At 56.2% G+C, this 278,237-nt stretch overlaps 7 protein-coding genes and 1 long non-coding RNA gene across 8 annotated transcripts; 5 read left to right on the forward strand and 3 right to left on the reverse strand.

Moving 5' to 3' along the window:
* The first annotated feature begins 42,134 nt into the window (after window positions 1-42,134).
* Window positions 42,135-95,105, forward strand: PLPP1 (phospholipid phosphatase 1). The gene is made up of 6 exons (XM_090276112.1): window positions 42,135-42,442; window positions 66,710-66,864; window positions 87,216-87,496; window positions 91,366-91,423; window positions 94,219-94,395; window positions 94,751-95,105. The coding sequence occupies exons 1-6, from the start codon at window positions 42,385-42,387 to the stop codon at window positions 94,880-94,882; spliced, it is 861 nt and encodes a 286-aa protein (XP_090132238.1). The 5' UTR covers window positions 42,135-42,384; the 3' UTR covers window positions 94,883-95,105.
* A 23-nt stretch (window positions 95,106-95,128) lies between these two features.
* On the reverse strand, window positions 95,129-141,687 carry MTREX (Mtr4 exosome RNA helicase). Its single transcript, XM_090276111.1, has 27 exons — window positions 141,339-141,687; window positions 138,875-139,012; window positions 137,505-137,571; window positions 134,521-134,583; window positions 133,636-133,748; window positions 129,752-129,926; window positions 129,529-129,619; window positions 127,949-128,073; window positions 126,870-126,968; window positions 126,364-126,466; window positions 123,901-124,032; window positions 122,639-122,718; window positions 120,919-121,029; window positions 118,552-118,653; window positions 117,991-118,116; window positions 116,873-117,023; window positions 110,492-110,664; window positions 109,873-109,941; window positions 107,538-107,666; window positions 107,118-107,228; window positions 105,921-106,109; window positions 104,974-105,137; window positions 101,544-101,649; window positions 100,048-100,104; window positions 98,776-98,938; window positions 96,355-96,459; window positions 95,129-95,319 (listed from the first exon to the last, which is right to left on the reverse strand). Exons 1-27 carry the CDS (start codon window positions 141,464-141,466, stop codon window positions 95,267-95,269), a joined length of 3,123 nt encoding a protein of 1,040 aa, XP_090132237.1. The 5' UTR covers window positions 141,467-141,687; the 3' UTR covers window positions 95,129-95,266.
* Window positions 141,688-141,808: 121 nt separating this feature from the next.
* On the forward strand, window positions 141,809-175,781 carry DHX29 (DExH-box helicase 29). Its single transcript, XM_090278844.1, has 26 exons — window positions 141,809-142,103; window positions 146,208-146,281; window positions 147,819-147,932; window positions 148,744-148,873; window positions 149,587-149,732; window positions 151,038-151,166; window positions 153,316-153,442; window positions 154,122-154,280; window positions 155,828-155,993; window positions 156,250-156,373; window positions 157,345-157,962; window positions 159,132-159,275; window positions 161,867-162,043; window positions 162,507-162,647; window positions 163,625-163,769; window positions 163,887-164,004; window positions 164,977-165,061; window positions 166,190-166,278; window positions 167,304-167,432; window positions 167,609-167,684; window positions 168,308-168,532; window positions 171,156-171,292; window positions 171,707-171,800; window positions 173,348-173,650; window positions 174,625-174,756; window positions 175,662-175,781. The coding sequence occupies exons 1-26, from the start codon at window positions 141,929-141,931 to the stop codon at window positions 175,779-175,781; spliced, it is 4,077 nt and encodes a 1,358-aa protein (XP_090134970.1). The 5' UTR covers window positions 141,809-141,928.
* Window positions 175,782-177,303: 1,522 nt separating this feature from the next.
* Window positions 177,304-178,404, forward strand: LOC150008105 (uncharacterized). Its single transcript, XR_016511100.1, has 2 exons — window positions 177,304-177,698; window positions 178,137-178,404. It is a non-coding gene; the product is annotated as an uncharacterized LOC150008105 (long non-coding RNA).
* An 8,645-nt stretch (window positions 178,405-187,049) lies between these two features.
* On the forward strand, window positions 187,050-189,126 carry CCNO (cyclin O). The gene is made up of 3 exons (XM_090278853.1): window positions 187,050-187,450; window positions 187,949-188,134; window positions 188,466-189,126. Exons 1-3 carry the CDS (start codon window positions 187,094-187,096, stop codon window positions 188,949-188,951), a joined length of 1,029 nt encoding a protein of 342 aa, XP_090134979.1. The 5' UTR covers window positions 187,050-187,093; the 3' UTR covers window positions 188,952-189,126.
* A 3,331-nt stretch (window positions 189,127-192,457) lies between these two features.
* On the forward strand, window positions 192,458-198,288 carry MCIDAS (multiciliate differentiation and DNA synthesis associated cell cycle protein). Its single transcript, XM_090278854.1, has 7 exons — window positions 192,458-192,574; window positions 192,663-192,756; window positions 192,904-192,992; window positions 195,978-196,053; window positions 196,548-196,771; window positions 197,308-197,418; window positions 197,635-198,288. Exons 1-7 carry the CDS (start codon window positions 192,458-192,460, stop codon window positions 198,073-198,075), a joined length of 1,152 nt encoding a protein of 383 aa, XP_090134980.1. The 3' UTR covers window positions 198,076-198,288.
* Window positions 198,289-238,010: 39,722 nt separating this feature from the next.
* Window positions 238,011-242,693, reverse strand: GPX8 (glutathione peroxidase 8 (putative)). Its single transcript, XM_090276113.1, has 3 exons — window positions 242,271-242,693; window positions 241,495-241,756; window positions 238,011-238,590 (listed from the first exon to the last, which is right to left on the reverse strand). Exons 1-3 carry the CDS (start codon window positions 242,472-242,474, stop codon window positions 238,427-238,429), a joined length of 630 nt encoding a protein of 209 aa, XP_090132239.1. The 5' UTR covers window positions 242,475-242,693; the 3' UTR covers window positions 238,011-238,426.
* A 19,604-nt stretch (window positions 242,694-262,297) lies between these two features.
* GZMA (granzyme A) lies at window positions 262,298-268,156 on the reverse strand. Its single transcript, XM_090278845.1, has 5 exons — window positions 268,034-268,156; window positions 265,518-265,662; window positions 264,152-264,284; window positions 263,692-263,961; window positions 262,298-262,467 (listed from the first exon to the last, which is right to left on the reverse strand). The coding sequence occupies exons 1-5, from the start codon at window positions 268,113-268,115 to the stop codon at window positions 262,306-262,308; spliced, it is 792 nt and encodes a 263-aa protein (XP_090134971.1). The 5' UTR covers window positions 268,116-268,156; the 3' UTR covers window positions 262,298-262,305.
* Window positions 268,157-278,237: the final 10,081 nt, after the last annotated feature.

The following is a 278,237-nucleotide window of genomic DNA, read 5'->3' on the forward strand; positions in this document are numbered from 1 at the left end:
TCCCGTGCCGCTTCTGTGTGACTCTGAATGTGTTGTCACCGCGCCCCCAGATACTCAAACAAGGACCCTCACACCCCGCGCGCACTGATTCCATCCACGTGACAAAACTCTTCAAAACGATTCTGGTCACCGGCTGGGGAGCCCCCCCGCCGCTCCCCCCCCCCCCCCGAGAATGAAGCTGAATACTACAGACGAACATCCAAGGCCCTTCTGTGACCATCTTAAGGCCTTTCCGACCCCAACCACGTCCCCAAAGCTCCTTGCAGGTCCCTGGCACCCCGCTCTCCCACCTCCTCTGCGGCGGCGCACCCCCCGCGGGGCCCGGGGCGCCCGATTTCCTCTGCGCACGGCACGCGCTTCTGCCTTCGCTGACGCTGCTTGAAAGCCCCCCAGACGCTGCGGGGGCCCCGGCTCCTCCGCCTCCGCGCCGCGTGGTGGCGTGGATCGCGTGGTGCTGTCAGTACTGGCTGCACGTGTGTCCCCGCGGGCGGGGGGCTCCGTCCCGCACCCGCTGCGCCCTGCACCCCGCACCGGCAGGGCGCTTGCCACGACCCTCATGGGAGGGGCGCACGGGAGCCCCGTCCTTGCCCTCCCGCCCCCATAGCCCAGGGAGGGAGACAGGCCATGTCCCTACAGGCTTAGTCCCACCGAAACAAATTCTTCAATGGCAGTGAGCACAGGGGCCATAGTGATTGGTGGTGACGCAGTCAGGGGTTGCGTCCCAGCGCGGGGGCCGTTTGAGTTAGACTTTTTCTGACAAGTTGAGAAACAAGAATAGAAACCTGAGTCCCTTGCTAGATTTAGGTGCTCGTTCCATAGAGAAGTGGGTGGGGGACTCCCCAGGTACTCCCTGAGCGCCCAGCTGCCCCGGCTTCCCTTTCCTCTTGTCGCCAGAATCACGGAGGGCACACTTCCTGGTTGCGGGGCTGGGTTGGCGTCTAATCCGGCAAGACTTTGCTAACCTGACCAGACGTATGTTCAGGTGACAAGAGAAAGCATGCCGGGTGAGGCCCGGGAGAGCGGGCTTCTGATCCCGGCTCGGCCAGAGGCTCACTGGGTCGACCGGCTGGGTGACAGGCGACCCTACCTGATCCTCAGTCTCTTCTTTTGCAGGATAGCGGGGGTCGTAGAGCTGCCGCCGTGACCAGCCCCTAGGGTTTAGAACGTGGGCAGGAGCCCTCGATGAAGCGGGAACACACCGTCCAAACGCTCGGGCTTAGGATTGTATCGTGACATCCCTGGAAACGCTGTGTGGGACGGGCTACGCCCCCTCCGGCGAGGGGACTTGCCGTCCACGAAGAGAAGAGCTGGGACAAGAAACCTCGTCTCCTTGTGCAGCCAGACCGGCGAGTTCCAGACCGCGTGAGCGGGGAGGCACCCGGGAACCAGAGACGCGAAGCACCGCCCTGTTAACTACCTCCCACGAGTTAGGGCTCCTTGGTCCAACTTCCGGGCAAATCCGTGAGTGTGTCACAGGCAGAGCCAGAGGGGTGCAGAGCCCCCCGCCCAGTGCCCGCCCCTGTGCTTCCGCGTGTCGGCTGCGGTGGGAGTTCGCACGGCCCCGAAAACAGACCGGGAGTCAGGGGCAGAGAGAGGTTTTAAAATGTTGTGACTGGGGCCTGGCCAGGCCCCCGTCTGCGGGCAGGTCCCCTCTTCCCTGAGAGCTCAGTCTTTCTCGGGAGGCCCTCGCATGAGTGGGTGAGGCCCCCCCACATCGTGGAGAGTGATCTTCATCCCTCAAAGCCTAGTAACATACGTGTTAATCTCCTCTAAAGAAACGCCTTCACAGCAACGGCCAGACAACACGGGAGAGCAAGGCCGCGCCCAGGGACACACAGGGAGCCGCCGCGCTCACCAGCTGAGAGCCGGGGGCAGGCGGGAAGGGTGCCCCTCCCTTCAGGTCCGCTTCCCAGGGCTTTCCTGAGGCTGTGGAGGTCCAAGGCGGGTGCTGGACGTGCCCTCTCAGGGAGCAGCATGCCTGGTGGCAGAAGATGGCACCGGACGATGAGGCCTCACGGGCACAGTGCGCCTGTCCAGCTGCGGCGCGACCTGGAGGGAGGCGTGTGACTGGGTCAGAGCAAACGGCGCCCTCACGGGGCGGTGGGAGTCCCTGGCCACTGCGCCAGCACCTCCCGGCCTCGAGCTGACCTCGAAAGGTAGCATCAGGTCAAGGTTAGGTGACAGCTCTCTCCTGGGGCGCTCGGAGCCTCTCTGATTACCGTGAGATTGTTCTCTTTCTTTCCCCCATTTGCCGGTCCCGTTGAGGTTTCCTCTCATTGTTTATTGTGCAAAGGCCAAGTCTAAACCACCTCACACGGCCCTGCCTGTCTGAGTCCTGACGGGAAGTCTCGGGGAAGGTGTGTTTTGTTGTTTTCCTTGGTCCTTTTTAAAATAGCTGCTCTGCTTCCTTTGTTCCCGAGGGCTTTCTGCCAGAGCGCGGGAGCGTGATGAATGCTTCGTCCTTAATCAGGTTTAGCCCGCTGCGGAAATCGTTTCGGTTTATCAAGTTTACTCAGGGCAGCGGTCTGAGAACACGCAGCTAAGGTGGGGCGAGGCCGCCACCCTGATGCTTGCTGGCTGCCTGTCCCTGACGCCTGCTCAGGCTTCCATGGGCAGGCAGGGGACACTCGTGAACACAGCGAGTAACACACAGACCTGGCAGGAAAAGCTGCAAACAAAATACACGACATGGGGTGAATGTTTCTCTCCACGCTGCCTGGGTAAAAGCTCTCTCACGTTTGAGAACCATGGAGGGACTCACGTGGAAAAAAGCAGAGATTTGATTACATAACCCTGTTAAAGGCCATTGTTCCAAAAAGTCATAAACCAAATCGTGGACCCTCAGACCAGGCAGACACTGGTCCGCACTTGTCGTAGCGACAGGGAAGCCAGCAGCGGAAAGTCTAAGACTCCAGCTCAGAAATGGGAAAGCGGCATGAAAACGGGCGCGTCACCAAAGAGGAAGTACGAACAGCCAGAAAACGACAAAGAAAGGCCATTTTCTCACAACTTGCATTGACAAAAAGAGGAAACGGTTCTCGCTCTTGGCGCGGACGGGGACACAGGGACGGAGCCCACCCCTCGCCTCGGCTCCCACAGCAAAGCCGCGTGGGCGACGGACGCTCCGAGCCAGGCAGGAGGCGGCTCCCGGGCCTGCGTCGCCGCTGCTGGGATGGCCGTGCGAGCAGACCCCACGATGCCCTGCAGGGATGGGGGGGTGGGAGAGCAAAGAATGGGGACGCGAGCAGGTGAGGGTTAAGGGGTCGTCCTGTGACAAGTGGACGGAGGTCACGTGCCTCTTGCTGACTTGAGGTGTGGGCTCCGCACCGGTCCACCGGCATTCCCCTGTGACGGAAGGAACAGACGCCTAAGAGGTTAGTTGGTTCATGTCATCGATAGCATGTTTTATTGGTATCGTTTTTCCAAAGGTCCGGAGACAACGATGGCATGCCTGTCGGCTTTGTCATGGGAAGTCACGGGTGTGACTGAGATGTCTTCCTTCCAGACCCCCTCCCAGGGCAGTGTCCCCGAGTAAGTGTTAACACGGGGTGCACCCTTGACAGCGCAGGCCCCCGAGCTGCGGAAAACCACGAATCCTGACCTTCCAGAACCTCTGTGTTGCTTTGTTTGTTGCGTGCTAGTCACAGGCCTCAGCAGGAGACTCTGCAGGAGCAGAATGCCCTGTCAAGGTCAGTCTGGCTGGGCCCTGGCCAGGTGCTCAGTCGGTTAGAGTGTTGTTCCCAGACGCCAAGGGTGTAGGTTCGATCCCTGGTCAGGGCACCTACAAGACTCAGACAATGAACGCATGAATAAGTGGAACAACACATCAATGCTTCTCTCTCTCTCTCTTAAATCAATAAATAATTTTTTTAAAAAGATCAGTCTGGCTTCAAATCATTAAAAAAAAAAATCAGTCTGGCTTCAGAGCCTTCTTCCGTTCCCTGCATGGAGGACAGATGTTTTTGTTGACTCAGGGCCGTCGGCTGCAGCTGCTGAGGCCACGGGCCCCGCCACCCTCTGCGCAGACGCGGAGCGACGTGGCCGCCAGCAGGGCCGGCTCAGAGACAGAGGCAAAAGCTGGCTCGGCCGGTGCAGAATTCAGCCCGATTTCCAAGTGCGAGCGGTTCCGTTGCCATCCCGTGAAGGACAAACTAGCCAGCAGATTTGGAAATTTCCTTTCAAATGTCTTGAAATTTTCCTTTGGCATTTCCAGCCCAGCGGACAAAGTAGCTCCAGGCGCGAACACACTCCAGAGGCCGCTCTGGCGGCCGGAGAGCCGAGGCCGTGGCCTCTGCTGGGCCCAGGGCTTCGCGACGCAGCGGTGACCTGTCAGGCTCGGTGTCCTGGTTTGCCCCCGGGGTGGCCATGCCGCCCGTGCCTGCAGGAGGCTCTCCTGAGACTCTCCTGGTTTTCACCACGACCCTGGCAGACAAGTCCAGGATCCGCACCTGCGTCCCATGTTGGGGGGCGGGGAGGCCGACCACGTCCCTGGTCATACACGGAGGACCTTGGGGCTCTTCAGGGCTGTGGGAGTCTCGTCACTACAGAAGCGAAACGTCTGCTTCCTTGGGTGGTCTTCCCCGTTTGCTTAAAATGAAACGCTTCCCATTTCATCAGGTCCTAGGAGACTGTTTTGTGACCCATCTAAACGTGGAGGCCCCTCTGACTACGACCAGTGTTCCCGGGAAGCCCTGGCCGTGGATCAGGGCACACGGCCCTCTCTGGCCAAACCGATCGCAGGTGGCAGAGTTCACCAACGTCGTAACGGGAATGTGGAGAGCCACTCAAAGATCTGCTGGGTCAGGAGTGCTTTGTCTCTGAAAGCCACGCGCTCTGGTTTTCTCAGAAAAGCTGTTCGAAATTATTTACCTTAAAAGCCTCCTCCCTGACTTACTGCTAGGCCCCAAGATATTTTGATCACCAGAGAAAAAGTGGATTTAACCTTGAGAAAGGTCTCGCTGGAGGTGCTGCGGTCCCCTGGGAAAGCAGGCTGGGGCCCTCTGGGGACAGACCCCTCCTTCTCCCTTTCAGGGCCCTGGTGACTCATTGTCCCTCCTCCCTCCTGTAGCTGAGGGCAAAGTCTGAGTCAGGATTTCCTACCCAGAGGTCAGGGGTGGCAGGTGTCTTCAGTGCCCCCCACACATCATCTGGCACTTCCTGTTACAAAAGCAGGGGACATGTGTGACTGCCTGAAGACTTGCTCCGGCTGCAGGAGCTCACGTGGCTTGTGCACAGGGCAGGTGGCAGCCGTGGGGCACGCCCGGGCCTCAGGGGCAGGACCCGGCTAGCAGAGGGGGTGATGCTGAAACAGCCACAGCTGGTCCTCGCGGTGCCCCAGGGGGACCCACAGGCTCCCGAAGGCTTCCCCTCTGTGGGCTGCCTTCTCTTCTGCGTGCAAATGCATCCTCCTTTCAAGGACCTGTGTGATTAGGACCTGGCCCCGTGACCTCACTTTGGTCTGTGGCCCTGTGGAGACCCAGCTCCAATCTGGCCCCGCTCTGGGATCCTGGGTGTCAGCCCCTCAAGAAAGAAAACTTGGCTTCAGGGTCTCATCTTTGGAGGAGAACGTTGGCTGCCGGGGCTCTTTCAGCCCCGGCTCTCCAAGACTCGCTCCGGCCTTGTGCCTCTGCCAAGCCTGGCCCCCTATCCACAGGACTATAAATACCAGAACTTTCCAGACCCAGGCCTGCCAGCACCCCGGAGGGGAGTGAGAGTTGGAGAGCCGCAAGGTGTTTGTCTCCAACCTTTGCCCGTTTGCAGAAGCTCTGCAATCAGACCCACAGCCCGGGCCGGCGAGCTGAGGGCCAATGTCCAAGGCAAATAAGCAAACGCGGTGACCTCTGTCCTTCCGCAGATCCCAGGGTGTCTGCGCTCCAGCACGAGATGCCAGCGCAGCTCCAGGAGAGCCGCAGGGTTTTGTCCTCCCTGCCAGTTCCTTAGCAGCCGACGGTCTCGGGCTCCGGGCCAGCCGGCTGACATCAGTGCCCCGCACAGGACACTGGAGCTGGGTCTGCGCGGCCGGCTGGGCCAGGGGGCTCGGCTGTACTGCCTGGCCGGCCAGAAACGAGGGAGGGAGGGAAGGAGGAGGGAGAGGGAGAGGGAGGCAGGAGGAGAGAGAGAGAGAAAAGGAAGGGAGGGAGGGAAGAAGGGAAGGGAAGGGGAAGGGGAAGGGAAAAGGCCCTGGCTGGTGCGGCTCAGTGGATTGAGCGCCAGCCTGCAGACCGAAAGGTCACCAGTTCGATTCCTGGTCAGGGCACAGGCCTGGGTTGTGGGACAGGTCCCCAGCTGGGGACACGTGGGAGGCAACCACACACTGATGTTTCTCTCACTCCCTTCCTTTCTCTCTATAAATAAATAAAATCTTTTAAGAAAGAAGGAAAGAAAGGAAAGGAAAAGAGAAAAGAAAGCTGGTGAAGTTTACAGACACAGAGGCCCCCCAGCTTCCTCAGGGGCTCAGGACGCAGGAGGAGGGTGCGGACGCGGGGACGGCGCACATTAGAGCCTGACCAGCATCGCCTCCCGTGGGTGCTTAGGAAGATCGCGTCGCTGAACCTGCAAACGAGACCCGCTGGCGTTGGAAACCGAAGCTCAGAGCTGTGCACAGAAGGAAGCCGGCGGGAGGGGGCCGGGCCGCAGGCGGTGACAGGACGGCCAAGGCCGCTGCCCTTCTTTGTCACTCACTTCTAAACGGGGCTGGGGATCCGATCACACTCTTCTCGCCTTAACGGCTTTTCTCCCCAGTCACCTGATGCCCCCCCGCACCCCCCCGGGGGCTCCTATCTGGTAAGAGATCTCCCAGAGCCACTGTCAGCAGCCAGCAGGTCCTAGGTCAGGGACGAGCTCTCCCCGGCAGGTCTCCAGTGCTGCTGCGGGCCTCCCTCCCAGCCTCCCAGCGTTCGAGAGGGAGCCGTGGACGCCCCTTCAGGGCTTCGGACAAGCCTGGGTGCTCAGTGTCCACGTGGGACCTTCTGTCTGTGCCACGTACGGCAGAGCGGGGAGGAGCGGGAAGCAGCCCACGGCCCGGCTCCCGGCTGCCCGGCGGCGGAACACGAGCCTGGCGGGCGGCACGTTCCTGGCCCCGCAGCGGCTGAATGAAGGGCCTCCACGGCCTACGGCAGGGACAGTGGGGGGCGCGTTGTCCAGCAAAACCGGAGTTCGGGGCGTTGGGGACGAATTGGGGTCCTTCGATGCCTTGCTGTTGTTCGCCCGTGTGCCCTGAGGTCTACCCTCAGACACGGACTCTGGGACCCCCCCCCCAATTAAATGCGACCCTGGGGGCTCTGACCGCAGGGGTGGTGCCGAGAGGGGGACAGAAGCCTGAGAGGGGGACAGCCGGAAAGTTTGTTCCGGACCTTCCTCATCCGGCAGGAGGTGGGATTTTGACTGGACACTTGGAACCGTTTCTACGGGAGGTTAAGCCGGTGGGGACACTGGAAGCCTTGGGGTGCTGCCCACGTCGAAGCTTCAAGAATGAAATCGCAGATGTTCCCAGAAACCGTCCTCTGAAAGAGATTCGGAATTGCCCCCCAAGGAACAGCTTAAGGGGGACGGTCTCCCTGACGGGGCACCTGACGTGCAGGCGTGTGCGCTGCGTTCCCGCCAGGTCAGCCGGGGCACACGGCTCAGTCCGAGGACCGGGAGGGGCCTCCCCCTGGGGTCTGCTGACCGGTGAGAAGACAGAGTGGGCAAGGGAAAGAGCCGTCTGCGGAAGGACCTGCAGCTTGTCAGTGAGTAAAGGCAGAGAGCCCTCTGCAAAATGCACGGGGAGTAAAGAAGCCCTGGCCGTCGCTCAGTGTGGGCTGGAGCATCGTCCTGGGCACCGAAGGTCATGAGTTCGATTCCCGGTCATGCCCACGCCTGGGTTGCGGGCTCCGACCCTGGCTGGGGTGCGTACAGGGGGCAACCGACCGATGTTTCTCTCTCTCTCTTTCTTCCTCTCTCTAAAGTCAATAAATATATCCTTGGATGAGGTTTTTGTTTTAGTTAAAAAGAAATGTATACATACATAAATAAAATAAACCGTACTCTTGGATACTAAACATGGCCCTGCCTCTTTGGAAATCGTATCTGTTCATTCCTTTGCCAGCAAAGACTGGGTGTCCGCATGGAGGTGCAAGAATAATCGGGAGGAAAGCTTCCTGCCCCGGAGACTCCACCCAGGGGGGCTCTGGATTGGGGTTTCGGCTCTGACTTCGACTGTGAACTCACGGTGCCCACACTGCCCTTCCAAGAGGAACTTGGCTTCCTGGCTAATGCAGAGCGTGGACACCTGCCAGGCCCCTGCCGTCAACCAGACGTCCAGTCCCAGCCTCTGGTCCTTCCTGTCTCCATGCGAAGCCCGGCCCAGCAGTGCCTCTGCCTGGAGTTTCCGCTCGAGTTCAGACGCTCAGGCCCCGTACCCACGTCACACAGCAGCACCTCTGGGCCGCGGCGCCTCCACGTGCTGCTTCTGCAGGTCCTGCCCTTCGGCTTCCTGCGGGGTCCATCCTGCGCCCGGCCACCTCCGGACCAGGACAGAACTGTAAGCGCCCTCGTGTCTGAGAGCTGACCTGTGACCAATGGAAGTGGGAGTCATGGCGGGACGCTGAGCTGTTCCCCGTCGGACCGAGTCCAGCCTGAGCTGTCAGAGCGGCGCCTGAGCCCAGCAGCCCGCCAGCCCCGGAGCCGGGGTCCGCCCAGCACCAGCTCCTCACCTCGGTCGCTGCGTGTCCTCTGGCGGGGCCCCGAGGGGATGCTGGGCAGCCAGGGGCAGAGAGAGGCAGGCGGGCGCTGGGCACACCTCTGCCTGCGGAGGGCTGCGGCCAACGCGCGTCGCCCGCTCCAGAGCGTGAGGAGGAAGTCAGACGCACACATGGAGGCACCCTACGAAGCACCAGTCCCGGACCTGCTAAAACCACCGACGTTTTGAAAGCAAGCGAGCTGTTCTAGATGGAAGGCAACTGAAGAGACGTGACACCTGGGTGCAACGCAGGACCCCGAATGGGAAAAGTACAGCCGTCGAGGACATTCTAGGGGCAGGCACGGCACTGGGAGTGCGTGTGTCCGTGTGTGTAGGGAGAGGAGGGACAAACGTGGCGAGATGCTGCCCGTGCGTACAGCGACGTGAAGGACGTGGGCTCCCCATTGCCCTGCCTTCTCTGCTTTGCTGTAGGGACAGACGTTCAGGGCGTCACGCTGAGAACCCCAGGGGGCCCAGCGGGTTAGCAGGCGGCCGGTCGAGGGAGAGAAGGCACAGGCACCGGCCGGAGCCTGGAGCGGGGGCCGTCCCAGGCGCCTCCGGGCCTGTCCTCGCCCGTGAAAATGCAGGAACCAGGCAGACCCCGCGGGGTCCAACCGCAGCCCCTCTCTCCGCTCCCTTTGTTTCAGCAGCAAACCCCTGCGTTCAGCTATAAACCCCAGACAAGAACCAGTGCACAGAGGGGAGCAGGGTTTTGCCTGCCGGGCTGTTTGGGGGGCTGTGGAACCACGGCCCGTCCCCAGTCACCCCAGGCTGAAACCATCACTTTGATCCGTCCGCTCCCGGCCCCCGCGGAGGGGACCCACATCTTCTCTGGGCTTGACGTCCCAGCCCCCCTCAAATGCACCTGCCCCCGCCACCCGCGCTGCTTTCAGGGGGTGACACATGCGCAGAACTCTATCTGCCAAGATCTGTTGTATCCATTTCTTAGACGCCTGGAAAGTGTCTGTTGATGGACAGTAAGTCTGACGCTCGGCTCACGAGGTCTTCAGAAAGGAGCGTCGGCCCGGACACGATGCACTCCGTCCTCCCCGAGAGCGGGGGGGTGGGGGGGGGGACCGCAACGTCTGACGTCACGAGGCTGAGGGGACAGTGCCCCTCGCGTCACTCCCGCCCTCCCTGTGTGTGTGCGGGGGGTGGGGGTGGGGGTCCCCCAGGTCCTACTGCACTGGCTCCTGTTGACACAATATCTTGGAAGTGACTGAACTTTCTTCATTTCTTGACTGTTCTACAACTGTATCCGCTGCTTACTTCTCCTGACACTGACCGATCCTGCGTTTTCATCTATAAGCTCAGACGTCACACGGGATAGGAAACCGTGGGAAAGGTCACCTCTGAAGCCACGGGAAGTTCCCCGATGTGAGAACATGGCAGCCGAGGTTGAGAAAGGCCACGGAACAGCCGTCCCGTCCGCTCCACGGCAGCAGGGCTCACGGGCGCCGGGCCTCCTGGAAGAACCAGGTGTGTCTGGTCATCAGCTTTGAACGTGTTTGGCTCCTTCCTCAGCCACGGCGCCGGATTTCCCTCATCAGAGGCGAGACTGCACTTCCTGAGCCTCCCCCGCCGGTCACCGCCCGCTCTCCTGTCCCAGGCAGGCGCCCAGTCCACTTGGCCACGCGCGCCTGTACGCCGTCCGCTCTTAACACACAGATGGCGACGGTCCGGGGGTCCCTGTTCTGACGCTCTCCTCTCGTCCCCATCGCGTCCCTCTGGGGGTCCCCAGAGAGTGCCTCACCTGGTTCACCCCAAAGTTCTGGACCACCATGAGCTGCCAGCACTGTCTCCTTCTGCCTGTCCCTCCTCAGTGACGTCACCTTCACCATCTCCGCAGCCACGTGAGGACGGCTCATGGCTGCCCGCAGTTCCCGCCCCACCTCCCACAGGCCCCGGCCACCGCCACGCCACCGCCACGCAGGGCCTTCCGTGTACAGTGTGGACACAGGCGTGCTGGCGCTGCTGGCGCTGGGAGTGTCTCCTTTGTGTGGCGCACGCGTGTTGATGAGACGGGGAGGCCTTGTCTCCAGCCCCCAGGAGTTTTTGATGAGAATGATTCAGTCCGTCCATCTGCTCCAACTGAAGTGGCCCCAGCCGGGTGGCTCACCAGCACAAATGTGTATGTCCCAGAGGGGGGAGGGGCTGCTGACCGGTCACCGTGTCCTCGCAGGGCAGAGGGGCCGGGGCCCTCTGCGGGCTGTTACAGTGTCACCGGCCGCACGCGCGCGGAGCCCTGCTTCGTGGCCCGACTGACCCCCCCCCCCAGAGGTTTCTCGCCCCTGCACATGGAGACTGGGGGTTTAGCACGTGACTTTGAGGAGGACACAGACGCTCCCACCAGACCCTGTGCACAGCCCTTCTGTTCGGGGCCTCGGTCCTGCTGCCTGGGAGCAGGACGAGGGTCCGGGGAGCGCTGTGCGTTCAGAACTGCGCCCCCCAGAAGCCATCCCAGGCGTCTCTGCCCCAGCCTCTCCTCCTGGCAGGCGCGCTCTCCTCCAAGTTCACCCCCCCCCCCCCCAGGCCTCCGTTTCTGGCAACCGGCTCGGCCAACAGGCCCAGGCAGGCCGCGCTCGGCCGGGCTCAGGGTTAAGCGAAGGCCAGGGGAGTGACTTCCAGGCTCAGCCTCTCCGCGGCCCTCTGCCCAGGGCGCACGCGCGCATCAGTCATCCCCGAGCCGGTGGCTTTCTTCCCTTCTCCTCGTCCGCACAAGCTCCGAGCTGGCCCATGGCGGATGGGCGGGGCCCCCGGTTGTTTGATTTGGGGCACAGCGTGGAGCGTTCCTGTCCTCCGTGTCACCCCCCCGTTTGCCTAAAGTAACTCGCTCAGAAGGGCGTTTGCCTGGATGCGGAGCCCTGGGAACCCTCGCGCACCGCGGGCGGGAACGCGGCCGCTCTGGACGTCAGGTGGGCAGGGGCGCGGGAGGTTACACAGAGGCTCGCACCGGCCCCGCAAGTCCCCTCCCGGCGTGTGCCCGCGAGGAAGACCGCACGCGCCCACGCACGCCTGGGCACCAGCGCTCACCGCCGCGGCCTCCATCACGGCCCCCGGCCGACGGCTGGTCCTCGCAGACGGCGGACCCTGCGCAGCCACGGGGAGGAATGGAGGCTGGCCCCGGCTGCAGTGTGCGTGAACCTTGCAAACATCATGTTAAGGGAAAGGAGCCGGGCCCAAAGGGCCGCAGGGTGTGTGGTTTCATGTGTTTGGAATGCTCAGAACGGGCCAGTCCGTGGAGGCGGAAAACAGATCAGGGACGGCCAGGGGCCGGGAGGGGGCGCGGGGGCGGGGCCGCTAATGGACACGGGGTTTCTTGCTGGGGTGACGAAAGTCTTCTGGAATTAAATACTGGTGATGTTTACACAGCCCTGCGAATATACTGAAAACCACTGAGTTTATACACTTTAAAAGGGCGAATGTCATGATATGGGAATTATTTCTCCATTTTTAAAAATGGATCTTTATTACATAGTAAGCATTCAGCCCCCCCCCACACACACACAAAAAAAAAAACCCTGCTTTTTTCTCATGAACTAAAGTCCAATCTTTATTCAGATTTCCTTTGTTTTGACTACCATCCTTTTTATGTCCAAAACTTAGTTTTTAAAGAAAAAATTAAATAGTTGCTCTACTGACCTGTGTTTATGACACACCGCAGCTTTCCTGCGGGATGCCACCTGCGGAGCGTCACAGAGACACCCGGTGGGACGCAGACCCATCGCGGCTGCCCACGCCCCCCCCCCGGGAGGTGCTGGCGGGTCCTCGGGGACGGAGAAGCGCTGTGCGGAGAGCAGCCCATGCGAGGGGCCACGTGGCAGGACAGCCACTCAGACCACGGGTCCAGGAAACCCTCTGGAGCTAGAGTCAGGGGCGCACAGGGCGAAGGGAGGCGTGTTCCAGAAAGAGGGACCCCGAGCCAGCGGAGGACACGCCCGTTCTGGGAATGGGAACAGCTCAGCGTGGCTCTGGGGAAGAGGCCCAGTCTCAACACTGGGTCTGAGCTGAGTGCAGACGGTTATGTTCAGGAATTCAGTGCTTTGGCCAGCGTTCCTGCCCATTCAAACTCCCCTCCGCGCGTCAGAATGTTTTCAGCGGCAAGCAACAGAGATCCTGACTCCCCGGGTGTCAAGATGAAGGACCCCTCTTGCTTCTTGTAGGAGGGAGACCAGCAGGAGGGGCCTCTGGGGCTGGGGGCTCAGGGCTCAGCAACGTCCCTCAGGACCGGCTCCCTTCGGCCCCGCTCTCTGCCAGCCACCATTGAGCTTCTTTCTAACGTCAGGTCCCCGAAGGCCACATGACCTGGGCTGCGCTTCCCTGTCCTCTGTGAAGGGGACACACTCACGCCTCTTTCCTGAGAGCTCCAGCGAGCCTCACCGGGCATCGTATTGGCACAAATGCCCACACAGATCAGAGGCAGTGACCATGCGAGGCCTGGATCACTCTGCCATCAAGGGACAGTGTGCTGGGGAGTCAACTCTGGGGACCCACACGCATTCCGGTGCCTGCGGCTGGCACCACCCTCCGCAGCGCCTGCCTCGAGGTCTGTCGTTCACTTGTGTCTCCAAAAATACACCCAAGTCCCACTTCAGTGTGTGACAAGCCATGTGGTGGTATTACCACAGGTTCCGGGAGAACTTGACACACTTCCCCAAAATCACCTGTCACGTCTGTCTGCTCCTCAGACCCCCCACCCCTCACCACAGCCACCACACCGCTGTCTGCCTCTCCAACCACCTTCCCCCCCAGACTGCTCACAGGCTGCTACCTCTTCTTCCAGGCCCTTTGCTAAGTCACACCAAGGAAGACACCCCAGGTCCCCCGGGGACGGCGGCTCGCCCTGCCAGGCACGCAGACCTGGCTGCTAGTGCGGCGGGTTCACACGAGGCCCGGGTTCTGGTCACTCCAAACGCCTTGAGCTCGACAGGCTTGAGAATCAGGATGGAAAGTTGTGGACGGCCTCACGGGAACCGTCCTGCCTGGTGCTGAAGGAACTCAGGAAGTCCTGTGGCTTTCGTGAACAAACAGAATGACTCAGAGCTGTTCAAGGGTCTCACGACTTGCAAACTGGAAGCACCACTAGGCGACACCCCGCGTGTCCCCAAGGTGAAGGGGGCCCTGGACGTTCTGTGGTGAGAAGCACATTCTTGAGAAGAGCCGGCTCTGCATTCTTAGCCCCCGGAGCCGTCCAGGAATGCAGATTGTCCGATACCCAGCGGTCATCCCGAGGGGGACCTGACGGCTTGCCGTCTGTCCCGGCGTAAACACTCGACACGCTGACGCGCATGCAGGTGCTGACACAGCCTGAAAGTTCAAAAGGGTAAGTTCCCAGGTGAGTGAGAACAAGAAAGAATTGCTTCCCTGTGCCTCGGCCCCCTGCGGGTTAATGATTTAGCAGCTTGACCACAGCGACTCCATTTTGTTTCTCCATCTGTTTCCTCAGTGTGGGAAAAAGTGACCACAAACCATGTCCAAAGACAAACAAAAAATTGGGAAAGATTTGTAAAATACACAACCATCTCCTTAATGTACACAATTACTTTTACAAATCACTAAGAAAAAGATAAACATCCCAAGGTGAAAGATATGAGCTGTCAATGTACGAGAGGGAGAACAGGAGAGAGAGAACACTTAATTTATTTTAATTGTTGCCTATTAGATTGCCAAGATTTAGAAGAGTACTAACCCCAGTGTTGCAAGAATGTGAAGCAATCAGCAGTGTCAGTGGTCATGCCAACTGTCCCCACTCTCCTGAAAGCCACGCTGGCGTTTGTATCAATGTTTATAATAGATCTGCTTTTGATCAAGTAATTAACACTTCTAGCCCTGGCTGGTGCGGCTCAGTGGACTGAGCACCGGCCTGCAAACCAAGGGGTCGTCGGTTCGATTCCCAGTCAGGGCACAGGCCTGGGTTGCAGGCCAGGTCCCCAGTTTGGGGCACATGAGAGGCAACCACAGATCAATGTTTCTCTCCCTCTCTTTCTCCTTTCCCCTCTCTCTTAAAAAATAAAAATAAATAAAATCTTAAAAAGAAAACACTTCTAGGAGTTTATTCTGAGGAACTATTTAGGCACGGGCACAAAAATGTATGAACAAGGTATTCTTCATAACCCTTTTCTGTGATAGCAAAGGTGAACAACTTTCCTGTCTGACGGTAGAGGATCATTGGAATGAATGATAGTAAATTTGTGTTTACAAAGACTTGCTCACCTACCAGCGCATCTCCAGAATCTAGCTCAGTCACTGGTCCATCTATGCATATTTATTGAATAAATAAACAAAGAAATATAATCAACACTCTAGAGCCATTATCAATGATGACGCATATTTGTATTTACTGAATTGGAAAGCTATCTGTCATCTGCTGGTAAAGGAAAAAGCCTGTCCCACTACTGCATGGCTAGAATAATCTCATTATTGTACAGAAAGCATGGGTGGCTATACCCACAGAAAAAAGTACGGAAGGAGATATCCCAAAACATAAGTTGTGTTTATTCCTAAATGGTGAGATTATGAGTGCCTTTTTTTTTCATTCTTATTTGTACCTTTAGATGTCTGGCGTTTTCACGATGAGCATACGACTTTTATGTCAGAAAAAGAGAACAGCTGTGTCCACTTAGAACAGCAGGTGCTCTCTCTGTGAGGAGGCACGTCCTGAGACGCATGGACAGAGGAAGCAGAAAGTTCTGGGTGGTTTTGCGGGTTTCGCTGGGACAACTTGAGAATGACAAAGTCCTGGTAGAAGCTGGCCACCAGGAAAACTCAACAGCTTGTCAAATTTTTTTCGCAGAAAATACAAAAAGAAAAGTCACAGGGAGTCCTTCCGCAGCAGGGCTGGGTGGGCAGGAGGGCGGGCAGCGTGGCCTCAGGCCTGGCCCAGGGCGTCCTCTCCCGGCCCAAATGCCATGCAGGCCCTGCGGTGTCCTCCCCGGCCACAGCGTCCCCACGGGACCTGGAGACCACTTTCAGACCGGGCTCCATGGAGCTGGGAGCCAGGAGCGGGGCCAGTCCCCTGAGTCTGCAGAGCCGTCTCCCCCAAGTGGGACCTCCACAGGGTCGCTGTGGTGGGCGTGTGCCCTGCCCAAGCCCAAGAGGTGGCCAAGGGGCACTTCTCTGGGGGGGTAGGGGGGCATCAGGGTTGTCCACACATGTGTGTGCAAGAGCCCCAGCAACGGGGCCTGGTCGTTCGGGGCGAGGGGCACCAGGGCCAGAGCAGAGGCTGCTTTGCCCACAGTCACCTGCCACACGTGACGCCCGCCTTCCTGGTCATCGTGAGGCAAGTCTGTGACGGCAGGCCTGCCAAGGAAGCCCCTTACGCCGCGCCGGCTCGATTCATAACTGGCTACTGAGACACGTGGCACTTCGTTTGCATTCTTGGCTGGGTTCCCCGAGCGTTAGGGGCAGAGGCCTGGAGGCAGAGAACAGAATGTGCAGACCCCTCTGTCCTCTGGGGGCCACCGGATGTCATCAAGCAGCTCTGCAGACGCGCGGGCCCGGCGCTCCCCGGCTCCGTGGGGGCCGTGGCCCAGATCTGCCTGGGGGACATCCGCGGCTCCCAGGGTCACCGTGCGCCTGGGCCCAGTGTGGAGGGCAGCGGGTTGGTGACAACAGGCCAGGACGAGACTTGGCAGCAGTCCTGTGAGCCGAGCCGCGGGGCCGGCCCCTGCTGAGCGGGGGCCAGAGTGTTTTCAGGCGCATGGGGCCTCCCGTCATGGGTACCCCTGGGGCTTCCTGGGGAAGAGGGGCCTCTGGCCATGTAGCTTTCCAGAAAAGCAAGGTCCCTGGGAGCCCTGGCTTGGGACTGTGCTTGCGTACGAGGCACAGAAAGAAGGCAAAGGACAATTCATAGAAAAGAAAGTGCAATTACATTTTAAACAGATGAAATATTGTGATGCCCCAAAACTATTGTAATAAACTTCAAGGACACTTTTCACATGTTCATTATATTTTTTCCCTCTTTTTTGTGTCCTTTTTTTTCTTTTCTTTTTATTCTTTTACATGCACATGTCCAAGCCCCAGTGGTCAGACAGCACGCAGCACCGGCTTGGATGTCAGACGGGTGGCAGCCTCAGCCTTTCGGGGGACCTGTGAGGTTGTACATCCTCTTTGAAGTTACGTCTTGGCACCAACAACAACAAAATTCATCCAAAAGCAAAATGCATCTGATCTCTGACACCGCTATTTGACTTCCAAAGACTCACCACATAGATGCACACGCCTCCTTGGCTCTGTGAACAGAAGCATTTGCATGTCGCCTGCTTTGTGCGTCGGTAGGAGACGGAAGCAACCTGAGAGGTCAGCAGGAGGGCCCTGGAAGTAGGATCCCCCGCCTTCCGTGGAGTGCCGAGTCACCGTTTACGAAATGCTGAGACGGCTTCGAGGCGCGCGGAGGGATAAACGCCGCAGAAGACAGCCCTGGCGCAGCGGGGCCACACACCAGACAGCGGGGCAGGGGGCGCAAAAGGAGGCGTAGTCGTTCCTAGGAAACGAACACAGGGAGCACATCGCGATGCAAGAATCCCCACTCCGCACCCTCGCAACAGCAAGCCTCCTCGTGCCCCGCCCGGCTGCCTCACTGCGCCTCTTCCTGACGTCGGCCGTGTGTCATGGTGGGGAGACCAGGCCCTTGTTCTCAGGAGAGACGGAAACACGGGTTTACAGGTGAAGGTGTGCACCAGTCCCTCAGAAAGGGCCCGCAAAGTAACAGTGACAATGACCACAATGGTACAGTTACACACACACACAATTACACATACACATACAATCTCACACACACACAACCACACACACAATTACACACACACAATCACACACATAGAATTACACACACTTACAATCACACACACACAATCATACACATACAATTACACACACAACCACACACACTTACAATCACACACACAATCACACACACAATTACACACAATCACACACGTACAATTACACACATGATCACACACATACAATTACACACACTTACAATTACACACACACAATCACACACAATTACAGACACATGCAATCACACATACATACAATTACACACACAATCACACACACATACAATCACACACACACATACAATTACACACACACACAGGATGCAACAAGGCCAGGTGTTCACTGCCGGGCCTACGTGGGAGGCCTACAGGCTCACTTTACTCTTCCTGTAACTTTCCCGAAGGTTTGACAATTTATTTTAATTTTTATTTTTTTATTGTTGTTCTATTACAGGTGTCCCCTTGCTCTCCCCTGCCCCCCACATACCCTCCCCCTCCCACGGTCAGTCCCCACCCCTTGTCCATGTCCATGGGTCGTGCACATTCATGCCCTGACTAGACCCTGCTCCCTCTCTCCCCCCTTCTCCCCCTCCCCCCCGGTCACCGTCAGCCTGCTCCTCGTTTCCATGCCTCTGGTTCTGTGTTGCTCGTTAGTTTATTTTGTTCATCGTATGGTATTTGTCTTTTGCCACCTGGCTTCTGTCACTAAGAGTTCTACACTTGGTGAATTTTTTAAAAGGAAGAAGCTGAAAGTGAAAAGAACAGAGGCGCAGTTCAGTTACTCCCCTTGGGGAAAACGGCACAGCTCCTGGGAGGAGGCAGGAGGGTGGCGGTGCCCAGGGGAGGGGGCAGGGAGGCTTGCTGCGTCGGGGACCTAAGGCTACTGTCGGGGGCAGGGGGAGACAAGGAGTGATTAATATTTTAAAAGTAGTTGCAGCTACTAACCAACAAGCAGGACCTCACTTCTGCCGAGCAAGGGCTAGAGAACGGCCGCCTCTCTGAGTCCGTCCAGGCCCGGCGCACATGGGTCAGAATCCTGAGCTTCGTGCTGGAAAGCGAGGGCAGAGGAGGGACGCCACTGCCCAGAGGCTGCGCGGCGACTCGCCACCCGGGCCTCCCGGGGACCTTTCCCACATTTATGAGGACTTAGTTGAGATCATACTTATATAACTTTGTGGTCTACCTCTTCCTTCTTCCTTCCTTTCTTCCTTTTTCCTTTTCCCTTTTGGCTGACTAGTGTGTCAAGTAGCTCGGAGCCTTAGAAACCCCTCTGAGACAAAACCTTCAACAGCCGCGTTTCTAACCCGGCCCCGCTGCGGGGCATCACGTCGTCTGCAGGGGCGTCATGATGATTGTAAGGAAGTCTGCAGCGAAGTCATTGCTTAGAACCCGTCCCCTGGCTTTCAGTTCTTTCCTGCAGCGCCGGTGCCAGGGGCGGAACTGCAGGCCGGGGCGGCCTCAGCGCCTGCGAGCTCCTGAGACGCGCCGTCCACGCGCTCTGTGAAGGCGGGGCAGCCGCTGTCCGCGGTGCCCGGGGCCCCGTGCGCCCGAGGTGGCAGAGCCCGGCTCACGGCGGATGGGACTCCGAATCAGGGGAGCTGTGCTCTGGGCCCCGCTCGGCCACACCCCAGTTGAGTGATCCTGAGAAACACAATTGAAAAAAGTGTGTTCAAAATACGCATGAAACTTCCATGGTTTGGAAACCACTTTCAGGTGTCCCCCAACCTCACAGCCCCCGCGTGAGAGACGAGGCTCCGAACGGGTGTGTGATCCCCCGGGTCACAGCTGGTGAGCGACGTGAGACACTCAACTCCTGGCTCCTGGTTCACAATAATTTCGGAACAAGAGTCATCCCCCTTCTTTTCACCTTATCGGGGCTGCTTCCGGGTGGTCCTCACGCTCCCCCGCCTGGCCTGTGGAAACCTGTGAGATGTGGGTGTGGACCCGCGGCTCGGGGAAGTGCCTGCCCGCGGCTCTCCATGCCCAACAGGCTCCCAGGTGAAGCGGGGCGGCGGGACCTCGCTCTGAACAGCCGGGCACGTGACTCCCACGTGAACTTTCGGCAGGAACATGCCAGGTACCGGCGTTTCCCCCTGCAACCAAACTGCATCACAGAGAGCCACTTACCCGATAGAACCCACCAGGCTCCGGAATGGAGAGCTCAGAGGAGCGAGAGCTGACCACAGCCCAGGTTCCGGAATTTTCTGCCTCCATGTCAACTAACAATCAACTAAAAAAAAGCTGGCCAATGTAATAGAAAAGCCATTGGACACCAAGGACGCAGGTCGTGGGGCCATGGCATCGGCCGGGGAGGCAAGAGTTACATTCGGAGGAGGTGAACTAAGCGCGCCAGGGTGCGTGACCGAGGCCTGGCCGGGCAGGACGTTCTGGGTGGGGAGCTCAGCGTTGGCAGCAGGGACTATCAGCAGGAGCCAAAAGTTTTAGGGACCTTTGGGAGGAAAGTACAGTTCTGTGGGAAGATGGGGTGGGAGTGCAGTCCCAGGCCAGGCTTTTGTAGCCTGGGGTGCTCGGCTGAACTCAGGGCCTTTCCTTGGTAAGGGGGGGGAATCCTCCATGGCACGTTTGCAGCACAGGAGTGACGTGAGGGTCGGGTGCCGGGAAGAGGGATTTTCAGAGGGACGTGGCCGGACCGTGAAAGGCCAAGCCCGTGGTTGGGGGACGGCCCTGGGGTGAGCGCAGACAGGCGCAGGTGAGAGAGACCCTGCGAGGAAGCAGTGGCGTGGGCTGCGGCGGCGAGGGAAGCGTGACGGGTGAGTGCGGTCTCAGCGCCAGGGATGGGCGGGTGATGCTGTTGCCCATTAGCAGACGCGGGGACACGAGGACAGGGGCCGCCTACTCAAACAACCGCCAGTGCGCCCTCGAGGTCCGAGCATGGCCCAGAGTGCCGGGGTCACAGCGGCAGAGAGAGAGCAGCTTGAGACAACCGTGCCTTCATTTTCTGATTATTAGTCAACACGTCGTCTTTTGGCTGTAAGGGCGGCTGCTGGGCTTCCTTGGTCTTCCGGGAGCGCTGGGTGGGCACAGACTGCCGCCTCCTTCCTGGCCGTCCTCACAGCCGCCGTCGGTAACCGTTTCTCAGGAGCAGAGAGGAACTTCTGGGCTTGCACCAGGGCCTCCCCGACCGGCCCCTGTGGGGCTCAGACTCGGGACCCTCAGCAGCGTGCGTTCCCGCGTGCGGCCCGCTGCCCGCACGTCCGGCTCTGCAGAGGCGCTGGTGCAGTGCTGACCGCGTCCTGACTCGGCGCGGCTCGCTAGGAACTGCCCTGCTGGAATCTGAAGCCCCTGACCACCGCGTTCAGCTCCCAAGCACGCAGCCTCGCTGCCTTCCGGAGGCCCGCGTGCCCCCGGCACAGCACAGGGCGTGCGGCAAAGGCAGACCTTGCATCCTGTTGGCAGCCGCGGCCCAGAGGAAGGAGCCCAGACGTGCGTGCCGTTCCCCCTCTGCTCATCAGTCCCCTCCATTGTCTCCTTCGGTGGTTTGACTTCGTGCCACAACTGTGAGGTCTCCGGGGAAGCTCTGAGATGTAATTCCCAGCTCCCTGGGCGCAGACGGATCTTCAGTTAGGATGAAAGCGACAGCAGAGACCTGTCGCAAAGAGGGCTGACCTCTGCTTAGGCCACGTCTTCATCAAACTCCAACCGAGAGGCTTCCACGTGCGACTGTTTTTCTTCTCACTTTTTAAAAAATTGATTTTAGAGAGAAAGAGGAAGGAGGAAAGAGGGGAGAGGGAGCGAAACTTTCATTTATCGCTCCGCTTACTGATGCCTCATTGGTTGAGTCTTGCATGTGCCCCGACTGGTGTCAAACCCACAGCCTTGGTGCGTCAGGACAGCACCCTAACCAGCTGAGCACCCGGCCAGGGCCTCCTCTCACTTCCTATCTGCAACAACTAAGAATCTGTAGAACACCCACTCTGCTCAGAGCACAATAATATGTGCCATTGTTTAAAGTTCAGAACAAGTTTCTAACTCAACGGATGGAATAAAAGGTTTGTTTTCTACCCCAGGGCCACAGCGGCCTTTATCTGAGCAGCTGCCTGTGTTTCAATGGCAGGACTGCGAGGCATCACGTGGCACGCTTAAGCACGAATTTGCAGTTTCCTACGAAACGAGATGGGACTCGATAGGAAGTCACCAAGACAAGGGTCTGTCCCTGTTCCCTGCTCCATTTTTGTGGTGGGAGGGATGCCCCAAACCTGCAGACGGGATGGTGCAGCTTCCACATGGGGCCGCGGGGGGAGGAAGGAGCTCTCAGGATGCTGTTTTGTTTGGCTGCAAAGCCTGCCCTGTGTTCTGATTGCTCTTTGCAATCACTTCTTGAGCCAGGAAGCCTGAGCAAGGCCAAGGCCTTAGCTGAGACGTGTTTTCAATCACCGGAAGCCCTGGAGGAGAGGTAGCTGAGTCAGAGCAGCTCACGAACTCAGCCCCCGAAAGCCCACGGAAGGAGAAGCTAACCATCTGCAGCAAACCAGCGAGGCTTCCGCTGTTACTCTGGCTGTGTGGCCAGGCCCGAACGTCTACTTTTTACAAGTTTCTTATCTGTGGAACTAGCTGAGTTCCTTCAAATGTTGCTTCATCTTGACATTCAGCATGATGGTTAAAACTTGGTTTATGGCTGTGTCCAAACGCAAGGTGAAGAGAAGAACTGAGGCAAAATGTCTGCATGACCCTGGCCACAGAGAACCAGGCCACTGGGAGCCTATCCGTGTTTCACTCTCGGGAATGGGACGTGTGTGCTTCAAGCTTTGCATTTGTGTTACGGGATGCTGTCCTGTAAAACATCCAATTCGTTACGTTTTATAGAGTCAGAATATTATCTGAAAGTAATACAGCCTTTCCCTGTGTCTGTCAGGTTAGACCCGTTGGCACCAAGGCCTCCGGCTGCTCATCTCTGTGGCCTGGCAGCACCGTGTGAAGTGGTCAGCGTGACACGAACGCATCTATCGGCAGTTCTCCTCGCCTGCCAGTGAACGAGAGGGCATCAGAGCGGGGCCTCTCAGCATCAGCGAGAAGCTGCGTTATTATTTGTAACTGAAATTATAATTGGGATAATCGTACACCCACGTGCCGCTGGGAGACCCAAGGCAGGGAGACCCCGCCCCGCTCGCTCAGCGCCCCAGCGGTGACTCGCTCTGAGGGTGCAGGACGCCCTCACAACCAGGCCACCGATGACCCCGCAGCTTACGTGTCCCTGTTTCCACCTCGTCACCCTCTGTGCAGACGTTCCCGTCACCGCAGGGCCCCTGGCTTCCCTTCCCACAACCACACCCACCCACCCACTCCCAGCCCCTGACCACGCTGTTTTCTGGCTTAGCCGCGAGCTCTCCGTGGAGACTGGAAAGCCAGCACGCACCGTGGTTAAGAGTGGCTGTGGGGTCCCGCTGCCTGGTGTGGAAACTGCGCCGGGCAATTTACACACCTGATCTTATTTAATGCTCATCAAAGCCCCTGGTCCCGCGGTCTCACGAGGACGCCGAGCCTCAGAGTAATGACATACAGCACAGGCTGCCCAGAGCGACCCCTGGGGGACACGTGACCCCAAACCCCTGCCTTCCCACAGGAACAAGCGGGCTAATGACAGTGTCCCAGCACCAGCGGGGGCGGGGTGCTGGCTACTGTCTCAGCCCCAAGCTGCCCCTCTTGTCACAGCTCTGGGACACACCCCTCAGCTCTGCTTTGCCGGCTCCCCCCTCAACAGGTCCTACCAAAGCCAGGCCCTGGGGGAGCGGGGCAGGTACTTCTCCTTCCCACCAGTGTCCTGTTCCTCTCGGGGTCACGTCGGGTCACCCTGGAAAGCCGCTCCTGTCCCAGCAGCGTCCCTCCCAGGAGCTGCAGGCAATGCCGGGCTGCCGGTTGTCAGTGTGCCCTGAGCAGCCTCACTGCATGTCCCAGGGGGCCACCCCTGCGCACAGCCCCTCAGACACCTGGCTCCCGGCCCTGGGGGTGGGGGGCCTCGGGGCCCCTGCGCTGTGTCCTGCAGCCACGGGCCCACACTGTAATAATTGGGCCTCACTGCTTGCTGCTCAGGCCCGGGGGCTGACCGTCACCCCCTGAAGTCACATCTCAGGGACAGGGGAGTGTCCTCCCGCTCTGGGGGCCAGTCCCTGTGTCCTTCTCTGCTGCGGTCCTCAGCGTGGCTTCCGACCCCTACAGGCCCCGCTGCGTCCCAGGAGCTAGCCCCGAATTTGGAAACTCACTCGCAAGGCTGACCAGAACTGTGGCAGCGCTGTTGACTCCAGCACATAGGACACGTTATACCGTGAAGGAAAAAACACCCAAAACCAAAACAAGGCCAAGAGCTGACTGTCAGCGTCCTCTGGCACGAAGAGGCCTCCCCGTGTATCATGTCACTCCCCAGGGACCTGCCTCGCCGGCCCGGTTTTCCTCCCTTGCTGATGCACGCTCCAGCTGCCCCAAGCCTTCCCGTTGCTGGGCGACACCCGTGGGGAGGACGCAGCCCAGCTCCTCTGTGCACCGTCGGACAGGCCCTCGCTGAAACAGCCCCCTCAAGCACCAGGCGGTTCACGGTCTGCAGATTCTGCTTCGACGGCAATAGCCGAGGCTGCTTCCCACACCAAAGACAGCCCCCCGGCCCCGAGGAAGCACAGCCCTTGTCAAGGTGATGACCTCTGCAGCCACAAGCGCATTTCCTGAGCCTCAGCTCACCTGCGAGCTGCTCCGAACAGCCCTGCTGGAGGCTAATGTTTTACCAAGAGCACCTGGGGAACATTCCAGGCAGCTGAGCCCCAGATTTGCTTAAAAATACGTATGTCTGACCTGGGCACCCATTTCTAGAGGAACGCTGAGTCACCCTGGGTGAGTCTGGCTGAAGGAAGGTTTTCAAGCCACACAGTCTCCCTTTTTCTATATATTTTTAATTTGGTGGCTTCTGTTAAGGCAGAGGAGTGAAATCAACCCTCCGCAACTGGGTCTCAGGCTTCTCTCCAAGAAACAGGATCCCCCACGGGTGCTGAGCCTGCGCAGAGCTTCCCGGGCAGGTAGCGCAGAGCCCCAGGCTGGGAGTCAGGGCGGGGGCCTGGCTTGAACGGCAAGGGTGTCCTTGGACTTGCTGCAAACCTCCTCCCGGCCCGTTCACTGTGGACTCCTGGGCTGAAGCCCATCTCTCCTCAGTCCCAAGTCATTCAGGACCTGGCTGGAACGGCCCGCTCCCCGTCCTCAGCCGGGGAGCCCTGGGTGGTGGCAGCTGGCACGCACACCCCCCTCCACGAATGCAGACATCCCGACATAAACAGGGCTTCTCCCCCATGTCCCCAGGATTTTAAAGGCTTTGGTGCTGTAAAACAATATTTAGTCAGCTTGTGACTGCTACACTCCTGCTTCTGTTTCAGCTTTTAAAAGAAGTAGAAGAAGGAAAAAAAAAGAGGAAATCATACTCATTTCTTCCTTCCCCAGCTCCGTGAAGTTCCAAGATGTAGGCAGAATCCCTTAGCTTGGTAGGAACGCCTGGCGGGGGCATTCCTCTGACCACTTTAGCTGACGACTGCATACCTCGGGTCTAACGCAGCCGCGCGCTGCTCCCTGGCTCAGAGCTGCCTCCCAAGGCGGGAGAGGTCGGTGCCAGCCCCAGGGCCGCCGGCACAGAAGGACGCCCGGCCCCCCGGAGGCGGCACCCCCCCCCCCGAGGGAAACGCAGCCCCCGAGACAGCAGCATGTCGTTCTCTCTTGACTGCTGAGCAGGTAACCCCCTTCTCGGGGGTGCTTGTTTATTTCCGTCACATCCACGGACATGCAGGGAACCCGACCCCGTGAAACGAGCCGGTAGTCAGTGGGACACTTCACAGTGACCCCCACGGGGTCATCCTTGCAGGGGGGGACACCCTCCCTTTAGGAAACGGAAAGCTGACCAGGCCTTTTCTATCTAGGAGACGCCTGCTCTTGGCTGCTTTCCTGCAGCAGCTTGTATTCGATTCCTTGTTTTATTTGGCAAAGAGCGAGAGGAAAACAAGGGTATTAATAATGATGATCGACATCTGAACTTCCCGGGAACAGCGTGTGCCCGTGCCCAAGGGCTGAGCAGAGTTTCTGAAAAGATTATTTACGTGTGTGCAGACGAGACTGAAACTGGCCACACACTTAAATCATTCCTTTTCCTGTGTGCCAGGAAAACACGTTTCTGCCTCTGTGGCATGTGAGGCGACTCTTCCTGCCGTCGTGAATTCTGGCGTGGCCCAGGTCTGAGGTCACGAGGCGGCTTTATCGCCGTTCGCGGCAGCTCCTGCCCCAGAGCCGGGGTGTGCTGGCTGCAGACCCGGCCGCAGGCGAGGGAGGCGACCTGAGGCCACGGATCTGGCTGTCTTTCTGGTTTTGTGGTCCATCCCACTTGTCGTGGCCTTGGCTGGTGACTTGCAATGTCCGGTCTGGCTGCCGTGTGCTGCTCCCTGTCCCTGTCCCTGTCGCTCCTTCCTCGACCAGAGCCGCGGTAGTGCCGGGAGGGCAGGGGTCCCGGGAGGAGCCTCCTGTGGGAGGTGCCGTGTATGGGCCGCGATCTCTGGAATTCAAACTCTGGAGCATCTCAAAGTTTATTAGAGCACAGATAATTTTTAAAAATCTGCTTCCATCAACTGGAAATAATTCGTGTAATCATGTTGGTGTACTTTCTTCCAGTCTTTTTCCCGTCAACGCGAGAAACATCCAAACATGTAAATGCTTTTATGAGTTTATTTGAGCCAAACCGATGACAATTTCCAGGAAGCAAAATCGCAAGGATTGAGAAAAGGCGCCAGAGGATGACAGTTTTGATACTTAGACATCGGAATCGAAGAGGAAGATGTCAGGGGTCCCATGAAATCCGCTGGCGGTGGATTAGGGGGGCGGGAGGAGGCGGACTGCAGGGAACCTGTGGGGCTGGAGACAAAGTTCAAGGACAGACACACGTCTTCTACGCAGGTGGATACAGGATGGTTACAGTTAACATGATAACGGGGGGTGGGGTGGTCTCTGCTCTGCTGAGGGGCTTGTGTTCTGAGGAGCAGGGTTGGGGAGAGAAACAAATTGCTTTGACATTTCAAAGGTATGCGTCTTAGAGGTGAAAAGACAACAGGCAGGCTCAGTTAAGGCGAAGGCTGACATTTTCTTTCTTTCTTTTTTTCTCAGGGAAAAATACCACCGGAGGACATGACTACCGCCTTGAACTGCTCTTTGTTAGAACGTTAATTTCAGACTCTCCTATGCGGCTACTTGCGGTCTCTGAGTGTGTGAGGCTGCCACGCAGGACCCCGGAGCTTGCCAGGTTGAGTATATGGCCGCTTTTCATCCACATTTCTATGCTAAAATTTTATTAATTTTGTTATAAAATGTGTGTATTATAATGTGTTATAAGTCGGCATGCTTTCTATAATCAATTCACATACAGAAATAAAGGATAAATTATTTCCTATGATCCCAACCCAGAATAATAATAGAGGTAATTATTGTGAAAAGTTTGATAATAGTACTTATTACATGTATAATACATCAATGCTATATTATTATGTAATAATACATAATCTAAATGTATAGTATCTAATATATATCTATTAAATGTTATCTATTATATATACTGACTTGGTATTTTTACCAAATGGCTTATACTACATATTCTGCTCTGTAATTTGCTTTTTTCCCCCCACATAACAATAAATCTAGACTTCCAAGTCCAGATATGTGTATCTACTCCATTTTAAAAATGACTGTATCGCATTCTGTTGCAGGAATGCACCTTCTTATTTTTCTAACTCCTCCTGATGAGACTGGCCGCCTCGAACGTTTGGCTGTTACAGGGAGTGCGGGGGACACCCTCATGTATTTAGCTTCACACACCTGCTCAGGAAGCGGAGTTGTTGAATCAAGGGGTACTGTGCATCTATTTTAAAACATGCTCCTAATTACATCCTCTATTAGCATGTCCTCCACGTGCACCAGAGATGCTATCAGTTCATGAAGTCACATGAACTGACATGTTAGTGGCTCATTTTAGTGGCTGCCCGGTGTCCCCTCAAGGGAAGCTGTGCTTCTAAGTCTTATGAATTCTGTCTTCTTCCTGAGACACTTACCCCTCACTGGTCTTCCCTGCGAGCACTGGTGGCTGCCTTTAGCCACATCCTGAGTGAGACTCAATGTGGCTACAAAATGTGTCTTGCTGGAGGCCAGAAAAAAAAAGTGATTAAAAAAATTGTGTTATGTCTATCAGGGTAGGAAAAAGTTACCATCCATAATTTTACTAAAGAAATAAGCCGATATTTTGAAGGTGAAATTTATTTTTTTTAAGATTTTATTTTCAGAGAGAGGATAAGAGAGAAGGAGAGGGAGAAGAGCATCCATGTGAGAGAGAAACGTCAGCTGGTTGCCTCTCACGCACCCCCAAGTAAGGACCTGGCCCGCAACCCAGGCCTGTACCCTGACTGGGAATCGAACCAGCGACCCTTCGGGTCACAGACCAGCACTCAATCCACTGAGCCACACCAGCCAGGGCTGAAAATTACTTTTTGACAGCAAATCCAAGCCACCTAAGATTTCAGTGAAATAACTCTTTTAAAAATAGTCATGTCAGAGCAAGAGGCGGTTTCTAGCTAAAATAGTAATTAATCAAGGAAACCACAGTGTTTCCTGATCACGGGGCGGCAGGCTGGGCCCTCTTCCCCTGGCTCAGACACGTGTTCACTGCTCCGGGCTGGCGAGCATCAGAGTTCCGTACAGCCGTCGCCCGTCAGGCTCACACTCAGAACGCGGCCGGCGAGCCTGTTACGGCTGCCAGACCTCCGAGCGGCCTCACATCCCGCCTCTGTCGAGGGCCTGCTTCTCAGAAACACCCAACACAGCAGACCCTGCAAGTCTGGACGTTTTTATTGGTGTGCCCTGTGGAAAGCATTGTCCAGAATGCAGGATTTTCAAAAACGAGAAACTTTTTTTTTCAAATAAAATTTTCTAGTGAAACTGAATATATAGAACATTTTAAAAAAATCTGCTCAGGTCCAAGCTAGCTCCCGCTTCAGAGGCCCCTCAGACCTCAATGGGGTCTGCAGTGAACAAGACATGGGACAAAATAACATACTGGTATGGGCAGGCACCCTGTGCAGACAGTGAACTCCGTCTGCCGTGGACACATGCTCCCAACGTACATAATTATGGCAAAGATAAAAAATGACCAGTCTCAAAATTAACCAAAATCATATCACAGAGAAAGTTCTCTGGTGTAATGCCCTACTTAATGCAATAAGAAGCAGAAAATAGTATATTCACAGTAGTAAATCTCATCAGACATGATATTTACTATAATCAGACATTATGCAGTTAATAAGAATGATACGTCGGCCTGCGAGCTAAGTGTCGCTGGTTCGATCTTCCAGTCAGGGCACATCAGAGAAGGAAAACTCTGACTCCAAAAAACCTCCGCTGCCTTGCGGCATACCTCTTCAGGGGAAAGGCTAAGGGAGTAAACCCCGACAGAAAATCCGGAGCCGGAGTCCCTAAGGCGGTTTGACGTTGTAGTCAACACCGGCAACTCCTGCGGCGCACCTGAAGCCAAGCTGTATTGACTCCGTCTTTCCCTTGGACCCTTCAGCTGCGAAGAGAGGGGGGGTCTGCTGCATGAGCAACAGCAGACCCTCCATATCACCCTGCCCAGGCTCTGTAGCTTCAGCTTCACTGGAGAGGACACTCCAGCGTCATCGCAAGATGTCGATTTAACACGGGAGGAGACAGATACCGTGTCACTCCCGAGTCGGACTGCACAGCCATTCTCGGCGGTGCAGATAGACTCTTAAGAAGCTACAGCATCGTCTCTCGAGACGGACGGCTGCCGCCGCCGCCGACTAGGAGTAATCCACCATTTAGATTTTGGTGGTGATGTAAATAGGCAATTCAATCTGTTTCTGTGTATTAAATATTGTGTGTTTGGAGCCTGGCCTCATTCGGCCGCTCAGCCCGGGAGGTTTCCCCCCGGCACGTGAAAGAGAACTTGGAGGGTCCAGAAATTCGAAACCAGAGAAGCCTCATCTTTAAACACTACTTAATAAAAATAACTCCAAAGGCCTCCTATATAATAGAATCATCTTGAGAGGCTAAGAAACAGTCTTAGGTATTTCTACTTCACCCCCCAAATTCTTTTCAATATTGGGGAGACCCTGGGAATCTGTGCTGTTCCGGATGATCCCCAGGTAGTCCCAGCACGCACCCAGGCGAGAAGCGGGCGGCAGGGAGCTTTCACTAGAGACAGCAGGGCGCCTGGCGGGCCGAGCGAGCTCGTCTGCGCGGAAACCCTCACACTGGGACGCGTCCGGCGTCCGGGAAGCACCGCCTCGGTCCTGTGCGCGTCCTCGGCACCCGGGCTCAGGCTGGCCCCGAGGCTCCCACAGAGGGACTGGGCGCGGGGACCGGGCGTTGGGAGCGACGGGCTCAGCTCCGGAGGGCGGCAGTGAGGAGGCTTCTCTGGCGGCAACGGTGTCTTCTTCAGAGTTCCGGCTTCTACCCGACAGGCTCACTGTGGGGTTGGTTTGCTGGTTTGATTGAGAGAGAGAGAGAGAGAGAGAGAGAGAGAGAGACACTGATCTGTTGTTCCACTTACTGATGCATCATTGGCTGCTTCTTGTGTGAGCCCCGAGCAGGGCTCAGACCCTCAGCCTGGCACACCGGGACGACACTAACCAACTGGACTGCCTGGCGGGGGCCACCGTGGTCCTTGCTTCCACTGGCTGACCCCAGCCCCCCGGGCTCTGACCACATCGCCTTCTCCCTCTGTCCCTCCAGCCCGGACCTGCAAGGTCCTTCCTGCTGGTGCTGATATCTGGGTTCTCAGCTCTCCATCACCACACCCCACACCCCCGAGTCCCTGCGTGACATGTTCTCTGCTGTAGATACTCAGAGCAGTTTCTATGTTCCTGGCTGGATCCTGGCTGACACTGGGCCCCCCAGAGGGAGTGCGTGGGCTCAGAAGCGGGCCTCCCATCACTCTTGGAGGCAGGTGAGCCCAGTGAGGTGGGAGGGCCCAGCCATGCATGGGGCCTTGGAGTGTGAGCCTCAGGACTCTTCAAAGGTGTGATGAGTGTGGTGCCCCCCCCCCCCGCCCCTGTGTCTGCGGGCTTCCAAAAAGGCTGCGGGGGTACATCTCTGGGAGCCATCGCCCTGGAGTGCCGGACACAGCAGCGGCTATAGAAAAATGTGTTGGGTGGATGTGCATGGTCTGCAAGGGAAGCTGATCATGTTTAGGAGGAAGACTTTGAAAGAGATCCTTTTCACGTCACCCACTGAATATTTCCAGCATGAAAAGGCGGCAAAAGGTTATTTTATTATTTTTAGAAGATTTTGCTTATTTATGTTTGAGAGAGAGGGGAAGGGAGGGGGAAAGAGAGGGGCAAAAACACTGATCAGTTGCCTCTCGCCTGCGCTCCAACTGGGGACAAAACCGCAACCCAGGCCTGTGCCCTGATCAGGAATCGAGGCGGCGACCTTTCACTTTGCAGGACAACGCCCAACCAAACGAGCTATGCCCGTCAGGACAATATCTTTATTCGTTAAAGCAGTGGATTCTCCCCTAGGTTTCCCAGAGAGGAGCACAGTTCCGCCAACATTCTGATCTTAGCCCTGCGGGACCAGGTTGGACTTCTGACCCACATATCGCGGTCGGACAATAATGTTCTGTTGCCTGAAGCCACTAGGCTGGTAGTGATTTGTTACAGCAGCAATAAAAATTAATATGCTTCTATTTTCCTGGCTATAGGACATGCAACTTCTTTAAAAAGAGAAAACTAAATTGCATCCGTTCTCCTGGCTGTTAGAAAAGCAAATCTTTTTGCGATCGCATGCCTTCAGCCCTGGTGGGCTGCCACCATCAGCAACGACAATGACCTGGGGACGCTGGAAGCTTGGCGAGACCCGGGGTTCGGAACTGTATTGACAGGACAGAGATGCAAGGAGCAGAGGGCGCAGCAGGTTTATCTGTGGTTCAACCTGTTCACTGAACGTGGGGACGAGTGCTGTCTCCGCAGCGGACGGGGGCCGGGACCGCTCTGATACTGTCTGCTCTTGGTGAAAGAGCAAAACTGATTTGTAAATGAGGAAATCATTCAAGGCAGCACAGGGTGAGCCAGTGAGTCCCAAACCCCGTCCCCGCACCTGAGAGCTGGTTGTACCCCGGACCGGAGCCCACAAAACCACCTCTCCCAGGCCCCCGACAGCAAGTGGACGCCATCGCCAAGCAGAGCGCTCAGTTGTCACGGACGGCCTGCAGAGTAATGACGCGCATGCGCCATCGGCAGGGACCCATTCTCTCCACGCTCATTCTCTGGTGATTTTTTTCCGATTGTTTTTGAGGTGTTACGTACATGGAGCTTCAAGACAAATCTCCTAAACCCTCCCTTCCAGGAGTCCTGGAACCACCACTGGAGTGAAGATTTGACACCTGAGCTTGACATGTCCTTGCTTCTCGATCCTTGCCACTTTCGGCTGAAACGGTCGGGCCGTGGCTCGTAAAGCTGCGTGGACACACACCTGTATCGGTTCCTGAGGGCTGCCCTAGCCAGTCAGCACCGACGCGGCGGCCTGAAACAGCAGAGGTGCGTTCTGTCACAGGAGTCTGATGACAGGGTCACTGGCCTGGAGTCAAGGTGTGGGCGGGGTGCCTGGCCTTCTCCTCCGACTGGGGTCAGCTCTCTGCAAGGACAGTTGTGACTGCGTTTCGGGTCTACCTGGATGACGCAGGTAGTCCTTCCCCTCATTTCTAGGTCCTTCATCGAATAGCGGACAGCTTCCTCTTTGGGAGCAGCATTTCGTTCCTAAGTAAGAATAGCCCAGAGAAGTTTTAACGAGGACCGCATTTAATGAGCCAGAGTTTCTCAGAGCGACACCAATAACCTGCGTGGTTAAAAAGCACACGAGGTGGCTGCCCTCGGCAGGGGAGCTCGGGGGATTGCTAGGGCAGCCTCTCCAGCGTTAGGGTGCCTGGCATTGAAGCCGGGAAAGCCGGTGCTGGTGCCGCCTGTCACCGACCAGACCCAATGAGCAGAGACAGGGATTGGGTCTTTTTGGGTGCTTTATTCAGATGGTCCGTGGTCTGAGGAGGCAGCAGGTTTGAACCCTAACAGACCGCCTTAAATTTCATCATAAACGGTACCTTTTTGTAAGTGTGAGACACGCTCACAATAAACACCAGGACACAGGATCCGAGCAGCAAAGCAGGGCCTTTATTCACGGGTCTGCAGAGCCGGGCGCACCACCAGCCAGGAGAATGTGCGCCCCAAGTAGACAAAGGAACCTGGTTTTATAGTAATGCGGTTAGCTCCCCCCACTTCACGTGATTAGGTCCCCCTCCCTCATGTGATGAGCTCCCCTTCTCCTCTCCTTCTCCCCCGTTTCTCCATTACTGGTTAATCCGGGTTCACAATCTAACACGATTAACTACTTAACTCGGGGTGTGATTAACTAGGGGTGATCTAGTTACAGGTCTATCTCCAACTTGTTTGCAAAGTTATCCAGCTCCATCTTCCCATTTCTCTGTGTTTGGTGACGACAATCTTCCTCCTTCTGACCCCAGAGATGTGTGTGAGGAGCTGCGAAATGACATTTCCTCGCCCTTTTCCGTGATGCATCTGTTAATTTTCTCCTACTGGGTTGAGATTCACTGGCTTCCTTCTTTATCTCTCACAGAAGGAGAAGAAAAGTGTAGGTAAGGGGTTTGGAATTCAGGGAGAAAGTGAGTCAGATAAGAGCTGCAGCGTTCTGTCCTCTGTGCCCTGGGGGGAGGTCCCTGTGCCCTGGGCGGTGGTCCCTGTGCCCTGGGGGGAGGTCCCTGTGCCCTGGGGGGAGGTCCCTGTGCCCTGGGGGGCGGTCCCTGTGCCCTGGGGGGAGGTCCCTGTGCCCTGGGCGGTGGTCTCTGGGCCCTGAGTGTTGCTCACCCAGGAGCACAGGGGCTCAGATACCGACCTGGTGGCCTGTAGCCCTCCCGGGGCACACCGGCGGCCTCCTTCTGGTCTCCCGGGGTCAGGGTGGGTCAGACCTCCGGGTCCTGAAACAGCAGCTTCTTACAGACGTCGGTCCCTAAGCTTAGTAGCTGTTCCCGGAAACTAAACTTTTCCAACATTTGAGTCCCCCCTCAGAATCACTGGGGGTCTCGTTGAAACACAGATTTGGATTCAGTCCGGGGGTCTCGGAGTCAGCCAGTGCGAGGAGCCCCGGGTGACGCAGATGTTGGGGGGGGGGGGCTGTTTGAGCAGCAAGGGCCGGAGCTCAGTACGGCGTCGCGGCCACCCTTCGGGACTCTGGGAGGAACTATCGATTTACTGTATTTCACAGCAAAATGTATGAACAGAGGATTTATCGTGCAGTTGTAAAGGGATCGGAAGGCCCCCGCTCACCATCCTCAGGCTGACGTTGACAGGACACAGGGCCGACTGGTTCTGACGAGGAACCGACAGTGATCTCTGGAATCATGTCCAGCATTTGTGTGCACCTACTGCGTGCCCTGGAACGTGCCGGGTGCCCCAGACCTGCCCGTGCGGGGTGCCCCAGACCTGCCCGTGCGGGGTGCCCCAGACCTGCCCGTGCCGGGTGCCCCAGACCTGCCCGTGCGGGGTGCCCCAGACCTGCCCGTGCCGGGTGCCCCAGACCTGCCCGTGCGGGGTGCCCCAGACCTGCCCGTGCCGGGTGCCCCAGACCTGCCCGTGCCGGGTGCCCCAGACCTGCCCGTGCGGGGTGCCCCAGACCTGCCCGTGCCGGGTGCCCCAGACCTGCCCGTGCGGGGTGCCCCAGACCTGCCCGTGCCGGGTGCCCCAGACCTGCCCGTGCGGGGTGCCCCAGACCTGCCCGTGCCGGGTGCCCCAGACCTGCCCGTGCGGGGTGCCCCAGACCTGCCCGTGCGGGGTGCCCCAGACCTGCCCGTGCCGGGTGCCCCAGACCTGCCCGTGCGGGGTGCCCCAGACCTGCCCGTGCGGGGTGCCCCAGACCTGCCCGTGCGGGGTGCCCCAGACCTGCCCGTGCCGGGTGCCCCAGACCTGCCCGTGCGGGGTGCCCCAGACCCACCTATCTAATTTACTCCCCACAACAAACCTGTGCGGTGGGTGCTGTTCTTATCATTTCCCATCTTCAAAATGAGGAAACCCGTGCACAGGAAGTTTTCAGTCACTTGCTCCAGGCACTCAGGGAGCTGGATTCCTGAACCCACGTGGTTAATTGCTATGCTCTGCTGCGCTCTGAATGTGTAGCAACCACTTGGGAGAAAGTGGTTCTATTTTATTAAATTTTGTCTGGAGTGGAAATGTGGGCTGACCCGACCTGCAGTTTGCAGATTCTGACGGGCATCAGACTCTCCTGAGGACAACACAAGGCCCCGCTTCCGTCCCCGGGGCCCCCCGGGGCCACCCGTCGGGGGGAGGCAGGCTCCCGTCCATGGCCGCGCCCTGGCTGCCTCTAACGGGCAGAGCTGGAGAGCCATCGCCTCAGAGTCTACAAAGGCAGGTTTTAAAAGTCCGAAGAAAAGTGACATGAAATTCGTAACGTGAGACACGGACAGGGAAGGCAGCTCTGATCTCAGTGAGGAAGAAGAGCAGGGAGCCCCCGAATCTGCAGTGCTTTGCTGTCCCATCAGGAGCGCCCGTCGTACAGTCACTGAGAAGGGGCAGACCCACTTTGTGAAGTCTTCGCGTTCTTGAAGACACAGAGAAGCCCTTATTACGCAGCGTCCTGAACGTGTAAGAGCAGCAGCAGGAAAATCAGCTCTGCTCCCCCCTCCACCCCAGGACAGGCTTAAATCTGGGGGCGGGAGCTGGGAAAAGGGTCGTGGGGGCGGGGGGTCCAGCTTGACTCTCCTGACTCTTGTTTGCTTTGCTTTTTCTCATTCATTTGTTGATTCAAGCAATTTTTAAAAAACTGCCGGTGAGGTCATTGTTCAAAGTACAACCCTAGGGCCCGGGACTGGAAGGCTGAGGGAGCCCCCTCCCTTTGCTTAAGGAGAGCAGCTGACCATTGTCAGCATGGCAGGGCGCAGGGGCGTTAGGAGAGGGACAAGCATGATGTGAGCAGAGTGTGAACTGGGGCTTGTGAACCAAAAAGGAATCAGAAGATGAGAGAAGGGAAATTTTTATTGATTTCTAAAATAGATGATTCTAATTAACGACTGGAACTGGATGGTAATCTTATGCAATATATTTTTTAAAGATTCCACTTATTTTTAGAGAGGGGAAGAGAAGGAGAGAGAGGGGGAGGGAAACATCCATGTGTGGTTGCCTCTTGCACATCCCCAAGTGGGGACCTGGCCCACAACCCAGGCCTGTGCCCTGACTGGGAATCGAACCAGCGACCCTTTGGTTTGCAGGTTGGTGCTCCATCCACTGAACCACGCCAGCCAGGGCCAACAGTTTTTTAAAGAAAAATACATGTGATGTCTTTAAGACTATAGCTATATTATAGGTAAGTAACTTCTGTATTATTGGAGAAATATACTTTTAAGAGATTGCTAAAGAAATAATTTGTGAGCACCCTAGAGAAAGGAAGTGGTGAGCGCCTGGCCAGGTGTGGATTTGCCAAGACCACGTCACGTCAGACCTGCCCCGCTTCTTCGGCAGATTAGGGAACCATGGCCGATATTGGGTTGAGTGGGCGGCAGGGAAGCAGATGTGGATTCTCAGAAATCTTTGAAGAAATACGTGTGGCCTGAGGGCGGAGATTTGCTAGGTAATCGCAGCGACACCTATACAGTATTTAATCAGCACCAGAAGCCTGCTAAGAAAATATTGTCCTCCTAAGAAGCAACATAAAACCCAGACCCTCCAAGTGTGACCCTGAAGGAGCGTCGTGGGGGAGAACATGTGGGTGGAGCGGGGCTGCCCATCCACACTCCCCAACTCTGATCATAGAGATCCACTTGCTTTTCACGGTTTTCACTAACTCCCGCCACGCAGGGGCATTTGTAGGCTAGGCTGAGTGTTAACAGCAGACTTTCCCCTCCGTCCCCTGCAGCAAAGCTGAAAAGGGGCCGGAAGCCATAAACGAGGTTTTAGGAAGACAGAGGACAATGAAATGGAAACACACATAGAAAAGGACTTGAAATAATCCAGTTTGCAAAGCAAGGTTTACGCATCTTGGGTTTAGAGTCCCCAAATTATGACTTCCTCTCCCTCCTGGAGCCCAGCACTGGTTTGAAAGGCCTGCCTTCCGCGAGTCACTGCTCATTGGCAGCCATTTTCTTTGCCTCCAGATAGACTCTTAATTGCAAAGCTATCTTCTAGAAGCTTCCATGAATCCTCAACGGGAGTTCCTTGTTCTGCGGCTTTTCCTCCTCAAGGGCTTCGGACGACACCCCGTGCGCCGCCTCCACGTTCGAACCTCCTTCAGTCTGCGAAGTCTCCTCTCCATCAGCGTCCTTTTTCCATCTGCCTTTGAGGACCAGACATTCCGTGACGTCAGCTCAAGTCAAAGGTCGTCTTAGAAGAGTATGACTTGCCCTGGCTGGTGCGGCTCAGTGGATTAAGCACCGGACTGTGAACCAAAGGGTCGTCGGTTTGATTCCTGGTCAGGGCACAGGCCTGGGTTGTGGGCCAGGACCCCAGCTGGGGGCTCGTGAGAGGCAACCACACACTGACGGTTCTCTGCTCTTTATCCCTCCCTTCCCCTCTTTCTAAAAATAAATAAATAAAATCTTAAAAAAAAAAAGAAAAAAGGAAGAGTATGACTTGTGATTTCTCAGGAATAGGAGTCAGAATACTCTTGAGTCTTGTATTGTAACTCCTGTGAACACGGGAGGTGTCAGCATGTTGTTTTTCTGACCCAGGAAGGAATCTGGCGGGAAGCTGGCTGTGGGCCGTGGCCGTGGGTCCATGTCACAAAGACCAGGGACCAGCCCTCCTGTCCTTTCCCTCAGGATCACAAGATGGCCGCTGTGGACGTAAGCGCCACGGCCACGTTCAAGGAGAGCAGGAAGGCGAGGCAGCAAAGCCCGTCCTTTCCTTGCTCAGGAAACCTGTCAGAAGACTTCTGCTTCCCCTGACAAGAATTCTGCCCCATGGCTGCTCATAGGGGAAGTGAAATCACAAGCCATCCAGTCTTGAGAGAAACGAATTCACAACGCAAAGCATCAGTGTCTAGAATATGTAAGGAACTTCTATAAAATAAGATAAGCAACCCAATAGAGATACAGGCAAAAGATGTGGATAGGCAGGGGACAGAAGAGGATACATTCCTGGTGAGCACATTTAGGAAAAGATGTCCACCCACCTGCGTGGGCTGCGAAGTTCAAACGAAGACAACACTGAGATACACAGTGTGCCCGCAAATTAGCGGGAATGAAGAAACCCCCAGAGAAGGGTTGGTAAATACGTGGCGTCTCACCCCCACGGCTGTGGGTGGGTGAGAGGGTATAACCCCCAGGAGCGCAGCCCGGGGTTATCTGGGGAGGCTGGGTTAGGGCACACGCCCGCTACTGTTTCCACACGGCAGACGGGCACACCTGATAGTCACAGCGGCACTTCTGTGACAGCAAACATGGGAGTAGCCCAGATCCGCACCGCCAGAAGCACGAGTAAAATGTGTTCGCGTGCCCGCCTTACGGCGAGGGCGGCAGCGGGAGTGTAAGGGATATAATTTTGAGTGAAACACTCAGCGGCGGGGGACTATATATGGCACAATGTTTTTAAAAGCTAAAAAACAATATATATTTTTGGAAATACATGCGCATGTAGTTATGTGCTTCTTCAAAAAGAAATAGGAAAGCAAGGAAAAGATAGGCACCAAGTTCCGGGTTGCGGTCCCCTGTCCTGAGTAGGGGCAGGAAGGGCCTAGGACACAGAGCCAGTGATAGAGTCAGCTGTGGACTCAGAGTTGCTCGTCTTATTATTGTGTCTCATAACTTCCTTATATGTCACATATGACATGTATTTATGTATCAAATATTACATAAAAGTTACATAAGGCAAGAACCAGATTGCTCCGGCAATGAGTATTGAAAGAATTACAACGTACCAGACCGTGAAATTTCACACGAGGCAACGTGACATCTGCCTTTGCTGTTGTTTTAGTTTGACAGGGCTCCCCGAGCGTAAGAGAAACGAGATTTGCTTCGGTCCAGGCGGGGAGAAAGGACATGAGAACGTCCAAGTACAATACTCTAAGGGGATGTGTTCTTGTTCCTCTGCAGACACTTTATGAAGCAGGTAGAAGCCCTTTTGGAACAGGAGGGAGGCGTGCCCGCCATCGGGGGTCAGCAGGGCGAGCAGAGGAGAGGGCGCAGAAGTGAGGATACAGGTGCGTTTGAAGAAAAAGTGAAAACCGGGGGATGCAGATCAGCCTCCTTCTCAAACCGCCTGGTAATGAAAGAAGAAAGTCAGTTTCAGGAAGAGCAGGTTTGTGTCTGCCGCCTTCAGGACTACTCTTCCCATCGCGCTCTGCTTTGTCCGACGCCCGCGTGGAGAGAACCCCGGCCCACCGATGGGCTGCTGGCACTCAGGAAGGCCTCTGAGGGCTCACATGCCGTCCAGGTGCACACGTGCCCGCCCCACAGGGCTGGTGCTGGCGTCACTAAGCCCCCGGGGTTTCCTTTTTACCACTCACACCATCATTCCGAGGTCTGCTAAGTCAGTCCCCGTTCCAGCGGTCCCATGAGGATCCACTCCTGACAAAGTACCAAAGCAAGCAACGCGCCCTCCGAAAACAACCGTGAGCTCCCGCCCCAAGCACAAAACGGCATTTCTTAGCCGATCTCTCTTCAGCTGAGGACTTCGTTGCTTATCCTTTGAACAGATCACAGATCCCGTTTTAAGTCACAGACTAGGACTTGATATGTTTAACGGACTTCGTTCTGTGGATGCCCTATGAAGGCGGTTCGGGGTAGCTCCTCTCAATACATCAAGTATTGATTTTCTTTACTCTCTTCTCACCGAAGGGAGTGCCTGTTGGTGGGGGGAAGACAGGAAAGAACAAGGTGTGCATCACCTTCCTCTACAAGGTCTCCAGAGCTCGCAGGTAGCACTCCTGCTGCTCCCTGTGTGGGAGCCGTACGCCATGCCGCTTTATCACGATACTCACTTCATTACGTGCCAGTCTTCCTGTGCCGGGGGCAGCCCCCCGGAGGGCGAGATCCTGCCTGCTCTCCAGCCTCTCCGCAGCTGTGCCGGGGTCTCATATATGCGGGGGGCTTGTAACTTTTGAATGAGTGAGGGAATCAACCACGAACATACACACATTAAACAATAAGTTTTTTTTTTTTTTAATGCTTACCTTTGGAAAAGCATTAAAAAACTAAATATTTATTTCAAAAGCTGTTTAAATAAAAACATTGCCGCAGACTATGTTTGGTCCACAGTCCCAATAAATGTTTTTTGGAGTGAAGAATAATTCATACTTAAGAGATCACAAGTGATATCAATTTTCTGTGGCCTTGCAATCTGGGGGCCTTTTAATCTGAGGGTAAGAGAAGCCACAGAACAAACTAAGGCAGGTACAAATTGTTGAAAGCTTTTAAAAGATAAAAATAAAAGGTAAAGTCCAAAATTCACATTCCTTTTAAAGAAAAACATGTTTCTTCAAATACATTTTTGGTTGAGGGGATCACGTGGTCCTCCTAGACTGCCTGAGGGTAACTTTATCTTTCCATTGACTTTATCTTCGGGGTATTTTGCAAGAGAAGTTTACAAGTAGTAAGTACAGCTTTCAGTGTGCATTTTACACGTCTGTACCGGGAGATATGAACAAGGAAGAAAGATACTGATCGTTAACACTGAAGAGATGGTTGAACCTTTTATAAAATACTCTCACATTATTCTTTTCTAGGCTTCACCAGTGCTGTTTTTTGTTTTTTGTTTTAAGATTTTATTTACTTGTTTTTAAAGAGAAGGAAAGGGAGAAAGAGAGAGACATCAATGCGTGGTTGCCTCTCGCACGCCCCCAACCTGACTTGGAATCGAACCAGCGACCCCGCGGTTCATAGGCCTGCACCCAGTCCAGGGAGCCACACCAGCCCAGGGCTGGGCGTCCCCGTTCTTGACTACGACGTAGGACGGGGATTACCAGCCTCCAGCTTTCGGGCAGGGGAGCTGAGCTGACGGACTCGGCGCGGGCGTCCTCCCGGACTCGGGGAGAAGCCCGCTTGCTGCCCGCTGTTGAAGGAGGGCAGGGGCCTCGTCCCCGGGGCGGGCACGGCTTCGCGCGAGGGTCAGCGGGCAGAAAACTACTGCCCCGCGCGTTACTCAGGGCAGGCCGTGGGCTTGTAGGCCAAAGCGGGGGTTGGGGGGGATGAGAAAACGGATCACATGTCAGCGGCAACGAGGCGCCACGGCGATGGTTTTGGAGCTTCCAGGCCCGGCGTGCAGGCCTGGGTGAGGGTTTTTGTCCCCGCCCACCTGTGGAGGAGAGGGTGGAGAACAGGACCAATAAGATGGCGTAGGTCCGGCCAGACAGCACACAGCATATAGCGCAAAGCGGAGTCACTCGTGGCCGCCAAGGTGGCTGCCAGTCAGCCACGACGCTTTGGTTCCGGAGGGAAACTGCCTAAGCCAGAGCAGACCCGGCTGGCAAGGGGACACACCTGAGATACCTGCCCACGTGGTCAGAGCAGCCGTGTCTGCAGAGCAGAACCTCCCACAGACGCGCTCCCGGGGAAATGCCCCACTTGCCAGCAGGGCTGCCAAGACATTTATCAACCCAGAGGGAGGAGCACCCCACTTCCCAGGTGTAGCTGAGGCAGGCTCCAGACCGCTGCTGGGACAGCCGAGCTCCACACCCCCCCGCGCCGCTCCACGCCACGCTGACCGCCCTTGGCATCGGCGCCGGAGGCTCTGCCCTGCTGGGCGGAGGAGCCCGTCTGCCCTGCTGCCCACGTGGCCCCGGAGACCCTTCCCTGCAAGACGCTGACGACTCTCTGCCCACCGCGCTGGCTCCCGGAGCGCAGACTGAGGCTCTGGGGCTCGGGTCCGTCATCCCCCACTGATTGCTGTGTGCGTGTGTGCGTGTGTGTGTGTGTGCGTGTGTGCGCGCGCGTGTGCGTGTGTGTGCGTGTGTGTGCGTGCGTGCGTGTGTGCGTGTGTGTGTGCGCGTGTGTGTGCGTGTGCGCGCGCGTGTGCGTGTGTGTGTGCGTGCGTGCGTGTGTGCGCGTGCGTGTGTGCGTGCGTGTGCGTGTGTGTGCGTGTGTGTGTGCGTGTGTGCGCGTGTGTGTGTGCGTGTGTGTGAGGCCGTTCTCTTAGGCCGGTAGACTGTGAGCAGGATACTCACGCACGTTGATGATGGACTTGGCATGACCCTGCACCGACACACGCCGAGTGCACAGCAGTTACCGCGTGTGACTCCTGTCTGCTCCTCGGGGCCCGGCTGCTGCCCCGCTGGCTGATGGGAAAGGCTGCATCGCAAACCTGCGCCGAGGGCAGCGCAGTCTGCAGTCCCCGCTCTGGGGTCTGGGCAGGCCGAGGTCTCCCCGCCAGGCGGCCCGCACCCCCAGAGGCCGGTGCGCCGGGGGCGGTGCCGCGCTCCGCCCCGCGCTGGGGACGCCCCCAGGCCCCGCCCCGCCGGGCACCGCCCGCTTCGGGGGCGGGCTCCGAGAGCGGGGCGGGGCGGCGGGCGCTGATTGGCGGAGCGCCCCCGAGTGGCGACCCGCGGCCCCGCCCCGCCGCGCCCGCTCTGCTGGGGAGGCCGCGCGCCGCCCCTCCTCAGCGGTCCGCATCCTTAAAGCTCGAGCGCGGGCGCCCCGCCTGTCGGAGAGGGCGCCGGGATCCGGGCGGGGAGCCGCGCAGCGGGCCGGCGGAGAGCGCGCGCGGAGAGTCGGCCCCGAGCGGGAGGCGGCGGCGCTGTGGGGGAGGGTCCGGCGCCATAGCTGCCGTCCGAGCGCCGCCCGTCCCGTTCGCCCTCGGCGGCTGCCCGGCCGGGACTCGTGCGTGAGTCGGCGCCGCCACCATGTTCGACCGGACGCGGCTGCCGTACGTGGCCCTGGATCTGCTGTGCGTGCTGCTGGGTACGTCCGCGCCGCCGCCGGGACCCCGCTTCGCGGCCGCGCCCCGCCCCCGGCCCCCCGCCCGCCGCCCCCCGCCCGCGCCCGCTGCCCCCGGCGTAGGGCGCCCCCCGTGCTGCGGCTTCAGGAGGGACCGGGGGCGGGGGGTCCCGCCGACAGGCGCCGCTGCCGCTTTATCTCCCTGCTGGGAAGCAGCTTAATTTTCCGTCTGTGAAAGGCCAGGGCGCCCCTAATTAGAAGGTGCTGCCAGGTTGTAAATTGTCGGGTGGCGCGGGGGTGCGGGTGCCAGGTTTCTGCCTCGAGGTCAGAGGAGGCTCGCCTTTGCTTTTTGGGGGGCGGGGAGCGCCCCAGACCTGCCGCCGCTTCTCTGCGCGCCCCTCGCAGCGCGGCTTTGCCGTCCTGTGACAGCGCCGGGCGTCCGCGCCGGGACAGGCGGTGCGCCTTCTGAAATGCGCAGTTTGGGGCCGGGAGCCCCGAGGGGACCCGCCGGAGGTCCGGGCAGCCCTGCCCGCCTGTAGGTGTCGCAGCCGTGGCTCTGGCGGCGTCTCAGCGGCGGCCGTGCGACCTGCGAGCGTCCCGGTCCCGGCCGGGTCTGCGGAGGCCGCGCGGCGGGGAGCCCGGGGTGCGCGCAGCAGCGCTCGGGGGTGCTCTGCCCCGGACCCGCGCCTGCCGGAGACGCGCACGGACACGCGTCCCTCCTGGCTGTCCAGCCTGTTGGTTCCGCAGGGACTGCCCGAAGCTGAGGCCGGGGAAGAGGGACGCAGTCTCGGGTCACCGTTCCTACAGGAGCGCACGCCACCAGTCGTCGTTTCAGACGTCGGGGCGCACTCGTCCCCCCGTTAGATCCCGAGGCGCTGACGCCCAGCAGGAAGCCTCCCTTTGCCCCTTAGCTTGTACCCGGCGCGGTGGCCCCTCGCTGTCACCTTCAGGGAGGGAGAGGGGATGGGGGCGACCCCGGTCTGTGGACGGTGCCCGCCATTGCCCGGACGATGCCGCCTCCCCGTTCCTAACTGTACGAGGCACACGTCGTGTTTTTTCTGAGCCGAGGCCGACGCTGTCACACGCAGACCCCCCGGCAGGCGTGCGTCTCCATTGCTTTTCAAACGAGTGCGCCTTGGAGGTTGCAGGCTCCTGGGCTCTGCGCTTGCAGCCGGGCGCGGGCGTCCGCGGGTCCGCTGGGAGCCCGGGGCGCGCTGTGCGTGGACCCGAGAGTCGCAGGAGTCACCAGAAAGCGCTGTCCCTCGGGGGTTAAAGGTCTTTCATGATTTTGGAAAAAGCTCGTTTGGGGGATCGAGGCATTGAGCATGTTTTAGGAAAAGAAACTGGATCTATTTGAAACACGATTCCTAGAGCTTTATTAAAAGTAACTCAGTGTTTGTCATGCTAAGACCCAAATTCCCTTTTTCTAAATATAAACGGAAGGACTGACCTATTTCAGTTTGGTTATCAGACGACTTCAGAACGAACAGCACCAGCTTCGTCACAACAGCAGTGAGGGGGACAGACGGATGGACGGACAGACGGCACCAGGGAGAGGAGGCCTTTTCGTGTGCAGTTTGGGAAGACAGTGTGTCCCTATAGCAAACTCGCCTTTCTAGTGCAGTCTAAGAGGCATTTTAAATTCATTTATTTACTTTTAAAGGTTTTATTTGTTTTTAGAGAGAGAGGGAGGGAGGGAGAGAGGGAGAGAGACATCAGTGTGTGGCTGCCTCTCGCACGCCCCCAGCTGGGGACCCGGCCTGCAAACCAGGCCTGGGCCCTGACTGGGGATCTACCTGGTGACGCCTCGGTCTGCAGCGCTCAGTCCACTGAGTCACACCAGCCAGAGCTGAAGTTACTTTTGCTCACCTTCCTGCAGCCGGCAGTCATGGTGGTGGGAACCTGGTGTTACCTTTCTCTTTTCTGAGCAGCCTGCACAGGTAGGGGGACTGCTCCAGCAGAAAGATGATTAAGCACTTCCTAAGTACAGGGTTCCGTGAAAATGGTTCATAATTATAACGTGAGCGTGTCCCAGGCTCTGGTAATAACCACCCCGACGTCATGCAGGGCACCCTCTTGAACAGGATGGTGCTGTGTGATCGCGTCATGGCTACTTTGTAATTGCGGGGACGGTGCCGTCTGCTGAGGTGACGTCCAGCGTGTCCCTTGGCACGCAGGCAGGCCTTTCTGCCCCCCTGTCGGTGTGTCGTCACTGCGGCACGTGGGCCCCTCTCCGATACACCCAGGCCGGGAGATCTGGCTCCTTCCCGGGGAAAGAGTTTCGAGGGGTGATGGGTACCCGCTTTCTCTCTGCCATGGAGTGCCGGCTTGCTGTCCTGCTCTGGCCCTTCTGATGACGCCTCGTGTGCACAAGGCCGTAAACGTCCGAGCAGAACCGGAAGGCTGCCTGCAGGGGAGGGCAGCAGGCTGGCGCCCAGCGGGGGAGAACTTCCTGGTGCCAGGTTGCCGAGGGTCATCCCAGATTCTATCCAGCATGGCTCTCGGCTGCCAGGAAGTGGACCTGGTCCACAGATGGGGGCCGTGCGCATCGGCTGAAGGCTCTGTGTCGGGTCTGGGTCGGCGGTGGGGACCCAGCAATGAGAAGGACAGGCCCTGCCCTGAAGGAGCGCAGGGTCTAAGGAGGGAGACGCAAACAAGAGGCGATAGCACAGGTGATCAGTGTGGTCCTGGAGGCTTGGAATGGGCGCCCTTTGAGGACAGAGAAGGGAGTTGTCTTCGGTGAGAGTCAGTGTAGATAAACGGGTCGTCTCTTTACGTTGGAGGTGCAGAACGAGTAGGTGGCCTGGAGTTCCCTCTGGGACCCTTTTGTCCCCTTCCGGGCAGGTGCCTGTGCCGGTGACGTCGCGGCGGCCGTCCCACGGTGGCTGGGGGCAGAGGTGGAGCTGGCGCACCCTGTGCGTGCCTGCGTCCTCCTAGGTGGCAGTCACTTAGCCTACCTCCCGGTGCACTCCGGCTCTTGCCTCTGCCCTGCCCTGTGCTCTGGGCAGCGGCCGCTGTGGCCCCTGTCAGCTGAGCTCTTGCTTTAGGGTTCCGGGTGGCTGTGGCCGGGGGGACCGGAGCGGGGGGCCTGGAAGAGCCAACAGTTCCCTGCTGCCGGTTTGTGTTGCCAGAGCTGCTGGGCATTGGGAGTTGGTCTCACCTTCTCTGCAGTGGCCTCTCTGCCCGCCAGCTACAGTCACAGACCTTTCTGGGTTCTGGGGACCCCCTCGCCCGCCCCTTTAGGCCCACAGGTGGTCATGGCTCCCCGATCTTGTCGGCCGGGGCCCCTTTCACCTCCCTCGCTACTCTCCTTAAATCCTGTCTGCACCCTTGAAGACGGTCCCTTCGCTAAATCCCCTTGAACAGCTGCTGGAGCGCGCTCCTCTTTACCTGGACGCCCCTGGTAACCCTCATGCGTGCCCTCAGCAGACCAAGCTGGCTTCCCTTTCTGCACTGGTGCCAGCTTCGCTGCCCCTAGCGGCAGGCGTAGACGGGAGCTCACAGCCCGCGCGTGGGCACAGGGGTGGGGGGGTGGGGAAGGGAGGGGTCCTGGTCTCCCAGCATGCCCCAGCGTGGCGTCACCGCTCTGGGGGATCGCAGCCATCGCAGCCAATAGTTAGAGCAAAAGCTTGGGCGGTGCGTCCACGGCGGTGGTGGAGCTGTGGCCTTGCCTTCCCCAGGGGTGGTCAGCACACGGCCAGTGTGCTCTGCCCCCCCCCCCGGTGTCCCCCCCCAGGAGTGGCCTCGTTCCTGACTCTCCACCTGGCCCCTTTCTCGGGGCAAGAAAACGAGTAGCCAGTGAGAGTCGCTGGCTGGCTGGCCTCTCGCGTTTGTTTGTGCCCTTGCTCTTAACAGGGACGGAGCCCCTCCTATCGAGCACACGCTTATTCACTGTCTCGTAGGTCTGGGCGCTGTGTGAGGCTCTGCAGGGAAAAGTAAGGAAGGCGGTTAAGGACAGATGGGCCCCGTTTGAGGGTGGCTCGATTTACGTTTATTTATTTATGTATTTTTGGCCTGACAACGGCGTGAAGGTGATACACATTCACTAGAAACTGCACTTCGAATGTCAACTTTGGATCCTTTCCCGGCCTAGCGACCGGCCTCACAGTGCTGTCCCGCGATGCTGGGGTGCAGCTTGCGACTGGTCGCGGGGTCTAGAGCGGGCGCCCCGCCACGTTCTGTGGCCCCTGCTCCTGGTGAAACTCAGACGACTGTCCGGCTCTAGGCTGACGTACATGTTGTGAGCACGTTTCAGGAAGGCACGGCTAGGCTGCGGTGGTCAGGAGGTCAGGTGTATTACATGCGTTTCCAACGTGCGGTGGGAGTGTGGGGCCTGATCCCCACGGCAAGCCGAGGCGTGTCGCTGAGCAGACAGGCAGAGAGGACACAGTGCTCACGGGAACGGCTGGGCCTCCTTCCTCCCGGCCACGGAGACGCGGCGGAGGCTCGGCGCGCACAGACCCCTGTCAAACCCGGTGCGCCCTGGGCCAGCCCGCAGTCCCGCCGCGGCTTCCTCCCTCGGCACTGGAGCAGGAGCGGGCCTGAGGCCACCGCTGCTCTTGGCTGCAGGCGACGGCCTCCAGTGGGTTTTACCTTACAGTTCCTGGCCGGGGACAGAGGTGGAAGCGTGCCGAGGACGTTTCCCCTCCGTGGGTTTTACGGAATGTAAATTCTTCCTATATATTCTCTTCGAATTCCATCCTCTGCAGACGCATGTACCTGCTGCGAATCTCTCTTCCTTCCTTCCTTGTTTAGCCATTTTGACCGAGCTCTACCAAAGCTTCCCGTGTTCCTCGGCTTGGGGACTCCCCCGGAGGCTTCGGGGTCAGGAATCCAAGTTCCCCTTGTTACTGTGCGCCCCACTAAGAAAGAAAGCAGTTAGCAGAAGGTCTCTCCGAGACCCTAAGTGAACCCGTTTACAAGGTTTCAGTTTTGTGGAGGGGAGTTTGGAATGTCAGTTGTCTGCTTCCCCCTAATTTCGGCGGCTTCGTTCAGCAGTGGGCAGAGATGCCCCGTCCTGGCCGCACGCTGGCCGGGGCTCCTGCAGGCCTGGTCTCCTCTGGCTCTTCTGTTCCAGACGGCGCTCGTCCCCCGATACTCCGAGCGGCGGGCCTCCTTCCCGCCGCCTCTTCTTCCTCTGGGGACCGCGTTTCCCGTTTTCACGCCTCCCCGCGCCTCTGCCCTTCCTCCTGCTTCCTTCCCTCCCACCCCCTTGCTGCCCAGGTTAGAGCCCGGGAGACTCAGAGCTGTTTTCCCCCGAAGCTAGTCTGACAGCGGAATGACTCGTTGTTTTTAAACTGAAACTTCTGTAAAACGTTAGGGAGACGGCGTAGTCTGGTGACGGACTTGGGTTCACTTTCTGGCTCCTCCATGTCCGCGCGACGTCCCCTCTGTGCCTCAGTTTCCTCAGTCGCATTGTGGTGTAAATACCTTCCTCACCGGTGGTCGTGAGGTGCGCGTGAGTCCGTGTGTTAGGGCGTGCTGACACGGGACGTGTGGCTGTCAGAGAAAGTTAATCCTCTGTAACCCTTCCAACTGTACCATTGTGATTATTTTAGTAGAAACACCATCAGCTAGCTCTGAACTGGGGACAAAAGCACTTAAGACCAGAAAGCTTTTCCCGTGGGCTGTCACGGCACACCCGCGGTGGTGGCGTGCGGTCACGTGTGAAGACCGCGCGTGTGGTCTCTGAGCCGCAGTGGCACGGCCCCGGGCGGGTCTCTGCTGGGTGTGCTCTGGCGCCCGTGCTGCGTGGATGGCCCGGGCCTCAGAGATGGTCACTCCCGTGTACGGAGCAGGCTCGGTAGGCCTCACGTTTTTGAGTAATTGTACATCCTCGTTTGTGTGAATTCTGTTTACTTTCTCTCTGCAGCTTAGCAGGCAGCAAAGGAGACAAAAACCGTTGTAACACCTCTCCATGCCCCCTCCTCTTCTCCTCTTACCCTTGTTCTCCAAATCAGGTGTTTACTTTGATGTGGGAGCCCAGGGCTAAGTCTTTAAAATGTTGTCTTTGCTTCCCCTTTCATTTATTTATTTATTGAACCCCATTCTGGGCTGAGGACAATGCCAGGAGCTGTAAATACCACTGGCGAGGATAGCAGGGTCTCTGCTAACACAGGAGGAGTTGCAGATGTCTGTGAGCGCCGCGGAAGAAGAAAAGGCTGGAAGAGAGGGGTGTGGGGCAGACACCTGAGGAAGGCTTCTCCGAGGAGGGGGTGGAAGGAGGAAGCTGAGTCAGCCCGGCGGGGGCACAGGGAGAGACAGGTGCACTTTGCCCCAGAGGAGAGGCAGGTGTGGCTGCAACGGTGTGTGTCCCCCTGGTGTTCCTTGTAGTGAATCTGGAACTCATGTCCTCGCGTGAGCGTGGAGAACAGTGACACGCTTGGCTAGTGCCCCCGGGCCCTGTGGGCTCGGTCCCCACCGCACCTGCTCAGGGCGGGGCGGGAAGCCCCAGGTGCGGAGTGGTCAGGGGCCGGGAAGGCCGTTTTTGAGGGTTGTAAGTTGGCCGGGGTTTGGGGCAGGTGGCAGTGAGTGGGGCGGGGGCGGCCGGGGGCCGAGGGCGTGGGCTGGCTGTGACCGCCGTGACTGAGTGTTCCGGGTGGCCTGGGTGCTGTGTGGGTCGCTCTCATTCTGGCTGATGGGACTGCTCACCGGCGCGTGGGCACGGGCCTGCTTACGGAGGCGGCCCTGTGAGTGTCAGAGCTCACACTCCTGGTCGCTGCCACGAGGTGGCCGGGGTCAGGTGGAACTGGAAGAGGCAACGCCCGTGTCCTGTTCAGTCATGTGCCCAGACAGCGCCGGCGTGGCAGGCATGCCTGCACAGCAGAGCTGACCTTTGTCCTCGCAGTTCCCGTGGGTCACGTGACTCCTTCCAGCAGGACAGGCGGGAGCCTCGTGGTTCAGTGTGCAGCTGTCACCGCTGGGAAATGTTTCCTGAGTCTCCAGGGCGTGGGCCCAGCAGATGACATACAGGAAGTGTGTAGCGGATGAGCTCTTGAGATAATTGGCAGCTGGTGAAGCCAGGTCCTGCCTGCCTCCTGGTCACTTAGGTCACCGGTGGGGGCACGGGGGGCTGCCCGGGCGCTGGAGCGGAGAGTGAGGAGGGAAGGAAGCCGCTGCTTCTCCAAGGCCTGGGGGAGCCTTTGGAGAATGGCTCGCGCCGCCTCCTGCTGGCAGCACGGAGCTCTGCGCGCGTGGGCCTCTTTTTCTGCCCTCACGCCGGGGGTCTTAAAATGGAGGGAAAGGAGACAGAACCCCAAGTGGCTTCTTGCTGCGGAAGGGACTCGTGAGCGTGAGGCCTGCGTGGCACGCTGGGTGCCTGACCCGCCGCAGCACGGAGGTCCCTGCGAGCCGGGACGCAGGTCTCGCCCGCAGCGCCCGGCATGGGGAGGCGGGCAGGTGTTCGGGCTGCTGCCCTGCGTGTCAGAGGAACTTCTCCAGGGGGCGTTGCGTTCACTTTCCAGCAGAGATCACGCACGCCTTTGGGACGTCCCTTTGGGCCAGTGCAGAGTTCTGGGAACAGCCCCCAGACAGTTCCCAGTGAGAACCCCAGGAGGGGCGCACGGCAGGAGGTCCGACGTTTGTCACCTGGGCAGTGTGCTGGGGCCGGCTGCCCTCCAGGCTGGGAGCTCCGTCTGCATCCGCTGCTCCTCACTGGGTGGCATTGGGCTGCGTCACCCCTGAGGATGGAGGTGGTCCTCGTAGTGTCCCCCGCACCCCCCATTGTGCTGGCCTGGGCGCTGTGGCCGCCCTCTGCGTTCTTTGGCTGAGAAACCAGGGTGGTGCCCTGACGCACGCTGTCGCCGAAGTTTGATTCGTGTGCTGGCTCCTTCCTTCTGGCACACGACTCAGTGTAGTTCTAGCTTCGGTTTAAACAGCAGGGAAAGTGGAACCTGGTGTGCGTTTCAGTTTTTAGTGCCCAGACCACTGTAAGGAGCACTTGGATCACGTCTCACCTACTTCTGTCTGGAAGCAAACACCTTGGTCAGCTCTTCTGATGCTCCCTGAGGGAGAGCAGGGTCCCCGGCGCCTGGGCAGGAGCGTTCGTGGTTGGCGAGAAGAGCGGGCGGGAACAGGGATGCACCCAGGTGTCTGTGAGGGGGCAGCGTGGCCCGATCCTTCTCAGCGCCCGGAATAGGCAGGCTCCCCTCCTGAACGGAAGCTGGACACGGGCGAGCGTGCTGTGCAGATCGAAGGAGTTCACGTAACCAGTTCTCACCATAACTTCTCTAACAAGAACGTGTCTCTTCTTCCTCCCGTGGGGTTTAGGAAATACAGTGTGAGGGGTCGTACCTATCTGCAGTGCTCTGGGATAGTCCTGACTTTAGGTAATAGTCTTCATGGACACCGTTTTGGTAAATATGTGACTCAATGTAATTAAACTATATACTTTTTGAAAAATACTTTATTTATTGTTAGAGAGCAGGGAAGGGAGGGAGAGAAACCTCAATCAGTTGCCTCTCACACGCCCTCAACCAGGGACCTGGCCCACAGCCCAGGCAGGTGCTCTGACTGGGAATTGAACTGGCAACCTTTTGGTTTGCAAGACAACACCCAGTCCACTGAGCCACACCAGTCAGGGCTAAAATACATACTTTTATAATATTTTTCCTTAAAAAACCTTTTAAAACACCCTTTTTCAATGACATCCTGATCTGACTCAGAAGACACACCTCGCCTAGATAGGCAGTGGAGCAGAAGCAAGTGAGGTTTGTTGTAGTTTACTTTTTCCGGCAGCACGGATAAGAGAAAGGAATTTTAAATGTGTTCCTTTCCAAATATTGTCTCTGTCTGGCCCAGTGGCCCAGTTGGAGACAAGCTCTCTTGAATCGTGATGCTATCGAAACTCGTTAGGCAGGTTATGGGGAGTCCTGGCTGTCTTCATTGATACCCGCGTTCTAGCCCATAACACGAGGGCGGCTCTGGGTGCTGCCCTTGAATGCAGTGTAATCACCGGCCAGATCTAGTAACAAACAAGTCAGTTGCCTTTTATGAAGATCGTTTTTTTGCCTGGACTTTCCCCCCTTGCTCAGGATTGAACGTGGTGATTGATTTTTCAGTGAGTGGAAATTTGCTTCCGTAACCGGGTCAGGGCTGAAGGTGTGAGTGCCCAGCAGTGAAAGGAGCCGGCTTGGAAGCCAGTCCCGGCCGCTCCTGCGTCGCCCGGGGACCGCGGGGCGGGGGCACACTGGCCGTTTCATTCACGCGTATGCAGGTCCCGGCGAGGAGGCCGTCTGTCTGCCTTGCCCACTCGCAGGACCGAGGGGTGAGCAAACCTCTCTCATTAAGGAGAGTCGGTTGCTGCAGACCCAGGACTGGCTTCGGCCTCCCTCAGCATGCGTCTGGCAGGTGGTCCCGGGTGGCGCTGGGAACAGTGGCCCTTGGTGTCGCCGTGTGGCGGTGGCGAGCAGTGTCTGTTACTGCGCAGGCACTGGGACGGGGCACCCTGAACCGCGAAGGCGTCCCCTCTACCCCGCGGCCGTGGAGACCCCGGCCGGCCAGGACTCCGGGCACCCGCGTTCGGACACCTTCACCGGAGTTGTCCAAAGAACCTGGACAGAACCGAGCCCTGGTCGGGAGCCCTGGTTTCTGTTTGTCCGGAATTTAAAGCTCACATTTAACAGCACGGAGCTACTCAGCAGCCGTGACTGAGATTTTAAACTCGGGTGAACCTCGGTCCCCAAAGGCCCTGGTGAGTTTCCTCGGATCAACGGGAACAGAGGGGAACGAGGAGGGAAGGTAAGAAGTGGGGGAGGCTCACGCTGGGTGGCCTGCCTTGGCGGTCCCAGGGGGGCTGGGAGGAAGGACAGGGGATGGCCCGGGACGCGCCCCGCCGGGCCCCGGGCGCTGCCCAGGGAGGGCCTAAGGGAGGCGCGACGGGGCTTCCTGTTGCCGGGGCCGAGGAGTTGAGCTGGTCGGTGAGGGCGGCCCTCCGCAGGGTTTGCTAGGAGGGAGCACAGGGGGCTGGGGAGCTCGGTGGCGGAGCCCTCAGTGCGTGCGCTCGGACTCGCCGTGGTTCAGCACGGGCGCTGGGTCGCAAGGGCAGGTTGTGGTGAAAGCACAGGAGGGGACGTCAGGCCTGTCGGGCGTGTCAGCTGGGAGGGTGGCCGAGAGGTCACCGTTCGCGTGGACAGGGCGAGCCCGGGATGCGTTTCAGGGGTTGTCTGGCTGTCGTCGGGGGAAGGCGTGCGGGCCGGGAGACGGACACTCACACCGCCCACGAGAAGGGCGGGACGGGTGCTTTGTGCCCGGACCTCCGGTTAGGGCGAGTCCCGAGGGTTCACAGCCTCCGGCTCTGTCCCTGGGGGGCTGGGTCCTCACGGGCACAGTCGCCTCGGCTGGGGCGTGCGGCCACTGCACAGCAGGCACGCGCTCCGTCCCCAGAGCTGGGTCGCTCATGTGTGGGTGCCAGGCGTGCCTCGGCCGGCTGAGAGGCGGGTCAGCGGAAGGGGACCGGGCTCAGGGGACCGGGCGTGGCCCGTGGGACCAGGAGGGCGGCTCTGGGCAGCTGTGTTCCAGGTGCCCTTGGCGGGTCCGAGAGGAAGTGTCCGTCTCTTCTGGGCAGATGGGCCTGGGGCCTGGAGGGGTCTGAGTTTGGGGTGATAACGTCGTGAGACTTGGTGACATTTGGTGACACCTCAGGAAGAAGTTGTAACGGGAGAAGGAAGATGGGATTAGGACGGAGCTGAGAGACTCCCCGGTGTCACGGGTTGGGTGGAGGAACTGAAGGTCACGGAGCCCGAGAGGGACACGGAAAACCAGGAGACGGTCTTTGGAAAGCCACTTGAAGAGAGGGACTCCCGGGACCGTGGTGACAATGTGTGCACTCCCCTGATGGAACCACTGGGGTGCGGTCTGCAAGTGCTCCCTGTCCCAGTGAGACAGAGGCCGCTGGCAGCCGCACCGTGAGGCCCTTCCCAGGTCGGAGGGGCTGGGAGTGGGGGAGGGGTGCAGAAGTGGCAGCCGTGGGTGCTGCTGGTCACTTTAAAAAGCCGGACTGAGCAGGGAGCGTGGAGTAGCTCAAGGGGAACGGCACCCCAGTAGTGACTGAATGAATAACTGCGCCCGGGGCCTCCTGGGAGCTCTGGCAGAGGCCGGCAGGGGGGTTCGGGGGTGGCGGTGCCCGGGGGAGGTCAGCTGGAGCGAACGGCCTGGGGCAGTGGGCGGCCACGCTTTCCGGCCACGTGCTGGGTGGGGGCAGGATGGCCTGGCCACAGGGGAGCGTCGCCCTTTTAAACCAGGGGTGTGGGAGCAGCTGCGCGCTGGGACGCAGCCCCTTGCCGAGCACGGGGCCACCTGATGCTGCTGTTTCCCGGGTCGCGCCTGCCAAGCGTGCGGGGCCCGGACGTGAGGTGGGGCCTGGGTCTCGGCGCACGGCTTTGCCGCAGGTTCTAGCGTCCGGTCACTCCGTGGTCACGTGGTCCTGCTAAGCTGCAGCTCTCCCCGTGCTCGGTGGGGTGCAGACGGCCCGCTTCACGGGAGTGCGGGGAGTAGGGGGCACCTGTGCAGACCGGGCGGCTGGAGTGCGCGGGTGCTCAGCGTGGGGGGCGGGGGGGTCTGCCTGCCTCTGCCCGGCTCTCCGGTGGCGTCTCCGCACGGTCTGCTGCCCTTAGCCTTCAGGGGTCACCTCGTGGGGACCCTTCCTTCTCCAGCGCACCTTCTGTGTAAAGTAACCTGAGTGACACACACATTTCTGGGAAAGCGTAGATGGTCTGCTCCTGCCACACCATAACCATTCGGAAAAGAAACGGACCCAACTTTTTTGGCTTGTGTGCCTTTAAAATAAAGTGTGTGTGTATTTTAGACAAAGCTTACTAATTTAGATATGCCACTTTGGTGACTTCCTGCCAGAGTTTTTATATTTTTCTTCAGAGACACACCTCAGTGTGACCTTATTTTAGGTGCTGGACGCTTGCCGCCTGGCATAATTTCAGACTAGACATGATGGGTCTACAGAAATACTTTCAGGGTCACACAGGATACTTTTTAGTGGGGTGGGGGCCTGGAAGCCTAAAAGCAGTTGAGGGCTCAGGTTTGGATGTTGTTTGGTTATTTAAGATGTTTTATTTGTAGTTTTGAGTCTTGAATTATTTATTGCCCGTGTGTATTTTCAGCACTGAGATAGCTGATTTTCTACCAGAACGGTGAAATCAAGTCAGCCGGGCTTCTGTGTGGCAAGTCCCGTGGCCAAGCGGTCTCCTTCCAGGGTTCAAAACCTGCCCCAGCCGCCCCCCGGCCTCTGAAGAGGCCCCTGTGTCCGTCCTTTTCCGGCAGATGACACGGGCCTGCCGGCTTCACTCGAGAATCGGGGTGTGCTCAGCACACACCTGCTCTTCTTCGGGGTGCGGGCCGGCCTGTGAGTGGGAGACGTTCTCTCCTGCCCAGCAGCTGGCAAGGGGGACTGCTGGTCAGGGACCCCCTGTGGGTGGGTTTCTGAGGCCGGAACTCTCGTTGCTGGTTCAGAGGCGACAAACCTCGCTGGCGCTCTCCCCGCAGGCAGGCGCTGTGTCTCACAAGGCCGAGGGGCGCTCGGGTGAAGCCCTGCAGGGCCCGCCTTCTTGAAAGACAGGACTGGGCACCTCTGGAGAAGCCGTCCTTCAAAGGGAAACCTCTCCCGCGACTCACCCCGCGTGCCAGGTTATTGACGAGCCTCTGAAGACAGGGGCCTGAGATGCGCACATCAGCGTTTGGTGACAGTGCTGTGCGTCTGTTGCTAGACTTTCCGCGGTAAAAGGTTCTGGTTTGCCCCGGCTGGCGGGGCTCAGTGGACTGAGGGCCAGCCTGCGAAGTCCCAGTCAGGGCCCAGGCCTGGGCTGCGGGCCGGGTCCCCCGTTGGGGGCGCGTGAGAGGCAACCACACATGGATGTTTCTCTCCCTCTTTCTCCCTCCCTCCCCCTCTCTCTGAAAATAAATACATAAAATCTAAAAAAAATAAAAATTACTTCTTTTTGCTAGAGGAGCGTCTCATATCTTGTTTCATGATATACTTAGTGATATATTTTACTGTTATGACTTGTGAGTTTAGCATCATGTACTTAAGTGTTGGATATGGAATCCTATCATCATCAATAAGATCTTGATTAGCTTTTCTCTTTAAAAATAAGTATTCACTGGTTTCCAAATTTTCTAAAATTAACATAATAAATTGGTAAACTCTAAAAAGCGCAGAAAATAAAATAAATGTCACTACTGACCTCTCCATCAGCCAGACATGACCCCTTGAAACACCCTGACTACATACCTTCCCAGTGCTTTTTTGTGTCTGTGAACTCATACTTTAAAGAAATAAAAAGGGATATTGCTGCAGAAACGCGTCAGCTTTACCACGGCCGTCTGCAGAACTCCTCTGGGTGTGGATGTGGTGCTTTGCTTGCACTTGGCACGATCCACTGTGTCTCCACGGTGCCACATTCGGTGGTGTGCGTTGGGCATCCTGGAATAAACTCTGCAGAGCCGTGCTGCGTCGCCCGTCCCGGGCCACCTCACCGCTGTCTGCTGCCTCCCCGGCCCCTTCTCGCCCTCCGGCCCTGCCTCTAACGAGGAGCCCGCCTCCTCGGACAGGCTCTCCCCGCATGGGCGCGGGCTGCCGGCCTCTGTTGCGCTCAGGGCCAGGTGGCACACAGACCCATTTCACTGCCAGTGAGAAGTCACTCCGGTGTGTGTTACCTGCAGTGACAGGTGTGTGTGCGTCCCGCCCACGGGGACTCGGAAAGGCAGCCGCCGCGGGGCAGGCAGTGGGCGGGGGAGATCCACCAGGAATGAGCATCTCTCCGTGTGCCAGGTGCCGCGTTAGCACGTGCCTGGGCTCTCAGTGCGCAGCAGCTCGGGGTCCCTCCCCTGTGTTTGTCCACGGTCACCGCGAGGGGACTGAGCTCAGGCAGTAAGTGACGTGCCCGGGGGCGCTCAGACCGGAGCTGGGAGGGTGTCCGCGTGCGCCCTTGGGTGTGTGGGGCTGCAGAGCCCCAGCTCCGTGCAGGGCGCCCGCTGCCGTCACCAAGCTGCAAGGGCTGGGACAGGTTAGCTGGGGGGCAGGCATGGGGGGCTCTGCAGCGGTGCAAGGGCATGGGGGGGGACGGTGAGAGGAGGCTGAGGCCCGCGCCGAAGTTTGTTTCAAATTTACACGCAGTAAAATCGCTCGCTCGGGGTACAGTCTGTGAGTTTGGACAATTTATGGGGTTTAGAGTCACGTAACTGCTGCACAATCAAGCTAGAGAGGGAACAAAAGAGCTCCTTCCTGCCGCTCTCAGGGGGCCAGCCCCCCCACCCTCGGGCAACTCCGTGCCACACAGCAGGGTCCCATGGGGGTGCCCCGGCACTCGGCACCGTCCATTTCCAGCCGTGTCCTGCGGGCCACGGTACACGTGTGCCGCCGCTGCCGCCGTCAGAGTGTGCCTGCGTCCCCCCAGCCCTCGTTCCCTGTGAGCAGAACTCATCTGGGCTGAGACGTGAGTGCAGCTACAGCTTCGAATACCAAAGAAGCCCAAAATAGACTCCTGATAAGTGCCGGGAGAGGAGACAGCAAACAAACCCGCTGTCTCTGCCCACACCCTGTGACGTCACCGTCCCCGGCCTCCTGCGTGTGGACACCCGTCCAGTGGAAAGTTGGCTGCCGATCGGGGCCTCTGGGCGCTTGAGGAAGGAAGGGCCGCCGCTGTCGCTGGGAGAGGGTGGCCGGACTCAGCGCGGGCCTGCTGGGGCGGGAGGCGGCAGGTGGCCGACCTCTGGCGTTTATTTTTGTTCGTGTGCAAATGGGCGGAAACCTCAGAGTTCCCAGTGCAAGAACCTGCCCTTAGAGTCACTCAGCGTCTTTCTAAAAGGTCTTTAAGTATGCACACGTTTATTTTAAGTGTCTTAGAGAACCAAGGGACTCCAAGGCTGAGGGCCGCATAGGTAATTATTGACAGAGAACCACAAAAAGTAAGAACCTTCTTTGGTCAGTGTCACGTCTAGGCAAGACTGGCATTATTCCCTTTTGTCCTGACTTAAACACAAGACAGAATCCCAGCAAGATAACTGAGGGCTTTTTATAGTAAAACCACGTCAGCCACAGAGACGTGGGGACGGCCAGCTGGGGGCCGGAACGCAGGTGGCTCTAGGGGCTAGGGTGCAGGGCGAGCCGTCCCTGGGGATCATTCTCACCTACAGAGCACCCCCCCTCGCCCGTTCCAAGACCCCCAGCGGATGTCGGAAACCATGGGTAGTACCGAAGCCTGTCTCTGCTGTATTTTTTCCTGGACGTACGTACCTTCCACTTAGTTTATAAATTGGGCAGCTAGGGCTAACAGCACAGACAGTGCGAGGGGACAGTTAGAACCGTGTGCTGTGGGAGAAGGGAGGTGGCCTCTGTCCCTCGGACCCCTGCTTCCCCAGGGAGGAGCGGAGGAGGGGAGGCATGAGGACCTGCAGTTCCCACGCGGTGTTTCTGGGCGGAGGTGGGCCACTGGGAACCGAAACCTTGGAACATGGAGCTGGGATGGGGGCGGGGGGACTACGGTACAGCTCGCTCCCTCCCACCGACCCCCCCTCCTGGCCCCAGGCCCCTCCCCTTTCCGTCTCTAACCTGCACAGACTCCTCGTCCCCAGCACAGCCTTCCCTAAGCCCTGTCCTGCTCAGAGCCAGGGGTGACATTTCACGTCCTGTTGAAACATGTTCCGATTATTTACCTGGAATCAAAACCCTTCATTTGGGAGTTTTGCTGCCCATTTGTATTCCTCTTAGTCCTCGTTTTCCTCCATCCTGCCTGCGTTGGGTCATTTAAAAGAAAAACTAATTGGCAACAGATCGAGCCCAGCTATCTCGTTCCCAGTTCCACTCCCGCAGCCGTTGGCTCGAGTGCTTTTTCTCCTCTAGGAGACCTGCAGGTACCCCCGTGCTCCTCGTTTTCTAGCAGGCGGTGCCGGTCCCACTCCTTGGGAAAGATGCGGAGTCACAGAAGTGCGTGTCTGAGTCTTGGAGGCACCACCACTATCGAGGCTGGTAGCCAGTCTGCGCCCGAGTCCCCCGCGCCCCCCAGCTCCCCGCCCCCTGGTGCCCCCCGGGGGAGCCCCGATCCCACGGCTGCCAGCTCCAGCAGCGCTGGCTGGCGTCACCCCGCGGGGCCGTGCTGGGGCAGCACAGCTGTTACTGTTCTGAATCTCACCCTTGTTGTGTGTGTGGCTTCAGTGAGGTTACTTGCCCCTCTGAGTCATCCTCCGCCTCGTGTTCAGAGTGGGGATAATAATACCTGTTCTACGGGTGGCTCCGTTCATTAAACATTTGGGGAGGGCCTGCCTGTCTGTCCTTCCTGCAGCGTGTCTGGTGCTGGGAGGACTAGGGGACAGCCGATGGCATGTTCAGTGTGGTGGCTTCTGGCGGGTTTCCTCACCTTCAACACGATGTGACCCGATTGACCGTCACGAAGTTACGGAAGGATTAAAAAGCCGTGACGCTGCCACTGGCAGGACGGACAGTGAGAGTGAGGTGGAAGGCACCTCCTGCGGGGCCGTTTCCCCTGCACCCTCTGCTCGTTCACGCCCTGCACCCCCTTCCCAGATTCATTCCTGCGTCCGTGGCTGTGTTGGCGATCGCTCCCGTCTCCAGGTTTATGGCTGTTGTCACTGCCTCTGCGCGATCTTCATAAAAGCCCGTGGCGTCAGCTGTCTGCTTCGTGACCCGCCAGGCCCTCGCCTGCAGCCTGACGCTCGAGAGCCGGGGGGCGTGTCCGGCCGCGTGTAGCCGCGGACCCGGGTCATGTGGCCGGGACCAGCGCTCAGGGAGCCGGCCGTCCTCCCTGGCAAACTCAGTGGTTGCGCTGAAGTCGGCGGGAGTCGCATGACTCTCTTCACCTGTGGACACCTGACGGTCCTTCCCAGAGGAGGGAAGACACCCTTTTTGTTCAGAAAGAACACGTAACTTCTGTCAGTTGGCAGGAGGGTTTTCTTGTGATTCGGGACAGAATTTGCAACACCTGTTTCCAAAGAAAGCAAGCAAAAGACTGCATTTCCCCCCGAATGTGTTTTGTTCACACTGAATTAGACGCCAAATGAAGAACATTCCCTAAGCTTGGAATAAACAGGACTTTCTAAAAACTGCTCAGGTAACACAAAGTAGTGGAGAGCCAAAAACATTTTTTATTTACTTTTAACCTTGGATGGCTAAAAGGAGAAAATGAAGGGTTTGCAGAAGTGAATTTCACAAAAGTGTCTATGGACCTACTTGTTAGACCCAAATACACACGGAGAAAAAACGCACCCACATGGCTCAGCTGGCAGATGCGAGGTTTTGGGAAGGAGACCGTTCGTACCTCGGCTTTACCCCTTACCTTCTTGGGGAGGCATCGGCGCCTGGAAGCAGCTCCCTCCCTGCTGGCTGTGCGCGTAGGTGCCGCTGAGGTTCACATTTCTCCTCGCTGGTCCGCAGCCAAGTACCGTTGGGCATGGATGGCGCTGCAGATCGGGGTGCGCCCTGCCTGGGTCCCACGGAGCAGCTCCCCGCCCTCCCCCTTCTCTGGAAGGGGGGGACCTGCTGGTTGTCTGCCTGCCGGCACTGAGGCTCAGAGAAGCAAGCGGCAGGGGAGAACGCCCTCCTCCTTTCTTGTTTGTGGGTGAAGGGCTGGAGCGTGGGGGGGCGGGCTCCTGCCCTGAGGGCGGCCGGGAGGCTGGGAGCACCCTCTGTACCACCCTGCTCTCCCCGCTGGGGAGTCCTGTCCCCTGCCCTCGGGCACACCCTTGCGCCCACTCAGGAGCTGTGTGCTCTTGGGTGAGTTACTTAGCGTCTCTGAGAAAACCAGCCCAGAGGTATAGTTAGTGCCTGCTCAGTTTTAATAATTTGCTGTCCTTGTGTTTTCCTTTGCTTTCTGGAGCCTTTAACAAGACCGATTAACCGTAGAACTCATTTGGTTTTACTGATCTGCGTTTTCCTTGTTTTCTTTTACATTCGTTTCTGGTCTGTATTTCTTTTACTTTCTTGAGCTTTTAAAAAATAAGTTATGGGGCGCGTATAAGGAGACCAAATGATAACGGGGAAATACAATAAAGAGGAAATAAAGCAGGTTATTGAATGGCTCATTAAGTTCTAATGTGTAACTTTAAAAACTTGTTAGGGAGAGACAGACAGAGAGGGACATCGATGAGCGGCTCCACTCACCGGGCGCTGGCTGGCTCTTCCCGGAGCCGTCCCCAGGGCTCGGCCCTGCGACCTTGGCCGCCAGGCCTGCGTCCTCAGCGCTGCTGCCTGGCCGGGCTCGCGTACGAGTGCGGGGCCTCGCCCTTCTGTGTGCAGTATTGTGGCTGTGTATTTGTCAGTTCTGATTTGTGTTTTCATGTTCATTCCAGGGTGTTTTATAACATGCAGTGTGGCTTTTTTAGACCTATGACGTAGTGGTTTTTAAGCTTTCAAAAGCAGACCTTTTGGAGGACTGTCTCTCCCTTCATAACGTTGTTGGAATTAGATGCTGAAGGGGCAAACGCCTGGCAGATAGTGGGTTTTCAACAAATGCATTCACTTCTTAAACTGCTTTTGAAAGGAGAACTTTTTCAGGTGAGTTGCGTGTGTAGCATAATTTCAGGAAACACAAAATCTTTTTCATGGTGAGTGATGAAAGTCTTTTCAGTTCAAACTTAATGATCTTGATCTTTTGTTTTATTATAAAATAGCCAAACATAGAAGTATATACAATAGAAAATGAGATTTCTACCCAGTTTTATATTCATGCCATCTCTGGAGGTAGCGACTTACAAGTCGGTTATGTATTTTTCTAGGCTTTCTAAGGTCTGTTTAGACATAAACACACATTTTATTTCACACAAGTGAAGCCCTGCTGAACATAGTTTTCACAGATGACTGCACGCTCGGCAGTGTAGGAACATATTTCTCTGTGTGTGTTGCTTATTCCAGCACTCATACTGTTGGTTAGGTTTTAAGTTGCCCCAGATTTCTGGTGGGAAATCTGACGTGTGGATGCACGTGTTCTGCACGGGGCACACGCGTGCTGGGGACAGCCGCCTGGGCTGGGCTGGGCTGGGCGCCCACCGCTCTTCTCGATGCCCCTGAGGAGGCCGCGGGGGGCGGGGGGGTTGGCTCTTCCGCAGCACTACAGACTCAGCAGCTGCAGTCAGCGGGGTCCGCGTCTGCTCACCCCATGGGAGACCTTTCCTGGGCACGTGTGGGCCTCGTGGTTCTGGTTTATAGACGGCTACACGCCTGGCAGGGTTGCTCTTTGCGGTCCTGCGGGCCGGGCTGCCCGGGTTACTTTCGGGGCTTCCAGTAGGAGCGGGCCTTTCTTCCTGGTGAGGGGAAGCACGCGGGGGTGCGTGCCCTCTGCTGAGCATGCCGGCGTGACGGGCACCACAACCCTGCGCGGCAGGGGGCTGTTCCACGCCGGGGCCCTGTGTGTGGGCTGCGTGTTGTCCCGCGTGTGCTTCCCGGGACGGTGTCAGATGGGGTTGTTTCTGGTGGTTCCAGGGACGAGGCGAGGGACAGAGGGGCCTGGGCTGCTCACTGGGTGCCCAGGCCTCGTTTGAAGTCTTACTGCGTCTTACTCCGCATCCCCGTGTTCAGGAATCGGTCCGGCTGCCCTGCGGGGAAGCGGGGGCCTCTGTGGGGGGCGGGGGGCAGGAGGGCGGGGAGGACGGAGTCCGAGAAGCGCGGTGTCTGAAGCCTTGCTCAGGGGTGACGCTGGCCTGCACCGAGGGGGTGTCAGTTACGCGTTTGTGTCCGCGGTTAACTGTGTTGGCTCTTGGTGGTCTCCGCGGGAAACGAGGGTTAGAATACAGACTCGGAAGCGCTTCCCTAGCACGTTCTTGGACTTGGGATCGTTAACTAGTTTTTTTTTCCTTGTCTTTTCTTGGCTTGTTTTAACTTGAGTCTTTTGGAGAGAAGAGTCACTTAAAACTTTTCAGGACCTAAATTTGGGGTTACGCACGGTTGTCCCTGATGTGCCTCCGAGGCTTCTGCTCAGCTATCTCTTCACTGGGTCATCGGCTCACCCAGCAGCTGTTCCTGTGCCGAGACCGAGACCCTGCTGCTGCTTCCTCAGCCCGGCCCGGTCGCTCAGCACGTCTGTTTGCCGCAGGCCACCTGCCCTCGTCACTGTGCGCCCGCCCTCGTGTCCTATGGGCTGTGTGAGCCTTTCAGGTCTGGGGGCAGCAGCCTCAGGACGATGCTCTGTCTCTGGACTCTGCCCACACGTCCCATACCTTGTGAGTCGTCCTTGACTGGGCTGTTCTTAAGTCACGGTTGGAGGGTGCTGTTCCCTGCGGGGTCCATCCGCTGTGGGGTCCTGTCTGCTCTGGGGTCCTGTCTGCTATGGGGTCCTGTCTGCTATGGGGTCCGTCTGCTGCGGGGTCCTGTCTGCTGTGGGGTCCATCCGCTGTGGGGTCCTGTCTGCTGCGGGGTCCTGTCTGCTATGGGGTCCGTCCGCTGCGGGGTCCTGTCTGCTGCGGGGTCCTGTCTGCTGCGGGGTCCGTCCGCTGCGAGGTCCGTCCGCTGCGGGGTCCTGTCTGCTGCGGGGTCCGTCCGCTGCGGGGTCCTGTCTGCTGCGGGTCCGTCCGCTGTGGGGTCCTGTCTGCTGCGGGGTCCGTCCGCTGTGGGGTCCTGTCTGCTGCGGGGTCCTGTCTGCTATGGGGTCCGTCTGCTGCGGGGTCCGTCCGCTGTGGGGTCCGTCTGCTGCGGGGTCCTGTCTGCTATGGGGTCCTGTCTGCTGCGGGGTCCGTCCGCTGCGGGGTCCTGTCTGCTATGGGGTCTGTCTGCTGCGGGGTCCGTCTGCTGCGGGGTCCGTCTGCTGTGGGGTCCGTCTGCTGCGGGGTCCGTCCGCTGCGGGGTCTGTCTGTTGCGGGGTCCTGTCTGCTATGGGGTCCGTCTGCTGTGGGGTCCGTCTGCTGTGGGGTCCGTCTGCTGCGGGGTCCTGTCTGCTATGGGGTCCGTCCGCTGTGGGGTCCTGTCTGCTGTGGGGTCCGTCCGCTGTGGGGTCCGTCTGCTGCGGGGTCCGTCCGCTGCGGGGTCCGTCCGCTGCGGGGTCCGTCTGCTGCGGGGTCCAGGCCCTTCGGCTGTGCTGCCCCCCGATGGCACTCAGCACCCGCGCTCACTAACCTTTCTGGTGAGGTCTTTCTCACCTTCCCCCTTTCAGCCTTTTCCCCTTACCCGGCCGTGTGGCTGCCGTGTGACGGGGCCGGGAACAGCGGCATGGAGGAGAGCAGGTTTTCCTCGCGGTGAAGCTTGCTGCAGCCCGAGGCACCTGCGCCGAGAGCTTCCGAGAAAACAGAGGGAGGCAGCGTAGTCACGTCAGTAACGATCTAGATCTTTGCCTCGCTTTTCAGAAAGTAAACTGAGCACTTGTCTTTCTTTACTTTGCTTCTACGTATTAGAAGTTCCCGTTGGTTTATTTCAGTCTGTCTTCGAAACGCACTGAGATGTACCCCATCAGTCTTCTGCAGCGGCAGGTCTTCAAGCGCGTGTGCCCTGTGCGTGACGTGGGGAGACGTCACGGCCACTTGCCTGGAGGGGACTGTGGGGAGCGGGCACATCCAGGCGCGCGGGTCTCGCTCCTCGGGGTCTCGGGCCGCGCCGGCCGCTGACAGGTGCGTTCAGTAAGGCTGCGGTGCCGTTAGCAAGACTGAGCTTTTTAACAGGTGTTTCTTTTAAGAAAATTTTTAATTAGGAGAAGTATGTTCTAAAATTAGGAGGGTCCAGAATGGTTTCTCTCTCCTGTGTGTACGAAGGAAAGAGCGCGCCTGCCCTCTGAAAGCGCTTGTTTGGGGAAGAGTCTTCTGTGCTGTGAACTCGGACACAGAACTCCTTGTCGTCACTAGAAACAGCACCGGAAGGCATCTCTGTGGCGCGGAGAGGATATTCCTTTACTTTCTGAGTGGGGGTGTGCGTTTGCTCTGGGGCGGGTAGGCTTGTGTGTGTGTCTGTCTGTCCGTCCATCGCAGTCTGCTGGGGCTGCCGGAATGACGTACCACAGACCAGGTGGCTCACTCAGCAGATCCGCTGCCCCCAGGGCTGGGGGCTGACGTCCTGCCGTGGGGACGGGGTGCGTGGGGTCGGGGTGCCGTGGGGTCGGAGTGCGTGGGGTCGGGGTGCGTGGGGTCGGGGTGCGTGGGGTCGGGGTGCGTGGGGACGGGGTGCCGTGGGGTCGGGGTGCGTGGGGACGGGGTGCTGTGGGGTCGGGGTGCGTGGGGTCGGGGTGCGTGGGGACGGGGTGCCGTGGGGTCGGGGTGCGTGGGGACGGGGTGCCGTGTGGGCCGATGAGGTGGGAGCGCATTGGACTTGAAGGGGACATGAGAGGACGAGTAACCCCCTAGACGGCTGGCCAGACAGAAAGGTGGGCAGCCGTGGGCTTACGTGTTCGTGTGGAGGAAGACGCAGCAGTCAGTGAATAGTAACATGGAGTGAACAAGCGCTCAGAGCTGTGCGCCTCCTTCTGCCCCCCGCCCCCCCCGGGCGTTCGGGCACCCGCGGTTCTGAAAACATGCGTGTTCAGGCGGCAGCAGGCGGGCCCGTGTGATGGGGCCACAAGGGCTGCCGGGGAGGAGGGAAGAGGAGCCTGAGCTGCAGGGGCGCCCGGTCACCCCCAGGCCGTATCCGCAGCACCTCCGCTCCACGGCACGCTGCCGCCGCCGGGGCCAGGGGGACCGTCCCCCCCGCCCGCAGTCCCCCCCAACCCCCGCCCGTTCCTGAGCCCCGTGCCGGGACCAGCCCTGGGGCCGAGTCAGTTCTGCGGTCAGGACCCCTTTCCCACACCCTCGTCTGCGGGCTCTCGGGGCTGTGTTCCCTGCCCCCCTTTCCGCTTTAAACAACATCAGTTTCCAAGCCCCTTATTTTACCTGTTGCTGACACTGAGCCAAAGAGGACAGTGTGCTGTGTTTCCTACGGGATACGCTGCTTTTCGGCCAGTGTTTTAAAACATAATTCTTTTTGCTGAACACAAAACTCTCAAGCCCACGCCCCCCTAAAGACACGGCGGCAGGTAAGAGTGACGTGTGGCGAAGGCCTGCGCCGTAGGCTTGGAGTTGCCATGAGAACGGGGCGGTGCTCTGGACTGAACGCGCTCTCCGGAGGGACAGCGCCCCCATCCTGTGTCCTCCTCCCAGCCCTGCCCCGCGGCCTGAGCCCGTCACCTGCCTTCACGGGCGGCCACGGACACGCTGACTTGGGAGCCAGCCTGCGCGAGAGCCGGGGCCGCCGGCCTGGGCGTCTCCTGATGGCCTGTGTGCGGGCCGTGGCAGGGCCTGCCTCCCAGGGCGCTGGGGGGCTGGTCCGCGGCGTGGCCCATGCCTGACACGCGTGTGCACGCGGTGCATGCTGGCTGGCTGCTGTGCGAGGTCCCGCTCCCGGAGGAGCCCAGCTCCCGCCCTTGTGCTCGTGTCCCCATGCCCCGCTGACCCCCCCCCCCCCGCCCCCCTCTGCGCGCTCCCCTGCAGCCCCTGCCGTCCGGGGCTCCTGAAAATCCGCTCGGTTGTGGGGTTGCCCCGCCCCCCAAAACCATAGCTCGGCACTTTTTAAACAGTTTCCTGAGGGTACTTCGTACTCCCCACTCATAACTGAGGCTCCTGACCTTAGCAGGTGTACACTCACTCGTCTGTAGCGGATGCTGAGAGGCTGCTTGAAGGTTACAGCCGGAAAGCGTGGTAGATTTCAGCATGTTCAGAAGCTACTAACCAAAATTATTTAATTTCTCTTTGGTCTTTCATTTTATTTGGGTGAAAAATTTCAAACGAAAATTATTTCTATTTAACTTTTTAATTTTGGAGGTTTGCCAGGACTGATAAAAATCATTTTTAATTTGTCTTTGGAATATAAAGGGCTTCTTTCTGTTTTTATTATCAAATATTCTTATGGTTTCTGTTGTTTTGTAATCCTATTAATTTAAATTTTAATGTGAAACAGAATTTTATCTTTCCCTTCCTTAACTATATTTGGCTATGTTAAGATTATTAAGTGTACTTACTGAGTTTTTCCTTTTTTCCTTAAATACATTTAAGATAGTAAGCAATTCAATTAAAAAGGAATTAGGTACAAAATGTGAAACGCAAAACCGCGCTGCGCTGCCTCCTCACTTTGAGTTTTCCGTGGGCCAGTTTTGCTCTCTCCCCGGGGCTCTTGTACCGACTGTCTGGAACTCAGAGGTCAGCGCAAGGAAGAGGACTCGCCCCTGGGAGAGGCGGGGCCTCGCTCGGTGCCGGGAGGGAGGATTGGATCCTTCCCAGAAAAGGAAGGGAGCTGTTTAGGAGTCGCGCCCCATTCAGTAACCTTGACCTCCTGCTGAAGCGCTTGAATGTAACCCTCTGTATCTTTTCTCCCTTCCCCAACAGCTTCCATGCCAATGGCTGTTCTAAATTTGGGCCAAATCTATCCATTTCAGAGAGGCTTTTTCTGTACCGACAACAGCATCCGGTACCCGTACCATGACAGTACCGTCACCTCCACTGTCCTCACCACAGTGGGGCTTGGTTTACCCATTTTCTCTGTAAGTAAACACGTGCGTAGGCCGCGCTGGGTTTGCGGTGCTGGAGGTTGGATGGTGCATGGACTTGGGGCGGGTGCGCTCTGGGCGCGGCCCCGGTGTTGATGTGCCGCGGGGTCGCTGCTTCACCGGGCAGCTTCTCCGGTCGGGGTGCTGCCAGAACCCCCGGGCACAGCAGCAGAGGCAGGGACCCCTTGCTGGAGAATGGAGGGTTCACTAAGTCACTGGGACCAGCTCCGTTCAGCGGACAAGGGAAGAAGACACTTGCTCAAGCCCCGTGAGCTACGTGATGCTTGGTAAATAATATGATAAAGCTAAGACGGTGCCCGTTTATCCTGTTATTGAGTGGAAACTGAGGCCTCATAAGGGAGACAGATTTTATTCATCAAATTTGAGAAGACAGCTCGGCAGAGAGGCTGTGAGCACACGCAGAAGAAACCCTCAGGCACATCAACACCGTCCCCAGTGTGCGGGGTCCCGCGGCTCTCGCCGTCCCCGACAGCGGGAGGGCTGCTTTCCCGGGCAAGTGCCACCGGTGGGTGAGGATACGGTGCCCACTGCCTTGGCCCGCGGCCCTGGTTTCCAGCCCAGCCCGTGTCCCCTTCTGTGACCTGGAAACAGGACAGGAGGAGCTGTGGAAGAGCCACGCCCTTGAGGTCCCGGGGGCCCACCCGTCCCGTCCCAGCGGCCCTCCCCGGACAGGGGCGTAGCGTTTCGTCTCAGCACACTCGGCAGCTGTGTGTCCACAGGAGGGCAGGCTGGCCTTTCTTCCCCTGCTTTGCCCCAAATTGACTGAGAATAATAACCTAGTTCTTTGGATTTCCAGTTCATATCTTAGTTCACTTTGTATAGCAGATTTTTTAATGATCTTTACCACCATATCCTGAAGGTAAAGGGGACTTGGATTTTCTTAGGTTCCAAGATATAAATGTTTTCTTATGTAGTATATGCATTCTCATTTGATTATAACCACTTTTATAGGAGTAAAAATGGAGAAAAATCTGAGATTTAATTTAAGAAGATATTAACCTTTTTGCTAAGAGGTGAGTGACACCGGAACTGGCACCCTGTGTGTCAGCCGCCACTTGTGAAACCGCGTGGGAAGCCACCGGCGCCGCCGCTCCCCTGGTGGGAGACCCGCTCTGTGCTGGCGGGCGGGGTGGGGCCCTTGTGTGGGCAGCCGCTGCCCGATGCAGTTGTGAGGATCAGAAAGTGACTTTCAGTTATTGGATTTGGTATATCTTTTTCTAAAAAATGGCAAATTAAAAAATAATGCATATTAAGAATATCTGTTATAAAGGAAAGAGGAAGGAGAAGTCTCCCTGAGTTCTACAGCTGGAAGCAACTGTTCTTTTGATGTTATTTCCTTTGGTTGGACAGCCTTTGTATCATTATGGGTACACTGCAAATTTAGTTTTATGCCTCGTTTTTTACTTATTTTTATAACAAGTACTTGTGAGTTATTATAAATATGAAACCGTGTAAATTAAGAAGAATAGACTCATGGTCGAGGTAACCCTGTGCTCGCCTCCGCCCACAACCACGTCAGGGTCACGGCTAAACCACAGAACCACTGCCTCTCAGGACCCCGGCAACGGAGCGGAATGGAAGTCCTGCCTCTGCAGAATTACAGAGGAAGGCACCTCATTGCCAGCGGGAGGGGCAGAGATGAAACAGGCCGGCGGGTAAAAGTCAGGAGGGACTGCTTGGCCCCCCGAGGAGCAAGCGGTCCCGGCCCCGCACCACGTCCGACAGCCCAGGGGGCCGGGGCCGGGAAGAGAAGTCCCATGACTTCTGGCCGTAAAACCAGTGGGGCCTGACCCCGAGGAAGACAGAAGCTTTTGAGTCCCAGGCGGTTCCCTTTGAAGGGCCCGCACGTGGACTTACTCAGACTCATGCCCTCTGGGCGCCCCCCAGCGTGGGGCGGGGCACCTGCGTGAGAGCTGGGGGGCAGCTTCCTCCCAGGCAGAAGTGCTGGCAGAGGCCACTGTTTTCTGAGCAACCCCCGGCCCCCCATCCCCCGCAGAGCTGGCAGGTGGGCACCGTATTTGAAATGCCATCAATCTACTCATACTGTTTGTCCCATCCTGGCGGTCTTGGGCCCACCCAAGCTGGTTCCAGTGGCGCTCCCATATGAATGGCTTGTCTTGGCTCCTGCCCAGAGTTTCCTGAAATCTCTCAAACAAGCAGCATCTGGCCTCAATGAGCCCCAGGCCTCTCGCTAAGCGGCCCCGGCCTGGCACCAGCAGCAGCCAGCCCTGGGTCACAGCTTGACTCCACCTGGGCACCTCCAAGCCCGGCACCAGCAGCAGCCAGCTGCAGATGGCTTTGTAGCTCATGCCGGGCCGTCCCGGGTAAAACGCGGGTGGGGGCTGACCTTGGCCCGGCTCTCCCAGGAGGCCCCAGAGCCAGTGCACCTGGTAGACAGCTTCAGACCAAGTCTAGGCACCACCCAGCCACCTCCACGAGCGACACAATCAAGGGGCAGACTCAGCGGGCACCAGGGCCCAGCTGAAGTAAGTCCCGCTCTGTGGGGTGGGTCCACGCACAGCTGACCCTCCATGGTGGTCCGAGGTCAGTGGTCAGTGGTCACAGCCAGTCCTTGCAGCTGCCTGGCCTGGGTAAGTCCCTCCTGTTGATGTGCCCACAGCAGTCGAGGCTCAACTACAACAGGAGGGTGCACTCAGCCCACACAAGGGGTGGGGGGCACCTTGAGTGCCCAGCTTGGGTGACAGGAGAGGCTGTGCCAGTGGGCCCTACAGGACACCTGCTATATTAGACCACACTGCCAAGACACAGAGTCAGAGCAGCTCTACCTAATACACAGACCAACACAGGGAGGCTGCCGTAATTAAAGAATAGAATAAAACTCCAGAAAAAGAACTAAACAAAATGGAGACAAGCAACCTATGAGATGCTGAGTTCAAATCTCCGGTTATAGGGGTGCTCGGGGAACTTAGTGAGGGTCTCAATAGCATAAAAAAGAACCAGTCAGAAATGAAGGAATACACTCATTGAAATAAAGAATAATTTACAGGAATCAACAGTAGAGTGGATAAAGCTGAGAGTCAAATCAGCAATTACGAATATAAGGAAGCAAAAAAACCCCATCCAATCAGAACAGCAAAAAGAAAATAGAATCCAAAGATGAGAATACTGTAAGGAGACTCTGGGACAACTTTAAGTGCACCAACATTCACATCAGAGGGGGTGCTGGAAATAGAAGAGAAAGAACAAGAAATTGAAAACCTATTTGAAAAAATAATAACAGAAAACTTCCCTAACTTGGTGAAGGAAATAGACATACAAGTCCAGGAAACACAGAGAGTCACAAAGAAGGTGGACCCAAAGAGGACCACACAAGACACCTCATAATTAAAATGCCAAAGGGTAAAGACAAAGAGAGAATCTTAAAAGCTGCAAGAGAAAAGCAGAGAGTTACCTACAAAGGGGTGCCTATAAGACTCTCCGCTGATTTCTCAAAAGGAACTACAGGCCAAAGGGACTGGCAAGAAATATTCAACGTCATGAAAAGCAAGGACCTACAACCAAGACTACTCTACCCAGCAAAGCTATCATTTAGGACGGAAGGGCAGATGAAGTGCTTCCCAGACAAGGAAAAGCTAAAAGAGTTCATCACCACCAAACCAGTATTATAGGAAATGTTCAAGGGTCTTTAAGAAAAAGAAAAAAAACAGGAACAGTAAAATGGCAATGAATACATATCTATCAACAACTGAATCTAAACAAGAAAATAAACAATCGAGCCGAACCGAAGCAGAATCATAGATGCAGAGCATGTTTTGATGGCTGCCAGGTGGGAGGGGGTCGGGGGATGCGTTACAAAGACGAAGGGATTAAGAGTACAAATTGGTTGTCACAGAACAGTCCCGGGATGCAAAGCTCAGCCCAGGGAACACAGTCAGCAACGGTCTAGTGACCATGGCCGGTGGCAGGTGGGGCTGAGGTTTGTCGGGATGATGCTTATTAAGTTATGCACTGTCCAATTACTGGAATGTGCACCTGAAACTAATAAAACAATACATGTCAACTGAAACTCAAAGTAAAAAATGATAAAAAACAAAAACAAAAAAATACAGCTAAATTTTAAAAAAGTAGTGGAAAAAAGACTTGGTGTGACTCCTGGCGTTCTTATTCCCATGTGGTTGCTATTGGACAGAGATGATCTGCAAGGATTTTTTTTAAAGATTTTATTTATTTTTTTAGAGAGGAGGGAAGGAGGGAGAAAGAGGAGAGAAACATCGATGTGAGAGAGGAGCATCAGTGTGTGGCTGCCTCCCACGCCCCGACCTGGGGACCCCGCCGGCAGCCCAGGCCTGGGCCCCGACCGGGAACCGAACCGCTGACCTTTCCGATCACAGGCTGGCACTCAGCCCGCTGAGCCCCGTCAGCCAGGGTGGCAAAGGCTTTTTTTAATGAAAATTTGCTGTATTAAAAGAAGTCATAGCATTTGGCCAGTTTCTGGGGCTTAAATGTGCTCCTGGCTTGTGGACTAATGTGAAGGATTCTTGCAGACTTTTAGGGTAGATTTGTTTGTTTGTTTTAATAGTTTATACATAACATCTGCTATCGAAGACCATTCTCTGTAAAGTGACTTATGTTTGATGTAACTTCACACACAACCTTTGTAATTTATGATGAGGGAAGAGAATTTGAGTGATAGAATATTTTAAAGCAGTGAATTAATTTTTACAACTTGAGGTCCGTGATTTTTTATTTTAAGGCTTCTTTACTATTTCTTCATCAGCTAATCAAAGAAGATGCAACATTTGGAAAGCTATAGACTTTCATGTTCTTTGGCTTAACGTGTCTTTGTGGATTTTAAGGGTCCGCTTTTTACTTCCCACTAGATCTTTTCCCTCCTCCTCTGGCTTTCCATAGGGTTACCTCTTCCTTCTAGCTCCTTCCGCATTTACATTTGTAAGTTTCACATTTCTGAAGAAAGATAAAAGCTTGAATTTGTATGCAAACTTTTAGAGTAAAGAAAGTTAAATGTCAAATCCCTATATTGCAGCGAATAAGTTTATTTTTTCTAGAGTTTAAAATACATGCAGTTTGGGAATAGAAAACTTTCTGGGTTTAACAGGCTGCTTCCCAGCGACTGTGAGCAGCTGCTTTCTCAGGCCGATGACTCTGTAGCGCTGCCTGTCAGCAAAATGCGTGGCCTCGCCCCGGCTGTGTGGCTGGTGGTTGGGTGTCGGCCTAAAAACCGAAAGGTTACAAGCTTGATTCCCGGTCAGGGCACAGGCCTGGGTTTCGGGTTCGGTCCCCAGTCGGGGTCCATGCAAGAGGCAGCTGTGTTCCTCTCCCACATGGATGTTTCCCTCTGTTTCTCCCTCCCTTCTCCTCTCTCTGGAATCAGTAAAAATGGTTTTTTAAATGTTTAGCTTAAAATAATACAGTGTAGCCCGTATACATGTATATATATAGTGCATGTATGTATGTGCTATACATATATACATATATGTAACTATGTATAAGAAATATCTATATATTTATTTCGGTGACTGACTTACAAACCGCCCGAGGAGGCTCGGTGGGGTTGGCGCCAGGGCCGACTGGGAGCGCGTGTTCACCCATCTGTAGAAACACTTCTGTAAATAGCAAGAAACAGAGGAATGCCCCAGCGCACCGTGGGCAAAGGACATGAACAGAAAGGTGTCAGTGGAAGGAGAAAAATTGTCCAAAATGTTTTAAAAGATTTAATGTTCTCAGGAGCTCCGACAAGTCCCCGCTGCAGCAGCTCTGTGCGGGCCGGCTGTGGCCTGCGCGAGGGGAGGCACCTTCCCAGCGGGGCCAGCGCAGAAAACAAGGTCCCCCCTGCAGAGCTGCCGGCGCGGCGTCAGCATCGGAAGGAACGGACCGCGGGGCCTGGAGGGCATGCCTCAGGCAGCTTGTCCTATGGACGTAATCATTTCATGCAGCGATTACATACAAGAATGTTCATTACAGAATTATTTTTTAGAGCAGAAAAGTTAGAAGTAAATTACTTCGGCTGTTGGGGTCTGTTTATGATTCACCCCACTGATGAAATATCAGGATACTCATTTTATAATTTTTGCTAGTATCTCGTGGCCCGAAAAGACCTGTGTAATATACAAGTGGGGTGGGAGAGCGAGGAGGAGTAAACTGTTCTCCGAATTGTGGGCTTTTTAGTAAGGAGATTATTTTCACTTTGTTTCCTACATTTCCCCCTCTGTTGGATACATACAGTTTTTCAAAGAAGGAAGTCTGTTTTAAATTTAAAAACCCACTGGAAACTATTCTGTTCTTACTTTGATAAGTAAAAGAGTATCTGTCTTAACTGAATACCCGCTTCCACACGGCTCTTGTTCCAGAAGCTGCCTGTCCCACGTGTGGGCTTAGTTCCGTCCGTCTCCAAGAATGTGCCCAAAGAAAAGATTCAGATGATGATCTTTTAAAAATGCCCAATAAATCAAAATAAAAAGCTCACTCCTTTCTCTGGGGCTCAGCCAACCATGTGCCGGCCTGGCTCACTCAGGAGCGCGTGGCTGTCTGTGGCCTTGAGGGGCCCCCGATGCTGACCCATGCGGCTCCAGTCCTGGGGCTCACGGGGGTGGTGTCACGGTCCGCAGGCCCAAGGCCACGGTGCACAGGGACGCTGCCCTCACTGCACTGTCAGCTGCACGTCTGAGGCCCCCAGGCCGCCCACACACTCCCCATCTGGTTAGAAATCCGGGGGAGTCCCATGGCCCTTCCCCACAAGCCTGCCCTCACGTCAGAGGCCAGCCGCAGGTTGGGGGCTTCCTGCGAAGACTGGCTGCACAGGCCTGGCAAGGTCAAGGTCAAAGCCCACCCGAGAAGAGGACTCAAAGGAGCGTCACGAAAATCAGGCAGAGAAGGGCTTTGTCCCTGTTTATTTCGTGAATGACGAACCCCGTCCTACGCGCGTATTGTGTACTAAATACCAGCTCGCGAGAGAGGGAGTCTGTGCAGACATCATAGTGTGCGGGAAGCCTTCACCCTCAGTTCATTCAAAAACGTGTGTTCCTTGGATCCTGTTACGTGGAAGCAGAAGTGAAGAAAGACAAGCGCTAAGTTTACTTTTTGGAAAGCGAAGCAAAGATCTGGATCGTTACCGACGTGACTGTGCTGCCTCCCTCTGCTGTTCACAGTGCCTGTCTGTCAAACGCCCCTCACTCTGGGACGTGCGTGGCTCCAGTGCGTTTCCTTGGTGGCACCGTTGCAGCACTGCCGCTTCCGCGTGTCACCCCAGTGGCACCAGGTGACGAGCTCCGCCAGGGCCGGGACAGCGTCTGCTCGCTGTTCTGTCCTGAGCACCAACTGCAGAGCTGAGGACGTAACAGGCGCTTAATAAATACGGGGACACTTCATGAAAAACCACCAAATGGGAAATGGAGCAAACATCTGATGGAGGGTTTGTACTCAGAATAACAGAGAACTCTTGAAACTCAGTAATAAGACGACGACCCAGCAAAAAGTGGGGAAGAGATCTGGACAGACATACCCCTCGCCAGAGAAGACATGCAGGTGGCAGGTGAGCATGTGGAAAGGTGCCCAGTGTCCTGCTTTAGGGAACTGTAAGTCGCGACGGTCACCACTCAGCTGTTAGAGTGGCTAAAGCCCAAATCACCGGCAACACCAAGTGCTGGCAAGGACACGGGGCAGCAGCAGGCCTCAGTCGTGCTGGTGGGAATGCAGGGTGGTGCAGCCTCGTTGGAAGGCAGCCTGGACGTCTGTCAAAAGTAACCACAGTCTTGGCATGTGTCCTAGCCATCGTGCTCAGAGGGGGCGAAAACCGACTCCCCCAGGACACGCAGCACGCGGATGTCCCCAGCAGCTTTATTCTCAACGGCCAGAACTTGCCAGCAACCGAGGAGCCGTGGCCCACCGGACAGGGGGTGCCGTTCAGCACTTAAAGGGGCTGAGCGCCAGCTGTGGAAGACCTGGAGGAACTCGAAACACGTCTTGCTAAGTGAAAGAAACCAGTCTGAAAAGGCGCCATACTGTGTGATTCCAGCTCTGTGATGTCCTGGAAAAGGCAAAACCACGGGGACAGTGACCGGCCAGTGGTTGCCAGGCTCCGTGGGAGGGCCCGGAGGGACAGGGGTTGATTGCAGGGGCTTAGCGGGCAGTGGAGCCAGTCGCTGTGATACTGTGACAACAGGTGCAGGGTCTCAGGTGGGTCAACACCCAGACTGGACAGGGCAGAGGCCAGACCCTCCCGTGAGCCGCAGGGTGGAGTGAGTAACATGTCGCGGTTGGTTCTTGGGTGAAAACCATGCACCGCGCTCACGAAACGTGTGTGCCGCGGGGCGGTGAGGGTGGCGGCGGGACAGACGGAGTTCATCTTTCACTCTGGCCCAGTTTTTTTATAAACCTAAACCTGCTTTAAAAAGATGAAGTGTGTTAATTTTTAAGAATTTAAAAAGAAAACTTTGGCTCCTAAATAACATCAGTTGAGATTGCTACAGATGATCCTCAGAGTTACTGACTGTTTATACATTCATTGCTAGAAATTAGGTTACCTGATAGGATATAAAAAGTTTCAAAGCTGCGATTCCTGTATTTTATTTATTCGTGTACTCATTTTATAGGAGTATTTGTTTTTACTTGAGAATATTGGTTCTTACCAAAGGAAAGGAATACAACATTGGTTGATAATTTAATAACTAGAACAGACTTCTGTAAGACAGTCTAGCATAATCGTCGTCGTCGTCGTCGTCGGCAGCCGTCCGTCTCGAGAGACGATGGTGTAGCTTCTTAAGAGTCTATCTGCACCGCCGAGAATGGCTGTGCAGTCCGACTCGGGAGTGACACGGTATCTGTCTCCTCCTGTGTTGAATCGACATCTTGCGATGGCGCTGGAGTGTCCTCTCCAGTGAAGCTGAAGCTACAGAGCCTGGGCAGGGTGATATGGAGGGTCTGCTGCTGCCCATGCAGCAGACCCCCCCTCTCTTCGCAGCTGAAGGGTCCAAGGGAAAGACGGAGTCAATACAGCTTGGCTTCAGGTGCGCCGCAGGAGTTGCCGGTGTTGACTACAACGTCAAACCGCCTTAGGGACTCCGGCTCCGGATTTTCTGTCGGGGTTTACTCCCTTAGCCTTTCCCCTGAAGAGGTATGCCGCAAGGCAGCGGAGGTTTTTTGGAGTCAGAGTTTTCCTTCTCTGATGTGCCCTGACTGGAAGATCGAACCAGCGACACTTAGCTCGCAGGCCGACGCTCAATCCACTGAGCCAAACCAGCCAGGAAAGTACACACACTAATCACATACTAAATGCACCCCGGACAGTACATAGGCACTATATGTGCACTGCGTAGACACTGTATGTGTTCTTCGTGCTAGAGACGGAATGGGTCCCCTCCAAATTCGTACGTTGAACCCACTCCCCATGTGATGGTATCAGGAGGTGGGTGGGGCCTTGGGGAGACCATTAGGTCACAAGGAAGGAGATCGCCGCGTCTAGCATAATAGTACTTAAAAATTCAGTGTCAGCTTTCAGTTTTTATGATGGAAAACAGCAAACAAGGTTGTGGCACTGAACAGCTCTATAATTAAGAAAATAACGTGTGGGTTATATGTAGGGACCATTACTGTTTAAAGCTTTATTATGCAATAGACCTTTAATACGCTGAAAATTTTTGGCTTTCTGAAAAATAAAAGGTTGAACTTAGAAGCATCTTTTAAGAGTGAAGATTTTCTCTAAATACAAGCTTCATAGTCCATTGTCTCCCCAAATTCTTGGAGCCAGAAGCTTTGGGTTTCTGAAAGGCTGCGTGATTTCTTTCTCTGCCTGTGTGAGGCCCTCAGGAGAGGCTGGGGCAGCCTCTCATGAGGACGATGTCAGTATTTCCACAGGCAGACAGGGCTGATCAGGGGGCGCGGGGGGAGCAGAGGTTGGTGGCCTCTTCACTTGCTCAGGGTCAGTTTTGCCATCGGTGAGATCAGGTTGGATTTTGGCACCAAAGGCTGTGAAAGAACTAGGGTTTTGAAGGCTTTGGGTCTTTGGAGAAGGGGGTGTGGGCGTTTGAGTGAAAGCTGGTTCAAAATTGTCTAACTTCTTACTCACGCTGGTGGTGCCTGGCACAGACGCTTGGAAACCCCAGGCCTGGTTCTGTGGGGGAGCATGACCCGGACGGCAGGGCTGGCACGGCGGCCAGAGTCCGCGTGCCCGGCGGCTCCGGGGCTCCGGTGCTACCGCGCCCGCCGCTGTGACGTGAGCGCAGGGCTGCGTCCTGGGAAGATGCCGCTCGGGCCCCTGCTGCCCTGCAGTGGCGAGGGCCTGAGGGCGCCCGTCTGGCTTCCTGGAGAAGCACTGGACGCTCCCTCGGAGCCAGAGTCCTGCGGGCTCCATCTTTAACCAAGGGTGCTGGGAAGTTCTCTCCCGTGCCTGTCAGCCACGAAGCTTCCGTAACGAGACTGACAACGAGGTCGGCCTTAGCAACGGCAGGTCACGTCCTGCTTCATGACAAACCCGGTTCCCTGTCGCTGTGGGAAGGAAGCCCTCTGGGGCTTCCCGTCTGTTCTCAGACACGAGCGTCCTGTTGCCGCCAGGCTGCCTGTCCGCCCGCCTGGGGGTGGCAGCCTGACTCCCTCCGCTCCCTGGGCTGGGAGGGCGGAGGGCGGGGAGACCCGCCGTCTGGGGACCCCGTCCTGTTTGGGAGTTAAAGCCAGCAGAGGTCTGATCAGTTAGCCTCTGTGTCTTCGGGGACATCCCCCGCTCAGCCTCAGCGGCGGGCCACCGGGGCCCGGTGTGGGGCCGGCTGTTCCGTGAGCCCAGCAAGAAAATCCCGGGCGAGGAGAGGGACGCGGGAGGGACGGGCAGCCAGGCGGCCTGCCGGGACCCACCGGGCCCATGGTGCCTCCTGACAAAGCCTCGTGCCATTGCAGAGGGGGCCTGGCCCCCGCGTGCCGGCGGGTCACAGCTGCGCACTCGCCGGCCCTTTCTGAAACGCAGACGCGCTTCTCGGGACGGGAAGGGCACAGTCCGCCTTGTCACCCCCACCCCCATAACCCTCAGAAACCCCGCGCTGCCGCTCAGGCGGCTGTGGTCCCGCGACCCAGCCCGCAGGCCCCGCTCCCGCCGGCCCCACTCCCGCCAAGGCCCTGCCGGGGTCCCGGGTCCCGCGCCCCCTTCCTGGCACGCCTGACGGCGCTGCCTCTGCTCACGCAGCATTTTGCTGCTTCTCTTTGAGTGCGTCCTCTAGTGGGTGGGCGTCGTCTGCACGTGCGGCAGAGGGCAGGCCGTGGGGGAGGCTGAGACCTCGGTTGTGTCCTTGACGGCCGGCCCAGTCGCCGCCTGTCAGTCGTTTGTTACTTTTTTTGTCGAGTGTGGATGCGTCACCGCTGATCCGTCCGTCTGGGGGCGTCTTGGCTCCTTCCCGCATTTACGGCTGCAAGTGGGGCTCACGGCAGGTGTGGCCGGGTTTGGTGGGTGTGAGGGTGCGTCTGTCTGGGGTGCGTGACCTTGTGGGGGGCTCAGGGTGCATGTGCTCCCCGAAGCGGTGCAAGGGGCTGTAGCTCTGAGCCCCCCCGGCTCTGCCGCCCGCGGTTCGCCCTTCTCCTGGGCGCAGCGACGTCTCCCCGGGGCGGCCCCTGCGTCCTCCTCGGGGAAGCGACGCTCGCGTCCTTTGCTCACTTTCTAATTGTTTTCACTGTGGAGTCCAGAAAGCCCTTCGTATATTCTGGATCCATAGTCTTTTGTTGGGTGTGTGATTTGCAGGTATGTTTTTTCTAGTCTGGAGCTTGTCTTTTCATTCTCTTAAAAGTATCTTTTGAGAGCATTAAGGTTTTAATTTTGATGAACCAAGTTTGTGGTTTTTTTAATAGATGGGAAAAAGTTTTTGCTCAGAGAAGTTAAGGCATTAGCCCCAGGCCTTACACCTGCTAAGTAAGGAGGCTGGGCTGCAGCCAGGTGTGATCTAGTAGGTTTTTCTTTAATGGATTGTGCTTTTGGTGTTGTATCTAAGAGCCTTTTTCTTTTCTCCTAACCCTGTTACAAAGACGCTTTTAAGTTTTCTTCTGAAAGCTTTATAGCTTGTTGTGTTACACTTACCTGTATGGTCCGTTTTGTGTTGTTTTGTATAAGGTGTGAGGTTCAGGTTGAAGCTGCTTTTTGTGTGTGTGTGTGTGTGAGTGTGTTTGTGTCTCTGTGTGTTTGTGTCTCTGTATATGTGTGTGTGTGTGTCTGTGTGTGTTTGTGTGTGTGTGTCTGTCTCTGTGTTTGTCTCTGTGTGTGTGTCTGTGTGTGTTTGTGCCTGTGTGTCTGTGTTTGCTCTGTGTGTTTGTGTGTGTGTGTCTGTGTGTCTGTGTGTGTCTCTGTGTCTGTATGAGTGTGTGTCTGTGTGTCTGTGTGTGAGTGTGTGTGTCTGTGTCTGTGTGTGTGTCTGTGTATGTGTTTGTGTGTCTGTGTGTCTGTGTGTCTGTGTGTGAGTGTGTGTCTCTGTGTCTGTGTGTGTCTGTGTGTCTGTGTGTGTGTCTGTGTATGTCTCTGTGTCTGTGTGTGTGTCTGTGAGTGTGTGTATGAGTGTGTGTGCAGTGGCCGCCCCGTTGCCCAGCACCATTTGCTGAAACGCTGTCCTTCCCCCACCGCCGGGGCCTGCGCCTTCCCTTCCTCCGGTGTCGCCGTCCTCGTTACCGCAGCTGAGTACTGGGCGGTGAAATACATACTGAGTAGTGCAAACTCGAGCAAAGTACAAATAAACTACAGCTACATTTTCCTCAAAATCCAGGGACGGTGATCCCTCCAAACTTATTCCTTTTCCAAACTGAGCGGCCCAGCTGCCGTGCGTTCCACGTGCCTGTGAGAGCCGGTACATCTGCAGACGGCCTGGCTAGGGTTCTGAAGGACCGCGTTCCGCGTGGGTCAGTCTGCAGGGAGCGGCCCTCGGTGCCTTGTCCAGCCCCCCGTCCGTCTGTCCTGGGGTCTTGGGTTTCTCTCATCAGGGTTTTATAGTTGTCAGCCTGTATATCCTGTACATGTCCTGTGACTATAGTCCAGGTTCTCACTGGCAGCTTTTGACAACTTGTCCTTTCAAAACTGACTCTCTCCTTGGAACTTTCTCCGTGGGTAAGCAGACAAAGGCAGAGAAGGTCCACCAGGGACACACCTCCCCGGCCCTCTCACCAAGGGCCGCAGTCGGAGGCACAAAGAGCAACAGACCCCTTCTTGGCACGTCGCCTGTAGCTGGATTCTGTCCAGTTCCAGTCTCCATCTGCCTGCGCCCCTTCTCCGTCCCTGGGGCGGGTGCCCGACCGCTCAGCACCCGGGTCAGGGCGCCCGACGTCCGCATCGGAGCTGCTCAGTGCCCCGCGGCTGCCGTGCCCTCGGGGGCGGCCGGCCACGCCCTCCTGGGCCTCCGAGGGCTTCACAGCCGCATCCTGGAACTCTGTTCTGCGACAGACGGCGCGGACGAGCCATCGGTGCCGCCCCTCCGTGGGCCGCGCCCCAGTGTGTGGGGGCGGAGGTGGGGCTCCCACTGTCGGGAGAGGCCCTTTCACACGGGAAGTTTAACCACGACCCTCAGCCTCGCTGGACACGTGTCACCGGTCTGTCCAACGAGGAGGACACTTGTGAGCGTTTACGTCAGGTACCAGGGAGCGGAGTTCCTGTGCAAGAGTGAGTTACAGATGTTGTGTGGGCATGTTCTCCGCGTGGCGGGCGGCGTCTGGTGAGGACGGAGACGTGGCCCGTGGGCCCGTCTGTGGGAGCTCGCTCTCCGCTGGGAAGACGCGCGGGCAGGAGGCCGTGGTGTCTGCGGGGGGTGGGGGCTGGGTCCGCAGAGCACCCGACTCCTGAGGGCTAACGCGCCCACCTGCGGGCGGACGGGGACGCGGAGCGCGGGGTGGGCATGGGGGGGTGTTTCTTGGCAAGTTCGGTGCATGACCCAGTTACTCCCCTCCTGGGTGTCTGCGCATCCGCAAGGAAAACACGTTCGCAGACACTTGTACAGGATGCTGTGGTGCCACTAGTCACAACAGACAAGAACTGGTGATCACGTGACCCAGGCATGCGCACAGACGTACAGCAGGGCATGTTCAGCAGTCCGCAGGGGCCCCGTGCATGAAATGACACGGACGGCCGCAGAAACGTCACGCTGCGTGATAGAGCCACTTACGGAGCACCTCGTACCGTGTGACTCTCAGGCTCCTGGGGGTCTCAGGGGGCCAAAAATAGCAGAAAGCTGCGTTCTGGCTGTGCACCTCTGTCCGCTCACCGGGACGGCGGGATCAGGTGCTGCAACATGGACGACCTCAGTGAGGGTGTGTTTAAAAAAGGAGGATGAAAATGAACTTGGTCAGCTGAGCAGTAAGAGAAACGCCGTGGGCACAGGTGGTCACTGACAGATGAGAAGCGGGACGTGCAGGTCTGAGTGACGCGTGGCCCTGACGGCTCTGTGGCATTAATGGGGACTGGACGTGGTCATTGAGACCAGGGCTGGCGCAGGGAAGATGTGAACGCGAAGGCCGCTGGCTCAGCCGTCACGGTGCTCCTGCCGGGACAGCCTTCCGCACGGGAGTGCACCTGGAGGCCAGCCTGGTAGAGGCTTTCTCCTCAGCTGAGCCTCTTGCGCAGAACAGCAGCCATCGGTCAGGACCTGCCGTGCCGCCCACGTGCGGGCTCGGGTGCGGAGGAGCACTGATCCTCAAGGCTCCCATCCTGGCGACAGTCAGACATCCCCGCAGGTGTGCGTGCAGCCCCACGCCTGGCGGGGAAGCCTGGCTGGCGGGAGCAGCGCTGTGTTTGGGGTCTGTGCTGGGCTCCCTCGTCCGTCCTTCCTTTGCAAGCCTGGGTTTACGTTCAGACCCCTTTCCCAGCAGCGGTGACCTTGCTGTGGACACTCCAGCAACCGGTGGGGGCAGCCCAGGGTGAGGCAGTGACCGTGGTCTGTCCGACGTGCTGGGGAACAGGAGAGAGAATGGGCAGCGACGAAGGGCCCTTTCCTTTGGGACGTGGAGTCTGGGAGCAGGGGGTGTGAACGCGGAGCTGAAGCCTCCAAGAGCGTGGGCAGGGTGCTTCCTCCTGAGGCCCGTGTGGCGTGCGGGGCAGAAACACAGGGGACTCGCTGTCGGGGAGACGGTCAGCAGAGGGCCCGCACTGCCGCCGCCTGCAGACAGACCCTCAGCTGCCCGCAGCCCCTGACGCCCGTCGCGCGCTTGCCTTTCCCGCCCGCGTGCGTGCTTATCTTCGTGGCCAATGCGTTTTCAAACACAGCCTCTGTGATCATTACTGCCATTAATTCATTTTGATATTTCCTTTTTAATCATATTTTCATTTGTTCCTTTTGCTAGCTGGATTGCCTTTTGCTATTCTTACTTCAAGGCACACCCCCTTCCAGCGAGGATTGTTCTGTAATGATGAATCCATCAAGTACCCTTACAAAGAAGACACCATCCCTTACGCCTTGTTAGGTGGAATAATCATTCCGTTCAGTGTCATCGTTGTAAGTCCCATCCGCTTTTTTCAGATTTCTCACTTTGGTCAGTGGGCTTAATCTTTGTGTTAACCTGTTAATGGCTGAGTGGGTGCATAGCCCTGTGGGACACTGGAGGTATTCTTTGGTCAAGACGGTCTCAGCCGTTTGGGTGGGGCCGGAAGAATGGCAGCGGACAGTCAGGGAGCATACTGACCACGCGGCCATCTGTGTCACTGTGACCTTCAGAGCTCCCATTCGCTGTCATTGCAGTGACTTCAGTCATCACGTGATGGAGGAGTGTTAATATCAGTGCTCCTGCTTTATACCTAGGATAGACACTGTTTACAACTTACCGAATCTGTGTATCTGTATCTACCTTTCACTTACTGAGTTCTGGGAAAGAAAGTTTGCCAACTGATGTTAAGACTTCATTGAACCCACGTTTACTTAAACGAGTTTTTAGGCAATGCCAGGAGCGGGGGAGGGAAGCTCCAGTTCCATGTGTAGTTACCAGTGAACACGAACAATTGTCACTGGCCCGGAAGCACAAATAGTAACTTTCTTTCCTAGGATTTCAGGCGGTAATGCTCAGAGGGTGTCCTCTGGGAGGAGGACTTCAAGTGACTGCATGGTTTTTATAATCTCTTGACCCAGAGATGCTACGATTTAGATTAGTTTTATGCTCTGTAACTTGTAACTTTAGAAATAAGATTTGTCTTAGTTAAAAGCAGAAAATACGGTTCCATCCAGGACATGTGCCAACAAGATAACAGCATTGTTTTGTCAGCGTGGGAGTTAATTTAAAAAACGTTAAGTTTAGAAATGTAATATCTTGTTAAAGAATGATCCCAGCTCCATATTGGCTCTGAAAGTTAATCAGCTCATAATTTGTGGGCTGTAATTAAGAAAAGCAAACCTCCGCTGTATAGGCCTGCGCTCCCTGGAGGCAGAGATGAGGCCTGTTCATCCTGGGGTCCTTGCTGCCCGACGTGGCCCCCGCGCTGGGCCCTCCGAGCCGTGTGCGGTCACGCCGTGACTGTCCCACACTAGGGCGTGGGGCTGCGGAATGAGCGACCCCTTAGTCTAGACGGATCTTTGCACTGAGCGTTCACCACCTGGGAAGAAAGCCACACCTGCTGAGGTCGCGTCTCAGGAGCCGGGAGAATCCCGTAAGGACGGGTGTCACCATGCCAAATATGACTGAAGTTGAGACAAAATATATATCAGATCCGAGGAGACACTTTGGACCTTTGAGAGAGAGTCAGTGGGATGAAGAGGCCGGAGGCGGAGATGCTCAGGAAGGAGTGGGAACTCGCCGTGCGGGGGCAGCTCTTTGGGCAGGTGGGCTGTGGAGGCCTGGAGACAGCGCACCCCATGGGGGCGGTGAGAGGCTGCGGGCCGCGGGCTTTACGTGGGCCCCTCACCGATGCAGACATATTAGCTCTGGTCTTCAGAGGCGTTCTGTTTACTCCCCAAAACATGACCTCGAGTTCTGTAATAACTCATTCTGTCTTCAGAACCCGAGTCCATGAGGCACGACAGCCCCCGGCTCCAGGACTAAACACAGATGTGTCAGCGGAAGTGAGGGCCTCACCAAGGGCTCGGAATTGGCCTAAGGGGCTCCGGGGGCAGGATACAGTGTCACCGTGACACAGAAACACCACTGTCCTGTGTAGGTGAGACCGACAGACACATCCCTACGTTTAATTCAGAGGAAGTACTGGGCTGGCCAGAAAGCTGGTGTGTTTTTTATTCTGTAAGCTGGCTCTGGTAGAGCTTAGTTGTCTTTAACTTCATTCAAAAGTTTTGTTAGATTGTATTGTGACAGCTGTCATATCAGCGTGCATTTTTAAAAACTTGTCCAGATTGGTGATTTATTGTGTAGCCATGTTAATATAGAAAATGGAAGAAAATACACAACATTTTTGGCCTAGGAGGTCTGTCTGGAAAAAGTCCAGCCATCGTTGATACAACGAGAACAGTTGGTGCGCCATCGACACCACCTGGTGGCCCAGGAGAGCGGACAGGAACACGCGTATGTGAACAGTGGCGCCTTCACTGTACTAGTCAGTGGGGCTGTAGACGCCATTGAGTGAGCGTATGTACGTGCTGTGTGGCCGTCGCAGCCAACATGACTGAGCAGGTAGAGCGGCGAACCTGCATCAGATGTTGCCTTAACCTGGAACGTTCCTCCGTGGAGACTATTCAGATCATCCAGAAGGCTTTCGGGGACAATGCAGTGAGTGCAGCACAAATAAAAGTGGGGCACAAATGCTTCAAACATGGGTGAGAATCTGTTGACAGTGACCCACGTCCTGGGAGGCCTGCAGCGAGCAGACCCCTGAGAACGTGGAATGCGTACACGCTGCAGTCAGCAAGGACCGGCGGCTGACGGTGCGAGAGCTAGAAGCTGGTCTGGGGATTCCAAAAACCACCGTGTCCCAGGTTTGGCGCCCTGTAGCTACTGGCTTTGCCCAAAACTAAAATCACCTTTGAAAGGAAAGAGATTTCAGACCATCGACGAGATTCAGGAAAATACGATGGGGCAGCTGATGATGACTGGGAGAGCTGTGTGAGGTCCCAGGTGCCTGCTTTGAAGGGGACGGAGGCGTCATTGTCCTGTGTCCAGTGTTTCTCGTGTCTTGTCTCTTCTTCAGTAAGTGTGTCTCTTTCATAGTACGTGGCTGGATACTTCATGGACAGGCCTCATATGCTTCATTACTTCAAGAAAGGTAAAAACGCAACTGAAAAGCAAGAAAGGGTCTGTGCAGCGTGTGGGGGGGGGGGCTGTGACTGAACCAACGTGTCGGGGGGCCTGTGAAGCTTCGTGCTGGAGATTCCCGCTGGGCGCTGCGCCACGGTCGGTGGACCAGCTGGAGTCGATGGCAATCAAGTCGAGACATTAATTGAGAACCATCAACGTTCTACCACGCGGGAGACAGCCGACCTACTCAAAACATCCAGGTCAATAGAGCTTTCGGTGCAAACGAAAAATGCCTTTTATTTTACAGAAAAACTAAACGGACTTTGGGTCAGCCCAGCGTTCCGACCTCTCTCTTGTCCGTCCCCCGCAGTAAAGACGGAGCACCTGCCCCTCCCCACACTCAGGGCCGCCCGTCAGCTGCTGCTGCTGCAGACCAGCCTCTCTTTTTAACCTGGGCCAGGTGCTCTGCGTGCCCCTTGTCAGCTGACTGCTGTCCGCGGCGAGAACCAGGCCCTTTACGGCGATTGTGCTGACGAGGAAGACTCGGGTCAGATACTTGTTTCTGGATAACAGCTGTTTGTTTGGGCCGTGACAGCTGAGATGCGGAGGTTTCAGCTGCTCTCTCTGGGATGGACCCATGTCCTTGGTATGTGTTGTAAATTATCAAAGACCAACTCCGGAACGACTCACCAGAGAAAGTCTTTTTTGCTGCTGTTCTTGGTGCTGGGATGCCTTGCGGCCTGAGGCAGCCCTACAGACCTGAACACCAGGCCCGGGGCCGCCAGGGAGAGCCCCACTGGACCCCCATGGGTCCCCACTGGGCCCCCCGCAGCCCCACGGGTCCCCACCAGGCCCCCCGCAGCCCCACGCCAATCCTGTGCTGTGAGCCCTGGCCTCAGAGGAGGCTCGGAGTGAGTCGTCTGCATCAGCGCTGTGATGAGGAACTATTCTGGGGGGCCCCGTGTACTCACACGAAGGGTGCTCCCCTGTTACCCAAGAGGCGGCGTCTTCAGTGAAAAGGGACTCGCTTCCTGCTCTGCTCCGGGTCACGTGCTTTCCCGCCGACAACACTTCTGTTCTGGCTCCCATAGAATTTGTGGCCTGGTTGTCAGAGTGAGGACATTCTAGTCATGGAGCTTCAGGAGCCGCTGGGCCAGGCGAGGGAAGAATTTTTCGGATCAGGGTCTTAAGACCCTCCCCACGAGGCAGCCGTGTGTTTCCGCCTGAGGTTAAGGCTCCCGGTGACGCCCTGGATGCTGCTGGGTGGAAGCGCTGGGACGCGCTGTCCAGGTGCCTACGTACGCTGAGCCGTGGTCGCCACGTGAAGCGGTGACGTGAGCGGGCATTGTAGCTTGGCGACCCCTGGGGACTCGCCGCCCGCCTCGGCGTAAAGGAGCAGGCACGTAGCCGGAGCCCAGGCTGTGCAGCTCTCGGGCCGCAAGGGCCTGGCTCGTTTCATCAGCAGGTGCACGTTTTTTGATGTTGCCGTTCAGTGTTTTAACGTTACCAGGGTGTTAGTCCGTGACGTACGAAGGATTTGGAAACCTTTTTATGCCTTAAACTCGGTACGATTGCAAGCTCACGCTCACGCTGCGCTGGAACCGGGGAGACTCCGCTCCACTGCCACGGATGTCCGTGACGACTCAGAGGAAGGTGCACTGGAAATGTCCTCTGGGCTGGGCCTTCTCACAGGAAGCCCGGCCCCCAGGCCCATGGGGGACAGGTCAGGCGGCCCTGTCTGCTGCCCTCTGCCCTCTGCCTCCGTGGGAGACCCTGCCATGTTCGCATTTTACTCCTTGAAACTCTTACCCTGTTAATATGACGGGCGTCTTTGATTCTAAGGAGCGTTGGATAAAAATGAAGACTGTCAGAGAACTTCTGTAGGGGAAATTCTAATTGGGGAAGTTTATGTTCTTTGAACAAACCATGTTTTTGTCCACAATACATGACCATCTGCTTATTAAAACTCAGTTTATTTTGACGCAGGAAAAGAAATAAGGTCGTATTGTTTTAGGTAGGTGTTGACATTATTCTGGCTTGTCCACGGCTCTGTAAAGAGCACCCACCTTTTCCTGTGGTTAGATAGGTAAGTTGGGTCTCCATTTGTAAAGGAAAAAAGGGAGGTTTCTAAAATACAGGTTTTTATTGTGGTTTACCATTTTCTCTTGTTTTTTACTTTGTTTCTGGTGCCCGGCTGCTGCCTGAACACACGCTCTCTGTCCCCTCCCCAGATGGTCGCTGGAGAGACCCTGTCTGTTTACTGCAACCTCCTGCACTCGGACTCCTTCGTCCGGAACAGCTATGTCGCCACGATTTACAAGGCCGTCGGGACGTTCTTCTTCGGCGCGGCCGCCAGCCAGTCCCTGACGGACATCGCTAAGTACTCCATCGGCAGGCTGCGGCCCCACTTCCTGGACATCTGCGACCCCGACTGGTCGAAGATCAACTGCACCGACGGCTACATCGAGAACTACGTGTGCCGGGGCAGCGCGCAGAAAGTGAAGGAGGGCAGGTGCGTGGGCCCCGTCCGCATTCCCTGCTTCGGTCGCACACGCGAGCTTAACAACAGCTTCCCGGAGAGTGAAGGCGAGGAGCATTCCCTGTTTTACCGAAGGGCTTGAAACCTGGGCTTCCTATTCATGTTCCCACCCAACCTAACTCCCAAGTCGCTGCCTGCAGGGAGGGGGTGCCCGACGCCGCGGGAGGGCTCGCTGAGTCTGAAGCCCCCGGGACTGCAGGGCCGCGGGACCCAGGCCCCTCCTCCCAGGCGGCAGCCTCCTGCCCACAGGAGCAAGTGCAGAACGGAAGGGGGTGCCCTCCTTTCTCCTTCTGGGGGGGCGTCTTTAACCCGTCGGCTCTTCCGGGGCGGCGCCCCCAGGGGTAGGTCTGCAGCTCACTGGGTGCACACCCTCGGGGGAACGCGTCTCCCCGTCAGCTGGCTTGTCCCCTGCCCTGCACGTTCGAGGGACGGGTTTCAGTGGCTGGAGGGTGAGCGGCTCATGAGCTTGGGGAGGCGGAGGAACCGCCGGAGGGGGCCCTGCCTCGGGCCTGTCCCTTCTCCTCGCCTTGCTGACCATGTGCCCCTGTGCGCGGCTGCTTTGATGTCCGGGGCACAGTAATGCAGAGCAACCTTGTAGGTCATTCACAGTCCCGGTCAGCAGGCGTGTGCAGGCGCCGGAGAGCCAGTGTGTCAGGCTTTGTGGGCCGCACGGTCCACCGGACAACGGGCCAGCTCTGAGGTCGCAGCAGGAAACGTCGGCCGTGGGCGGGCTGTGAGCTGCCTGGGGCTCCCGGTGCGCTGCCCTCTGACCCCTGCGGGCGGCTCTGCCAGGTCTCGGGGCTCCCAGCGTGCGCTCTTGCCAGGTGACTTCACGTCTGGGCGGCTCGCGGTCCCAGGTTCCCCGACGCCCCCGGAGCACCGGCAGGCGTGGCTGCGACCGCGGGGCCCAGCTCCTGTAACTCACACGAACTGCGGGGCCGAAGGGGAGCCGCCCAGCAGCGGCTGAGCCAGCCCCTCGTCCTGGGTTTCCGACCTGGCGACCAGGCCTCGTGACGGGGTCAGCCTCCGGGGCCATGGGCGGCCTTCCACGTCCTCATCGTCACCGTCCTCCTGGGGCCCTCAGGACGGGCGGAGCCCCCAGGCCACAGCCGCGCCCACAGCCTGCAGGCCAGCACACCCAGCAGGAGAGAAGAGCTTCTTTGGAAGACTGGCCACAGGCGGAGTCCCGAGGACGCGAGCTGATACTCTGATATCAGTGAACATGTTGTACAGAACAGGCCCCTCCTGGGAGCCGCAGGGGTGACAGACTGCTCACCTCCCGGGGACCGCAGATGCCAGAATGACCCTGTGGACGATAAAGTCGGTACGTCTACTGTGCAGACGGGGGGCGGGGGGAAGAGGAGGAAGAGAATCCAAACTGACCAGATGGGTTTGGGAAGGAACCAGAGAGCTCCTCTGTAAGTGACGCATGTGCTGGAATTTAAACCTGAAGGGCTGACAGCCTGATGAAGCAGATCAGCCCCGGTGACGGGGGGACCGGAATGGAAGACAGACCTGAAGGGATCAAGATCACAAACGCGCGAGAGAGGCTAAGAGACGTGGGCGGACAGAATGAAACCGTCCGGCACGTTCTGTCGGAACCTCAGAAGGAGACAGTGGGACGGAAGACACGAAATCCGGGACGGACGGGTGCGGCCCTCTGGAGCTGTGGTGTGTGCACGTCCTCAGGCGTGGGGGCCGCTGAGGGCTAAGCTGGATCAGTAGCGAGAAGCTCCCGCGGGACCCGTGCTAGTGAGATTGCAGAGTACGAAGACCTCGGCGGGGGACGAGGGGGCGTTACAGAGAAGACGGGTCACCCAGGAAGGAGACGCAAACACAAAGCTTGTGTTTCAACGGCAAAAGCAGCAGCCAGGAGACAGTGTGATGTCTTCAAAGTGAGAAGCAAACCCGTCAGCCTGGGCGCTCTGGTCAGGAAAGCCGCCCTTCAAGGAGCGATGCAGGACGAGGCGTTGCGGACGGGCAGCTGAAGGTGGGACTCCTGTGCTCTTCTGACTTTGGGGCGCGGGCGGGACCGCAGCGTGGTCAGGTTGCTGTGGTGCAACTGCCTCCTGCGCCCCAAGTGCTCAGGACGCTCCACTGAAAAGCCGAAGCTTCACGGGGCTGCCCGTGGGGGCGGGCGCTGGGGCGCTGAGCGGCGCTGGGCAGGCCGGCTGGAAGGGGGTTCGGGCCGTGTTCGTGGCTGTCCCAGGAGAGCGGGACGCCCCGGCTCCCCCCCTCTGGGACAGAGTCCCTCCCACGGCGCAGCGTGGCCGAGACCCGCCCGCCCGCGGCCGCGCTGCCTGGAGCCGCAGCCCGAGCCGGCGAAGCTGCTGTTTCCGAAGATGCGCGCGCTCGGCTCGGTCCGTTGTTCCCTCTGGGACTCTCCGCGCGGCGGTGGGAAGCTGGCGGAGGTGCCGCGGTGTCTGCTGCCCTGTCACGGGGGGAGATGGCAGGTCAGGGTTGCGTGAGACCTGAGAACGGGGCCAGTGTCTTCAACGTGCCAGCCGAGGTCGCCGTGACGCAAACGGTCTGTGTTTCAGCTAGTCCGAGGGTCCCATTAAAGCGAACCCACGTAGCTCCCCCCTCACTGGCGAATTGCAGCCGCGTCGCCTGTAGGCTCCAGGGAAGAGTCTCAGGGAACGTGGGATTATCCCTCCGTGTCTTGTTCTGCTAATTTTCTCTGTAACGGAAGTGAAGTCCGCGTGGCCGCGGGCTGTGAGACCCGCTGGGACAGGGTCCTCCCTCGATGCCATGTGCTTGTTGAAGCGCCGGCCAGCCTGGGCCCTTGCCGCACTGAGAACAGCCTGTGTGTGTGTCACCGCGAAAGGGAACCATCTCAGTTTCACGAATGAAACAAGCCGTGGCGGAGCCGCGCTGCCCGGGGCTCCCGCAGGAGCCGGGCTCAGGGCGTGCGGCACGGGACCAGCGAGCGTGCCCAGGTGGTGTCTCAGACGCGCTGGCTGTGACAGCGGCTCGACAGGCTTTGATGAATGCGCGGGCTCTTTAGGGGGACCCACCGAGGCTCTGACAGCTCACTCTCCTCTAATGGTCTGACTTCAGGCAGGGATTTGTACTGATCTGTTCCCTACAGGCCAGTAGCTGACAGGGACGGAAGTGACTTATTTTTCTTGTTTTCTATAGACTAAACCCAGGGCGACCATCTGGTCCAATTACATAATTCCTAGAGTTGGCACGGGAGGCTAGAATATCCTCTTCCCGAGGAGCGTGCGCTCACTCTGGGCAGACTCATCATCCCTGCGCCGGAGAAGTCTGCTCCCACCGGCTGACTTGCCAGACCTGCCCCCCTGACTTATGTGGGTTCCAAGAGTCTTTTCTCCTCTCTGGATCCAGGGCGTGTGCCTGGGTGTTTGCGGGCCTGGGTCTCGGGCTTGGTCCTGCCTGGCGCTGGGTGAGCAGCACGCCTGGGGGCCAGTGAGCAGGCCCTTCCCTAAGGGCCATGACATGGGTTTTGCAGGCATTCCGCCCGTCTCAGGTGGGAAGATTGTTGACAGACCATAATATTGGAAGAGGTGGAGCATCTGGTGCAGGAACATCAACGCACAACTGAAGAATAAATGGCAGGCAAAACCCTCCCTCTGGGGGCCTCTAAGGAACGCGTGTGCGCATTGCAAATGCGGAAACACCACGCTTTACGTGTTCAGAATGTAGTTCTTTTTGTGAGTGTCCACAGCAGTTGTCCGGGCACCCTGCAGTGACCCCAGCACTGGCCACGCCCCCGGCTGACTGCCCCGCCCAGGCCATCCTCTGGCTGCAGGAAGGGGAGCCGCGTGCGTTGTGGGGGTGACATGTGAAGTCACGCGTGTTCCTCTTCTTTCCCGCAGGCTTTCCTTCTACTCGGGCCACTCCTCGTTCTCCATGTACAGCTTGCTCTTCGTGGCGGTGAGTCCTGGCGCACGGCGGTCCCACTCCCTCTGTGCCGTCCTGGGGCCCCCGCTGTGCAGGCAGGTGCAGGAGTGGGGTGCCCGTCTGCCCAGCCCGTCTCCACGGCTCCACCCCGAGGCCTCAGAGCAGAGACCCGGGGGACAGGGAGCAAGCCTTTCTCTGCAGCCGTCGGTGACCCGCAGGCCTGAGGCTCTGGGTGCGGGCCTGTGCCTTCCTGGGGCCTGAGCAGCTTCTGCGAGGCCCCCACAGGGGCCCCCAGAAACTCTGGGCAGGGGACAGGATGGAGCCCTCACTGCACACACTTATGGGCTGAGTCCTTCCGGGGCTGCGGGGCGCGGGACCTTTTGGCCGGTGGATGTGCCAGCTCTGTGAGTGGGTCATTTTTCCCTCCAGTCCTCGGGGAGCTGGTCAGGTGCCCCCGGGGCTGCGGGCTGCTCCAGGGGCCGGTCCCCCTGCCTTTCCCAGGGCCGGCCGCACCTGAGACCCCAAGAGCAGTGGCGAGCGAGCAGGGGAGGCGTGTGCCTGGAGGGGTGAGCGGGGGCCGCGTGCGGGCTCCCAGGGGTCTGCAGGGATCTACCTCATCCACTCATTTAAAAATGTTCTCTGTGTCATTGTCCCCAGGAGGGGAGGCAGGGCTGCACTGTCCCCAGAAGGGGACTTTGGGGGCCGTGGGCAGCTGCGGGGTTGGTGCCGCTCCAGCACTGGGTTGGGGTGAGGTCCCCGAGTGGGGCGGAGGGCAGACGCCCGTCCTTCCTGGCTCCGTGTCCTTCGCGCCCCCTCGCAGAGGACAAGTCGGATTCAAGTCCTAAGCCCCCACGTCAGCCGGGAAGGAGACGAGGCGGAGGCAGGCGCTTGGGGGCACGTGGCCGGGAGGCGGGTGCCGGACGTGCAGCCCCAGAGCGGCTGGGTGCTCGCTCGCTCTGTGGTCGCTGCTCCTGGGCACACGGGAGGGTGGCCGGAGCCTAGCGTCCTGCGCCTGGTGGCCGTGGAAGGAAAGGCCCGAGCTCAGGGGACTCATGTGTTCCTCCTTGGGGTCACTGGAAGGGCGGGTTCTGCCCAGGGGAAGGCAGAGCTGGCAACAGAGGGGGCCCCCGCCCCCCACCCCCGGGCCGGGGTGCCGGAGCCTGGAGCACAGGGTCCAGGTCGGTGTCCAGCCACTGAGGAGAATCCCAGGACCCTGGGTCCGCCCAGTGGGAGGGGGAGGTAACGTGCCCCTCGGAGGGGACAGGACGCACCCACAGCATGCTGGGGCTTCTGTGGTGACTGAGCCACGGGCAGTGACCTTCGCTGTCATGGGGACGTTCAGGAAGAGTCAGGAAAAGCGATACTTGAGTCCCAGGCGGGATCCTTTGGAGGGAAGTGAGGTCGCGGGGATTTCGGAACCCGCCTCGGGGAGGGCCCCGGAGGCCCAGCCCTGCGCTCGCCGTGGCTCAGATGCGCGCACTGGCCGGCCCGCTGTGCCCGGGTTGCGTCCTTCGTAGAGCGGGGCACAGCCCTCCCCGAGGGGCGGCACCTCCGGGCTCGTCCGCCCGCGCCTTCACCTCGGTCTCGGCACCCTTGTCTTCATCACACGGAAAGGCAGGCCGGTCACCGGGGCGGCACGGCTGCCCGCTTGGACGGGAGTCCGCACACCCTGGCTTCAGCCCCGTGCAGGGACTTCCTCCCCGGCACGCGCGGGCGTTCCCAGTTCAGCTGCAGCTCCTGGGCGGACCCTGCCGTCCGCGTGGCTTCGGGTGCCAGGGTCACCCGTCTCCCCAGGTCCAGGGGCTCCCACAGCATCAGCAGCCGTGCAGGGAGGGCCCTCCTGGGCCAGCGGCACGTCCCCACGCGCTCAGAACCAGGCCTCCGCTCACGGGCTCGGTCGCATCAGACCGCCCGCTGCCCGGAAGGGAGCCCCAGGGCTGGGAGGGCGCGTGCGTCCCTCCCCCGCCGACAGCGGCATGGGCCACAGCCCCGCAGGCTGTTTCTGAGGGCCATTCGTGAGGTCAGACGTCACCGAACAGGACCTTCAAATGAACGCCGAGGAGGGTTTCCTTACTGGGGAGAAGCAAAACCAGGTTTGCCGAGAGGCGCGCACGGGGAAGCGCCCCTGGCCCCCCGCCCCCCGGTCCCAGGGCTGCACCCGCAGAGGTGTGGATGCAGGGAGGGGACCTGCTCAGCACGGTCCCGCGGGGAAGCCACAGAACTGGGAAGGGTGCGGCCGCGGACCTGCAGCTCACCACCGGAGCCGTAGCTGGGGGCCGGTGGCGGCTCACGCGCGTCAGCTGTGGGCGTGGGTCAGGCAGACGCGGCCCCCAGCCTGGGCGCTGAGGACGCTGCCGCCTCCGACTGAGAGTCCTAACGCAGATGGCAAGGGGCGGAGCGGCCCCTGAACCCTAAAGAGTCACAGACCAGGGAACCCTGCCTTGCCTGAGACGGGCGAGGAGCTGCACCTACGTAGGTGGTGAGCGCTGAACTGGAGTCACTGTTCTGCTCACAAGGATTAACTTCCAGGTGCGTGGGTGGCTCCGCAAACGTGCCTGCCTAGGCCCTGGCTGGGCTGCCCGCTGGCTACTGCGCCGTCCTGATGGGCCCAGGACGCGGGTTCGGTCCCCGGTCGGGCACATTCAGGAACCAGCCCCCGACGCACCAGTATGCGGGGCGACAGACCGGCCCCCCCTCCCCCTCAAACCGGCCTGGAGGACAGAATCTGAGGACCCGGGTCATTTAAATGCCCAGCCCCTCAGAGGCTCGGCGGCAGCAGGGGCCCAGCTTCCGGCCGGCGTGGTGAGCTCGCCCCTCTCCCCCACCAGCTTTACCTCCAGGCCCGGATGAAGGCGGACTGGGCGCGGCTGCTGCGCCCCACGCTGCAGTTCGGGCTCGTCGCCACAGCCGTCTACGTGGGCCTCTCACGCGTGTCCGACTACAAGCACCACTGGAGCGACGTGCTCACGGGACTCCTGCAGGGGGCGCTGGTGGCCGTGCTGGTGGTGAGTGCGCGGACGGGCCGCCTGGGTTCCGGGTCGAGGGCCGGCTGCTGCGGCCTCGGGACAGATGCAGACGGGCAGGGGCCCCAGGGCGGAGCCTGGAGAAGGTTCCCACTTAGGTTTCCTTTTTGATGAGGAATTGGGAGAAAAACCACCCTACGTGAAGCCACGTGCCTCTGGGCTCGGAAGGGTCCCCTCTAACAGCTTCCCGCCGGCCACGGCCCCGTGTGCACTCGGGCTGTGGCGTCACACCGGTGCCCTGCTGCGTGACTGACCGCGGCAGCCGCGTGTGCCGTGAGCTTGTTTGACCGCGTCGGTCGGGGCTCTGGCCCGCTCTGAGGGGACCCTGTTCCCGCAGGTGCTGTACGTGTCTGACTTCTTCAAGGAGAGGGGCTCCGCTCTCAAGGAGAGGAAGGAGGAGGACTCCCACACCACGCTGCACGAGACGCCCCCCGCGGGCAACCACTACCCGAACACCCACCAGCCCTGAAGGCGCCACCGGCTTCTGAGGAAGGGACGCCCTGCCCCCCAGGCATTAGGGGCGCGGCCGCGGGCCGAGCCAGGGGGCCGCTGCTGCTCCGCCCGCCGCCCAGCCCGTGTATGCAGCCGCCTGACAGCCGCTCTCTCCGCGCACTGAGCTCCCGAGAAAGCAAGCCTCCCACTGAAACTGTGCCCACTGTACGTTTTTATTAAACACGTGACGCTTGTGTACAGCCGTGCGGTTGTGCCTGCTGATTCGAGTGTGAGCCACACGGGGGCGACCGTGGTGCGGCGGGAGCGCCGGGGTGTGTGCGCGGCTGCCGTGGGTCCCACGCTCAGGTGGGGGGCAGGGGGGAGGGGGACGGACATGTCACACGCGTGCCGGCAGCATGCGCTACAAGTAGAGGCTGGCTGCGAACACAATGTCTCGCTTGATTTTGGTGATTCCTGAGAGAAAAGAAAACGGGGTTCGTTGTAAGTTTCCAAGACTATCAAGAATGTAGTTCCCACTCTTGGGCTTTTAAAGACAGCACCCACCATGACAGCGGAGGGACACCTGCTGGTCTGAACCCCACCTGTCTGGAGGCCACAGCCTGGGGGTGGGGTGGCTCAGAAACCGACCCTCATCCTACGCTGCAGCTGCCAAGTACCCACACTGGGGGTGGGGGGCTGGAGGACGACGCTGTCAGGGGACCCAAATGCATGAATTTCCCCGAGGACACTGTTTCCAGTTCGTGTGAAACTCTTTCGGGACCGAGGCAGGGCAGTGACACGTGCCGTGGTTTGGGGTTGCAGCAGCAAGGCCGCCCCTGGGTGAGCGCACGGGCCGTCTGCAGCCTCCGGCCCGGGACACAGCTGTGACGGGTCCCCAGACTCTGCCCTCTGAGCCCCGCCCTGCGGGGGCCATGGGGCCAAAGGCACGAAACCATCTGCATGCCTGCCGTCCCCCGTCACCACCTGCTCGGTCCAGCCACTCCTCCACCTTCTACTCTGCGGACTGGCCTCGAACAGCCAGAAGTGCCCGGTCACCCCAGCTCAGCACAGCACCCACCACCAAACCCGCAGCCGGGTCAGAGCGGGAGGGGGCCGAGGGCGGGACCACACAGCTCCCCCGTCCCCGGGGCTCTTCCCCTCGCTCCCCTCCCTCCGTCACATGGGCCTCGCGCGTCTCTCCCGGGTACAGGCACACCGGGAGGGCGCCCGGACCATCTGTCCAGAGCCACCACCCGAGACACTCACAGCTGACCTATCGCCCACCTCCCGCTAGAACCCAGCAGGTAGGGCTTGTGACACTGTTCTGTGCTGTGTCCCCTGGTGCTAAACCCACGCCTGGCCCGTGGGAAGTATGGCCCATGTTAGTAACTATACACAGAGGACCTTCAAACTGTCCCCCGACAGGCAGGCGCGCGCAGAGGCCCCGGGGGCCGCCCCGGGCAGAGCAGCCTCCCGGTCTCCTGAGGGGCAGGAAGCGGCCACACTGACCTTCCGCAAACTTGTTCTCCAGCTCCGTGTTCCCGATGGCCTTGGCCGCCTGACACATCTGCCGGAGCAGCTCTTCCAGGCGCCGCATGCAGCGGATGATGCTGCCTGCAGGGGACGGGGACAAGGGCGTGAGAGGGGCACGGGCAGGGGCGAGGCGGGAGTGGGCGGCCGGCCAGAGGAGGAAGCTAACCGGTCACTGCCTTTACAATGACCTGGTAAAAGACACGTAGAACTCAACGCTGCTACGGCACCTTTCTGGAAGAACCCGCGCCGAGACAGATCACACGCACAGGACGGCCCCCCGACCGCGGGCGCGGCTCCCGGAGGTGGGAGCCCCGACCCCCAGGTGGCCCAGTGCCTGGCGTCACGCAGACCTGGCGTGCGTCCGCGGCTCCTCCGCGCTCCGGCCCTGCCCATGGCCCAGTCCTGTTCCCAAGTGCGCGCTGTTCCGGGGAACGGGCGCGGCGCCGCGGCCCTTCCGACCGACACCGGGACGCCGCGGGAAGGGCAGCTTCGCGAACAGCCAGCTCCTCTGCTCGTGAACACACAGCGTCACCCTCACGGGGCGCAGCAGCTCGTGTGTCGGGGGCACGGCCGCCTCCGGCTCGCCAGGGCTCCCCGGCGGCGGCCCCGCAGCCCGTGGGCCGAGTCTGACTGAGCGCGGGCTCCGGGACTTGGCTGCGTCTGACCTAGGTCAGCAGCACACGGGTCGGCACCGGCGCACGCCGGGCCCTGGCTGCAGGGCGGAGGCTCTGGCGCCCGCGCCGCGCGGAGGGCCTCAGCGACTCGTCACGTGAATAAGCGTTAGGCCCTCGCTCCTCAGTCACTCAGCGCCGACCGTGCCCGCACTCACACACAGACGGCACCACTGATAAACGTCACTCTACTGTCCTCAGCGAATTATTCTAAGAGTCCCTGGGAACTCCCTAATGACCCCGTGCACCTGGCCTGGGGGGCGGGGTGGGCTGCGCCGCAGACACACCTGGGAAGGGGGCGTGGTGGGCAGAGCAGAGGAGCCGCAGACGCACCTGAAGTGTCCCAGGTGGCTGGCCCAGGGGCTCCCCTGGTGGCGCGGGCTGAGTGGCGAGCGAGTCCTTCACGGACGGTAGTATCAGGAGCTGCGCTGCCAGGTGACAATGGGTCCCCTCATGGGTCAGTAGGCGGAAACCATGGACTTTAGCCCATGCAAATATTTGAAGTCACTACTCTTAATTTAGTTGGATGGAAAGGAGAAAATACTACATTCTATCAACTGTTCAGAGTAGTAACAAAAGAAATTATTATTCATGTGAAGTCTTCAAAATGCCTCAAATGCATCCCAGTATACAGACATCCCCCAGACACGTGGTGTTGAGTCATTACATTAACCAGCCCCAGTTCATGTCTGAGAAACACAAGTGCCCCTGAGGCTCCCGCCTATGAAGAAGCTAAGCCTCTAACCGGAAACTAGTGTGGTTTGAGCCCAGCCCGTGACAGAGCCCCAGTGCGCCCCCCGCTGCTGGAGCTGCGCCCAGTTACGAGAGGAGGGCGGCCCCTGAGATGGAAGAGCGGACCGTGACCTGGTGAACGGGGCGGAGATCCAGCCCAGAGGCACACAAGGCTGCCAGCTGCATCTCTGCTCATTACACGTTTTATCTTAGAGAGTTAATAGACAGTCTACCCCAATTTTAGAAAACGCTTAGTCGATATAACGGTAGCCAGACCAGGAAACACAGAGGCTGTGCTGACCTCAGACCTCATTTCACACTGAGATTTCTCAAGCAAACTGTGGTGCAGAAACGGCCCCCGGGAGTGGGGCGCACCGGGAAGGGCGCTCGGGCGGCCGAGCTGCACGGCCTGCCTCGCCGCAGGGGAGGGTTTATCTCGCAGACCGTGGCAGCCTCTCTGCCGAAGCACGAAGAACGACGCCCGGAATCGACTGCACAGGTTTCCGAGGCTCCCAGGGCTGCTGCCCCGCGACCTCCTCACACCAAACCAGCCCAGGCCGCTCTTCCTCACGAAGCGCTACGGCCTTCTGACGCCGCGCCCGGCTTCTCGGAGACGCAATGACAAACAATGTTTTCAGTTCTGCTCTATTTCCATGGGTTGAATCACCAGCCACTACGTCATCCCCAAGAGAACAGCCCCAAAAGTAAAAACAGCCACACAAGGACGACTTACCAGGATCACCTGTTTCAACTGTGATGGCGAAGGGTCATAATCGATTAGAACAGCCTTAAGGAATTTAAAACGAGCAGGCTATGCTTATTAAATGATACAAAGGATCTGGGGAGAATATTTTGGTCTACATAGGCAGAAGACTCCATTTTATTACCAAAAACTAAAAAGACTATATTATTCATGTCCAGTTAAAACAATGCCACTCCAAGTACGTGTGCATCCTACATCAAAAGGAAGTGCATTTGCAAAGTTGAGCCTTACCTTCAAAGACATCTGTCATTTTGCAGATGTGGGCAAAGGTCGCCCCCGCTGCCCAGGTGTGCACGACATCCATTAAGTGAGGCTTGAACGAGCCGAGGTAAGTTTCCTCATCAATTTCCAGTTTGGCCTCTGCTGAAACTTTTGCAATTCGTTTAGCACATTCCTTTGAAGATAAAAAATAAACTCAAAATTTCTTACTTATGTGCCCCCACACCCGCTTCTGTTATTTCCAAAGCCACTGTCCCACGGGGTCCCTTTTTCTTTCCCAGGTAGTACGTCTACAGTTCGGATACCCTGCGTCTAAGAGGCCACGGGCCTTTCCCACTGCTGTGAGAAAGCTTCCCCATTACTCTAAAGTAATTAACTAAGAAAAACCTGTCAAGACCATGCTTTCCCCCAATTACACCTTTTCAACAAAAACCAGAAACTCATTAAAATTATTCGAGAGCAGCACCTCACCAAGCTCTGGCTGTTTCATTAAGAAAACAAAAACAGGAGCACAAAGACTTAGAGGAACTCAAATCCTATCGGAAAACGATGCTTTCCCGCAGAGCTTCAAAAATGTAAATAAAAGTTTTCTTTTCCCATGACGAGAACTTTAGATTCCTTCTTTTCTCCTCAGTGAACTCGAAGGTCACAAACACTTGCACCTGGAGAGATCCCCGTGGGTCTGCAAGTTTAAGTTGCTTGGTAACATTAGGAGAGGCTCCGTGTCCCACCGAGGGGTTCTTTTCTGGGGGTCCCTCCTCAGCCCCCCTGCAAGGCCTTCGTGGCTCACCTCTCCCTACCTCTCTGTGTAACATGGGAAAGGGGGACAAAAGTCAGCCCATCCTAAGGAAATAGTAGTAGACACAGACCCATCACTATAAGGGCCCAGAGACAAATAATTTCTCAGGATAAAAAGACTTCAGCGCTTTGTTGTAAACTAGAATGGAAAAGTAAACAAAACAACAAAGCTAACCAAACCCTGGTCCATCGGGATGCTGTCCTCGTCCCGAGAAAAACGACGTAGCCCTGCGCGGAGGGCACGGCCCACCTGCACGCACAGCGACGCCACACACTTAATCAGTACGATTAATTACTACACTACAAGTCACAGGTGACGCTGTAACAGGCTACAGGAGGCATTCGAGGCTGTGACTGACATCAGGTGATACCTTTGATTCTGAACTAAGCTGTCTCTGTTGAACCATAAATACCATAATTACACTGTCAACGATGTTTAGCTCACAATATGCTAGTCATAAAGTATGTAGTTTTCAAGGATCTCACCTGCATCTGACGGAGCGGTCCCGCTAACTGCTCTGTGAGTTTGGGCATCTCACTGGACTAAGAGAAGGGAGAGGAGACATAAAACCCACGTGAAAATGCTACACACACACCCGCTTTAACCACCAAACCAGACCAAGGCTTCTAGGCTACCCATTAGCATCGGATTGTGAGGCCCGAGGCAGTCGCACTGATTTTCTAAACAACCCAGCTCATGAAAGCAGAAGTACCCGCTCTCATCCTGAACTACAGTGGTCCATTCTGGTTCAGAGGAAAACGTTACGTGTGTGCAGTGTTTTCTGTGACCATAAAAGGAACTGAGGGAAAGTGAATATTGTAAACACACATAGTAATTCAATTACATCAAAATTATTATACACTGGTTTATCATAGTTTAATTTTGAAACAGCTTTGGCTTCTAGGCGACTCTAAATGTGCAGAAACTAAAAACCCGGGATAAAGAACAGAGGGACGGCAAAGCAGAAGAGCCAGAACAGACTCAGCTGTCACTGCACAGAGAAAAGGCCGTGGTCGTCACAAGGCTGTATGTTTAGCTTTAAAGTACTTCCAGTGACATAAAAAATGGGGGGCCCAGTTTAGGAAGAACACAGACTACAGGGTACACATCTTCCTCTGTTCATCTGTCTTTGTCCCTACAAAAGGCAGGGGCAGGGGCGGGCGGGCACGGCTCCCTGCCGCCGGAGCTGCGACCCCAGCTGTGATCAGGGTGCAGGGAGTGAAGGACCCGATGACAGGAGGAGCGGGTCCGAGCTGACCGGTGAGTGAGGGAACAGGAAGCAGACCACGCAGCCTGGAGCAGCAGCAATCTGTTCCGCACTCTCTCCCAAGCGTCAGACTCGGTCCGCACAGTGTGCGGTGAAGGCCTTCCCAGGACGCACCCAGCAGCTCAGGGCCGCGTCTGGAAGGCGCCCGCCTCCTCCCGTCCGTGCCACCACGGAGCACGAGCTTCCGAAGGGGAAACGGGAGGCGGCGTGTGACCTTGCAGAGGCCCGAGGCGCGGCTTCCGGAACGGGGCGCAGGTGGCCAGTGCTCCGAGTGCCCTCGCCCTCCCGGGGCCCTTCCGGAACAGAGGCCGCGGCGCAGCGCCCACGGAAAGCTCGGGGCGACCAGCCCACGTCTGCGCCGTGCAGCGCGAGAGGAGGGCCCTGCCCTTTCCCCTCCCCAGCATCTCCCCAGCTCTGTTCACTTGGCCTGACCCCCCAACAAGGCATCGGCCACAGAGCAGCTTCAGACCTCGCAGCCGAGGACCGAGGACGGCCCCGAAACGAAGCGCCGCCTCCCGCGCCTCCCCGACGCCGCGTACCCACGACCCGCGCCTCCCCTACAGCACCTGCGCGGGAGCGGCGCCGACCCCTCGTTCGAGTCACCCGCAGCACGGAAGTGTGTGTGTTCCTAACAAAAACTCTGCCTAACAGCGTTACGGTTAGATCGGCGGGCACGGGAACCGGTGAGGCAGCCACGCCGGGCCGGGGACTCACGTTCTCCTGGAACACGAAGCAGCTCAGCAGGGCTGCCGCCTGCTCGGCCGACAGGTCGTTGAAGAGGCCGTTGAACATCATCTCGGTCAGAAGCAGCTCGTCCGCGCTGCGCCGCCATGGGAGAGAACCGATTCCAGACGTCAGTGTACAGAAACACGCGCGCGCTCGTCCTTAAAGGGGGGCTCTTAGCAACACGTGTTATTGGACCCGAGGCGTCACTAGCGAGGAGCGACGAAGGTCTATTTACCTAAGGAAGGCAGGCCTTCCTGTGACCAACACAGAGCTGACACTGAACACGTCTCAGACAGGCCCCGTTGGAGCAAACACCAGGCCACATGCACTCGTGGCCACGAGGGCCGTCGTTAGCTTGCAGCCCCCCGGGAAAACTGGCCATCCTTCTGCACTTACCGTTATCTGGGTCAAGGGCCTCTTTAACTGTTTTGAACGTTATTTCACAAGTGATTTACCCCAAAGGGACAAGGAGAAACCACTTTGTTAGACTCGGAGCAGCACATGCCTCCCTGCATGGTCCCTGCATGGCCCCGCGTGCCTGGCGCGCATCCAGCGGAGACTGCGCGGCCCCGCGTGCCAAGCGACCGCGCGCCCAGCGGGTACGGGGCGGCCTCCACACTCAGCACAGCGCGGCCCCTGGAGGTCTGGGCCGGAGCCGGGCAGCGAGGGCGCCCCCCCCCCGCCCCCCCAGCCGGCCCAGCAGCACTGCTCGCCACTCCTGCCCTGCGCGCACCGACTCCAGACTTGAACCCAGTTCCTAGGCTCTAGCTTATCGTTATCATGTTTGGGTCCTCTTTGGTTTCACTAAAATGGTATTTTTTAAACTTCGACATCATAACTGCACTGCAGAAAGGAAGGTCAACTTCTCTGCTCCGAGCTGTACATTTTCCCGCTCAGATTCAAATGACAAGGACTAGAGTAAATCCAGTACTTTCCCCACGACCGTTTCTCCCCGTTTCCCCGTATTTACAGCTGTCTTCAGTATCTGACCCCTGAAGCAAAACTGAGCGCGTAGATCCCAAGTGACAAGCAACTGAAATGGTCCAAATCCTTATAAAAAAGGTGATGTAACGAAGCCCTTCCCGCTCAACAGGAGGGCAGAATAAGACTCGGAATCTGCCTTCCCCCTGAGAACGCAGCTGCTCACGCGGCGCTCCCGGAGCCGCAGGGCACGCCCGGGCCGGGGCTGATTCCCACCTCACGCTGTCTAGCTGGGCGCTTCCAGTCTGTGCTGCGCTCTGATCTGCTCATGATTTAAACTCTTCTCTTGGATATTTTCTGTCGTCATGGGTGGAAAATAAAAAATTCTGAATTCGCAACTGTGCCAACAAAAGCTAACCCGACAAAGGGAGGGCGTCCCGGAGTTCTAGAATAAGGTTCAGAAGGCGCCTTACACTGTGCCCTTACGTTACATTATGCACTGAGGTTAGAGTCAAGGGTCTAATGACTCATTCAGGAGTTAAAAGAATGTTACTCTCCTTTTAAAACACCTTTTGTTTTTTTGGAAAACTTCTAGAAAAGAATAAAGTCACGAACTAGCAGCCTTTACAGACAGTTGTAACTATTCACGAACAAAGTTTACAGAAAGTCTGGGCCCCTGAAGGCGGCCTGAGCGTGAAGAACAGGCAGGGCAGGGTGACCTTCGGAGAACAGTCCCGCTCAGCGGCAGGCAAGGAAGGGAACAACCGCAGGACAGAAAGCTAACCGTCCACACAGGCAGTTACAGTAACAACGCTGAGGGGCCTACAGTCAGATCAGAGACATTCAGAGGCCGTTTCAGCAGGTCCTGGGAACCCTCAGAACAGCAGGGCGTGCGGTGGGAGATGGGCAGGTGGCAGTGGGGGACACGGCAACAGGCCGGTGGGGGAGAAGGGCAGGAGCCCCTCGGTTTCAGAGTCTCACCCAAGAGACTGTTACCAAGGGTGGCACAAGGGCGGGCCGTGCTTTGGGAGGAACAGCGGAGCGCGGTGCGAAGGGCAGGGCGGGCTGCAGACTGCAGCCAGGAGGCATCCAGCAGGGGGGTCACTGCAGAGGGTCCTTGAGGCCGGAGTGAGGCGGGATCACGTCACTGGGGTGCGGGAGGCAGAGGACGCTGCTCGGGGAGATGGAAAAGGGGGGGGGGGCTGTACGACTTCCCAGCCTTTCCCTTTCGTGGCCGGGGCACAGTCAGCAAAACAGGGAACGGGGAGAAGAGGATTGTGGGCAAGGAGATGTACTGAAATATTCTCTCCCAGAATAAAACCGACACCATTCCTCCACAACAAAGCCCAGCCGCCGCTGCCTCGCAGACACGAGTGTCTGGGCTACGCGGCACCAGAGACCGTTCCAGTACGTGAATTCTGGCAGACGCGTCAGTGGGCCACGTGACAGTCTAGAGGGACTCCCGGGGCATGATTAACTTCATGGCGCTCAGCTTTCCTGAATTACCAAGGAGAGCTGAACGTCATCAGAGGTGGAAGGAAAGCCAGAAGCCATGGGGCAAATCTAATTTGAAGAAATGTTGTCTTTGGCTCACAGAGTAACTAAAAAATGACTGATTTACGACGTGAAATTTCAGACTCAAGCGATTCCACCTACAATTCTGGATCACTGACGTCCCTAAACTGGCAAATCTGATGTCACGTTATTCTGCGATAACAAGAAATCGGACGGGCCACTCACTGCCCGTTCTGGTGGCCGGGATTCGTCCTCCTCGCCACAGTGCCACCTGGTTCCTGTGGACACCTGAGCCAGGTGAGCAGTAAGAACAACAGCAGTGCCTGAGACCATGCCGAGGCCTGACCCTCTGGCCTCGTCTGTTAGGCCACGGGAAGTGCGTGACAAACGGCATGAGAAGCATCTCCGTGGACTCACGAGAAAAAACACGTAGCTTCAGGCTGACGGACCACAAAGCCAGAACCAGCCGGGGCTGTTCCCGCGCTTCCAATCCACAGAAACCACCAGAGACCACAGGGCCTGGGGCTTTGGGCCCTTTGGCTTTAAGGGCACCTGTCATGTGGCAGAAGGTCAGCAGCCAGCAGCTACCCGACCCTAAGCCGTGAGGCGCTGTGCTGGAACGCCCCACTGCAGCCCCAGACGCGAATAAAATCCCCCATATGTGTGAAAGAATAATGGATATTAGGCTAAGTTTCAAGGTGGAAAGTCATAATTTTAAAAAGGATACAAAACTGTGTCCAAAGTAAGATTACAATTAAGTAAAAGTCCCACATGCATGCAAATAAAGAAAAAGGAAACAGATCTAGACCCCAGTGATGCTGGTCTCAATGAATGGAATCCACGAGACTGAAAACATTTTCCTTCCTAATTTCTCAGTCTCAAGGTGAACCCCTGCCTTTCCTGCGAAAGGCAAGGCACAACCCGCCTGACGGGAAGACAGCGCCCCTTTCCAGAGGAGCAGCCCCGTTCACACCGGCCTCACCTGCTGATCTCACACGCCACTCGCCCCTTCATCTCGATGACGTCGGAGGACGTGGCGAAGCCCAGCCGCCGCAGAACCCGCTTGCGGCACTTGAGCTCGTCCATCTGCAGGACCGTGCGCGCCTTCTTCAGCTCCCGCTTGGCGGATTTGATGTCCTGCGCGATCTGAGGCGTGGCCAAGCGTGAAGGAAGGTCAAGGAGGGAACAAAGCGAGACGGCGTTTACCCGTGCGGCGAAGCAGGAACGCTGTGAGGACCCCGCACCCCGCGCTTCTCTGCCGAAGCTTTCGTGGCGGAAGAAGGGCGTGGGGGGTTTCCTAAGACACCGTCCCAGGACCCCACGCTCCAGAGGAACACGTCCCTGCACTTATTACATACAGGATCAGGGACAACCGTAAACATACGGAAACCATCAAATGCCCACTTGAAAAATGTAAGGCAGAGCAGGGAGATATGTGGTCCTGGTTGAAAATTCAAAAAGCTGAGGTGCAAAACAGGGCTCCTGCTTGCCGGCGAGGGTGTGGAGGCAGCCGGGAGGCACGGGCGGGGGCCGGTTTACAGGGTCCCCGCCGCCAGCTCGTTCCAGAAGCAGCGCCGTCCACGGGGTCCCACCACTCAGCCCCCTGCTCCCCACGCTGCCCGGGGAGGGCCCCTCTCGGCGGTCTCCCCGGCGCACCAGAAGCCTGCCTATCGCAGCGGTGGGGCCGCAGAGCTGTGACGCACTCAAGACCACCGATGGCGGCTTCCAAAGGGCAAATGCTGTGCCAGGTGGGTGTTTCACTAAAAAGGCTAGAAGGAACCCACCAAGTGCCAAGCCAGAGTAAAACGGTCTTCATCTTGGGGCTAAGAGACGATGGTTTGCTTAAGACGGTCTCCTGTCCTGGCTGAGGCAACCGGCAGGGGAGACCCCGAGGAGCGCCCCCTCCGCCGCGGCCTGAGCCGTGCGTACCTGCGCCTTCCTCTCACAGAGCGCGTACACGGCCTCCAGGCCGGGGTCATTGTGGAGCGGGTGGGAGTACATTCGGTGCTCAAAAGCCTCCACCTTCTGGATGACCTTCTTCAGCCCCTGGTCCTGGATGCCCATGTCGTCAATAGGGTCCAATAAGGGGACCCCATCAGGAAAACGTTTCTGTACTTCCTAAAGCAAAATGTTTGAAATTAATTTTCCGTTTACAGACAGACTTACGTTACGACCGCACTGAACCAGTGTTTTGTTTTTTCTGTGCACGGATGTAAAGCAGAAAGGCTGTGCCACAAACACAGCCCGGACTTCCTGCCAACGCGCGTCCGGGAGCTGACGCAGGCTGCGCCGCACTCACGAAGGACCTGGGACACGCGGGCCCGCAGCTCTGCTCACCTGCCACGCGGGCTGTTCATCCTCACATGGTCCTGACTGAACACCCCTTGGGGGCACACACTGTTTTCAATTTTCTGCTTCCCAGGGAGGGCACGGCTGGGCCTGAAGATGGGTGCCTGCCGCTAGTTTTCTTACGGGGCTAAGAGCAGCGAGCACGTGCGCCCGAAGAGGACAGCGCCCAGCAGCGGGTCCCCCGGGGCCTCGGGGGCCTGGGGCAGGCTGCACAGGTCGGACAGGCTTTGGCCGGCCACGAATTACAATAAACTGAGAGTGCGGACAGAAAACATTTTACGATCCAAGAGAACCGTTTACTGCGAGGACGGCGGCTGAGCCACGCCCCCGGGAGCAGCCCGTTCCTTCATGTGTCCCCTGGGAGTCGAGTGCGGAGCCTCCGGTGCACAGTGCGTGTGACTCACAGGCTCGTTCACTAAGGAACTAACAAAGTTAGTCACGTCCTCTGTGTGTGTGAAAACAGAACTGTTCCAGCCATTTACTAGCTGTACTGAAAGATGGTCACGGGTCCGGGCGCACAGCCTGACGCGTGACTTTTTCGCCTACAGAGCGTCTTGTGCGAGGGACCCCGTTTCTGCCGGCAGCGCCCTCGGTGACCCCGTTGGAAGACGAGAGGGGACCGTCCACCGAGGCCCCAGTCGCCACCTCTTGTATTAGAAAGAACTGGTGCTCCCGGCGGCATGTGGAACGGGACTCGGAGGCCTGGAGACAGGGCCCGCGCCCGCCCGCCCCCCGCCCCTCGCCCACACCCCGCGCCCGCCCACACCCCGCGCCTGCCTGGATCGACTTGAGCACACTCTGCCTGTTGTCCAGCGGCCGCAGGTCTCGGGGGATGTACAGCCTGACGCTGCTGATGGCAGACAGGAGGTGCACCAGCACCGGAACCACCTGCCGAGAAGCCACAACGTCACAACTGCGTGTGCTCGCCGTCCCCCTCCCCCACCCCCTCGACGAGGCTGAAACCCCTGGGGGGCACTTCTAACATGCGACAGGCGTAGCGAGCAGAAAACCACCGCCGCGGAAGCTTTCCCCTCAGAGACCATGTTTCTACTGCGTCAGCAGAACTCAGCCCTCTAAACAACAGGCAAACACGTGGTGCAGCACACGCACGCGGGGCTCGTTGTAACCACATGCAGAAAGCCGAGATCACGGCTCGTTCCTGGCCCCCGCGACGCGCGGTGGCCGGGACGCACACACCTGCATCTCGCCCTTCTCGTCGGGCCGGGCGGGCCTCGCGGCCTCGGTCGCCGCGTTCCGCAGGCTCTCCCTGCTACAGCGCAGGAGCACCTCCACGACGTACAGGGGGTCCAGCTCCCCGGAGTTGGGCTAGAGGAACAAGCGAGGAGGCAGGAGTCACTGTCCCCGGACGGGGTCCCGGGCGCCCAGACCACGGCCGGCGCGCGGTGCGTCGGGGCCGAGGTCCTGAAACGAAGGCTCTCCCTTCGGCCTTCTACGCGCTCCCCGGGGTTCCGACCGCGCAACCGCTGCGACATAAAGTCCCGTTTTCCGTTTCTGGTGACGGTCTGTAGCTGCACCTAATGTCATACCAGGCTTCCCAACCGGAAATGCTCAGTGTCAGAGGCTAACTCTGCGCCTTCAGACCACCGAGCGAGACCTCGAGACGCTGAAGGCAGGAGCGCCCCGCCTGCACGCGGCCGCCTCCACACGCAGGGCTGCCTCAGGGGAGAAATGCCCTCCGACGAGATCCGATCCCCCAGGGAGGCCCCGTGGACCAGTCACGTCTCCCGCACCATAACGATGTCAGAGCGCAGTCCCTCCCACCCGACAAAACCCTTGCCTTCTTCAGTGAAGAACTCCCTGGGACGACACCAACAACTCAGCTTACCTGGCCACGGCCTCCTTTCTGCCTTGTGACTCAATACCTGACTTACCTCCTTTGCATAAAACAGATAAAAGCTATTCTGACTGAGGGGACACACGGAGGAGAAGTGACTGCTTGGTCCTTCCCCCACACAGTTCCTGTTCACAAATGAAAGCTGTCCAGAAATGACAACAAATCCTTACCTAACATCTATTCCTGCAATACACGGCCGACTGCTTAACAACAGGAAAACAGTTCCAAGTACAGTGACACTCACAGCCTCCCACGTCCCCAGGACTGTCCTCTGGTCCCTGTGCCCCATCTGAACTCCCCTGGTCCACCCGCAGCCTCCCGTGTGCTCACCCAGGAGGGGAAGACCCTCCTGAACGGCCTGGCATCCTGCCAGGGTCCTGCAAGCAGCGTCTGGTCACACCAGTCTCCGCTCAAAGGCCCGAACAGACTGAGAACGCCCGCGCCCCCACACCAGTGTTCACGTCTGTCCTTCAGCCCCGTCCGCAGTCAGCGCCGCCGCTGCCCCTTCCGGCCACCGGACCGGGCCCAGGCCTGCTGCGCCCACTGCTCCGCCACCGTGAGGTGGCAGCAGCAACACCCTGCTCCTTCTTCCAGGTCCCACTTAGAACTTCAAGCTCTCTTTCCTCCCAGACATAACTTTCCCCGCTCCGTGCTCCCAGCGGGGCCCACCTGCTGCCTTAGAAGTCCCTTCCCTCCCGGCCACCCATGGGACCCAGCGGCTCTGCGTCCGCGCCCTGCAAGCGCCTGCCAAATCGGGGTCACAAGAGCTCCGCTGTGACTGACAATCCTTAAAAAAACCCGTAAATTAACAATTACTCATCAGTTTGATAATGAAAATGGTCATAAACAAAACATCCTTAGACGCTCTTCAGTGGGACAGTCACGGTCATTCCTCCAAACGCCCACCACCAACCCACAGACACGCCATATCCCACAGTGAGCAGCGGAAGCACCTCCCCGTCTGTCTTCTAGTTTCAGGACGAGCTCTCCAGCCCACAGCTGTTCCCAACGGCCACACGCGCGGTCAGGGCACGGGAGCATGGTGCGGCGTGGCGGCCTCGGGCCAGCACAGGTGTGCAGGCCAACCATTCGCTGTGACGACAGGAGACACTGTCTCCTTGAGGTCACCCGTCTGCGGTAACAGGCAAACAAGCAGGTCACAGGCCGGATGGCTGATTTAACGTCAAGTCAGTCCCTCTCCTAACAATTAACAGTCATTCTTAGTGTCACACGCAAGTTCTCTTCTCAAACGACTTATGTAAATAATGACCAAGACCACCTTTATTTCTGCCTTCACGTAGGGAGTAAAACTGAGCAGCTCTCCTAATTTAACTCTCTAATATATAATATACCCAAATCAAAATTCCAGTTTCCAGTGTCAAAAGTTGGTTTTCCTAATATTCAATCTTAAAAGGAATATTATCTAAAGGATTGGGGAATTTAGAGAAAAAATATAAACTGTCAGGAAATTAAAATTTGTTGTATTTGTTAGGAAAACAAGCTATACCATTGTAAGCACAAAATTTAAGATTGTTCAAAAAGTTAATTCCTTGCGGCAGAATTTATCCCATCTTCTCTTACGGCAATACTTTTTCTACTTTGAGCAGTTTCAGGAGTCTGAAAAAAACATTTCACTAACGCTTTATATACAATTGTACTTTAAGAACAATGGTTTACCTTAACATTTGACTTTTTTGAGAAATTCACCACTACTCCCCAGCCAAAATCATCTCCTTCATTCTTCACCTGAAAAGAAAGAGAAGCAGGTAAACAAGAACATCTGTGTCCAAAAGGCAATTTTAGATTTCCTTCTATAGGCTAATAAAACTTAAGAGTCTTCCTGACAAAGTATTTGTTGAAAGACCACTGTTATAAGAAAAGATGTTAACTGCACAGGGAAAAATCACGGCCGAATCTCACAGATCTCTTCAACAGCAGTAACAGGAAACTCTCAGCTGGCAAACCAACGTCACACTGACAACACGGTGCATCTGCTCAGAGGACATCTGGCTAGTCACTTCATGCCAGACTCAAAACTGCCTCGTAAATAAAACTGCCTTTACTTTTAGATTTTATAACCAGAAGTATCTTACGTGTTAATTCCAAAACTGACTACTTCAATGTGTATCCCCCCAAAATGAGCATCTGATTAATGACTCCTCTTAATCAGAGCCACATGAAACCAATAAAACCATATAATTACTATAGATCAACTGTTGCAGCAAAAAGCATTTTACCAACGTAAGAGAAAAGCAAGAGCTACTTCAGCAGGCCACCCGTGGGCGAGCTCGCGCACCTGCACCAGGCGGCCGGGCTGCAGGAACGGCAGGCAGTACTTGGGCCTGTGGATGTACTCTTCGATCTCTTTGCCCAGTTTGGCGAGCTGCTGCCTGATCTTGTAGTAGATGACCACGCTCTCTTCGTTTGGAATCACTATCTTATTATACTGTTCTTCTGAGTTCTTTACCTCTGTAAACAAGACACGTATGATATAAAAAATCATGCGCCTTATGTAAATGACACATGGCAGGCAGCGTAGCCCGTGTGCGGGGAGAGGCGTGGAGGAAGAGCTCCGGGCGCCCCAGACGCGCTGTTGCTCCGCCCCTGTGGCCAGCGTCCCATTGCCCAGTTTCCCTCTGGTCCCCCACGTCAGTGACTGCGAGTCCGCAACAGCATCTGGCCCGGCGGTGGTCCTACCTGACGAGCCGATCCTCCCCCGGGGAGCGAGGCGGGACCCCGGGCACTGCAGGCCTGCACCGTTCAGCACGAGGCTGCCCTGCCGCACAGCAGCAGCTCTCCCCTTCCACAGCTCTCCGCAAGGACGCAGCTGGCTAACGCCACCAGGCTTCCCCCGTGGCTGGGACTGGGTCTCAAGCTGGGGACTCAGTAGCCAGGACACCAGCCCCGCCCAAACCCCGCCCCTCGGTGAACGGAGCCACCCACGAGCCCACGCCCACTCCTGCCGATGGGCACTCCGCCCTCTGGGAACAGTGCTGCTGGCCCTGGAGTCAGGGCACCTACCGTACGAGTCACCACCAACGACAGCGTCGGTGTGCAGCCCCCACCGCCGCTAGTTCTGGAGCGCCCCGCCCGCTCCCAAAGGCAGTGCCCACCATGGAGCACACACTCCTCCTCCCTCTGCCCCGAGCCCCTGGCAGCCCTTCTGTCTGCACGGACTCACCGACGACACAGTTCATACATGTGGAATCAGCAACACGCAGCCTTGTCCATGTTGCGGCGTGTTCCAGCCCCTCGCCCCCGCTTATGGCTGAGTAACGCGGCACCCCACGGCGCGCCATTGCGGGTCCTTTTACCCGCTCAGGGGCACCTCGAGTATTTCCCCCTTCAGCTGCTGTGAACGGTGCTTTCTGTCCGAACCCATTTCCACTCTCTGGGTTGTGCCCCCCGCAGTGAGACTGCTGGGTCCGACGAAGTTCTGCCATTACAGCGGCCGAGGAAGCCTGGGACCGCATCACCACGCCCTAACGACTGTGCGCGGGCGTCCGTGTGGCCGTAAGGGGCACGTCCCTAACAACCAATGATGCTGAGCAGACTGGTGGTCTTCTCTGGAGAAATGTCTATTCAAATCCTTCGCCCACTTAAAGCTTAGACGGTCCTTTTCTTGTTGAGTTGAAAGAACTCTTTATATATTCTGGATATTAGATCCTTATCAGATATGTGCTTTGCAAATATTTCCTCCCAGTCTGTGGGCTGTCCTTTCACTTTACTGCTGCCGTCTACTGAAGTATGTGTAAGTTTTTCATTTTGATGAAATCCCATGGGTTTTCTTCCGTGGCTTGTCTGTTTGGTGTGTCCTCTGGGAAGCAACTGCCGACCCCACGGCTATGAAGACTTGTACACGTGCGTCCCTAAGGCTTCAGCTCCTACACTGAGGACCGCCATCGTTTCGGGCAATCTCTGCACATGGTGTGCGGTCAGGGCCCAGCTTTGCTCTTCGGCACGTGGCCACCCTGCCGTCCACACAGCGCTTGCTGAAAGTCGACAATCACGGACGCACGGACTCCTGGACCCTCGGTTCCATCCCGCGGGGCTACTCCTCTAGCTAAGCCGTACGCTTCAGGTTCTTGTCCTCGGAATCAGGACACCAAGAGCGCCCACGTCCCGCAGAGCCACAGTCCGATGAGCTGACACAGAAGTGGAGAGGACTCCGCTGTCCACACTCGGGGGCAGGTATTAGGACTGTACAGTCGTTCCTTCCCGAACCTTCTTCAGCCTCCTCAAGGGCCGCTCCCGCACACTGCCGGGCCTCGGCACGCCGGAGCGCACACTGCCTGACTCCCTACAGGAGCTGTGCTCTGCTCACTAAGACCAGAGGCTATTCTTGACACATGTCACGGTCATAAACTTTACCAGAGGACGAAACAATTAAAAAGTGATACAAATATTTGACTGAGGTCAGTAAGAAGTTGAGGAAGGAAAACTAGACAGAAATGCGAGTCCTGCCAGGGGTCCGACAGTCACAAGGTAAGACCGGCGGCGGGAAGCAGTGGAGCCGACACTGAGCATGGCCTGGAGGGGGTGGAGAGACGGGAGGACCTGCTTGGGGGCTTCGGGACTGTTCCCCCGTCCTCTCCAAACCCCCTGCGCCAACGCGCCCACAGTCTGAGCGGCACTTTAAGAGGTCACTGTGTTTCGAACCCAGAACTCGGTGCCACTCCCGAAGCCTCAGTGCTGCTGCTTTTTCTCCAGATTAACCCTCTGAGTGCCAACGTCGCTGTGAGTGACGCGGACAAATTTTCCCCAAAGTGCCAGCATCGCTCCCAGAGCCTCTTTTTTCGATGGCTGTAAATGTAAATAACAGTGGAATAATTCTTATTTTATGTTTTGTTCCTCTTTTTGTACCTCAGGCTATATATTGATATAACTCTCTCATGCTGATCCATATTTCGAATTACCGTGGCCCTCTAAGGGCTAAGGCAGGCCCTCGCTCCCAACCGAAGAGCAGAGGAGCCTCAGAGAAGACGCCGCGTTCAGTGCAGGAGAGCCTCATATCTGAGGACACAGCCCGTGAGATACACCCGTCAACCTTCCCGACAGTTTGCAACCCACTTCCTCCTCTGTCCCACAGATGCCTTCATTCCAGGGACGTGCGACAGGCCAGGCCCGTGCGGGACGGCACGGCACGGCGGGCTGCCACCCCAGCACCGAGCATGCTTCGGGACAGGCGCAGGTTTAAATGGACCACGGATCTACGGCACTATCACCCACGATTAAAACAAGTACGTACCCCCTGGGCATTTACAGAAATCACCTCATTTAATTCTCATGAAATGGATGACACATGTATCATCCCAACTGCGTAAGAGCAAACTCCGGCGCAGGCGGTCCCGTGTGTAACGCCACAGCTGTTCTGTTAACTGCAGCATTACATACTACGGAGACTGAACGGAAAGATTCAAGTTTAGTCTGCTTTCTTCTCGGTAAAAGAACAGTGAAACTCTGGAAGCTTCATTCTTACGGCTCACTGAAAAATCTCCTGTGCATTCAGTATCGAAATGAAGAACGCCTCGTGTACGCCAGCCTTCTCAGTGTGTTCTACTGCACACACAAAGGGGCCACTGTCGCTTATGAAATGAAGACCCATTACCACAGTCCGCACTTCAGTCCTGGCGCGTGCAAGGTGGTGACTGCCACACCAGGGCTCCTGAGCGGCCCCAGCAGCATCGACGGCAGCGGGAAGCACAACCCCCCGTCCCAGCAGCAGGCGGGGGTCAAGTGCAGCCCACGCCCGGCCTGCGAGGGCAGGGGACGCGCCCGCCACCGCCAGCCCCGCACACTGCAGCCCGGGTGCCGTCCGGCACTCCCACGCCCGCCTCCCCCGCTAGGAAGTGCGTGACACTTTGGATATTCGGTCTTCGTCTACCGGCTTCAGAATAAAAGCACTTGCAGGGACAGTGCAACCGAGAAGGCTCAGGTGCGCAGCAGCAACCGGAGGGCCCAGGGCGACGCTCCCAGCAGGCTTTGCAACCGAGCCGTCAGAGCGACGACGGAACAGCAGTGGGGCCGGGGAGACGGGACGCGGCGGCGGACGGCGGCGAGGTTTCCGTTCCCAGCGTGGGTAACGGGCCGGCCCGGAGCCGTAAAAGGGCTTCCAATACCGGGGAGATGCTTGGGAGCATGCTCTGCCCCCGCTACCCCTGGGATATTCCCTCTGGGGTTACGGAAGGGTAACCAGAAGTGGAGCTTAGGAAGTAGCTCACGACCGTCAGACCACGCTGTTTGCAGAAGAGGCAACGGCAAAGGCGGACGCCCCCGACCCCACGCTCCCACCCTCGGGTCCTCAGCCTTGGCCAGTCCTGCTGCCGGCCATGCGGGTGGCCCTGACTGCCCGGAGGGGGAGTCCAAGGTTAGTTCTTTTTATTTCCAGTATTAAGTTGACTTGTAACCTACGCTTGTTCCAATGACAGCAGCCTCTAAAATTCCTAAGATAGGAGATAAAACTCATGAATATCCTTTTTCAGTATTAATCTGATTTCTGTACTTCCTCACTCAAACCCAAATCCACACTGTATTTCAATCTCAGGTATATTGTTTTTACTCTTTTTTTCTATATATACTTTACAAGGAAGGGAGACTCACAGCTCCTTTAAAGTAAGTTTCCCTGAGACGAGAATACTTTCCTTTCTCTTTGCTGACTGCAGGTTATCACTAACATACATGGCCAGAACTAGGTCACAAGAAAATAATAAACTGCCGTGTGATCCAGAACTACACACTCGCCATTAACTTCATGAGGTTTTAAACGTCCGCAGCTTTGCTGGCGGAAAGTGAGTAAGTGGACATCTTAGAGCCAGCGGCTCGAGTTCCGTGGCCGCCTGCGTGTCCCTGTCCTTCCCGGTCAGAGGAGCCGCGCCCACCCTCAGCGCCTGGGCAGGGACGGCCTGGCCCTGTATCAGCGGCCGAGCATGGAGCCGCGTCCTGCCCTCCACTCGCCACCCGCAGGACGCGCAGCCTCCCACACCGACCCTGCTGCTCGGGGCGTCACAAAAACCTGTCAGGGGAGGCCCAGCCCCTTCCAGCTCTACAGTGCGTGGGAAGAAGCCCCTCTCCCCGGGTCCCGAGACGCCGAGGGGAGCGGGTAACTACGCCCTTGCCCCCCCCGCAGGTAGAACGGGGAAGGCTCAGCTCACTGAGCCGAAGGCGCACTGTTATACTCACTTCTGGCCACATACAAGCCGAGCGGAAGTACGTGTCTTATCCACTCAGGACAGAAAGAGCTCACGTCTGCCTTTACTGCTAAATCAATCATGACACAGATATGAGGTGGAATACCATGCAGTCATTAACAGTTGTATTTTTGAAATTGAATTTTAAAGGCCGTAACGCATGAGCCGGGCACAGGGGCCGTTTAACCAGTGCTGCCGGCGACGCGTACCACCGCTGCCGTCCCAGGAGGCCCGTCTGACGAGGACGACGGAGGAATGAACAGAGCGCTGCCCAGGGCCGCGTGGCTGTCCCCGTGCGAGGCCACAAATGACTGTAACGTTCCTCTGCATCTTCTGCTGAGTTGTTTTTGTCTTTCACTGTGACTCTGCATTACTCCTTAAAGATTGACCCAAACCGGCGTTTTCGCTGTTCGCCTCTACGTGGATTTCAACCAGTTCTGTGTGACCAGCCACAGCATCCTCCATGGTAAGAATCAACGTACGATTCTACATGAACGCAATTACACCGAACGCTTCCTTCCCGGACCTGAGAGAGCGTCATCTTAACATCGGGAACCAGAGATTGTAAACGCGCTGAACTCGGCTCCAGGTTAGGGTGTCACATGGTCAGTCGTCCATGAAGTTACAGCGTCACAGGTGTGGACGGTGGCGTCCTTTTACGATGAGGAAGTGCAAGGGTGAGGCTGCGCCCTATGTGCGTCCTGTGGGTCAGACGTGTGGTGGCAGCCCAGGCTTTTTCCTACAGTGTCACTCAGGAACGCGGGTGATCACACTGCACACAGTAAATCACACTGAACGTGAACCCACCACGGAAAGGTGTCCTGACAGGCTTTCCTATTGGGTTGGCCAAGGAGTGAGTTTGGTTTTCTCCGTAGACGGCTCCAGCATTGTTCAGTCGTCTTTAACTTCATTTGAAACACGTTTGTTAGATTGTATGGGGACAGCTGTCACATCAGCGTGCATTTAAAAAAAAATCAAATTGGTGAATTTTTGTCCAGTATTTTAATGTTAAAGATGGAAGAAACTACACGTTTTCAATGCATTATGCTTTATTATTTCAAGGAAGGTAAAAACGCAAAAACAGATTTGGGCTGCAAATGGAGGAGGGGCTGTGACTGATCGGATATGTCAGTGGTCTGTGACGTTTCCTGGAGCCACTGACATTGCAGCCAAATAGCTCTCTGCTGGGGGGCCGTCGTGTGTGTTGGAAGACGTGGAGCAGCCCCCCAGCCTCCCCCCGCTAGAAGCCAATAGTGGGAGACAGTGAGACACCCAAATATCCAGACAAAGTTACTGGTGAAGATGAAAACTGTGTCTTATTTTGTGGAAAAAACCGAACGGACTTTCACTTTAAAACATTCTGTGTGGCTACAGTGACCAGACTGCGGGTCTCCCCGATGTCACGCAAGGACCCAGACCTGCCTCCCCAGAGAAAACAACGGCCCGAGCGGCCCGCGGCGCCGGGGCAGAGCCCGGGCTGCGGCACTTACTCTCCACCACTCCTGGAATCGCCCGGTAGTGCTGGAACTGGTAGAAAGACTTCTCCAGCATGTACTCAGGGTTGATCTCCTCTACACGCAGTAAGTTCAAAACCATGTTGTAGGTTAAGTGAAAAGCACTATTCAGAGGGTCAGCTGAGCCCTAGGAGAGAGAAAAGCCTGTCAATGTTTTAGTTTATTGAGATAACTTCATACGATTATCGCCACCCATTAAATCGGGAAGTAATTGAACTCTATGTTGGGAAAAATACAGAAATTCATTATGTTCTTCCCCTTGAAATGACCAATACAAAGTGACAGCACATTCATCTTTGGGAATGTGGAGGAAAAACCCAAAACGCTAACAGGACAGTAGAAGCTGAAATAGTTTGCTGGCCCTGGCAGGGAGCTCGGTTGGTTACTGTCGTTCCGATGGGCCAAGGTTACAGGTTCAATCCCCAGTCAGGGCACATGCAAGAATCAACCAATGAGCGCACAGAGAAGTAAGTGGAACAACAAATCAATGCTTCTGTGCCTCTTTCTCTGTAAAAAATAAAATAAAATCCTGTTTGCCAGTGCACGTGGCTCTGCCATCTGTCCACTGGCTAGCGCGCCCCCATGGGGCCCCCACGCCCACTGGGTGGGCGGATGAGCCGCAGTGATGCACCACGACCTGGCCAGACCGTAAATTGCTGGCCTAAGAAGCTCCCTTCTCCCTTCTGGCAGTGACGGGTGATGTTTGGGACGGTGGCTCCGCCATCAGTCTGCATCCTCACACACCCCTGGTATGAGCAGGTAAGAGAAACGAACCTGCCAGGCACTGAGAGGTGGGCCTGTCACTGCAGCCTTCCCTACCCGGTGCCGACAGAGGACACCAAGTTTACTCAGAATGACAGTCACGTAAAAGCTAGTATCACGAAGCTCCCAGCTCCCTAGAATGACACATAAAACCATTCGGGATTTCTCCAGGGCCGAGCGGAACACACAACCACTCAGCGCAGCCTGGAGCGACAGGTCAGTGGGTCAGCTCCCCGGGACAGGCATCGGAAAGGACCAGAACCGATTTCACAGTGGCCCCTTGGGTATGTCCCCCAACACCCGGGACAGGTGCAGACTCTGAACCCCGGTACCTTCAGCAGCTGCTTGCCCACCGTGGGGCTCATCTTCTCATCCACCATGAGAATCACAATCCCCCTGTCGTCCATCCCCCGCCGGCCAGCACGACCGGACATCTGAATGTACTCCCCGGAGGAAATCTGAGGGGCAGAACCAAAGCTCCAAGGTTAGGGAAAAACCTGGTAAACACAGTCCTGAAATTTACTGTCACTGCTTTCTCTCCCCTCCTGCCTCAGAAGGCCCGTGAGCCCCACTCCAAATGCAGGGCAGCCAGGGGCTTCCCACGCCGTGAGCCGGAGGGACGGGACTTCTGGGCACCTGAGATGCTCAGAAGCACCCCCATCATCCGAACACTCAATCCTCCCTTATCACCAGACTTTCACTGAAAGTTTATTTTTGGCTAAAGGATAAAAATGGAAAGGATCTGACGTTTCACTTTGATAAACTTGTATTAGCTCAGGTACAAGTTCATGAGTATTTAAAACTGAAAATCTCAAAGCCTGCATGAGCCAAAATCACTTTAGGCAAAATAATTGAAGACAAAGTTATTTCAACATACAAATTACTTTACTTACCCATCGAAAATCTTTCCCATCAAATTTTCGGGCGTTTGTAAATAAAACTGTCCTAGCTGGCATGTTAATTCCCATAGCAAATGTCTCCGTCGCAAACAAGGCCTAAATAAATGAATACTTGTATAACTAAACATGTATTTCAAGCTGAAAAACTAATAAACCAATCTTGTAAAAGACAGTTTTCAAAATTAGTTGTTAATGAGACTAGAAAAGTAAGACAATAAGCTGTTCCCAGAAATATTTCAGTTCTTTGTACATAAAATTATTAAATCCTATGTAATGTTCTCTGCGCCCCACGAAACAGTTAGTTCAGGGACAAGCCCTCCTGCGACTCCAGTGGGGGTGGCCCGGGGAGGACCAGCCTATTGCGGACGCGGCGGCAGCTGAAGAGCCCGCGAGGATCTCTGGGAGGAGACCAGGATCAGCGGCCCCTCCAGTCCGCTTCCGAGACTTCACCACGCGCACGAGTGTGTGGTTTACGTCCAAGCCGAGTCACGAGGTTCTCGGAGGCACCCTCAGTTTTCACCAAGAGGGACAAGGGACCTGGCACCCGCGTATTTGTGTGCGTGCTCATGGAGATTTCTCGGGCACTTTACGTACAACTGTTCTACCTGAGTTTTACTACCAACATGGATCACTCGTACTTCCAAGAAGAGTCTTTAAAACGGGCCTCACAAAGCACACGATGCAGAAGGACGCGTCCGCAGGGCCTGAGCCAGACCCGGGGACGGACGGTGACCGATTCTCCGTCTAAAATGCCTCGCGTCTGTGCTTTAGGACGAATGAATTGGCTGGTTTGGCTCAGTGGATTGAGCGTCGGCCTGCGAGCTAAGTGTCGCTGGTTCGATCTTCCAGTCAGGGCACATCAGAGAAGGAAAACTCTGACTCCAAAAAACCTCCGCTGCCTTGCGGCATACCTCTTCAGGGGAAAGGCTAAGGGAGTAAACCCCGACAGAAAATCCGGAGCCGGAGTCCCTAAGGCGGTTTGACGTTGTAGTCAACACCGGCAACTCCTGCGGCGCACCTGAAGCCAAGCTGTATTGACTCCGTCTTTCCCTTGGACCCTTCAGCTGCGAAGAGAGGGGGGGTCTGCTGCATGGGCAACAGCAGACCCTCCATATCACCCCGCCCAGGCTCTGTAGCTTCAGCTTCACTGGAGAGGACACTCCAGCGTCATCGCAAGATGTCGATTCAACACGGGAGGAGACAGATACCGTGTCACTCCCGAGTCGGACTGCACAGCCATTCTCGGCGGTGCAGATAGACTCTTAAGAAGCTACACCATCGTCTCTCGAGACGGACGGCTGCTGCCGAATCTCTTTTAAATGCTCTACTTGGTACTGAGGTTCTCATGAGAAATTTCTGTCCTCACTTTAAACAAAATGACGGAGTCACACGTAGGCTTAGGACCACACTGTGGAGCTGCGCCCCGTTTTTAGCACCCCGTGTCCCGGTGCAGGCAGCAACATAATTTCAAACCCTGAATCAGACTGGCTTAGACCAGAGCGTCGGTACGCCGCCCTGCGGTTCCCTGGTCCTCTCTACCCCGCCTTTCTAACCCGTGCAAGAACGGAGCGCCCCCAGACCCATGCCAGGCCTGACCGCAGCACGCTGCCCAAACGCCCCCGGGACCAACTGCGGTGACCGTTGCTGCCGTGAAGAACAGAAGAAGGGAACGAACGCCTTCTTTCCCCACAGCCCAGAACCGATGAGGGGCAGGCACCCCCGTGTCACCCGCCCCACGAAGACCTACGTGAGGAGCTGATTTCGCAGCCAAAGGGAACCCAAAGGCCACCTCTGCTTTTACAAAGAATGGCAACGCTTCCCAGCAGCCACCGCAGAGGCGGGGCGCCCCAAGCAGCAGCAGGAGCGGCCCCCCGGCCCCTCCCAGGACCCGTGCTCAGCCCCTCACTCCGCAGCAGTTCGGAGCACGTCCGGATTCACGGTGCCCATCCGTGTTAGCAACACGTGTCCTAAGGAGTCAGAGGGGACCCGTGAGGGCGTGACACTGAGCAGCAGGCCGGATGGGATTAAGCATCCTGGTGGCGGCGAATGGAATGAAGACGCTGTGTACGAGCCGAACTGGGGTCTGGGAACGCGCACCGCAAAACTCCCACGTAATTACTGTAAGCGCTTCTTTGACTTACGGCGTTTCAGCCGGGGAGGGCTCCCGAGGGGCCCCCCGCCCCAGACCGCGGGGACCGGGGCCAGCGAGCAGGAGGCCGAGCGCGTCGCCCAGGCCCGCCGCAGCGCCCGGTTACGGCCGCAGGGCCGGCGCGCAGCTGTCCGCGCACAGGTTCTCGGGGACCCCCAGCTGCTCACACAGCGCCAGCCTGGGGCGCACGTCGGGCAAAAGCGAAGCCTTACCTTTATCAGCCCTTCGGAAAAGAGAATCTCTATCGTTTCTTTCAGAATGGGGAGCAGGCCGCCGTGGTGAATGCCGATGCCCCGCTTCAGGAGAGGAAGGACGTGTTCCACCTGCGAGGGAAGCGGAACCCGTTTTACGTCGCGGTGCGAGGCGAGGGGCAAGTACAGACGCTGCCCCGGCCGACTAAGAAAGAGGGCCAACCAGGGAGGAGTGCTGCCGGAAGCAACGCCACACGCCTCCTCCGAGTGGGCGCGGAACCCGCCCACGCGGCCCTGCCGCAGCCCTTCCCCAAAGCAGCTGACGACCCAGTCTGAAGGCGCGATCTAAACAAGGCTTCATAAAGGCTCCGCTGCCCCCCCAAGGGCTCCGGCATCACGGCGTCTCCTCGCAACTTAAGTTACGAGGGCAGCGCCTGTACCTGCACAGAAGGAACTTAAACACAGGCCCACGCAAACCAGAGAGCGCAGCGGCCGGAGCAACGTGACGTGACACACACGGCGGGGTCCGGCCCCTCACACTCCTGCCGCCGCGAGAAGCGTGCCGACAGCGGAACACGCTGTGACAGAACACGCCGTGACAACACGCTGTGACAGAACAATGTGATGACAGCAGAACACGCCGTGACAGAACACGCCGTGACAACAGAACACGCCGTGACAGAACACGCCGTGACAGAACACGCCGTGACAGAACACGCCATGACAGAACACGCCGTGACAGAACACGCCGTGACAGAACACGCCGTGACAGAACACGCCGTGACAGAACATGACAACAGAACACACCATGACAGAACACGCCGTGACAGAACACGCCGTGACAGAACACGCCGTGACAGAACACGCCGTGACAGAACACGCCGTGACAGAACACGCGAGGACAACAGAACACGCCGTGACAGAACACGCCGTGACAGAACACGCCGTGACAGAACACGCCGTGACAGAACACGCCGTGACAGAACATGATGACAACAGAACACACCATGACAGAACACGCCGTGACAACACGCTGTGACAGAACACGCCGTGACAGAACACGCCGTGACAACACGCCGTGACAGAACACGCCGTGACAGAACACGCCGTGACAACAGAACACGCCGTGACAGAACACGCCGTGACAGAACACGCTGTGACAGAACACGCGAGGACAACAGAACACGCGAGGACACGGCTCAGCCTTCAGCTGCAGGGGGCGGACGGGACCACAAAGCCGTCTCCTCGGCGCGTGCTGCGCCCAGCGCCAGCTGCTACTGGGTCCTGTCACACATCCCCGCAGGTCGCAGCAGCCCTGGGCACGGAGACCACGCGGGCCCCCCGGCCGTCCCCGGGCGCACCCGCCCGGGCCAGGCGGGACGGAAGCAGCCGTTCTCAGGCCCGACGCCCGTCACGCCCTCCTGTGACCAGGGCGTAGGAGGGACCCCAGCCCGCCGCGGAGTCCCCGGCCGGGCGAGGCACGGCAGGCACGCGTTCCCGACCAGCTGCGAGCCCTCCCCGGGCGTCAGCCGTAAGAACCGTCGTGAGCTGTGACAGTGTGACCGGGCACAGATGCAGGAAGCCCTCGGCCCTGACAGCCCCGGGAGGAGAGCCCTGCAGGCGGCGAGTCTTCCCTCTGCCGCCTTCTCAGAGGCAGGGAGTCCAGGCACCGTTCCGGCGCACGGTGAGCCGACCGCGGCCGCGGGCCAACCCACGGGGCGCGAGGGGCCCTGACACAGACCTGGGGGAGCTTCTTGTCCTCGTCCGACAAGCAGTCGATGGCGTTGCTGAAGACCTCCTCCACCATCCTCTTCTCTTCGTCTGAGGGAGAGAGCCCAGAGGCCCGTGAGTGTCCGCCTGCCGTGGGCCCCCCCGCCAGCAGTCAGGGCGCAGCAGCGTGGGAAGGGCGGGGCCGGCGCTGCGGGCGGCCCGGAGGGGGGCAGTGGGAGCGGCCTCGCAGACCCCGCCCGGCAGGCCCCCCCACCCCCGCCACTGCGCTACCCTCCTCCTCGTACGGGCCGCTGAGTGCGAGGAGGGCCCCCTTCACTGGCCTCGCCCACACGGAACCCGCCGCACGGAGCAGGCTCGGCCCCGCCGGCCATGCGAACGCACGTCCAACAGAGCGGGGCCCTCATTCAAAAGCCACTGCAAGCGCCCCCCAGAGTCGCGTTAAGGGAAGCGACGGGAAACGAGGCCGGCGCTACCGCAGGCTCCCGTTTCTGCGGCGCCCACCCGTGCCGTAACGGCCTGACACTGAGCAGACAGAACGGGATCTGGGGACCTGCCGTGTTACCGCCTCTCAGGGGACCCTGTCCTTCGTCCCTTTTACCCACGGCTCTGTAAAAAGCGGCTTTAATCCGAGGGGGTTTAGGTCTGTGTCCTTACGAAGGGAACAGCGTGACTGAAATGTGACCCTGGGTGACCAGGATGTACTTCGCACCGTACAGGGATCCTTACGCAAAGGGCTGAGCTGAGGGGCCCCTAGGCTGGGGCTCAGCACGCCGCCACTTCCGGCTGGGCCGGGCCACGGCCTCGTGTGACCTCAGTCGAGTTACACTGACAGTTCACACACAAGGGTAACTCATTAATTTGCTAGAAGTTCTCTCCCTTTATTCAAAGGTTAGGTTAGGTCAAGGGCGGTCGTCCCTGGAGCGGCTTTCCAGAAGCAGAAGGCCAGAGCCTGCCAGGGCAGGAGGAGCGCAGCGCGGAGACCCCCCCCCGGCCGCTGGGCAGTGAGGTGCACGGGCTGTGGGTCTCACGCTGCTCGGGGCGGGGGCTCCGTGGATGTCACAGGGCACTGTGCTCACGCCTTCCCACAGAAGACAGGGAAAGGCAAGAACGGCAAGCGGCTCTCCTAAGGCTTCTATAGACGCGAGGAGCGCCTGCCACTGTAACTGAGGGGAGCTGCGTGCCTCAGCCACGGACAACAGGTAACGCCTCGGCAGAAACATATTTACGTTCACGCACCCCTGACGCTAAAACCGCGCTGACGTTACGCAGTACCTGTGTTGAAGTCCAGCTTGGTCATCTGAAGGGCATAGGCTTCACAGTCTTTCTTACTAAAACTGAAAATAATCACGGGCTGAAAGTTTCTTTCCATAATCATCTTCACGATCTTGAACACATTTGACGGTCCTGCAGAGGACATATAAAACCAAACCCGAAATTAACTCAAGATGAATCACAGACCTAAACATGAAAGCTAACGCTACAAAACTATCTTCAAGACACACAGGAGTATCGGAGATCTGGAAGCAGCCCGCGTGCCCGTCACAGTGGGTGGGGGACGAGGCTGGGGACGTGTCCGCAGTGGGACGCTCCTCGGCCGTCCCAGAGGAGGGGCTCCTGCCCTTTGTGACAGCGCGCGGGGCCCTGGAGAGCATTCTGCTGAGTGAATCGAGCCCGTCAGAGAAAGCCAGAGACCCCGTGATTTCACTCCTGCGTGGGCTCTAACGAACAAAATAAACTGCCGAACGGAACAGAAGCAGAGGCCCGGACACACGGGACAGACGGAGCCGTCAGAGGGGAGCAGGGACTGGACGGCAGGAGGGAAGGGATCAGCCACAGAGCCTCCCTCCACGCGTGACCCACGGACTCTGCAGCGGGGGGATGGCCAGAGGGGAGGGGGCAGGGATGGGCGCAGACGAGTAAGGGAAGGAGTGTAAAAACAGAGAGAATGGCACAAGTGAACACACACTGCAGTCCACCTTCGCGACGTGGAGTCACGCGCGCCTTCGGGGCCACGACACCAGACGCACAGCAACAGAAACTGAACGGGTGACCTGGGTCTCAACAAAACTAAGAACTTTTGTACTTCAACAGACACAGACAATAAAACGAAAAGACGATCCTCACCCACAGAATAGGAGGAAATATCTGCAGACCATGTATCTAAGGGTCTAGTATCCAGAACATGTGAGGAATTCTTACAGCTTAATAACAAAAAGACGGCACACTGCTAACGTGGGAAAAGGTATTTCTGCAAAGAAGATGTGCGAAGGGGCCCGGGCCGGTGTGGCTCAGTTGGCTGCAGCATCATCCCGGGCACCAAAGTGGCGGGTTCGATTCCCAGTCAGGGCACACGCCTGGACTGTGGGTTCAATCCCTAGTCAGCGCATGTACGGAAGGCAACCAGTCAATGTTCCTCTCCCTCTCATCTCTCCCTCCCTTTCTCTCTCTAAAATCAATGAAAAAATGTCCTCAGGTGGGGCGGGGGTGCGGGGTGGAGGGGGGGCCGGATACACAAATGGCCAATAAGCACATGGAAACCCACTCCACACCACCAGCTACAATGTGAATCGAACCACACTCTGAGGCCACTGCATCCCTCTAGGTGACAATGATCAAACAGACCAGGGTACTGACAAGGACGGAGAAGACATGTCCTGCCTTTTTTTTCCTTAATGAGACATCTATTTATTTATCCATCCTCATCCGAGGACACGCTTATTATTTACTTATAAAGGGAAGGGAAGGCGAGAATGTCCACGTGAGACAGAAACGTTGGTCAGTGTCTCTTGTACACGCCGCGACCGAGTCTGAACCTGCAATCTGGGCACGTGCCCTGACCAGGAATCGAACCCACGACCTTCTGGTACATAGGACGCTGCTCTCGTTAACTGAGCCACCCGGCCAGGGCAGGAACACCCCTCTGATGGGGCTGTGAATGGTGCAGCCACTTCAGAAAATAACCGGGTAGCCCCACAGAGGTCACACACAGATGTAGCGCATGACGCGGGGACTCCATTCCTAGGCACGTGCTCACGAGAAGAGAGAACAGTCACAGGAGACAAAGGGCACACACGTTTACGGCAGCAGTATTTACAGCAATCAGAAAGGGAAAGCCACACCCGCATGCCCATCAGCATAGGAGCGCACACATAAAAGGTGTATGTTCACACCGTGGAATGGCATGAAGTACTGACACATGCAATAACATGGGCGAACCATGATAACATGCGGAGTGAAAGAAGCCAAGACCACACACGTTATGCTTCCACGTACACAAAAGGTCCAGGAAAACAGTGACCTAGGACACAGGCGGGGAGGCGCTGGGGCAGAGGAGTGGTCGCTGCTCCCGGGCAGGGGCTGCCTTCTGACCCGATGGGAACGCCCGGACAGCTCAGGCGGGTGACTGTGTACTGAAACCCCCCCAACAGGCCCCTTCCCAATGGTGACAGTTTTGGGGTGTGAGTCATATCACAGTTAACAAATGGCCGTGGTGATGGCTGCGTAGCTCTGGGAATGGACTAGTAACCACTGAGTGGTACACTTCACTGGGCAGTGTGGGACTCAACTCCAAAAATGTCAGGTAGACCAAAGAAATCAAGTTTTACTCCTTCAGTTTTTTCATGGATTATCTAGATCTTTACGTAGCATCCTGAGGGAAAAAGTTAAATTTTTTAAAAAATGTATTTTGAAAACACAATTTCCATGCAAAAACCTCCAAACAAAGGTCCCAGTCACCTTTCGTGCCTCCTTTCCGGCCCTTCTGGTCCCCTTTCGCCAAGTCGCCCGCATCCCGCAGGACTTGCATCGCAGTGTTGAAGTTGTCCTCTCGGAAGTCGCCCTGGAACCAGACAGCCTCTGTGCAGTGTCGCTGCTGCTCCACCCCAACCCCGACACCGCCCCCACCTCGAAGCAAAGCTTCCCCCAGTGAAGACAGCGTGGTGATGAAGATCACACCAGAGGTCGTGCGAACAGCTCAGAAGCGTGTGCTGGGAGGCGACAAAAGGCGACAGGAGAGGCACAAGCCGCTGAAGCACGCCCCGCGTCCCTGCTCGCCAAGCGTTCACGACACGGGAGAGGAGGAAAGCCTCATTCGTGCACAGGGCAATGAAACTTGTCAAACACACACACACACACACACACACAACACACAGCTCCAGCCAGGGCAGCCCCGGGCAGGGACACTGTTTCAGGGCGGAGAGGGCAGAGAGGGGAGCCCCGGCCCCACGCGCGGCCGCCCTCACGTTCTCGTCCACCACGAGGTGCAGGCCGTCGCCGCCGGCCGGGAAGATGTAGTGCTGCAGCGGGGTCGGCCGGTAGTCCGTGTAGATCACGTGGCACGGCTGCGGGGAGGGGGACACGGTTAGACACGCGGCGCTCCGTTCCTGCGATACCACAGTGGGGCTGACCCACCCGCAAGGACTTGGGGGAAATGAGACGTTTGAATTCAGCATTTCAAAAAGGAAAAAAAAAAAACACTTAAAAATCACTTCAAAACCAGGCAAGAGAAAAACGTGAAAAAACAGGTCTCGAGCCACGCCATCATCTGCTCAGGGTTACCCACTTCCTCATCGGGGCCGAGGAGCTGCTTTCAGCTGCAGCGCTGACACCGGAGCCCCGCCTGGCCCGTCCCCACGGCACAGGGGCTCTCAGCCCCACGGCAGCTGTCGGGGCCCCGGCAGGTGGGTCGGGCTCCTGCAGAGCCGCCGGGGTCCCCACCCACAGCAGCACCGTGAGGGTCACCCAACGGCACCAGTGTGTGAGGAGCAGGTGAAAACCGGTCTGTGAGGCCACTGCGGGCGCGGGAAAATACGGGCGGGAAACTAAGACTGAGACCGTGCGTCACACAGAACGCGTGCCTGCTGGGAGGCCCGCCGCCGCCGCTCCGGGTGGGCAAGAAAAGCCAAGGGGGGAAGCAAAAGGTCCGCGTGCGCTCACAGGAGACACCCCCCCCCCCCCGCCCCGCGTTCGGGACGCACCCAGCCTGTCCTGCCCGTGGCCTGAGGGGCCCCCCTCTCGCTCTCAGGCTCGCTGCACGCGACACGCAGCCACTGCCCAGCCCGGCACGTCGCCAGGACCGCCTCGGGAGCTTCCGGAGGCTGCCGCGCCCAAGACCCCCTCCCCGCGACTCCGAGAGCCTGGGCCTGAGCTGGGGCGCAGCGAGCCACCCGACTCACAGGAAGCCGCGTCGCTCGCTCTGGGGAGCCCGATTTGAGCGCGGCTGCACCTGGGCCGCGCCGGGGACGAGGGCTCTAGAGGACAGAGCGCGGCTGCGCGGACACTCAGGTCCTGACGACAGACACCGAGAAGGGGAGGGAAGCACCTGCTTGTGTAAGTGGCAGATCCACTCGGCGAACTGCCGGGCGTTGGGGATGGTGGCCGACAGGAAGACGTAGTGGACGTTGTCCGGGAGCAGGATGATGGTCTCCTCCCACACCACGCCGCGCTCTGCAAGCAGGGAGCGGACCCGAGCGTCAGTGCCACGCCACTGACGCGCCACCTCACGTCGCCGTCTCCGCAGCCCCGTGATGAGAGGTACGGGCCCCCCGCCAAGGGCGTGGAGCCGCGGAGCCTTACGGGCACTTCGGTTTGTGCCGTGGGCGTGCCCAGCAGCAAGGGGCCCGCTACTCCTCGGCAGACGGCTGCCCAGGGCAGCTTAGGGCGGACCTTTCCCAGCAGCCCAGCCAGGAGTACAGCCTCCATCCCACTCGGAGACGGGCTCTCACAGAAACACCGTCGCCCCGCGTAAGGCGCCTTAAGTCCAAGTCACCCTCACGGCCTCCAGAGATGACATGGGGGAGGGGAGGGGCTGGGACAGCAAAACTCAGTCAGTTTTACCAAAATGGAAAGAGCCGGAGAAACCAGTTTGAGGGCTTCCCTCTAAAATAAACACATCGACACAGGATTCAGCATTTTAAAATCAAAACAACTGCCCTGGCTGATGCGGCTCTGTGGATGCAGCGCCGGCCTGCAAACCAAAGGGTCGCTGGTTTGGTTCCCGGTCAGGGCACGTGCCTGGGCTGCGGGCCAGGTCCCCACTCGGGGGCCCGTGAGAGGCAACCGCACACTGACGGTTCTCTCCCTCTCTTTCTCTCCCCCCCTCCAAAAGTAAATAAATAAATAAAATTTTTTAAACTACAACATTGTTCAGAACTTAATTCTACGAATTTGTAAAGGGTAAAATGGTCAAAGGGAACATGATTACTTGAACTCTATTCTTTTTCAACATGAGTAGGAACAGGTTAACCCAGTGCTTTAGTTTAAACAACACCTGAGTTTTAGGTGTGTACATATTAACCTTTTAACTTTTAAATGTGTTTGTTAGCTTGGCCCTCCCAGTTCCATCCGAAATTCCAAGAATACTTATCCAATATAGTAGTGTAATAGTTCAAGCAAAGAAATATCTGTAACTTTTTCTTTTTGATCATTTTTATATCATAATTCCCGTTTTTTTACCATACTCATTTCTTAGTTTAAAAAAAAACTGGAAGACAATAAAAATTAAGAAAGTTAATTTTCTGGCCAGAGGTTTCAGCCATTCCTCACCGTCAGTCAGAGAGCGCTGCTCTGTTAGGAGGAAAGCAGCTCTAGTTCTGGTAGTTTTGTCTGAGTTTACGTTTTCTTACCCAGAGAAAGTAACCATTTAAAAAGCTGCAGTTGAATGAGGTCCTACTAGAAATATGTTTTGTGTCGTGCAAAGTATAGTTCACTGGAACCCTAGCCTCGTGCAAGAGCAGAGCAAACTCTTTTTCAGGGCAGAGACCAGCCGGACGAAGGCACGGGGCACAGGGCGCGAGGCCCCCACGTGCTCACCAGCCTGGAAGCCTTCCCAGAGCAGGACTCCAAACACAGCTCCTAAGGAACACGCGTGGCGCACACCCCTCGGCAACCAGCGCACCGTACCTGAGTCTCTCATGTAATGAATCTCGTCAAATACGACCCACGCGACCTCGCGCATCACTTCGGAGCCCCTGTACAGCATGCTTCTCAAAATCTGAAGGAAAGACAAGACCTGGACTCAGACATGTTTTACTTACACAGAGCACGTGATAAAACATGACAGGTTCTCACTGGACACGCCAATTACATTAAAAGGGAGGACTAGGTGAGGCACCGTACGAATTACCTCTGTGGTCATAACAAGACAAGACGCTGTAGGATTAATAGTAACGTCTCCCGTCATCAAACCGACGTCCTGAAATTCCTCATACATTTCACGGTACTTCTGGTTGCTCAGGGCCTTAATGGGGCTGGTGAATATGACGCGCTGTTTTTCCCGTAGAGCCAGTGCAATGGCGTACCTGAAACGTTAGCACAAACAGTAGTTACAAAAGCTTTCTTTCCAGTAAGTGATCTTAAAAACTCTATTAACATATAAATTACACCTGCATTTTCCCTACCTACTTATCCTAATTGGACTTTGCAAAACATTAACATTCTATTTGCTACCAATGAACTGCTCCAGCAATAGTCATTACGGGAAGTCTGGAGTGCAGTGGTCTGATCACAGGACACGTTAACTCTGTGGGGAGCTGATGTAACTTCATCACTGACACCAGCCGACCACGGACGGTCACCCCACCTTTCGTCAGCTGAGCACCTGCGGCCCTGCACGCAACTGTCTGGAGGTGCAAAGCCCCGCCTGTCAGTGTACACACGAGAGTGACTATCAGAAAACACTGGAACACAAGTTTTCTCTTCTGAGTTTCACAAGTAAGTTAATGCCTGCACAGTCTTTCTCTACATGTGACAGTTATCAGACCAGCCACCAACAGAATGCAACCTAGTTTTGTTCTTCACACTCCACTGAATGTAAGTATTTAAATACAGACCACGGACTCAGAGCTCAGCCAGCACCGTGGCAGACGCTCCTTGTGACAGTTCCTGCCCACAACAGACTCAGGACCTCTCTGGGGAAATAAAAATAATACTCATCTCAACTATCCCCCCAAACAGTGAAACCATTAAAAAATGAAAAACTGTCCAATCGAATATAAATTATAAGAAAAAAGAATACAGAGACACTACATCATATTATCTGAAATAACCACTAAAAAAAAAAAAGAAAGATACAAAGAGAAACAGGAAAACACAATCCACACGGGCAAAAAGCAGCACAGAAACTAAGCCTGAGGGGACGGAGGGACAAGGACCGCAGCGCAGCGCTGAGAAACACGCCCCCCAACGTAAAAGGAAACAGATTCACCAAATAAGGCAGCACCGACAGAGAAACTGGCACCCTGAGCCGCAGCACCACCAGAGGGAGCCCTACAGGTGAGAAGTACAGCACCTGGGTGTCTGCCCAGGAGAAACAAAGCAAGGCGGCACAAGGACGTCCATGCGATCGCTTACCTGAGAATTATTAATAACGCCCCAAACACACCATTTAAACATCTCTCAATGGAATGAACGCAATGTCACGCAGTCATACAAGGTAGTACTACTTACCGATAAAAAGAAATACACTAGTGGTACGTGCAACATGAATGGGCCTTAGAAACATGCTACGGGGGGGGGGGGAAGCAGACACGGAAGATTCTGTGTTACATGATTCCACTTTCTGGAAAAGGCACAACCACAGGCAGAAAGCTGACGGGTGCCCGCCTGGGGTTGGAGGGGGGCAAGGGGGAGGTCTGAATGCACACACACGCGCGCACACAGAGAAGCCTGAAACTGCGCCCATCTATGAAAGCGTATGAACCATACGCTGACCACAGGGGCATCCGACGGTATATCAACAGCACAGTAATACAGCTGTTTCAACAAGCTTTACATGGAATGAGAAGCCAGCAGTGCCAGGAAGACTACCCCGTTCCTCAGACCATCCAATACCACGTGAATCCCAGTACCGGGTTTACATAGAAAACGTCACACCGGCTACAGCCACCAGCTAACGCTGGAGTTTACCCGAAGTCCCTGAGTTCCTAGAGGAAATCCAAGAGCCCCCCCCGAACCACAACATCTGGCACGTCCACACCAACACGCCCCCACCGGGTGTTCTCATTCGGGTAAAACTCATCAACCGGACGCGGACCGTTTCACAGCCTGCACCTTGGCGGCACTCAGCACGGTGGCTGTGCTGTGTCACCGCCACCGGATCTACAACCCTCTTATCCCCCCAGCCCCGCCCCCGCCGAGCCGTCACCCCTTGCGCCCCTGCCCTCAGCATCCCGGGACCCCCACCAGCCTCCTGCCTGTACGGATTTCCCTGTCTGGCGTCCCACACACAGGGGACAGATGGGGTCTGGCCCCGCGGCTCCGCACGCCGTTCCTGAGGCTCGTCCGCGCTGCGGCACGGGCCGGGGCTGCGTGGCTGGGGGGCTGGGGGCCTCCCACTGCACGGCTAGTGTCACCCTCCATTCCCTGGCAGAGCGTGGGGCCGTCCACCTCCGCCGTGAGCAGCCGCTCCGAGCACCGGGCACAGCGCCCGTCTGAGTGACGGTTCCCGGCCTCGGGGGCGCACCCTGGGGGAGCTGCTGAGACCCCAGCAACGGCGGCGCGCCTCCGTCCTGAGTAGCTGCAAGGCTGTTCTTCCCAGCGGCCCTCGCCACTGTCAAGCGCCTTCAACTCCGGTGACTTCCTTACGTTTCTCTTGTGGTTTCCCGCCCCCAAGTGTGACAGCAGGTTTCAGAGTATGTGACGATGTCCCGCACTGACAGTTTCTCTCCCCGGTAGGGAAATTGAAGGCAAGGGCCCACGAACACCGGCTTTACACAGATGACAAACCCCACGCACCGCAGGCGTCTGGAACTGAGAGAGATGAGCCGAATCTGCCCAACCGCTCTCCGCATCTGTGCTGGGGGGGTGGGGGTGGGGGCAGATGTCAGCCCTTCTGCACAGGGGGGCAGTGACAGGTCTGCGCTGCTCCAGGGCCAGAGCCGGGCGGCGCGAGGCTGTGCGCGTGGCTAGGCCGGGACCACCAGGGGGCCTCCCCTGGGTCCCAGTTCCACTCCTCGGCTGCCCCAGGGGGACAGAGGCTGCGGCTCACAGCTACGCCGCACCTGGAGGGAGCGGACACACAGGGGCTGGAGAGGCCTTCCGCCGAAGAGCCGCACCCCGGGATGCACGCAGAGGAGGGGGAGACAGGCCAGGCGGCCGGCACCATGGCCACCTGTGTCCTTCTCTGTCGTCCTCACCCTTCAGGGTGGCGGCTGTCGGTGCGCGCACCCCGAGGTTTAAATGCGCGACACCTGCCGAGCCGGGGCGCTGACCGCTCCCCCCTCCGACGGGCACGGGAAAACGGCAGCGGCCAGCGCGAGGAGTCAGAAGTACACCTGTGTCTAATCAAAGCAGCAAAAAGGTAACGCATTTCTGGTGTGCTGCAGAATGTCAGTCATCAGCCGGTGCGCCAGGAGATGCAAAAGGCTGAAGGTGCTGCTTCCGGCGCTCGCTGTTCCGATGCCCTTAGCTCGGGGCCCGAAGGGACACGCGGTCCTTCCGTTAGGAGAAGTGGCACGTGCTATAAGCCACCAAGCTAACTCACAGACCCAAGCTGAGCTTTCAAGTGTGCCGAGACCACGGGGAAAAACATCCCACCAACGAATGGCGCTGAGACCGCTGGATACCCTCATGCGAAAGGCTGAAGGCGGGCCTGTCCCTGCCGAGCCACGGAACAACGAACCCCACGCGGACCCCAGACCTACCACAGGAGCTCAAAGCACAGCGCTCTCAGGAGGACCCATCGAGACCGACCTCAGACGTAGGGGCACACAGACCGCAAGTCAAGGCTGGGAAGACACGCCACGCACATGGAAGCAGGAAGGGAGGGAGGAGGGGGAGGGAAACGGGGGCGAGGGAGGGGGCTGGGCAGCAATACTTAGATCGGGTCCAACAGACTTAAACAAGGACTGAAATGAGACCGAGGAGAACGTCACATGATGATGAAGGGGCCAACCCAACCAGATGTGACACCTGCCAAGTGTATACGTAGCCAACACAGGAGCCCCTAGATACATGAAGCAAGTATTAACAGACCTACGATTTCACGTGAAAGAGGAAACAGCTACTCACTCGGCGCAGACCGTTTTCCCTGCTGACGTATGTGCAGACACTAACACAGACTGGTTGTTATCCACACACTGAATGGCTTCTCGCTGAAAAGCATCAAGGACGAATGGATATTCCTATAAAAACATACACATGTTAATATCCACATGAAAACTCTAGCTACATCTGAACACACTTAAAACCAGGAGATGTTACTACCAGCACAGAAGTTTATTCTGCAGTATAATCTTTTGGTGATCTATCATGCTTATATACACATATTAATTATAATAATCATTAACTCAGAAATATGCTTTGCAACACACTTTGCACACGTTATTATTAATCTTCACAACGGGCATCACCTTCTCTCACAGATGGCAACGCGGGGCTCTGGGAGGTGAGGTCCCCACGTGCACCTGGCAGGGGCAGGGGGTAGCAGTGCCTCCGTGAGGCCTGAGCAGTTCCCGCTGACCCCACCACACCATCTTACCAGAAGACCCCGGGGAAGACGTGTAAGCGTCACTTAACGTCCACCAGGGCTTCAGAGGCCACCCTCACGCACGCACTGGAGCTGGGGTTTTACTAGAAACTTATTAAACTGCTGAAACTATATGCAGAGCTTATGGCACGTGTGCGTTTTTCCCAGGGGAAGACTGATAATTTTCATCTGATTCTTTAAAAAGGTTGAGAATCATCTCTTTTGAAAAATCGCAGCACACGAGGCTTGGTTTCCAGCGTATCCGGTTACAGACTCAGTCTGCACCACGTTGACTTTCAGGGAGCTGCTTCCTGGCATATGTACACTGGGAAGCACAGAAGCCTCATTTGGAAGAATTTGCTTTTAATTTAAGGTTTAGGAAAAGAGGTTCACAAAACTGTAACCACTTTATTGTCCAAAGCACAGACCTTTGCAGCTTTTCCAACTCGAGGTTTAAGTGGTAAATAATCTTCATCTGCAGGAAGGGCAACCTATTATAAAACAAAAACAGAAGACACACTGTTTAAGAACTGATGCATTCAGCACTCCATGTGGATGGCGTGGAAGGTAAAAGCGACAAACTAGTGTCTGGTGGCTGCAGACACCGCACAATGTAAGTGACTGCCTACGGGCAAGGCCAAAGCCAAAGCTGCGGCACTCGGGGCCCCTCTGCTGGTGTCGAATCAGTGACAGTGTCATGAGGCGCTTCTGAGGGCACCTCCCTAAGAAACCGCGCCCGCTCCGGTCTGGCCGCTTCCTGTCCCCCCATCTAACGGTGCGCCTGATGGTGATGAACGCTCAACAACGCTGAACGGACGTAAAAAGAGGTGTCACCTTAGGAAAGAAAACGATGTGGAATAAAAGGAGATGCCCTAATTCCTCAAACAAGAAATTAGTTTTCCCCCAGCGAAGATGGAGATCTGGGGAGCAGTTCACAATGAAACCTGAAGCCCCACACTTAAACCACTTAGTGCACAGATAACCCATGGGGGGGGGGGCAGTAAGGCACACAGAGAAGTCACAAATCATTCCCAGGACCAAAGTGCCAAGAACACGTAGAAACAGTGACAGATGCTGGCGAGCCTGCAGCCGCGTCGCAGAGGTTCAGAGAAGTGACCCCGACCACAGCCAGGAACGGGGCTCTCAGCACATCCCTCACCGTCTCTCCATCACGCCGCTGCGCTCCCAGCTCTGGGGGCCCGGCAGTGCGGGGGTGCTGGGAGGACTGCCCACCCGTTACACCGAGCACACGGCTTCCTCCTGTGCACCTGCACCTCCACCTCTCAGGACAAGAGCGAGTCTGTCCCAGAGACACACCCCCCCACGCACCACAGAACCAAACTCCTGGTCTGAAAACCTGAGCCAGACCCCAAGTCAGGGTGTGACTCCCCGGGCTCTTGACCAGCCTGCGGGGTTGGCCTTCTCACACCCCCCTGATGCTCTGTGACATGAACAGACGACATCAGCACGAAGTCGGGAAGATTCTAGCACCTGAGATTTAACAGCAGCAGCAGCGATCATTTGGTACGTATGAGAACGAGGGCCTTTGCTTCTGTTTCTGACGACAGTCTGGGCAACCCCAACATGTGACAAACAGGTGGAAGAAACCGGCTGCGGTGACGGCGAGGTGAGCCAGCTGGAAGCCAGCAGCATGACCGCGAGGACCGTCGGCCTGGCAGCCGGCCACCGGGGAGGCGTGGAGGGGAGAAGCCCACCACCGACGGCCAGTCAGGAGGTCCTAGCGCGGGAGGCAGGGAGTCTGGCCGGGCTCCCCACGCACAGCACCCACCAGCAACTCTGCAGAGGGAGGGAGCCTTCCTCTGCTTTGCTAAAGGAACAAAGGCTGTCGGCAGAGAAACTGAAACAAGGTGCTGAGTCTTTACCAACAGCCATCTGTGTTCATTTGGAATTACTGTTTATTAGGCTTTTAATAAGATTCCCCCTCCCTCTCCCCGCTGCGGAGGAGAGAACCTCCCCAGGAGGGGACGAGGGGACGGGCTCTGAGCTAGACCAGGGCCAGAACAGAGCCACCTCTGTCCAGTCTCCTCCAGGACTGACTGACAGTCCTCCCTTCTGGTCCAAGCCCCCTGCCCCGCCCCTGGGCAAGCACGGGAGGTGTTTTACCCTCGTCTGGGGTGACTCAGGCTCTAGTAGGCCCCTCCCTGGTCCTGTCCCATCCCAAGTAACCTGCCACACTGCACTGAGGACCCCTGTGTCCTCGCGCTGCACCAAGGACGCGCCTCCCGCCTAAGTTCCCTTAATAAACTCACAATGGAACGCTGGAGCTGCCGGCCCTTTCTTGACCTTGGCCCCCAGAAATTTCATGTAACGCCTATGACAACTTAAAAGGTCGTATTGTAAAGATAGAAGGCTTTTAGTATAAAGAAACAGGGTTATAGCTCCCTTGTGTCCTTATGTTTATGACCTCGCCCTTTCCAAGGGTCACTACAAGCTACCGTGACCACCACCTGGAGAAAGAACCATGGACCTGCAGTACAGGCCACCAGAGCGACACAGGGAGGGCCTGTGACCTGCCAGCGGCCCTGTGGCTTGCCTTCAGGAGGACGGGGAAGAGCGTGTACTGGACACGTGCTCTGTGCCGAGGGCCTCGCCAGGTTTTCTTATAAAACCTTCACAACCAGCCCATGAGATGAACCACATCATTCCAAGCTTATGAATTAAAAAGCCAAGGACAGAGCTTAGTAGAGTTATCTAAGACAGTGCTGGGCTGGCCAAGAAGTCCATTTAGTTTTTCCCGTCAGATAAAAGACACGTTTTTCATTTTCACCAGTGACTTTACCGATCTGGATATCTGAGTATGCTGGCTGTGTCCCACTACTGGCTTCTCATGGGGAGAGGTGGGGGCTGCTAAATGTCTTCTGACGCCCAAGACAGCCCCACAGCAGAGGCGTTCAACGTCAGGGCACCAAGGCACTCCGTCACCACCTCTGACACGCTCGACCCGTCGCCGCGCCTTCTCCTTACGCTGCACAAATCTTCTTTTTGAATTTCAGACGCATTTTTACCTTTCTTGAAATAATATAGCATAATACACCAAAAACATTGTGTATCTTCTTCCATTTTTAATATTAAAACGGCTGCACAAAAACTCATCAACTTTGAAAATCCGTTTTCAAATGCATGCTGACGTGACAGCTGTCACAATACAATGTAACAAAGTTGTTTCAAACGAGGTCAAAGACAAATAAGCAGGACGAGAGCCCTGACCCATGAAGGGAAGAACACGATGGACGTTTTGGCCAGCCCACTAGTCAGGCAGGCACCGCTCAGGCTTGGCCGCCAGCCCGGCCCCCGCCCCTGCCCCCGTCCCCCCTACAAGACCCGCATGGAGATGCTACAGGCTCCGGGCCCCACCTGCGGCCGCGCCTGCAGAGGTGAGGGCCCTGCTTACCTCGTGGGTGCACCCTTCGACCGTGTCCACCGACTGCACTTTGACCCTGGGCATCAGGTCGGCCAGGCTTGGAAACAGAAAAGGGGAAGCTACGTGAGGACACGTCTGGCTTCGTCACTAGACAGAGGCCCCTGCCTCGTGCTTGGGGAAAGGGACACCACCCAGCCACCAGTGTTCCAAGCGCGGAGGAGCCTGGCTAGTCAGAATTGTTCTCAGCATTCAAGTAAATGCTAAAAATGCAAAATAATCCGTTACCATCTTTCAGTACAAATACAGAACAAACAGGTTTCAAGTGGATTACTCAAAGAATTATGTCTTAATTCCAGTAACTATTTTGAAAAAAAAAAACAAAAAACTTCTCCAAAGCACTGTTACTACTTCCACATGAAGCTGGTCATAAGGTAATGACTATATGATAAAAAGCACAAAATAACCCAGCCTGACACGGGTGGTGCTATGATTTACAGATGTGGTCCCTATTCTCACCAAAATCCTGAATTACACTCATATTCATGTAGACTCCATAGCGGCTGAAAAAACACGATCGTGGGTAAATTAGAGAAGAATGTATGTATTTCCGTGGTAGACTCACTACTTATTACTGATTACAGTTCTGACTTTTACTTTAAATCGATAATCGTGCTCTTGAGAAAACCCAGGCGTCGCTACACCACAGTCAGCAACGGTGGGTTCTAAGTGGCCAGGACCACTTCTACCCTGTTCTGCTAGCTGGCGAGAACAGCGGGCCTTAAGCATTTCAGGGACACAGCTCGCGCCAGGACCAGTGAAAGCCAACGGGTTTACAAAAACCCTAGTCACCTCCTCACGGTGGTGCCAAGCCAGCACGGCCATGAGGTCATCACAAGGGAACAGATGAGTCACTTAAGGGACCGGCAGCAACACTGAGGAGTCGCAGCTGCCGCAGCCCCGACCCACGGGCCTTCCTCACTGGGCGGCCTTGCTGCCAGCCAGTCTCCCGCGGGACTGAGCCCCTGACCCTCCCAATGTCCTCTCCCTCCGTCCCCCCCGCCCCCCCAGGTCAATTCATTCTTTCTTTCTAGTCCACTCTTCTCGGGACATTCACGAATAAAGTAAATGATGTCATGGCTTCTTTTTTAAAAAGCCAGGCTTCAACCCTCTCTCTCAGAACTGGATTCTAAAGTATTCAAACATCTTTTCCACACTGTCTTCTGTTTCCCCGAACTTAGATACAAGTCCTCTGTTTACATGCGTGTGTATCTATATAAAGAACATCTTCATTTCCGTAACTCAGCACGTACTTTCATAAAGTAACACAGAAACAATTTTCAAAACTTCAGGCCACATCCCAGTTTCCAAGTCACTAGCATCTGTGACAGCGGAAGAACTACCTTAAGTCTTCAGTTATCGACTCTTCTACCCGGGGCTTCTTCCCAAAAATGGGTTCGTCGGTGCTCTCGAAATCCACATCCCTCTTGGTCTTCCCAGCATGAGTGGGCTCAGACTGGACGTTGCCATCAGCGCGTTTCCTGAGGAGACAGTTAAGATGAATTCTGCAGTATCAGCACTCCTGTTAAGAGGGACTTGGTGAGATGCCATCCCACACATAACACACACCACTCCAGGAAAGTTCATGTAAACACTGGGTTGTCCAAAAAGTTCGTTTAGTTTTTTTTTCTCCATTTTTCCTCCTACAATGGCTCTAGTAGCGCTTAGCTGTCTTTAACTTCATTCGAAACAATTCTGTAACTGTATCATAACATGTCATATTGGCGTGCATGTAAAAAAACCATCAGAATTGGTGAATTTCTGTGCAGCCTTTTAAATATAAAAATGGAAAAAGGTAAACAACATTTTCAGCATATTATGCTTTGTTATTTCAAGAAAGGTAAAGACACTGAAATGCAAAAAGATTTGTGCAGAGTATGGAGAAGGTGCTGTGACTGATCAAACGTGTCAGAAGTGGTTTGCCAAGTTTCTTGGTGCCACTGACATTCTGGCCGAATAATTCTCTGCTGTGGGGCTGTCTTATGCAGTGGGAGATGTTTAGCAGCCCCATGGCCTCTACCCACTGGAAGTCATTAGCAGGAGACAGCCGACATACTCAGTATATCCAGATCAATAAAGTTATTGGTGAAAATGAAGTGTGTCTCTTAGTTCATGGAAAAAACTAAACGGACTTTTGCCAACCCCCAATAAAAATAAGAGCAGTAATATTGAAAGTAAGATACTGAGTAGAGTTTGTGGTTCTTTCTGTTTAGAATATATCACACTAAGAATGGAAATACTCCATAGTTCTTTTCTTCAACATTTTTGCTACTAACTTGATACCTGTTGTGTTCATTTGTTGCCATTCACTTTCCATTTTTAAGGATTGCGAAAACACTCATTTTTTAAAAAAATATGATGTTGCCCTGGCCAGTGTGGCTCAATGGCTTGGAGCATCATCCCTTAAACCGAAAAGTCCTGGGTTCAATCCTTGTCCGGCAGCTCAATATTCTCTCCCTCTCCCGCTCCCTCCCTTCCTCTAAGATCAGTCAGCGTGTCCTTAGGTGAGGCTTAGGAAACATAACCATGTAAAACATTACGGTTCCAAAATCAAAAGTCCGTAACAGACTTCTTGCTCCCATCCTTGCACCTCTCCCCTGTGTCTTCCCTTCTCCCGAGCTTCCGGTTTGTGGCATTTCTGTTGAAAGTGCAGGCAAACAGTGTGTGCGTGTGCGCCCCGCGCCTTCTCCACGCCTCACCCGTGCTGCCACCAGGAACGATGTAGCAGTCGGTAGCCCTGGGCGTGTCTGCTTTTTAGTTTAAAACTGCTTTGCCCTGTTTGCTTTGGGGTACATTCCCAAAGCAGAACTCCTCGGTCCCGGGGTTCCCGGGGTGTACGACTCTGCTAGGTGCTGCCAGGCCCCTCTGCACAGACGGGGGCCGTGTGGTGTTCCCAACAGTCCGGGGGGCAGAATGATCGCCCACCCCCACCCCGGCGTGATGCCCGTGCCCCCGTCCCGCACAATGGCCAGGACAAGGAAATCAGCGTGGGGACAGTGCTACGTCCACGCTGCAGACTCGCTCAGACGCCGCCGATTGCTGTCGCGCCCTCTGTAAGAAAAGGGTTCTGTTCGGGGTCCCGCCGTCGGGCTGTCACGTCCAGAAGTAACACAAAGGAGCTCGATAAGTCAAACCTCATCCTCAAAGGGGAAGGGTGCGGCGACCTACGACGCTCGCTCTCCAGCTTCCCTACACAGTCGGGAGTTTCAAGGACGCCAGCGCCACGTGCGACACGCGGGGACCGGCAGGGACAGCAGGCGCTCCGGCTCCAGGGTCAGCCCTCCCGGCGCCCCCGCAGACAGCCCCGCACACTCCCTGCCGCTCATCTGCGCGCCGTTAGGCGCTTCCCACGCGCTCGGATCTGTCGTCACAGCAAGCTGGCGGCGGCCGCCACCACCGCCCCCCTGGGAGCCTGGAAGCGCCACGTGTGTCCCCTTCGCCCGCCGCCACCTTCCCCCTTGGCCCTCCGGGTCCACTCGGGCCGGGCTTCCCAAGCTTCCGACCCCTGATGCCACTGCTTCCTCGTTCCGTGCATCGAAGACGACCCGCCGGGCGTCGCTCCGGTGCTGCACGGCCCGAGAGCGGCCCTACCTGCCCGCAAGGCCCCGTCCGCGTCCCCACGCCCCCGGCGCGGCCACGGGGCCCTGCGCACGCCGGGCCGGGATCCCGAAGCCCGCGCCGCCCCCGCCGCCCGACACCGACCCAACGGGCACCCTAGTTTCTCGGCCTCTTCAAAGGGCTCGCGTTTCCTCCCGCCAGCAAAGGACTCGGAAATAAAACAAAGAGGCCGTCGGCCACCTCCCTTACCCGGCCTTCTCCGCGGGCCCCGAAGGCCCCTTCCACTTCGCCTTGTCCTTGTCCTTCCCGGGGCCAGGCGCAGCGGCAGCGTCGTCCTCGAACACGCTGAACAGCTCATCCCCGAAGGCGTCCGCCATCTCCCGGAGCCGCGCGCCCGTCTCCCTCCTCCCCGCGACGCTGCGCGCCCGCACCGACCGTGACGCTCCGCGGCGCCGACGGCGGCCCGAGGGAGGCAAAAGTAGTCGGATCGCGCAGCCTCCGAGAAGCCTCGCCGACGGCTTTTCTCGCCCGACCGTTCCGGCCTTTGCGACCTTCCTGTCCCCTCCGAGCTTTGCGATCGCCGCTTCCTGCCCGACTCCGAGGGGGCGGGGGGGCAGCTCCGTGGGCCCGCGGGAGCGCGGCGGGCCGGAAACGCTGCCGCGGCGAGGGGGCGGGGCCGTCGCGCGCCCGGCCAATCGCGAGGCGGCGAGCGCCCGGGCCCGAGGACCCGGATGGAGGACGCAGGCTGGCGGCGCGGGGCCCGGGGAATGTGAAGCGCGCTCGCGGGCCGTGCGGGAGCCGAGCCGGTACTGCCCGGGGTCCTCCGCCGGGGCCGCACCATGGGCGGCAAGAACAAGAAGCACAAGGCGCCGGGCGCCGCAGCGGTGCGCGCGGCCGTGTCCGCCTCCAGAGCCAAGGCCGCCGAGGCCGGAGCCGCCTCCGAGGCCCAGACCAAGAAGCCCGTGGCCAGGCCGCCCGCCGCCGCCGGCCCCCGGGAGCCCCGCGTCAGGGCAGGTACGAGCGGCCGCCCGGCCCCGGCAGCCCGGTCTGAGCGGTCCAGGCCCCCCGAGCGGCGACGGCGCCCTGGCTGCCGCCGTCCCCCTTCTCCTTCCGAGAGCAGAACCGGAGTCGCAGCAGCCGGCGTCCGCGCGAGCCCTCGGCGCCGCTGCCCGCGTGTCGTGGGGAGTGGGTGCCGGGTGAGGACGCGGCCCCGCCGCGCCGCTGGGCGCCGGCCTCCGCGGACGCTGCCCGCGACCTCCGCCTTCTGCGCCGCCCGGTGCGGTGACAGCCGCTGGGCGACGGAGCCCCGGGCGCAACAGGTCGCCCGCCGTTTGCTGTCCCCGCCGCGCGCCCGCCTCGCCGGGGTGGAGCCCCTGCGGCGCCTCCGGCCTGAGCTTCGGGGTGGCCGCCCGGGACCCTGCCGTGTGCGGGGGGCCGCTGAGTGTGTGCGATGGGCCAGGGCCGAGGGGGACGCCCGGCGCCCCGCCTCCACCGCGGAGGGCGGCCCCGCGCGGGCCCGGGGAAGGGGCGCCGGCCGAGGGCGGCAGGACGCGGGCGTGCGGGCTCTGGGAAGAAGGGCGGACAGAGCGCCCCGGCGCAGCGGAGGGGCGCGCTGGGCGCTCGGGGCCGGGGGTGCCGAGAGGCAGCAGGCGCGGGCCTTCCCCCGGGAGGCGGGGGTCGCGTTTCACCGCAGCGCCCTGACGCCCGTGGTGGCCAGCCCAGCCCCCGGCCCCGCGGCGCCCCTGCGCTCTGAATCGGCCTCTTCTCGGCCGCGCTGGCGGGCTGCCTCCGCGGGGCTGGGGCTCCGTAGCGCCTCCCAGCGCCGACCGCCTTGTCCTCGGCCGGCGACCGTCCCCGCGGGCTCCCACGCGCCGCCTCGCGTGCGCCTCTGTGCCCCGCGTCAGGGGTGCTTTGCGACGCCTTCCTCTCCGGCGCCCCAGTTTGCCTCCAGCTCTGCGCGGGCTGGCGGGTTTCTCGCCCTGCAGACCTCGCTCTTCCCGCGCGAGCGCCCAGGCGCCCCAAGGGCCGGAGCACCGGCCCCGGCCTCGGTCCCCCGCCCCCGCCCGGCCGCCCAGAGCACCCACCGCCCTGTGATGGCGGCCGGACGTCCAGGGCCCCTCCCGCGTCTCCCTAAACGCTCGCCGCGCAAAGCCGGGTGCTGCCCCCGCGCCAGGTGCCGCCGCTGGCTCTCGGCCGCCTCCGTGCGTTCTGCCAGGTCCTCTCGGGGAAAGGCCGTGTGCCCCGCGCTGCCTGCCGCCGTCCGGGGTGCCGGCCCCGGGGCAGCTGCTCTCCAGCTCCTCCGCTGCCCGCAGCTCGGGGGTCGCGTTGCTGGGATCGTTCCCTTTGCTCTCGGACCTCGCCTGCGGGCTGCGAGGACGCATCGGTCACGACCTGGTGCCGACCTGGTGCCATCGGGGGCGGGAGCTGTTCCCCGCAGTCTCCCCGTCCCCGGTGTCCGCGCGGAGCCGGAGCGTGTGGTCGGTCCTTCGACACTCAGGGAAGCTTTTAACGCCAGGAGACTAAAGAGGAAATGAGAGGTGGCCTGCTACATTCCCAGGGAGTTGTTTTTAACGACGAACTAAGAATATGCAGTATAAATACCGTTGCTGCACAGATTGCCACGTGATTTTTTCTTTTGCTTTGTGTTTCTTTGGGTGTTTGCTTTTGTAAGACGATAGCGCTGACTACCTTTGAGAAAAAAGTGGGCGAGTGCACAGGACAAGTTCCCTCTGAGCGCTCTGTGGTCCCTGATGCAGGTGGCCTTGCTGGACTCCGCGCCCACCTCCGTCTTTTCAGACACCGGGAAGGGCTGTGCGCGGCCGAGTCTGAGGGCTGCGCTCGCCGCAGCCCGGCTCCTGCCGTCCCGGTGCTCTGCCGCTCCTGCTCTTGTCCCTGGCTTTTCACTCATTTGCTCATCAGATAATTTTTGAAGAGTTACTATGTGCCAGGCAAGGGTTAGGCACTGGGGCGGCGGGGGCCTTGCAACGCTAGGCTGTGCCGGTGAAATCCGTAGCCTACGTGAGCCTTCCGGTCCTCGGAGGGACTGCGGCTGGGGACCGACAGCACGCATTAGCGCTGAAGCCGGTGTCAGTGTTTACGGGGCCAGCTACGTGAGGCAGAACCAGAAGCAGGGTGGTGAGAAAGCGGTGACTTCTGGAGAAAGACTGGGTGGCAGGTCCCTTGGCCGCGGACAGGGACGCAACCCTGGGGACACCTTGAAGCAGAGGTGGTGGGAGCAGCCAGCTTTCGGGAGCCAGTGTGTGAGGCTGAGGGAACAAGAACAAGAGGGTGAAGACCCCGCGCGGGCATGCTCCCCAAAGACAGGAAGGAAGTCCCCTGGTGGAGCTGCAGAGGGGCCAGCTCCAGCGTTCCGTGTGGGACCGTGTCTGGTGTGCGTGGTTGGGGTCAGGCAGGCGGTCTGGCCGGGTGGGCTTCTCCTGGACCCGACCGCCTATGCCAGGCACCCACGTTTGTTACCCAGGTATCCTGTGCTCCCCTTCGCCCTCCCCGGACATGAGCTGCGTGAGGATGGGGACAGGGTCCCCTCGCCAACTGTGCGGTTGGAGAGAAGGGGCCCGCGGCTTGGTCAGCAGCCACTTGTGTGGCAGTGACGCTGGTCGCGACGGTCCCTGGGTGCCCTGCCGCTCAGCTCAGCGGAGCAGTGTCTTCTGAACGAAGCAGGTGCTGGCGATGCTTTTACGCCGGCCGAGCCGTCTTGAGGAAGTCCCTCTGCTCTCCTGCGCTCCGCCCTGAGTCACGGTCAGAGCTGACTGTATGTGTTGCATCGTCCGTGCCCTTTCCCCCGATCAGTTTGAAGCCCGTCACCCTCCTGCCTCGGAGATGCTGCGCGCTAGTGTCTTGGCTTCCTCCTGAACCCGGAAACCCAAACCGAGGGGCGCAGCCTCTGCAGCGGCCAGGGAAGATGCTGTCAAAGGTCACAGCGCCTGAGGTGGCAACGGAGCAGGAGCTGTCCCGTGCTGGGCCTGGTGGTGTAGACGTGGGCTTGAAAATGGGTCACACACACGAGCCTGAGCACCTGTTGTCCCGGGCCCCTCACTGCTGCCTAGGTCACAGCCCAGGAGCGGCTGGGAGGCTCTGAGGCTGACAGGTGAAGGGGGCGGAGGCCGGGAGAGGGGCCGGGAGTGCGGGGCAGGAAGTCCGTGCCCGGCCTGTGCAGGGGCCTCGGCCAGCCTCCCAGGCAGCCTGGCAGCCTCCGACCTCTGACCTCCAGGCCTGCCAACTGCACTGCGGTGCGGGCAGTGCAAACACGCTTTAGAGGGTGCCCGTCCAATGCTGCCAAAATGCGCCTTGCGGACCCTGGAGTGTCACTGGCACTGGTTAGAAATCTCACAGGAACGTGTTTTAGGAAGGACTTGATGACGAAGGGCCTGCCTGGTTGGCCTGATGTCGTGGGGGCCCCACGCCGTTGCTCAGCTCCTCGGAGTGCTGATGGAAATACACACGTTCCCGGGACAGACCCAGGCATCGGTGTGGGCGTACGTGCCCCCGTGATGCGCACACATTAGGGTCACCGCGTGGGAAGGAGGAGGGGACAGGCGGCACCTTCAGTCACCCCGAGCAGGAGAGGCCGGGAAGGGTTCTTGTCGGGGCCTTGGCGGAACGTGGGCCTGTGACCCCCTGACTTTGGCTTCTGACCTCCAGGATTGAGAGGCAGCATTTCTGTGTCTCTGCCACCAAGCGTGTAGTCCTTGGGGGCGGCGGCTTCAGGAGACTGACAGCGACCCTGGGCTTGACGGGAGATGACAGACAGGCGTTCTTCCATCCCTTCTGCCCGAGGAGAGCGCTTCCTCTTCATGGCCACCTACCTCCTCAGCCACGTCCCGGGCAGAAAAGCACCTGGGTTTAAAGTAAGGAGGTGAAGGTGATGTGACCAGAAAGGCGCATCAGCGTTGTCGCTGTGGGGAAAGGACTGATGTAGGGCGTGCTGACAGGCCACCCGTCTGGGAGAGCGCAGAGGTGGCACTCGGGGGCCACCCTGGATGATGTCACAGGTGACATGGGGGGAGGAGGGACGCGCAGCAGCCTGCAGAGGAAACCAGAGCAGGCTGAGGGGTGCAGCCGCTGACGTGCCTATCCTGTTTGTTCTGGAACACACAGGTCCGAAAATGTATAGCTTCAGCTCTGCAAGCGACTCTGGGGGTCCCGGGAGTCTGGATAAATCTATTTTGAAAGTAAGTACCAAGGTTTTGAGTCATTTCAGTTAATGTTCCCTTTAAAAAAAAGACACGTACTTTTTGTTATTCTATTACAGTTGTCCCAGTCACTCCCCCTTCCCTCGTCCACCCAGCCCCCCTGCCCCCACTCCCAGTCAGTCCCCACACTGTCCTCCATGGCCGTGGGTCATTCGCACGCGTTCTTTAACTGGTCCCTTCCCCTTCTTTCCACCATTATCCCCACCCCACCCCCCTGCTGGGCACTGTCAGTCTGTTCCTTGTTTTGTTTGTTTGTTTGTTTTTAATTTATTTATTTTTAGAGAGAGGGGAAGGCAGGGAGAAAGAGAAGGAGAGAAACATCCATGTGTGGTTACCTCTCGCATGCCCCCAACTGGGGACCTGGCCTGCAGCCCAGGCCTGTGTGGTGACCGGGAATCGAACCAGGGACTTTAATAAGGATGCCGGCGCTCAGTCCACTGAGCCACACCAGCCGGGGCTGTTCTTTAAGTATAAGGAAAAGATGACACATTTAGAGTTTTTGTAGAGTACACTAACTCCTAGTCTGTATTAAGTAAACTGAATCACACCCACGTGTTGGGAGCCAGTAAGAAATTAAACAGGGATGGGTAAGGCCAGCTCGTAAGCATAGCACACCCGTTCAGCTCTGACTTAGTGGACCTTGTCGGCCTCCTCGCCACTGAAAATGGTAGTCCCACCTCACTGTCCCCTCAGTCCCGTCGGGTCTCATGACTGCAGGCCTTTGCCAGGGGCGCTCTGCCTAGAATGCCCTGCTTCCCTGTCTCTGTCCCTCTGTGACCTTAGTGACGTCCTTCGTACAGCGCCAGGCGGATCTTCTGGGCGGTTTCACGAGCTCTTGGTGTGTCGTTTAGAGCGATTGCCCTGCTGGGTCACAGTCTGTCTTTTTGCACGGGTTTCCTACGCTCCACTGAGTTCCCGACGTCTGGCTTCGTGCTTCCCAACGGCAGGCGCTCGGGAAAGGTGTCCGGGGGGGCTTTCTGTACGCACGGGCTTGTGTTCCCCTAGGTCACAAATAGGGAAACCACAGAGGGCTCACCGGCCGGTAGGGAAGGGAGGAGCCACCGCTCCCGGAGCCCTGGTTACCGCTTCGGCAGAGCTCCTTTTCGCTGGATTGGCCCGTGTCAGCGCGGCTCCAGGCTCTCAGGCTGCGGTGGGGCTGGTGCCCTTGAGGGCCCGACTGAGTCTGCATAAGACGGGGCTTAGGAACCCGCCTTCGAAGCAGAATCCCACCGGGGCCCAAGGACACTGTCTTGAGGAGCAGGCTTCAGGGGCCTTTAGGGGAGCAGTTTTTCTGGCTGTGTTCTTGCTTTCCCGTACCCCGTTTTTCTCAAATACATGGTGGCGATGTCATGTGATGAATGGTGGTCCGACACGTGATAGTCACTGTATCTGATCTTAGCTGAAGTGCTGGCCTTGGCTGGCAGGGGTATGGAAACTGGCATTTGCTTCAAACTGTTAAATCACTAAATATGATTTCATAATTTAGCTTCTAACTGATCTTTTTTGGTCTCAACAGGTGGTAATTAATAACAAACTAGAGCAAAGAATTATTGGAGTGATCAATGAGCATAAGAAGCAAAACAGTGACAAGGGAGTGATTTCTGGAAGACTGACTGCCAAAAAGCTACAGGTATTTGGCAAACGTGTGTAAGCTCCTTACTTCGTGGGGCGTCCTTCAGACGGCACCGCTGAGCCGTGCCCCGCGGGAGAGGGCAGGGCCCGTGCGAGCTGCAGACCCGCGGGGCACGCCCAGGACGGGGTTGCTCTGCTCCCGGGCCCTTTTCCTTCCGCTCGCCGTGCCACAGCGATCCAGAGGTGGGGTGCCCCGTCTCTCAGTGACGGGAGGGACGGAGGCTTGGAGAGAGGGCGCACGTTACAGCCTGAGGCGATGAATCAGTAACGGGAGCGGGGAGCAGAGTCGGGATTTGAACCCAGGTCTGTCCAGCTCTGATGAACGTGCTCTGGGAAGTGCATTAAAACGCTCTTCTGTGAGTGAGCACGCTCACCGACGCCCCACGTAGGGTAAAAAGGGCAGCCCTTACCTACGGGGCCGGCCACAGGGAAGCGTGTAGTTGGGTTATGGCGTGTCTTCCCAGTGCTGTGCTGCGTGACTGTTCAGGGTGGTGGAGCGTCTCTGGTAACGGGAGATGCTTATGTTGTCATGTTAAGTTAGCCTTGTTTCTACAAAATCTAGGAGCAGGGCTGAGAGGAAACAGTACATATTGCAAGAAGGCTCTTTAGGTGATGAGAACATGAGGGATTTCTCCTGGCCCTTGAATTCATCTGTAGTTCTCAAGTTCCCAGCACAGTGAGCACGTTTTATTCTGACCATTGAGAAATAGAAAAGAAATGAAACCAGTGTCACAGACTGGATTAAAGTGAGGTAGAATCAGTGATGGCAGGAGAGAGAGTGGCGGAATGACTCTCCATTCCCTTCACAGGACTTGTACATGGCTTTGCAAGCCTTTTCCTTCCAGACCAAGGACATCGAGGCCGCCATGACGCACACCCTGCTGCACGGAGGGGACCTGCACTCCGCCCTGGACTGGCTCTGCTTAAACCTGCCCGACGGTGAGCAGCCGGCGGCCGCACGGCTCTTCCAGCTCCCAAACCTTTGACATGATTTTGGTGTAGGTGGTACTTCCGTCCAGCTTTTGACTCATACTGTGACCTTTTTCACTCGGTTACAGTTGCTTTTGGTTGGGATGTTCTTCCTCTTTTTGTTCCTGTCGGTCTGTTCCCCTTCGAGGTGTAGTCCGCGCAGGGAGAAACTGGTGTTGCTGCTGCTTGCAGTGGTTCCGTCACTTTACAGCGCACTTAATACAGTGAATCTCAGAGTTTTCCTGCCTGTGACCTATTGGGCCGGGTCTCCTGCTTCCGGGTCAGGGGTTAGGGCCATCTGGCCTTGGGTACACAATTCCCGAACAAGCGGAGGGCCAAGGCTGTGACCCTCGGCCAGGCCCCGGAGTGCACACTGCTCGCGTGACTCCTTAAGCAGCCGACTCTGTGCCAGAACGGGCAGCCCCAGGGTGGGAGGGGCCAAGGTCTTTCCCTGAAAACTGGGGGTGAGACGACGGCCAGGCGGACGGGCGAGCCCCCTGCTGACGCGGGCTCCCACGTCCGGGGTGACAGCGCCCAGGCTCGTCACGGGGTTTCCCTCCTGGGAGGCGAGGGGCACAAGGAACCCACGCTCCTGCCTGGGCGGGGCTTGTGGGTGTGCTCACAACCCTGTTTGTGTGTCTTACATCACGCATGTTCATTTTCACCTCAATTTCTCCTTTAAGAGTCGCTTCCTGAGGGCTTCAGTCAGGAATTTGAAGAACAGCAGCCTCAGAGTAGGCCCAAGTTCCAGTCCCCTCCAGCACCGGCCCCTGTGGCCCCTCCGCCGCAGCCCAAAGCCGGACACCAGAAGGCAGACTCTCCGATCCAGGTAGCTTCGGGCTCAGACGTCCGAGGCCGAGGTTCAGAGGGGGGTCAGTGCCAGGGGGCCCCAAAGGTTCCGCTTCCTGCGTGCAGCCTGTCGGCGTGCCAGTGTGCTCTGTCCTGTCCTGTCCCTCTCAGTTGTCCGTCTGTCACTGCCTAACAGCCCACTCAGAGCGTCCCGGCCTCACCCCGCCACGTGCTCTGCCCTGTGACCCTGCAGCCCGGCTGCGCTCAGCTGGGCTCTTCTGTGACCCCAGGTGTTTCCTGGGCGGGGACGCCCGAGAAGCGGCTTCTGCCTGGCGTGCCCAGCGCCTGGCTTTCTCACAGACGTGCTTCTAAGAGCAGGTCCCTCGAGGAGAAGCCTTAGTGTACAAATCTTCAAGCCCCTGCCTGTGGCCCTCTTACTGCCACCCGTCTGTGGAAGCAGCCCGCACAGGCGCCTCCCAGACCCGCGCGCAGGGTATTGCCGGGCGGAGGCATGGGCCCGGGAAGGCGCGGTCCATCAGGGCATCGCACCTGAGGGCTGGGTGTGCCGCCGAGCACGGGGAGCACGGGGAGCCCGGCAGTGCGGAATCGGAGCCGGTCGGCCTCACGACAGTGTCCCCAGTGGTTATAACGTCTCGGTGACGTGCGAGGAGTGAGCGCTAGGGGTGCGTGCCCTTGGCCTGTGACGGCAGCTCAGCGCCGGGCACTCGAGTGTGTTAGGAGGACAGGTCTCAGGGTAACAGCTCTCACCATCCCCCGCCCCCTCCCCTGCCTGCAGCCCAAACACACGCACAGGGACAAAGGACTCTTCGAAAGGCGAGGGGTCTGTTTGTCACCTTGACGGCAGTGGGGGTGCCGTGGGTGTCTGCATGTGCCCAGGCTCCTCAAAATGGTGACTTGGCTTCCACGTGACCTACGCACTGTGACGTAACAAGGAGTACGTAACATGGGCAGTACATTAGTAAGTGCGTTACGTGTAGCAGTTATCCCTCACTAAAGCCTAACAACGCACAGGAACAAAAGTCCCTAGACGTGTCGTCCTCATCGACCACTGTTTTTAAGGCGTGGCATGCGTTTGGTTCTGACAGTGTTCTCGTTTCCTGCCCCTGCTGTAGCCGTGTGCCTTGGAGCGGGCGCGTTCAGGCTTTCCTCGGATAACGCCGAGCTCAGGGCGCTTGTCCTTCAGGGGCCGTCACGGAGGAGGGTCTTTGAGGCTCTGTGCCATGTCTGCGTGTAGAGAAGCGGTGACAGCAGTGACGCATGGGGCCGCGTGGACGCCTGCTTCTAACCCTGCTGTCTGAGGTGGTTTGTTCGTTTGTTTTTCCAGCCAAACAAGAAAAAAGGAAACCGGGACGTGAACATGAAAGAGTGGATTTTGCGGTACGCTGAACAGCAGAGTGAAGAGGAGAAGAGTGAAAACTCGACCAGTTTAGAAGAGGAGGAAAAATTCGACCCTGTGAGTGGACGTTTGTATTGGACTTCTAGCTGCAAAGACTTCTAGATTTTCCGCTTTGAGAAGCCGGCACTTGCTTGTGCAGCGGCACAGACTTGCCCTCTGGCCCCACAGTTTCATTCCTAGGTATTTATTTATTCATGAAAAATGAAAGCGTGTGTCCACCAAAAATGACTTACACACACATAAATGTTCATAGCAGCCTTGTCCACAGTAGCCCCGCACGGCAGGCCGCTCTCGGGCACGTCCTACAGGAACGAGGGGGCCATGCGGAGGTGAGCACCCGCTGGGCGACTTCGTGCCGCTCTGTCCAGGAGAGGCGCTGGCGCGCTCCGTCGGGGCAGAAGGTGGCTCAGCGCCTGGGCCCGGGGTGGGGGAGGGGCTGGCTCCGAGGCTCCACGAGGGAACTGTTGGGGGTCATGGACATTTATGTCTTGATTGTGGTGGTGCTTGCATGCGTGTACACACGTGTCGCCCTCATGCACCTGGACACATTAGAGTGGGTGCACTTTGCGGTAAGTCAGCCACGCCTCGGTGAGGGTGGTTTGGGAGGAAAACAAGCAGCAGAAGTTGCAGGACAGCACGTGTGACGGGCCCATTTGTGTGAAGCAGGACAGCGCAGGTATCTGTGTCCCCCCGTGTGCTAAGAGCATGCTTGGACGCCATCGCAGCGGCAGGTGAGAGGGGGCTGCTGTTCTGTGCTCCTCTGAACCTGTACGTTTTTGAACGCTGTGCATGTGTTAAACTAAACAAAGGATTTATGGTGCACATGTGCTCTGAGGTTCCGAGAAAGGCCCTTCGTGGTTGGAGCGTTAGGTTGGCTCCCATAGGAGCGTGGGACTGAGGGGTGCACGGTGCGCGTGGGCTGCAGGGGACGGGAAGGTGGCCTGGGTGGGGCAGGAGGGTGCCCGGGACACAGGAGTGGCGTCATGCGGGCCTCTGGGCATTGAGAGGTAGCCGGGCACACAGGCACCAAAGCGCGTGGTTGCGTCCTGGCAGGTGGCAGCAAACGGTGCGTGCAGCTGGTGCTAGGAGACCCCAGTGCCCAGGAAATGGATGGGACAGCTTTTCCTGTTGATTGTGAGGTGCCCCTAGAGATTTGGGGGTCGTGAGAGGAAGAATTTGACATTTTAGGTCAAATTTAGTAGAGTCCCAGGTGGTGTGGGAGAGTTAGGGTCCCAGGCGGTTTGTAGAGGGTATGGAGGCCTTTTCAGTGTCTCCTGCTTGCTCAGGTGTGAAATAATAAGGTCCCAGATTGGAAATCGTTAAGAAAGGGAAGCATTTGAAGCAAGGATCATTAGAAATTGGTGACTTACTGACCCTGAAGGTCAAGGAGCCGCAGACAGAAGAGCCGTGGGGGTGGGGCGGTGGGGTCAGCGCTGCAGCTGGGAAGCTGGAAGGGGGGGTGTAGCTGGGTGAGTTTGGGGGGCTCGCTAGCCCTCCTGTCAGTTGCCCTGCGTTGCTCTCTGCTGCCTCACCGACGGGCCCGGGGTCTCCCCTCGTCCGACTCAGCGGCGTCTGGCAGCAGCGCCGTGTGCCCTCACTGCCACCCCATGTGGGTGTCCTCACCCAGGAGACCGCCCAGAGTTGGAGTGTGATTTAAACTCGGGCTGGTTTGTGCTCAGCAGAGTTAGGTCCTCAGGTTTTAGAACCTCCGTTTCCCCAGAGGCCGCTTTTTAATGTTCCCGCCTCTATAAGAGAGGTTATGGGGGCCACCTAGAGAGGAGTGTTCTTACGTTATTGCACGTACAACCTTAAATACATTTATAAAGTAAGAATTTATTAATTAAAAGAATCTACTTCCTTAAAGTCGACTTGCTGGGTCAGAGAGTAAGATTAAAGATCACAGGTTTTAGCCCTGGCTGGTGTGGCTCAGTGGGCTGAGCACCGACCTGTGAATCAAAGGGTCGCTGGCTTGATTCCCGGTCAGGGCACAGGCCTGGGTTGTGGGCCGGGTCCCCGGTTGGGGGTGTGCGAGAGGTAACTGCACACTAATGTTTCTCTCTTTCTCCCTCCCTTCCCCTGTCTCTAAAAATAAATAAATGAAATCTTTAAAAAAGAAGGTAACATAAAAGAAGTCACAGGTTTTGATATAAGACATTGACAGGATGACAAAGTAATCTTACTCTTCTTGTTATCTTATCTGGAACAGAATGAAAGGTACTTGCACCTCGCAGCGAAACTTCTGGATGCAAAGGAGCAAGCAGCTGCCTGTAAACTAGAGAAGAACAAGCAGGGGCAGAGGGAGGCTCAAGAGAAAATAAGGAAATTTCAAAGAGGTAAACACTTCACAGTTCTTCAGTGGATAAATGTCTGTTCTTCCTTGGCCGTCCTAGGGTGGAGGTTGTCTCCATTTAACATGCCTGCTCTTTCCTAACTCTTACCCCTGGGCCTGGCAAACGTTTTCTCTGACAGCCCAGTAGTAAGCGTGTCCAGTCCCGCAGGCCATGCGGACTGTCCCGCTTCTCAGCCCCACTGTCAGAACCTGAAAGCAGACAGGGACGGCATGCAGGCGAATAGCGTGTTCTCTAAGAACTTTACATACGGACACTGAAACGTGAATTCCATATAATTCTCCCATCACCCAGTGTCTGTTTACCTTCCCATCCGGTTAGACGTGTAGAGGCCCTTCCTCGCTCAGAGGCCACGCAGGGGCGGGCTGCAGGGCGGGGTTGGCCTGCAGCTCTCGTTTGCGGGCGTCTGACCTGCAGACCGTAAAAGGCCACGTGAGCTCAGGAAGGGGAGCGCGCAGGCCACCAGGGCTCACGTCTACGTTTAACAGTTTATTCTTAGAAGTTAGTGTGCATTGTGAAAATAACTTGCCTAAATAAATTTCTAATAGGGGGTGCTAAAGAATTGGTTACAATGAAAAAGACCTTTTGTTTTAAACCATCTTTGCAAACTAGAAAGGCATAAAAAACCACACACAGAACTAAGCCTCATGGTTCTTCTTGGTAGAAATGGAAACTTTAGAAGACCATCCAGTGTTCAATCCAGATGTGAAGATCTCGCAGCGACAGAACGAAAGGAAGAAGCCTCCTGTGGCCACAGAAGGGGAAAGTGCTTTGAACTTCAATTTGTTTGAAAAATCTACAGCTGCTGCTGGAGAAGAGAAAGGTACAGTTCAGGGGAAGCGCTGCGTTTGCGGGGTGTGGTTTGTAACCAGTAGAATGTCAAGGGGTATGTAATTTAGGACTTCTGTTACTCTGCATTCTAGCAGACTAGGTAAGATGGCGGTGGAGTCCGCGTCCCCGAGCTCTCGTGGGGACGCGGTCACTGCAAGGACGTGCTGTGCAGCTCTTTGTAATCACGGGCCCCTCGCTCCGCCTCGTCTCCGCAGTGTGCCCTCCAGACTCCTGCCAGCACTGTGTCCTTTCCATGACAGGCCTGGACGGGAACTTCCTGTGGGAAGCCTTGAACCAGTAGCAGCTCGGTCCCTTTATCGTGCCAGTGAGGACCCTTCGCAGGCTGCCGCCGTCTGCTTCCACGCCAGTCTCCGTGTGTCCGCGGCCACGTCCTCCTTCAGAGCACACGTGGCCGCCTGGCGTGCGGCCTGGCTCATGCTGGCGGCCCTGCTTGGCCCCCTTGCCCGCATGTCACGACTCGGCTCCAACAGCACCACTTCCTCCGCTGTCCTCAATCCCAGCCGCGTGCCAGGCGTGTGCAGGCATGTGCAGGCGTGTGGCTCTGTGTGCAGTAAATTGTTGGTCTGGCTAATACGACATTTACCCGTCTGTGAGCCAGCCAGGCCCCACGAAGTTCTCAGTTCTCTCACGTCTGTGTTCTTTCCACAAATATTTGTTGAGTCCTTCTTATTGACACTGGCAGGTGGTCTCTGGACATTAGACCAAGACACGCGTGTCCGCCCCCCTCAGGTGTGCAGTCCAGGAGGGAAGAGAGGTCTGCAGTGCGCACACGCAGATAGTGACAGGCTGTGCTCCGTACTGTCAGAGCAGGGGGGTCAGCCTCTGACGGCGGCCGGCACGGGGGCCGGTGGGGTGGAGGGGCCCCTGCCACGGCCGGCCCTCAGATCTGCCGTGTCGGGGTGCTCGCCGGGGGAGGGGCGGGCGATGCGCACGGGAGGTGTCGGGCTGGGAGCGCCCGGGCGGCCCTGTGCAGCCCTGGGAGTCGGGGGCCTGTGGCCGAGCTCTACGGGGCAGGGCTCCTCGCCAGACACGCGGCCTGCCAGGGCCGGGAAGCCCCCGCGGAGTGGGCCGTGGGCAGTGAGTGCTGCAGGCACACCGTGGGGTGCGGGCGGGGGCAGCAGGGAGTGGTTCTGACCCACTTCACGCGTGACGGGCGCCACAGAAGGAGGTGGCACAGCTGCTGGGGGCGCGGTGACGGCTGACCTGCCTCTTCCTGGGCGGCAGCCACGCACCCCCGGGCACCCGGGGGCAGCGTGTGCCGCTTCGTGGGGGCTGTGCGGGTCTCCGGGCGGAGGTTTGCGGCGTTTCTGTGCTGCTGCCTGTCTGTCCTTCTGTCGCCTGTTTGCTCTGAAAAGTCTCTTCCCGAAAGCGAGAGGCTCTCTCAGAAGGGGGTGCGCCGCGCAGGCCACGCTGCTGGGAGGGCCGCGGCCCCGGCCCTTTCGGTGGGCCCGCTGTAGGCCCGCCCCGCCCCGCCCCGCTGCACGGCCCGCTGTTCTAACTCCCTCTTTGTCGTTGCAGAGAAGAAGAAAGAAACGCACGATGTAAGAAATTTTGACTATACTGCTCGAAGCTGGACCGGAAAATCTCCCAAACAATTTCTAATCGATTGGGTCAGGAAGAATCTGCCCAAGAGTCCAAATCCTTCCTTTGAAAAGGTCCCAGTGGGCAGATACTGGAAATGTAGGTATGTATCTTTGGCTAACTGGAGGAACTTCTAGAAAAATCGAAGATGGGAGTCCTTTCTGTTTGTTGGGGGTCAGGTCGACATTTAGGAAGCTCTCGTTACGCATCTCAGGTTGACGGAGCTTATAAATTGTCAAGTACACGTCTTCCATGGAAATGTTTCATTTAAATAACTGCTGGGACCTTAGGCTCAGCGCTGAGGGGATGCTGACTGTACTTTGCCCGTTGTATTTGACATTTCTCCGGCGTCTCCGCAGGGTGAGGGTGGTGAAGTCGGAAGAGGATGTGCTGGCGGTGTGCCCTGCGATCCTCACGGAGGACGGCATGCAGGCCCAGCACCTGGGGGCGACGCTGGCGCTCTACCGGCTCGTCAAAGGGCAGGTGAGGCCTGGCGCCGGGGGTCCAGTCACCTGTGGAGTGGGGGCTCCGCCGTGCGTGCACGCTGCGTTCCGGGCCTGGCCCGCTCTCTCTGCGCGGACGGCCTCTTCCGTCGGCCCCGCCCCCGCGTAGGGATGCGGTGGCCTCCCCGCCACCCCTGCACGGAGCTCAGGGACTCTGAGACAGTTGATTGGTTCAGATTTTCAGGCCATGCTCACTTACAGGTTAGAATCATTGTGCTCGGCGGGAGGGATTCAGGGGAATTCTTAAACAGTAAGTGTGTGTCTTTCTTCATGGGAAATTAGAACCCCCAAAAACTGCAGACATTGAACCAGCGGAACCCCGAACAATAATTCTTCCCAGTCTTGTCAGTAAATGCTCTTAATGTCTTTGTTTCCCTTGTTTTGTAAACCACGGTGTCGCCCGCTGAGCTTAATAGATACAAGTGAATGTCAGTGTTGTTGAGACGATTCTGGGCTCTCGTGTAGCACAGAATTGGGACGATGTGCACCCCGTGCCGAGGGGATCACGGATGACACTGACCTGGGAAGTCACGCAGCTGCCGGGGTCCTGGAGGGGCTTGGCCTTAGGAGGCGTTGTGGGCCGTCTGCGTATCTTTACAGCAGCTCTGTGGGCATGAATGAGAACACTGTCCCGCGGGTCACTGTTGCGGAATGAGCGCTTTGCATGGACTAACCTGCACGTCACCTCAGGGTGCAGGAGGGCGGCAGTGATCAGCCCCATTTACAGCCGAGGGGCGAGGGCAGAGGCCACGCCGCTGATGAGTGCAGGAGCTCGAGTGTGGTGGGCTGCTTATCCGTCTGCATCACACGCGTGTAACGCCACGTGAAAGTAGTAGCTGACTAGTTTAAAAGACAGATCACATTTTAGGAGGAACTGTCTGAGTTGTGACTTATTTAATTCTGGTGTCCGCAGTGAGCGAGAATAACGTACTGCCGTTTTCTCCTGTGTAGTCAGTTCACCAGTTACTCCCTCCAACGTACCGAGAGGTTTGGCTGGAGTGGAGTGACGCAGAGAAGAAGAAGGAAGAGCTAAACAAGATGGAAACCAATAAGCCGCGCGACATTTTTATCGCCAGACTGCTGGATAAAGTGAAGCAGCAGCAGCAGCAGCAGCAGCAGCAGCAGCAGCGTTCCGAAAACCAGAGAGAAAACGCAGAGGACCCCGAGGAGTCCTGGGAAAACTTGGTTTCTGATGAGGACTGTTCTGCCCTGTCCTCGGAATCAGACAGGGCGGCCACGTTGGAGCCCATCAGGAGCCTCTTTCGGAAGCTGCAGGGCACGGCCAAGTACCAGCGGCTCCTGCAGGAGAGGCGGCAGCTGCCAGTGTTCAGACACAGGGACGCAATTGTGGAGACTCTGAAAAGGCACCGGGTGGTGGTCGTGGCGGGTGAAACCGGGAGCGGGAAGAGCACGCAGGTGCCCCACTTTCTCCTGGAGGACTTGCTTCTGAACGAGTCGGGGACGAGGAGGTGCAGCATCGTCTGCACCCAGCCCCGGAGAATCTCAGCAGTGAGCTTGGCCACACGCGTGTGTGAGGAGCTGGGCTGCGAGAGTGGACCTGGAGGAAGGGTAAGGTGCTCCCCGCCACTGCTCCTCCTTGCCAGGGGCCGGCTGTGGCTGGCCCGCCCCGTTCCATGTGACAGGAGTGGCACAGGGTCCCCTCCTTCCTATGAAAAGGGGCGCTCGTGGTTTGTCGTGGAAGCGCTCAGGTCAGTCGGTGACTGTCCAAACACGGTCCCTGCTAAATCAAACATTCGAAGGCTGTGGACAGACACAAGTTTGACTGTAATGTCACGTACCTCAAGCTATTGCTAGTCCTTTCTGTGGAACGTGTCCCCGAGTGGCTGCCATTTATTCTTTTCAGTGAGCAGAAGGGAAAACCAATGCAGAGGGAAACGCTAGATTCTCTCCCAACCCTGTATTTCAAACAAAATAGAGAAAGTGTGTGCGCGTCTCTGGTCGCGCATTTTGCCACAACTGTGTACGCAGGCTGCCACAGCGTCACCAGAGGGACTGCGGCCATGGGTCAGTGCAGGGGGCTGACCCAGGGACAGGTGCCAGGGTCACACAGCTCAGCCCAACTGTACTTTGAATTGTTCTTTCTAGAGGTGGCACTTAACCTTTTTATCTCTGTCTTTACGATAGGGACCCTTGCTTAAAATATTTTTTATGTAGCAAATTTTTGGGTTTCTTTCATGGAATATAAGAGGGAAAAAAAGACAATCTGTCTTATAAGGAACTTTACATTGAGGCAATGACAGCCGTGCACACAAATGGCGCAGGAGTGTCTGAGGAAGTGAGACAGAAAATGTGGAAGCAGAAGGGACCTTGGGACCCTGCGGGTCAGCCCTAGTGTACCAGCCGCTGCCTTTCCTGGAGGCAGCGCTGTGAAATCCTTGGGGGCGCAGAGCCGTGGCGGGGGCTGCCTCGGACCCCTGCTCCTGCGCCCCTCAGTGCTCGCCCCCCAGGCACGCTTCCTTGGTCACAGCAGGTGCTCGGGGCAGCGCGGCTTCCTGTCGCAGCACTCTGGAGAGGACGAGGCTGTTCCTTGTCTAAAGTGAAGAGACAGCTGTCACAGCTGCCTGTGACCGGCAGCCGTGGGAACAGTTGGATAGCTGTTGCGTAGAGTTGACTTGTTCTGAGCACTCCGTGCAGCAGCAGGGCCGGCCCGCGCCCCACTTTCCGGCGCGTGTCCCCAGGTCCGTGTGAGACTAACCTCGCCCTGTGTGCCCCTGCAGAACTCTCTGTGTGGATACCAGATCCGGATGGAGTCGCGGACCGGGGAGTCCACCCGGCTCCTCTACTGTACGACGGGAGTCTTGCTGAGGAAGCTGCAGGAGGACGGCCTCCTCAGTGGGGTGTCTCACGTTATTGTGGACGAGGTGAGTGTGCTTGGCTGTGGTGGTCGCGTGACTCCTGGACATTTCTGTGTTAGCAAGACGCGGCTTGTGACACTCACCAACGTTTTCCTTGTGCTTACAAATGCCGGGGGCTTCACCTACGATACTGAATTCTCCCTAGTGCACGTGTCTCGTGTTGGCTTATTCAGTAAATACTGTATGACGTTTGCTGTGTGCGAGATCCTGTGCGTGTTGAATTCATTTACCCCCAGCAATCCAGTGCGGGTAGTGGCGTCCATTTTGCACGCAGGGGCCGGGGCGGAGGCTCACTAGATCTGCAAGCTCACGCCGCCGGTAAGTTCCGCGCCCGGGGGCTCAGGGCCGCGTGTGCCCCGACCGGTGCACTCGCTGCCTCTTGGCTGCGTTCAGGCGTCCGAGGGTTTCCTCTGATGCTTACAGACACCAGGGAGTCCTCATCGGTGTGTCGTTGTCTCTCTGGGCAGCTATACCCTCCTCGAATCAAACTCGAACGCACGCTCCAATTGAATGATGCCAGAGTTTCACATAAGGATTGCTTCAAATGGCATCCTCGCCTAGTGTGTGTAAACTGACCTGCTTTGTACATAACTTTTTCAAGAAATAATATACATAGTATTTTTATTTAAAACCATTTTAAAATGTTTCCCGGATGTAAAATTTTTATGAATGTATGTTAATTCAGTGAGTTCAGAGGCAGTAATGAAAGTTGTTATTTACTGATTTTTAATTAATAGACTATGTATAGGTTACTGGGTTATTTTCTTTCTTTTAATTAGAAGTTATTAGAAGTATAGAAAAATATAAAAATTAAAATTAAAATTATAATCTCATGATCCAGGAAAAGTCAATGTTGGCATTTAGTGTATGTATATAATAGTATGTATATGTTATAGTTCTTTCATGTCATCAGTCTATGAAAGCATAATTTTTTAGTAGCTCTATGATGTGTAATTTGGATGTCCTATATTTATTTAACCCTTTTCCTGTTGTCAGACAAGTGAAGGCTGAGATGTTCTTCAATAACTGACCATCTTGGTACCAGATCAGTGATAGGACATCATTTTCATTTGGGGGAAACTGTCCTGACCTCACCAAGATGTCAGGAAGGAGAAGGACGCTGGCCGCGTGAGCCGACGGGGCCACCCCAGGTGGCCGGCCAGGCTGGGCGGCATAGCCTCCCTCGGCGCGGCTAGGACCTAGCGTTGGTCAGTGTCCCCAAGGACCAGCGTGAGCAAAATGTAATTTGTCTGTTTCGAATGAGAAACGTTTGCTGCCCGGTAGGTTGAAATATCTGTGTGAGCCAGGTGGTAGGTTTTCCTAATGCCCCAGTGCATTGGAGAATTGCTTGATGAGCTTATGTCAGAGTGGACCCCAGTTTTGACACCAGACCCAGCTCGGGGGGCTGTGCGGCTGGTGCAGCCCTTAGGCATGGTTTGCTGGATCATCATGAACACACAGTAAGAGGAAGAAGAAGGCCCATGGCTTCCGAGTGTGTTCACCCCTCCCGACTCGGGGCGCAGTCTCAGCTCCCTCACCTGGCAATGGGGCCCAACTGGGGCAGGTGCTGGGCTGCTTCCCAGCCTCATCTCGGACCCACCCCCACCCCCACATCCTGCCACCCCTCGTGATTCTGCACAGCTGGGGTCCCGTGACCGCCCCCCCTTCCTCGGTCTTCCTTCAGTCCTCAGCCCCCGAAGCAGCCGCCTCTGTGTGTGATTTCATGCCGCACTGTGCAGAGCGCTCCTCCCGACGGAAACGGCTGGGGAGGGCCGGCGGGCATCCTCCTGCAGCGTCTGTCTGCGCAGTGCTGATGCGCACCAGGTGCCGGGCCCCGTCACGGAGGCGTCCCACGCGCTCGGGGACTGTTGCGGCCCCGTGTGCGGTCTGTGCTGTTTCTGCTCTCTCTGGGGGGGCAGCAGTGGGCCCGGGACAGTGATGCGAGGTGTCTGAAGTCGTAGCGGACGTGGCCACGCCAGGAGCTGAACCCAGGCAGCCAAGTCCAGAGCCCTGAGCGCTGCACCCGCTGCTGCCTGCCCCCGCAAGCGCGCGGTCAGAGCTGCTGGGACGTGCGTGGCCTCCGACCGCGTGCGCTGGGGGTGGCTGCTCCGCTCGCCTGGCGGGGGCCCAGTTTCCACGGCGCCACCACTGTGCTCTGTGCTCCGGTGGGCGTGACGCACGTCTCCTGGACGGCTGATGGAGTCGCCCTCAGGTCCCTGCTGCTCCGACTCCCCTCTTCCACGGTCGACACTTGGTCCTGTGGTGCTGGCGACAGCAGTGGGACCCCCACTGCCACCTTGCCACCGCGTGAACTGTGGGGTACGCGGGCAGTGTCTCAGCAGTCAGAGGTGCCAGGCGTCTGCTGAGGGGGAGCCCCTCACAGCCGAGGCTGTGCTGACGTTTCCTGGCTTCGTCTCAGGGACTTCGTTTCTGGTTCCGAACGTCTGCCCCGCTTGAAACACACAGCTTCTCCCCACTCCCACCCCCGTGGACTGATGATATTTAAATGTCGATTAACTTTTTGGTGCGCATGTCTGATGATTTTAGCCTCTTACGCGGCCTCGTGCCTGATGAGCGCGTTTATCCCTCTTCGCCAGGTCCATGAGAGAAGTGTGCAGTCGGACTTCCTCCTGGCCATCCTGAAGGAGGTCCTGCAGAAGCGCTCTGACCTGCACTTGATTCTGATGAGCGCCACCGTGGACAGTGAGAAGTTCTCCATGTACTTCACGCACTGTCCAGTCCTCCGGATTTCGGGGAGAAGTTACCCCGTGGAGGTGGGTGCTCTTACCACACAGGTGGGAACAGAAATGCCTGCCCGCCGGGGCGCGGCCCAGACACAGGGGCTTCTGCTGAGAGACACGCCTGAGATGCACAGAACACAGGGCGCCTCTCCACGCAGACCCCATGGGCACGCGAGGGCGCTGCTGGGCGGAAGGAGCCCCCTGCACTGCCCCGTGCGAGGCCTGGCTCTGAAGCTCCCTGCCTGCCTGTTTGAGTCTTCATCACTTTTCACACATAAAGAACACACACCGTAACATCATTTGTCAGAGACTTCTAGGGACAGACCTGTCTTTATCAGCAAAGTTCTTCATCCCCAAATCATGCAAACAGCTTTTCCATAATGTTCTAAATTAGCATGTGGTGGCTTTTGAACGGGGACAGTCCCCTTGCTCTCTCTAAAGTGGTATTGGCTGGAATGAATGTTTGCTCACCATGGACATGCCTTGTTCCATGCAGGTGTTTTATCTGGAAGACATAGTGGAAGAAACAGGCTTCGTACTGGAGAAGGACTCAGAATATTGTCAGAAATATCTGGAGGAGGAGGAAGAAATAACCATCAACGTTACAGGCAAAGCCAGGGGGATAAAGAAGTGTCAGGTACAAAGGACACATTTTGAAAGCCGTCTGATGCTCTGCAGAACTAGCCAGCAGTGAGCGTTAGAACCAGGCCGGCGGGCACCGTGCATTCGAGGGTACCTGGCCGGAGGGGCCGGGCATGGTTAGGAGCAGAGTTAAAGGTCACTTCTTGCACCTTCGTGTCATGGGTCCGGCCTAGGACCTGTGGTCTTCCATTACTCTGGGCTCTTGGTACACGTCAGACACCAAGAGCCATCAAAACAAGAGGTATTGTGACTGGGGGTGGAGGAGCAGGTTTGTCATGACGTCCTCTGCGTTAGCAGAGCTCCAGGAGGTCCACAGGAGGCAGGCGCCAGAGCCGTGCCAGCGGCTCTCTCGGCACCCTGTCCAGCGTGTGCCCCCTCGGCTCTGGGGCGCGGCGCCCCGAGAGTCTCCAGTGTGCTGTCGGAGGTGTCGCAATGCTTTCATTGTGCCGTGGTGCTTCCTTTCATGCACGGATCCAGCCCGATGTGAGCACACAGCTCCTCTACCCTTTAAGCAAGCGGGTAAAGCCAGAAGGCAGAAAACTGAAATCTGTCCCTGAAACTTCAGAGGTAGAAGTTAGAGACTAAAGCAAGACTTCAGGAAATCAGAGGTATTCGAGAGATGAGGGGGACCCGGCCAGCAAAGTGAGGTCTGGGAAGGGCGAGGCAGGTGCAGGCCCCTCGGGAGGTGCGGGGCATGTCCGGGCCCGGCTGCTGCGGGGCGAGCCGGCGGCGCTCCCTCCCTCTCCTCGGGTCTTGGACTCAGCACGTTCATGCCAGGGGCCGCGTGAAATTCAGTGACGGGGGAGAGGAGGTTTCATTCTGCTTCCTCTGCTGGAAATGGTGCTCTTGCCGTATTTTAACAAAGTAACGATGGTGACGAGGAGAAAAGTGCAGATCTCTTCCCGCCTTTGTCTTATAAAAGTACTTACTGGTCTGTTCGGTTTTATCTTGTTCCGACTGTGTCTCCGTTAGGAATACATCCCGGTCCTGCCTGAAGCAGGTGCCGAATTAAACCCCTTTTACCAGAAGTACAGCAGCCGCACTCAGCACGCCCTTCTCTACATGAACCCCCATAAAATCAACCTCGACCTGCTCCTGGAGCTTCTCGCCTACCTAGGTGCGTGCCGAGGTCTCACGTGCGAGCCTCTCTGCGAGCGGGAGGGGTTCCGTGGGTGCCGGGTGCGCGCGTCCTGCTCCTGCTCCTTTGAGCAGCACTTCCTTTCTGACGTTGCAGAGAGAAGCCCCCAGTTCAGAAACATTGAAGGAGCAGTTCTGGTCTTTTTACCCGGCCTCGCTCATATCCAGCAGCTCTACGATCTCCTGTCGACTGACAGAAGGTTTTCTTCTGAACGGTGACTACAGATCTTACTATATTCCTGGTGGTGTTAAAACAGGAAAAGGTTTCATACATGAACGCTTTAAAAAAAAAGATCTTATTTCTTTTTAGAGAGGGGAGGGGGAGGAGGAAGAGGGGGAAATAAACATCTGTGTATGAGAAACACATCGATCAGTCGCCTCTCACACGCCCCCAACTGGGAACCTGGTCTGCAACCCAGTATGTGCCCTGACTGGGAATGGAGCCAGCGACCTTTCATTTCTCAGGCTGGTGCTCAATCCATTCAGCCACACCAACCAGGCCCACTTTTGTCCTTGGGAAGCAAGTTTGTTTTTGTCGTAACATTTCTATTACAATATTTTATCTACTAAAAGTTTTAAGTATGATTTCTGCATTTGTTCTTATTTTATTTTTTTAAAGACGTTATTTATTTTCAGAGAAAGAAGGGAGGGAAAAAGAGAGGGAGAGAAACATCAACATGAGAGAAGGACACCTATGGGTTGCCTCTTGCACTCCCTGACTGGGACTCGAACCCGTGACCTTTGGGTTTGCAGGCCGGCACTCAGTCCACTGAGCCACGCCAGCCGGGGCTGTTACGTTTGTTAATGTGATGCAGCAGAGGGACTCCTGTGGGTGAGACAGGATGGTGACAGCCCTGCCCAGCACGCTGGATGTACAAACCCACACGCACTGGGTGGCAGTGCATCTGCTTTGTCACCATTTACTGCTGCTATCGTGCATTTCACGTCAGCATCAGAGCGTCGTAAACATTCTGTAAACCCTGTATTCCATGTAACTTACGCATATTAAACCCTTTTCTCTTTGATGAGTATAGAGTTTCATCGTACTGTTATCAGGGTTTTTGTGTGGGTTTAAAAATTTTCATCATAAAAAATGTTCAAGTTGCCTTCTATTTGCAGATACATATTGTTATTCTTTGCAGTGTCTTGTAAAGAGAAACTCTAAGAACTATGGTTTTAACTTTCAGATACAGAGTGATAGCTCTGCATTCTGTTCTTTCCACCCAAGATCAAGCTGCAGCGTTCACGCTTCCCCCGCCGGGGGTCAGGAAGGTGAGTGCAGCCCAGCATGGGCGTGGGGTCCCCCTGAGGAGGCGGCAGGAAAGCTACGGTTCTGCCCGGCCACGGCGGCCCCGGACAGGAGGGGCCTCGTGGCGGCCGCAGGGGCACCGCGTACACCTGACTGAAGCACTGGGATGTTCCGGTGTGACTAAAGGGACCAGATTTTTAGGAGGAATGGTCGTTGAAAAACACGGTTGCTTGTGAAAGAAAAATCACTGCTTGCCCCCAGGAAGGCTTCGTTAAGGGTGTTGGGTGTCAGGAGCTGCTGGAGCCCAGACAGGGCTCTTCGTTGCCTCCCAGCTATTCAGCCCTGAGTTTTTTTCTCTGTAACACACAGACCATCAAGTTGGGGGGAATCTCAGCATTTTCGTTGTGTCCTCGGTCCGGTTTCTGAGTGAAGACATACTTGCCCAAGGGAGTTTCTCCGGCTTGGAACCCTCTGTCAGAAGGGACAGAAGGCGCTGCAAGGGAGCCACAGGGACTCAGCTCCCAGACGGGGCCCCGGCCTGAGCGGCTGCCCTGCCTGTGGCCCTGGGCACGCCCATCCGCCTCACTGCTCCCTCTTTCAAGGGGGCGCAGCCTCAGGGCCCGGGGGGTCCCCAGAGCCGTTGGGAACCCATCCATTCGGGGCAGCTCCTGGACCCGGTTCCCCGCCCCACCCAGCTCACTCGCTGACGGACGAGGTTAAAGGAAGTGGTGCCTTGTTGGAGTGGAGCCTGTAACTCCCGTTAGCAGGCAGAGGTGCTGACACCAGAGCCAATTAGGGTTGCGCAGCAGTAACAGACGGGCCGGGCTTCTGTAAACAAAGTGGAGTGCACTTTTTTTTATCCTTGCCTGAGGACATGCTTGTTGATTTTAGAGAGCGAGGGACAGGAACATCCCTGTGAGGGAGGAACATCGATTGATTACCTTGCGTAGGCGTCCCAGCCGCAGACCAAACCCCTAACCCAGATGTATCCTGACTGGGGTCCAGCCCACGACCTTTCAGTTTGTGGGAGGACGCCCGAGCGCTGGGCCGCGCGGCCAGGGCTGGAATCCCCATGTTAGAGTCACCGACTCAGCTGCTAATAGCATGTTGTGAAAAGTTGTTAACCAGATGTTTCGGCCCTTTCCCTTCAGATCGTCCTCGCAACGAACATCGCAGAGACGGGCGTCACCATCCCAGATGTGGTGTTCGTGGTCGACACCGGGAGAACCAAAGAAAACAAGTAAGTTTGACGGTCCCAAATCAAAACATTTTAACCTTAGAGTGGGGGCTCTTGAATTCTCAGGAGAAGTGACAGAATCAGAGAAGGACATTTTCACATATCCTAATTCTGCCCAAAGCAAAACTGGAGGAAAGTTTAAAAGGTCCCATCAGTAACCAGTGTACGGCCTCTTCTAGAGCAGCGCTCCCTGAGGGAGTTTTCAGAACGCAGGTTCGTAAGCGTGTCGGTTTGTGAGACACTGTGCGTTGTTCTACAAAAGCGTTACTTGTTAGATTATTTTTAGAAGTATGGGTTTTGAAGTTACAATTAGATTTAAATCTTTGCTCTACAATCTTGAGCAAGTAATACAATGTAATGACCTGCGATAGTCATTGATCTCTGCACGTGTAAGTGGGGAAAATGAAAATGCCGTGATTGGAAGAGCCGCGTACAGTAGCTGCCCCCGTGGGGAAGCTCAGCTGAGCCCTCGTCAGGGAGGTCTCTGCTTGGTGACTGTTTCAGTGTTCGTGTTGTATAACCGACGCGGTCACCTCCGCAGGCTCTGGTCATCTGTAGGCACCACCCCCAGTTTGGGGAGACTTGAGCACTGTTAGGAGCTGAGTGTGACTGCCCAGCACACAGCAAACGCTTGACTGTGACCATCGTCCCTAGAGGAAGCATGTTCAGGGTGTAGCTGTGTCCTGTGGAAAGCGTGGTGACTCACAGTGTTCACAGCGGCACGTCTCACAGCTCCTTCGAAGGGTCCTGTCCCATCACTGACAGACTCTCCCCTAAAATCAGAACACTGCCAGGGCCAGTCGGTGTGGGGAAGGCCGAGTGAGCCGGGCGCTTCCAGCGGGGCGACGGGAGGTTCGGGCGCGGCGCTCGCTGCGTTCCGTGACTGCGGCGCGTGGCGGGGCAGGCGGGTCCCAGCAACAACGGGCTTCTCCAGTCTGACCTCGCCTGACTTCCAGGGGCTCGGCGCGCCAGCCTGCCCGCAGCCGCCGTACGCCGCGCTGCCACACGTTTCCTCACCCCCTTCTCAGGTTCCACGAGAGCAGTCAGATGAGCTCCTTGGTCGAGACGTTTGTCAGCAAGGCGAGCGCCCTGCAGCGTCAGGGCCGTGCCGGGCGGGTCCGCGACGGGGTCTGCTTCCGCATGTACACGCGAGAGAGGTGCGTGGGCGCGGGGCCAGCGCCGGGCGTGAGGGCAGAGCGGGTGGGCGCACCACGGGGTCTGCTCCGGGACGGACACGAGAGCGGTGTGGCCCAGCGCTGGGAGTCAGGCCCGCGGGTCAGTGTGGCGTGGTGGCGAGGGCGTGAGCAGTGTTTGCCGTTATTTTCTCTTTCAGATTTGAAGGCTTTATGGACTATTCTGTCCCTGAAATCCTACGTGTGCCTTTGGAGGAACTGTGTCTCCATATTATGGTAATCCCTCTGGGGTGCAGATGAACTTGTTCTTCCTCAGCCCTTTCTAGAAAATCGATGCAGACCTAACCTTCCCCGCCCGTGCTGCTCTGACGGGCGGGCGGTCCCTCTGGTCACTGTGTGTGAGCGGCCGCTCGCACAGGGCTTCCGTCCGCCCCGGGCACTCAGGCTGCTCGGGGTAAATGCGGCCTCCTGTGTGGGCGCTGGTCCTCATGGGGAGACAGGGGCCCCTGTCTGCACGCACTTTCCGGGGACGACGGAGGCCATGCGGGGGCGTCTCGGGCAGGGAGTCCGAGGTGCTGCTCAGCGCTGTGCAGAAGAGAGGCCCCTGGCCCGAGGGAGCCGCAGAGGCCCTGAGCAAACCGCGGGCTTCCCAGTCTGAGCGGTCTGTGACCTCCTTTATTCTTAGATTTTTACCATAAAAAGAGGAGTGAAGAAACCAAAACTGCTGACGGCAAGGTCTCACTCCCACGCCCACCCCCTTAGCACACAACACACGGGCACACGCTGCCAGGCATAAGGAGGGGGGGGGTGTCCTCGCTCAGATGCCCGTCCTCCCTGCACAGAGCCCCGCCGGCCTTCTCTGGGGACAGCGCTGACTCCGTCACTCTCTCCCCCTGCAGAAGTGCAGCCTCGGTTCTCCGGAAGATTTCCTCTCCAGGGCCTTAGACCCTCCCCAGCCTCAAGTGATCAGCAACGCCATGCATTTGCTCCGCAAGATCGGAGCCTGTGAACTGACGGAGCCCAGACTGACTCCCCTGGGCCAGCACCTCGCAGCTCTGCCTGTGAACGTCAAGGTTGGCAAGATGCTCATTTTCGGGGCCGTGTTCGGCTGCCTGGAGCCAGCGGTAAGGGCCCGAAGTCTCACCGTGGCTGAGAAATTGCTAAGTGTGGAAATACTTGCTAACTTTTAATTTAATTTTTTAACCAAAGAGAATGCCCGTACTAACATTAACATGCTGCAGGTCTGAATGCTTAGTGAGAAGCTTCTAATGTTTAGCTTTATACGCAAGAAAGTGCGTCCTCCGTTCACTTGCTGGCCCGCAGGGCTGCCGTGCGTGGGCGTGGCTTGTCCAGACGTCTGTAGAGCCGCGCCTGAGTGCTGGTTTCACTGAGTGTGTGGCAGGCCAGCGATTTCAGCCATCGTCGTCTCAGGGCGCGTGAGCTCACTACTGACGCTCCGCAGCACGCCAGAAACGTGCCTGTGCTGGTCTGACAAAAAGTAGGGATCGTTTTCATGGAGTCACACTGGACGGCTGTTGTGTTGGCTGTTGCCGTTCTTTTACACGACAGTCTGGGGAGGAGAGGTCAGTGCTGCCGACTGAACACGCAGGTGATGCGTGTTCTATCTGTTCTGGCGGCGCCTGGGTTGAAAATCCCTGTAGTAGACGATTCTTCGGGAGCTCTGAACCCCATAGCCATCCCTGTGCAGATTCAAACGCTTTCCTCGTTCCCGTCTCTGGGCTTTAATTCAGCTGCAGCTGGTCCTGCTGTAGAGGTTAGAATCCCTAAATGCCAGCAAGTCCCGGCAGCTCGGCTCCTCCCATGATCTCGGACGTAACGCGTTTCATGCCTCTGGGGGGCCGTCAGCCCGGCCACGCCAGCCTCCCAGCGCCACCAAGCTGCGGCCTCTCCTGGGACCGCCAGCCAAGCCGTCCGGAGACATGACAGGGAGCGCGTGACTTCTCTGGTCCCTTCTGCTCTGGTGTTAGAGGTGGGCGCTCACCAGAATCATGTCGCGTCCAGAAGGAACCTCTGCCACGGGGGCTGATCTGAAAAGCTATAGCCACAGCGGGGGGTCGGGAGGAGAATCCGCCCCCAGCACAATAAGGGAGCCCACTGAGTGGGAGCGCCTGCTGGCCAACGACACATCCGGTGGGGGTTCACCTCCAAAATGCAGGAGGGGCCCCCACAGCTCAGCACCAGGAAGGCAGACAGTCCAGTTAAACAGAGGCCAGGGCCCTGGGCAGGCCCTTCTCCAGGACACACAGAGGGCCCATAGGCATGAGGGGATGCTCAGCGTCATCCACAATCAGAGATGCAATTAAACCACAGTGAGATGCCTCCTCACACCGGTCAGAACAGCCGTCATCAACAGATCAACAAACAAGTGCTGGTGCGGATGCGGAGAAACGGGAGCCCTGGTGCCCTGCTGGTGGGAATGCAGACTGGGGCGGTCGCTGTGGGAAATGATGTGGAATTTCCTCACAAAATGTAAAGGGGCCCTGGCTGGTGCGGCTCCATGGGTTGAGCGCCGGCCTGTGAACCAAAGGGGCGCTGGTTCGACCCATGGGCAGGACACAGGCCTGGGATGTGGACCAGGTCCCCAGTTGGGGGCGTGTGAGAGGCAGCCTGTGGATGTTCCTCTCCCTCTCTTTCTCCCTCCCTTCTCCTTTCTGTAAAAGTCAATACATAAAATCTTTAAAAAAAAACTAAACCTGGAACTGCCTTATGAACCCAGGATCCCACTTCTAGCAGCACCCCGAGAGCCCTGCGCAGGTTCGAAAGGACCGACTCAGCCGTGTGTTCCCAGCAGCGCTGTCTACAACCACCAAGTGCTGGAAGCAGCGGGTGGGTGACGAGGCTGGGGACGTGTCCGCAGTGGGACGCTCCTCGGCCGTCCCAGAGGAGGGGCTCCTGCCCTTTGCGACAGCGCGCGGGGCCCTGGAGAGCATTCTGCTGAGTGAATCGAGCCCGTCAGAGAAAGCCAGAGACCCCGTGATTTCACTCCTGCGTGGGCTCTAACGAACAAAATAAACTGCCGAACGGAACAGAAGCAGAGGCCCGGACACACGGGACAGACGGAGCCGTCAGAGGGGAGCAGGGACTGGACGTCAGGAGGGAAGGGATCAGCCACAGAGCCTCCCTCCACGCGTGACCCACGGACTCTGCAGCAGGGGGATGGCCAGAGGGGAGGGGGGCGGGGGGCAGGGATGGATGGAGGTGGGCAGAGGTGGGGGCAATGGGGACATCTGTAATAATGTCAACAATAAAAGCATTTTTAAAAAATTTTAAGTACAGCATGGGGCAAAAGCGGGTTTCCAGTTGTGAGTATGTGAAACAGTTTATTTTTGTATTATTATTAATTAATTGCTGTATTATTTTCCATTCGAGCAGCTGTAAACGGCCTCTGCCCTTCCTGTAGATAAGGAGTGTGGCAGGCAGTGACGTTCAGCTGGGGGTCGAGATGCCTGAGCCATGGTTCTGGGATTGCTTCTAACTGGGACCGACCCCTAATCCCTCTGTTTCCTGCCCGTCTGGTTCTGGGCTATCACCTTCTATCTCACAAAGATGGTACAGAAATAGAGTGATGCATTTTTTAAATTCCATGAAACGAAACTAAAAGTAATTAAAATGAAAGTATGTTTGCTATTGTAGAGCGTGAGAACATTGAAGAAACACGCAACTTCAGAGCGTGTGGTTTTACGGAGTATCCCTCTTTAACCGTGGATTGTTTGTTTCCGTGGGCAGGCGACGCTGGCCGCCGTCATGACGGAGAAGTCACCTTTCACCACCCCGATGGGGCGCACAGAGGAGGCAGATCTGGCCAAGTCGGCTCTGGCTGTGGCCAGCTCGGACCACCTGACCATCTACAATGCGTACCGAGGGTAAAGAAGTCACCACGGGAGGGTCGCGCCTGGGTGGTTTACTTTTTAAAAATTTATCTTTGACCTTCATTAATAGATTTAAATTCATAACTAAGATTCAAACTTACTTTTACTTACAGCATCTTTCAAGGTGTAATTAATTATTTTACAGATTGATAGTTTTATAGTCCTTTCGAAAACTTAACAATGTACTTTGTGTTATTACATGTGTATTGCCTTGTATGTGAAGTTGATTTAATGCCATGCAGAAACAGACAAAAAATGTGTGTTGTGGTTGAAATTCTTAAATACAGTTGGTAGCTCCTACCAGCAACACCTTTTTAAGTGACTGTCACTGAAGCGCACATGGCTGGGGCCTCTGAAGCAGTGACCTCGCCGAGGACGCGTGGAACCTGGGCCGTTTTGTTCCCGTAGGTGGAAGAAAGCGCGCCAGGAAGGAGGCTGTCGGTCTGAAGTAGCTTATTGCCGGAGGCACTTTCTCAACAGGACAGCGCTGCTGACGCTGGAGGTGAGTCTGAGGACGGCCGCCTAACTTAGGGCCTTCCACACACCCGGGCAGTCGGGCAGCTCCCTTGTTTGGGAATGGCGGTGTGTTCAGGCTGCCGTGGCAGTTTGTGCTCCAGGCTTGGAATCAGCCCTTTTTCCTAAGAGCTCTGATGGCTTTTGCGGGGCTTCCATTGCACTCACGCCTGCGTCAGCCGGTTCCTTGGCTGCAGTGTGGGGAGGTGACCGTGGAGAGGCCCCGGGCACCCTGTGCCCTGTGGGGGCTGGGCCCAGGCCCATAACCCTGCCCCTGGGCAGAAACCGATGACCCCGTCTGCCACTCAGGCCTTGGCTGCTGCTGGGACCAGACCTCTCTGCGGAGGCCAGAGTCCAGGTGCACTGGAGGGATGGGTGGGGGAGAGCCTGGCGCCCCGCAGACGCTCGTCCTGTGGCTCCTGTGCGTGGGGAGGGGTGCTGAGGACAGTCAGGCAATGCGAGTGTGTCTGAGGAGCTGTGTCTCACCTCGGTCCTCTTCCTGGGTCCTGTGTTAAAAGGGTCACGAACACCGTGTTCCCGTGTGACGTGGCCCCTCACCTCCTGCGACTTAATGTAACTGCTGGGACGACAGCAGGGGCTCCGCTAAGGGGGGTCAGTCGTGTCCTTCTTGAAGCAGATAAGGGGGTGAATGGAGGAAATGCCACCTCTGGGCCACTGAGCGGGCCTCGGCTGCGGAGCTGTCTGTGCCCCACTCCCAGCCTGCGAGGTGCCGCTCACCTTCCGTCCCAGAGCCGGTTCTTCGCCTCCCTGCCCTGCACGGCTGTCCGTCTCTTCCCCAGCCGGGGCCTTCCAGCAGCATCTGCGAGTCTTTCCTCGCCTGGGACCCAAGTCCCTTAAGCCCCGAACTGGAACCCTAAAGGAAACCCTAAATGTGAGCGCCACTGTGCCATCACTTGTATCCTGCTGGCTTTGCCAAGTGCTCGTCCTTCCCGTGGAGGCTGAGCCGTTGGCCCTGCTGAAGGAGAAGGAGATTCTAGGCAACAGCTTAGCTTTCTTTATTGCGTGGGGGAGACAGTGGTTAATGGGGGCACGCAGGTTTCACGCATACAGCTCCGCGACACGTCATCTGTGTACTGCCTCATGCGCCCACCGCCCAGAGTGAGACCATCTTCCATCAACAGGTGCTTGGCCCCTTTTACGTAGGTGACACTTTTAGATGAAATGAAGTTGCTACCAGTGAACTTCCTGCAAGTTCTGTAGGAAATTAAGGTGAGGCTCCCAGAGACCCAGGGACAAGGGGCATGCGGCCCAGGGTCAAGATGCTGCCGTAAGCCCAGTCCTGCCCTCGTGCCGTCCTCGCTGGCGCGGGCCTCGGACCAGGACTGCCACCGGGTGACTCCTTCATCCTGGCCCTGCCAGTGTCTTTTTTCTCCTGAATTTAACGTGGGCCGCAGTGGACGTAACCCGGAGGGTCGTATGGCGTCTCCCCGGTTCTGATAGGGAGCCGTGACGTAAGGCGCGAGGCCGTGTGGCAGTTTCTGTACCTCGGTCTCCCTTCCACACCCACCCACATAGGACGTGAAGCAGGAGTTAGTGAAGCTGGTGACGGCGGCGGGATTCGCGTCATCCCCGGCTCCTGGCGGCTGGGACGGTGCCGGGGCCTCCAAGGCCCTTTCCTTCCAAGAGATCGCCCTCCTGAAAGCTGTCCTGGCCGCCGGGCTCTGGGACAACGTGGGGAAGATCGTCTGCACCAGGTCGGTCGATGTCACAGAGAAGCTGGCCTGCGTGGTGGAGACGGCCCAAGGCAAAGCGCAGGTGCACCCATCCTCGGTGAACCGCGACCTGCAGACCCACGGGTGGCTCCTGTACCAGGAGAAGGTGAGTGCTCGCCCCTCAGCTCCAGCCCTTGGCGTCGTGCGAGGGCTCAGCGTCACAGGCGAGGCGCCCAGCGGCCGTGCGCCTGCGCCCTCAGGGCGGGCCATCGTTTCTGCCCTCGTCTCCATGGAAAAGAAGTCCTCATCCTGAATGAAAGGAAAATCAGGGTTCTGCGAGGACCGTCACCATCTTTTGTACGTGAAATCAGAAGTGTAGCAAAGAGGTGGTGTTTGGTAGTGTGCAGCCCCCTGGGGCGTCACTGCAGGGCCCTGTCTCGGAGGGAAAGACACCTCCCAGCCGCATTTCCTGAGCAGCTTATGGGAGAGCTGAGTGTCACGTGGTGGCAGTTGCAGGCCCAGTGCAACCTTAAGATGATTTACTACCCAGTGTTTATTGATCGGAACCAAACCAGTCTCCTGCATCAGCTGGTTAAAGCAACAAGGACCCATCATTTCAGGCCCGACATGTCATCACGCAGGAATGTACGGCATGAGAAATTACTCGCGGCCGTGGCTGAACATCAGCCCAGAAGCCAGAAGCTTCGACACTTAATCATGGTTTTACGTTGGCATTAATTAGGTGACAGCGTTAGCTCTGTGAAGTTGCTTGTTGATAGTTCCATTTATGTTCAAGGTACATAGGGAGGGGCAAAGCAGGCTTAGAGGAGTTCGTATGGGAATTGATACGATAATAAGTAACAATGCGAGAATGCGCTCTGTGTCCCGCGTGCTCACAGCCGTGCCCCTCCTTTTGCCCCCCCCGCCCCCGCATGACTCAGGTTTTCCATGAATGTTACGGTGTCTTTGAAGAGCGTAAACACGCAGGGGGTGACCGTGCTGATGGTGCAGCTGGCACGTGACGCGCGGCAGGGGTACAGCGCGCAGCCTTGCAGAGCTCAGAGCGGGCACAGGTGGTGGGTGGGCCGGACGGACCCCTGTTACCGTCAGGTGTGAAGTTTCCCCTTCCTTCCCGCGCAGGTGAGGTACGCCAGAGTGTATTTGAGGGAAACGACCCTGATAACCCCTTTTCCAGTTCTGCTCTTCGGAGGGGATATCGAAGTTCAGCACCGGGAGCGTCTTCTCTCTGTCGACGGCTGGATCTATTTCCAGGTACACACTTCAGCTGACCTCACTGCGTTCATTAAAATTCCGCTCCCAGTGGCACTGAGGTCGATTTTTTAACATTTTTTTTGGCATTTGCAAAACTTTTCCTGTAATCTGACTTAGGTTATTATTCTTGCATCTCTGGTGTTAAATCTTGAACTTTGGAAACCAGATGCTATTGCTGCCCCGGGCTGCGCTTGCCTTCAGTGACAGTCATCGCTTGCCACGGGTTGTGTGTGTGCTTCAGCAGTGAGCGCGACCTGACGCGCCCAGATCTAGTGCCCAGATCTAGTGCCCGAGCACCGTTAGCTCCTTTCTGTAGGTGAGGCAGGTGCGTGCAGTGAGCAGGCAAGGGACTTCCCTGGCTGACACGGGTCGCGAGTGGTGGCACCAGACTTAAGCCCAGAGCCGGCTGGTCCTCAGCCTCCTGCTCGGCCACCGCGACCCGCTGTCGCTCTCGGGGAAGCCAGGCCCACGGCTGCGGGCGGCAGGGAGGCCCGGCTCTGAGCGGCGGGCGCTGGGCAGACCCGACCCGGTCTCCAAGGGGCCAGGACAGCCGTTTGTCCGAGGCGGGGAGGGGGAGAGGGTTTCAATGTGGTTTTGCAGAGATGCTGGCGTGGCAGAAATGTCCTCTCACTGACTGCACAGCCGTGTCGGTTCACGAGGAATCACTGCACCCTCAACAATGAGAGCTTTTCTGTGGGTGTAAATTACACCCCATTAACGCTGTTTTTAAAACCTTCGTCAGATGTATGGATTCTTACTAAGGAAACTGAGGCTTGCCCAGCTGAGCTGCAGGAAGTGACCTGCTCTGTTCTGTAGTAGCGTCAGGGCGCGCCCTTGCCTTGGTCTGCTCGCGCACAGTCGTGTGCCCACGCGGGCCTCGCCCACACCCCGTCTTCTCCCCACAGGCCCCCGTGAAGATCGCCGTCATTTTCAAGCAGCTCCGAGTTCTCATCGATTCTGTTCTCAGAAAAAAGCTTGAAAACCCTAAGATGTCCCTTGAAAGTAAGTGCTTGATTATAACGTAGGTGGGGGAGAGTGTGCTTTTAAACACTGGAGTGCACTGGATAGCACATTCGGGTCTTACACTCCAAGTGATTAAAATTCATTTTAGCCCTGGCTGGTGCGGCTCAGTGGACTGAGCGCCGGCCTGTGGACCCAAAGGTCGCCGGTTCAATTCCCAGTCAGGGCACAGGCCTGGGTTGCAGGCTGATCTATGTTTCCCTCCCTCTCTTTCTCCCTCCCTTCCCCTCTCTCTAAAAATTAATGAAATTTCTTTTTTTAAATTACTTTGATAAAATTTACTTAATGCTGAATTCCATCAGACTCAGACTGTATTCACAACCTAATTATTCTCTTAAGATTCCTTGAGTTTATTCCTTCCTCTTCTAATCTTCGCTTCTAAACTTCTGGCCATCTCACAGAAAAATGGATGCTAAAGCTAAGCCTGTAAACTTTGCTCCTTGTTAGCATACCAGTGAACTGAGAAGACTTATTCTAGAAACAAAGAACGAGGGGCTTCCCGGGAGGTTCCCAGCACGCGCCCCTGCCGTGCCACCGACGCGGAGCCGTGAGTCTGCAGTCCGTGCGTCGTCCTTCGGCGGAGCGTGCAGGGCGCCGAGCTCCCGGGCAGTCAGGGGCGCTGCCCCGCAGACTTGCCGACACCGGAGCTTTGGCTGATCACCCTGAAGGCTGCCCAACGGCCGGACCCCTCTTTGCCAGGGGCCTGCAGCTGTGCCGCCACTCGGGCCTCTCCTGGCCGGGGCCCCCCCTCTGCTGCCTCTCTGTGCATTCGGGGGACGCCTCCACCTTCAGGATGTGGTTGGCTGCCTCTTCACACTCTGATTGCACGTGCGCTCCCTTCTCTGTTTCTTGCAAACTGGTAGTTCCTCTGAGAGCTTGGTCAGAATCAGCTTTTCAAGAAAAGAATTGTTTCTAATTGTGGCTGCACATCAGGAAACAGTTACATTTGGGTTTTCTGCTTTTCACAACGTTAAGAATTGGTGGGCGGGTTCGGTGTGACTGTATTTAGTCCCTGTCCCAGTAGCTGTCACTGTCAGGCAGGCTGGCAGGCCGCCAAACTTGGGTGCATAAGCATGTGCTGGGGGACCTGTCCTGCCTGGTGGGGAGCCAGGCCAGTGCGCCCGTGAGAGATGCGGCGCTTTCCCCGGGAGCCTCGTGCGCGTTGCGCAGCCTCCGAGAGCATGGTGTTGGCCGAGGACAGGCGGCGCCTCCCCCTTCAGTGGAGAAGGCTGAGCTGTGGGACAGCCCCAGGGCCTCCTTCCGTGGCGAGGAGACAGGAGACGCAGCCCAGAGCTCTGCCTGGGGAGGGTCTGTGCACTCCGGCCCTACCCCCCTGGGTGTCATAGGGAGGAAGGCGGGGCCGTAGGGCCAAGCCTTTGACAAGGAGGGAGCTCAAGCTGCTCTGTGCGCTCTGCTGCCCTTCCCCTCCCTGGGAGGAAATGGTGCTTCTCGGCAGCCCCGCAGTGCCTGCCCCTGCAGCAGGTGAGGTTCGCTGACCCCACGGCAGCCCCGGGACCGGTTGGGCCAGGGCTGTCAGCGGAGCCCCGCTCAGGTGCCGAGCCCGCACGCCCTCTCCTCGAGGGCCGGTCCAAGTGGACGCTCAGCCCTGCTGCCCCCGGGTCCTGGCGTCTGAAGCAGGGTGGGGACGTCCTTGGGAGGTCCCAGCTTCAGAGCAACACCCCGTGACGACCCTGTGGGCACACTTCCTTCCGCCCAAACGGGAGAGTGACGGGCTCCCCTGGCCTGTCCCTCCCGTCCGGCTGTCTTGACACTGGAGGCCCACCGAGCCTTCAGAGCCCTGGGCCAGGTGGGGACTCGGCAGACTTCTCGTCATAGAGGGACTTTGAGATAAAGCCATCCTCACGAAGGACAAGCAGTCCCAGCGCATCGCGTCTCCGGGCCTGAGCCTGCGTTCTGTCCCAGTGAGTGTGCGATTAGAACAGGAATTAAAGCCCAGTGGGTTCGGACCAGCGGTTTTCAGCAGGTGCGCGCGGGGCTTTTAAAAACACACAGCGCCTGACTGCTGGAGTCAGGGTACTGACTCTGTTCCTTAGGCTGCTGGGCACAAAGGGACCGCAGCCAGCACAGCTGTGCTGTGTGAGTGAGTCAGCGATACCTCTTCTTTCTTGTCAAATGGTGTGATGCAGAATTTTAGTTAACTTATATGCACCATGAGATGCAAAAGGTTAAAAATCGCTGCTGTGGGTGTCTGTAGTTTTAGAGTGAATATTGCTGGTGTGAGCTGTGTATTTTAATTTAAAACACTGTTTTAGTGAAGTTTACCTCCTGTTTACATGTGTATACGTTGGAAAATGAGCCAGTAATGAATTTGTTCATGGGTTTTTTTCTCTCCTACTCAGATGACAAGATTCTACAGATCATAACGGAATTGATAAAAACAGAATAATAATTGAAACTGAAATTCACGCTCATCTGCTTTAAAAGTAAAGATGGAGATGCAGTCATGAAATTCCGTGGCCGTGGGCCCCGCCATTAATTCTTTCAGGACCGGACACGCTACACGCTCTTTAAACAGGTGGTTTTCTGGGCCCTTCCCAACGACGATGCTTCTCAGTGTCGCTGCCACCACACTTACAATAAACCCTTCGGTGTGTCCCTCGTGCCTTACAGGCAGCGCTGGTCTGCAGTGTCTGACTTGGAGCCGGGGTCCCCACGCACCCCCCTCCGCGCACTGCTCGCTGGTGCTGGAGCACTGCCCCTTCCTGGCGTAGAGACGGGGCGAGCCCCCAACCCGGCTGCAGTGCCGTTCCGTGAAAAGGGGCAGTGTAGCCGTCGGCTCCTGAGCGTTTGACACTCAGAAGCCAGAGCTCGGGCACGCGGGTGACACTCCCCAGCACAAGGGCTGCGCGGTGGCGGCATGGGAGCGGCGGGACCCCCCAGCCGGGACAGCCGCGCCCTGAACTGGCCCTCTGCGGCGGAGGTGGGGGGGGCGCAGGTATTTTTCTGTGGTTACTAAGGACCTCGGGAAGCTCCGTTTTGGTTTCGTAGAGGAATGGCCCCTCGTCCCCTGTGGAGGCTGCTGAGGGACTTGAGATACGGTTTTGCGTGACCCTTGCAGCGGAATCTGGGCCTGGAGGGCGGAAGACGGGGGTGGGGTGGGGTTCCAGTCCAGTCCCCCTCACAACAGGTGCTGCGCACTTGTGGGGAACCCCTGCTCCTTATCCATGCAGAAGACAACTGGGGAGCTGGTGGAGACACTGCACGTTTCGCCATAGAATGGAGTTACGCCCAGTCTGCTGCAAGCTATTACCAAGCAAGCCCTGTCCGGCCTGGGGCACCTTCTGTCTCCACTCATTGTCCCGGAGGGGTGGTGACCCAGCAGTAGCTCAGCACCCGGGAGGGGAGGCCTGGGCCCAAGGGGGCTGCAGTGCGGACGGGACAGAACCGAGCAGAGGACCCTGAGATCGTTGGTTTCCAGGGGGGTCTGCGTGGGAAAGGAGGGTGCACAGGCCGAGCTGGAAAGAGACGGGGGCGCCGGCAGGAGCTTTGTCCCTGTTTCTGCTTCCGGCTGCAAACGCTTGTGCTGAGACGGACGGACATTTCCCTCTGCGCCTCTCACGTTAGCGGCCCCACGGTTAGCAGTCACTGTGTATTCTATGACAGGTGTCCTGGTTTCTCCCTTGGCCCTCCTCTGCCCATCCCACCCATGCTCCTGAGGTCAGTCCCCCCCACCCATGGTCCACATCCGTGGGTCACTCGTACATGTTCTTTGACTCGTCCCTTCCCCTACTTTCCCCCATTGTCATCCCAACATTTCTAAATCAGTGACGACAGACTGAGCGCCCCGAACCTGACATTGGTTGGTTCTGGAAGCCACTTTGCGGTGCGGGCCGTATGCCCTCGCGCACAAACTCCCCAGGACGCGCAGCCGGCGAAGCGCAGGCGGCACGGCTGACGGGGGCTGTGGCTACTGAGAGGCAGGACTGGGGAGGTGCTCTTCCCGGGCACAGCAGCCTCCTGTGCTCGCCTGCCTCATGCACGGGGGTGGGCGCCAAGGGGATATGAGCCCCCGCGGGTTTGCCCCGCCGACTCCCGCGCATGCGGCCAGGAGCACGGAGCCCCAGAGGTGGCTCTCTGCGAGCGGAAGTGGCGCCGGCCTCTGCGTCTGTCGGAGGAGGGCTGACCGGGCCTGTGCAGAGAGCGAGGGGCAGCCCTTGGCTGCGTGGGGCCGCTAAGGGGACCGTGTGTGTGAGAGAGAACCTGATTCTGTGAAAAAAGCATTCGTGAAAGCACACGTGTGCGCTGTGTCATGCGTGTAGACACAGGCAACTGAAGCACGCGTGCCCGAAAGTCTCTTCTGTGGTAAAACTAATACGTTCTCTTCATTGTGGAATCTTTCTCCCTCTATTACAATAAGCAGGCATTACTTTTCTAATCAGGAATGTGTAATAAAAGCTGCTCATCACCAAGTGCAGGGCAGACACCAGTGAACCCGGATGCAGGGTGCGTGGCCGGCCGGGATGCCCGCACAGCCCGGGCCAACGGGACACTCCACGCACGTCGGGCCCGCCCTCCAGCTGGGAGGCTTTGGCGAGCGGAGCGGTCCCCGTGCTCTGTCATGCCTGTGCTAACGTCACAGCGCAGAACAGAAGCGCACAGGGCCTGAACAAGACATGGTGCGTAAGTGGTCCTCTCGGTCTCCTGCAGGCCCGCGGGTTGGGGGGACACACACAAACGCAGGTCACGGGCGGAGGGGAGCCGGGAATCAGCCATCTCTCCACAAGCACTGGGAAGCCACTCGTGAAGAATGCGGCTGGACACCCAGACTCGCCACGAGGGGAGAAGGCGCAGCCAGTCCGTCCATCCGTCCGTCCATGTCACACCTGCGCGGTCGGAGGCGCACGGATCCTGGACCAAGCCTCTCAGCAGCCCCGCCTGCTGCCTCTGGAGTGGTCGGCAGCCGCAGGCCCCGGTGCTTTTGCTCATCAACTCAGAGCAACCTGTGCCGAGGTGGCCTCAGCGGCTGCTCGGCTGTCACCTGCACCCGGGGGTTCGACAGCCGAGCAGGCGCATCACAGGCTGTGCGGGCAGCGCTGCCTTTGTGGCTTTGCCATAGGCCAGCCTGGCCTGACGGCTGGGACGGGGTCATTCTACACGCACCGAAGACACGAACTGCAGCCCTCCGCTCGCCGTGCGGGACAGACGGCAGACGGGTGCTGCTTGCACGGACGCCCCCCTGGGCCGGGAAGGCCTCCCTGCAGCTGGGTTGGCTTCCCTGGGGTGTGCAGTGACCTGCCCCTCATCCCTGCTTGGCAGGTCGCCCAGGTAACTACCTGAGGGGAGTTTACCTGAGCATCCATAGGACCCTTCCCCACCAGAAGCCACCGCTGCCTGAGCAACGATGTGGGGACTTAAGCCACCTCCCGAGGAACCTCACTGAGGGGCTGCGTGTGCACAGCACGGAGAGAAAAAGACTGACGTTCCCACTGGGGACAGGAGCACAGCGAGGGCCCTTCGGGGCAGCCCGGCGCCTCCCCGGGCCGGCGCCCTTGCCATCCCACTGTGCTCACTGCTCGCCCCCAGCCTCCCCGCGGCCGGCCCTGTGTGCGCACGGGCTGCGTGGGCCTTCTCCACCCCTGCGGAACGACAGCGACGCCCAGCACTTAGTAGGTGCTCATTAAAGCGCGGTGGGTGGCGTCAGAGCAGAGACGGGCAGCTGCGGCATCCAGGAACAGCCGCATTCTCGCAGCAGGGGCACTTTGTAACGGCTTCCGTGGTGCTCTGTCTCGTACCTGCTGCTTCCTGCGGCACAGAGAGGTGATTGCCCCAGGAGCGGAAGGCGCAGAGAATCGGCAGCAGTGCGTCCAGCTAAGAGCGGGCAGGAGCTTCCCTCCCCACCAGGGAGGCCAGCCGCCTAGGCCCTGCCCTCCACACAAGGCTGCCTGCCGGGCCTGCCTGCTCAGCACCTGCCCCTCCCCCCTCGGGGGGCCCCCAGGGGGACTCAGAGCCTTCCTTTCGCATTTAATGGACACACGACAGCATCGGGGCTCCTGTCCAGACCGGAATCACAGATTCGGGCTTAGGTCCTGGTCTTCCACTTACCCCTAAAGATGCTCCCACCTGGCAAGCGGGGACAGTGACTGTACCTGCCTCATTGGGGGAGGTGCTGACCAAACGTGGCAATGAATCAGAGCGCGGCCCCCCAGGGCAGAGGAGCCCAGCAAAGGCCCCAACAACGCCGCCCTGCTGGCGGCTCCCGGAGCTCCAGCTCCCGGCACGGCAGCCAGCTGGTACCCCAGGCCTGTGCGCGTGCAGTTCTCCATCCCCACGGGGGACGCCCCCACTTTCCAGAGCTCTCTGCTCGAATCTTCCCAACGAGCTTTCTCTGACCAGGGTGCCACTTCTGCCACCAGACTGCCAGCACCTGGTGCCCGGCCCCGGTTCCGTTCACGGCCCCTGCGCTGCCACCCAGAGAGGCCCGGTGGAGGCAGGGACATTCGCCTCCTCTCGTCGCTGATGTAACCCAAGTCCCAGCGAAAGCCTCCCATGGGAAGGGGCGCGGCTTTGCACCCAGACTGGCCAGGCCTGGTTTCACTCTGTCATCTCCCGACGTCCACCTATGACAGTGACAGTTGTCGCCACTTTTCAGGCCTTGCCTGGGCTCTGCTTTCTACGTAACAAATGCCCCAAACAAGTCCAATAGCGCAAGTGAAGTTCAACGCAGTAAATGTTCCACACGCAGCGCCAGGAGACCATCCTACCTGTCTGGGTCTGTAAGGAAGGGCAGCCCCACCTGCCAAGGGCCACAGCAGAGGGAGCCTCGTGCGACTACAGGTCAAGGAAATGCTTCCCAGGCCCAGACAGTCACCTGGTCTTCCCGTCCTGGAGAACCCAGAGCGGCGCTGGCCTCTGGGCCCCAAGGCTGCTGTGCTCCCCACTGGGGCTGGGCTGCTTTTTCTCCCTGCCCACTCTGACCGGGCCCTGGAGGGCAGGTGGCCACTGCAGAGCCCACAGCTGTATGACAGCACCTTCTCACAGCCAGGGGGCAGCATCTGAATGTGACAAAGAGACACATGTGCTGCAGAGGTCAAACTCTTCACTGTCACCTCAGGTCATGCTTCCCTGGAAGGTGACGTCCCCAGTTCAGCAGCTCAAAGACCAGCCTCGGGTCTTGGATGAAGTCCTGCGGCCCTGCAGTGCGAGGAGCGGCCTCCTTGCTCCTTACAGCTGTCGACCACATCAACGTGTAAGTCAGCCATGTGTGGTACACAGCATGCACACATCAGCACACTGAATGACACGCAGTATTTTCCCAAATAGCCTGGGTGGGAAAAAGATACACGACTTAGCCTGAACAAAATAGAATTATAGCAGCAGCGCATTTCAGGACAATCTTATAGGGTCCTCTTACTACCCCGTTTTTTTAACAGCTAGGAGGCCTTGCTCAAGTGTACGGAGCCTGGGTGCTCCAGAGCTGGGATTCAAACCCATGGAGTTCGACTCCAGAGCTGGGTGTCTGAACTATTAACGGTACCACCTGTGCTGCCACAGGTGGGCGTGAGTCCGAGGAAAAGCACATGTGTAAACACTGGAGAAGCGCTGCGCTTGAGCTGGTCCACGGAGCTGTGATGAGCTGGTAACTGGCGAGCAGGAGGCCGGCAGGTGCAGCTGCTGGTGACAGACGTGTGAGTCGCACGTCCAGCTTTAAAACCTGTGCTGAAAATTCCTGTCCTGTGTTTACTAAATGCCAGCAAAACTTGTCTGACTTCAGGTAGCTTAATTACTTCCCCGTGTGGGCACCTGAACACACGAACAGAAAATGGAGTCTTAAGTAAACATAATTTTAGTGACAGCCAAGCCAGCTTTAAGGGTAATTTGAGGCGCTGACAAAGTTGGCCTCGTCCGGGGAGCAGCCCACTTGTTCGTTTGCTAAAAAAGGCACTGTCAGCGAATGCGTTTGTCCTACTTCAGACCCAACCTAGAGCTGGCGCGGGCGGGGAGGGGCTTCTGACGGCAGCCCCAGTGCCAGCCCGGGGAAGACCAGGCAAAACACCAACACGACCATCTCAGCCCGTGAAGATTTCATAACCCACACCTGAAACTGCGCAGGGCCAGGGCTCAGCAGCTTTCCTTCCAGAGGCCTGGGTTTAGTTAGCTCTGGCATTTTACACGTATTTTAGGGTTACCTACTGCCTTTAAGGGGCACGAGGCTCAGGTCCCAGAGAGATCAGAACACAGGAATTAATTTTAAAGACCCTTCCTAGGGAAACTGAGAAGCCCTGAGCCTGGACCATACCGTTCGCACCACAAACACTGTACCCAGATGGCCTCCAGCTTTGCCCCTCCAATCTACTTCCCACTGATGAATCACAATGATATTCATGTATTTATTTATTGAATCATCACCCCAGGATGTGTCTACCGATTTGAGAGAGAGAGAGAGAAACGTCGATCAGTTGCCTCCTGCACGCACCCTGGCCGGGGGACCTGGCTATGTGTGCTGACAAGGAATCAAACCTGCAAACTTTTGGTGTAAGGGACATCGCTCCAACCAGCCGAGCCCCCCAGTCAGGGCACCGTCATCTTTTAAAACAAAGGACAGATCAGCTCTCTGCCTTGGTCCGGCCTCTTCAATGGCTTCAGGTCAATTCTAACACTGGCTGTAGCACCTGGCAAACCACAGCCCTCTCTAATGTCTGTTTTCTGGAAGATGGGGACGCTGCAGAATGCATCTCAGAGTGTGGCCTGGAGAGCCACTGGGTACAGTGCACAGACCGAGCTTAGCACGGAGCCTGGCTCACAGGAAGCTGCGTGCGCGCGTCAGCCATGATCTCCCTAACCCTCCCTGCGCGGCCATCGTGTGTCTGGCAGGCCCCAGACCAGCCCAGGAATCCTGCATCCAGGCCCTCCCCCCCGCACCCTGTTCCTCTACTGCGAATACTCCTGCCAAATCCTCCTCTTACTTCCTTTCCAGCCCCGCCCTCTGGGGGCTAACCAGCACCTGAGAGGGGAGGCCAGGCCAGTTGCCCCTGCCACGGGCCTCCTGCCCTTGGGAAGGGCTGCCAGATGTTAGGGGGCCCAGTTCAGTTTGAACGTCAGATAAACAGCAAAGACCCTGGTGTGAGTGTGCCCCGTGGGTATTTGAATTTCAGATAAACACAAAGGATTTTAGTATAAGTACCGCCCATGCGATATCTGAGACACACTGAACCTTTATTTGTTCTTGATCTGACCTTTGAATTTAACTGGCGCCCTGCGTTTTATCCGGCAACCCCAGCCCCAGGAGGTCCTCTCTCGCCCTCGTCACCGCACTTCCATAGTGAAGAAAATGTGACCAGTGGCCGTTGCCCCCGGGATGGCGGCTCTGTGAGGGCAGCGCCCCGCAGCCCCGCCGGCTGCTTCAGACCGGGCCTTCCGCGACACAGGCGCGCCCGGGGGCATTGCGGGCGGCTCCAGACCTGCGCGATCCGGGGAGCTGTGGGCGCTGTGCAGGTGAAAGGTCTGGTCTTCAGTGCGTGGAACGAATCATCTGCGAAGCGCAGTAACGCCCAGAGCAATAGCACGAGGCGCACCTGCCGAGCTCGGGCGCCCCTGCTGGGAGCCGCTCCAACTGCAGGGCCCGCCGGACGCCCTTCCGCAGGCGGGGGATGCGGGACCCGCTTCGCCGGCTCTCTGCGGGGCGGGGCCGTTGGGGACGTCCCAAAGCAGCTGTAAAGCGACCCCGCTCTCCTCTATGCAGAAAGGACCGGGTCTGACACCTGCATCACTTGACTCGCCCACTTCACAGGTGAGGAAAGGAAGGACCGGGAAGGGTCAGCACCCGTGTAAGGGGGTGCGACTTGCTGTTGTCGCGTTTCCTGGTGTGCGGCTGGGCCGTCTGGGCCGATGTGAAAACCCGAGTTCCGAAGGGGGCTGATGTCTGCCCCCTCCGACCAGGTGTAAGGGCTCCTCGGAGGGCGGCTCCCCAGCAACGGCCTGAGAGGGGATGGGGGCCTCGCACCTGTGTTTTGAAGTACAGGTGAGTCTCAGCTCATCTCTCACGTTACAGGTCACACTCTTGAGTCTGGAGACTAAAGGCTTTGCTCAGGTTTGTAGGGAAACAGGGGTAACACTGCCCAGAACCCGAATGGGCCCTTTCTCCTTTGCCCGCCTCTCTAGAAGATGCCACCCCAAACCCACTGAACTTTGGGGACAAACACTTACACTTTGATTACACACACGTCTGACGCTTTCTGTTTTATTTCTGGAACGGGGTGAGAAAGGCTGACCTGCTCTGGGCCAGCACCTAGTAATTTCACGTCCTGGGGGCTCCTGGGCTTCCAGCCCTTGGGACCGACCTGGCAGGCTCCCAGATACCACCAGGACCCCATCTCCTAAAGGGTCCGGCTTCTCCCAAGACGGGCCACTGCGGACTTAAACCGGAAGCCGTCCTGCCTGGACGCCGCCCCAACCCTCCAGCTCCGCTTCCCCGAGCTTCTGCAGGAAGGGACGCGTCCCCTCTGAAGGCGCGGAGATGGGGAGCTGGGAGGAAGCAGGAAAGGACTCAGGGCACAGGGACAGAAGATACTACCATTCGGTAAAGCAGGACACGCGACCCTCCGACAAAGATGCGTTTCTAAGCCGGCCTCAGCCTCCTGGGCGCGGCGTGGGAAGCGTGCAGACCCGCTGGCTGGGCGAGGCTCCTCTGGCTGGATCGGCCGCGAGATGACAGCCGCGCAGAGCCCGGCCCACGGAGGGACCCTGGCCACGCGGGTCCTGCCTAACACAAAACCGCATGCGCAGCTGAACTGGGGTGACTGCTTGTGGGGTCACTACAGAACACTCCCGGACTGACAGCTGTGGCTGCAGCCTGTGGTTGGGGCTCGGAGGTGACCTTTACCAAGTGCGGACCTGGATCAGAGTCTGCAGGGAAGGTCCAGACCGTCCGGCCCAGGAGCGGGAAGTGGCCCCAGGACAGTGTTCACCCCAGGAGCCGCCGGGTCGCTCGGCTGAGTGCTGCGCTCCCCTGGCCGCGCCGACGCCCCACCTCCAGGGCCGCAGGGTCCGGACCCACTCCGGCAGCGACCCTGCTAAGTTGCCCGGGTAACGCGGGACGCGCGCACGGAGCGGGCGGCGCAGGGCTGTTGCGCGGCCGCGGGAGCCCCTCCTCCCCGGGCTGGAGGACCGCGCGCTCTGGGGCGGGAGTTTAGCTGCGAAAGCGAGACCGGCAGTGGGGCGCAGCCAGTGAGAGGCTGGGGGCGTGGTGGGGGCCGGCGCAGGTCAGTACTTAGGGCCTCGCGGCGGGCTCCTTCGCGCTCTCGCTCGCGCGTCGTGCCCGCAGCAGCTGGGAGTGGCGGGGCAGCCACCAGGGCAGAGCATGATGACCCCGTGGCCCACCAGGTCCACCGCTCGGGCCGCGAGAGCGGACAACGACCAGCACCTACGCGCCCCGGTAAATGACAGGCGCCCCCGCCACCGGAGAAAGCAGCCGCTGCGGCCGCGGAGCCCGTGGGGGTTCCCGGAGGACTACGGCATTAGCGATCTGTTCGACTGCCCCACCTCAGGCTCGGATGGCGCAGGCAGCCCCGCGGCCACCGGGGGCCGAGGCCCTGCGCAGCCGTCGGTGCAGCTGGATCTGCGGACCTTCCGCGATTACGGGCAGAGCTGCTACGCCTTCTGCAAGGCGCGGGAGAGCCACTTCCATGCGCCGGAGGTGCTGGTGCTGCAGCCGCAGGTGAGCACGGGGAGAGCCCCTCCCCCACTCCGTGGCGCCCGGCCCGCGCGCTGGCGGGGAGGGATAGGTTTTACAGTTGACGGCTTAAGGGGCCTTTTCCACGTCTCCACACCTGCTGTGGGGACACAGTAGCACGCAGAGGAGGTAAGACGCTTTCTAGGTTGAGTCCGGACTGCACCCGAAACAAAGCAAGATACTTAGCAATCCTGAGCTTGTTTCTTCATCTTCAAGGTGCCCCCCCACCGAAACCCCATTGAATTGCGGAGGCGATTACTCCAGGTACTTCGTTACGCGCTCGGCACCGCGCCAGGCCTGGATCCAGGCGTCCCTGCGCCCAGCCTGGCTTTTTTCTTAGCAGCGCGGCCCCGCGCTTCCCAGTTTACACTCATTTAGCTTTTTCCTCTTCCTCCGGGAAGCCCCCTGGGTCACCTTGGCCCGTGCCTCCCGCAGCCCCTCTTTGCCCAGGCTCAGCGGCCGCCTCCTCCCGCCTCCCGGCAGGTAACTGCGGAATCCCGCTGCAAGCTGCTCAGCTGGCTGATCCCCGTGCACCGCCAGTTCGGCCTCTCCTTCGAGTCGCTGTGCCTGACGGTGAACACCCTGGACCGCTTCCTCGCCACCACGCCCGTGGCTGCCGACTGCTTCCAGCTGCTCGGGGTCGCGTCCCTGCTCCTCGCTTGCAAACAGGTACCTGCCCACGAGCACCCCGCAGCCTTAACTTCACAGTCATCCCCAGGCCCGGAGCAGGCTGCGGCCAGCCCCCAGGGCCATTCCCAGCAGCTCTCGGCAGCGCCGCTGTTCCAGTCCCTTTAAACGTTCTCAAACCAGTTTTGGGCTGGACAGGAGTTAGAAAACACGCTCCGGAAGCCCGGCGCAGGTGCCTGCAGTGGAAGTAGTGGCGTGGGGAAGCCCCAGCCACCTCGCTGGAAGGGATGGGGGAGCCCCGGGTTCTCCTGGGTTTGAGGCTGGGGTGCGCTTGGGCGTGGAGCGCGCAGCGGCTGAGCGCCCTGTGCTGCAGGTGGAGGTGCAGCCGCCGCGCGTGGAGCAGCTCCTGGCCCTGTGCTGCGGCGCCTTCTCCCGGCAGCAGCTCTGCAACCTCGAGCGCATCGTGCTGCACAAGCTGAGCTTCAGCCTGGGCGCGCCCACCATCGGCTTCTTCCTGGAGCACTTCACGCACGTGCGCGTGGACGCAGGGGAGGCCGGGCCCCCCGAAGCCCTGGAGGCGCTGGTGCTGGCGCAGGCACTGGCGGAGCTGAGCCTGGCCGACTACAGCTTCTGCGGCCACGCCCCCTCCCTGCGGGCCCTCTGCTGCCTGGGGCTGGCCGACTGTCTGCTCCAGCTCCCGTGCCCCGTAGACCTGCTCCAGGGCGGGCACCCCGAGCAGGAGCTGCAGGCCTGCCTGGGCAAGCTGCAGCTGCTGGTGGTCATCAATGGGCCCTCCCTGATGCACAAGCTGCCCCCCCAGATCCGTGACAAATGCAGCCTGTCCGAGATCTTGAAATAAAGTTACCCTTGGTCTCCTTTTAGCCCCTGGGGCTGGGCCTCTCCCACTGCTTTCGGAGAGTGCAGGGTGGGCCCTCGGAGAGGGGGTCCGGCTTCCGCGCGGTCACCAGGTCAGCCCATGCGCTGGAAGTGTACGATGTTAGCATCTGGTCCTTTGTTTTGCTGCAAGCACAGGAGAGAGCAGTCTGTCTCTGCCCAATAAACAGGCTGTCTGTCTGTCTGTCTGTCTGTGTTCTGGTGTGTCTGCATGCCCCACTCAGCAACAAGGTGACAGTGGAGGGTTCCTCCCCACTCCGCTCCCCTCTGTACAAGAGGCCGGGTGGCCACGGTTCCAGTTACAAAGCGAGTCAGGGTCCCCTGAAGACCTGTGTCCTGTGACAGCCCCTGTCGGGAGGATGAGGCCGGCTCACCCCTAGAAGTCCAAAGAGCATGGCAGGGTGTGAGGCTGACAGAGCCCCCCCAGCGGTCCATGCTATCCAGAGGGGCCGGGTGCACAGGCTGGTGCCCACCGTGGGCCCCCCACTGCGGAGCTGCGGAGCGCACAGGTGCAGGAGCCCAGCGAAGGGGGAGCTCCCTGACAGCCCCCAGGTGCTGGGAGTCAGGCTTGCAGGCGGTAACGGCCACTGCAAACGGAGCCCTGGACCCTGCAGTCAGGTGGCTCAACAGCTCAGCTTCCCTCGCACCGGCTCCGTGAGCCCAGGGCAACCGTGGCGCAGCAGCGATCACGGCCGCCACTGAGTGCCTGGTGCGCCAGACGCCGCTCAGCATTCCTCAGGGCCGCCCGCCACGCGGGTGAGGCGGCGGCCAGCACCTCGCTGCTCGGGGAGGGACACCAGCCCGAGAGGCTGACCGCGGAGCCGCCAGGAGCAGCAGGCAGGTGATGTGCGTCCCCGCCCGCCCCGGGCCGCACCGCTCTCCCTCCCCCGTGTACAGCTTTCTGGGAGCGCTCGGGAAACCCTCTTCCTGGCCGGCAGTGGCTGCTCCGCTCCCGCACACGGGGCTGCCGTGACGTCTAAATGAGATCGCTGTGTAAAGACTAATCAGACAAGTGGCCTTGAGTCAGTTTGCTGAGTGACCTGAAGTCTAGGTCTCTTCTTAGAGTGGGAGTAGCAGCAGCACTTGTGTGGTAGGGCTGAGTAGGAAGTCACTGGGGCGTTCCATACAAGTCCCCCAGCACGGGGCCCTGGCACATGGCAAGTCTTCAAGGGGACTGGTGCAGCCTGCAGAACAGAGGGGAGGTGGAGGGGAGGGGGGTGACGCAGAGGAAACCTTGGGGACAGAAATAGCGATGAGGCAAAGGCAGGGAAAGGGTACCTGTAGGAGGTGACTCTACTGTTCGAGGTACTGTTTATTCACATTGTCTGGTTGAGAAAACAAAGTTTGGGGGTGGGAGGTCATGTTCTGTTGCATTGAGACTAAACGTGCGACAAGCATACACACATGGAAAGCAAGCAGAGCAGGTTGAGAGGACCTTCCCCGCACCGCTTTCCCGTGCCCCCTCCAAGCCCCCGCCAGAGCCAGGCACACCTTACTCTGAGCCCCTGGAGGCCCCTGGCCCCTGGTGTGTTGATCTGCCAAGCTCTCCAGGAACCTTCTCCTCCTCGGCTCTAGGGAGGGGGCTGTGGTGACCCCCAAGCTATTTGAGGAGAAGCTGGTCTGCGATGGTGGGAAGGAGAGAAACCCTATCATCTGTGCCAAATTCCAGAGCATGCGCAGCCCTCAGTCTGGCTGTGGGGTGGGGGGAGGGGCTGGCTCTTCTGGGAAAGTGTGACTTTGGGGGCAGGTGTGGGCACCAGCCTTACTCCGTCACTCAGCCGCCGTGGATGTGGGTGATTTGGTTCCAGAATCTTCCAGACTGGAGTCCTATAATCATGCAATTCCACCTCTGGTTGCCACGGTTACTCTAGTTTTCATTTCTATGTGCTGTGTCCATCTTTTTCTACCCCAATTCAGACTCATTGATGGGAAGTGAGCCTGTTCTGGAAAATGGGTGTTGGTCCCCATGTGCGGAGATCGCCCCAAAACTGAGCTAAGAGCCCACTGCTCCTTTTACAGACTGGGCAGTGGGTACAGAGGGGCTGGCCAGTGGCTGGGTGCCCAGACCCCAGAGGAAGCAGGCGACGGAGCCAGGGACAGGCTGTGGGAGGCTGGAGGGGCCGCAGGAAAGACTGGAGAGGACAGGGATTATTCCCACCAGGAAGCACCAGGCGAGACACAAATATTCGCATCTTCACAGCAACGCTACTGAAGCCGGTGCCCTGTCCTTCCTAAAGAACTGGGGTTCCTGAGTCTGGTTCTGACCCGCAGGCACTCTGACCCTAAAGCCACAGCTGGTCGCGGTCAGCTAGCTGCCTGGCCTCACGCAGCTGGGTCCCCGAAGCGCCAGACGGTTCCTCGCCGTCACCCGCGGGGGGGATCTTGTTTGTTAATCCCGGTTACAGGCGCAAACGGAAGGGACCTTCGGCTACTCGGCTACTCGTATGGGGTATAAGACAGACAGTGCCAGATAGAGGTCACAAAGACCCCAGTTTCAGACGATTGTTCAAATTCGATGGATATGAGTGGTCCTGAGAGACCCCTCTCCCAGGACCTGGAGATGCCCCTTTTGGGACAGGCTTGGGGAGGCAGCCACCACTGCGGTGGGGCCACCGAGAGCCGCTGAGGCCTCAGGGCAGAGGGGACAGAGACCCGGGCCTCAGGGGGGTTGGGACTGGCCACTGCTGCGTTTTCAGAAACCGGAGGAGAGTGTGTAGCCGTCACTTTTTCTTAACTGACCCGTTTTAAAGGCTATGCTCTGGCGCTGCGGGGAGTGGGGGGCGTGCAGGGCTAGGGGTGCGGGGCGGGGCTCTAGGCGCACACCCAGGCGGGTCCAGTGTAAGCGAGGTACCACTTGGGGAGCGCCCCTCGCTCGGAGTCTTGGGGGAAGGGGCTTCTGTGAAAGGGGGAGGGAAACAGTTGGGCGAGTTCCTGCTGGGACCCTGCCTCCCACCAGGTGCTACAGGGCCGCGCAGGGGCTGGCATCTGGCCTTGGAACTGCAGGCTTAGTGCCCGCTCTGTGGCTGGGGTGGAAGCAAAGGGGATAAGAATCCTTAACGTTTCATCCCCGCGGTCCAAAGGCGGGAAGGCGGCACCCAGTGCTGGGGGCCGGTGGGGTCCGCCGCCCCTGCCCGCCCTCCCTTCCTTTGGCGCGGCCCGGAGGCGGCGGAGCCCACCCTCGCCAGAAGGTGCTGGCGGGCCCAGCTCCCGGGGGAAGCCGTTGCCGGGTGGGATGACCGCCTCCGCCCGCGCCCAGATTGTCCGCCCCCCCGAAGGCGCCACCCCTGCGCTCCGGCGCCAGCCGCCCCTCCCGCCCGCGGCCTCCCCGCCCCTCGGCTCCGCCCGGCCGCGCGCCTTCCGGGACCTCCGGGCAGCTTTCGAGCCCGCGGGAGCCCAGCGGAGCGCAGGGTGCGGGCCGCCTCCTACGAGCAGCCAGCCGGGCTCCTGGGCCGGGACCAGCGGAGAAGCGGGATGCAGGCGCGCGAGGGCGCCGCGGCGGGACGCCGGGCCTTCGGCAGCATCTGCCCCAACAGGACACCGGAGACGCGGGGCCGGGCCTTCGGCAAGCCCGGGAAGCCGGAGAGGAAGGTGGGCCGGGGCCGGGGCCGGCGGGGCCGGCGGGGCCGCGCGCCCGGGGCGCGGGGCTGACCCGCTCTCCGTTTCCCTGCCCGCCTAGTTCGTCCCCCCGCAGAAGGTCTTCCCCGGCGGCGGCGGCAGCCCGGTGTCGGTGTACGAGGATCCGACAGGCGCCGAGCCCGCTGCGCTGCCAGGTGAGCCGGCGGCCCCGCGCGCGACCCCTCGGGTTCCCGTGCTGGGCAGGTGGGGCGCACGCGGCCGGGAGGCGCTGTTCCCGCGTTCCCACGGCCGGGCGGCGAGGCTCACGTCCGCCCCGCGCGTCCGCGCCTCTTCCCGCGCAGCCCTCACCACCATAGACCTGCAGGACCTGGCCGACTGCTCGTTCCTCGGGCTCGACGCGCCGCCTGCAGGTGACCCGGCCGCCTGGCAGGTACAGCCCCTTCCTCATGGCGCCTCTGTCCCGGGGCCCAGACTCTGACTTCGGGGGCACGGGTGTCTTTTCTCCAAGGCTTGTCGTCCGTGGGGGGCGCAGGCACGTCTGGCTAGTGAGCGGACGTGGGGCCAGAACCAGAGCCTCGAGGGTCATAAGTCCTCCTTCCTCCCCGTAAGTCACGACGGACTGCGGACACCTTCTTCGAGCTGTTCTGCGGGACTCCGACTGGGGGATCGCGGGGTGGGGGGGGTGAGGGGGAGGCGCCCCCACCAGATGGGTCTCTCGTTCTTCCCATCCACTCCCGGGAGCTTCCACGGAGCAAGGTGGTGCTTGCTCCCGAGGGACCAGGTGTCGCCGGGGACCTGACACGCCTGTCCTGTCGGTTCCCCCAGCACCCCCTTCCCGGCCTCTCATTAACCATTCTCATTTCCCGGGTAGCTCAGCACCGTGGCGATCGGAGGATACCTTCTGGGGCAAGACTGGGGAAGAGAAGAGAGTTTACATTTGGAGGAAGCGGGAAGAGGAAGAAAGGACTCTGGAAGAAACCCAACAGGAAACGTCCCTCTCTGCAAGGGTGGCCCTTCAGCAGTTCTAAAAAGTTTCTTTTTTCTTCCCCTCCAAAGGCTCATGTTACTTTCTCTCATGAGACAGAGAGGCATGCGACTTTTCTTTTTTCCCAAAAGCCCATCTTCTTACTTCCAGACCCTACTGTGGCCAGGGCTGGCCCTCCCCAAGCACAGGGTGGAACCTCCCAGCGCGGGCGGGCGTTCAGGGGGCCAGAGCCTGCCCGGCCACGTGATATGAAGTGCCCAGGACAGGGGGTCCTAGCTAAATGCAGCCCAGAAGACTGCCAGTTCCAGCGTTTTGGCAGCAGGTGCTGGGGACAGGAAGCTCATGGGGACAGAAGATGTGACACCCCCTCCCCCAACTGCAGCTGGTGATGGAGCAGAGCTGCTGCCCAGGACTTCCCCTGAGTGCCACTTAGAATTGGGATAGATCCCTAGAGCCTAGAGGTCTCCCGGTAGGTGGCCCTGGAGAACAGAGCCCACAAGGGGAGAGGTAAGAGTGGCTGTCGCCCTGCGAGGCCCTTCCGTTGTCCTCTGCAGGTCTGGATACTCAAGCGAGGAAAGACAGCGTCTGCGTGCCTGTCAGCCGACCAGGCCGACACTGCTCCCTCACGCCCATGTTTAGTTTGCACGCATCAAAAACCAAGCAGACCCTTGCTTCATTTTGCTTACACATACAGAACTGAAATGTGACATTATGTTCTGTTAGTCTTTTTTTTCTCCTTGTTTTTTTGTTTGTTTGTTTGCTGCTGTAGTTGGAGAAATGCCAGGTTTTTATCTAATTGGGAAGCCAGGGTTCAGAGTTTCAAGGACAGAGGTCACACAAGATGGCCCAGGAGGTCCAGGACTTTTCCCAGGGAAAGCTGAACTGATGCAGAGGGGTGGGGGGACCCCTGGCCAGTCCACACTCTGGTCACCTCCCCCAGCCTCCCTCCTGCTGGGGACGGCAGACAGGGAGAGAAGTGCACTAGAGAGGTCTGAGGTCAGGACGGGTCAAGGCCTGGCCAGCGGGGACAGAGCACTCCCTGGGCCCCAGATGCTGAGTTCACCTCCTGGCTCCTCATGGGCCAGGACTGGTCTGCCATCTCTACGGAGACAGAGACCTTTCTGCCCTTGGAAAAGGAGTCTGCTCTCCAATGCCGTCACCCAGGGCAGGACACGTGCTTCAGGGTCCCTGGGCCCTCAGCCTGTCCTTTCTCAGCAGGTGCCAGAGGCCACCCTGCTGGACGCTCTCCTCCCCGAGGGAAACTGACTCTTGCACAGTCTCTGAAGCCAGGGTCAGAACAAGTTTTTCTTACAAACCTCTGCGTAGGAGGAAGGAAGCTTCAGGGAGAAGATCAGGGCTGGTGCAAAGGGGTCTCAGCCGATAGGAGTGCAAGGGGCAGAGCCCGCCCCCCCAGGCTGGGAGAGAGGCTTCTTCCCAGTCAATCTGCGCCACAAGCCAGGTGAAGCCAGAGGCACTGAGGTGTGGGCGCAGGAGGATCAAAAGAGCCACTAGCATTCTGGGACAGATCCCCCGTCCCGCTGTTTCAGAGCTGGGCCACTCCGGGCAGCTCAGTTTCTCTGAGGTTCAGCTTCAGAGGAGGAGTCACTCCCCGGGCACTGCCTGCTTCCCACGTGGGTGTGAGAATTAGCGGAGACGCTAGGTAAGGCGTTCTGTCAGCTCCAGCCTGTCAGGAATTAAGGGGACCATCGCAGGAACCCAGGAGAGTGTCCAGTTCGACACTGGAGGTGCCTCGCACGGTCCCGGGGAAGAAACAGGAGCGATGGGAGTACTTCCCGCAGTGCCCCTGGCCCCGGGTCGTGGCCTCCCCTTGCCCTTCCTCTATGGGGAAGGAGCGGTCTAGTGTGACAGAGCCTTGGGGTGAAATATGGCCTCAAGCCACTGCCCGTAAGACCCTGCGTGGTGTCGGGTCCTGGGAGGAAAGACGGAGTGTTGGCGTAGCGCTCCCAGGGCGGGTCCCAGGTAAGTCCGTGCCAAGGTTCCACTGCGCTTGACGGGCGCGCGGCAGGCAGCTGGTTGGCTGGTGGCCGGCCAATGGGGCGACAGGGGGACCCGGCTGGATGGGCTGCTGGAAGCCAGGCGCAGGGCCGCTGTGCCGAGCGCGGAGGGGCAGAGCCCGGCAGCCTCGCACGGCGGCGGCGCCCTGAAGTACCCTCGCGGACCGGGTCCCCGCGTCATGCGCCCCGCTCCCCTCGTCACGCGCCCCGCTCCCCTCCGTGGTCATGGCGGTGCAAGCCTGCTGGGTCCCGCGTCTCAGATGGGGCTTTGATTTTCAGGTAGGAGGCTCAGTTGTGAACGTGCCTGCGTGCAGACCCACTGCCCGGCCAAGCCAGGAGGACAGCTGTCCACGGAGGAGGTGTCCCAGGCCTGGCAGACTCGCCACTCAGTCGTATCCACCTCTGTTTGTTTCAGAGCCAGGTCGCCCTGCCGTCGGCAGTGGGCTTCGGTGAGCAGGACTTCAGAGACACGGTAGAGGATCTCATTGCAGGCAAGTGAAGTCTCTGCAGTTCAGTAACGGGGTGTCCCCACCCCAATGAGACTAGCTCAGATTTCATGGCCCGGAGGGCAGCAAACCCAGCCCCTGTCAAGGCTCGCCAGCAGCTCCCCAACGGGTCAGGCTCTTCCCCATTGAGAGGAGCCCCAGCCTTCCTCATGCAGGAGGCGGGCCGCAGGGTCCGTTGCGCTCTCCGTTTGCGGGTGTGAGTTCTGGGACAGGGTCCCTACTCTGCGCTGCGGTGGGAGAGGCGAGGGACAGGAGTGTGCAGAGCCGAGGACCTGGGTGACGTCAGGCAGGCTGAGCGCCTGCTGTGCGTGTGCAGGTGTCGGGAAGGGCCTGGGAGTGGCAGGGATGCGGAGCGAGGGCCGCTCGACTTACTAAAGAGAAGGAAGGCCCCACGTAACCCTGCGTCCGGCGCGGCATCTTGTCCCCGTCCCAGTGGGCACAAGGCCGAGGCTGCAACCCCAGCCCCTGCTCCCCCGCAGACTCGTCCTCCCTGGTGTCGCCTCCCCTCGCCGGCAGAGACTTCTTCTCTCCTTGCGACGCGCTGCCGTTGGGGCCCTGCCTCTCTCAGCCGCTGGACCCGCGGGCCGTGCAGCCGCAGCCGCAGCCGCGCCCCGAGGACGCGTTCCCGCCTGAGCGGTACTGGAAGGAGGTGGCCGACCAGAACCAGAGGGCGCTGGGGGACGCCCTGCTGGAGAACAACCAAGTAGGGGCTCTAGGCCGGCGGCCCTGGGGCGGGGCCGGGGGTGGAGCCCGGGAGCGTGGGAAGCAGCAGCTGGTGGGTGGCTCCCGGGGCCCTACCTCAGTTTCCAGCTTCACTGGGTGGGAACCATCTTACCGCGCCAGATTTTCAGCAGGGCCGCCGTATTTACTGAGGGCTTTCTGTGCGCCTGGTGTTGTGCTTCCCAATTTACGTTCTCCTCGCCTTGAACATGCAGAGCCTTTGAGCCAGACACCCCTCCTAGCCCCGTGGCGCAGGTGAGGAGACCGAGGGGTGGGAAGGTTGAGCTTCAGAGGCGCAACCTGCCCGTCTGTTGCCCGTCAGGCCTCTTCACCGCCCTGGGTTAGTTGAGATGCATTCCTTCTACGTGCTTTGTGCGAAAAGAGAATTCTCGTTCTCACCTGGTGTAAAAGCCCTCGGTCCCGATCCCGATTGGGCGCCAGGACCTGGCTTTTGCTCGCGCAGCGCACGACGACAAGACCCAGCAAGGTGCCTGCCTCTCAGGGTCCGATCTCCCGCAGCTGCACGCGACACTGACCCAGAAGCAGGAGGAGATCGCCTCGCTCAAGGAGCGCAACATGCGACTGAAGGAGCTCGCCAGCCGGACCCAGTACCTGGCCTCGGTGCTGGACGTAAGCGGGGCACGCGCGTGGGGGGCTGCGGGCAGGCGGAGGCGTCCTGTGCGCGCGGCCCCCCTCCCTGTGTTGGGCTGGGGCGGGGAGCGGAGAGGCCAGCTGGGAGCCCGCTGAGTCACTTGCCCGGGGCTCAGCCGAAGCGCGCCCAGGAGTCCCCTGCACCCCACACGAGGGCGGCTGGCCCGAGGCGGCACCCCTCCTCCTGTCTTGTAGAAGCTGATGATCACGCAGGCCCGGGACTGCGGGGCGGCTGCCGAGCCCTGCCTGCCCAAGGCCACGGCCAAAAGGAGCCTGGAGGAGCTGCTGAGCGCTGCGGGGCAGGACTGCGCGCAGGTGGACGCCATCCTGAGGGACATTTCCGAGCGCTGCGACGAAGCGCTGCAGAGCCGCGACCCCAAGCGGCTCCGCCTGCAGCCGGAGCCGGCGAGCGGGACCCAAGGGCCGGGGCAACTGCACGGCGCCTTCCGGGGGCTGCGCACCGACTGCGGCGCGAGCGCGCTGGACCTGAGCCACGGGGAGCTGGAGGAGGGCGGCGCCTTCTGCACCCCCATCCGCAGCCACGGCACCATCCGCACCCTCGCCTTCCCCCAGGGCAAGGCCTACACCATCCGGACGGCCAACGGGGGTTACAAATTCCGATGGGTCCCCAGCTGAGCTGGCACGTGGTCCCCCTAATGCTTTGACCTGGTGCCCGGAGGCTCCGCGGGCGGAGCGGGAACCTTCTGGCACCCGGCTTCTCAGAGGCCCCTGCAGGGCCAGTGGCCTCCGACCCCGGTTTTATCCAGGAGCAGACCTCAATACTGATGCCCTGCCAAGTTCTGGTACAAGTACTCTCCCGCCCCTCCCCTGTCACGGCGAAACCGCGTGCGTGACCGCGCGCGCACGTGTAAACACGGGCCTGTGCCCATGTGCCGCGGTCTGCTCAGGGAGGAGTCTCAGCAGCCTACCTGCTGTGCTTTCAGAGTGGGGCGGGGCCGAGCACCCACCTGGCAACTTTATAATATAAAATGGCCTGGTTTTATAGGAGGGACTCAGAGGCTCTAAGAGGTGAGGTCGTTTCCACAGCAAGAAGCTTCTGGGGGACTTCCAGTCCCTCCCACTACCCTGGACGAGCATTTTGTGACTCAGCCCCGCCCAGTGCGGGAAGGACACTTTGTTCCTATGGGAAACTTTTCCTCCAGCTGCCAGAACAAAAAAGGAGGAGAGGCAGCCTGAACACTTGCCTCTCCTGGGCAATAACGCCGAGAAAAACGTGGCTTCTCTGAGGACCCTTGGCTTGTCTGGATCACCCATGTACTTTGTAAGATTTATGCTAAATGTTTATATTCATTGTACATACAGTTTTGTTTAAACAGAATAAGCACACAAAAGGCAAACTTTGCTAATAAAAAACATACATTGCTTTAAGAAAATGGCGTATCCCACGTAAAACTGTCCATAATTTTGACCAGAAACCAAGTGTGAAAATCTTGGCAGAAGTAAAACTATCTCTTTGAACTCCATGGATAAAACTGGGGTTTTACCTTATACATTTTTTGGCCTGATCTTCTAAGCAGAACCTACATGTTATGTAGTGCCTTCACGTGGCTTCTCTTCTGTTCCCTTTTGGGTGAGGCTCCTTGTACTCTGTTGTGAAATTGGTGGGTAGCGTTTGTCAAGGAGGTGCTTGTCCGGGTTCTTGACATGAGGGCTTCTTGTGGGGGCTGAGGTTGGGCAGGGCTCCAACCCTGTGATACTGCACTGCTGGTCTCCCTCTGTGCGCGGGGATCAGGTAGCAGGTGACCTTGGGCAGGGGACAGAACCCGCTCCTCCAGTTTGTCCTGGGTGCTGGTATCTGTGTTTAAATAGCCATTCCAAAAGAAAAGAGAAAAAAAAGTGATAAAATAGACCGTATTTCCTCATACTTTGTCTAACAAATGAACCTAAAAACACACTGGATGGCTCAGACTTCTTATCGGCTCTGATGTACAGTTAACGTGTACAGGACTGGAGTGAACACACGAAAACAAAGCCCAAACAGAAAGGAGACCCTTTGCTTGTCCCGAGAAACAATCAACTTGTCAAAAGTTCTTCTCCTTTCCACTCCTCAATTCATATTTCCAAAATGTATGAGCTTCAATGATTGAAAAGTTCAAAAAATTATATGTTTTTTCCTATTTGTCTTATGCCTGGATTACAGAAAAATTACAGTTCTTACTGCCATTCAGGTTATGGACCTAAAATTGGTATGTCAGCCATTGGCAACTTCATGGCTGAAGCAGCTCCTGTTCTTGGGGTCAAGGGGTTGGGGGGCAGCTCCCCTGTGGGCTAGTGGCATAAATCACTAACTTTGCATTATTTAGAAGTGTTTTAGTTTAAAAATTAGATTCATCCATTCCACAGACATTTATTGAATGTTCCTGAGAATCTAGGTAACACAGATGTTGAGGAAAGGGTCAGAGAACAAAACACAAAGACTGTGCTCTGACCCGTCTCTCTCCTGGGAAGAGGTAAATGCCAACTGAATATATAAATGCTGTGAAGGAGGGTAAGGACGGTGTCTTAGCTGCGGCCACTGTAGAGAAGCACCAGAGACTGGTGGTTTAAACAGCAAGCCTGATTCCCCCCAGCTCTGGATGCTGGGAAGTCCAAGTTCAGGATGCCAGCTCAGTGGGACTGTGATGGGGGTTCCTCTTCTTGTGAGGGCACTAATCCCACCCTGGGGACCCCACTCCTAGGACCTTCTCTAAACCTAGTCACCTTCCACAGACCCCACCTCCAAGTACAGTCAAACCTTGGTTCTCAAACGTCTTGATTCTTGAACAATTCGATTCTCAACTAAGTTGTTCATGGAAAAAATATCTCGGTTGTCTAACAAAATTCCAGGTCTTGATTCTCTACCTGACAACCCTTTCCTGTTGATGATACCTGTGTGGTCAGTCACACGTCTCTCAGGCGACAAAGGAGATTCAATTTTGAACAGATTGCATCTCAAACAGTTTTCTGGAATAAATTAGGTTCGAGAGTTGGGGTTCCATCTCATCACATCGGGGGCTGGGGCTTCGTCCATGAGTTTTTGGAGGGTACAGACCCTAGGTCTTTAGCAGATGGAGGATCTCGGGGATGGGGACAGGTTAGGTAGGGTGGCCTGTCAGGGATGCTCCCCTAATAAAGTGACGCTTGAGAAGTGACCTGAGGAAGTGAGGGAGTGAGTCTCCCGGATGTCTGAGGGACACGCTTGCAGGCACACAGGAACCAGTGTGCCAAGTGTGCGCGTGCACACGTGTGTGTATGTGTGTGCACAGAGGGTGCGCATGACTCTCCAAGGAAAGCAAGGAGGTGAGTGTGGCTGGAGCTGAGTGAATGAGGGGAGCAGAGGCTTGGGGTAGAAGAGAGCCCTCGGGGCCCCCTGAGGACTTGGTTCTGAGTGAGACGGGTGGCCAGCAGAGGTTTCCAGCTGAGGGGCCACATGGTCTTACTTCAGTTTTAAGTGGCATGTTCTGGTTTCCTTGGGGGGAATTGTAGTGGGGTGAGCAGGGCACAAGGGTGGGAGCAGAGAACCCATTTGAAGACCATCGGGATAAGCTAGGTGAGGGGTGATTATGATTTATACCAAGGTGGCCATGGTAGGCAGAATACTGCCCCCCAAAGATGTCCAGGCCCTGAGAGAGAGGCTGGGGCTGGGAGACAGCAGTCTGTTCATGACATTGAAGGCCACACAGAGGATCAGCTCCACTAGGGAGCAACTGCCGATGGAGAAGTCTTGGCATGAGCCGTGGGTGCCCCAGCTGTGATGAGGAAGAACTTTCTGTTCTTCATCTAAAGCAGCTACAGAATAGAGAAATGGCCCTTTGAGTCAAATTAATCCAATAAAATGAATAATTACTATTAAGGGTGCGTGGATGGAGTTTGAAAATGACAGGGCAGACGTTAGGAATCATTTAGCTCAACGGTCTAGTGTGAGAGCTGAAGACCCCACTCCTGTGCAGCTCTGGGTCCCGCTTTCAGGCCTCCTGTTAAGTAGAAAGGAATGAGATGCTTTCTTCTCTGAAGATGTCTAAGACTTTACTAGATAAAATGGCTGTCCTCTTATTGATGTTCTTCAGACCCTTGTCTTGGTTCAGATCATTTTATGGCATCTCAGACAAAAAATCAAGAAGTCAAGGAAAAATTTCCAACATGAGTCTTGGAAATCAGATCCAGAACAACTTCGGAAATGGAGAACGCATGTATCTAGGCTAACCCTAGAAAATCTGATACAGAAATACAGATCTCTCTGCGAGACGACAATTCACGTAAAGGGAACAAGGGACGTAATCTCCACCTGGCACGTCTCGGTCTGGAGCGGACTTGGAGCCACTCACATATGAATTGAGGCCTATATATCATTTTCATCTAGCTGTTTATATTTCATTAATATACACCTACATCTGAAAGTAATCTGAGACCATTTGTCATGAAAACGTACACAAAACAGGAGCATTAAAATGGACTGCCATTGACTGTAAGGCCGTTGGCACAGTTAGGGGGTAATTTGCTTTAACCCCATCATTTCTCCACGGAAAGGCCAATGGCCTTCCTTTGGGCAAACACCTGTTCAAACTTGCCTGGTTAACAGCTCTTTCCAATATTTACTTTTAGCTGCTTAACAAAATACTAGGGAAACCAGACACGACAATTATTTATATTTATTTGCATTGTACTGACGTAGGGGCAAGGGAACTCCACAGATTTACTTAGGGTTTATATGGGCAGCTAGCCCTGGCTGGTTTGGCTCAGTGGATTGAGCGTCGGCCTGCGAGCTAAGTGTCGCTGGTTCGATCTTCCAGTCAGGGTACATCAGAGAAGGAAAACTCTGACTCCAAAAAACCTCCGCTGCCTTGCGGCATACCTCTTCAGGGGAAAGGCTAAGGGAGTAAACCCCGACAGAAAATCCGGAGCCGGAGTCCCTAAGGCGGTTCGACGTTGTAGTCAACACCGGCAACTCCTGCGGCGCACCTGAAGCCAAGCTGTATTGACTCCGTCTTTCCCTTGGACCCTTCAGCTGCGAAGAGAGGGGGGGGTCTGCTGCATGGGCAACAGCAGACCCTCCATATCACCCTGCCCAGGCTCTGTAGCTTCAGCTTCACTGGAGAGGACACTCCAGCGTCATCGCAAGATGTCGATTCAACACGGGAGGAGACAGATACCGTGTCACTCCCGAGTCGGACTGCACAGCCATTCTCGGTGGTGCAGATAGACTCTTAAGAAGCTACACCATCGTCTCTCGAGACGGACGGCTGCCGCCGACGACGATATGGGCAGCCAAGTAATAATTAGAAATTACACTTAGGGTAGGATGTGGAAATTCAATTATGTCTAAGCGATGTTGTGGTTTAAACCAAATACTGACAAATGTCCCAAATGTCCCAAATGTCGTGAGTGACCAGAGCTGGACCCCTTGCATACGATCATGCCTAGCTCCCTGGGTTGCAGGAGTGGTCTTTCATTTATTTCTTTAAAATGCAAATTCCTAATGTAGAAGATACCTCTCAGGGTTTCTTCCAAGCTCCTCTGGACGGCCCCTGTCTGGGAAGAGACCTGAGGCCACAGGGGCCAGTCTGCTAGTCTGGGCACACCCCTCCCCTCATCGCCCACACGGCCACCAACCGCCGACTGAAACAGGAGATTCCTTTTTTTTTTTTTTTTTAATTATTTGTTTATTTATTTTATTTTTAGAGAGAGGGGAAATGAGAAAGGGAGAGTAACATCACTGTGTGGTTGCCTCTCACTCACGCCCCCAACTGGAGACCTGACGTGCAACCTAGTCATGTGCCCTGACTGGGAATCGAACCAGTGACACTGGGCTCGCAGGCCGACACTCAATCCACTGAGCCACGGCAGCCAGGGCTTGAAACAGGAGATTCTTAACAAACAAACAAAATCCCGACCAAACCTATTGATGTGTGATTCACACACCACACAATCCGCTCGTCTGACACGTACAAACCAATGTGCTCAGTATATTCACCAGGTCTCTGCAACCACCCTGGGCAGCTAATGTGAGGACACTTCTGTCCCCTCTCTAAGAAATCCGGGACCCTCAGCTCTGACTTCTCACTCTCCCCCGCCCCCCAGCCCCAGGCAGCCACGAATTTATGTTTGGTCTCTGTAGGTTTGCCTGTGGCACACATTTCATATAAGCGAGGTCTTACATAAAATGTGGTGGGTTTTTTTCTTTGTGACTAAGTTATTTCACTTACCATGATGTCTTCAGAGCCCACCCATCAGTACTCTATTCCTTAAAAAGCAAAACAAAAAACGCCCACTAACGCCCATTGCATGGGCGTTTGCCTTGCCTCCACTCTTGACTATTGAGAAAAGTTTGCTGCGGACATTTGCGTACGTGTTGTGTGTGGACACGTGTCTTCACTTCTGTCGGGGGGAGGGGGTAGAACTGCTGGGCCGTGTGATGACTCTGCGTGGAACATGTCTAGGAGCGGCCAAACCGCTTCCCAAGGCAGCTGGCCGGTCGGACGCTGCCCCGCGGGGCGAGGGTTTCAGTGCTCCGCGTCCCCGTCAGCACTTGTTCCTGTCGCTCTCGGCTGCGGCTGCGGCGGGCGTGAGTGGCGCTCATCGTGGGCTTGCCTCCCCTCCCCCTGACCACCGATCACGTGACTGTCTTCCCACGCGCCTACGGACCACGTGTTTATCTTTGGAGAAATGTCTTTTCAAATCCTTTGCGCATTTTAAAATAAGGTTATTTGCTTTTTTATTGTGGAGGGACACAAGTTCTTTATACATTCTGGACACCAGTCCTTTGTTAGACGCATGACTTGTGAACAGCCTCTCCCCTCCTGTGGGGCGTCTCCTACTTTCTTGATGATTTATTTTTTACGTATATTTTATTGATTATGTTGTTACAGTTGTCCCATTTTTCCCCCTTTGCTCCCTTCTTCCCAGTACCCCCTTCCCTCCAGCAATCCCCCCCCCCCTTAGTTTGTGTCCATGGGTCATGAAATACAGAAAAGGGCGAATCGTGATGCGGACTGGAGCACACGGGGGGGGGGGGCACCCCTTCGGGACTCAGCAGGCCCGGCTCTGAGTGGCTACGGGAACTGGAGAGCGACCCCATTGTGGCCCCGTAGTCCCAGCCTCTGGCTGCGCCGTAGAAACGCAGGCCCAGAAGATCTGTCAGGTCTCATCTTCAAATGTTTGAGTGAATTTCCTTTTCCTTAAATGTATTTTATTGATTATGTTGTTACAGTAGTCCCAATTTCCCCCTTTGCTCCCCTCTGCCCAGCACCCCTCTTCCCTCTAGCAACCCCACCCTCCTTAGTTCATGTCCATGGGTCGTGCATACAAGTTCTTTGGCTTCACCCTTTCCTATATTATTCTTACCTTCCCCCTGTCTATTTTGTACCAACCGATTATGCTTCTTAGTCCCTGCACCATTTCCCCATTTCTCCCCCACCCCCCTCCCACTGCTAACCCTCCAAATGATCCCCATACCTATGTTCTGTTCCTATTCTGGTTTGCTTAGCTGGAATTTGTTCTTTTTTTAGATTCAGTTGTTGATAGTTGTGAATTTGTTGTCATTTTATTGTTCATAATTTTGATCTTTTTCTAAAATGTCCCTTTCACATTTCATATAATAAAGGCTTGGTGATGATGAGCTCCTTTAGCTTCACCTTGTCTGGGAAGCACTTCATCTGCCCTTCCATTCTAAATGAGAGCTTTGCTGAATAGAGGACTCTTGGTTGTAGATCCTTGCTTTTCATCACATTGAATACTGCTTGCCAGTCCCTTAATGCCTGCAAAGTTTCATTTGCGAAATGAGCTGACAGTCTAATAATGGGGGCCCCTTTGTAGGTAACTCCTTTTCTCTTGCTGCTTTTAAGGTTCTCTCTTTATCTTGAATCTTTGGCATTTTAATTATGATGTGTCTTGGTGTGGTCCTTTTTGGATCCAACTTGTTTGGGACTCTTTGTGTTTCCTGGACTTGTATGTCTATTTCCTTCAACAGATTTAGGAAGTTTTCCTTCATTATTTTTTCACATAAGCTTTCAATTTCTTGCTCTTCCTTTTCTCCTTCTGGCACCCCTATGATTCAGATGTTGGCACATTTAAAGTTGTCCCAGAGGTTCCCAAGCCTCTCCTCATTTTTTTCAATTCTTGCTTCCTCATTCTGTACTTGTTGACTGTTTTCTTCTTCCTTATGTTCCAAATAATGGATTTGAACCCTGGTTTCCTTCCCTTCACCATTGTTTTTGTGTGGATTTCCCTTCGTTTCATTTAGCATAGCCTTCACTTCTTCCATTAAGCATTTGCTGTACTCAAGCATATCTGTCAAGCCTGTGAGCATCTTTATCACCAGTGTTTTGAACTCTGATCTGTTAGGTTGGCTCTCTCCTTGTCTGTTAAGTTGGCTATATCCTCATCACTTAGTTCTCCCACTAGAACCTTGATTCATTCCCTCTTTTGGGCCATACTTCTCTGTCTCCTCATCTTGACAGGCTCCTGTGTTTGTTTGCCTCAGTGTCTTAGGTAGAACTGTTGCACCTGTTACATTATAAGGGGTGGAGCTTTAGGTAATCGTCAGTACAGGGCAACCCGTTTCACCACGATGTGACGTTGTGTGCGGGGGAGGGTCTGAGAGGGAACAATGCTGCCTGCCCAGCACTCACCTTTTTCCAGGCACTTCTCCCACTTCCATATGGGACTGGTGCCCCTCTAGCTGTTGTCCTGGCTGTCGTCCCCAGAGTGGTTGGGTCTGTGGATGTTCTAGGACCGTGGGGGCCTTGTAAACAAGGAGACTCTACTGAGAGATCAGCAGCCTCCTCCTCTGCCCCAACCCCCACGGGTCTGCACAGTCAGAAGCAATGAGGCTTGATTTTCTCCGGGGCTGGGACTGTGAACTGCGAGGGCTGGTCTGGGGCTGGGAATGCTCCCCAGGTGTCCCTCCTGACTTTTTAAAACACATGACTGTGCTTTCTGCCAGCTGCCAAAGCCACCACACCGCGTCCTCTCCGCCCCGGTCCACCCCTCCCGCCTGTCTGGGTGAGTATTTCTTCTTTATATCTTTGTTTGTTGGACTTCCATGCAGCTCAGTTTTCTGGAACTTCTGGTTGTCTCTAGTTTTGAGGTAATTGTGTTCCTTCTTTGTTGTGGAGGGAGACGCAGTGTGTGTCAAATGAATTTTATAGAGATAATTATATGATTTTGTCCATTGTGCTATTAAAATGGTCTATTACATTGATTTTTGGATCCAGGAGATTCTTGATGTAAGATAAGCTAATCAGAATTTCCTTTCCTGGGGAAACTTAAATTTTGAAATAAAGTTTAGAGACTTGTAGTCATTTTAATGACAAAATGCTGGGTGAAGACCCCAAACTGGACAGCACCAAGGCCTTGGGGGTGGGCGCGGGTCAGGGAGGAGGACTGTCATGGAGCGAGCGGCCCAGGCCGTGACCCTCAGTGAGGTGAGCCCTCAATCCGCAGGAGCCACGCTAAGAGAAGCGGGTGACGTTCTGACAGAGGACACTGCATTAGGGGACAGGGCAAGTGTGAAGGGAGGAGAGACCCTGAGAGTAAGCAGCGCACAGCCCCTCCCCGCTCTCCCGGGATAAAGAGGGGGCACCATGCGGGTTAGGGCTGAGTGTCAGGGGTCGGTGTCAGGGTGAAACAGCCCTTCCCGGGTGACCTCAGTGCTTTGGGGGGAACCAGCGGTAGCTCCTATGTGCACTGAAGTCAGACCCGCCCACAGAACATAAAGTTCTTAAAAAAAACCCAGCTTACAAGATCAGAGACCTTATGGTGCTATTCACTGTGTTGTTTCTGTAGCTTCAAACGTTTTTCTCTTTGCTTTTCTTTCCTTGGAGTTGTGTTTTGAGAAAATGATAAACAGCTAAAACTAGCACAGCTTTCACTGCTATTGATCTCTGGATATTACCTTTGCGCAACCGAATTTTCTCTGCCTACTGTGTGTAAAGCTTAGATTTCAGTTAATTCCAAAGGAGGTAACATACTGCTCAGCGTTTGAAACACAAAACAATGTGACTTTTGGTGACCGGGGGCCACGCTCTCTGGTTTGACCCCTGTGTGGGGGGCAGGCTTGCTCCTCACCACACTGGGGGCCTCTGACTCGCTCAGAACAGGACCCCGACCGTCACGTTCTGGGCCTCCTGCCCTCCGTTGGGAGTGAGAAAAAGGACGTTTATAAAGCTGTGACCGAAATTAAGGCCCCTCCCTGTGTGAGTATGAGTAACATTTGAAGACACAGAGTGGCCCCCGAGGCCTGCTGCTGGCTGGCTTCCAGCACTGACTTCACTTGCGGGAGGGACCGCGGGGAGGGAGGTGGCTTCCCAAGGCCACCGGCTGAAGGGGCTGTCACCTCCGCAGGAGCCTCAGTCAGTGCAATGTCACTGGACATCATACACATAGAGCAGAAAAGAGAAGGAGTGGGAGAAACATTTTTTGTACAAACCAAAAATTAATCTTTCCCTCAAAGGGTAATAGTGAAATAGCCCATCATCTGCTATTTGAAAGCAACACGTTATTTCTGAACAGGAAGATTTAGTCTATGTATTTCCTTCTTCCCCACAAATGTTTAGATTTTATAAAAATGCTTGTGTGTAAGAAACCATGAAATAAGAACGTAAGGCCTTAGAAGACAAGAAAGCCTGATGTGATTAATGTAAATTAATATAATTAATGAGGCATAAAAATTGCATTGTATTTCTCCTTCCCTCTTCAGTCGAATGATCCAGGAAAAGAATTTAAGCAGGCATGAAGGTGGATAGCACATTTATTCAATTTACCTAATTATTTATCTTACAATACGTTATTTTTAGTAACAGTAGTACATGTTTATTGTAGAAAAGGAAAATACCTCCAGCCATTTAAAACGTTATGAATTTAACTAATATGTGCTGAATACCTACTGTGCGCTCAGTACTGGGTACGTATTTGGGGAGTGAAGCAGGCGTGGATCTGCCCGTGGGGGGCTGAGAAGCGGGGAGAAGAGGCAGGCAACAAGCGGGAAGCGTAAACAAGCCGCTTGGAAGTGGAGTCGTTGCCTTGATGGAGACTCAGACAAGAGACAGAAAATACGGTGGGAGGGTCCGCTCGCATAAGGGAACTCGGGAACTGCATCTCTAAGCAAGACATTCGAAGCATTTAATTTGAAATTGTAGCAAAGCAATACATACACGTGGTTAATAAATCAAATAGCAGAGAAAACCGTCTATGAAAAATAATGAGCTGCCTGTCCCCACCCTGCTCGCCAGAGGAGCTGCTCTAAGCTCCGTTTCCAGTCTTGGCTGCGCGTCCCGTCCCTGGGGTTCAATGCTGGCTCTCGTGGGGACCAGCGGGGGCTCTGAAGCGGGTCGTGCTGGGGCTCGCTGTGATGACCGCGACACCCGCCTCTGCTCTGGAGGAGAGAACGCACTTCACAAGGTTTTGATCTTGTGAAATCTGCTGAAGTCATTTAATCACCTCGCTGGCCGATGGCCTAAATTGGTGACCGTGTCACCAGAAGCATTAAAGACTGCGTGGATCCTGAGGCTGCTGAGCGCAGTCCCCCTCACACGTGGGTCAGGTGGAGGCGGCCGGCAGGCTCGTCCTACCGTCACGTCCTCACTGGGTTTTGCTGTCTTGCCTTCTCAAATGCTATTACAGTCCCCCCGGTGCTTGTGGGAGTATCTGCTTCCTCCCTGTGCTCTGTGGAGTTTTTGCTTCATGCGTCAGAACCCCTGTCATTGGGCACATCCATTTATAATTATTAGACACATTTTAAGGTACTGGCTCTTTCTGTCCTTTTGGAGGGTTTCTGTCTCTAGTCATATCGTGGACTTGAAGTCTATTTTGTCTGATATTTTGACATAGTTTGATTTGACATATATGATATTTATATTTTAAATAGACCTTTTAAGAGCAGGTTTAGATTTGTAGAAAAATTGAGACGATGTACAGAGAATTCCCTTATATTTCCTGTACACAGTTTCCCATATTAACATCTTACATTAGTATGGTACATTTGTTAAAATTAATGAACTAATATCAAGACGTTCTTATTAACAAAAGTCCAGACTTTATTCATATTTTCTCAGTTTCTACTTAATGTCCTTTTTTCTGGTCTGGGATCCCACCCAAGATGCCGCGCTCCCTTAGTTGTCCTGTGTCCTTAACAACCATCTCAGCAGTGACAGTTTCTAGGACTTTGTCTTGTTTTTGATGTCTTCAATAGCCTGGAGGGGCTCTGGCCAGCTCTGGTCTCGTCTCCCTCCCCCCCACCCCCACTGAGGTTTCCCTGACGGTTTTCTCATGACTAGAGTGGGTGACGCGTGGGGGACGGTCACACAGGTGACATGCCCTGTCCTCATACCCTGTCACGGGCACATTGGATCAACATGCTTTATGACTATCTGCCTTGACTTGATCCGCCTGGTTAATGAGGTCACTCTTTCTCGCCCCTTCCCTGTGAGGTCTGCTACGTGTGGCCCCCACCTAACGGAGAGCCTGGCCCCCGCTCCTTTCGGGTGAGGCATCTACATGCGCTACTTAGAGTTCTTCCGCATGACAAGCTGCCTTTCCCCGCTGCACATTTATATGTCAGCTCTGCCTACATCTGTCTGTTTATCTTCCTTTCCACCCTTCCTTTCATCTACCAGCCATTTCCTTTTCAGGCTAAGTAAACAGTAAAAATATCTTGCTCTATAGGACTCAGTAGTAATTGTAAATCTAAACGGACATGTCCTTCCTTCACACCAGAACCTCCCTGAGCAGAACAACGCTCCTTATTTCTGCTTTCATTTTGACTAATATTTGGCACTTACCCAGCACTGTACAGTAAGATTCTTCACACCCCTTTATTATCCGCGCGAGTTTAGTCTGTGTGCGAACACTGCCGCATTTTGCAGATGAAAGAACAAGCTGGTTACACCCCGTTCTTAGGGTCTCACAATCCACGCGTGAGCGGCCTCCACCGTCGGTTCCGGGCGTTGCTCCCGCCTCGCTGGTGAGTTACCTCTTGGTGAGTTTTAAGACTTTGGAGAAGAAAACTTGCTTCTATTTGTTCCTTGCTTTTGGTCCCCTAGACTTTGCCTTGTGTTTGAACAAAGGACTTTGAAGACCCTCTAGGCTGGAGGGGGGAGAGGAAGGCTTGGCTCTCCTGCTTTGCCCAGGAAACCACCCCGTAGCCGAAACGACCAAATAAAGCCAGCACGCAGCTCGGACCGCAAGCCGAGCGCCGGCATTGCACAGACTGGGGGTAGAACTGCAAGCCCGGCCACAAACAGAGACCTCACAGGTGTAGCTGCTCAGGGAAACTTCAGCTGCTTTTGTTTCTGGACTGAAAGCAGGACAGGTTTGCATTTAACTTTGGAACGTTTTGCTGATGCCTAACCTTAAGGCAAACACTCCACAGTAAGCGGCTTAACCCTGAGCGTGTGGGCCAGGAGCCCAGAGCCCAGCGCCCTGGAGGGACGGTGGGGGGCGGGGGCGGAGGGAGGGGGGGCGAGGCAGCCGGGGCAGAGCATGGGGTTGAAGAGACGGAGATCTGCGTCAGACATACTGTTGTGGGAACTTAGAAATTAATGCAAAGTTGTCATATGAGTAATGAGGACAGTTATTTTATAGAAAAATCTTTCTGTAGCTGTGGGATAAAGAAATGTGAGCATCTGAAGGCCATAATGTATAATGGAGAACAGCATTTGTATCTGGGTTTAGTGTAGATTATTTACTAAGAAATATTTTATATTCTGAACCACATAGTTAAAGCATCCTACATAATGGCACAAAAATATTTAAGAGATTTATATGGGAGGGAAAAGTTGTATAACTAGATTGAAAAAACTGTCAATGAAATGGAACTACCAGATCAAATCAGAAAGACAAATTAAAGCTAAGAGTGTCAAATGTAAGTATTAAACTAGTTTTTGTTATATATTCTATTAAATGTATTATAATTATTGGTAACACATTTTTATCAGACTGGCTTGTGGAATCTATAGGATACAATATCGACAGGTGATTTTCTGTGAATCAGGAAAACCGTGGTTTAATAAGAGGTCTCACGGCCTCTTAGCCTAGGTTCGCTGCATGCGGAGAGGTTTTATAAATTGCCTTGACTGTAGCAGAGAAATAAAAATCTATGCTCAACGTTATCTGAATATTCTCTTTTACTACTTGGGAGATCATATACTTGGATGAACTTTTTCTCTGGGCTTGTTTCCTTATCTGAAAAGATAAAAGCAGGCTGGCCCTTCACAGGCTTAATTATAGATAAATTCATACAAAATAATTATGAATTTAACAGAGGGTAGGTTTATTGGGAGGCAGAAAACAGTTTTGTTTTTCCTCAAGTCAAACGAATAATCATTGTAAGTGGAGACATTTAAAAACACTCTGTTGCCTCGGCTTTACCTGAAAACTCTGTTATCACCAATGTGAGTGTTGAGGGCATTTTGGTTTTTGACTAGAGCAGCCGATAGAAACACAGGAAGACCCGAGTCAAAGGAAAATGGAGAGGTCACTGGATTTTGGATTTAAGGCTACTTTTGTATCAAGACAAGTACCTTCTGCTGAATAAAGCTTATCTGGGCAACAAATGAAGAAACGATGGTTGCCTGGGTTCTAGGAAATTCAGCTGGACGTTATCAACACAGGAGGATCTAAGGGGGGTCGGACAGACGAGGCCACGCCTACACCTGCAAGTGAGGCTGAGGCCTGGGGCCACCGGTTTTCTCAGTGTTCTCAGAAAAAGCAATTTTTTTCTTTTTTAATATTTTATTTAAAAAATATTTTATTTTTTTATTTTCTTGAGGGAGGGGAAGGGAGAGAGAGGGGGCGAGAAACATCAGTGTCTGGTTGCCTCTCACACGCCCCCAACTGGGGACCTGGCCTGCAACCCAGGCCTGTGCCCTGACTGGGAATCGAACCGGCGACCCTTTGGTTCACAGGCTGGTGCTCAGTCCACTGAGCCACGCCAGCCAGGGCCATAGAGAGCAATTTTCGACTTGCAGAATTTCAAAAATTGCTTCAGTGACCCATCTTACTGTGTATCCAAAGAAACCTTGTAAGATATTTTATAATAGATTTTAATTTATTTATTCCAGTTTTAGCATTTAAATACAAATATAGGAAAATCTCTATGTTATTACTGTAGTCTGCAGAATCTTCTAATAAACTTCTAGTGAGTGAAAACAGGTGTGCACTTTAGGGGACACTTTCCGATTCAGAAACGGAGCTGGGGAACGGAGTTGAAAAGTCAGGGTTCACTGAGGGGGGCTGACGCCATGCTCAGGAAGGCCTCCTGCTCTGCGGGTCTGTCCCCCCCAAATCCCTTCATTTCACTTGCAGGCATGGGCTCACGTCCCTCTGATTAGAGACTAATTTGGGTTAGTAAGTACTAGCCTTATTTAAAAATACAATTTTTCCTCATTGTAACAGTAGTAGGTGCTCACTAATGCAGTTTTAGAAAACAGGTAAAATAATGAGAAGTTACTTTCCAAATATCATCCTTCCAAATATAATAATTGCTCACTGTTTGGTAAATTCCATCCGAGTTTTTGACAGCTGTTGGTATTCTTTTTCTCAGGGTTGTGACCACCAAGTCCATAACATTTTAAAAAAATTATACTTTATTGATTAGCCATTACAGTTGTCCTGATTTTCCCCCTTTGTCCCCCTCACCCAGCAGCCCCCACTGCCTCAGGCAATCCCCCCACCTTTGTTCATGTCCACGGGTCATGGATATAAATTCTTCAGCTACTCCATTTCCTATCCTGTCCTGTACATCCCCGTGGCTGCTCTGTGACTGCCTCTTTGTGCTTCTTAGTCCCTGTAAGAAACAAGGACACAGTGACTCCCAACCAGTAGAAAATCATTAGTAACATATTCACCAATCACAATAGGGGCATTTAGGTAATCACGTTAGACTATAACTCTGGAGTGACCAGTAATGGAGAAACAGGGGAGAAGGAGAGGGGAGGGGGAGCTAATCGCATTCCTATAAAACCAGCCATCTTCGTCTACTTGGGGCGCCCATGCTCCTGGCTATGAGGGTGCGCCCGGCTCTGCAGACTCGTGAATAAACGTCTCGCTTTACTGCTCACGTCCTGTGTCCCAGTTTTTATTGTGAGCGTTTCTCACAATTTGGGGGCTCATCCGGGATCCTCCGCCTGTGTGCGGGAAGGGCTCTGAGCCAAGGCGGGGAGACACGTCCTACCCGCTTTTGGGTGGCCCGCTTGACCCAGGGCCCACCCGCCTCAGTGTCCGGAAACGACCCGAGACTTCTTGTTGGGGCAGCAGTGGATCGACGCAGGGGGAAACAAAAGCAAACACTGCGGCAACCAGGCAACCTCGTGCACGGGCCAAGGTAGGAAAATTGGACTTAAGTACTGCCTTGGTGGTGGGGCGTCCTCGGGAAGCTGATTGTGCATGTGGCTGGGACGAGTTGTGCGTGTGGCTGGGACGAGTTGTGCGTGTGGCTGGTACGAGTTGTGCGTGTGGCTGGTACGAGTGTGGAGCGCCCCTCCGCTGGGTCCGCTGTCCCGTGAGGGAGACAGCCAGACATGGACGACGCATCTTGGGCTGTGTGCAGAGTCTCTGTAAGAGGGCTGAGCACACAGGACTGTATACAAGAATCTTCCAGTAAGGGGGGCTGAGTATACAGGGTGTGGGTAGGGGGATTGAGCTCACGGGGTCTGTGTTCAATAGATCTCTGGCAGAGGAGGTTGAGAACACAACCGGGTTCAGCCACAGGAATCAGCTGAGGATGGGAAATAAACATTCTAGGCCCAGGGAAATCAAAAGGGGTGGGGCCAAGGAAGGCCCCACAGACATTCCACCCAACAGCCCATTAGGGAGAATGTTAGAGCACCAGGGAGAGGACCCCCGGACCAAAAGTAAGGAAAAGCAGGCAATGGTAAAATATCGTTGTCTCCTTTGGCCAAAGAAACCCATTAAGGGGAGATCTGTCTTCTGGCCCCTATTTGGGTTTGATGACTGTTGGGTTTGTCAAGCCCTGGTCTTACATGTGAGTGATCAGGCATCAGCTTCTAGAGAAGAGAAGGAATGTGCTCTCTGCTGGTTGCAACTTACCAGCAGGTCTACAGGTCTGTTTTCTGTAAACAAAAAAAATAAGATAAAGCCTGGGACCCTCTGTTCTGTCTCCTGCCACCTCCCGGCCCCGGCCAGCTGGCGGCCCTCCAGGCAGAGGCACCGACGGACCGTACACACAGAAGGCGCCAGGAGCACCCAGCAGATGCCCCACCAGCATCCACCCCCGTGACACCTACGGTGCCCGCGGGAACTTATTCTACATTAAGAAAGGAATTAGAACAATGTGAGCAAGATCTGAAGAACTTCCCCGTTCCCTCCGATGTTTCCCCTCAGGGAGGTCCCCGTAGGTCCGGGGCAAACTGGACATGTCAGTGCTCCTTTAACCAGCACTGAAGTCAGAAACTTCAAACGTGAGATGAAGTGCTTGATAGAGGACCCCCTTGGACTGGCAGAACAGCTAGACCAGTTCCTAGGACCCTGCACATACACGTGGACAGAATTAATGTCTATTCGAGACATGCTTTTCAGTGGAGAAGAGAAGGGAGTGATCAGACGGGCTGCTATGAGGATATGGGAAAGGGAACATCCTCCCGGTCAGGGAATTGTCTCGGCCGAACAGAAGTTTCCCAGTATAGACCCTGAATGGGATAGCAGGCCGGAGAATAGGGCTCAGATGAGAGACCTTAGGAGTCTCATCATCAGGGGAATCAAGGAGTCCGTTCCCCAAGCACAGAATGTCTCCAAGGCATTTGAGATACAGAAGCTCAGGGACCAGATGAGGAAGTCTTCTGGTCTAAATCCAGAGAACACTGTAGGACAGGGACTCTTAAAATCACCGTTGTAACAGAAACTGGCCAGATATTTGTAAGAAATTGCAGAAGGCGGATGAATGGGTCAGATAGAACAATTGAAAAACTCCTCAGGAAAGCTCACAAAGTGTATGTTAGAAGAGAGGAGAAGCAGGAACTTCAAAAAGCTGCAGGATATCTCTGCAAATCTAGGAACTTTTAGCTGCCAGATACTGAGTTTGAGTACAGTCCTTCCCAGTGTGGAAAAGAACAAGGACTGGAAGCAGGTTATGGTTAAATCTAAAGCAGTAAAGAGTATTTAGAAAGTTTGTGAATGTTGCAGAAGGTCTGAGGAAAGTTGTAATGATAAAAAGGAAAGTTATGAAGTTTTAAACCTGGGAAAAGGAAACCTCAGCTGCCTGTGTTCTGATTTTATAAAAGTGTACCTTTGTCTGTTCTGCTGTAGAATTCTCTGTATCTGTTTTTGACCAAGGAGACTTAGCAAAGGTTGTCTGTAAAGCAGTTGGCAAAAATTCCTCTTGCCACCCAGGACCCAGGAAGGGTCATTCAGGGCTGCCGAGCGCTCCAGCCTGGGCAAGTGAGCACGTGTCTGCCAAGGGCCCGTCTCTCTAGGAGGCCAGCGGACATACTGGAGAGAGAGGGCCTAGCTATCTGTGTTTTGAATGATTGCTCTGTTTATGCTCTGAAAGGAAAAATTGAGGTTTCTCAGGGAGGGTTAAAACTTCACATGAAAGAAAGGGAACCAGGGAAAGTGTAAGGCATGTAAATGAAAAGGTTTGTTAGAAGTTTATAAAGGTTTTGAGAAGAAATTGTATGGTTTTAGTAATGGAAGTTATACTGCATGGAAATGCAGTTTTGAAGGACAAGGATTTTCCTTCACGCATTTATATATTTCTCCCTACCGGAACCCTCAGTATTTGGCACCCTATAGAAGTAACAAATGACATAAGCTTCCTTTGCATAAAACTAATAAGACCAGTTACTAATGGTGGTTTTGTCAGCCAGGGCTTTGACTGGGATGTCATGCCTGAAGGAGGTGTGCCTAGGCTCTGGTTGTTACCAGAAAGCCCTGAGGAACGGGAGTTGACTTTCAAGGCTGATGAAAGCCCAGGAGGGAAAGGCCTGGCACCTTGGGTGGTTGTGCGGTCCATGGCAATCTTTCTAGGGAAGGAACGAAGGTTGCTTCCCTGATAAATGGCTAGGAGGAAACTTAAGGCACAATGGAAAACTTGAAAACCTTGTAAAAAGCATGGGTTTTACAGGCAAGGCCAGATGGCAGGTGTGTGGCTCAGCTTCTGTGCCCAGAGGGCAGACTGAAGGTAATCCTGAAGGTTCCTTGTGTGAGTTCCAGCAAAGCAGACTTAAAAGATTTATGCTATCAATGGCTGCTCTTGTTGTATTTATGCAAATGAACAGGCTAAATTAAAACTGGACTTAATGCAGTCCTTTAATAACAAGGAGGGTAATCTTAAGGAGAAAAATCGTGATTTGAGGAAAATCACAATGCTCAGTGGGAGACCATAAACTAGTGCAGCTAACTGTGTCTATAAAGTTTATTTTCATTAAAAGTTTGTTTTCATTTGAAAGTTAAACCACGTCTGTGACATTATCAAAAATGCTTAATTTACAGGCAAGAGGAATGTCAAATGCCTTGCAACTGGATGTCTTCCCAGTAAGACAGTCTCTTAGATTTAGAGACTGGTTTGTGAATTGTGTTGTGTGAATTAAGATGTGTGTTCTTCCTGTTTGCATAGGGCATAAGCCTATGATCTCATTACCTGAGTGATTGTAGATACAAGCCTCACTGAAGAAGCCCATCTGCATTGCCGCCTCCTGAGACTCAACAGTTAGGCTGAACTAAGTGGCTGGGTTGGTGAAGTATGGGGTAGTCTGTGGGCTTCACTTTAAAACTGGTCTCTTTTCTATCATAATGGCTTGGACAGAAAGGGCCCAGAGGTCTGAGAGGGGGAGAATCTTAAAATATACCCCTCAGCCCAAGCTAAGTGAAGTGGGCAAAAGGGCTTTGGACAGGTGAGATGTGCCTGGCACACCCTCCTCCAAAGAAGCCCTTTCTTTCCCTAAAATGTGGGACATAGAAAAATTATCCCCTGCCTTTTGTCATCTAGGGTTATGGTTTTAATGATGCCTTTTAACCCTGTTGCCAAACCTGTGGCCCCCAGAATACGACAAGGACGCCCACTCGTGCAACAGTGCCAGCCCTTGGGAACCGAGCATGCCGCTGCCGGGGACAGCCACTGACCCGGACTCTGCAAGATGCTTCCCATGAGAGAAGGCCACCCTCCCCGCCACCCCCACTCTTATTCTGAGGGGGGAATTGTTGCAGAGTGGGGGTGTCCAAAAATACCCAGAGCCTGCGGGTTGGGGGATGGGAAAGGAAACAACAATTAGATGCCACCAGTCGAGTGGCCTGGGAGAACGGGATGGCACTGGATATGATGTTGGCAGAAAAGGGAGGTGTGCGTGTAATGCTTGGGGGACAGTGTTGCACCTTTATCCCTAATAATACAGCCCCTGATGGATCTATCACTACGGCTCTGCAGGGACTAACTACCTTAGCAAATGAGCTGGCGGAAAACTCAGGTATTGACAATCCCATAACAGGATGGTTAGAAAACTGGTTTGGCAACTGGTAAGGAATGAACTCATCAGCTCTGGTATCCCTCATAGTGGTAGCAGGCGTCCTCGTGGCTTTAGAATGTTGTGCTATTCCCTACATCAAAGGTTCAGTTCAAAGACTGAGACCCACCAACAACACAAAGGCCAGCAACTTTTCATAATCTCCTCCTGCTAAAGGCCGAAGGGAATCCTAACTATGAGGAAGAAAGTCAAGAAATCTTCCTTAGATCTGAAGGGATAAACAGAATGGTTTGAGTAGTTAATTTCCCAAGAGAAGGCAGGGAGAATTGTAAGAAACAAGGACATAGTGACTTCCAAACCAGTAGAAAATCATTAGTAACATATTTACCAGTCACAGAAGGGGCATTTAGATAATCACATTAGATCGTAACTCCGGAGTAACCAGTAATGGAGAAATGAGGGAGAAGGAGAGGGGAGGGGGAGCTAATCGCGTCAGGGAGGGGGAGCTGATCGAGTTAGTATAAAACTACTTTCCTTTGTCTACTTGGGGCACAGTCTCCTGGCCGGTGGTGCGCCCGGCTCTGCAGACCCGAGAATAAACGCCTCGCTTTGCTGCTCAGGTCCTGTGCCCCGGTGTTTTATTGTGAGCGTGTCTCACAGCCCCTCAGCTCCTCATCCATCCCCCACACCCCCTCCCATCTGGAAGCCATCAAAACCCTCTCCGCATCCATGATGCTGTCTCTGCTCTTCCTGTTTGCTTAGTTTGTTTTTTAGATTCAATTGTTGATAGATTTGTATTGTTGCCATTTTAGTGTTCATAGTTTTGATCTCCTTTTGCTTAAATAAGTCCCTTTACCATTTCGTATAATAATGGTTCGGTGATGATGAGCTCCTTTATTTTTTCTTATCTGGAAAGCTCTTTATCTGCCCTTCGGTTCTAAATGAGAGCTTTGCTGGGTAGAGCATTCTTGGCCTTGGGTCCCTGCTTTCATGACTGTGAATATATGTTGCCAATCCTGTCTAGCCTGCAAAGTTTCTTTTGAGAAATTGGTTGTCAGCCTTATGGGAACTCCCCTGGAGGCAACTAAATACTTCTCTCTTGCTGCTTTTAAGATTCTCTCCTTATCTTGAACCTTTGGCATTTTAAGTATGATGTATCTTTGTGGGGGTGTCTTCGCATCCATCTTTTTGGGACTCTCTGGGCTCCCTGGACTTGTATGTCTATTTCCTTCACCAAATTAAGGAAGTTTTCTTTCATTATTTTTTCAAATAGATTTCTAATTTCTTGCTCTTTCTCTTCTCCTTCTGGCACCCCTATGATTCGGATGTTGAACCTCTTGAAGTTGTCCCAGAGGCTGCTTATACTGTCCTCCTGTTTTTAGATTCTTTTTTTTTTTTTCTTGTTGTTCTGATTGGTTGTTCTTTGCTTCCTTCTGCTCCAAATCATTGATTTGTCAGCTTCATCTGCTCTCCTGTTGTTTCCCTGTAAATTGTTCTTCATTTCAATTAGTGTTTCCTTCATTTCTGACTGGATATTTTTTATGCTGCTGAGGTCCTCATTGAGTTTCTTGATCGTCCTCATAACCAGTGGTTTGAACTCTGTATCTGATAGATTTCTTATCTCCATTTTGTTTCACTCTTTTTCTGGAGTTTTGACCTGTTCTTTCATCTGGACCCTGTTTCTTTGTCCCCTTGTTTTGGCAGCTCCCTGTGTTTGTTTCTGTGTATTGGGTGGGGCTGCTATGATTCACTGTCTTGGCAGTGTGGCCTAATGTAGTAGGTGACCTGTAGGGCTCAGTGGCACAAACTCCCCTGTCACCCAAGCTGGGCACTCGAGGTGCACCCTTCATGTGGGCTGAGTCCACCCCCCTCCTGTAGTTGAGCCTGGCTGCTGTTGGCAGGTCAATGGGAGGGGTTTACCCAGGCCAGTCAGCTGCAAGGACTGGCTGTGACCACTGACCACCAACCTCCGCCCTCTGTGGAGGGTCAGCTGTGCAGGGGCAGGGTGCTGGTGCTCCTTCGTGGTCTGTAGCTGCCCACTGGTGCGCTGGCCCTGGGGGTTCCCGGCTGGTGCAGGTCAAGGTCAGCCCCCACCTGTGTTTTTCCCGGGGCCGCCCTGCCTGAGCTATAAAGCATCTGAGATGGCGGCTGCTGGTGCCGGGCCTGGGGCTTCCTGAGGCTGTTGCTTGTCTGAGAGGATTCAGGATGTTGTAAAGCCTGAGCCAAGACCAGCCGTTCACATGGAAGAACAGCTTGGGTGGGCCCGTAAGTCGGGTGGGGCAGACTCTCTGGGGATCTGCAAGGTGGATCAAACAGTGTGAGCCAGGTTGATGGAGTCTCAGACGTGGCACTAGCCTGCTGGCTCTGTGGGGGGAGGGTTTAGAAAAGGGACAGTGGCCTCTGCTCGTCTCAATGTCAGACCCTTCAGTTCCTCCCTGTGTGCTACTGGTGCCTTTCTAGCTGCTACCCTAGTGCTGGAGCTCAGAGGGAGTGAGTCTGAGCAGGTGAGTCCGTGTGTGGGTTCTTCAAGAGGAATTGCTTGGGGCTCCAGAAGTTTCTTCCACCAACTCAATCCCTGCTGGCTTTTGCAGCCAGAAGTTGTGGGGACTTATCTTCCTGGCACTGGAACCCTGGGCTGGGGCCTGGTGTGGGGCTGGGACTCCTGGCTCCTGAGATCCCCCTCCCAGGGCTCCACCCCTCCTACCAGTCTGGATGGATGTGGTTTCTTTAATTCCGTAGTTGTCAGACTTCCATTCAGCTTGACTTCTGATGGTTCTGAGTGATGGTGGTTCTATATTTTAGTTGTAATTTTGATATGGTTGTGCGAGGAGGTGAACCGTGTCTGCCTGCACTGCCATCCTGACTGGAAGTTCCAAGTTCATAACATTTTGAAGCCTTTGTTCCCAGTGTTTATCATGAGCTTCCCAGCTGGTGCCTACACCCCCTCCCCGCACCAGGCCCTCAGTGAATTAAGCCCCTTCTTCCCCTTTCTCTGTGCGGCGTTCATGATTCCCTGAGAATTTGTTCCCTGGGTGGTTCTCCCCTCCTTCCTGCCCCACGTAGTGAGCAGTTCTGTGTCTGACACGCACACGGACAGTCGCCTGCATGCCTAAAGGCAAGGAAGGAACACCCACTATTCCTGACATTTCAATTCATCAAGGTAGCCAGCAAAAGGGGTCTGGGATTGGAGGTGGGAGAATGGCAAAGACAAATCCTCGCTAAAAGTTTCCTGAGTAAAACTCATCGCAGGTGCTGCAGCGGCTCTGTGACTCAGTTTCCCACCTGGGGACTGGAGATGGACTGGCAGGGCCCACTCACTCATGAGTGGATGGGCGTAGCTTTCCGTCGCGCACAAACAATGTGTTAACTGGGTCAACAGCAGCACTACATCCAGGCTTTTAGCTGTCATTTGTGGAGCATGCTAGCCTTTAAAAAGTGCTCCCACACACTTCCACTCACAGCACTGGGGAAGTTCACATTCCTGCGGCCCCAGGACCTTTTGGGGCAGCTTGTTTTTGCCACTGGGACCCGGTGTCTGTCCCTCTCTGCACCTCTGTTACTCCACAGCGTGCAGGGTTTTTCCTACCGGATTCTTGCTCTTACTAATTTCTACTAAGATGTCAATAAATAAAATAATAACATGGCCCAGCCAAGGAAATGTCCATGCTGAGAGATCTTAAAAGCAGAAAGTTTATAGCGTCCCAAGGGTGGCGCCTCTCTAATCACCTCATCATGTGCAATCACGTATCATCACATACAACCACGTATCACCACGTGCAATCACGTATCATCACGTACAATCACATATCATCACGTACAACCATGTATCCTCACATACAATCACATATCACATACAATCACATATCATCACATATCATCACATACAATTACAATCATGTATAATCACAATCATCACGTACAGTCATGATCGTCACAGGCACAGCCTGACCTGCTCCGCACGGTGAGGTCTGATTCTTAGGACGGTACAGCACACAGGTTGTCTTTTCTAAAATTAGCATGAAAGTCCTAAAAATGTAAGAATCCTCTCTTGATACAATTCACACTTTTCTTTAGGTTTGTTAGGCCTCTGAGGCTAATCAACCAGGATTCTAAAATTCCCTTCACTTGTGAGAATTTTGTTACAAAACGAAGCATATTTTTCTTGTTGCAAAATCAATGCCTGCCAGCAAGAAGAGAGGCACAGGGCACCCTATTCCCCCCACTTTGGCGGAAACTCCCAGACGTTTTGTGCGCATGTGCATACAGATATGTACTTAAAAGAAAGGAATCACACCTCATCGTGCACGCGTTTTCCTCCTCCCGAACGGTATTCATGAATATTCTAGGATTTTTATTTCCTAAGGGTTTTATGGACTTCATTTTAGGCTATAGATGCCCATAATGTGTTTAACCGCCGCCCGTGACTGGGTATTTCGCAACTCTTCACGGGATCACGAACATTTCTGCAGTGATTTCAAAGGTGGACGGAACCCTAGGAAATCAGGGAAGGAAGGCATTTATTCCAGACGCAGTCTCTGGGGCCCTCATGCGGGCGCGGGTGCGCACTGTCGTCTCAGAGGAAAAGGAAACCCGAGGGTTCAGAGGCCAGAAAGCAGCGCGCGGAGCTGCAAGGCGGGGATGCTGCCACCTTCAGAGGCACGGCCTGCCGGGGACAGGACTTCTATCTACTCAGGGGACACCCCCCTCTGGCCCCCGCCCTCCCGCCCACAGTCGGTGCGCATGAGGGCCGTCCTGGGGTGGGTCCCCTCTTCACGCCCAGTCGGGGGCCCCCAGGGCCGTGGCCCCCGGAGTTAGGGCGGGTGGAGGGGCCGTCCCCGGCAGGAGCCGGACACAGCGGTGACATTGCCGAGGAGGAGAGAGCGGTGGGGGCCGCGTCCTGTCCCCGGTCACCGCGAACTTGTGCCAGCGGCGCGGCGCCAGCACTGCGGCCCGCGACGTCCCCGTCCCCGGGGGACAGAGGGCGGCTCCCACGCCTCGCTGCCGGCCCAGGCCCTTGGGCTCCCGCTGCTGACCCGCGGGCTCCGGGACGAGGCGGGCCTGCCCGGGTGTTTGCGCAGAGCGTTGAGATCCAGGGCATGTTTCTGGGCGTTTTGGGGAATAAATATCTAGGAGATCAAGCTGCAAAATCTCTACAAAACAAACAAAAAAACCAACAACCCGAGAATGGCAGCCCCGGGACACACAGCAAACCCACGTCCTCAGATCGCGCGCCGCGGACGCGCAGGGCCGAGGACAGAGGCCACCGGCCTCCTGAGCAGGCAGGTGACCGCAAGCCCTTCGGGTGTGTGTCCGGGGACTGCGCGCACACGGCGGCCGTCACGCAGGGGGTCTGCTCCTCGTGAGGGTCGCTCGGCGCTTCTGAAGAGGAAACAGAAAACGCCCTTCATGTGACATCTTCATTTTTTAAAAATTTGGTAGCAGGTAACAAAATAAAGGCCCTTATTTAGTCAAGTCTCGAATTAATAAAGGCAAACATCATACCTTGCCTCCTTACATGTTATTTCTGGGGGGGAAAAGGCAGAGAAACAAGTTTGTGAACTCTTCATGTCCCTGGCAAAATCAGTTAAGTTGGAATTGTGGGAGCTACATATTCTTTTAAAAATAACCTCTCTCTTTATTCCACTCTAAAGTTTGTATAAAAGTGCTATGATGTACTGAAAGTGCTTAGTGAAGCGGCTGAACACAGTTAGCATTCAATAAATTCTAGCTATTACTTTTTTAATGAAATCAATATCTTAATGTAAAAACTCACCCCGAAAGTTAAAGGGTACAGTTACAATAGGCAATAAATTTGATCTCAGAGAAGAAGGGCGAAGAATCAGAATGGAAGGAGAACAGCGCTGAAGGCGCTCAGAGGCATCAGGGCAGCTGAGATACATGTTGTGCTGCGTTTTCTGACCCGATGAGCTGGCCCTGGGGTCCCCAGTAGTTAGTGAGCGGAGCGAACTGCTTTTCCTCGCTCACAGCGCCACCTTCGGGAAGGAGAGACTCCATTTCCGTTTGGAGCAAGTGCGCCCTGAGGGAGGGAGCGAAGTCAGGGACCTGAGAACCAGGCCCCATGAAGACAGTGCTTTCGTTTAACTGATGGTCCTGAGAAGGTCCGTTCCGGGTCTTTCCGCCGGGCAGGGTTTCAGGCATCAGACCCATGCGGTAGCTTCTAAACTTAAAAAAAAAATTTATATTTTATTGATTATGTTGTTACAGTAGTTTCAGTTTTTAACTTCTAAATTCTGATGTGCGCCATCAGAAAGTGGGCCAGCAACAAGTGCATCTCGTTTCTAACTGAGTTTGTTTTGGACAGTATACTGAGATAATAATATATAATTTGTCCATTTTTTGTTATCTCCAAGAGATTCAACAATCCCCCTTGACAATTTATTCCTTTAACCAGTCTCATAAGGCAATTTTCCATTCTATTGAATAAAGAACGGAATTAAGCAATTACTTCCTTCTAGTACTTACGACAGCACCCAGTGGGTGAGCACTTGGCTCGGGCGCAGAGCAGGTCTGAGCGTCCAGAACCCGGGCGGCTCTGCCTCAGTGGCAGCTGCTCCCCGCGGGGGTGTCAGCACTGACCTGCCGTGGCTGGAGCATAACGCGGGGTTCTGAAGACGATACAGAAGGTCGTAAGATATCTCAGTAATATTTTTATATGGATTACTCGTGGAAATAACGTATATATGAAGTTTCATGAAATATTTAAATTCCTCGCACCTATTGATTTTTACTTTCCTTCAAGGGGCTCCGGGGAGGTTTACGACCCCGTCTGGGGTCTGCGTTACATTCGCGCGGGGCGGTCCTGCTCCCGGGCCTGCGAACCCCGGCGGCAGCTTTGCAGGGAGGACCCATGGTTACCGAGCTCAGACAGCCCCCGTGCCTGGCCCCGGGCTATGTGCTGACAAGAAACCTTTAAGGTATGTTCCATGGTCACTCACACTTTCACCAGGAAATTAAAGCTGAGAGCCTCATACTTTCCCAAGATATCACAGCTAGTAAGTGGAAGGTGGATTATTCAAACCGAATCTGACCCCCAAGCCCACTTCCTTGGTCTATGCTCTGCTGCCGCCTCCATGTGCTTTCCGTGGAGTCTTGGAAATCAGAGCCACGTGCTGAGGTGCAGACCGTCACTCAGGCTCTCGGCGCTGTCATTGGGGAGGAGGGGGCCAAAAGAGGGGCAGTGACCCTGAGATCCCTTGTCGTGAGGCCACGCAGAGCTACGGCCTCGTCTGGGGTGGTGTAGGTCATGCTAAATCCTAAGCAGGGAAAGGAGACTACCTGGGGGCTGCGGGGAGGCCCCGGAAAGCCAATTAAGGAAGGCTTGTTTGAACTGAGGTCTGGAATAAGGGGAGAAATGAACTGAGGTGAAGAGGCGGGAGCAGTGGGGGGCACCAAACGCACACGAACCCCAAGGAGAAAGGACTGTGGCTTCTTCAGGGAAAAGAAAAAGCAGTTGGAAACAGAATGCGAGGAGCCTTGTGGGTCCCCGCGAGGCTGGAGAGAGGAGGGGCCCGGCCTCCCAGGGAGCTGCCGGCCTTGTGAAGAATCTGGTCCGTGACTCAGGCAAGTTCACACAGCAAGGAAATGGAAAGGCTGATTCCGAACGCAGATCTCCCCGCTCCAAAGTGGTGTGTTCACAACCCATGTTACAAACGAGCAGACGGGCCAGGGGGCACACACCGTGTCGTTATGAGTTTAAAGATGATAATAACGTTCAAAAACGACAAAGTTACTCAGGAGCAGAAGCCCTAGTGTCTATGTCGGAAGATGCTCCCACGGGTCTCCTGGGCTCCTGCATGTCCTGCTGGACTTACTGGGGACGCCAGGCCTGGGCTGCTCCTTACCGGTGCCATTTCCCAGAACTGACTCACAGCCGGCAGCCTCTGTGGGTGAGGCGACCTCTCCTTTTGGGACAGAGAGCAGGCTTGTGTCTGATTCCTGCAAGAGCAGTGAGGCCCCCGGCTACGGGTTCCTCTCCCAAGCGCAGCCCACGGGGGGGGGGGGGGGGGGCAGGCACCCGTCTGCTCTCTGTGTTCCACTGTGGGGTCTGTGGGCGGGGATCGGTCTCAGCCCGTGGGGTCCGTGGGCCGAGGCATCGGTCTCAGCCCGTGGGGTCCGTGGGCCGGGGCATCGGTCTCAGCCCGTGGGGGCCGTGGGCCGGGGCATCGGTCTCAGCCCGTGGGGTCCGTGGGCCGGGGCATCGGTCTCAGCCCGTGGGGTCCGTGGGCCGGGGCATCGGTCTCAGCCCGTGGGGTCCGTGGGCCGGGGCATCGGTCTCAGCCCGTGGGGTCCGTGGGCCGGGGCATCGGTCTCAGCCTGGTGCCTCTACTGCTTGCTGTGTTGTGAGTAATAAAGCCTTTTGATTCTGACCTGCGAGTCCCATGTCAGCATCCGTGAAACAGCACGAGGCTAACTTACTAAATCGTCCTGAGGATAAAATCAAATCTCAGCCCCAAACGTTTGTAACTATGTTGTGTCTCCGTGGCCCCTGGAAAACTTGGGGGAAAAAAGAGACGGTATTAGAGTGAGCAGTCATCAAACAGACAAGTCCAGGTTTTTAAGTCAGTCAGCTTTCACGTGGGCTCACGCAGACTGCCTCTCTGGCTCCTTACCCTGCGGCTTTATTAAAAGAAGCCCTGGTTTTAGGGTCGAGGCTCCACATTGCCCTTTGGGGGTGCCATGCAGGTGAAGCTCTGGAAAACGTGCTTCCGTGTGTGGTGGGCCTGGCCGGGCAGGCACAGTGTTTCCCTGATGAGGGGGCGAGGGGGTGGCTGGCTGTGAAATCAGCCGTTTCCCAGCCTCTTGGTACCAGGCTGAGGTCACCTGGCTGGTGACGTGTGACCTGTAAGGCACCATGGTGCATCTGTTAGCGCCTCCTCAGTCTTGTCTCATCGTTTTATACATGGCCCGACTCTGGGGAGAGGGGCGCCTTCGCCAAACTCACACCGCAAGCGAACGGCAGAGCCAGGGCTCCGGCCTGGAGGGGAACCCGCTGCTCTTTGCTCCGTTCCAGGCTGCCTCTCGGGGCCGTTCCTAAGTGATAGTGGTCGTGGGCACTGTCTGACCAAGCTCAGATCTGGGGAGTAAACTCCCCAGACTTCAGCTCAAGTCCAAAGTCCAAAGGTTGCTTGGTGAGCACAGAGTCAGAACACATTTAACACGTATTTTCTAGTGACATAGCCCTCAGGCCAGAGCCATAGGGATCCCTGTTGATTTGGTGTATTTCTATTTTAAAACCTGGGTTGGAAGCTACAACTTATTCACTCATATAATATTTACTGACCACCTACTATGTCCCAGACACCTACTGTGTGTGGGCTTTGGACCTGAGGATACTGTGCTCTGGACAAGTGCTTCATAGAGATGTGTTTATTATCCAAAAACTTTAAAATTAGCCGTGTAGGTTCCACTGCTTTATCCTAAAAGAAAGAATTTGTACTTTCAGGAGCTTTATATGATCTCTATTGATCCTCATCATGAATTTGTACAGTAGATAATAATTCACACATTTTGCAGGTGAGGAGCCTGAACCTTCAAGGGGTGACATGTTCCAAGTCACACAATCAACAAGTGGCTGGCCCAGGAAGACCCTCGCCTGCCTTCCTCCAAGCATCTTTTCTTCCCACCGCCCCCTTTAATTCACAGTTTTCCTATAATTGAGTTGATCACATTTTAAGCACAGTCACAGCGCGGCCTTTCTTTGGGACGCTATAGTCCTGGCTCCGCGGTTTATGGAAGGTCCTAATCTCACCCACCAAACTGAATGCCAACTACATGCCAAGCTTGCTACGCCCACAAAGCACAGAGCTGTTCTCTGAAGGGGGAGCAGAGATGAGGAAGCAAGACCCTTGCCTTCTTGGAGCTTACAGTGCGCTTCGACGCATAAAATCTGGAAGGAAGCAGAGGAGAGGGACACACAAAATGCCGTGGGAACATGGGAGAGCGAAGAAGACCCCAGCCAGGGAGATCCGAGAAGGCGTTTTGGAGAAGGGAACTGGGGTTGCAATGGCAGGAATGCCAGGAGAAGGCAGGGGACGGGGACTCAGGAGCGAGGCAGCCTCGGGGAAGGCCTGAGGGCAGGTGGCGCTGGGCACTGCCTGAGTCTGCACCGTGAGGGGCAGGAGGGATTGGCCATACTGTGGGCAGGGAGGCAAGAGAGGTGGGAGTTACGTGTGCAGGGCTCGCGCTGGGGAGCGGCGAGGGAGGCGTGGCTGGAGGGGAAGCAGAGCTGGACCCCTGCCCAGCACAACCCAATGAAGATAACAGAGAACTTAAAGCCCCGGCTGCTGTGGCTCAGTGGATTGAGCACCGGCCTGCGAGCCAAGTGTTGCTGGTTCGATTCCCAGTCAGGGCACATGACTGGATTGCACGTCAGGTCCCCAGTTGGGGACGAGAGTGAGAGGCAACCACACAGTGATGTTTCTCTCCCTCTCTTTCTCCTCTCTCTAAAAATAAATAAATAAATAAAATAAAAAAAAAAATCTCAAGACAGTAAGAAAAAATATAATTAAAAAATAGAACTTAATACGGGAGGTGGGGACAAAAGGGAGATGCGTCTTACCCGCTGAGTCAGCAGCCCTGAGATGGGTCTGATAGGACTGCCGGGCCTTCCGAACACCACAAGCAGGACCCTGATAGAGCAGGGCGAGGGGAGCCCTTGGAATTCTGTGCGTGTGGTCTCCACTAGCTGGGAAAGAGAAACTTTACAACTGTGTATTGGTCCCAAGGTCTAAAAGGGGAGACTGAGGGGGAACCTAGAAGCTGACTAAAGTATATGACCCCTGAACCCCAAGAGCTGGCACACTCAGACTAGCTGGGTGCCTGCTTGTGGCTTCTGGTTCAGGTGTATAAACAAACTTCCCAGCAACTTTGTTTCCTCTGCACGTGGGGCGCTCAGACTTGCTGGGTGCCTGCCTGTGTACTGTGACCTCATTTCCACAGCATGTGCTGCCTCTCCTCTGAGCTCTTCTCTCGGGAGAGAGGCAAGAGCAGAGGAGGGGGAGCCCCTGACGTGGGTTTCCCAGGTCACACGTGTATTGAGCTCAAGAAGTTGGAACTTAATTCTCCGTGTAGGGAAGGTCCTTCCCGAGATTTTGGGCAGGGGTTGATGGCTGGATTTGGGCAGCAGGGGAGGGTGAGTGGGGAAGGCAGCTCTGACCCTGCTCCACCAGGAGGGCGGCGCTCTGGGAGCAGGGTGCCCGAGGGAGACATCGATGGCCTGGAAGAAGGGGAGAGGGACTCTCCGTTCTGTTTTGGATCATGCTGTGCTTGGTGCTGGCAGGCTGCCTAGTAAAGACACTTCCAAGTCCAGGGCACCATCCAGGGGCCCCCTCTTCTGAGAGAGGGTCCCACGTCCACGAGCCTGACCTGATTGCAGTTTGGGATTTTCCTCCCATTCCCTAAAACGATGGGGAAGCCCCTTGCTTCGTTAGTGCCCTGCGAAAGGGCACCCTCAGGAGCAGGAGAAGGCTAAGAGAAGGCGTTAGGGAAACCAGGCGCTGGGAGGTGGTGGGGCTGATGTTCGCGCTTCAGGCTGGGCGGACTCCACCGTCCAGCCCCACCCACCGGGTACGGACGTCTGGCCTTGCACTTGGGAGCCGGGCAGTGACGGAAAAGGACGTGTAGAGGCAAACCGCCGATACTTGAAAACATGAGGCACGTAAGCAGAGGTGGTGTGCTCCTTCCCTGCCAGGCTCCCGGTGCGGGCTTCCGCGTGGCTAGGGCCTGGACACGGGGAGTCCGGGGAGCCTGCGGGCGGTCTGACGACAAGGGACTCATTCCTTCCTTCCCAAGGCGCTAAGTTGAGCTCTGGGTTCTGGGGAGCAGGACGCTATGGCTTCCTCCCCCTCCCCGTCCCCTCACCACGGTGGATACCCCGAACTCCATCCAGTTGCCCCTGTCCCACCCAGGCCGGAGCCCGTGGGTCCATCGGCTGCGCGCTTCCCCACCCCCTCCTTGCGGGGCGCGCGCCCCAAGACAGTTGAAGCACCAACGGTCCCTGGTGTCCGTTAGGCGCGCGGAGGGGCGGGGCCGACTCGTGCGTCCAGCAAACGACCTTTGCACCCAGGGGCGCAGAGCACCCTGCTTCGCATTTCTGGAAAAGCAAGGGAATAGAGTGAAGTAGAGACGGCGAGGCGCTAACCGGCAGGGACTGCGAGACGCCATTTCCACCGGCTGGTTCACAGGCCTGCGGTCCCGTGGGGACCCGTGGGCACCCAGTGTGTGTGTAAGCGCCCGGAGAAGGGGCCGACAAAGCGGGGGGGCGGGGGGGGCTCACCCTGTACATCGCGTGTCTCTGGGACATCTAACATTGTATTGTTTAGGTCGTAATCCTGTGCTTGAAACAAGGCCTGCAGGGGGGAGACTTGGGCACCCCACCGTCCAGCAATAGTCGGCCTGCTCAGACCAGACCCTCAGGGCGCCCACAGGAGGAGCAGAGTAAGCGGCCTCGGCACTCGTGCCTCTCCCTGCCGCCCCTGTCCTCCAAGTCCCCGGCGGCCTTGGCCGCGGAGGAGTCTTCGTCGGGCCGTTCTCGTTATTACAAACCTACCCGCAAGCGCACTATTCAAAGGACAGTGACTTACAGGTACCCGAATCGGAATTTGACGTTAGTTGATACAAATTAAGATGAAATATTTATTGTGTGTTTCTATTTTCTCCTAAACAGTTGTACCATAGCGTTTCTTTTATATGCCCACACGTTAAAGATGTTTAAGTTCACATTTTGAAACAATTTGACTGAGGACAAAGTTACAAAAATGTTACAAAGAATCCCATTATATAACCCAGCTTCTGGGAATGCTAAGTTTAAGGTAACCACAGTATTGATGCAATGATCAGAACTAGGAAATTAGCATCACTCCTCCTCCTCTTCAACTGAAGTTACTACTCGGATTTCTACAGTTTCCAACAAACGTCCTTTTTTGGGTCCAGGATGCAGTCCAGGGTCTGACAATGCACCTGAGCGTCAGCTTCTCTGCCTCTGTGACAGCTTCTCACGCGTTTTTCATGACTGACACTTTTAAGAGTGCCGTTGGCCAAGTGTTCTTTTGAATGTCCTTCAATTTGCGTTTGTTTAGTATTTTCTCATGATTGAATTCAGGTCATGTATTTTTGGCAACAATGCCACAAAGTGATGTGCGCCCGTCTCAGTGCATCAATGCTATGGGGGGGGGGGGGTGAGGGGGGTGGACATGCAACGTCAGTGTGTCACTTATGGGACACTATTTGGTTCCTGACTGCAGCAGCACTGTGGTGTTTGCCAAGCGGCGGTTCTCTGATTTCATCATTCTGATGTTAAACTTCAATCTGAATATTTAAATGTGCAATGACATTTATAAAAAAATGATTTTGTTTATTTTTAGAGGGAGGGGAAGGGAGAGAGAAAAAGAGGGAGAGAAACATGAATGTGTGGTTGCTTTTCTCTTGCCACCAACTGGGGACCTGGCCCGCAACCCAGGCCTGTGCCCTGACTGGAAATCGAACCAGTGACCCTTTGGTTTGCAGGCCAGTGCTCAATCCACTGAGCCACACCAGCCAGGGCCACAATTACATTTTAAATGAAGATATTTGTCTAATTTTTCCATTTTACATTAGGGAAAAAAAGGCACTTGGAGGTTGTGTGATATACTGTAAAATCAGTGGCCAGAATAGAATTTATGAATGTATTATAGATAACTGAATTCTAAATGAATAATTCACTAATTTTAGTACTTGTAAAAATTTGAATTCTAAAATCTGAATTTACATGGATTCACGAGCTCATTAGTTGATTTGTTTTTTTATTACTCCCTTATTTGTACCCTTTCTTATAAATTGCTAAATGTAAGATGGCATTTAAGAACAGAATAGAGAAAAGAGCCTTCACTATTATTTCCAGTGTATTGCTCTTTTCAGTTGGCACTTGCAAAACTGGTCCTTTAGATTAACAATGCCTCTGACCCCTGTCCAACGGTATTCCTCTTCACTTAGCTGAGTGTTTGCTGAGAGGCTTTCCTGGGAGGGGAAGGAGCAGCCTCTGAGTGCACTGCCGGGTGAAGCTGGGGGAGCTTTTCATCAGCGGGTCCTTTGACGCGCAAGCACTTTGAAAAGTCTCCTTTGAAGATTCAGTTCCCTGAGCGGCGTTTTCCCTGATTGTGCGACTGTGAGTCTAAGGTTGGGTCTTCGCCTTGGTGCCAGCTTTTCTTGCTCTCAGCGTGAAGGATCGCAGAGGGAAACACTTTAGCCAGAGAAAGGCGCGAACCCACACGTTGCTGCTGCTGCGTTAGAGCAGCAGCAGCCCAACGTCTAACGAGGGGGGATGTGAGCGCGTGGAGGGAAAACCCGGCTGTCCGGGTCAGCCCGCCCGGCCCCTTGTCACTTCCCTGCAGGCCCCTCCCTGGGTCCCCAACATCCGCGTCTGCTCGGCTTTCCCGCCGGCTCCTCGCTGGCTCCTTCCCCGGCCCCTGGTGTCCCTCTGCGGCCCCTCCGAGGCAGGAGGGGGCTGGGAAAGGCGGGAGCCGGAGAGGAGGCATCGGGCCGTTACGAGGAACCGCTTTGATCCCTGGACGTGGGGAGAGCGGGCGTCCCGAGCCCGCGTCCCGGCCCGCCCAGCCCCGCGCCCCCCCGCGGTGGGGACAGGCTCCGCGCCACAGCTCGCGGCAAAGCTTGGCGCGCCCGTGCGCGCCACCTGGGACGCGGGACTCGGCGGGAAGGGGCGGGGCCGGGGAAAGCCCTCGCTCTGACCTCACCTGCGGCGCTGGCCAATGGGAAGCCGGAGAGGGGATTCCCGCTCCGGCTGCCGCGCTGCGGGCTCTTTAAAATCTGCCCGGATGCCCTGTGAGCGGTGGCCGGCGCGGGGAATCGGGGCGTGGAGAGTGATATGGGACGGCCCTGGGGATCTGAGGACCAGGCGTCAGGGCTGATGTAGGCCTGGGGTCCAACGAGGACGGGCCCCCAATGGAGAGGAAGCTGGAGCGCGCTGCCCCGCGGAGGGTCCGCACGGAAAAGGGGCTGCGGGGAGGCCCTTTGGATTCCTGGCCGGCCCAGCCCCCTAACGTGTGGAGGGCTCCTTTGCCACACCTGTGTCGGGCCGAGGGCAGCACACAGCTCTCGACCCTGACCTTCACGTGGAGCAGTGTAATTTAGCTGTATTCTGGAGGGGGCTTTAAACAAGCAGAAGCGGAGGACCTAGACACATCCCGCACCTGACATTGTTTTCCTAACGGTTTCTCTCTCCGCAGGTTGTATTTGCCGAGGAGAAGGTGATGCGGGCGCCCCCCAAAGGCACGAGGAGAGCAGTCGAAGTTGTCCCCAGGTGAGTGCCCCGTGCTCGCTCCAGTTTCTGTCTTAAATTTGACCTTGAACACACTGATTCTGCTGCAGAAGAGAGTTGCTAGGGGCATGGACTTAGTGGCTGCGAGGAGCAGCGGTGACCTGGGTCAGGCAGGCAGTGTGTGGTCAGCTGGCTGCTTTGAGTCAGGTGCGCAGCTACAGCCACCCTGCCACCTGCTTCCGGACCAGTCCTTCCGGTCGGCGCCACGCTGGTTACTGTATGTGATGGGCTGGCAGTGTATTGTTAGCTGGTTGCTATGGGAATGACATCAGCTAACATGCAACTGCTCTCTCATTGCATCTACAAAGAGCGTCCATCCGAGTGTCACCAAATCTGGAAGTCGTGCGCGCGCGCGCTCTGTGCTGTGAACCTGCAGACAAGCACCGTGATGCGCACTCGTGCTGTTCCGTTACTCACTCCTAGTGCACGAGACAGCTTCGTAATGGTAGAGAAGCTGCTCCAATTATTTAAAAAAGTGTCCAGGTAATGATTTGGAGTCTTTAATACTTGCAGGCAGTAGTCAAGTATTTGTGAAATTACATATTATTTGTGAAATTAAATATTTATTTTAAATAAAAAACTTAGAATATAACAATTTGGAATAAAAGCCTAAGATGTCTCCCCAAACTTTCAACCGCCTTGGGTAGCCTGTCTGTGCGGTCAGGCTCCTTGTTCTCCAACCCCAGGTGCACCTGCTGAGGGGCGAATGGGGGGCACCTTTCCAGACAGAAACAATTTCACTCAAAATTTCAAGAAAATTGGGGCTTTGGGGTGGAGGTGTGAAATGGGATTGAATTATTTGGAAAATTTGCCTCACTTTCTCCTTCATTTCTGGTAAGATTGCAGACCCGTACTTGGAAGTGAGCATGAGCTTTAGCTTGTGGAGGGGAAGGAACTGACCGTACACACGACTTTAGGTATCTTCTCATTCCCGTGGGGCCCTTCTGACCTACAGAGCAGGGTCGGCTGTGACGGCCCCGGACGCGCGGCGCGCCCACGTGGGACTGTGCCCCAGCTCAGCGAGCTGACTCGGGGGCGGGGGGTCTGGGCGATTAGTTACACCTGCAACGGGATGTGAGCAGCAGCTCACAGGCTCTGCTGTACTGGACTCTAAGCTATTGGTTACGTAATTTTTAATCTTATTTAATTTTAAACATTTCTAGAACCGTGAGCTAAGTAAATGCCTATAATTTCCTTCTTATGCATTTTGCCCTAAAACTTCACCCTCTTTTGACTGCTGCCCCGTATCATTCCATTTGCAGGATCTTTGTGGTTAAATGTTGCTTCTACATAAATATTGTTTTCATCTTTTTTTAAGGTTAAATTTCAACGTTATTTTTCATAAAAAGTCACTGACCTTTTGATAAAAATAAAACCTACTAAATTTAGAAGGTTTGGCCTCTGTTTTAATTTTTGTGAACTAAGGACAAAATGCCAACATCTTGCTCAGTACACAGAACATGTATTTCAGGCTGTGCTTCAGCTCTGAGTCACTGAGGCGAGGCGACAGGAGGGAAAGATGGCATCAGGGGAGGTGAATGAAGTCGGCCATGGAGACGGAGGAGAATGAGCACACACGTTCAGAAAGGAAATGTTTCCATAGGATCCATGGGGGTGGGGGTGGGGGCGGAGGGGAGGCACATCTGGGATCTGAGAGGGGAAGAGGGGCTGGGGGTGACAAATAGGGGGAGGCCCTGCTGCCTCCTGGGGCAGCCCTGGCTCTTCAGCACCACGGTGGGGTGGGGGTGGGGCTCCTAATTCCTTGCTGCTCCGTATTCTCCCCCGAAGAGGGAAGAGCGTGCCTCCCTTGGCAAGGGTGGCCTCAGCCGCTCGGCCCCCAGAAAGAAGGGGAGGGGAGAGTGGGGGCGGCGCGTGGTGTGGTCGTTTCTAGGCGGGACGGGTATGAGAATTTTATTATTCGGTGGCCAAAAGGAATCCAGCTGAGGGATGAAGGTGGGCCGAGCATCCCGTATTAGCCCCGCCCAGCGGAGGCTCGCCCCCAGTGAGGGGCGTGTTTGTATGGGGGGGTGGGGACAACCCAGCGCTGCTCAACCTGTGCCAGGCGGGCTTCCCTAAGTCGATCCGCTTAACGAAGAAGCCACAGAGAAATGCAGCTTGGCCCTCCCTGCCTGCCTTTTACCGCAGCGTTTGCCGACCTGCGCTCACCTGCGGACACCGAGGGGGGCGGGCCCCAGGGTTAGTGTGACCACACCGTGTGGTGCCGGCAGCTCTTATTCCTTCAGCACATGCACGTATTGCCATGTCTTTATGTAACCTGTCAAAACGGCGTGTTTATGAAGGAGATGGAGAGTATATATGATGTTTTAGCCCCGCCTTTCTGTTCGGAGAGCCTTCTGAAACCCTGATCAAGTGAGGTTTTTAGGAATGTTGATGTTCTGAATGACAACAAAGTCACAACTATCAACAGCTGAACCTAAAAAATAAAAAAGTCCAACTAGGCAAACCAGAACAGGAACAGAATCACAGGTGTGGGGATCATTGGGAGGGTTATCAGCTGGGAGGGGGAGGGGGAGAAATGGGGAAATGGTGCGGGGACTAAGAAGCATAATCGGTTGGTACAGAATAGACAGGGGGATGTTAAGAATAATATAGGAAAGGGTGAAGCCAAAGAACTTACATGCATGACCCATGGACATGAACTAAGGGGGTGGGATTGCTGGAGGGAAGGGGGTGCTGGGCAGAGGGGAGCACAGGGGAAAGCTGGGACAACTGTAACAACAATAAAATACACTTAAGGAAACACTGTTGACGTTCTGGAGGCTGCTCGGCCTGGCTTGTGAGAGCCGATGGTTAACTTCTCAGGGAGCTCGCGAGCCAGTTACCAAAGCGGCACCGGAACCGCGGAGGCGGGACTAAGCCCCGAGCACGTGCTGGGCGTCCTGCAGGGGCCACGACACATACACACAGCCCCACAGGCACACGTTGAGCATTTTCATAGATGAGTTTGACTTCGGGCCCATTTCAGGCAAGTCCCCAGTCACTGCGACCTCTGCACTCAGGCGGCATCTGCAGGAGAAGAGGACCGGGAGCCCGTGGGAAGGATGCCTCTCCCTCCCAAATAAACAAACCGGAGGACCTGCAAGTCAGAGAATCACTGACCACAGCGCAATGTCTCTGGCTTTGTCACAAGGACAACAGTTGAACACCTGCTCTGTGATGCCTGCTGTTCTTTGTCTGCCCGCCCCCCTGGCCCCTTCAGGCCGCTGAGGGCAGCCTGTGTCCCCAGCTCGCGGATGCTGAGACAGAGATGCCGTGTTCATGTGAGAAGAGGCGGTTGTCAGCGTGTCTGGAGGCCTTCACGGGAGACGGGGGAGTTCTGGGGGCCAGCATGGCAGCACACAGCCCCACTCCCTCCTGCAGGACCCCGAGGGACACCCACCTGCCTCCCCTGCACACCAAGGGCAAGCGGCCTGCAGCAGCTGGGCTTGGAGACCCGCCTTATGTGGCTTTGGAGGTACGCAGCAACTCCGGGGAGGGGCATGGGAGTCGTGGCCACGAGGACAGCCCTGGTGGTCCCCCATCGCTGTGGTGCTGGCAGACACTTCTGCACACCCCCCTGATGTGAGCACCCCCCCGCCTGCCCCGAACGTCTGACCTCACGGGGGTTGGGGTGGAGGACGCGCCAGGGGCGCTCCGGAAGCAACACGTGCAGGGCTCGCCCGGAACAAAATTTTGCTTAGAGGCCCAGAAGCAGACGGCTGATGGGCTCTGGGGGCCACATTGCAACGGGCAGGCGGCCTTGTTAGGTGGCTTCTTTTCCTCAGCCACAGTCCAGCTTAGCACAGGCTCCTCCTCACTTGAAACGCCTGCAAGCGTCTCCACTGGCTGCGGAGCTGGGAGGGCCTTCTCTTCTGCTGGACCTCCCTCGGCTGTGGAAGGCGGTCAGCTGACTCCCGAAGGCACAGGGCGGGCGCGAGGCAGAACCGGGCTTGCCCACAGGCTAACCTGGGCAGCCCTGGAATGCCCTTGACCTCTGCTGGAAACTACACCTCCACCCGCCCCCCCGTCCCCATCTTACAAAACATTTGGATCTGGGTGGCTGGACATATACTTTGAAGGTGTTCTCCAGAAAATACTTGTGGTTCCTTTAAGAACCTCTGTCTATACCCCTGTGCAGAACGACACACAGGACAAGGTGGTGTCATCCGCTGTGAAGGGCATCTGCACCTCCATTAATCAGGTGGCGTTTGGGAGCCAACTCACAGCTGTTTAGATCATCTTCCTTCCTTGCCAAATTCTACAGGGCTGTATTTTCACATTTTCCTCTTGGCTTCCTGTTGAAGTCTTGCATGAAATCACCGTTCCCGGGGGCTCAGTGAACCTTCGCCGCCATGGCGGGCTGCTTTGTCGGCCAGTAAGTATATGACTCGGGGAGAGGAAGTTTGTGACTCTAAGAAGGGTCAGCGACTGCTCCTGCTCAGGATTTCTGCAATCCATGTGTTGATGCTTTGGGGGTGATCCTTATGATTTCAACCACCAGAATAACATAGCACTGAATTCTTTCTCCAAACGGCTAGTCCAGCCTGAATGGATTAGCAACCAAAAATAACCTAGAAGATTCAAGTTCAACAATCATATACTCATGGCTTTTTTCTTACCCTTGGGATTTTCACTGACTTGACTGTTCATACTGCATTTATGGAATAATAAATACTGAAAATAATGCTTTTCAAATGTTATAATAATGTCATTTAGAAATGACTTTTTAAACAGATGTAGTAAAACAACTATGAACTTGTACTCAAAAGATGAGCAAACAAAATCCTGTACATGAAGAAAACAAAAATATGTAAGGATTTAAACGTGTATGTATATACATCTTACAATGTTCATTTGTGTTTTATTACATAAAAAGTCACTTACAGTCAGTTACCCCAGAAATGCCAGTCCCACACAGCGCCTTGAATTCAGTGCTCTTGTGTGTTGGCGCTTGTACCCGGTACGATCCTAGAAAATGGCAAGTTGAACACAGGCTCTTGGGGCCCAGTGGTGACTGTGTGTTCTGACTGACTTGAGTGCGGTCGCACGAAGTCTTCGATACGTTTCATTTTGATTCTCTGGGTCCCGTCTCTGCTGTGGGGACGCTCACCCCCACTCGCTAGCACCACAAAGGAAATCACCCTCAGGGCCACACTTAAGGGCCAGAGTTCCCAGAACCAGAAGCAGCCCTCAGGGAGACGCGTCTGCATTCTGGCTTTTGCACTGGAACGGCTCGCTGGCGTTTTCAGAGGTCCTCCCTTTTTTTAATGATCATCTGTCTGATCAGGTCTGCCACCTCAGGCCTGATGACTTCCACGGGCTCCTCTGGCCTCCAGCACTTCACCACTTGGCCCTCAGGGTTGACCAGGTATTTCCAAAAATTCCATCTTGGTTCCTTCTTTGAAGAATCTAAAATATCAGAGTACATTTCCATGAGCATGATTCTATTTTTTGTCAGGATTATCAGTTAGGATATGCATAAGTGACAGCTTTGGAATTGAGTGCTAGGGCTGTCAGAATGTCAAAAACAAAATGAAACACAAAACACGCAAACAAGGCGAAACCCAGGAGGTGAGGAACCAGAGTTCTATACACTCGGTGACCCACTGACGATTCTCCTGACCTAGGACCATGAAGTAAAGCAGTTTGTTTCAGATCTATTGATCGAAACAACAAAAAATGTATCTTGTTACTGGCTTAAAACTTCCAGTTTCTTAGCATTTTAGAGATAAAATGATATTCTAAAAGCCCTTTGCAGAGGGAATGTGTGGATTACTTTTCATGCTAGATACATCTATGTTTTTAACATAGTTACATAGTACATAGCTGAAAATGGTAAATTCTAAATATTTTGAGAAATTACAACATCATTCTGATGCGTCTTAATTTATATAAGAAAGATTTTTTCCCTTTTATATCACCCTGGATTTACGTGATTATTGACTAACATGAGAGAAAAACAGAGCCCTGGCTGGGGTGGCTCAGTGGATTGAGTGCCTGCCACAAACCAAAGGGTCACCGGTTTGATTCCCAGTCAGGGCGCAGGCCTGGGTTGGGGGCCAGGTCCCCAGGTGGGGGCGCGCGAGAGGCAGCCAGTCCATGCAGCTCTCACTGATGTTTCTCTCCGTCTTCCTCCCTTCCCCTCTAAAAGTAAATAAATAAAATCTTAAAAAAAAGAAAAAATAGAAACGATTATAACCACTAAAACTTATAGAGCTCCTGCCCTACGCCTGGTCCTGTGCTCAGTGCTTTGGATGGATCTCTCGTGCGCTCTCTCCAGCAGCCCCGTCACCTGGGCGTCACTGTCACCCCCGTTCTGCAGGAGAGAAAAGGGGAGGCCTGGACTGCAGGTCACAGGGCTAGTGAGTGTTAGAGCCCGGAGTGACTCGGGACCTTCTTCCCCAGAGCGCAGGCTCTGTGACCTCCACGGGGCACAGAGAGGAGCAAGCTGGTGTCGGGAGGAAGGTGATAAGCTCTCTTCTGGACCCGTGGGACTTGGGTGTACGTGGGACAGCCCCTCGGAGGAGGCCGCTGGCCACGTGGCTTCGGAGCTTAGGACACAGAGCTCCTCAGGACAGGGGATGGACTAAGACGAGCCCAAGTGGGTTTTAGGGAGAATCCCGAGCACCAGCCAGGGTCAAGGGTGGATGAAAAGAGGCCCCTGCAAAAGGGGAAGAGAAGGGGCCAGAGTGGGAGCCACAGCACCCACCCCCCAGGCTCAGGGGGTCCTGGGGCCGGAAGCCGGCGCTGAGAGGGGGAAACAGTGTCAACCACCCTTGCAAACAGGGTGCAGGCGGCTAGGAGCGCAGGGCCGGAGGTTTTAAAGGCGGGAAGGAGCCCACGAGGGCGCGTAGGTTAAAAACGGTAAATGCAGCCTGATATTTGCTTCTGCGCGCTTCACTCCGCACGCCGCGCCAAGCACGCACGTTGTCTATTTTGTTATTGGGAGCACTGCCGACTAAATCACAATCGATGGCTGGTGTGAGCACATTGTTCCATGAAAGCCTCTGCACGTCACTGGGGAACACAGCCACTTCCTATAACGGAAAAGGTGTCCAGGGCCTGGCTCTCCCGCTGAGGTACCACCCGTGTGGGAACGAGAGGCTGTTGCCCTCGCAGCACCTGTCCTGCCCCCTGGCTGGGCTGCAGTCCCCACCCGCCGCCTCACCCAGGCCCCGAGCAACCCGCACACCTGAACCAGGTGCGCCAGTTTCAAAGGCCGGATTTCAATTGGGCCATCACCTCTGGAGCCTCACCTGGCTCCGGGGAAAGCTCGCATCACGTGACCTTTGTGCTGCCGCGGGGACAGTGGAGTGTGAGGACCTCTTCTAGGGACGAAGGGTCCCAGCACCTAGGAGCGACTGTGCCCCAGCACTTAGCAGCTGTGACTGAGGCTTTCAGGCACGTGTACTGGCTTCCTTCCTCAGTGTCCCTGAAGCACCATTAGCTGGTTTGCGGGACGGCAGCTTCAATGCCTCAATCACAGTTTTATCAGAACTCAGATGACCCACAGTGGAAACAGCACTGAGCAGATCCGCTGCTCATGGGACAAACGTCCTTCGGAGCAGTGGCCAAGCGGCGTGGGCGTCCCTTACTCTCACTACTAACACTCCCACGCAAGCTTAGGACGGAGACCACAGTGATGCTCGCATTCACAAATGAGGAAACAGGCACAGAAGAGTTAAGTTACCGGCCGGAAGCCACACAGCAGAGCAACTGAGTGAGCGGGGTTTGAAGCCAGGAAGACGGGGGCCCAAGCCTCGCTGGGACCCTGCAAAAGCTTGAACAGATTTCTGTAGCTAGTAGCCTAATTGCAGAAGTAGCCTAACTGGACTTTTTTCCAAAAAATCCTTCTGTTCTGTTTTGAATTTTAGCAGAACCCCGGTAAACTGAGTACTATTCATCCTTGAGGCTCTCAGAACCTGGCCACCGCCAAGATGTTTAACCCACAGTGCTCCGTCTGTTCAGGAGGGGGGTCAACATTAACACCGGGATGGGGGCGGGGGCTCTTCCCCAGGGGCGACCCAGGTAAGAGGAGAATAAGACAGTCCAGGAAAATAGCTGTGCCCCGGCTTCAAGTACATTTTCAGTAAAATCACCATCAGGAATAAAACCTAGTGGAATGGATTCATTTTGTCATTCCAGAAGTTAAAACATGGATTTCAGGAACGCTTAACTTCTAGAAAGTCCAGAAGGATGAAGTTCTGGCTCTCTGACAGCCTTATAAAACCTCCCCACGAAAACACGTCACCTGAAACCGGGAAGTCTGGCCCTGACCCACCCGCGTTCCAAACGAGCCGGACAGGCACTCACCGACCAGAAACCGGAAGGCGGGCTCCGCTTCGGGTCCCAGAACCTTGATCTTGTGGAAGATGGGGAACGTGGCCCCGTAGTGGCTGCGGGCGAAGGACGCGGCCTCCGCGCTGGGGCGCGGCTCCGCGTCCCCGAACTGGTTGCAGGGGAACGCCAGGACGCTGAAGTGGGAGGGCCCGAACTCGCGCTGCAGCGCCTGCAGCGCCGGGTAGTTTCCGCCCGTGAGCTGGCAGTCGCTGGCCACGTTGACCACCAGCGTGACCTCCCGGAAAGAGAAAAAACGCGGCCGGAAAGTGAAGCGAAGAAAAGATAAAAAAAAAACAAAAAAAAAACACGCCGTAGGAGTTAGAGTCCTAAGCCACTGAAGGGGCGGGGGTCGCAACCCCCGATGGATGGTTAGTCCACGTGTTCGGACGTCCCGGTTTTACTGAGACGGGGAAGCGCGGCCCCGGCCCGACGCTGCTGCCCAGACCCCGCCGTTCAAAAGGCACCGGCCACTCGGGCCGTTCATTTTCTAAAAAAGGCACGGCGCCCGGTGTCGGGCGAACGTGCCCAGGTCCCCATTACGGACCACAAACGCGTTCCCTGAGCCCCGCAAAGCGCTCACGCGGCCCGCGCACGGGGACGCTGCGCAGAGCTCCCTGCGCGCACCCGGACGGCTCGGCGAGGCACCGGCGACTAGTAACGGTGTCCCCGAGAAGGCGGATGCCGCCAGGAGCGCACACGCGGGACGCGGCCCGACCCGAAAGCACCAACGACCCGGGGCTGCAACTTACTTTGCCCTTGAACTTCTCCAGAGAGACGGGCCTTCCTCGGGCGTCTCTCACGACAAAGGAGTAAAAGCTGCTGACGCGGGGTTTCAGGAACCGCAGCTGCAGCAGCAGGAGGGGCGCCGTGCACAGCGCCATGGAGAGCAGCACCCCGAGCAGCCGCGCTCTGGGCCCCGCGCACCTCGCGGGGGCCGCGGCCGCAGGCTCCATGTTGGCGGGTTCTGCCGGGCGTCTCCGCGCCCGAGTCCAAGGAGGGGCTGAAACTTGAAACCCCGCGCTTCCCGGAGAACCAGGAAGGACGGACTAGCTCGTCCCCCCGCGGAGGGGCAGAAAGACCCTCCTCCGCCGCGGAAGGGGGGCGCCCGCCGCCCCCCGCCCCCCGAACGAGGGAGAGAGCGCGAGAGAATGGCAAGGTATTTCTGATGTGAGCTGCAATTTTTGCAAGAAAAACCAGGACGCTTCGGGGGATTCTTTCGCACCCCCCCCCAGACACTCTGTCGCCAGGAGATGGCGCTCTTGTAACTTGGAAGCGGTGAAGGGCTCCCCAGGGCAGCTTAGCTGCGGAGGGCCGGGAGCGGGGTACCCAGGAAATGGCGCCAGAGGGTGGGTCTGCTAGCGGGACGTGGGACCCGGAGGGCTTGAGTTTTACGTGTTTGTGCGGACGTCAAACAAGCTCCAGGAGCGCCAGGAATTTGTAGTGGGACGCGCAGCGAAAGACCCGAAAGGCTGCGCCCTCCGACCCCACCCCGCTAAGGCAGGCCAGGGGGACGTAGTACAAATACATAGGCTGTGAACAGTGGTGGCTTAAGAAACCCTCCCCTCTCAAAAGAAACTGCGGTCCACTGTTGTTCAAATATTTGGTCACGGCCCGCAGTGAGACACGAACGTCACAATCTAACTCAGACACATACGCAACCGGGAAGTTTTGTTAGTCAATAAATACTCCCCATGTGATCATCAAGACACCTTGGTGAACTGCATTTTTAAAACACCTAGTTCTGATGCCTGAAAATGATTTCACGTTCCACCAATGGGTGGCAACCTATAGATGAAAAAACGCTGAACTCTATAATAAAGCAGGAATTTAACAAATGAGATAATTCACCAAAAAAGGCAACACCCCCTCCAGTTCACCTGTACTTGGGTGCATCTTCTAGCTGCTTTATTTTTACCTTTATTTTCCCTCTGGCTGCCTCCTGCAGGAGGCCTCGCTTTGCTGCTGAAAAACTGAGGGGTAGGTATTGAGAGGGAACACGTTTCCTGGAATCCACGGTCCCTTCAGCGACCTCCAGTCGGCCCCGTGTAAAACCATGTGAAACCCACAGTGAGCTTTGAATTAAGGTGCTGCGTTCCACCTGGGCCTGACCATCATGGTTCCAGAAAGTGCCGAGAACGTGCGTGGGCTGATGTGAGAGCCTGGGGGACTGCCCTTCCCGTCACTGTTAGATCTCTGGGGCTTCGGGTTGCTGCTTCTGTGGGGTGCATGTTTGGGGGTAGATGAGCAAAACCCATAGCCTAGCCATGTAAAACCTGTCAGGCCAATAAGCCCCTTGGCTCTCATGGCCTGAGAAGGGTGTAGACACTAGAAAAGAATTCTCTGTGAGCACCATTTCTGGCAAAGAACACACCTGGCCACGATGGGCATGGCATCACGCGTGAACTGCGACCATTCTACACCGGGCTTTCCGGCTGAGCTAGGGAACAAGTTCCAGTCCCCGTGATTACGTCAACACCGGCCACTGCCACACAGCTCACCCTCCCGGCCTGCTGCTCCACACGGGGCCCTTAGGCTTGGGGCACCGCTGTCACTGGCCCACCTGGGAACGCGGGACATGACGCGCCCCATTGGGACAGGTGCACACTTACGTGTGAGGCACCTCAGACCGCGGCCTCACTCTGGTTTCCAGAGCAACGAGCCTCTTTGGTTTCCCTCTGCCTTTTGTGGCAGGTGGGTTTTATGTCTCTTTGTCCACATGCGATGTTTTGACCAGCCCCTTGGGCTGTCCCAGCACTGGGCTCGGGAACGTCAGCCTTAAAGGTAATTCATACCCTGGGCTCAGGAACGTCAGCCTTAAAGGTAATTCATAGAGCGCTGGCTGCAAACGGAACCACCTAAGCCAATCCCATGACAACCGTGCCTCGAGGGAGGGGACAGAGGGCCTCCCTCCGGGAGGGAGCTGATGGATCACACCCCAGGCCGGGCCCCAGTGCCTGATGTCATTTTGATAAAACCATTACAATAGTTTGCAGTCCTTTGTTTTATAAGAACAGAAACTCCCATCTGGTGACCCAGGGCGTGGCCTTTGAGAAGGCCACAATTCTGCTGTGTGAGCTTGCAACAGGGTGCTGCATCCGCCAGCACCCCAGAAATAAAACAGGGCACAGGCCTGCTGTTCCCCAATGGTGTGAACAGAAAATTCACTCTTTGAAAACGTAAGCAAATCTCTTGTCAAGGATGAAATCCGAGCCAGCTTGTTCATTTTGTGATGCTTAAGGCTTAAACACGTGGTACATACATATACACACACATTCAGTGGAACTCCCACCCTGCACCTGGGTGAACGCCAGCAGTTCTGGCCCTTAGACACGTCTCCTCTCTGCATGCGGCGCCTGTCTCTGTGCAGACTGTAAGGTCATCGCCTCCCGGCTTCCTGGGGCCTCTGCTCTCACTGCCCCCCGGTTCTGTCCCCCGTAAAGTCACTCTCAGGCTATGGGTGTATCCGTACTGCACACTCCTCTGCCTAGGGAACAGGATGCTGGAAAGACCACCAGCAGTCGTTCAGAAGGTCAAGGAAGGCTTCCTGAGGAAGGGGAAGCGATGGGTGAGGATGAAGGTCAAGGTTAAGGGAAGCTCCTGGGTCAGGAATGGGGTAAAGCCCCGTCGAGGCTACAGATAAAGCGTGAGTTATAAAGCCAGCCTCTCACAGGTTGGAAGTCAGTTTTCAGGCAAGAGGAGAAAGCACGCATGAAATAATTAGGGAACAATAGGCAGCAAACAGCTGGGTGCTAAATAAATGACATGTTTGTAGAGAACTTTAGGTGTATATATATTATATATATATAAATACATATAAAAAACATGTTTGTAGTGAGCTTTACACTACACATGGTTTATTTATAGATTAAATAAATATACATATGTGTTACAGGAGATCATGTGTAGTATAAAGCTCTCTCCAGATGTAATTCTTTGAAATAAAAAGCCGTTACTAACTGACCCAAGATCACAGAATTAGGAGGTGGGACAGCCAACGCTAGAGGGCGTGGAGAACAGCAGAAACGCTTGGCTGGGGTCCTGCAGTGACTGGAGGGGCCGGGGAAGGCTGCTGAGCAAGTCGGGGTGTGAGGTGGCAGCCTCGGTCAAGGCCGGATGGGGGAAGGGCCGGAGGCTGAATGTGCCCGGGAGGATAAGATCCCCTGAAACGGCCTTGGGTTGTGTTGCCCAGTAGGATGAGGGGGCGTTGAGGTTCAACAGTGAGAAGATGAACACTGTGGTTTTCATGATTAATTTGAACTTGAACTTGAAATGTCTTGTGGCCAGGATGCTGCTGCATTGGGCTGGTGGCAGTGGGCCGGGGTGGGGAGGACAGCCTTTCAGAGGCTAAGGCAGGGGGGTTGGGCAGACATGCCCGAGGGCCGATGGGTCATCTTTGTTCCTTTTGTCTCTGCCACAAGGTTCTAGAAAGACCGGTCCCCCTAGCATGCCTTTGCCCGGAACGTGCAGGGTTTTCCCACTCACTGAGTGCTGGTGTATCAGGGTTGCTCATCACTAGATATACACGTTTCTATTTCATCTGGTTACTTCCTGGCCTTATTTTTAACTTCTCTGGGTTCCTACTCATGTCTTGGCCCCGGTGCTCCGAATGCCTCGCGCTCCCGATTTGGTGTCCCCGTGATGTGTGTGCTCCAGGCAGACGAGCCAAACTGGTGTGCGTGGTGTTCGGCCTTTGAGCTCCTTCCCTGCTTTGTCTTATTTCCCTTATCTTCCTCTTCCTCTCTATTAATAAAGGCCTGAGTCATTTGAAACTATGCGACAGGCATTTCCTGGGCAGGGGATAGACCCTGGAACAAAAGTTCAAAGACACTGAAGACGGAGCAGCTCCGTCCGCAGCGCCTCCCACACGTGCTCACCTGCAGCCCGCTCCTGCCCTGGCCGCGCCTGCGCACCGTCTGCTATGGACTTACCCTGTTCTGTCCCGAAGGACTCGTTTATCTTATTCAAGCTGGTTTCTGTCAGGGAAAACTTTACATCAACATTGAAAAATGTAGAACACTTAAAAATGCACAATAAAACACAGACTTTTAAAAAATGTTCCCCTGTGCCACTATGGTTCGTCCGCAGCAGAGGGACTGGGACGCTTCTCTACGGCCCAGACATCGTGGAAACCGGTGCTCCGAGTCTCCGGCAGTTCTCTGCGTGGAACGCACTTTTGTCCCTGCCGCTCCTGGGTCCTGGTTTTGTCACAGGGAGCCATGCAAAGTAAGTTTTCTTTTCCTCGTGAATTGCCTTCCTTTCAGTGTGTGAAGACAGTCAGTCCTTTGGGGTGTCTTTCCTCTCAACTAAGCCTCCCGGGGCGCACACTCCATTCCCGTGTTGCTCCGTGACCGTATTTTCCGACCTCCCGTTCCTGGAGGGAAACTCAGATTTCGCACTCAGGCCTGTCCACCTCCTCCTGAAAGCCCCTCTGAGACAGGATGCAGTTCGGGAGCGGGGGCGGGGGCGGGGGTCAGGGTCGGGGGTGTGGGTGGGGGTGGGGGCGGGGCGGCTGGGAGGAGTTATAGCCTGGGTGGCTTGTACACAGAAATTCATTTCTCACAGGTCTGGAGGCTGGGGGTCCAAATCAGGGGCCCCGTGTGTTCCGGCTGCAGCCCTCCCTGCGCCCTCGTGTGTCGGAAGGAGCAGGGAGCCCTGTGGGGTCTCTTAGGGGGGCGCTGCTCCCATCCACGAGGACTCCACCTCCATACCTGATCTGCGCCTGCTCACAGTCACCCGTGGGGCTCGCATTTCCGCATGAGTTCTCAGCAGGGGGGACACAAACATGCCGACGTGGCAGGAGCGGGGGTCCTCCGGGCATAGGTGCTGCGTGGCTTCGTGGGCTCAGACCCTGGTGGGGTGGCTCTGGTTGGTCATGCTGGCGTTGGGGCACTGCATGCTCCCGGGGTCCCTCCTGCAGACAGGACATTGGGACTGTGCACATGGCCTGCTCCCTGGTCCTGCTACCAATCAGCTCTGCGTCCTTCTGTGCTCGGCTCTGCGTCCTTGCTCGGGTCGCTCTTGCTCAATCCCATGGCCCTTCCTTCTCCAGCTCTGCACAGGGAAGAAAAGGGGTCCCTTCTTCACAGGCTGTGAGAAGCTTAAATAAAGACTCCCTCTCAGCAGCTGTCCCAGCGCTTGACAAATGCAGTCATTGGCAGAACGAGGTGGGTTTCTCCTGGACGCACGCGTGAGAAGGGCTGTGTATTGGTCTCCAGTGGCTGCCGGGACAAAGCACCGTGATGACACACCTTGTTCTCTCGGTCACGGAGGCCAGAGCTGGGCTTTGCTGCCCCGCAGGCTGGAGGGGCGGCCCCACGCCTTGCCTCTCTGGGTGGCGGGTGACAGCCAGCGCTCCCCGGCCGTGCATTGCTGCGTTGCTGTGGCCATGTGCCTTCCTGTGTGTGAGGTCAGCGCCCCTGCCTCGCTCTTAAAGGGCAGGATGGTGGTTAGGACCCGCCTGGATAACCCAGGGTAACCTTCCCATCTGAGGACTCTTCATGTAGCCACGTCTGTGCAGTCCTTGCCCAGAGGCGGCAGTCACGGGCTCGGGGATGCCCGTCCGGATACGTCAGGGACCAGCGCTGTACAGTGTCCACAGCAGCCCCACCATTCCCATCCTTTTAGCAACGTGCAAAGGTCCCCGCTCCCCCTGTTCTCGCCACGCCTGTTCTTTACGTATCTATTTTGAGATAAAAGCCATCCTGGTGGGTGTGAAGTGGCGTTGATTTGTGTGTCCAGCGGTTGCAAGTGCTCCTTATGGACACCCTGTAACTGACCTGCCAACGCTGCGGTGGTGACCTTGAGTGCCCCCACGCTCTCGCGCCTGCAGACATGGTACCAAGGTCACACCTGTTCTCAGCTGAGAGAGCGCAGCCTACGGCTTCTCTGCGTGCTCAATGGGAATAAGGAACACACCTGCTTCCCAGGGGGCTCCAGGGTTAAACCTGAACACGCGTGACCTCCTTAGCACACAGGCTTGGATGGTGTGGTGTGTGCCGTCTTCCCTCACACCTCGGAGTTCTCCCTGAAATTCTTGGAGGCGACTTCGCTGGGCCACGCGTGGGACGACTTTTGACACGCATTGCCAGGGGGTCCTTTCCGGCCGCCAATCCACACGCCACCTGCGGAGCCTGCCAGTGTTCGTTTCTAGAACCTTCAACACTGGGGATCGACATTTAAAAAATCGTTGCTTACGTCTTGTTATTTTTTGTGATTTGCATTTATTTGATTACTGGTGTGGTTGATTATTTCGGGGACATTTATATACCTCTTTTGTGAATGGCTTTTTTTATGTCCGGTACCCATTCTTTCTACTGGGTTGGTAAAATTGTCTAAATTTTTCAAAGAACTCTTGATATTAACCGACATGCCTGCCATTTGTTAGAAAATTTATTTCCTGCCCATCACTCGCATTTTAATTTCCCACGGCTTCCTGCGTGGCTCAGGGGCAGGGTCTGTGGGCACCAGGCCCCGGGTGTGCGCAGGGTGGGGGGTAAGGGTACCCCGCAAGCTGGGCCTCAGTTCCCCCAATGCTGATGTGAGGTGCTCAGACTAAACATTTGCTTTTCATTTCCAGCTTTGAAATTTTATGGTTTTATATAAACATGTTGAGTGTTCAGTATAGAGTGTTATTTCAACTTCATATTTTACATTATTTATATTGATAGGTAATAGTAATAACTATAAACATAATTACTCCCTAAGCTTTACATGTGTATGTGTGTGTGTGTGTGTGTGTGTAATATATATATGTTTAAAACATACATAACATTCTCCCAGGTCACAGAACTTTAAAACCTCCTGTCTGTGTTTTATTTGTATTGTACTGGATGAATCATTTATAATTCTCTTAGAAGTTGTTTGCTTCTGCATCATGGTGTTGCAGGAAGACAGATCTCTGGGTCGGGGCATTCTCATGCCCCTCTGTCCAGGTGGCATCCCATGACCCAGGAGATGATGAGCAACTCTTGTCTCCGCCTTCGGCTTTAGGCTGTCCAGGCCACTGAGTCGTGGAATCCTGGGAAAAACAGGTTCTTTTGTGTACTCCATCTGCTTCCTTGTTAATGAAGTCTTGAAATGGAGCTGGCCTTGAGGATTAGGGTGTCTGCCTTGCTTCCTTGATAGGTGCTAGCTAAACCAGGAGTTACCCTGGCTGTATTTTACATATTAATGACACTTTGTAAGAATTCTTTCACTTGTAAAATTCTCCTGTTGTTGGCTGGAATGTCACACCCCCTGTTCTGGTAGCCTTTGAAATCCTAATAAAAAGAGGATGAGGCTTCCCGCTCTCCGCTGATGGTCAGAGCGAGCCACAGCCCTCTGTTCGTTACTGGCGAATAATCCTGCCTGCCGGATTTATCTCAGCGTCCGAGATCGTAATCAACACTACATCATGGAGGTCACCACAAGTTACAGACCCGTTGTTGCGAGGCCTTTGACGTGGTCAGCACACCTGTACTGCGGCTTCCAGAGCACCTCTGTGGGGGGGCTGTGGGCCCCGGCTCCCAGGAGGGCGGCAGCGCCGCGCCAGGGGCCAGCGGCCTTTTCCTTTGGGAGACCATCCACCCAGGGACCTCCAGGAGCTCCGGGACCCACGCTGGAGATAACACTCAGGAGAGAGACCGTGATTATAGGGTGAGGTCATCGATACGGACCATAGTGTCGTCTCAAACTGCCCTTGAACCTTCTGCAGTAGGAAGAGGGGCGTGCAGGCGGGTTGGCCCATGGTCACGGCGCGATGTCTGTGACTGGCAAAGCAAACCCCACGGTGGCTCCTCCTGGCAGCGTGCCTGGAGCCTGGGCCGCCCAGATACTCTTCGCTCCATCACTTTAAACTGCCGAACCGGTGCTTCCGTCCTTCAAAGCAGCAGCTGCGCCTTCCCACGCAGAGGCCCAGCGGCTTGCAGCTGCTGCTGCGGTTGGGGCTGGGCTTGGGGTTGGGTCTTTCATCTCGCCTGTCCTCCCGGCCCTAGGGGACCGAGGCGGGGTTCACTTCTGACCCCTGGACTCGGGACAGGGCCCTGTGCTGTCCTCCTCCATCCTCCCGGGATTTTGGAGAAACCAGGGCCCATGTCTTCACCTTCTGCTCTCCTGTGAAAGACACCGGGGGTGACCTCCAAAGTGATTACTGAATATCTTATTTTAAAAGCCAAATTCAAAGCTAAATGTTACCCTGGCAGGATCCTACGAAGAATCACTGAAGACCCCCATCAAAGGAAGTTTTGAAACAAATCACTCGACTCTCCGTTTCTGCAAGATGCCTCGTGCGCGAGACAGAGGCCGGGAGGAGGACGTTGCCTCCAAGGCCAGGGAGGCGAAGGGCTCGCACCCTGACAAGCTCAGACCCCCGAGTCTGAGCTGCTTTTACAAATCGCTAAGAAAATGACAGTTTCCTGATACAAAAAATGAGTGAGGGAAGGAATGAGTAGAGGCGCCTCAGCAACAAACAGAGCGCACCCTGAACCCGCGAGTGTTTAGTGTCGTCGAAGAGTGAGAAGGGGAAGAGCCGCCGTGAGGTAAAGGTTAAAAACAGTCAAATTACGCACACTATGCTGGACGGTCCCCGGCGCTGTCACCTCCGGCTGTCGGGTGCCTTGCTCTGTCCTTGGGGTCTCTGAGGAGAAGTTCCACGCTTCCTCTGTTTTAAATATTTCCCTTACGTCCTTGTTGTTGTTCTTTGTACCTTGACTAAGTTAATTCAGTTCTGTTAAGTGTCTTATTTATTATAGTTTTGAAATTTTAGGAGTCTGCCCTAAATTCTTGGGGTCCATTAAGCATCAGTATCACATCTTTAAGTTGATCAAATCCAATGACAAGCCTCTGAAGGAATCAGTGTCTCATTTAGGAAGCTTTGTCCCAGGAAACCCACAAATTCTCAGTTTAGGCAACATGACCCATTCGGTGTGTGCCTCCGGGACTTGGCACATGCATCTTGCTAGTGGAACCATAAAATACCGTGACTGTAAAATGTGATTATTTGAACTCACATGCAATGGAGGGTAACTGCGTCGGAGCAGGCTTCTGCCGCGTGCTTTCTTGTTGGTTAAGGTTTGGGGGTGCAGATGGCCAACTGGTGGCTCTGTCTGTGGGGGACGATGTATCAGCAAGTCACTGTGGTTACAGCGAGTGCTGTCCAGCCACGACAGTGTCCCAGAGTCACGGAGGAGCCTGGGCAGGGGACAGGGGACACTGTTTTACTGTTTCATGCAGACATCTGTGGTTGTGACCACTCAGAGGCCAAAGAGCCCCAGGAGTGCTGACGCAGCGTGAGGCCTTCCACCTGGACGGTGACCTCAGATGTCACCTGGAGGGTGATTCCTGAGGGAGGGTACACAGAGCCGTGGAGACGGCAGAACCCCCCCCCCCCTCATCCAGTCAGCGCTCAGGCAGGTCGCCGTTAGAGTGACCTGAGCTCCACGGGGAAGAGCCCCCGCTCCACGGAGCAGACGCGTCCCGTGCAGGGCAGCGCCCGGAGTCGGCGGAGGGGACTCTGGGATTCTGTCACGGTTCCGTTCCGTGAGCCACTAACCAGCAGGCTGGGTTGGGAATGTTCTTCTATCCCAGGGGCTCTCTGCTGGGGGCGGTTTTGCGCCCAGGGGATGCTGGACAGTGTCTGAGACGTTTTTGATATCACAGCTCAGGGTAAGGATACTGTTGAGAGTCCCGTAGTGCACAGACAGCCCACAGTCACAGATTATCTGTCACCAAACGCCCACAGTGCCGAGACTGGGGCTCCCTGCTCTGTACCAACGGCGCCTTCCTCCGCGGGACATCCCCGGGGCATTGATTGGCAGTGCCCGGCATGGGACGTGATGCTGGGAGGAAAGCGGGAATGTCAAAGTGACGCCTGTCGGGGAGACTTGTGCCCGAGGTGTGGAGATTCAGGGACTGCTGCAGACATAAGATTCACTGTGTGCGTCACAGCAAAGGAGGGGAAGAAGGCGGACCTTCAGTCATGCTTTTAGAAAATGTCAGGAAGTCCTCTCCTTCACCCTCTGTACTGCTTTTCCCAGCCGTTTTTGATCTGCGTTGGATGTAAGAATGTCCCAGGTGCTCTTTATATACTGGCCCAAGGAGACAGCAGCCAGATTTTTGTGCGCAGGAAAATTTAGGGAACTTACTCCAGATTTCTGTGACTTGGTGTTTCCATTTCTAAAGGATAAAGGTGACCACAGTAAGGGGCCCGTAGGAAGATTAGCTTCCTCATGACCGACGTCATTACAGATAAAGAGGACATCTCGGTAACAGACGAGGGGACACGTCTGGGCTGAATGCCGACAGGCATCCCATGGGAGGACTCTTTCTGGTGACAAGCAGCCCAGTCATGCTCAGTTCTGTTATTCTGGGGGGGGGGTGCTTTTCATTTGAGAAGGTACATCCCTGGCCTCTGGTTGGCTTGTGGGCTGAAAGGGCGGTTAGGCTGGAAGGAGGAAAGAGGATGTTATTCTTGAGGAGTAACCACTGCCCCGTGGGGCTGCTGGGGAGATTAGAAGTGACATTTGTCAGATGCCCCGGCGGAGCCCGTCACCCGATGGTTATTTAAGAATAATAGCAGCTGTCGTGTGTCGGTTCTGAGGATGTGGAATCTCTGAACCGTCCAGTGAGTTATTAGTTTTAGTTCTTCATCAGGAACCACACCTGAGATGTACGTATGTGTTTCTAAACAAGTGTGCTCTTGGCGTGTTTGTTTTCAGAAATGCCTAAGCCGGCTACCCGTGCCCCAGAAGGTGGCGCGGCAGGCCGACGGGGAAACGCAGCGGTGTGAGAACGGCCGCTTCTCACGGCTTCAGGCTCTCCCACGACTTCCTAGCGCAGTGGAGAAGAGCTCAGACCTCTCACCTCATCCGCCGCCCCAGGTCCCACTTCCTAGCGGCGACCACCTGACCTCGCCATCCACTGTCTAAGTAGCACCTGCCAACGGCCGCTTCTCACGACTTCAGAGTTTCCCACGACCTCCGCGCAGGAGAGAACCCCGTTCTCTCGCCTCTGCATACGGCACGCTTTCGGAAGTCCTGTCGGCGGTCACCGCTTACGTCCTCTTCCTGGACAACGGGTGTGCAGTGCCGGGCCAGGCAGGGGCTGTCGCTGTGCCTGTCTTCCAGCACGACTCTTGTCCCTGGAGTTAGCGAGTGGCTTTACGCTCTGCTCAGTAGACACCCACACCACTGCCCCGCCCTGTCCCTCAGCTGCCAGGCCCCCGCCCTGTGCCCACACACAGCAGCTCCTGGGTCCCCGCGCCTGCTGCCCAGGCTGCTCTGTCGGCCCATCACACGTGTGAGGCCCGGGGGCTTCTCTCCTCCTGCCGCAGGCCCTCTCGTCCCTGGCAGCCACGTGGGGACCTTTCTGGCGTCGCTGGTCAGAAGATGTCCTTAGTCTACCTTCCCACTTACCTCACAGTTTGGTTGGCTAGACGTTCTAGTTTGACTCAGAACTTTGAAGGCATTTCTCTCCTGTTTCCTGTGTCCAGTGTTGAGGAGTCCCGAGCCACGGGGGCTTCCTGCCTTTCCCCTCTGGGTGCTCTTAGGGAAACCTCACGCCACTGGTGTTCTAAAGCCTCCACAACGCAGGCTGGCCGGGTTTGTTTCGCACTCGCATCGTTTGTCCTTCTGTTCTCGGAAAGTGTCTTCGGGCACTTTTTAGTGACTTCGTCGCCTCCGTTTCTTGTTTCTTTCTGGAACGATTGCGTTGGTCCTTATGGGTCGGGGCTCACTGTCTCCTCCCTTCTCGTGGCTGCCTCACTCTGCCCACCAGCCTCGCTGCTACTTTTTTTTTTTTCATTTTGGCTATCCTAGATTTAATGTTTATTATTTTTTTTTATTTTGTAGGTTTTGCTTTGGTTTTCTCTCCCTGCCACTCTCTCTCTGAGTAAATGCGTTCTGAATGCGTGGCTCCTACAGTCAGTAGAAGGATTTGGTACAATCTCTGTTTTCAGCCACATATGTCTCTGTGATGCCCGGTGCGCTTGCGTTAAGAGGTTGTCTTTTTGTTTGTTTATCCAGGGAATCATCTGGCTTCTTCTGGCACATGCATGTGTGTGTGTGTGTATGTGTGTGAGTGTGTGTTTCCTTGATTGTGTGTGTGTGAGTGCGTGTGTGTGCATGTGTGAGTGTGTGCATGTGTGAGTGCGTGTGCATGTATGAGTGCGTGTGCGCGTGTGTGTGAATGCGAGTGTGAGCGTGCATGTGTGCGAGAGTGCATGCGTGTGTGCACGTGTGCGTGCATGTGTGTGAGTGTGTGTGTACGTGTGTGAACTTGACAGTCTAGTTTATACTCCCCACAGGCCAGAGTTTTGGTTGTAAGTGACCGGAATTGAAGTCCAGCTGAACTTAAGTAAAAAGTAGGTACGTGGTGTCGAGCCCCTGAGGCGTCTGGGTACATGCAGCTGCTTCAAGCCTTGGCTGGCCCGGGGGCCTTCCGTGATGCCCCGTGGGTCCCGTCTCTGGCTCTGGGCTCCTGCGTGTCTGCTCGGCTTCCTTCTCCTCTCAGGCTCAGTCTCGTGAGCAACATGGCCCTTGGCAGCCTCAGCGTCGGAGACCCGCCGCGGGGAGCTGGAGAGCAAAGCGGCGCTCCTCGTGAGCGGTCGGCGGGTCCCAGGCAGGACGCTGCCCTGGCGCCGGCCACACTCCCGACTGCCAGTCGATAATCGCACCTGGAGAGGTGGGCACCATGGCCGGCCCCGCCCCGGCCCTGAGCTCACCCCGAGAAAGGAGGCTGTTGCCAGCCGGGAGGGCGGGGCCAGGGTTGAGCCAACGCTCCACATGCTCTGCCTGAGAATTCCTTACTTACTGCATTTGAAATTCTTATTTCTAGTGAAAAAGCCCCTACGTCTCTTCCTCGGCTGTCACGGGTGTCCTCTCGCAGGCCGGTTTTAAAGGGGGGAAGAGAGTCTGCCTCCCGATGCGGGAGCAGCAAAGCCCCAGAGTGGCGTGTGGGGTGGAGATTTAGTTTTAGCTCCAGGGAGCCCTCAACTCAGCGTGGAGGTAGGGCACCCCTTCAATGTGGAGTTGCAAAGAGTTCCAACTATTTGGAGGACTTCTGAAGCTCAGAATTTACCTAACAAACAATTTCTCAGAAGCAAGAGACATGGGACGGAATGTATTCATCACAATATTCTTCACAAAAGCGAAGAGCCGAAACAAAACACAACAAGCAACACAGTCTGTTCTTCTCCAGACGCACAGCCCAGCCCCGAGCGAACCGAGCCGGCAGGTAAAAAACTATCACCAGCCTTGCTCTGCCGTTAGAGCGAAAGTGAGTCAGGGCACGACAGCGTGGACTCTCGTGGGGTCGTTAACATCATTGGGAAAACATGTCAGATACGGAAAACTTTACGGAAAGGAAAAGAACAGAGAAATAAAGTAATATATACATTATGTTTGCTACTTTATAAAACCCTTTTTTACATATAGAACATAATACACAAAAATGAGATCGCTAAGGACATACAGACAAGTATAACCAAAGAATTTGTTAAGATGTTCTTTTTTAAAGTACATTTTACTGATTATGTTATTACAGTTGCCCCAACTTCTTTTCCCTTTGCTCCCCTCTGCCCAGTGACCCCCCTCCCTCCAGCAGTCCCCCCCGCTTAGTTCATGGCCATGGGTCATGCATGTAAGTTCTTTGGCTTCTCCATTGACTTTACTATTCTTTTTTTTTTTTTTTAAATCTTTATTTCATAGTCCTCAAGAGATAGCCTAACCGGTGCTGTTTCTATAGTACTCATGCTACTTCTTTATCAAAAAGCTAAGGGGCTTTAGGGCTACATTTAAGTGAGACTGGGGAACCCTTAAAAAACGCCATAAAATGAATTCATAAAATAGGATACACAAACTATGCAAAAATACCAGTGTTTCTGTTTTTACCAACAATTAGGTTCTTTGGCTTCTCCATTTACTTCACTGTTCTTAACGTCCCCCTGTCTGTTTTGTGCCTGCCAGTTATGCTTCTTCGTCCCTGCACCTCTTCCCTGTCGCTCCCGCTCCCCCTCCCAGCTGGTAACCCTCCAGATGATCCCCACACCTATGGTTCTGCTCCTGTTCTGGTTGTTTGCTTAGTTTGTTTGTTTGTTTTTAGATGCATTTGTTGATAGTTGTGAGTTTGTTGTCATTTCACTGTTCATAGTTCTGATCTTCTTTTTCTTAAATGAGTCCCTTTAACAGTTCATATAATAATGGCTTGGTGAGGATGAATGCCTTTAGCTTCACCTTGTCTGGGAAGCACTCGCCCCTTTTTCAGGTACTTCTCCCACTTCCGTATGGGACTGGCGCCCCTCTAGCTGCTGCTCTGGCTGTTGTTCCCAGAGTGGGTGGGTCTGTGGACATTCTAGGACCGTGGGGGTCCTTTAAACAAGCGGACTCTGCTGAGAGACCGGCGGTTTCTGCCTCCCCCCAACCCCCACGGGTCTGCACAGTCAGAAGCAATGAGGCTTGATTTTCCCCGTGCTGGGACCGCGAGCTTCGCGATCTGGTCAGGAGTTGGGAGCGCTCCCCAGGTGGCCCTCCCGACTTTTCTAAACGTGTGACTGCTTTCGCCAGCCTGTCGCTGCTGCCGCCACTGTTACTGCCACCACACCACGTCCTCTCCGCCCCGGCTCCGCCCCTCCTCCCTGTCTGGATAAGTATTTCTTCCTTATTTCTTTGTTTGTTGGACTTCCACGCAGTTTGATTTTCTGGTAGTTCTGGTTGTTTTTTGTTTTGAGGTAGTTGTGCAAGGAGGCAGAGGGTCTACCTAGGCCTCCATCTTGGCTGGACGCCTGCTAAAATGTCCTTTAAAATTATTGGTACTACTCATTTCAATTATCAATATAAATGTGTCGTACTAAATCCTATTTTTCAGAACTAACCATAATAATTCATAAAGAGAGAAGGGCTAGTTTATCTTCTGAAATGTATTAGGATTGAAATGCACGGAGCTCTTTGAGTCGTGAGCAGCCGTGTCTGACTCTCTCGTCTTCGGTTCGCGGACCTGGAACTGAAGGCACGGGCCGATGAACCAGAGCCAGGCTGCGTTCCGTCACCGGGGGCTGCGCACACGCCGGCCCTCGCGGCGGGGTCTGCCCCATAGCGTGTGTTTTGCAAACGTATTGCTGTGCGTCTTTTCTCTGTTTAAAATATTTGCAGTTGTTACCAAAACCGAAGGGCAAGACCTCCCAGGTGATTCCTAGTCCCGGAGAAGCCGCCTCTGGAGCGTGTGGCTGGTCCTGCCTTTGGGTCCGGGGGCAGGGGGGCTGCAGTGGGTGCCAAGCTCTGGCGCGTGCTTCCCAGAGTGCAGTGCGGCCACAAGGCCACCTGCTGCAAGGCTGACCTACTGCGTGATTACTGGGACTTGCCAAGCCGTGGACCAGTGTCCCCGGCAGTCTGCAGAGGTGGGGCCTTTGCTAGACACGGAAGTGAACTTGTTGATGCTCGGAATTAAGAAGGAACTCAGGTGCACGTCCTTCTCTGTTGGGCCCTAACCATGCACGGTCCTTAGCTTTAAGGCCTTGTGAATTATCTTCATTGATATTAGACAGTTCCACAGAGTACATTGAAGCTTTTCTCTGTTTCTTAAAATGTTTAGGTTGGAGCAGACATAGTAAGTTTTGAGTTTTTAGACACTAATTTTCATCTCGAACCCAGTTTCTTTTGTATATATACTTCCCAACAGCGTTTAGCAGGATGGCTGCTAGCCAGACACCTGTCACGTGGTCAGGTACAGTTGGGAATTCTGGGTCCCACCAGAAGCGTTTTCTTCCTGAGAAAGGTTGCAAACCATTGTTACGATGTGTGCTATGCCCAGCAGAGGCGACAGTGTTCCGAGTCCCTCAGCGCACCAGGAGCCTGTGTGGCGGGACCCGTGTTTAACTCCCATTGTTTTCTCCTGAGTCGGCGTTTCCATGAGGACCAAGCACAGCTGCCTTGGTGTGCACCCTGGTGGCTGAGGTCTGGACCAGGGTCTTCCCGTTGGGTGTGTGGCCCAGCGGGTCATGGATCTTGTGAGTAAGATCAGCATGAAAACATGAATGGAAGCGCGCAGAATGGGAAAAACGGGAAGTAGGTGTGACTTAGGAAACTTCCGTCTTAGTCGTCGGTACTGTCTGTGGGGCCCCTCCGCAAAATGTCGTTTTCACTGTGGGTTGTGGTCCAAGGTTTGGGAAAAGATACTTTAGGTTATGGCCACGCTTTTACTGAGTCTCACCCTGTCCACCACAGTCACGGTTCCCTGCAGGGAAGTTCCAGTTAAAGAATCTGAAGAAACCCGAAGCACTAATTTGAAAGAACATGAGCACCCTGCGTTCATTGCTGCGTCATTTACAATCAGCAAGGTTGGGACGCAAGGTGCCCAGCAGTGGGAAGAAAAGCCGTGGCAGGTTTACCCGATGGAACACCACCCAGCCGGCGTCGGGGATGCGTCTCCTCCAGGAGCGGAGCGCCCACGTCTGCGCCTTCCTTGCTGCTGAGACTCTGGTGTCAGAGGCCAAGATTGTTTCTGACATTCCGGCCCTTAACCCGATTATAAGCAACGCTGGTCCTATGAGGAGGGGACCACCCACCTGGTCTGATTTCAGTTTGTCCCCGAACCCCTGCCCGGTCTTGTCCAGCCCCCTTCTCCGCCCCCACCTCCCCAGCCCTCGCCTCCTCTTGGGAAGTCAGCTTCGTGTTTCGGCCTGAAGTTTGGTCTTTAAAGCCGCCGTTGCGTTGGAATAGGGCTGGCGCAGTATTTTCCTAGGAGCGCAGGGCGCTTGAGATACTCAAGTCAAAGGACCTCGGCCAGGGGAGTGGCAGAAGTGCGGCCATTAGAGCCTCTCCTACCGACCTTTACAGAGCGCGTAGCCGTCTCTTGATCCTGCTTAATTTTCTTAACCCGGAGCCCCCAGATCAATGTGAACAGTGACCTCATCTAGAACTGTGGCTCCAAGAATGTTCTCCGAGAAACCATTAGTAGGTACAGGAAGAGGGTGTTGTCTCCAGGAGCCCGCGAACGGGACGCGTGTGTGCTTCGTGGGGGAGATCCTGGGGTCCTTTTCCATGAAGCCACGTCAGTTCGTTTGGCTCTTTTATTGAAACCTGGGTCCCCAGAGCGAGTTTGGGGGAGAGTAAGAGGAGGCGTGGAGCTGAGCACAGCACTTCCTGGGTGATGGTGGGTCAGAGGGGACACAGCTCCTCGGTGTGTGGCCTGAGGGGCGTGGGGGGCCACAGACACCCCCACCCCACCTAGCCACAAGGAGTCCCTGGGACCTGAGAATGTGACCTTATTTGGAAAAAGGGTCTTTGCAGACGTACTGAAGTTCCGGGTCTCGAGATGAGATCATCCTGAACTACCCCAACGGGCTTGCAACCCAACGCCAGGTGTCCTACGGGAGACACGGAAGGGGAGACGCTGTGACCACAGACCCCCGTGACCACAGACCCAGGTGGCTGAGAGCTGCCGGGCGCTGGAGGAGGCCCGGGGCAGAACCTGGGGCCTCCGGAGGGAGCCCGCCCTGCCGAGTCCTTGACTCCGGACTCCTGGCCCCGGCCTGGGAGAGAACATCGTTCCGTTGTGGGAAGTGACGTGGTTTGTGGCGAGTGGCGTGGCCGCCGCAGGAAGCCGGTGTGAGGGGCCTGGAGCAGCACCCGGGCTCCTTGCTGGGCTGGCCAAGGGCGCCCGGCGGGTCACCACATCACAGCTCTGCGGGTGGTGGGTTCCGGGGAGCTTTTGTGCTGGGAGGGGATGCGCGGCCCCGTGTCCTCAGCACCAGCCCTCGGACAGTGACGTCCGCTGTCTTTCCTTCTCCGGCCGGCCGAGCGCTGCCCCTGGCTGGGGTCCACACCGACCCGCGCGTTCTCGGCCGCCGCGGGCGGCACAGCCTGTGCTTGGTGTTGCCGTGACGGCCACTCGCCCTGAGCTCCCGCTCCTCATTTCTCAGTGACAGCAGTGGTGGGCTGTGCCTTCTGCACGGGGGTGTTGGGAGGACACTGCTGGGTGGGGTGCCTTTCCAAAGGGGGTGCCTGTTCTGTCCTGCTGCCTCCCATGTGGGTCCCAGACAGTGTCTGTGGCCCTCCCTCCCCCTCCTCCCTCCCCCTCCCCCCCTCCCTCCCCCTCTCCCCCTCCCTCCGCCTCCTCCTTCCCCCTCCTTCCCCCTGCTTCTCCTCCTCCCCCACTTCCCTCCCTCTCCCCCTCCTCCCAGTCAGCACCCTTTTATTTTCCTGACCTCTGTCGCCATGGATTGGTTTGGCCTCACGCCAGCCTGCAGATAAATGGCGTCATGCAGACGATATTTTTTGGTCTGGCTTCTTTCACGCGCCATCCAGTTTGTAAGGTGATTCCTGTTGCTGCTTCTCACTCTACAGTCTGTCCCCCTTCACTGCTGTGTGACATTCCCCACACACATGCACAGCATTGTTTGTCCATTGAGTTGTGGACGGAGGGTTATTTTCAGTGTTGACTTTTAAGAATAAAGCTCCTCTGCAGATTCTAGAACATGTCTTTGGTGGAAAAAAAAGGACTCATTTCTGCCGGGTGTACACCCAGGAGCGGAATGGTTAGGTACAGGATAGGCGCACACGTCGGTGTAACAGACACTGCGAGTTTTCCTAAGACGCTGCACTGATTTACACTCCCACCAGCCAGGAACGAGGTGCCACCCAACTGCTCTGTAAGTGACTACAAAGTCTGGGACAGACGCTGCCAGGAGGGACAGTCCACCCCCTATGGTGTTAGAACCCTCCCTGGGGATCAGGACGTGGAGCGGGTATATAAAATATCACCCCAGGGACCCCCCGAGAGCCTGTCCCGTAGGTGTGAGCACCGGCACTCAGGTCCCAGAGTAGGGGTTCTCATCCCTAGCTGCATGTGGAGCCACTGGGGAGCTGATGTGCCCAGTTCCATGTCCCGGGCCACGGACCGTTGATTCAACACAGGTTTCTAGAGGTAGGGCCCAGGCGCCGGTCCTTCTGCGGAGCCTGGCGAGTCCATCGGGCGGCCGTGGGCAAAGACCAACACACTCGTGTCTGCTCTGTTTCTAAGGTGGGTTCCTTTCCTTCGTTTTAAGGGGCTGCCGTTCAGTGTCGCTGTATCAGGCATGCATTGTGCGTGCGTGTGTGTGTGCGTGTGCACCTGAGAATTTATTTCCTAAAGGAACTTATTTCCTAAAGCAAATCAAGAGACCCTGTTCACCCAACCCCATGTGGAAGCGTCTCCTGGGCGCAGGGCTGTCCTCTGAGCCCCACGTGCTGTGCACACATCCTGGGGCTTTTTCCAGAGGGAACCCTCTGGCCAGGATTCAACGCTGCCTCCCCGCCACTGCTGCCGCCTTGGCGAGGGGACCTCCCGGGTCAGGGACAGCTGCGTCTGGTGTGTCCCTTAGAAGTTTAACGTCCATTTCCCATCGGCCTTCGGAGCGTCCTTTCTGGTCTCCGTGTCTCCCAGAGACTCGGGATTCTGCACATGAACCTGAAGAGCAGGTGTTGATGTGGGACCATGGCCTTCGCAGGGCAAACCGATGCCGGGTCACCCGAGTCCTCTAGTCTGGCTGCTCCCGTTCCCCACTGTGCTGGTTACTAGACACCCTGCCCCAGCGTCGCTCCGTCTGGCTCCCGTGGAGACAGTGAAGGGACAGGCTGAAGCAAAATTTGCATGTCACTCGACACATGGGTGGCACTGGGGACAGTGGGCCTGATGTGTCCCTTCCGTCACCCACCGGGTCACTCCATGCCGCCACCTCATCCCTGAATTATAGGAGACAAGCAGGGACCATCACGCAGATTGACTTTATTTATGACAAGATTAAGACGTGACAGCAGATGAGACGAAGCGCAGGGCCTACACTGTCCCCTTCACAGTCTTCACGATCCAGTTGAGGTACTTCTGAGAGAGACGCGTGTAGACCCCAGGGTAATAGAGGTCTCCACATCTGCCTTTCTTGCCAAAGGAGGTGATGCCTCTGAGGGTCCCCTCACAGATCAGGGGGCCGCCTGAGTCTCCCTGGGGAAGACAAGAGCGGGCAGGGTCAGTGTGAACGTGGAAGGAGAAACCCCATTTGCAGTGGCGCCGAGGCTGCCTTCGCCTCACTGAACACTAGCGCTTGAAGAACCGAAACGTTGAGAATACGTTAATGGTTCTCCATTGGCTGCCTGGGCTTGCTTAGGGGCCGGGAGACCGGGAGCGAGGCTTGCGTTATTGCTGGTTTCCCGTAGTTTAGAGACCGAGTCCCTGCTTTAGAAAGGAGACCCTTCTATTTGTCATTTTCTCAGAATGTGTAGGAACTCATGGCGTGAGGCAGTCACGTGCGGTGGGACTTGGAGACAAAAAGGAGAAGCCGTGTCGTCTCGTTTCTCCCCCCGATAATCGTCTCCCCCACACCCCCAGACAGCCAAAGCAACCTGTCCTTCACTCCCTCACACAGACGGAAGCTCCTCCCCACGTCTCCTGTGACACCAGCGGGAGCTGCATGGCCTGTGCTCCCCCTCGGAGCTGAAAAGTCTGCCCGGTGCGTCTTCCACGCCAGCCCTCACGCAGGGCCCCGCCCCGCCCCTTCTGGGGGACCCTGACCCCGCCCCTGTGCGGTCGTGCCTGGAGGTGGTCTCCGGGGCCTGAGCTTGGGCCTGGGGTGCTGTGGGGTCTCACCCCCATCCTCACTCAGGGAGTGACGGGCGCGCCAGGCCTGCCGGGTTAAATGGCAGAGGCGTTTGGGGGTGCGCTGAGACATGGGGAAAAGGGTACAGAAGGCCCCAGAGGAACCCTGACTTTGGCTCTCCTGAGTGTTACATAGTTTTACATTAAAAATTTTTTTTTTGTTTTAACTCTTCACCCAAGGATATGCTAATTCAACTGGAAGGGAGAGGGAGGGAGAGATACGTACATTGATTGGTTGCCTCCTGTACGTGCCCTGACCTGACCAGGGATTGAACCCCCAATGTACACATGTTCCTTCTCCGGGAATCGAACCCTCAGCCTTTGGGTGGACACACAATACTCCAACCAACCGAGCCACCGGCCAGGGCTCTTGGGTGGTTTTGATATGAAATCCAGAAGATGTCGTAGGTCAGCCCACACCAAGTAAGCACATTATTCGTGCTGAACAGGTGGCTTCGCTGAGAGCTAGGAGTCTACAGACGCCGGCACCCCAAGAGGACTAAGCGTGCCATTGTGTTTTCTGCTCCTGCACGACCTCACCCGACACCCGAGCGTGGGGTCACCTGTACTTACGTCACACGCGTCCTTTCCGCCGCAGCAGCTGCCAGCACAGATCATGTTCGGTCCAATCATAGGATTGTAATTATAGTGGTCTGGGTCATTGCAGACTCTTCTGTCCATGACCGTGACATTGACCTCTCTCAGAGTATCGGTTGCACCACGCTGATTGTGGATCAGACCCCATCCTGCAACTTGGCACGTGGTTTTTGGTTTTACATCATCCCCCTTTCTGGGGAGATTAATGACAGCCACGTTTTTATTAATTGTTGCTTTTTTCTTCAGCTGTTGGAAGACAAGCATAAAGAGTTAACAGATGAGATTACTAAAATATTCACCCCTTTCTCACCCCAGGGACGCCTTATGTAGCCCCGGTCTGTAGCTGAGGGGCACCAAGGAAAGGCTGCGTACGCGGCCAGATTGTAGGAGGCCCCAGGGCTTTTAAGTCAATCAAAGGTACAAGGAAGGGTCATACCTGTAGAAGTTTAAGGTCACCCTCATGTAAGTCCTTGTCATAGCAGGGATAGGTAACCTCTTTCTTCACGGACATGATCTGTTTTCCAGGCTCTTTCTTGGATCTTGAGTGAGCCCCGAGGATGACCTCAGACCTTTTGTCCCCAAAACAGACACAGCGCTGTTAGTGGGCTTGCTCTCTTAACCGGGAGCCGAGCTCAGTGTGTGCTGACCCGTCTCATTGCCCCATTTATAAACATGCTGCCGTGGGCACGCTTGTTGGCAGCTCGGAAACAAAACCCTGTACTTTAAAGAATAAAAAGTAAGATGTTTATGAACGCATCTTCATCACCATCACTATCATCACCAGCATATTTATAACAAGTAAGCTAGGCTTATTGAAAAGAAACAGTAAGGATTCCATGGCAGCTAAGCCAAGTCTTGGGGTCCATGTTGGGGCTTCAGTGCCCTTTCCCCCCGACCCCCCACGCCCCTTCAGCTGTGATGGAGAACCAGGCTGCACATCACAGGAAAACAAAGGTCTTGGGGGGCTAGAGATGGAAGCAGAAGCCACTTGGTACGTGTAGGGGCATCTCTGTAAGGCAACACAAACTTATCTTAAGGGGATAAGCTTCCGAAACTCGGTTGTTCAGGGGACGGCCCTGTTTGCGTGACGCTCCGTGCAATGGGGGATGGTGGTCTGAAGGAGGGACCCACATCAGTACTCTCACTCGCTGCTAAAGCTTCGTTTTGATTAATAAAATCAAAATACTCTGGTGTATTCATGATTAAGGCTGTTATCATTCCAAGCCTGTAGAAACCACACCGATGTGATCCCCACTCCACCAGCTGATACGAGTCTCACTCAGAGGCCAGGGCGGGGCTTTCAGCATGAAGAGCTCTCTAAATCTGCACCGTCCACGAGGGCGTCAGGAGCCACCTGTGACGTGCACAGGCTGTGTGACAGTGGCCGGCCTGTGGCCAGCCAGGCTTAGAGGCCTGATTGGGCCGTGGGCAGAAGAGCGGTCCTGCAGGAAGCGCGCTGGTGGCCCGCAGGTGAGAGGCGGCTCGCTCAGGGGAACACAGGGCCCTTGAGACAACCTCTCTGGACCTGACAGCCATGCGCAGTTCCCGAGGGGCTGGGGCCTTGGCTCATCCCCCCCGTGGCCACGAAACCACAAGCAGACAGAGCCGTCTGGCACCTGGGGCGCTGCCTCCCCATGGGCCCCCTCTCTGGGGCTCGGTCTGCGCGTACCTGCTGGCGGGGGTAGAGCGAGTCTCCGGAGAGACTCCCACGGCTCTAGTGGAACTGACCCTGTAAGCTCCTAGTCACCCGGGTCGGTGTGTGTCTACGAGCTGCTGCTGCCCCCACCCCCCCGCCCAGCACTCACGCAGCACAGTGCGCAGCCGTCAGCACCCACTCGTCTGCGATCAGAACCCCCCCACAGATGCTCTGGCGCCCTCTCAGCAGCGCCATGTAGGGTCTTGAATGAGGAGTCACTTCGTGCCCTCCAATGATGTTGACGCAGAGACCTGTTAAAAAGAAAACGGCAAGTCACACCCACGCTCCCCTAGGGAGTTCTGCCTGAGCCAAGTTTCTAAGCCCAGAGAAGCCTGGAGAGGAAGCGCGGGCAGGAGCCCCCCCACCCCACCCTGCCACGGAGACGTCCTGATATCTGAATGTTAGTCCAGGCCTGCTGGACTCTCCCAGAGGCCCCCTCCTCCCCCCCTCCCCAGAAGCCAGGCCAGGGACCTGCAGGCTGCAGTCTGACCTCAGGCCTCAGGGCTTGCAAAGGGCAGACAGCTGGGCCCCGGTCTCCATGGCAACAGTTGCTAGAGGAGATGCTAGTGATGAAGACAACCTTGAAGGCCTCCCACCCCCACCCCTTCAGGCTGAGTGCTAATCCTGGGAAGCAGAGAGGCTTTTAGAAGACCCCTCTTTCCACGCCAAGCGGCTGCAAAGACACCCAGCTCACCAACTGATGGCAGCGCCTTTTGGCTGTGGCCTTGCCGTGAATTCTCGGGCCCCCGTGAGACTTCCTTCTATGGAAATCCGCACTCTCCTCCTTCATAAGTTGAGGGAACAATATCTATCACACCCGAGGCTCCCTTCCCTCTCCAGGCTGAGCCGCATGGTGCAAGGAAGCTCTTTTGCAGGGAAGGAGGGGAAGGGAGCAGAGAAGGCGCTCGAAGGAGAGAATTCTGCCATCGCCCGTTTCCCGGATGACAGACCAGGGCTTAGATTCCTTCTTGGAGAGCAGGAGACCCTGCAGAAGGGTTAGGAGAGCCTGGGCCTCCGTGACAGCTCTCAGCTGTCCCCCTTCCTACGCCCGAGGTCCTCGGAGTCCCCTGAAGTATCTCTCCTGACCCTGGCTCAGGCTCCCGGTTCTTGAATAGGGCCGAGTGCCTGGTGCTGCTCCTGAAGCAACTCTCTGCGGAGTCACACTGAGCTCTCCCCAGGAGAGCAGGGGAGGGAGAGAGGCACCCCGGGAAGGGAGCTGGGAAGGGGATAGTCTTGGCTCCAGGAGGAAGGCAGCGGGCACTTAGAGAAACCAGGAGAGCCTCGCCCACCTCTCAGGCTCCCCTGCGTGTGTCATGTAAAGACAGCTTCTTCCGACCCCTGGGCCCCCGCCTTCTGCAGAGTCCCGTTAGGGGAGCACATAGGCCGCCTCAGGAGGAAGTCTGCAGCTCCCGCCGTGACAAGCCACCCCTCGAAAGGCGGGGGTGCGCTTTGGAAGAGGTGGGGAAGTTTTTAAAACTGAGCAGCCTCTGGTCCTCACCAGAATCAAGATAAATGAAAATTGCCTGGGCAGGGGCGGGGGCGTCAGGGTCACTTAAAAGCCCAGCTGCCGGCTCTCCTGCGCGGGAGCCTCAGGTCCAGACCGCAGGCCCTGCTTTGCTGGGTCTGCCCCCCGGCGGCCCCGCCGCCCTCTGCCCGCAGGAGCCCGTGGGTGCTGTGGTTTCCCTTGGAGAAAAGGTATGACCAAAGCTGCGTGCGCCCCGCTTTTACTGCTGCAGGGAACTGACGTGCCAGGACACATCACGCTGGGCCCGGCTGATACTGTGCCCACCCTTTCGTCCCAAGTGAAGCGCAACCTTGGATTTTGAAAATTCCTGCATATTCTTAGGTGCAAGGTGAACCAGAGAACCTCCTCGGAAATTTCTGGGTATCACTCGCCCCTGCTCCCCACTCCCGCCTCTAAGGCTGAGGGGCCGTGGGAAAACCCACGGCTGCTCCACTCCTGTGCACACAGTTCAGCCCCAGCCCGGGGGCGCCCGCCCTTCCTGGGGGGCCTTTCAGAGACACTCTGCAGCTCCCCAGGGGCTGTTACCCTTGTACGGAGAGCGCCATGCGTGTTCCCAGCCTCGCACGCTGAAGCAGGCACGGGAGCCTCACAGGTCCAGGCATGTTGGTTACTACCAGTGCGCCTCAGAATGAGCTCAATACAAAACACTGCAGCACCCCCCCGGGGGGGCCGTGGGGACGGAGCCAGGGTCCCCGCATCTTCCAGGGACGCACTGGCCTAGAGAAATAAGGATACAGATTCTCATCGCTCCCGATTTGTTGCTCAGGAAGCCGATCTGCCTTTTCTGTAGCAAGAAAGGCGGAGGTGCCTCTGTCCCCGACCCCAGGCCGGTGGGTTATCTGCTTGTTTCTACGCCGCCCTTCTTGGCGAGTTTACATGTCGGCCGCAATGAGTGCTGGCGGCTCTGTGGTCTTTCATGAAGGAATTGTGGCGGCAAAAGAAGGGTGCTGTTCCTTCTAAAGTAGAGGCGTGTTTGGGGTTCAAGAGGGAAGGCCAGGGCTGAGGGAGGGGTCCCCGAGGGCACGGAGCCCCTGCTGCTGAAATGCACCGCACGCCTGCTCCCCTGGGTATAGCGGGGGGACGAGCATCGGTCTTACCTTCAGGAACCAGCAGGAGAAGAAGGGCGACGGACAGAGCGGGGGCCAGGCGCGCCCCGGGGCTCCCCATTGCGGCTGCCATCCCACATCAATCGAGGTGCCTGTCCCTGCCCCTGGGCCCCGCGGGACCGGCTATATGCTGAGGCGCGGAGGATGTGGTCAGCTTTCGGAAGCGAAAGGGCGGTGAGCGAGCACAGCCCCCCCCCTCCCCCGCAGCACCCCCTCCCCCGCGGGTCACTGCTCAGGGACAGGGCTGCCTCTCTAAGGGTCGGGGTGTGGGGGCCCCGTGCGCGCAGCGCCAACGCTGAGAAGAGGCTGAGGGGTTCAGCAGGGCGAGGGCCTCCCTGCCCCCATCAGCTGCGCGGGGACGCTCTGCGGAGGCTGCAGTTAGAGCTTTGAACACGTCCTCAGTGGGTCGCTAACCGGACTTCTTTCTAGTTGTCTCCCTGGGCGGTGAGGGTCAGTAGGTCAAGGGCAAGGGCAATGCCTTCTTCATCCGTATGCTCTGGCCTGGGGTCTCCTTCCCCACGTGTGACGGGCTAATTTCTGGGGCTCCTGTCTGGAGGCTGTGGTGCTTGGGGACCAGGCTACCAGGGGCAGGGCTGGTGGCTCTTTCCAGAGCCCTGAGTGCTGGGTTTTCGTCTTTTAATACTGGGAAGCGTTTCTGAGTTTCCTTCCTCTCCCGTCTCCTCGTCCTCTCCCTGCATGTCCTCCCTTCCTTCCCTCCCTTTGTCCTTAGGTCTGGATGCAGCTGAAGCGGGACTCAGACATGGCTCTTTCGTTCCGCTGTCGGGGGTGACCGCACGCTCACACGGGCCAGCGTCAGCCCCCGCAGGACCTGTGTTCAGGTGCTTTCTGTCAGAAGTGACTTTGCCCCTCTTCAGAGCCGAGGATGTGGTCTTTGCTGTCCTGTCGGGGTGTGGGTGTTAAAGCAGCCACCCCCAGAGCTAACACCCTGATGACTCCAGACCCAGGGGCTGCTTTGCAGAAATCACATGACCCAGCGGGGAGCCCCCTGCACCCCCTGGGTTTCTTTTTCCCGGAATTACTGTGCATCTCGGCTCAGTCCGGTCTAGTCATAGCAACGGGGTACCCGGTTTCTGGTTTTGCTAACTCTGATGTGGACCTGAGGAGAATCGAGTGCCGACTGACTATGTATATACTTACGCAAACTTGCTTAAAGGGAACGTTGGTGAGTCTGCTTCTTTCTAGGTGAATGTGGTTTTTGGCATGGTTAGTGCATTGTGCCACCATTTCCATACGATTGGGTTGGCCAAAAGGTTCGTTCAGCTTCTTCCTGGAAAAAAATAAAGACACATTTTTCATTTTCACTAACGACTTTATTGCTCTAGATAGTTTGAGTATGTTAACCGGCTACCATGTGGTAGAACATTGATTGTTCTCAGTGAATGTCTCCATTTGACCGCTACCAACTCCAGCTGGTCCGCCCGCCCGTGGAGCAGCGCCCCGCGAGAATCTCCAGGACAAAGCTTCACAGACCCCTTCTGACACGCTCGGTCCGTCCCAGCCCCTCCTCCACACGCTGCACAGACCTTTGTGTTTCAGTTGCGTTTTTACCTTTCTTGAAATAAAAAAGCATAATATGCTGAAAATATTGCATGTTTTCTTCCATCTTCTGTATTAAAAGTGGCTCCGCAAAAAATTCACCCATTGTGATAAGGTTTTTTAATGCACACGGATATGACAGCTGTCACAATACGACCTAAGAAAATTGTTTCGAATGATGTTAAAGACAACTAAGCCCTAAGGAGAGCCGTCTTATAGAAAACAAGCAAACAAACTTTTTGGCCAGCCCAATAATTCTGCACCATTTTCATCATTTCCAAAAGGAGCTGTGTCCCTCCGCATGGCCCCCTCCCCCACTCCCCTGCCCCAGACAACCACTAATCCTCTTCCTGTCTGCATACATCTGTCCGTTCTGAACACTTCATATCAATGGAATGGGAAATACTGCTCTGTTCTGACTCTTCATTCATAATGCCTTTAAGGGTCATGTGGCGGGTAGCAGTGTTTTATTCCTTTTTCTTACCAAATAGTGGTTCATCGTATGAACGTAGCACATTTATTTATCCATTCATCAGCTGATACACATTTGGGTTGTTTCTACTTTTTACCTGTTATGAATAACGCTGCTGTAACATCTATGTACAAGTTTTTGTGTGGAAATATGTTTTCCTTTCTCTTGGGCATATGCCTAAGAGTACGATTACTGGGTCATGTGGGAACTCTGTGCTTAACATTTTGGGAAACTTCTAAACAGTTTTCCAAAGTGGCTGCACCATTTTATCATACATTCCCATAAAAATGTACTCTTTTCCTACATCATTGCCAATACTTGTTATTTATTATTTTTAAAAAGTCATTGCTCTTCTAGTGGGTGTGAAGTCATCTCTTACTGTGGTTTTGATTTGCATTTCTTTAGTGACTAATTATATTAAGATTCTTTTTATGTGTTTACTAGGCATTTGTACCGTTTATCTTCTTCAGAGAAATGTCTATTCAAATACACTGCCCCTTTTTAATCGGGTTTTCTTTTTATTCTTGAGTTGTAATGTTTGGGGTTGGACTACCCATCCCGAGGGCACAGCCTGGTCACTTCAGACCCAGGTGACCTTTCTCAGAAATCACACGACCTTATATATTTGGATGTGAGTCTCTAGTAAGATATATAATTTGCAAGGATTTTTTCCTAGTCTGTGGGTTGTCTTTTATTCTCCTTGAGGGTGTCCTTTGTGATGAAGTCCAACTCCTCAGCCTCTTCTGTCACTTGCGTCTCAAGCGTCACACCCAAGGGACGTCTGACTCACCTGAGACCACAGAGACTGACCCTTTCATTTTTTCTAAGAATGTAATAGTTCTAGTTCTTATGCGTAGGTCTATTTTTTAATGGAAGTTTTTGTGTAGTTCAAGTTAGCTTTTGTGTGTGGTTTGGAGTAGGGGGTCCAGCTTCATCCTCTGGCTTGTGGCTGTTAGTTGTCCCGACATCATTTGCCGAAAACGCTCTTCTCCCATGGAATTGTCTTGATCCCTTTGTCAAAAGCAATTGGGCGTAAATGTTACAGTTGAGTTCTGGACCCTCAGCCCCGGGACACTGTCTGTCCTTCTGCCAGCCCTACGCTATCCTGATTCCTGCGGTCATGCAGAACATTCTGAAATTGAAAAAAGTGTGTCTACCAACTTTTCCACTAACTTTGTTCTTCTCTAAAAATCTTTTTTCAAGATAGTTTTAACTACAAAATAAAAAATTTAAAAATTGTATGTGCAGGCTATTTCTTTATATTCATGGGAAACATTTTAACTTATTCTCGCTGTGAACGAACCGTTATAATACTGTAAATCAGGAGTGTGGCTGTGGACTCCTGGGGGGTCCTGAGACCTCTTTACTTTTTTTTTTTTTTTTTTGCTCCACCAGGTCAAAACTACTTTCATAATAACACTGAGCTGTCGCTTGCCTTTTCACCTGGGTGCTATTTTCACTGATGGCACAAAGACCACAATAAGTAAAATCGCTGGTGCCTTTGCCTTTGCTTAGATCAACATGGTAACAACAAACAGGGCTAGTGGTCCCTGTATTCTTTATGGCCAGGCACTAGGAAGAGAGAAAGAGAGAGAAGGAGGGAAAAAGAAAGAAAGAAAAAAAGAAAGAAAGAAAGAAAGAGAAAAAGGAAGAGAAAGAACCCAGTTTCACTTAAGAGCCAAAGGGGTGCTGGTTTAGGTCCGAGTGAGCACTGCCCCCATCGGACCGTCCCCGAGGGTCTGCAGTGAGGGGCCGCCGTCCTGGCCCCGGCCGAGCGCGCAGGCCAGCCCGCAGTCATGTCCCTGCCGCCTCCCCTCCACACCAGGAGGGAGCCCAGGTCTATCTGCTGAGGAAGCATTTTACAAACGTGTGAAGGGACTTGAGGTTGTTACCAGTATCATAAGGGAACAACTGGGTGTTGACATGGAGAAGCCTGGGGGGTCTGTCTTAGGGAGGGGGATCCGAGGAGGCTTTGCTGAGTGTGGGTGTAAGTGCACGTGTGTGCCATGTGAGTGTGGGTGTGAGCACGTGAGTGTGTATATGAGCACACGCGTGTGCCATGTGAGTGTGAGCGAGTGTTGGTGTGAGTGCACGTGTGTGCCATGTGAGTGTGGGTGTGAGCACGTGAGTGTGGGTGTGAGCGCACATGTGTGTCTTGTGAGCGTGGGTGTGAGCGCATGTGTGTGCTGTGTGGGTGTGAGCGCACGTGTGTGCCATGTGAGTGTGGGTGTGAGCACGCGCGTGTGCCATGTGAGTGTGGCTGTGATCGCACGTGTGTACGGTGTAAGTGTGGGTGTAAGCGGATGTGTGTGCCGTGTGTGTGGGTGTGAGCACATGAGTGTGGGTGTGAGCACAGGTGTGTGCCGTGTGAGTGTGGTGTGAGCACGTGAGTGGATATGAGCATACGCGTGTGCCATGTTAGTGTGAGCACGTGAGTGTGGGTGTGAGTGCACGTGTGTGCGTGTTAGTGTGGGTGTGAGCACGTGGACGTGAGTGTGAGCGCACGTATATGCTGTGTGAGTGGGTGTGAGCGCGCGTGTGCTGTGTGAGCGTGGGTGTGAGCACATGAGTGTGGGTGTGAACGTATGTGTGTGCCGTGTGTGTGTGCGTGTGCCGTGTGAGTGTGGGTGTGAGCACGTGAGTGTGGGTGTGAGCATGCGCGTGTGCCGTGTGAGCGTGGGTGTGAGCGCGCGTGTGTGCCGTGTGGGTGTGAGCACGTGAGTGTGGGTGTGAGCGCACGTGTGTGCCATGTGAGCATGGGTGTGAGCGAACGTGTGTGCTGTGTGAGTGTGAGCACGAGTGTGGGTATGAGCACACGTGTGTTCCATGTGAGTGTGAGCACCTGAGTGTGGGTGTGAGCGCACGTGTGTGCTGTGTGAGTGTGAGCATGAGTGTGGGTATGAGCACATGTGTGTTCCATGTGAGTGTGAGCACGTGAGTGTGGGTGTGAGCGCACGTGTGTGCCGTGTGAGTGTGGGTGTGAGCACGTGTGGATGTGAGCGCACGTGTGTGCCATGAGTTTGGTGTTAGCACGTGAGTGTGGATATGAGCACACACGTGTGCCATGTGAGTGTGAGCACGTGAGTGTGGGTGTGGGCGCACGTGTGTGCTGTGTGTGAGCATGAGTGTGGGTATGAGCACATGTGTGTTCCATGTGTGAGCACGTGAGTGTGGGTGTGAGCGCATGTGTGTGCCGTGTGGGTGTAAGCGCATGCGTGTGCCGTGTGAGTTTGGTGTGAGCACGTGAGTGTGGGTGTGAGCGCACGTGTGTGCTGTGTGAGCACGTGAGTGTGGGTGTGAGCGCATGTGTGTGCCGTGTGAGTGTGGGTGTGAGCACGTGAGTGTGGGTGTGGGCGCACGTGTGTGCTGTGTGAGTGTGAGCATGAGTGGGTATGAGCACATGTGTGTTCCATGTGTGATCACGTGAGTGTGGGTGTGAGCGCATGTGTGTGCCATGTGAATGTGGGCGTGTGAGTGTGGGTGTAAGCGCATGCGTGTGCCGTGTGAGTTTGGTGTGAGCACGTGAGTGTGGATATGAGCACACGTGTGTGCCATGTGACTGTGAGCACGTGAGTATGGGTGTGAGCGCACGTGTGTGCTGTATGAGTGTGAGCACGAGTGTGAATATGAGTACACGTGTGTGCCATGTGAGTGTGAGCACATGAGTGTGGGTGTGAGTGCACATGTGTGCCGTGTTAGTATGGGTGTGAGCACGTGAGCGTGTGAGCGCACGTGTGTGCAGTGTGAGTGTGGGTGTGAGCACACGTGTGCAGTGTAAGTGTGGATGTGAGCACGTGAGTGTGGGTGTGAGCGCGCGCACGTGCCATGTGCGCGTGGGTGTGATCGCAAGTGTGTGCGGTGTAAGGGTGGGTGTAAGCGCACGTGTGTGCTATGTGCGTGGGTGTGAGCACGTGAGTGGGTGTGAGCGCACCAGTGTGCCATGTGAGTGTGGGTGTGAGCGCGCGTGTGTGCCGTGTGAGTGTGGGTGTGAGCACGTGAGTGTGGGTGTGAGCGCACGTGTGTGCAGTGTAAGTGTGGGTGTACGCGCCCGTGTGTGCAGTGTGTGGGTGTGAGCGCATGTGTGTGCTGTGTAAGTGTGGGTGTGAGCGCACGTGTGTGCAGTGTGGGTGTGAGCACGTGAGTGTGGGTGTGAGTGCACGTGTGTGCCATGTGAGTGTGGGTGTGAGCACACGTGTGTGCAGTATAAGTGTGAGTGTGAGCACACATGTGCTGTGTGTGGGTGTGAGCAGGTGAGTGTGTGTGAGTGCACAGGTGTGTCGTGTGAGCGTGGGTGTCAGCACATGAGCGTTGGTGTGAGCGCACGTGTGTGCAGTGAGTGTGGGTGTGAGCGCACGTGTGTGCCGTGTGGGTGTGAGCACGTGAATGTGGGTGTGAGCGCACATGTGTGCCATGTGAGCGTGGCTGTGAGCACACATGTGTGCAGTGTAAGTGTGGGTGTGAGCACACGTGTGCCGTGTGTGTGGGTGTGAGCACGTGAGTGTGTGTGTGAGCGCACAGGTGTGTCGTGTGAGCGTGGGTGTCAGCACATGAGCATTGGTGTGAGCACACGTGTGTGCAGTGAGTGTGGGTGTGAGCACATGAGTGTGGGTGTGAGCGCATGTGTGTGCTGTGTAAGTGTGGGTGTGAGCGCACGTGTGTGCAGTGTGGGTGTGAGCACGTGAGTGTGGGTGTGAGCACGTGAGTGTGGGTGTGAGCGCACGTGTGTGCTGTGTGAGTGTGGTGTGAGCACATGAGTGTGGGTGTGAGCTCATGATGTGCAGTGTAAGTGTGGGGATGAGCGCGTGAGTGTGGGTGTGAGCGCACGTGTGTGCCGTGTGAGTGTGGGTGTGAGCGCATGCAGTGGCCTGTCCTTGGCCCTGAGGAGTTGAGGACCCCGTTTAAGCCCCCCAGCTCTGAAGCGTTAGTGAGCTGATACTCCACAAGATGAAATGGGCTGTTGTATATAAAACGCTTAGACGACCGTCATGCTTAATTGTCAGCTGAATTAAATGCTTACATCTATATATGTTCCCCGGATTACCGTACACTAGGTGACTGCCTGCTCACAAACCCCGATCAGTGGAAACAGACACCCACAAACACGTCCTGCAACCCAGAAGGTAAAGATTTATCTGCGAGCCACGGCTGATCAGTTGTATTTCTATGACCGGGAGGCCCAGTTAATAGGTAACCCACACACCCCCAGTTTAATGGCTCTGTCAGTTTTTTCTCTTAAAGGTTTTGCTTTATAGATGTGCCCCGAATTAACGAGAGCCACCAGGTATAGGTAATCCTTTCATATCTTCTGCTGTAGACACAGAGGGTACATTTTCAGCTCTAAAAGTCAATATGCCTTTTTTTAGCAGAGACAGAGGTGACGTTGAAAACTACTGGGAATCAGCAGAGAGGCTCTCCCGCAGGCTGGCTCACTGCGACGACGGTCTCCTTAGCCGAGCAGAGCGCTTTGCTCTGATGGAGTCCCATTTGTTCCTTCTCGCCTTCTGTCCCCTCGCCCTAAAGGGTGTGTCGGCGAAAATGGTGCTGCGCGCGGTGTCTGAGGTTTTCCTGCCCGTGTTTTCCTCGAGGACTTTTATGGCGTCACGGCTTATGTTTAAGTCTTTGCTCCGTTTTGAGCTGATTCTGGTGTGTGGTGTAAGCTGGGTCTGGTTTCATTTCTTGCACGTCCCTGTCCATTTCTCCCGGCACCCGTTGTTGAAGAGGCTCTTCTCACTCCATTTTATGCTCCTGCCCCCTATCAAATACCAATTGACCATAGAGGCCTGGGTTTATTTCTGGGCTCTCTGTCCTGTTCCATTGATCTGTGTGTCTGTCCTTATCCAGTACCAGACTGTTTTGATTACAGTGGCCTTGTAGTATAGTCTGATATCGGGTATTATGATTCCTCCTACTGTGTTTTTCTTTCTCAAAATTGCTGAGGCTATTTGGGGTCTTTTTTGGTTCCGTGTACATTTTTGGAATATTTGTTCTAGGTCTGTGAAATATGCCATTGGTATTTTAATAGGAATTGTGTTGAATTTATAGATTGCTTTGGGTCGTATGAACATTTTAATGATGTTAATTCGTCCAATTTGCGAACACTTTATATGCTTCCATTTATCTGTATCTTTCTTAGTTTCTTCAGTGTTCTGCAGTTTTCCCAGTAGAGGTCTTTTACCTTCTTGGTTAAATTTATTTCTAGCTCCAAAATATATAAATAACTTATACAACTCAGCACCAGGAAGACAAACAATCCAATTAAAAAATAGGCAAAGGACCAGAACACACACTTCTCCAAGGAGGACATGCAGAGGGCCCATAGACACATGAAAGGATGCTCAACACCACGAGCCATCAGAGATGCAAATAAAAACCACAGTGAGGTACCACCTCACACCTGTCAGAATGGCCATCGTCAACAAATCAACAAACAACAAGTGCTGGCGAGGATGTGGAGAAAGGGGAACCCTGGTGCCCTGCTGGTGGGAATGCAGATGGTGCAACCGCTGTGGGACACGGTACGGAATTGCCTCATAAAACTAAAAATGAGACTGCCTTTTGATCCAGTGATCCCACTGCTAGGATTACACCCAAAGAATCCTGAAGCACCAATCTAAAAGAGCCTAAGCACCCCTATGTTCACAGCAGCGCTGTTTACAGTAGCCGAGTGCTGGAAGCAGCCTGAGTGCCCGTCAGTGCATGAGTGGGTCACAAAACCGGGGTACATTTACACAGTGGAGTACTGTGCAGCAGAAAGAAAGAAGGAACTCCTGCCGTTTGCAACAACATGGATGGAACTGGAGAGAATTATGCTTAGTAACATAAGCCAGGCAACGAAGGACAAACACCATATGGTCTCACCTGATACAGGAAACTAAGGAACAACACAAACAAGCAAAACAGAACCAGAGGCATGGAAACAAGGGGCAGACCAACAGTGACCAGGGGGGAGGGGGGCAGGGGGGGAGGGGGAAAGCAGGGGGAGAGTCTAGTCAAGGAACATGTATGAATGACCCACGGACGTGGACAAGGGGGTGGGGATGGACTGCAGGAGAGGGGGTGAACTGGGTGGAGGAGGGCAAAGGGGGAAAATTGGGGCAATTGTAATAGAATAACAATACAAAGTTTTAAAAGAAAGAACAACAACAAAAAAAACTGTTGGAAATAAAGCTGTGATTTCTTTTTCCTCCGCACACGACGGTAGCAAACGTAGCCCCTGTTTCTCACGAGTGGAGGACAGCAGGTAGCGAGGGGTTGGGGAGCGAGGGGCTTCCATGCCACTGGTCACCCACGTGCGGAGACCCCTCGGTTTCAGGCGCGGACAGTGAGAGGCAATGACACGCAAAGGATGCTGGTGTTTCTTGTCGCTGTGCCGTGGAAGGTGCTGGCCTTTGATGACGGGGAAACAGAATTTTAGCCACGGGCGGCTCTGGGCTTCCCAGGTGAGGTCGTGTCCCTCGGGCTGGACCCCTCCCTCCTGGAAGGTAAAGGTGAAGCCGTGGGGACTGTGGTAGGGGAAGAATATCAAGGAGGAACTGGCTCTTCCTTGGACAGCTTTGCCCTTTCAAGTGTGAGTTTATGTTCAAAAGCTGAGAACGCCTGTCTCTGACAGCAATTGCTTTGAAACATCGTCTTAACCTCATTCTGGTGGGCAGAGGCCGGGCATTGGAGGCGCTCACGGTCGAGGCCCCGGGTAAGCGCACGGCGCAGGCTGTCGGTGACGGGAATGCAAGCGAAGACGTTCAGGCACGATTCCTGCCTGTCCGTCAAATTGCTAAAACTGGGGAACAAGGAAAAGGGTCCCCTCGGTTGCTGGAAATTCTCATGTGTGGGAGGTTTTCAAACTGCTGCCATCTCTCTGGGAGGTAACACATAGGGATGGTTATTAAAGTTTTCATGATCTTTGACCCAACAAGTCATGTCTATGATTTGTAAAAAATTACGGAGATGCATAAAATTTAGCTATAAAAAGTCCCCTTGCATTATTGTTCATGATGGGAAGAAGCTGAAAATAACCTAAATGCCCCCAAACGGGGAACCCGTGAGCACGATCGGGTAACCTCCCACGGCTGCTGTACAAACCATCACCAGCTTAGTGACCTCAGACGACACAAACTCCTGTTCTACCGCCTGCAGGTGGGAAGTCTGACGTGGGCCTGGCTGGCCTCC

The sequence above is a fragment of the Furipterus horrens genome, unplaced genomic scaffold (genome assembly GCF_987537825.1).
Source record: "Furipterus horrens unplaced genomic scaffold, mFurHor1.1.pri manual_scaffold_5, whole genome shotgun sequence".
Taxonomy (NCBI): Eukaryota; Metazoa; Chordata; class Mammalia; order Chiroptera; family Furipteridae; genus Furipterus; species Furipterus horrens.

What these genes read in the sequence shown, in the direction of transcription:
- CCNO (XM_090278853.1), top strand. Translation starts at nt 187,094, where the DNA reads ATGATGACCCCGTGGCCCACCAGGTCCACCGCTCGGGCCGCGAGAGCG. An exon ending in TGCTGGTGCTGCAGCCGCAG is followed by an intron (nt 187,451 to 187,948) that starts GTGAGCACGGGG and finishes GCCTCCCGGCAG; the next exon opens with GTAACTGCGGAATCCCGCTG. An exon ending in TGCTCCTCGCTTGCAAACAG is followed by an intron (nt 188,135 to 188,465) that starts GTACCTGCCCAC and finishes CCTGTGCTGCAG; the next exon opens with GTGGAGGTGCAGCCGCCGCG.
- MTREX (XM_090276111.1), bottom strand. Translation starts at nt 141,466, where the DNA reads ATGGCGGACGCCTTCGGGGATGAGCTGTTCAGCGTGTTCGAGGACGAC. An exon ending in GGGAAAACGGTCTGCGCCGA is followed by an intron (nt 129,927 to 133,635) that starts GTGAGTAGCTGT and finishes CTAACGTTTCAG; the next exon opens with GTACGCCATTGCACTGGCTC. An exon ending in GCTTCGTGTTCCAGGAGAAC is followed by an intron (nt 100,105 to 101,543) that starts GTGAGTCCCCGG and finishes CCCTTCTCTTAG; the next exon opens with TCCAGTGAGATGCCCAAACT.
- MCIDAS (XM_090278854.1), top strand. Translation starts at nt 192,458, where the DNA reads ATGCAGGCGCGCGAGGGCGCCGCGGCGGGACGCCGGGCCTTCGGCAGC. An exon ending in CGAGCCCGCTGCGCTGCCAG is followed by an intron (nt 192,757 to 192,903) that starts GTGAGCCGGCGG and finishes CTTCCCGCGCAG; the next exon opens with CCCTCACCACCATAGACCTG. An exon ending in ACCTGGCCTCGGTGCTGGAC is followed by an intron (nt 197,419 to 197,634) that starts GTAAGCGGGGCA and finishes CCTGTCTTGTAG; the next exon opens with AAGCTGATGATCACGCAGGC.
- PLPP1 (XM_090276112.1), top strand. Translation starts at nt 42,385, where the DNA reads ATGTTCGACCGGACGCGGCTGCCGTACGTGGCCCTGGATCTGCTGTGC. An exon ending in ACAGCTTGCTCTTCGTGGCG is followed by an intron (nt 91,424 to 94,218) that starts GTGAGTCCTGGC and finishes CTCCCCCACCAG; the next exon opens with CTTTACCTCCAGGCCCGGAT. An exon ending in CGCTGGTGGCCGTGCTGGTG is followed by an intron (nt 94,396 to 94,750) that starts GTGAGTGCGCGG and finishes CTGTTCCCGCAG; the next exon opens with GTGCTGTACGTGTCTGACTT.
- GZMA (XM_090278845.1), bottom strand. Translation starts at nt 268,115, where the DNA reads ATGGCAGCCGCAATGGGGAGCCCCGGGGCGCGCCTGGCCCCCGCTCTG. An exon ending in GTGACCTTAAACTTCTACAG is followed by an intron (nt 263,962 to 264,151) that starts GTATGACCCTTC and finishes GTCTTCCAACAG; the next exon opens with CTGAAGAAAAAAGCAACAAT. An exon ending in GCGGAAAGGACGCGTGTGAC is followed by an intron (nt 262,468 to 263,691) that starts GTAAGTACAGGT and finishes TGTCTTCCCCAG; the next exon opens with GGAGACTCAGGCGGCCCCCT.
- DHX29 (XM_090278844.1), top strand. Translation starts at nt 141,929, where the DNA reads ATGGGCGGCAAGAACAAGAAGCACAAGGCGCCGGGCGCCGCAGCGGTG. An exon ending in GGCAGATACTGGAAATGTAG is followed by an intron (nt 155,994 to 156,249) that starts GTATGTATCTTT and finishes GCGTCTCCGCAG; the next exon opens with GGTGAGGGTGGTGAAGTCGG. An exon ending in CAGCGCTGCTGACGCTGGAG is followed by an intron (nt 171,801 to 173,347) that starts GTGAGTCTGAGG and finishes CCACCCACATAG; the next exon opens with GACGTGAAGCAGGAGTTAGT.
- GPX8 (XM_090276113.1), bottom strand. Translation starts at nt 242,474, where the DNA reads ATGGAGCCTGCGGCCGCGGCCCCCGCGAGGTGCGCGGGGCCCAGAGCG. An exon ending in TGGAGAAGTTCAAGGGCAAA is followed by an intron (nt 241,757 to 242,270) that starts GTAAGTTGCAGC and finishes TCTTTCCGGGAG; the next exon opens with GTCACGCTGGTGGTCAACGT. An exon ending in CGCCTTCCGGTTTCTGGTCG is followed by an intron (nt 238,591 to 241,494) that starts GTGAGTGCCTGT and finishes CTGATATTTTAG; the next exon opens with ATTCTTCAAAGAAGGAACCA.